At 30.2% G+C, this 288,358-nt stretch overlaps 11 protein-coding genes and 1 non-coding gene across 18 annotated transcripts; 4 read left to right on the top strand and 8 right to left on the bottom strand.

Moving 5' to 3' along the window:
* Positions 1-16,750: 16,750 nt before the first annotated feature.
* Positions 16,751-16,824, bottom strand: Trnai-aau (transfer RNA isoleucine (anticodon AAU)). The gene has a single exon. It is a non-coding gene; the product is annotated as a tRNA-Ile (tRNA).
* A 64,203-nt stretch (positions 16,825-81,027) lies between these two features.
* LOC132928921 (putative transcription factor SOX-15) lies at positions 81,028-160,877 on the top strand. Its single transcript, XM_060993871.1, has 4 exons — positions 81,028-81,676; positions 98,778-99,355; positions 157,838-159,004; positions 159,098-160,877. Exons 1-4 carry the CDS (start codon positions 81,588-81,590, stop codon positions 159,889-159,891), a joined length of 2,628 nt encoding a protein of 875 aa, XP_060849854.1. The 5' UTR covers positions 81,028-81,587; the 3' UTR covers positions 159,892-160,877.
* A 6,836-nt stretch (positions 160,878-167,713) lies between these two features.
* Positions 167,714-185,342, bottom strand: LOC132930082 (probable multidrug resistance-associated protein lethal(2)03659). Of its 4 annotated transcripts, XM_060995747.1 has the most exons (28): positions 184,880-185,342; positions 182,665-182,833; positions 180,225-180,285; positions 180,067-180,150; positions 177,940-178,050; positions 177,715-177,837; positions 176,148-176,358; positions 174,748-174,970; positions 174,530-174,686; positions 174,299-174,437; positions 174,095-174,205; positions 173,694-173,975; positions 173,463-173,627; positions 173,275-173,396; positions 173,115-173,212; positions 172,966-173,051; positions 172,048-172,430; positions 171,696-171,979; positions 171,535-171,614; positions 170,444-170,594; positions 170,251-170,357; positions 169,442-169,565; positions 169,193-169,363; positions 168,977-169,104; positions 168,668-168,913; positions 168,386-168,558; positions 168,058-168,298; positions 167,714-167,993 (listed from the first exon to the last, which is right to left on the bottom strand). In XM_060995747.1, the coding sequence occupies exons 3-28, from the start codon at positions 180,230-180,232 to the stop codon at positions 167,970-167,972; spliced, it is 4,032 nt and encodes a 1,343-aa protein (XP_060851730.1). In that variant the 5' UTR covers positions 180,233-180,285; positions 182,665-182,833; positions 184,880-185,342; the 3' UTR covers positions 167,714-167,969. The 4 variants fall into 4 exon arrangements, with proteins under 4 accessions (XP_060851730.1, XP_060851729.1, XP_060851732.1 ...); XM_060995746.1 differs by lacking the exon at positions 182,665-182,833; XM_060995749.1 differs by lacking the exon at positions 182,665-182,833 and having other exon boundaries at positions 177,940-178,024.
* Positions 185,343-196,281: 10,939 nt separating this feature from the next.
* Positions 196,282-210,065, bottom strand: LOC132930399 (uncharacterized). 2 transcript variants are annotated; one of them, XM_060996249.1, is made up of 4 exons: positions 209,842-210,065; positions 198,690-198,739; positions 197,983-198,326; positions 196,282-197,053 (listed from the first exon to the last, which is right to left on the bottom strand). In XM_060996249.1, the coding sequence occupies exons 1-4, from the start codon at positions 209,921-209,923 to the stop codon at positions 196,765-196,767; spliced, it is 765 nt and encodes a 254-aa protein (XP_060852232.1). In that variant the 5' UTR covers positions 209,924-210,065; the 3' UTR covers positions 196,282-196,764. The 2 variants fall into 2 exon arrangements, with proteins under 2 accessions (XP_060852232.1, XP_060852233.1); XM_060996250.1 differs by having other exon boundaries at positions 198,016-198,326; positions 209,842-210,064.
* A 1,265-nt stretch (positions 210,066-211,330) lies between these two features.
* On the bottom strand, positions 211,331-214,043 carry LOC132929770 (uncharacterized). Its single transcript, XM_060995329.1, has 4 exons — positions 213,890-214,043; positions 213,403-213,725; positions 212,994-213,250; positions 211,331-212,564 (listed from the first exon to the last, which is right to left on the bottom strand). Exons 1-4 carry the CDS (start codon positions 213,942-213,944, stop codon positions 211,955-211,957), a joined length of 1,245 nt encoding a protein of 414 aa, XP_060851312.1. The 5' UTR covers positions 213,945-214,043; the 3' UTR covers positions 211,331-211,954.
* A 4,402-nt stretch (positions 214,044-218,445) lies between these two features.
* On the bottom strand, positions 218,446-222,839 carry LOC132930663 (uncharacterized). Its single transcript, XM_060996652.1, has 3 exons — positions 222,206-222,839; positions 220,221-220,313; positions 218,446-218,996 (listed from the first exon to the last, which is right to left on the bottom strand). The coding sequence occupies exons 1-3, from the start codon at positions 222,617-222,619 to the stop codon at positions 218,880-218,882; spliced, it is 624 nt and encodes a 207-aa protein (XP_060852635.1). The 5' UTR covers positions 222,620-222,839; the 3' UTR covers positions 218,446-218,879.
* Positions 222,840-226,660: 3,821 nt separating this feature from the next.
* Positions 226,661-240,014, bottom strand: LOC132930794 (uncharacterized). 3 transcript variants are annotated; one of them, XM_060996847.1, is made up of 5 exons: positions 239,877-240,014; positions 230,254-230,332; positions 229,848-230,164; positions 228,570-228,826; positions 226,661-227,357 (listed from the first exon to the last, which is right to left on the bottom strand). In XM_060996847.1, exons 2-5 carry the CDS (start codon positions 230,312-230,314, stop codon positions 226,781-226,783), a joined length of 1,212 nt encoding a protein of 403 aa, XP_060852830.1. In that variant the 5' UTR covers positions 230,315-230,332; positions 239,877-240,014; the 3' UTR covers positions 226,661-226,780. The 3 variants fall into 3 exon arrangements, with proteins under 3 accessions (XP_060852830.1, XP_060852831.1, XP_060852832.1); XM_060996848.1 differs by lacking the exon at positions 239,877-240,014 and adding an exon at positions 233,723-233,869; XM_060996849.1 differs by lacking the exon at positions 239,877-240,014 and adding an exon at positions 231,985-232,007.
* On the top strand, positions 234,082-234,724 carry LOC132928838 (uncharacterized). The gene is made up of 3 exons (XM_060993749.1): positions 234,082-234,087; positions 234,142-234,597; positions 234,677-234,724. The coding sequence occupies exons 1-3, from the start codon at positions 234,082-234,084 to the stop codon at positions 234,722-234,724; spliced, it is 510 nt and encodes a 169-aa protein (XP_060849732.1).
* On the top strand, positions 237,402-243,853 carry LOC132930793 (ABC transporter F family member 4-like). Its single transcript, XM_060996846.1, has 4 exons — positions 237,402-237,938; positions 238,016-238,189; positions 240,581-241,356; positions 243,217-243,853. Exons 2-4 carry the CDS (start codon positions 238,075-238,077, stop codon positions 243,703-243,705), a joined length of 1,380 nt encoding a protein of 459 aa, XP_060852829.1. The 5' UTR covers positions 237,402-237,938; positions 238,016-238,074; the 3' UTR covers positions 243,706-243,853.
* Positions 243,742-244,394, bottom strand: LOC132930795 (DNL-type zinc finger protein-like). The gene has a single exon (XM_060996850.1). The coding sequence runs from the start codon at positions 244,317-244,319 to the stop codon at positions 243,882-243,884; it is 438 nt and encodes a 145-aa protein (XP_060852833.1). The 5' UTR covers positions 244,320-244,394; the 3' UTR covers positions 243,742-243,881.
* Positions 244,395-244,488: 94 nt separating this feature from the next.
* LOC132930792 (85/88 kDa calcium-independent phospholipase A2) lies at positions 244,489-250,588 on the top strand. Its single transcript, XM_060996845.1, has 14 exons — positions 244,489-244,849; positions 244,918-245,008; positions 245,076-245,200; positions 245,291-245,468; positions 245,535-245,765; positions 246,325-246,450; positions 246,547-246,710; positions 247,026-247,227; positions 247,851-248,082; positions 248,445-248,595; positions 248,763-248,948; positions 249,649-249,820; positions 249,982-250,151; positions 250,225-250,588. The coding sequence occupies exons 1-14, from the start codon at positions 244,647-244,649 to the stop codon at positions 250,361-250,363; spliced, it is 2,370 nt and encodes a 789-aa protein (XP_060852828.1). The 5' UTR covers positions 244,489-244,646; the 3' UTR covers positions 250,364-250,588.
* A 1,586-nt stretch (positions 250,589-252,174) lies between these two features.
* Positions 252,175-276,160, bottom strand: LOC132930791 (uncharacterized). The gene is made up of 4 exons (XM_060996844.1): positions 275,850-276,160; positions 271,777-272,045; positions 267,937-268,070; positions 252,175-254,908 (listed from the first exon to the last, which is right to left on the bottom strand). Exons 2-4 carry the CDS (start codon positions 271,973-271,975, stop codon positions 252,329-252,331), a joined length of 2,913 nt encoding a protein of 970 aa, XP_060852827.1. The 5' UTR covers positions 271,976-272,045; positions 275,850-276,160; the 3' UTR covers positions 252,175-252,328.
* Between the last annotated feature and the right edge of the window lie 12,198 nt (positions 276,161-288,358).

Raw genomic sequence — 288,358 nt, 5'->3', positions numbered from 1 at the left:
AGACACAAGTCGCAGACGTTCAATAGATATTAGGGGTGTGTTTTTTTCAAAAATATGTTTCGAAATAACTTAAGATTACGTAAAAAAATATTTTCAAAAACTTTATTATCTTTCTATAAAATGCAAATGTGTTCTGTTAAAATTGTGCACTGACTAAATAAAATCATTACATGCTGCAGTTGGTTCAGTATAAAACTATATTTATAGACGACATAATAAAGCATTGCCCACTCTCCCTTATAATACTACTTCTAAAATACTAATGCGCCCGGAAATCCATTTTATTAATTATCAAACATTAATTGTGACCAAATTTTTAGAAATTGTAATATCATCTAAAGTCACACAGCTATAGAGTCTCAATGAAAGGCAAACTCGTCCGCTCGCCTGGTGCGGTACTGGTCTTATAGTGCTCGTTTATTATCCTTTTGATGCTTTAAGTCTTTACATAACATCACGCTCGACGACGACTATAATATTATATTGTTTCGAACAGACTACCGTGGCCCTAAATAACCTATAGAAACGCGGCCGAGTGCGTTACACATTAAATTTAAATATATAATATTTGCGATACATTACGATACCTACGTTATTTTCACTATGGACAGTGTGTGACGTCATTGGGAATGTACATATGTGTGCACATGTGATACGGAAACTTTCACTCAATCGCTCCACTAATCGCACATACGTACAGGTATTATACCTATATATATACGTATGACACGGTGACGGACAATGCGGCGACAAGTGTGCGTCGTTAATAAACGAATAATAAGACGAAATACAAATTAAATATATATTTATATACTTCCGTATCGCCGTCGACGTGAATCGACAAGAGGACTAGCAACGTGTAAGCGAACTCGTCGTCCGTTTTGTAGGTATAACAATCGCTCCGAAAATCCATCGCCTCTGGCCCCCGTGGGTAATTATTAGTTACATAAAAATATGTTATTATGAATAATAAAATCGATATTAATCGATAATAAATAATAACATGCGCGTATTAAAATATAATAATTATTATTATCGTTTACGGACGTGAACCGCAATAATGATATTATTATAATTTTCACGATGAGGTTGTGCGGCTGTCTTGTAATAACATTACCTACTTTTAGTTATTTAATATTTTAGACGATATCCGTTGATACGATCGGCACCACTATCATTACCACTCGGCAGAGATTTTCGTGAATAGATAATGTTTGAGGACAACGCGTGCGTGTCACACTACAGGAAATAGAAATCCGAAGAAATTTACATTTGCGATTTGCTGCTTGCGCATTGCAATTTACAATAATAGACGCGCGTATGACATAATCAACGCTGTTTCGCACTTCCGTCCACTGCGTACTATGATATATTTGTATCGCGTAACGGTTTGTTTTTTCGCGCACAAACACATATCGATGTATCACTTCCGGAAATCGTGCGAAAATCTGCTTATAATAGTTTTATTTCCGCGCAGAAATCATTGCTGCGAGCGTGGAACAGTAAACCGATCGTTTTCCGTTAACGATGACTATATACTATTGTTTAACCTAACTTACTCTTGAATTGCCCATTTGTGTCGATTACCAAATTCACTTTGGTATAAATTAGATGATTAGGCTTTTAGTAACAGAAACATGAATTTTGTAAAAACAAAAAGCTAGAATTTTATCAAAATCATTGAAATATTATTTTGATAAAATAATCCTGTTTTTACGTATCTAAATTACCTTGCTTTGTTAGTAAACATGATCTACGCAGATCAAGTTTATACCTAAAATTTATAATTATGACGTGTAATGTATATAATGATTAATGACCTATACATAACCACATATCTACTTTAAAGTTAATTAAAATAGATGTACACAGTGTTTCTAATTTCTATATCATTTTAGGTGAAGTGGTCCAAAAATTACATTTTCAAAAACATGTACTTCCACTATAAAAATTAGATTGTAGACTATATATAGATATATTTTTATTATAGTCAATAGTGTTAACTATAATGTATTGATCTTAAAATATGTTTAATGGTCGTGAATAACTCCATGATATAATAATATTAGGCAACAGCATAAATCTGAAAATTTCTCACGATCATAAATAACTTAAAAACATTCAACATTTTATCACGTTTATAAAATACTGATTATAAACATTTAATGAAAATTTACAAGCATCTATAGTTATTAGTTTTGGAATGGCACCATTGGAACCAAACCAAAACTTTACCTTTGAGTAAGAATTCCAATTTTTCCTTTAGTTTTTGTTTGTTATTATACCGTCTACCGATTATTTTTAAAAACACTAAGAGTATTATATTTTTATCGCTCAAAAGTACAAACTAGGTTTGCTACCAGAAACCATCATCAAAGCATTCAAAGCGGAAGATCGGAGCATGTATGAACAACTACGGTTTCATTCATTCGCATTCTACATCGCGAATTCCAATGTCAAGGTGTCCATTCATATTATCACGAAGCGCACTGAATCAATATCGCTATATATAATAATTACACGACCAATCTTGGTCAAGTCTTGACCGTTTTAACGTTAAACGCATATTATATTATATATAAGTATTTGATATATATAATAACGAACGCCACTCTACCGGAAAAAAGACAGAGAGCGTAAGAAATAATAAGTAAGTATATAACTACTCATAACTATATATAGCTACTTTGCTCGCATTATAATTTATTATAATTATATTTGTACGCAATGTTACGTATTATTTTAATACAGCATCAGCTGTATCAATGTACATTGTACATGAATGTTGTCGGTCGGGCTTAAGGCATCGATGTGAAACCGAATAACGTTACATATTATCTTATCTTGATGGGTATAAGTAACAAGTGAAAACTATAAAAGCAAAAACATTTAAATACCTTCATACACTGAATTATACAGGTGTTGAAAGTGAACAGGAACATTTTGGTTGTATAATAATAGACACAAGCACACATTAATCGCGCGACTGCAGTTATAACGACGGTATTATACGCAATAACTATTATAGTTTAATTATACTGATTATTGATTTTTATAAAATATAATAATAATAATATACTATATACATTATTATTATGGTATTCAAAAATCAAATTAATTAATTAATTTTAATTTTATTTGATTTACGTGTGAACTTAAAATAATGTTTAGTTATATTTAAAATATATACCGTATATTTTTTAACATAATGGCGCCATACGCATACGTAATATATTTCACGGTTCACCATGATTCAGCCAACATTTAATCCTATAATACATTTATTATTTATGTATCATTGGCGATGGTAGCCCATAGTTCAGAAATTGTTGGACCCAATTCTATTCGATTTACCGCTTCACCATGACTATCATCCCAATGTTACAAATTCGTTTTGATATATCTGATTCGGCTAATTTTTTTGAAGTTGAGCACATTTTTTATTGTATTTTTTACAATTTTCATTTGTGAATTTATGATAAAATTGGATCTGGTGCATGAGAATGTTCGTCAATATGAAAATAATTATCTTTTTTATGCACACCATGCTCATTTATTGTCCAAAATATTGCTCCATATCATTTTGTACATTTGAAAATTTCCTGTAATATTCTAATATATTATATTATTTTCATCATGTTTTGAAAGTGGTGTTTTATCAAACATGAAATCATAGTTATTATTATAACAAGTAATAATGCTTTGTAGTGTATAAATTTGAACGTGTCAATATCTAAAATCAAATATTTAAAGAAAAAAAAATGTTTACATCAATAATATTATAAAATATTATAAAGGTACTTATAAAAAAAATCACAAGTAGTACCTAACCTCTCAACGTATCAAGTAAACTGATAGATGACAGACGTGTCGACACACGTCTCTGTGAAATATAGTCATTAAAATATGTCTCAACTACTGTCACTCTCGAACAAAATCATTAACATCATCTCATCCAAAGGAGCATTCGGTCCTGGACAAGAATCAAGGATAGCTAATCTCACAGTAAACATAATATATAGATACCAAAATACATCACCACAATAATTATTATATTATCATATTATTATCTGGAAAATAGTCACAATTTTCTAAAATTTTAAATTATCGTAAGCTAATAATTTATTTGTTTATTTACAGATATATTTATTCAACTAGACAGCAATTAACAAGATAACATAAGTTAAAAATTAAACAATGTGATAATCAAATTAAGTATATAAAAGAAAAAAGAAACTAAAGGTGAAATAAGTGCATACGTGATGAAGTAGCCAGAGAGCTTAGATAAAACTAACTTATAAACTTAACAAACAATGATTGAATCTTTAATCAAATAATAATAAAAAAAAAAATGATAAGCTTGAGTGAAAACCAATTATTAAAATGTGATCATAGTATTATTTTTGTTTTTTGACAACTTCGAACGTATGCCAACTACGTACAATCTTTCGAACACTTAAGATTTGAACACATAACACGCTATACTCATATACCCTGACCGACCTAATATTATACTGTTTTATAATAAATTGAAGAAGACGTATAATTAGCATAATGCTGATAATGTGTAAAAATTTAATAAATATGACTTTAATATGGCGTTTAAAATTATATCAAACTTCACTATAGAATGGTGCCTGCAGAAGCCCAGAAACGAGTAAACGTCATCGATGTCGAATACGAATATATACGAAATAGGACAAAAATTTGAAATCATACCCAAATTATACTACAGTTGTGTAAGTATATACTTAACGGTTTGACATCAGAAGATGTCTGTTTCGTAATAAAAAATAGATAAGTTATTATGAAGAGCTAATGGTGAGCATAATTATTATTGTATGCTTCTGTTATCGGGTCAAGTGCAACCGTACACAAACATTTTGAGCCTAGTGCAATCAATTCGTTGTAGTCAATTTCATCAAAAAACCTATATAATATAATCAGTTGCACGGTGTGCTGCTACTTACCACTTTATAGTGTCAAAATCAATTTATATACGTCTTATTACGGTCATTTTTAGTTGTAAATTGGGAAATAATTTCAGTCACAACGGTTACGTGAATAAAGTTATTATATTATTGTCGTTGTTGTTGTTGTTGTTTCGAATTTTCATTTTACACGACTCGAACACAACGTCTCATATTCGAATCGACATGGTAAAAAGTTACAAGATAATTATTTTGCATTTACGAATTTACTTAAAGAACTCTGAACTCGACAAAAACTTAGTAATAACGAGCAACTCAGTTACATCATGAGTAATTCATGACATTTAATAAATCAACAAAATGAAAATAATCTATGATAATGTATATTATTATATTAAGCAAATTACTACGTGTCATTCAGCCATTGCGATTACACTCTACATCATAAGCTTAAATACGCACTCGATGCTCAAATATTAAAAAAGAAATGACGTATTGTTTGATTTTTTTTTATTCTCGAGGAAGTCATAAAAATACCATTCGAGCTGTGTTAATTATTAACGAACGGAAAAAGATTTTTATAAACGCCCGTGATATTATTGCTAAACTCTAAACCTATTCAGTATTCGACCAAAGAAACGGTCGACAAAGTTTTAATTAAATACCTGTACGACTGTGATGGTTGTACGTGAATATCATAACAGCATAGCCTATCTAGTAGAATCGATATTATACAATACTATAAAATAATACTATTATAGCCAATAATCAATTTGTGTAGCCAACTGCGGTGTTAGTTTATGAGCAGAGTTATTGGTTAATATTCGAGCATTTTTCAATAGATTTTATAAGTGTTGAGAAATTGTTGGCACTATCTCGGATGGCACAGAGATTGAAATGTTTGTGGCGATTATATTATCATGTACAATATAATTCCTTCGATGATATTATACGAATTATCGGCAGAGTTATCTATATTATGTGCATATTTTTCCTTCTCGACTAGACGGGATGTAAAAATAAGCGGATTCGTAAGAATATTATATGTATAGGTATATATATAGCTCGTAGATACCTATATAATATTAATATCACATCATATTATGCAGTCGATATAATATTATAATTATTACAGCGATAAGATTGCGTTATTGCCGCAGTGTTGCTGGCGGTAAAGTTATTAGTCACCGCAAATAGTGTTGGCCTAGGGCTTGTCCCATAACCACGCTTAAGTGGCACCTGCAGGCCGTAAACAAAACATATAAACAATGGTTTACGATTATTTTTATTATAAAGATTTTGCCATATTTTTCGAGAGAAAAAGAAACACGCGGACCATATAGCGCTTACTATGTACGTCACGGGATTATGATCTCTCGTAACTAATATTATTTTTAACGATTTAAACTTAAAATATTACGCAAAAACACGGCGTATATATTATAGTCGTGTGTAAGTACACGTTTTATATTATATGCGCGTTATCTCGTTACGCGTTGGTACATAGTTTTTATTATTTTTTTTTCGTTAATTAAGATTTTACTCGTTATAATCAAAATCGTTTTAATCGTTTATTTTTCTACGCGTTATATTTGATTATTTTACCAAACACGTATGATGTGCGTGCACATATATGCATTTATACACTATATATATATACACTATAATATAGTAATAAATATTATACTTGTAATTAGTATATATAAATATATTATATCGTTATACTTTTCCATAATTAAAGTACGCTATTCTTTATGTAACGTCGTAGATAAGATGTATAAAATACTTGACGAAAATTATACAGGAAACGTTTATACAACGCACGTATCTCTAAAAACCTAAGACATATATAATAATATGTATAGAGTACCTATTAAACCAATTTTAATGTGACTTAAATATTTAGAACATACGATAAAACGCTGTTACACGCATACTTACAGACGTTACGACCAAATTATTATTATATATTATAATATTATATGCATTATTTAATTATTATGCTGTCCTACGCCCAACTGTGGACATCATATATATTATATTATTATACACAGACGCCCACGCACGTAAAATACGATAAGTCAACGTTTTATTTATGATAAAAATATTGTATATATTATACTCTGTGGCGCTATCAAAATATGATATTTTCAAATTGGTATTTATATTTGGTTTTTAATTTGTTTTGACAACAATAAGCAACATTTTTTACTCCCATAATTCATATAATATACATATTTTAATCTAGCGCAGAACACTTATAAGTCGAATATATCGACGCATTAAAAAATATAGAGTCAAACGTTGTTTGTGTTTAAGAATGTTTGTATCATAATTCTTAGATAAGAGAAGTTAAATGGCTAGAGCTATACTTTCAGAAGAAATCTGAAGTAGTGTACCTATTTCACTCGTTTATTATAGCCTATAAGCTAAGTATACTCGTATTTCATGATATAAGTATATTTATACTTTATAGTGTTATTAGAGTAATGTATTTTATTATTAGTATATTTTATGGTAATACGGTAGATATTGAATTAATTTTTAATGAAATATTATCACATACAATTAGAATAGCTAAAACGGAGATAATATAGTTTTGTAGTGTAAACAGTCAATATAGTTAAAAAATCAATCTAAATGTTTTAAAAATATTATTGTGTAGATATATATAAAATATAATAATATATGTAAAAGTTTCAAGTTCCGACGAGTAATTTTTTTATGAACTACTACATTAAAATAACTAAGATCGTGATTCTTTGTTTAGAAATCTCATTGCACAAAAAATTAACACCGAACACTTACAAGTTACAAGTTAGGCTATAGGCGATGCGATATTTGTTGCGTTGTATTCTAAATCCTGCAGGGAGTCGAAACGGGTTAAAATATTTTAGTTAACGGTTTCGTATTGAAACCAGATAAAACATTTGGAGAGTTTCGTGTTCGAAACCGGGTACAATATTGCTTATGGGTTTAGAGTCCAAAACTGGCAATAGTTGTATGTAAGTTATGAGTTTTAAGTTTAAATTTGGGTAAAATTTTATATAGATTTCAGATTTCGAGTTTTGAGTCCAAAACTGGGTAAATTGTTTGCAGATTACGAGTAGTATGTTTTGTGGCTTTGTTAGTTACCAGGTTTTACAACCAGGGTTCTAACCGCTTTTTGCTATCTGAATTTATAACGTTTTTATAGATGCAATGGGGATGGGCACATATAACAAATTATACGACTAATACAACTCGCATTTAAATCCATGTAAAATATCTAGAAATTTGATTAGTATGTATATTGTATAGTTAACATAATATGTTCTAAATGCATAAGTCATCTAAATGCTTTTTCTTTCATGTAATAATTTTAAATATAAAAAAAAAATTTAATTATAAATTAAAAATTATTAAAAAAAAAAAAAAAAAAAAAAAAAAAACATTATAATATTTTTATTACTTTTATCTACAAGTTCTTAAGTTATTTAAATTTACTCATAGTTACATTATTTATCAACTAAATGTTTATCGAAAATAAATAAATAACTAATAGGTAATTAACTACTACTCTACAGGTTAGTTTATCAAATAATAAGTGTAAAGCTGCTAGTATCTACTTATACATTTATATACTATACTGCTATAAATATTAAAAATACTTTAATAAGTCTATATATTACATACACATATATCGCATATATTTACAAAATACATGTAATTATTATCTTACCTGGTTTAGGCACCTAGTTTAACTTAGCTGACTGATCCATATTTATATCGGTATAATAATGTCATCCTATCAAGTGGACTCGATGACACTTGTCTGTACCTATATCATAACAGTTGTGAAACATTGATGTTCTTACTCACGTGCAATTTTTATTAAGAATCTATATTCTGAAATCCTTTTGATAACTTTGAAGTTTGAATTGCATTTATTTTTTAACTGATCTAAAAAAAAAAAAAATTTTAAAAATGAATGCTTGATGTGTGCCTTTATGAAGCTAAAACGGTGTTAAAACGTTTATTTTATTTATGGTATCAGTAAATTTTACCGACATTCAATAGCCCGACACCATTTTACCGACAATACATTTTATCGATACTACATTTGACCGACACTATATTTACCCGATACAATACTTGCCCGACAATATCAAATTAAATTATGAATAAATTTGTGTCAAAAATTTTTCAAAATTTCAAGAAAATATTATATTATATTATGTTATTTTACAAATTAATCTTACATTCAAAATTATACAACTTACAATAACACAACAATATTCGTCAATATCAAGTTCATGAGCCTTTCGTTTCAAATTATGAACAGCCGTGATGATATATTTTCTAGTAGCATCAGGGCTATGGTTATGCTCTTTTGTATTTCGTAAGTTATGCTGTCCACTAATTAGAATTGTACAAGTATAACCACCACAATCGAGAGTTTTTCTCTTTTCGCAGCACCAATAATACAAATCATCTCTATTTTTATCTTTTGTCATTATATAACCATCGATAACAAGTTTTATACTACCTCTATTTGATGAAACGGTTTCACAAATTTATGCCATCTTCCGATTTATGTTAAAAAAAAAAATTAAAATAAAATCAAATGGAATAAAATCAAAATTATAATATTTTTAAAATAAAGAAGTAGAACTTGTACTAAATGTATACCTATACGGCAGTGCCGGCCCTAAGGGCCACAGGCCAGAAATTATACTATTACGAATATCACTTTATATATAAATAAACATAATAATATTGTCCCCGTAGACAGTAATACAGAAATTGCGACCCGTGTTGTTTTTTGTCTATATAGAATCATTAAAATCATTCTATCTAAATTTTAAAAACAAGACTGATAGGTAATATTTTTTCACGGGCATTTATTTACAAAAACAATACTTTGTAGTTCGTATACTTCTGTATCGTGTCATCTAGAGATCGGGATAAACTTAGAAGTTATCCGTCAGGAAATTAAAAAAGGCAGAAAATAACATAAGGGAAAAAAGTTTATCTTTCAACAAATTTGTTACATTATCTTTAAATTCTACGATTCTACCCAATCGTTTCAAAATTCTCCGACAAAGAATAGTAAAAATAGTAAGAATTAATCTATCACTGCATAAGTTATCGGACCTGGCCCTTATCAGCATCAAACATGGTGTTGTAAACATAGATTATTTGAGCTACGATGAGACAATTGATTTATTTGCATGAAAAAAAGCATGAAAAAAAATATTTAAATTATATTATATTATGTTAATTTTTTTTATTCTAAGTAAATGTATACTCAAAGCGTTACGATTATAATTTATGTTCGGTATAATAAAAATATTTATTAATAAAATATTGTTTGTACATTGTACCTAAGTTCATTAAACCTACTCATTTTGTGTCTTATATAATATTAAAGTGCGAATTGGATTTTATTATAGCTTATAGATACAAATTTAGGTTTCTAACATACCTTAAAGGGCTTAAAATTACAAAATTATATAAAATTAAAGTAATTTCCTAGAAAATAAAATAAATATAGATGTGTATATTGTATAATGTATATATAAATAATTAATAAATTAATATATATAGCCATATGGGGCCCCGCAAAATTCTGCACCGGCACCGAAAACCTTCGGGCCGGCACTGCTATACGGTTATAACTGTACTGTACTGAACTATCAAATGTCGTGTCAAAAAATCTATTATCGTTTTATCTGTCTATCGCCTATCGGTTTACTTAGAAATAAAAATCTTATCGTGAATAGCATTAGTGTAATTCGGGAACGCCAACGCAACAACATTTTACTTATCTTACTTTTATAATATTATATATAGAATATTCGTCTGATTTTGGTTTTTTTGAATTACTCTATAAATAATAATAATAAAAGATTGTATATTAGTATTTTACGTACAATAAAAATATGTAAAATATATTGTTGGACAATTAATGTAGTACCTATCGGGTCAATGTAATTTTGGGTAAAATTATTGTCGGGCAATTGAAGTGCTGGGCATTCGAGTGTCGGGCAATCATATCAGACTTGTAAAAATCTAATAAATATTATTTAAATAAACAAAAATACATTTTTCTAGAAAATAAATTAAAAATTAAAACAAAATTTTTTTATTTATTTATTTATTTTTCAAATACATTTTGATAACAATTAACAAAGTAAACACTATTTTTATAGTACTTATAACTTCATGATCCGCACTAAAATGTAATTTATGTGAAGTGAGTACATCGAAATATGCACATAAAATGATATGGTTATTATCGTTATTGATTATGTATCGTTTTAAATTTATTAAATTTTTTAAATTTAATTTAACATTACCATTTCATTAGTAGATAGGTTTTTTCACACAAAAAAGTACAAACTTGACTTCAACTGCTTGAGTTCCATACATATATATTTTTTAGTTTACAATGCGCATATCAAAATAACTTTGACTCAATGTAATGATTAATAAAATGAGCCTAATAATTATTTGGAATTCAATTTACGGGGTGACGGAGTCATTAGTCAAAATCAAAAAAATCGACAGTCGTCTCTCTATACGTGACAAACCAGTAGTATTAATTATTATTATTATCAGCTGTTGCTATATTGCCGACGACCACTTTTTTGCGTTTGTAATTTATTACAGAGAAGAGGTCGAATAGTGTTGTATCGTATACCTCACTCGTATCCCAACGTTCGAAAACCACTAAATCCTGTGACCGTCGTGGCCGCGGTAACTGGTTTCGAACAGTTTTACGTTTTAATGTAACACAATTTTTTTCCCACTCGTCCGATAAATAATATTATTATGTTATATTATGAAAATACGTTTTTTTATTTTTGTGAGAAGTTTTCATCTCGTTTCGTTATCGGATTAAGAGACGAACACGTTTTGACACGATCGTTGTCTCCAATGTCGTCGTTATATTATACGCACGCTTTTATCTTGTCTCCTATATTATCGATGTTGTGTTCCATTCGGGTGTCTCTACCTACCATAAGCTGCTCAATACGTTTTACATGGCGAGACGAGAATGACCGCACCTATGAAGTAGTCAGGTCGAGTGTTCGTTTTCGCCTGAAATCGGTACAAAAAAGCAAAACTATATAAACCACCATATTATAATAATACGTATAGTTATTAATTATATAAATATAAAATTAATACAGACCGCGTATTTTTAATGTAGTAATTTATAATATTATCAAACATATTATTCGAGAGTGAGGCAGACGACCGGACACACATGGGTGACGGGGCTATCTAACTATTGTCTAATATTAATAAGCCCATTAAACCAATGTCACATGTACTAACGGGGAACACTGATTACAACATGACGGCCTCTACAGATTTGCCAAATATTATAGGTAGGTATAATTAACTTTAAATCAAACTAATTGCATAATTAACCACCACTGTCTCTACAGTACGATACATAAACATCTTAGATGGTTCTCTAGCTTGGTCAATATTCTTAGACACTTTTGAGATCAGTCATAATATGCCAGTCGGTATATAGTCTTATTGGTTATTATTTTTGGAGGGTACAGTCATATCACTCAAAAGTTTAAGATACTGTTAAAGTTTTGCATTGTATAAATATATATTTTTTTAATTTTAATAAATAAATACACTGTAATATTATGTCGGTTATATAGACCAACCTGTAGTGCTTGTATTTTTAAACGTAAAAAAAAATGTAACAAAACAAATCTACCTACATATACAAATGAATGGTTCTTTTGTATAATATAATATATCATTACTATTTATTTATTATATATATATATGTATATAAATATAATATAGTATCGTAATATGTTTAGTAAGTATATTTGGCCATGCTATTATAGTATGTTTTATTATCTTTTGGTTTTCAATAAACAATCAAAAATTTGTATTAAACTAAGTTACAAAGGATAATTGTATTTGTATTCAGATTGTTAAGTTTTTTTTATAAAAGAAAAAAAGTTTAGTATTTTTTTTCCGATATCATATGTATATGTTAAAAATATTATCATTATAATATTATTACGGTTTATATTCTAAACCATTACATTTTGAGATTTTTTTTCACGAATAAGCAATACAATGAACATATGTGTATTTTTAATATGATACTACAATAGTAAGGAGCAAATTTGACAAAATCAGTAGATGTTTCTACCATTTTAAGTAAAATAGGTTAGTCAGCATTAATTATTAACTATTGAGTTTGATTTTATAACCAAGAGAATTGATATATTATTTAATCTATAGATTGAATAAAAAAAATGCAATCATTTATTGATGGACACATATTGTAACTTTACGTCAATTTTAGGCATAAATGAATAATATACGATTGTATTACTGTACCCGGATTATTCTTAATAAGAAATAATGAGCAGATTCTTGAAAAAGTATTATTTTTTATGTTTTGATAAATAAATAATATCATTGTATATTAATTATTACACAATTGTGTTCACCTATATAATAATAAAATATAACCAATATATAAATAAAATAATTGTTTTGATTGACATTTTATTATAGTTCAAATTTAAATAATATTAGACATTTTAAGTGTTAAACGAAGAATTATATGGGCATAAGTTATTTTTTTGTAATTCAAAAATATTTTCCGTGCGAATTTTAAACTTTTAAACTAGGTAGGTATATTATAATATTTATTTTATACACAATGACATTTTAAAATGCTATATTTTTAGCAAAAATTAATTATACCTATACTAGGTATTCTAGTATTTTATATTAATAAAACATTTAATTATTATACTTTAATAGCAACAATATAAATATTATTAAAATATATCATAAATATTCTTAGTAATATATAGGCTGCAGTCTCAGTTTTCGCTCATTTTTAGTATGGTATTATTACTATTAATTATATTTTATTTATTATTGAATTTAATTACATACATATTCTACACCTTTTGAATAAACGAGTGCAGGCTACTTCCCTTCTACCTTTTAAACGCCTGATTGAATTATAATTAAATATATTTCAAATTTCAAGTTCTTGTTAAAGATTAGTGTTACGAATTTTGAAATATTAATTAATGGAAATATTTTAAATATCACGTTTATATTTTTATAACTATATACTTTACCGTGTCCTTGTCGCATAGTTATGTAAAATTTATTCGTTTTAAATGAGCTCTAAATAAATTAATAAAATAATATTTAAAACATTTAAGTATCCCTTAGTTCAATATACATTTCCTACGTAAAAATAATTATTGTTTACAAAAAAAAGAATGTTTCAATTGCCTCAAACTTAAATAATGGAATTTTAATTTGGATGTATTTTTATTATTTTATTTTTAACCTCAATATTATATTATTATTTTTCAGATTTACTTATTTCAAAAATCTCGAAAAATCGTTGACTGTATATTATAACTATACGAAAACATTGGTATGGGTAATTCGATTTACTGTGAAACATTTTTTTTCATTAGGTACTTATATTTATTTACTTAGATTAAAATATTCACGGTTAACTGTTGTTCAAAGGACTTAATCTATATGAAAAAAGATTCATTATTGCTTTTTTCCTCCATCTAATGGAAAATAACTGAAGGAAACAACTTCCGGTTCCGAGCGTTCCGGCCAATAGGATTGTGTAATACCAACAATACCATTCCTGCATGTAATCGTTGAAATCATTTCTTCGATTAAAACAGAAAATACACTCAACAGACCGATACATTTCTTGCAGTTGCTGGCCGAAATAATTATTGTTGCTCGACTCCTAACTACATGAAATCATAAGCCATATAAAATTTTCGTCACAGTAAAATTGGCACAGGTTTATGTTTAATTACCACACGGATTATAGCAAAAATAAACAACAGTTTATTACCAAAGTAACAATTAAAAACGTATACACAAAAATATGTATAATTGTATAATAATATAATATTAATTCAATAATGTCATATTTTAAACATTAAAGTAATAGATAGGCAAGTATATAAGCATGAACGTAATAGGTTTAACATTATTCGTAGTCCAGAGGACATTGTAATATGAAGGAAAGATTCGCATTAGGTACCTAAGTGCTAAAATCATGTATTTCTGGCCATTTCATGTAATTTTGATTTTTTGTGAGGGACGGGGAGGAATTTCTCCCGAACTTCTAAGCTTGGCTTAGATGTATATGGGAGGACTGTACAATTTAATGGTAAAAGAAAAATGTCGAAAAAATTATTTTTATTGTCAGTTATATTAATTTTTAAATTTGTATTATCGATGTATACTCGTGACACTTATTGATGAGTGATGACCATTTCCGAGTATTTTAAATTTTATGTCTTTTTATTATGTACAGTTGTATAGTGTGAGCTTTCGAACTAAGTTAAAACATTATAATGAAAATTCCATAACAAATACGTTAAAAAAAAGTCGTATTAAAAAAACACATCTACTTTATACTGTATATACGTATATATAGTGTATACTTTAATTACAACTATTTCGGAAAAGGTTAAGAGGATGCCATAACCGCATTTAAAGTGAGTTACAGCTATGTAAAATATAACAACTTTAAAATAATAATATCATTAAAAGCATATGTCATTGTCTAGATAATATTCTTACCTTTAAATTTGATAATAGGTAAATTTACTCTAATATTAAAGCTAACATCACAAAATATATTCTGTTGAGCGAAAATTTTCTATGATGTACGTTAGTAAGACAGAGATCACATATGCGGGTATGGCGTCTTCTTAATAAAAATAGACTCTAATCTGTAAAAAAAAGTTGAAATTCGGTCATTGTACCTATGTTACGGTAAAAGTGAAAATCTGTTTTAAAATATCAATAGAAAATTCTGATTTGTATAGGTAATGACTAATGATATAATGTACGTGAAGATAAAATACCTAAATTATTTTTAAGGTATTCAGCACAGAACAATTTATAAATATATAAGTGCACTTATATGCATTTAGTATGAATGTGTATGTATAGTAACTATTGTAAGTAAAAATGTGTGTTTTTGGTGTAAAAAAAAAAAATTGATAATCGATTTCGTTAGCATGCGAGCAATTTTTTTCACTAAATAAAATCTAATTTTTAACTTTAATCCATACATTTATTTCGATTAATTAATTAACTCATATAACAAATCAATTTGTATTGGCTCTAAAAAAAATCTAAAAACATAAAGTCACGTATTAAGTCACCACGAGGTTACCTCGAGATAATCATCAAACTTTATTTTTCTTATACTTACTCTTTAAAAATGCATTAATTTTGCATTTTAAAATCAAATTTAATTGGAATAATAAATTTAATTATGTATTATGATATTTCACGGCATTTATAACTTCAATGAAATATCCGGGAAAATAGATTCATTTTTATTAAAAAAAAAATGGTAAGTATCGTGCTTATCAACACTAATTATTTATTTATTAGCGATTTTAACCGATAAAGAAAATAATATTATTTATGAATATTGTGATAATAAGACCGTAGGTTATAACAATTTAATTATTTATTTGCTATACGTATACTGCCTGCAACCTGGTGGACAAGTTTGCGTTACAACAGATTGTACTCAAATTGCTATAGATAGCGCTGGCTGTAACATATTCCCTATATACTGCGTGTTAAATAATATTGTTTATGTGCCGAATAAAATACAATGAAAATATTAACAATCATAATAATATTCAATAGTTAAATTCAAAATATGTCTGTGAATATAAAATTATTTATTTGAAATTTTCAAAACAGACCTTTATCATTGAACTAATCAGACACAAGTTTTACCAAACAAAAAATATTGGCCCATGGGGGGATCGAACCCACGACCTTCGCGTTATTAGCACGACGCTCTAACCAACTGAGCTAATGGGCCAAGATGTGAGATGTGCTCATCTTAAATGCTTTTACGAACATATGTTTCTGAATTATCCATAGAATATATTATTCAATTTACAATTTTTATACACGAGTAAAGCCCTTTAACAATTTAAAGAGATATATTTACACATTTTTAAATGATAACAATAAATCAATAGTATTCAGTTATAAGTATATAACATTTATACAACATATATATAATTTAAAAATTTAAACTAAAAATGAATATTAACCTTATAAATTATAATGGCAAAGGTAGGTACGTACTTACCCGTTAAAACTTTTTTAAATAACAATTCTTAACAACAAATCAGCCCATTTACGGCGTTTCTAAAAAATGCACCATGATCTATGATAAATAATTGGAAAAATATGGTATCATTGGTATCTATATACTGGGTATTAGGTATATAAATTCTAAACAGGTACAAGGTAATAGACAATAGTAAGGTTCAACTGGTTCAAGTACATATTACCTACTTTTTATTTTTTATTTTAAATACAAAATGCAAAATATATTTTTTAAATAATGAATCATTACCATAAGTAAGTAAAATGGGTGAAATTAAAATACTTTAAGTCTTAAAAGTTATGTGATCAACTTAAGAAGAAATGGCTGGCTGAAGAACCGAATCTCAACACAATTATGTTGTCCGGGCGACCGGGCTTGACGATTTGTAAGTGTTTTACATAATATTATATAGATTGTAGCCTATAGATATACCATTACTAATGTTAAATAAAATAATAATATAGTTTTTTTTACAAATTCAGATTATTATTATTGTTATTAATTATATTATCTAAACTCTAAAGGTTTACTGCAAAGGAGTTTTTTTTGTGGGGGGGTCTCTTCTACATCATTATTATGGACACTATCATTTGACGTAAAAAAAATAGCCCAATGTATTAGTATTTTACTCATGCTTACAATAAAATATCTTTATTTAAACGGGAAAAGTGAAATTAATTTTATTAGATCCGACGGCATGTTCAGAGGTATATTTTTAAGCTAATTTTACAGTTTATCTGAAATATCTGATCTGATTATCGATTTTTGGCGGATTATTATGGTAAATTTTGGACACTTCCAAGATATACCACCGCTGCAAAGTGCAAACCCTTATTTTAAACTTGTCATATGAATATATGATTAATTTTGTAATTATATAAATCAGCTATAGCCTATAAAGCTATAATGTAAATAATATGCAGATGCATAAATTTAAAAATTGATCAATTGTCAAATGAGTTACCTATCATATATTTTGTTTATTGAGTTCTTTAAGTCTAAACATAGGCGTGCGCACGGGGGGTTCCAGGTGTGCCAGGGCACCCCCCGACATGTAATTGGGGCCCTAAAATTTAAATACTATAGCATATTACATATATATGGGTCCGTATTTTAACTAATGTTACTAGAATAAAAATGGTATTTTTTCTAGAATATGTCGTAAAAAAAATTATGTTTCGGGATAAAAAAAATAATACAACGTAAACTATTTTAAATTTGCGTGATAAAACTTATTATGATTATAACAGCTAGATGTTATTGACTACAAAAGTAAAAATAATAAATAAATATTACAATTATATTGAAAATAGATTTTAGGTCCAACTATCTATTGAAATATATTATATATTACTTGGTACTAGTAATAACACTGATTAATATGTGATATAAATATATAATATAAGTAATGTTTATTCGTGCATTATAATTTATAAAAAATATGATGTACATGTCTTTTTAAGAGAGGGCCCAAAAAATTGTAGGCACCCCCGAAATATAAAAGATACGATGAGATATATCGAAGAAAAAGGTATTTAGATGCTTATCGTTCCTAGGTAGGTACTATATATATTAGATGCAATGAGCAAAATAAAAAATGTATATTATATTACGTTTCGGATTAATAATAAAATGTATCTTTAAGACCATTGCTATTATCACAGCCAGCAAATAGACTATATAGAGGTAGGTATATATATAATGTTTAATATTTAGTGTTTATTTACTCGAATGTTTGTACGAACAAGAAAACGTATTTTGACTGTGGTGATCATCAGATATGCGTTGCACCTTCGTATAATATATTACATAACGTAAATATAATCGTTATTATTTTGATGGTGGTGAAAGTACAAGCTCTCGGTGTCGCTAGTGCCAGATTTTTTTTTTTTTTTTTGGAAAACGAGATAGTCACAGGTACACATATATACCCGACACGTCCACACTTATACCTATATAACACGTCTATAAGTATAGCTCCCGCGGGAGCAGTACATCAGGACTTCAGTAGGTAAACATAAAAAAGTCGACTGCAGCAGCGTCCAATTATTATTATAATATTACTATCGTATACTATATATACGCCTATTTGCCGGGGAAACCAGTATCTTACGGGCAAACTATACCTATAATAATATATTATATCGTATTATTAGTATTATTGTGTGCGCCTATATTATAATATATATACATACACACACGGGTCGTGATATAGAATATATACCGCTGTTATACGCGTAGACGGCGGTGAGTGATCTATGTGACCGGTGTCGCGATCGCGGTAGCCACATCGGCGCGGCAGTGGCGGAAAGTCGCTATACACATACATATTATACTATATTATATATATATACTGTCTCCCTCCGCGATCGGACAAACGCATTTTATTATTATAAACCGATCGGACGCGCTCGCATTCAAACGAACCGTGGAAATGGCGCGCGCGCCGGACAGGGACACATGTACGCGTACAAATTGACGTGGACCGACTTTACGCATATTATAATGGCTATACGTATAAGCACCTTTATTATACACGTGTATGTATATATATATATATTATATTATACGTATATGTGTATGTGGGTACGCGGGTATATTATTATTATATACAATACTACGCGACGCGCGTTTCTCCGTCGTCCGCCGCCGCCGCCGTACTGGTCCAGCAGCGGCTATCTCGTCCGGCCATCTATTTCACCGCCGCCGCCGCAACAGTTTTGCATATTATTGTTATTATTATTATTATTATTATTTGAAACGCATCTATGTACATATATATATATAATGAGCCGATCGAAAAATAATAACTCTCGTTCGCCGTTTACATTCGTTTGTGTATATCTATATATAATATAACAATATAATATACATAATTTATTAATATATTATATTATTATGTGCATTTTTAGAATACATAAAAGCCGTACTCGGCCCACTCCCCACACATAGCATCTCATCCTAACTATGAGCGCGACTGTGCGTTATAACGAGGCTTTTGTAGATTCTGCGGAGTGCGTTCGCAGAGAGGTTTTTTTTTCGGAGAACACTTTTTAAAGGTATATATAATACACGAAAGCACATAATATTATAATAGCCCTTATGTACGTTTCATGCAGTATGCGCACGGCAAATCGTGTATGCTTTATACTGCAATATATTATCTACATAATATTACTGCTATATGAATCGTACCTGTATAACAGACAGCCCATTGAAGTAGTGTTGTGACGAGAGTTTCGGTTTATATCGGGAGCTGTGATAAATTATTTGAGCGTGAAAAATATGATTAAGGACAGTTATTAGTATTATCATTGATTATATAGTAAGTTTATTATGTATAATCAATGGTATTATCTATATAGGAATAAATACCGATTCTGCATGTGTACACTGTACATCTTCCTGTGGTTCTAAACGTGCACGACTTTTTACGAAACGAGTAAAACACGAACAATACTTGACAAATCAGAATTTAAGTAGATTTTAATAATTATAATAAATGTGCAATTATTTGAAAGACCACAACTTTATTAAATTAAATTTATACATTATAAAATAATAATTGAAATATCTTTGTGCTATATACAAATATGGGCTTATATATGATTTGAACTACGTATTATTACACTTGTTAACGATTCGTATAACATTGCGATAACAATAATAGCATATTAATACCTATATGCATAGTTTACTCTATGAAATATTTTTTTATATAATATCTTCAGAAGTTTATGCGAACTTGATCGTACCCAATATTGATATATAAATAAATATATATTATATTATATGAAAAATCACAACGAGTGACTTCAAATTACTTGAATACGAATTTTCAAACAAATCTATAATTTGCTTTTGTATTATTCCAATACTTATAATATCGTAAAAATATTTAATTAAAAGAAGAGTAGAAAATATTTCTGTGAGCAAATATACCCTCTCAAAATAAATTACTCAATATAATAAACCGAATTACAAAGGAAAACTAGAGTAGTAAAATAGAAAAAATTAATAATTTTGACGAAAAAAAATAATCCGGTAAAATATATAACTGATACATATTTTAATATTTATCTTTAAATTATGATAGTTTATATTATAACCAATGATATATTCTTCAATTGTTACAAAGTGTAGTACTTACTACACAGTTATATTTTTTATAAGATGTTACGGTCTATGTGTAGTCGAATATAATTGGAAATACACCTACTGCGGGGAAGATAAAGTGACTAAAAAAAAAAATTCACCTCCTATCAATCGTCAACCGGTCGTCTGACGGTTGTCAAGGCAGACGTCGAACGACAAAGAATAACTGCGTTTCCGAGGCGGGTCATTGTGAAAACGAGGCGGCGTTAGCTGAATATTATCTTGAGACGCCAACATAACGCCCATGGGTGTCCCCGACCGTATACGCATTAACGTTGATTTATGTCGTTTTGAACGCATGTTTTCGAATATTTATGTATGCCTACGATCATAACAAACTGCATCAGTTATACAATGTACCTATATAATATATATATTTATATATTATAGTCGGCGGAGTCGTATTACAATTAAATTGTATCTATATACTTATATTTTGTTACACTTAACATATAATTACTACAATTTATCTTAAATTATTCGTCTAAAAATAATTTGAATTGTCAAAAAGAAAAATTGTTGCGCTCTCCCAAGACGCAAAACTATATTAGTATTATGCTGTTATTAAAAAAATTATTTTTTGATCAATGTATTTAGATATGTATTAATATTTAATACTCTATATCAGCTATACTAAACTTAAATCTTATAGTGTCATGATGGATATGTGAAACGAACTGATATTCGCTTAAGCCGTATTGTAATATTTAAATAATACTAATTTTGTTTATTATTGTCTATATCACGTTGAAACGAATGATTGTCGAAAAACCATTTATATATCGGTCGAGCACATAATTCGACCTAATATAGCCTTTAGGCTATAGGTATCATATATTATACTTAGTTGCAACAACGGCACACTGACAACATAACTACGCATAAAGATACAATTTTCTCCACAGACGTATAGATTATAGGACGTATAGTCTTAGGAATTCTAAAGAAGTTTTTAGTATTCCATAAAGCTTACTTGAAAATTATGTTATACCTATAAAAAAAAAAAATAGAATAAAACAATATTGACGTAAAACGTTTCTATTGTGACTGTGATTTATCGTAAGTAAAATATCCGATCTGTATGTACCGTCGTTCATCGTCATCGTAAACAATAAAGCATCGACAAACCCATTCATTTATTGCCCATTAGTATTATTAGGTATCATTTGTACTTTTATAACTAAATTTGTTGGCTGAGTATAAAAGAGAAAAATCATGTGCACTCCGATTTTATGTACTGGCTAATCGTTGTTTTCTATACCCGTATACACTATACATATACATATACATCTATATATGATTTATCGCAAGCAACCTACATCATACGCTCGTATAGCAATATATAATAATATGTAATATATGTGCTTGTAGCATAAAAATCAACAGACGTAATGAGGTCAATATAATGTCTAATAAAATAAATTCTATGGCCATTAAAAGTTCGCGGTGGATGTTTAAAATAATTCGACACGTTAAACTTCGATATCATACTACTGGGATATAATGCATAGTATCTACTGCATATTGTTATACAGTGATAATAAAAAACTAAATTGAAATTATTCGATTTTTCTGTGTAATTAGGTAAGTTTTACCTAATCAATAACTTAGTATAGTTTTAGATTGTTATTACTTGGTGTAAATTGTAGGCATAGTAAAACCACTCCTCCACCTATTGCACGTGTTTCTTTATTACAGATTATTACCAGTAATAAAATAGTGAAAATATGGTGTATTACAATATATACAGCCATAATTTAATACAAATTAGTTTTAAATATTAATATTGACAGATATAGTACTTACATATTTTCTTTTGTCCGTTATACCTTATAAGTTTGTTATTTTTAATAACACAGTTTAATGGATGGTCCCATTTACAAATATGACTGTAAAGTATGGCTTTACTAATCTTCAAACTATAATATTATATACAAATCTGTATACGCGATTATATAGCACGACATCGTAATTTTTCCCTTTTTAGTTTTGGCGCATCGCAAATGCAACAAGTTGCATGCCAAAAAAGTTTATGGATGAAAATCAAACAATAGTAAAAATCGTTTTATTTTTCATATATGTATATAAGTAAATAGTATTTTAAATTACGATTTTTATACGTACACGTATTAATACTTTAGTATATAGTATAATATAGTATATACTACAGTACATCAAATTTCAGTTTAATATACACGAGTTGAAAAATCTAAGTTACCTATTGATAAAAGCATTTTCAATTAAAAACGAAAAAACGTCGCTGAATATATTTTTAAATTAAACACTGATAACGAACAAATATTTTAAGCATATACATGTTTCTTATTTTGAGTTGTATTCTTTTAATAACTTATTATTGCTTAGAATTTTTCTAAACCAACTTTTCGTGTAAATAATTTTTTATAACGCAATTACTTTGCGTTTTTTTTTTGACAGATAAAAGGTAATAAGTGCACAATCGTGTTGCTCCCCTGTATAATATTATGTGCACAGAAAGTACAGTTTATTTATAAGTACATGTGTATATTGCACAGGTATATTCACCGGATGTGCGTTATTCGTTGCGGGTGGGCAAATATACGCCGCGCCGGGATCGTATAGTATATACACACATACTATTAAATGTAGGAAATGTTTCGAACTTACTGGACCGGATGACCGTTTTCCGTTTTGCTCCAGTCGGGCGACTGATGATGTAGCAATCCGACCATCAACGAATACCAATGACTGCATGTCCGGCGTGACGAGCGATTTTCCTACTTCGCTGAATTGCTTTTCCATCTATTCGTATACGAAAGGTTTACGCGGAACGTTATTATTATTAATATTATATCATCGATAGAACGTGTATATTGCATAAGCCACACAATTAATATAATATATACATTATACATGTTATATGCTGACCCAAAGTCTAATACTAGTAATACTAGACAGGTAACAAAATATTTTTAGTCCATAAAATTATGTATACTATAGAAAAATATTTAAGAATATTAAGTAAGTTAATTCGACTTTTTGTTTGATTGGTCAGATTAATAAAATTATACGTATCGATAATGGCCGAGGAGAGAGACATATTCCTTATAGAGTCTAAACCATATGGCTGTGAATAATTAATTTAGAATATATTGTATAGGTTCTTTGACTAAAAAGTTTATTTAACTATTTAAATATTATTTTATAATTATTATATGGCCTTTACGAAAGCAATATTTTTCAGGTGTCATTTTTTTTAATTTTGACCTATTTAAATATTATCTGTATATTTATGAAGGAATGGTGGATTTAAAATAATTAATCAAAAAAAAAAAAAAATTATATATTACTTATGTGATGTCGTTCGCTAATACTGGTTACCGTATGAATAAATTATGAATGCAAACATTGAAACATACTTGCACAAATTTGTAAATTTATTAAAAAATAATCAGAATAATTATAGTCACTATTCAAGACAATTAATGTGATCAAACGTGATCATATTATAATATTATTTTGTAGACCATTATAATTGTTCGTATCATAAGATAAAATCCACATGACGACGATGCACGGAACCATGGTTCTAAATTCAGAGGGATTTGTGTTTATATTAATTAGGATATCTGCCAGCAGTATATTCTAAAGCAACCATTTTCAATATTTCATAATTTGTAAAAATAATAATAATATATGTTCCCAACATCAAACGTTATACGTACATTAAGCCGGCGCGATAATAAATCGTGTTTTATGTCCAACAACCAATAAACTCATGTTGGTAGGCGTACCTGTATAGGTACGTAAAATAATTTTTATTTTGACGCGCGCGGAACGAATCTCACAAAGTACTTACGCCCTACGGTAGGTAATTGCGAAAAATCGGTAATCCTGTTGCCAAAGTACATTACGTTACGGGTCAAATATATTATGCGTTTCCAAGGGTAAATCAAACGACATCTTGTCGATGCTTCAGACGATAATATTATATTTATAGAGGAGGGCACGGCTCACAATACAATAATGTCTGAAATAGCTATTTGATTGACGAAATGGTCGCGGTGGTCAATAAAATACACGCGAATCCAGAAATGTGGAGGTAATCAAAAATTCTCGTATCCACACTCGTCCACTTTAAGCACACTAAACCGCGACGTGTCCACCATGCGTCATATTATGTATGCAAATGCAATATTGATATACGATAATAATGTAATTGTATGTGTATAGGAAGAAAATATTAATTATATCGACAATAATAATCAAAATATTCACGTGGTAATCAGAATACTCGTCGATCTATCGGCGGATCAGACGAGAATATTATACACAAAACCCCGAAAAGAGCGGCGCGCATAGATCGATATTGACGGCACGCGGCACGAGGTGTAAATCACTGAAAACGTCCCCCAGATGAAAATAAGTAATTGGTACGAAATAACCGGAGAGATTAAAAACGCAGATATTAACGGCTGTTTGATTAATCTCTGTGAATAATCTATAAACGATATATCATGTGTACGGCACGCTATACCGAAACCATCATATACATATATTGGAGGTATATTATATATATATACCAGTTTTTTACGAGGACGTACCGTACACGGAGGTACTAATTATGAGATATAAAATCGAGTGTAACGTAGAACGGTGCGCATACGATAGTTTGTATGAAATTAAAATATTATCGACTTCACGGGATAAATATAATGAAATTGTGTTATTATATTATATATCATAATTATTGTACACATTATACGGTACTGCTATAACACATTGTTGTCCTATTCTACTATATTATATCAAACGTATGACGGTCGTTCTGAATAAAAATTATTATATACGATTCATATGATAATATTTATGCGTATAATATTATTATATAGGTATAGTCGACGAAAATATCGTTTTATCGGTTATCCGAGTAGTATAACTCCTTACGATTTCGTCATGATACTCCCATACTTATATGCAATGTAATTTTAACAAACCCGAATTAAACGATAAAATAATATATTGTGTGTTAAGAAAAAAAAATATAGTTTTCTATAGGTACAAAAACATATTGCACATAATATTATAATTATAAATAAATGTATAGAGTTTTTCCACCATTTTAATAATACAACTATACGCTGTACCTATTCGTTTTTCTATTTTTTCAAACGGCAAAACAAATGATAAAATAACAAAATAATTAAACAAAATCATAACCAAATCATTATTTTTGTGGTATTTATAATATTATGCTTATTAATTTACTATATTTATCAGTTTAAAAAAAAACAATAATAAGAATAAACTAAACAAATAAAATGGAAAACAATAAAATACGTTTTAGATATTATTATGTTATTTATTATATGCTTATATCGTCTTATGTATAATGTTTGGAGAGGAGCAGCTCTCCGCTCCAAATTACCACTTCTATATAATAGTATTTGCGCTACTGGGCACTATAGTATATGTAGATACTTCGGTATCGGCGGTTATCGCGCCGTTTCTTTCGGGATTTGTTGTTCGACTTAAACACATAAATAATGTACGAGAGAGTCTCGGGGGGGGAGGCGTTTTCCTCTCCGCCGTCACCGAAAACAAAAGTCGTTGCGCACACTGCACGATCGGCGGCGGGCGGCGTATATTACACAGAGTTAAGTATATTATAATCTGCGTGTATACGCGTAGTGTAGGTAAAACTGTGGTCGTGGTATAATATGGTAATCGCGAAACTCCATCTCGGCAGAATATGAAAAAAAAAAACACGGTAGCTAAACATACACTCACACACGCGTGTATTCGATATATATAGGTACATTATAATATTGTGTGCTAGTGTTGTGTGTGTTTAACCTATCTATATATACGTATATAGGGTTTAGAACGGGTTTTAGCGGCGGCAACAGCCATTTTTCTGTGTAGCCGCGCGACGGACGCAAAAAGAAGAAGAACGGGGGGCGGATGCGTAGAGGAGACGAAGCGAATATACGTTTTCTACCATTTTTTTGACAGCCGCACATTGACATTCCCTGTACACGCACACACATACACATATATATAGATATTGGTAGTAGTTGTGTGATAGCGGTATATAATATAGTAGTATTTTTTTTATTTTTTATTATTTATTTATATTTATTTAAATACGCGCCGTACACCGCATCGAACGGCCTCCGTCCGTATAATATAATAATAATAATAATATGTGCCCCTCGCCGAGTAGAAGTATTTCACGTCGTCTTCGCGGCATCCCATCCACCTATAAGCGTATATATATGTGCGGCCACATATAGGTATCCCGCGCGCGTACAAGATTTTTTCCTCTTATTTTTTTTATCATTTTTTTCCCTTTATATCGTTTTTTTAGCTACCCGATCTTTTATCGCGGTTTGCCGGGGCTGCAGTTTCTCTTTATATTATTTCCCTTTATATAACTCGAACACACACACACACATGCGCGCGCGCACATATATCTCGATTCTCAACAGATATTTACATTATTATATCGCTTCTTTTTAAACGACGGCGACGACAACGACGAGTGTACGCACGTACAAACATGGTCAACGACGGTACGCGAACAAAAAAACAATTAATATTGAAGATCATTCCTACATAGTATTATTATAGTCCCTGCTGCCTCGATAGGCTGCCAAGACGTGCCGAAGTAGGAGTGTGTATTTTGCTCGATTTTGATTCTTTTATAGTTATAATACTCACACTAGTTATTATATGATATGAATATTTTATGATACGTAAAATTAATCATCAACTTGCTAATTAAATTACACCAATATAAATTGCACGTAAATAATTAATAAAATCGTGTAAACCTGCCAGAGATGACTCGTACATCAGAAGTATTAAATCTTTTACGATTGCTGTTCTGAGATGGAAATAAAAGATAAAAATATTTCATTTTTTAACAATATTATTATTAAATATTAAGTATAACAAACAGATCTTTTTAAAATTTAAATGATTAAGGTATTTAGACCTCTATTTAGAAATAAATAGATATCGGTACGACCCGTACGTTTTATAGACTGCAGAAATCTCACGTGTAGGATTTTAAATGAAAATTGCATGAACCTTGGCTTGGAACTGTTGTCTCATACATACACGGACACACGGTGATGCTACATTATAACGTCTAATGGATACGCACAAGAGTATTAGATATCTCATAACATAATAATATGGTTTTAAACTCAGGTTATCGGTTGGGGTGTCGGCAATATGGAGCTCACCACTAGATTACGTAATAAGACGCCTGGACAAGCCGACGTTGGACTGCCCGTTGAAACGCCAATATAGCAGCTATTATAGACTGCCACGGTTGATATCAAACTCGTGCTAAACTCGTCCGTGCCCAAAACTTGCTATACTATATACTTACATATTACACTCGCACATATTATGTATTATAACACAACGGTCGCGTGTCGAGGAGGTGTGAGTCTGCATCTACAATTCGAGCGTGGCGAAATATTGCTTTGCCGAACTGCCAGACTACACGACGATAATAACAAGTAATAATAACATAATTATCGTGCCATAACATGCCTTATAACGAGTAATGACATACCCATACCGTCTCAGATTTCACGCGCATAAATGCATAATAATAGCATATAATATTATTATCGCAATAATTATTGAGGTTGTGAATTTTTGGCGAACGCATTTTTTCTTCTTTTGATCATTGCAAAATGTAACTTTCTCCGTATTCGTCAGATATTGTGTATGTAATAATACTATATAGTAGAATCGTCGAGAGTTCCGATTTTGAAAATGTTGCTTATTTCTTCGTTCATTTATCTACGTATAGGCGGTATCTTAAAGCTCAAACGAAATATTCAATCAAACTATTTTATTATTATAATATCGATTTAACTTTATAACTAGTTGATTTTTTTTTTAGATTCTTTAGGATTCTAATAATGCATTTGAAATAAAACGCGCCACCGCAATACCTCTCACACAGATCTATATATTATATAATTTACATAAAGTTTTATGTTATAATGATATTATTTTAATAGCTGTGCCACCGCCTCGTAGTGCAGTTGACTAGACTCCTCTGACTGGATTTATATTTATCGCGGCTACTGCAGCTATTTATCCGGGGCCGGCCGGTCTCGGTAGTAGGCACTACAACAGGCTTAGAGAGATAATATTTTACAAGTCCCACTCGCGTGTATATATAATAATAATAATAATATAATATAATATATAATATCATTATCGGCTATTCGTATCTCCAGAGAAAACACTTTGGCGGCGGTTCCCTGTTCGGCCGCAAACCCGTGCCGAGACAGCCGCAGCGGCGCGATACACATTTTATAATATAAGTACTATATTATTATATACTTAGCTACTACGAATAGTTTTCCGAAAACTATTTGAGAGTTTTTAAATTTTTGAAATATTATTTCTCAAAAATAAATTGTTGGCCGACATTTTGAATTTAAATATGTATATACTGTGGACCTCGAATTGTATTAAATTAAATACAAAATATATGAATGTAAATTCATCAAAAAAATATGTATTTCAAAAATGAATAGTTTTCAACTGACTGATAGTTCTTTTGCATTATTGTTAAATATTTGAGTAACGTATTTGTAAGAATATAGTCGTATAATTATACTTTATATATATATATAAGATCCTATGCAAATAAATTTATAAATAAATTCTAATTATCTACAGATAAATCATCAAATTTCCAGGTATCTTGGTCTAGATAAATAATACAAAACAGTTTTGACACAATTAGTATTTATTAATTAATACTATTTGATACATATTTTGGTTCGTTTGCAATGCGGCCAATATATTCATACTTGAGTGCGTTTAATTTTTTCAGAAATGTTTTTATATTATGTTTTACATCCTCATATATTTATTTATTGTCGTCACTTGTAAATGTAGATTTTGCAATTATAATTAATTTTGGCACTGGTAGATATGTTGTTGACCACAAAAAATGACAAAAAAAACGATGAGGGTTTCCACTATATTACATGGACGGTTTTAATAAGATTGTTATGCCAAGTGAGAAGTTAGAAGTGCAAACATTAGTAACGATAGTTATAAAACGGGCTCCAACAAGTTCCAACAACGTTCAACAAATCTATTTAACTATTGCTAGATATGTTTTAAAAAATTCTACTAACAATTTAATCCTTACACATCCCTTCATAGTCGTGCCGCTTATATTTACTCGATTTTACACGGCCACTCAAGCACCGACGTTTCGTTTGAAGTTGAATTTGGGAACCCATTGGCTGTATCAAGCCTATGCAAAACGATATGAATATATTATTAAAGTTGAAAAAAAATGATAAAAACTCACTGTTAATAACCTATACCTAGATGGATACACGATATCGATATTGAATGGAACGCAACACGGAAATAATATATAGTAATCGCGTACCTATTTACATTTCCCGTAAATGTGTCACACAACTATAGGGTCACCTACGATGTGGTTTGATATATATTGTATTATTTACATTTCAGTAAAAACCGATGTTCGATTCATAATGCAAGTGTTTGAAATAAATAGTATATTACAGTAATATGTGTACATAATAAAATATATATTTACCGTAGAGTGAAACGTCTAATACAAAACAATAGAATTACAAGTAGGTACTAAGTAGGTACCTATAATGTTTATAAAATGTCAAAAGTGACAGACAAATTCAGAAAAACGAGCGTAGAAATCTGACTTTTCTACATATTAATTATTTAAACACGATATTATATTATGTGTATTAAACCAGTTATTATTTCAATTGACAATTCATAATATCATATGATGGAGAATTAGTAATCGATGGAGAAAATATGACATTAGGTGATGCAAAATGTAAATGACAACGTTTTACGACATTATTATGTAGGTATATATTATATATGCGTAATGCGTCTACTGGAATAACCATTTCAAAGTCTTCTAAGTTGAATATTTTGTCTCGTCTTAGTGTGGCGTAAAACGTATCAAACAACACCGAAATAAAACCATCCGTACATACATTATTATGTACATAAGATATTGAAAAATACTATCGAAAATAACGAATTCTGAAACAATTTGATGTATACATAGTACATCATATGTATAATCAATCTTTTTAATTTTTCATAACATCTTACTGTATTTTTTTTCGTATAAGTACAATTAAATATATAAGTATATAATTAATTTGCCTGGGAGGACTGGAGACCGCCTACCCTTTCCCAAATACACCAATGACATGAACACTCATCAATAGAAAGTAATTTTATTTTAAAAATATTTACATTAATTAATTACTATAAAATTAGACTTATATAATATGACATAAGCCAAAAGTACGCTATGAATTTAATAACAGATTTGTGGCAACTTATATTATTTAGTTATATTTAACAATAAAAGTATAAAACCATATTAAACAATATTAATTAGGGGAAAAAAGTATTATAATATATAGGTAGACTGCGGTGGAAAGGATTAAAAACACGAACGGCGAGTCACAATATTTTCTGAGACCTATATACATAATATAGGCAAATAATATATTATATTGTAGCATACACGTAGACGCGTTTACATATAATATAATCCGGTCTGGTTATGATCTTATCTCGTACCGTATTAGCATCTTCATTGGCTTGTTTATGTGATTTTTATTAAACATAAAAGTGTCGGCGCTTTAATAGATTGTGATTATGCCGACGCGTTTTTGTTTCAGCCGGAGACGAATATTATTGGATCGGCACAAGAATTTGTTTATAACGTACTGACTGGTATTCATATAATAATATATAGAATAGAAGACAAAACTATATTCACGACAGTCGCGCGGTATGTTTACGACCGGGTTGCTACCGCAAGCGAGCATACCTCCGTGTTTTCGGATGATTTACAACTGTCGCGAGCCGATGAAAATAATTTTGAATATTCACTATAATACGTATAATATTAAATTACTATATACGCGTATTGCGTGTACGAATGTAGTAATACGTTTTATGTACCTACGTTTTATACTACACGTTTTATCTTTGTAAATACGCCGTCCCGCGTCGTCTATATATATATATATGTGTGTGTGTGCATATTATAGGTATACAGTCGTCGAGACGACTAGACATACGCATTATAATAATAATATAATATAATGATGACGGACGATTGGTCGCGGAAAATTGTTTTGAAAAAAAAATCGAATCGCTGTATTAACATGACAGATGTTTCTAACGGGAAAATATGGAAACCACGGACCAAAAGCGTAAACGGAATCGATATCGTCTAATACGATTTGTACTTATACAATAATATTATATTAACTTCATCGAAAATAATAATTTGCAAATTCCGACTTGCCGACACGCACAAGACAAGAACACTGTCGACAGCGGAGGAACGCACGCAAGTCCCGCTGCGACAGCATTAATAAATGATCGGAGCACATAAATTTAACGACGACGTATTGTGCTTAAAAAATTTCGCCGTACCCGCCTCGTACAAAATTATACTGTGCCTGTAGTACATGCCTATATAGTCGCGTATGCGTGCGCGATACGTAAAAAGTACACAATTGGTCATTGTTTTGCGTATTGCTCGGTTTCGATGGACCTAATAATATATTTGTGTATATGTATGTGTGTGTACGTTTTATTTACATTTAATAAATGTGATATTTTGCGGGAAAAGGTAGCAGATAGCTGTTTGGTCGCCATCGACGCGTATATGATTGATCCCGATAACTGCCATGGTCACATGGTTATTATTATAAAATATATATAATGTCAAAATGCCTATGAATTATGATTTGACATTATTATACTATTAGTTAGTTAATACTATACATTTCAAACGTGCCCAAACAAAATATTATTTTGATCGATTTGATTTGGAGTAGGTAAGCAACTAAGAAATGATAATATAATATATGTGATGTAAGACCCACCAGGTACAGCTGCTCACTCGTGATTTTTATTTTCACTAGTTTAATGCGATATTTTGAAAACGTATGATGCACTTAAAAACCACTCCCTGAGTGTAGCAGATCAGTCATGGTGAGAAAAATAATAATATTTTTGAAAATGTGAATAATTAAAAATTACCTCAATCCGATAACGTTATTATCGTTGTTTTTTTTCGTGCAATAGCTAAAATGTACTGTCAATTATAATCTATTCATATTAAATCGTAGTTGTACGATAAATGAGTTGTAAACGATAAAGGGATGATGTGTAAGCGAATGCACCACTCGCTGTCGACGCGGAACGACGTGGCGTACATATGCTGGGCTGACGTGTGTTCTATCGCGTCGCGGATTGTGCCCCCTAAATATTATAATAGACCGAACGTCTAAAATAATATTATCAAAAAACATGTCGAGACGTATAATAATATGATCGTGCAAAATAACGAAATAGATTGCAGAAATATATACGAACGGGCGATTTTTGTGACGACGACAATATATCTAGGGATAACCGGTTTGAGCGTTCGCACTCCGCGGTATAAAAACGTCTCGGAAAATCGATCGGACTATAAATCGAATCGCGCACCGAGAAGGGAATGCTTTCTTCATCTTCTCCTCCTCCTCCTCTTCCTTCTCCTTCTCATCCTTCTGCTGCTTCTTTTACGTGTACGCCCGGAGCTGCAGGTAGGTTACGTACCCCTTCACCATCACGGATGACATTTTTTTCTTTTCGTTTTTTATTTTACTTTTTATGCACGCGGTCGCTTATTTATTCCGGAGTTGCCTACCTATATATTTTTCGTCGTCAGACGATACTTTATATTGTTATATACGGCCGCTGCCGCCGCCGCCGCCGGGGAAGTCGTGGTGGACGACGCTAATCCGGTTCGATTATACGAAAAAATAATATAAGCGAAAAAAAAATATTTATACATATATACACTGTACACACGTACATACGCGCGTATATAAATATACAAACATTTGAGGCGAACAATAAATTAACGACGTCCTTTTGTAAACAAATTTCCATTTGCCGCCGCCGCCGCCGCCACTATCGTACCGTAGCTTATATAGTATTGTACATTTGTAATATACGTATATAATATTATATTATAATATTCGTCTGCGGTGCGTACATAATAATATGATGCACGAAAAATGTTTACTATAGGTAAACGTCGTATTTCATCATTATACATAATATTATATAATATATTATGTAAATATATTATGTATCCCGAACAAACCTTTGACTACCCGCGGGCGTGATGTGTTTGGATTAACTCACTATTACCGCGACCAATGACTTACTAGAATAGGTATATTATAAGGCTGCGAACAATAATATGATTATTATTAATAGTAATAGCAACAGTAAAATAATGATTGCATCTCGCAATAATTTTTATCCATAAAACGATTTAATTTGCATCTTGTGAGACATTTTCGTTTATAAATTTGAAATGTTTAAATAATTGTTTTGTTATTGTTTTTAAATGCATTATTTATTTAAACTCTAAATAACATATTAACATAGTATTATACATATTATGCTTCGTATATCACTTAAAAGTAATAGCCTTGTTTAGATTAATGCATCTTTAAAGATCTATACAAAATAAAAAAGTATTATTCGTTGGACCGAATTAAGGGAGAGCCAGAAATCGAGGCCCAAAAGTTATAACTTATAAACAACCTTAAAATTTTAAACAAGACAATAGTTCACAAATATACTTATTGATCACCCTCTTTTTTTTTTCAATTATGTAGTTAATTCAAATTTTGGTAATAGAAAATGTTAGGACATGACGTGTGTGTTGCTAAAATCTAGCCTATCTGTGAACTAGCAACGGAGCGCTCACTTAGTGAGTGTGGTCATGTAATTGTTGCGTCCATTACAAAAAAAAAATTGTTTAAATGAGTAGTTTTTTAATTATTTAACTTTGAGTACCGAGTATAATTAAAAAGATATGGATGATATGGGGTCTATGACAATTTTAAAATCATTGTAAATAATATTATTCGATTAATATTTATATTCTTTAAATCTAGATTATCCAAAAATTATAATCAATCCTAATCAAATTTGCTTATATGTATAGTGTCACCAAGTGTCCAAGTCATAATATTATGTACCCACATACATGCTTATTATTGAAAAACGTAATTACAGCCTGTTTATTTTGTACGAATGAATAAAGTTAAAAAAAATAAATATATTTATAATTTATTAAAATGGTTCTGTAACGTGGTCGGGGAATGACCAGTTAAATATGAGATATCCAGGGAGAGTCGTAGGACTCTATAGATATAGTTTCCGTAGCCAGGGGTAGAATGTAGGAATCTTAAATGTAATATAAATAACTTGGATTCTGTTTCAGGTGTTATTAACTTTTTTTATATACTAAATACTTATAAATAATGCTACTCACGGTAATTATTGTCTTCTATACTAAAAATGACCTTAACGTAGTCGTACGGAGTCTTGCAATCCTTTATGTCTAAGGTGTATAATCGACTGACTACCTATACATTCAGTACAGGCCTTACAACTATATGTGTGTTTGTATGTGTGTGTTAATAATGCATTGGTCAGCAGCAAAGTCCGTACGTATACATATAAGTGTCATGTAACATACTTATTTATAGTTGTTACAGTTCAATAGTATAACAAATATTTTATATGTTTGTAAAATCTTTTTAAATAACTATATTGTCATCCTTTTTATAAATATTTTAATAACTGAAAAATTATCCGTTCAAATTTTCAATTAGAATTTGTGTTTTCATATATTGCATGGTGCTTAAGCGCCCTTTATGTTTTTCTAATGATAGTTGCATTATGGTCATTTCGGAAATTACCATTCGGTAAAAATCATACGAAAAATATAGTATTGAGTAATAATATAGTATATATGTATTTAATATCGAGAAATATAAACATGCTGCGATTTATTCTTGTTCTCCGTATTATGTTCTTACTGTTTTTAGTTAACACGCGCATATACCCTTAGAGGCTTTTCTCGCGGCGTCGACATGAACGACTATAAGTATATAAAGGTGGTTGAAAAAAAAGATATGTTTATTTTTATATATATTTTTGACGTGAAAGAATGGGACTCATCGGCTGGCCGGAACGAGCGGAAAATCGGTCGTAATAACGATGATATTATTATTATCGTAGTCTCAACGTAAAATCGGCGAGACGTTTATACAATCGCGCACATGATAATAATAATATTACACGCGTACGATAACGCACACCATTATAATGATACACCGGCTCGGCCGACGGTTCTCTCCGACATCGCCGCCGTCGCCGCTCACAGCGTGTGCGTGTGTGACAAGATGTGTATAATATAATTATTATTATAATAAACACCTCGCGGCTGTAATTTCCAATTCGAGTGAAACGACGACGACGACGACGACGACGACGACGACGACGACGACCCTAATACGGTGTACTCGTCGTGCTCGTATGATGTGTAGGTACGTATTATAATATGTATAAGATACGTATACTTCAGGACGTGTAATGCCATAGCGTACCCGCCGTGGACGTTATACACACATATACTTTATGTATACGTATATTATGAAATTATAATAAAACACTCGGATGGAGACGACCTAGCTGTTGTATTGTACACAAGACTGCGATGCGGCCCGAAAACGGCGGGCGCGCGAGCGTAGGCCGTCGATACGTTAATATTTATAATTATTACAGTATTATTATTGTGGGTATCGTGATAGTATATAATAATATTATGATATACGTGTAATACACGCGTTGTGTATACATCGCGCCCCCTTTCGAGGGACACAACACTACACATTATTATGGCGCGTTTCGTCGTCGGCTATTCTGCTGCACCGGCGCTCGCTCCCTCTCTCACGGACGATCGCGGTTAATTTTTTCGTTATTTAATTTCGATTTTCATTTCTCTTCTCACACTCAACCCGAAGGTATGGTGTATGTGTGCCCCCATAGGACTAGCACGCGCGAGTGACGAGTGTATAAGAATGTATAATATAAACGCACCATTATACTATTATAAATTATGTGCACTATGTATTATGATGTCGCTACGCATTACAACGACGACATAATTGTAATTATTTCCAACCCTTTGTCGTCGCCGTACGCCGCACGATGGAAATTTGACCTGTCGTTGATGTTATTCACGGCTAATTATAATAAATACCGACTTCGACGAACCTCGGAAGAAAATTTAATCTAGTACCTATACAGTCATGAGGGGCGCGAACTTGAGGTTTTATTTCTGGGCAGGCCTTTATAGTTTGTATGCTATATGCATGTTATTAAAATACATTATTATCGTATTTACCTTTTGAAGTGTTTAAAATAGCCTTTCAGCAAATGCTCGTTGAAACAATTTTCACTAATCGATTACACAAAACCGTTAAATCTCTATTAACAAGATTCAACAGAAACTAAATTTTTCAAATATATATTATTATTTCAATTTTTATTATTCTAATTTTTCCCGTGTTTATTATTCTCAAATTTTTATAAATAATAATTAAATGTCCCAAACCGATTTTTGAAGAAAAATGTAAATTATTTGTGTAAAAGAAATACCATTAAATGACGATAATAATTATTAATTACTAACGATGTACAAAAAGATAAAAAAAAAAATCATAGATTGATGTTTGTTTTGTAAAAAAATATTTTTTTATTGAAAAGCAATTCGTTCTATACCTAAATGTTCGATAACCGTGTAAAAAGAAGCATGACGTTTATAATATCTCACATACACCATATACTTATTATATTTATATGGAGTGCTTGTATAGAGGTTTCCGTTGATAGATAGCGTTGACGTTGTCATACCATGACTACATTGTAATTTTATAAATATTTATAACATTGGTAGTAACTTTGAATTAATTCAAATACAGAATGAAAACGGCAATAAAATGTTAACACATAATTTACCTACATATTATGTGATGTCAAACGTCAAGTTTCAACCATCTGAGAAAATGGAATGTTTAATATATTGCGAGAATTCAAAACATTTAAATTACATTAAAACAATTGATAGCACATTTTATACGTGTCGGTTAGGAAAACAAAAAGATACATTCATTTTCTAAAATGTATAGTGTATACGTAAGTTATACCTAAATGTATAAATCGCAAAAGTCTCGGTCGAATACGCATTGTCGCATAGATAATGTTTATTATTATATTTGTATTCGAGTTAACGTGTATGTATTGATAAATACATTTTTTATCAAACTCGACGCGCATAAACGCTCAGGTAAGCTTAAAATATACAATATATAAATGGAAAACAATGAAGTTTTTCTCGATTAAGACATTTCTATTAATGTCTTATTTACAAAACGTAAAATGTGTTTCATTTACACTAGTAATTTAATCGTAGACGACATTATATTGTTTGTATGTAAACTATTTGATTTTGCTGTACTACATAATAAAACAGATTTCATTTTAAATCTTATCCAAACAATTACCAAAAACGTATTGTAATTACGTCATCATTGACCTCGTAGAAAAACAATATTTCACACGTTTTACCGTGTTAAGGCTTGCACTTACAAATAGCGCGAGGACAAATCAATAATAAGACGCAAAGGCGATCTCTTATAGTCCAAACTGCCTAAATTTCTCCTTATAATACTTTGACAAACCGATGTATATTATAGTATATAGGTATGTACTGTGACGCTGTGTCGCTATATAATTTAATAAATTAAACGGCGTTTATATGTTACAGTGAAAGTAAAAGAATAGTGTGCATATAATAATAAGTTAAGTGTATACACGTGTAAAAAATGATTTAAATAAGAAAAAAAACGAAACAAAACAACATCACAGACCGTTGACTGTCTCGGCGTTATGCTTTGTTGGCGTGCCCATCACATGACGTGTGTACCGCGTTACATATTATATTTATAAAAATTAACTCAAACTAACAGACTTTTACTCGAACTGTCTTGTAATTGTTTTGGCGACAATAATTATTGTGTGACGCTGTACGCTGCAATCGTGAAACTTTCGTTTTTATCTATACGTTTTGCTGCTATGATGACACTCACATGAAATGTAACGAAAATATTAAATTATAAATACCTACGTTTTAGACGTATTCGATTTATCTAGAGAAAAAAATAATATTTAACATATTATAGAAATAAACAGATTGACGGAGGTCTAGTACTTATTAAAATATATTATATGCCTATACATAGGGATATAAATGTTTTTATCGTTTTAGATAGAAAAACGGTTTACTCATACTCCGATTTCGAGTGAATAAAAAATAAGGATTTCAGAACAGGATTTTTGCCGTAGAGAGCGTAAACTACGGCATCACACACGACTGTAGTCGATTTGCACTAAAATTGATCCAAAATATATACAACATGCGTAATTTGCACCAAATTAAGGATATATAATTTGCACCATCCTCAGATAGTAAAAAATAGGAATTGTAATTTGCACAAAATTAAAATCAATTATTTTTCGATAGTATTTCGATAGTACCAACTTACAAATTTCTATATCCTAATATAAATTTAGCTTAGTTTTTGTTTATAAGATAGTTGAGCTTATTATACACATATTGTTGTAAGTTTATACAAAATCGTATAATTATGAATATAAAAAAAAGTCATTCGTGTCCATCTAGTCTTGACGTCAACGAGAATATCCAGGAATAATCGAATATTTCAAAATCGAATATTCGATAACCGAACAAACAAATAATCATTTTGGTGCAAATTATAAATTCTATTTTCGATTACCTGAGGGTGGTGAAAATTATATGCCTTTATTTTGGTGCAAATTACAAACTCACACACACACAACCGTCACCTGCAAAAGCCGCAAATATATTAGGTTATAATATATTACTACGGGTTAACCGCGACGACCTACTGTGCTTATACCTCTGCAGCTATACATCGCGGACAAAGTGTAAAGGACGTGCCACGTGTCGTGTACATGTACCTAATAAATCTATAAAGTTTTCATCCCGCGGCCATGCGCGTTGTGTCGCCCAGCGGACGAGACCGGCTATCAGTAATAAAAATATATGCTATTAGTTATTACCATTAAATGCGTACGTATAGCTTATTTTTTTCTCTCGTTTTATCAGGAAATCGTGGGAATGATAATTAGTGAATAATTACGTTAAACCCCGCGTGTGTGGTCCGCGAGGGTAAAGCACTGGCCTTTTCACACACACATACACACACACACACACACCTAAACCCTCGTGTGAGTTGTGTGTCGCCAAGTGATTTCACATCATTTCTCGGATCCTCCCACCTTGTGGGTGAAACGACCGATTTACCGTACTTATACGTATAAATAATAATACCTACCTATATAGGTACACTACATCATATATACAGCAAGGTGGTACCTATTGCGTACGACGTACATACATAATATAGGTACTGCACGCCAACCCACAGTTTTACCGCGTTATTATTAATATATACCCTCTCGAGTCTTTACCTATGACGTGTATACGTGTATATATGTATTTTTTTTACTCTTAATTTTCTACTACTATGATACTATTATGTACTGCATAATATTATACTAGTCTAATATCCACTGGTGCAGTCCCTCTCCCGCCCGTCTGTTCACGGTGAGGGTCATAAATATTCGTCAACGTTAGACCCGGGCGAACAGACGCGACATAATATATATATTTCGAAAATAAACCATAAAATTTGAATAAACGAAAAGAAGAAAACCGGAAGATAACGTACATAAAATATATAATACTGCACCGCGTGTGTACCTACAATTACAAACACTCCTATTTCGTACACGATTTACTAAGAGAAGGTACCTACACTATATATACTAATGGGACGCGTACACATAAATATATATATATATATATATATATATATAGTTATACGGAATACTTAATAGTGTGTATGCGTGGCGCGTATATATACCTACGTCATGTCGTCAGCAGTAGATATATAACATAATATATAAATATAAAATATATTATAACGACAGTTTGAATGAAATAGAAAACGGTATCAAGTGTAACACACATACCTATATGGGCTATATATATATATGTGTGTGTGTGTGTGTGTGAGTGTGCGTATATACGGAATACGTAATTGATTGAGTCGCCACACCTGTAGCCGAAGAGACTGCACCAGCGCGTTCAGGGATCGGTCTTTCCACATTATATTATTATTATATACTAAAACATGTTTGGCCGGTCACTATATATTATATTTTCCATATTGTAAACGTCGCATATATTACGTGTATATTATAAATTATATCACGATGAGTAGGTATACGCGCGTATATAATAAGACGTAAGTGTAATCTGAATATCTTATATTTTATCTGCCAATAATTCGTTACAAATATTATAAACGAAATCATAGTGAGCATCATTAATGAAACTATTTTAGTTCATACAAAATATAATATAAGCTCATTGCGAATACGGTACTTTGCGCGCGCTTTTATATTACAATATAACGTGGCACTTGTAATTCGTTATATTATATTATTATACGCTCATAAATTTACTATAATTTTTTTTTTCTTATACAAATGTCCACAAAAGTGGCTATGAGCTATGCATTTTATGTTTACTTATAGTCACAGAACTTATTTTTTGTTAGTCTATAAATTAAATTATTATATAATAAAAGTGTGAAATTATAATTTTAGCGACTAAGTGACGTTTTGATCTATTGACTTTTGGTGTCAAGTGTTAACACTTTAAAAATATAATATTTTTTATAAAAAAAAGAAAATAATTTAAAGATTGTTTTATAGAAAACAATTAGTCAATATGTATATACGAGTATTTACTATACAAGTGTCAGTGTCAATTAATTTAATTAAAAGATAAATAAATAATTAATACAATTAATCTTTCAAAATCTAATTGATAGATGTTTATAATGTTAAACAAAATAAATGGAGGGATTGCATATTATACTGCCATATGCTCAGATTGGTGACAGCATACTCATATGGCAACGAAAAATGTTTAGTATAATATGATACCACCATTAACATAATATGCATTTATACTTACCTGTTACGCGACATTTGCATATTTATAACAAAACGAACATGATGCTAGCTTAGCAATTATATCGTTATGGACGTTAATACGTTATACTTATATGCAAAAAAAAAAACATACAACACGATTGTAATTTTTAATGTTTTTTAACAGTCGTCATTTAAATTGCATTAATCTTATAATCGTATATACAAGTTATTTGAAACGATTACCTACACAACTGCACAAGTACATAATATTGTAATAAAACTTAACATATGGAATACGGTGATAGTCTGCAGGATAATAATATCTCATTATGTATTATATTATAATTCAACTATTTAAGTATTATTTAGTATTATTTAAATGCGTGGGATTACCAAAATTCGTTATTTGGACTCGTAACATCGGCCAAGCGTACGTACTTAAAATAATGTTTGCTGAAATTCTTCATTTTCTTAAGTCATTCGAACGAAAAACAAAGCGTTTACACGTTTTTAGATGTGTAATCATTATGGGAAAATTCGCAACGTTCCGGGCGGAAACATTTCAGCAGTCGATTTTCTCTTATATATATATATACCTATATAATAAATATAATATGTATATAATTTGTCATAAGTATATTGTAAGAATGGAGAATTTATATAAAGTAGAGCTACACTTCATGCTTTACCGCATGAGCCCACTAGTTAATCAATATTTCGAACAAGTTTCTTGTTACAAGGGTTTCTTTTATCAACGCCAAATACGATTCAATATTTATTTTATGAAAAACAACAATAATGAGTAAATTAAACTATACTCTAGTATAGTTTAGTCTCCACTCGATTCATTCGTATAAAAAAAATTACATGTTGAAAAACTTATGGAAATATTATTACTGCAACTATATATTATGTATTATCGGAAAGCACTATCAATAAACATATTAATATATTATTTCTATTTCATTAATAATTTCAAAATATCTTAAAACGCAAATGATATATTTTATAATTAATAATCAAATTTTTTTTCGATATTATTTTATTCTTTTATTTTTTAAATTTAAAATATTTTCATCTTATATATATATATTAATATAATATATATTATTAAGCATGATGCTCACCTTTCTTTATATTTTAATAATGAATTAATTTAAAGTTTGAGGTTTTGAAATTAATTGGCACGCAAATACTAAGTTTTCAAATTCTAATATATTTTTTAGGACTTCATTTTACTTCGAATTGTTCAAAATCAAACTCAAATTCCATTTATCAGTCTAATTTTTTTCAAACTTTTCAAACTTTTTAAAAATAAATCAGATAACAACATGTTTTATTTTCTGTTTTTGTGGCAAACATTATTGTATACATGTAAAATTCACTTTATTATAAATACAATCGATTACATTATAATAAATAATTTATTGTGTACTTGTAATAAATAATAATAATAACATATTATTTAAAAACTTACATATTATGATTACAATAACATATTTTTAAATATTAAAATATTTTCATGGGAGATATTTCCATTAAAGATTTTTTTAACAGGAGATATTTTAAATTAGAGATATTTTCGACTAGATACATTTTGACTGGTCATCTTATAAAAGCTTAAATTATCGATATTAAACTTGATTTTTCTCAAAGAGTTCGAAATAATTGATTTTTACTTTCACTTTTTATTTATAACGAACTTCAAACTGTGTAGGTATTAAAATTTGGGGTATTATTTATATAAGGTCAGAATTCCATCCTTAATTTCATTTATACTTATATTTAAATTTATTTTTTCAAATGACAACCACATTGTTTTACAGTAAATTGTTAATTAAAAGACTTTTTTTTAAAAAACTTGTGAAAAGAAAATTGTAAATGTTTTCTAGTCGGTTTTGATTGCCGATTAGTTGTTAATAAAATGGTAAATATTGGTGAAATATACTCGGTAGGACAACCGGTTATTAAATGTTTATTTCGGTCATGTAGGCATATATAGGTTATATTATATAGTTATATTCTATGTTGGTATTTCTAAAAGTTACAAAAAGTTAAAAGGTAATTAAATCATATTGTCATTAGGTTTTAGTCCCTATTTTAAAATTGAGTAAAAACTGTATGGACATACGATTTTTACGTATAATATTATATAATTATTTATAAACACGGCCGCGCCGATAAGTAATAATAATAATAAGTAATCGTAATAAAAAGCGCATATCGCTCAGACCACGAGACCATTAAGCAAAAAAACTAACGCCGCCACACAATCAGTGCACACTCTGTGTAGCACGTTAACCGGTGAAGGTCCATAAACAAACACGGATTTGCTTTTTGTACACTGCCGGTTTTATTATTATTATTATTTTTCGAGTACGGTTCAGTGTACTTTTATCAGACGACCGGGATAATTAAAGAAAAAAAAATTGTAAGCTTACATTATTATAATATAGGCGCGTGCGTGCATAATAAAAGAGGAACAGAAGAGAGAGAAAAATACTCGCGCATGTGACTTACGGCTGTTTATCTGCGACCAGGTTAATCAATTTAGCAGGACTGAGAAGGAAATATACGGCGGCAGCAGCAATAATGGCTGTGGACCATTAATTAACAGGATATACCATATACGGCCGGCAGCACTTTCTTCCCCGTGCCCGATGACTCACTGAGATAAAAATGACAAATTGAACGGAAATTTGCATTGGACAAATTTCAGGCCGAGCGAACTCGTATATTTTTTTTATTATCATTACACGAGAGCCACTATATATAAAGCATATAATACGTATTATATCGATGAGGTAGACACACTGCACCGCATTTCTGCGGTTCGTGCGGTAGATCGATTCCATCGATTCCATGTTTAATAATGCCTGAAAAAAAACTGTTAACCTTTACGTGAATAAAATATTATAACAGCATTTCTACGAGCACGTTTATTCTTTCAGGTTGACTATGTACAGAGAGGTCATATTTAGGTTGAAATTAAAAATTTGCTACCGAATCGAGCGAAGCGTGTGCGGATAAGAGCGTAACAGGTATTTCGTGGATTTTTGTTATTGCTGTGTGAAAAACACTCGGTGGCCTATCTTATGTTGATTGGTGCATAATGTTTGTTTTAATATTATTTTCCGAGCGGATTAGAAAGGATTCAAAAGTTGTACGAGCAACACGAAATATTATGATATCCGGATATCCAGTGGCCACAGGAAACATTTCATACAAAAATTATTTCAAGTAATACCTATCATTTTAGACCCATAAAACAGTTGCATATAGTTGTTAAATTATGTCGTGATGTTCGTAAGAGCTAATAGTTGTTTGTTTCAATTGCTATTTAAACTGCAGCCAAAAACATCAGATATCCTGATGTATAAAATCATAAAATATATATACGAAGAGCGCATGGACGTTTCTCCTTATTTCGTTTAATCTTTTGTGGGCGGAAAAGAATTATATTTGCTTGTTATACTTACGTCTTTATAGTCAATAAAATGTGTTTAATCATGATCGTTTAAAAAAAAAAAAAAAAAAAAAAAAAAAAAAAAAAATACAAATCGAGTGTCGCCACCACTCATCGCGCGTACACACAGTAATATTATACCGTATTATAATTTTAATTATCGGTGCAATAAAAGTCGGTACGTTATTATCCAGTGCATGCACTGTAAATACGTTTTACAACACGTCGTGTGTCTTTAACGACATCACATAAACAATATAATAATAACGTTGAATATAAAGTCGTCGCGACGTGAGCAAACCTATGGTTAGGGTACTATTACGAAGACGCGACGTCCTGCAGTAGTCGTAGCTCGTAGCAGTATGCGGAAACGTCCCGTTATAATTTTGTCTTGCGTCTAATCGCCAATGCCTATTCCTTATTGAATCTCAGCCAAAATTAATTATTCGAGAGTTTAACAAACCTATTGAAAATGTCTCGTAAATGTCCTGTAATTCTTGCGACAGTACCATACAACAATTATTACAATAATAATTAATATTCAATATTATACTGATGTCGAATGCAGACAATATAAAACATACTAAAAAATCTATACATATTTATGCAAAATAGTTGAATTTTCAGATAACGATCATAAAATTTTATTTGACTTTGAGGTAAAATTTTTTTTTTAATATTTCTAGGTTGAAAAACTTAGAAAGAGCCTTATTTTGTATTAAAACGTCAAGGTTTTTGACCTACTAAAAAAAAAAAATCAAAAATTTTAAAAGCTTTATAACAGTAAAAATATTTTTTAAATTTTATTGTGTACAGAAAATTATAGTATAAACAATCGGTGAAAATTCCAAGTCTGCAATTATTCGGTTTTGAAATATAACAAAATAAAGCTTAGTGTAAAATTTCCCGTTTTTGTTTTTATCAATTATTAAGAAAAGCACTGAGAAGTTTTTACTTTCGTGTCTTGGAATTACCAACTTTATATATTCGTCTACCAGAAACTTACTCCCAAAAGTTTAAAATCGAAATCGAAGAATGATAAATAAAAAAAAAAATAAATAATAATAATAATATAACTGCTTAAAATCTAAAATCACAAAAATGCATTAGGGAATTAGGTATTTTTGATTTATTACTTTTATCTTTATATCTTTTTTTTGAAGGGCACTAATAGGTTGATTGTAAATGTTGAACATTTACTGAAATATTTTTAATGGTTTGTTACATATAAATATAATGTCATAATACACTATAATATAATTATTCAATATATATATATACCATTTTATTCAGTCAACTGTCGAGAGCAACAATAATTTTAAATTTATATCGTCGTTACATTTAATCATCGGTTCGTTATAATAATGTAGCGAATGGAAAATATGAAATAAAATATAGTATATATTTATACCTTCCTACAGTATGCATAAAAACGGCCATAATAAGTAATAACCGATTTTTCATTACAACCGCGGGTTCATTATGATAGTGATTTATACATATAATACAATAATATATAGCCAATACGACAGTACGGCAGCCGTGTCTCTGGCCGATCGCTCTCTCTCTCTCCCGCACACACACACACACACACACACATCACGGACACGCCGTCTCATTATCTCTTTCTCTCTTTAGCTTTTTCTCTCGTACTCCTTCCTTTAACAATAATTCCACTCCGCATCGCGGAGATCCGATTACAATCCAATACGTTATTTAGGGGCCGGTAATTTTAAACTTTTATCAGATCGAGTGGGCGGCCCCCGGGGGTTTACCGCACTGCCGGCTAAATGATAAGTCATTAGTCACCCGAGGCTGCGCCCTGCTATTGATAGAAATATTGACAGTTTCGTATTATATAAACGTCATTAATTTCCCACCGCTATATAGGTATACGCGCATATATAGCTAGGACTGCTTGCAGTCACCTTTCCGACGTCATTTTCTCGTGTCGTTCGTACATGATTACATTATGTTTATACACCGTCGTGCCGGTCGCCGCAGTACCTATACACGGTGCGTATAATAATATTATTATAATAACAATCGTATAATATAATATAATAGTATACAGCGTGTTCGGCAGCGCTCGTCTGTACACGTGTTCCGACATATTATGTACCATATTATGCATAGGTACGAGTGTGTGTATAATATTCACGACCTGACCCACTTGTATAGTTATATAGCAATAATTATAATTTACCAGCATTGCGCCTATACTTTTCCGCGAGATCATCGGTGGATTTACGGCGGTACCTACTGCTCAAACTTCATAAAGCAAAAATAATTATTAATACTTGTGGAACTTTATCATTAGTATTATTATCATTATTACTATTTGGGATTGTAAACCATAGATTGATATAAAAAATTATGTATTTGTATAAAATATGTGATATGCATTGTATTTAAGTCTATGGAATCATATTATATAATAATTGTTATATTATTAAATAAAATATAAGCAATTATTATCACTGAAAAAGAATTTATTGAACATAACACGACAATGATAATACTACCCTACACGTGGGAGTGTGGGACTATCGCCAAATAGCCATTTTTTATATTATATATATATATAAAATAACTCCAATTTTTAATTTATATGTTCGCACCTCCAGATGAACATTTTGTTTAATCCACTTATACAAAATTTAGTACATCATTATTTAAAAATTATTTTTTAAAATAAGATAAAGTTTTTGTGTTACAATAAATTATACTTATTCTTACATACTAATTTAGTAAATGTTACTAAATATTTACTGCTAAGTTAAATTCAATACCCATTTTACTTTAATTATTGTCAAATGTATTTCGTGTCACAAAGATATTATTTCCTAACCTAAACTATTATTAAAACGAACATCATGAATTATAAATAATATACTATATATATTTATATATACATACATTAAACTGTGCATAAGTGTCAAGTTACCGGCTGCAGCATTTCACATTTTTTTTTAATAACTTTGGGTAAAGTTAAGGGTTTGGTGCAAATCGTAATATAAGATCGTCAACTAACCCCGGTTACCGCCGTTATCAGCACACATACATAATATAGACAATAATCTTACCTTCCAAATGTTGACCAAAACCTCATACCAACGAAACTTATGGACGATCACTTATTCATATATAATATATAGCTAGGTATACATTTTTCAATTCTGTACCGACATTCCGAGAACCGTATACATATATACATCTACTCGAGAATTATTTTTCTTATACATATTTTTATGTACGCATTTATTATTATATATTATAATAATATTATGTATATACGAAATCGAACCGTGACTGAAACTTTGCTGGGCCGCGTGGTGGCAACGAAACCATTAAAACGGTCGCAGATTAACGATTGCGGCTCAACGTCACGTACCGTAAAATCATAAAAATTGTGTGTGTGTTAAAACAAAACACCAAATAGTATAGAAAACCGCGTATACTGCTGCTCTGACCTATCCTATACATATACATACCAAGTTTATATGTATATAGTCGACTTCCGATGGGTTTCGTTGTATGTACATATATACTGCACCGCGAAAAACAGCTTATAACCTGTAATTATATATGCAAACATCGGACACATAAATTCACATTAAAGTATACAGTCCTGGCCGGCACTACGGATGTTCGAAGATCAACTACCGAAATACGAACTGTTTACAAAGTGTAATTATTGTATTTTTATTATTTCGCCTTATATCATATAGTTAAGTATATACCATGTATTTATTATACGTACATGGTATTAGTTTCACTTATTCGGTGTATAATAATAATAATATACCCACCTATACTTAACTTTATCTTTATTCTGTGAACAGTTTTTAATTATTATATTTATTTTATTAACTATATATGTGTGTGTGTGTGTGTGTGTGTGTGTGTGTGTGAGTGTGTGAAGATATGTGTGTATGTGTGTGTAGGGTAAACACAACACGATTAAGTGTAATTTAAACACGCGCATATTATTATTATATTACATGTTACAGATGTACGTGCAGAAAAACATTTTTTGCACGTGTAAATTCTAGTTTTAAACGAATGACAATCTGCATAATACATTATACTCATATTTGCATTATATAGTATCTTTACTTGAACAAATGCGAGTTGTAAGTATGAATAATAAAATATTATAATATACAAAAAATGCATATTACTCGTTCAATATAATTACGTTGTAGGAACCAAACGTAGAAACATATATAGATAATAATGTACTTATACATATTTTGAGTTTAATAATAGATATAAATTCATTCTAATATATTAAAGAACACTTAACATACAATTTTAGCGATTCTGCAGAAATATTGTAAATGTTTATAAAACGGATACAATAACACATATTATATACGCGATGTAAACTGCAACAATATTAATTTTTATAAAATATTAATAATTATGAAAAAAATTACGGTGAACACATCGGCACCGTATATACAATATATACCTATACACATTGTATTATATGCATGCACTATGCACGCACAATTTATTAACTTTAGATTGCCAACTAGAGATAAGATGTGTGAATAGCTATAAGTATCGACCGTTTACAACGTGGGCGCAATGAACATGCTATCGTTATCGTGTAGTGTATCGCTAGTGATTGGTCGAAAGCGCATCTTTTTATACATTTGTGTGTATGTGCAGATATAGTCAGTATCATAATATCCCACAATATTATTAAAAATGGCGGAAGAGGCGTCTTCGCGTATCTATATATAATTTCCGAATACGAACTTTGGACCGCATTTGCAGGGCGATAGTAATCTATAGTTTATTTTAAATATACATATATCTATGAATATAATTTTTTTTAATTGTTTATTTTAAAATAAATATTTATGGATTTTGTTCATTGATTTCGAAAAATTAATGCATGGATTTATGTTTTAAATATTATACATATTATGCATCATTTATCAATTGATGTTTTTCGAACGATTAAATGTGATTTAAATTTATTTACATTTGTCTTCATTACATCTTAAACTATACATGCGGGAACACAGTTTTTAATTATTTTAGCTATCGCAAAGGCACATGCCAAAATTATTACTAGATCATACAGTATATAGTGCCTAATCCTATAAAGGCCATTTCAATTCGTACTAAGACTCGTACACAAGAACACTTTTCAGATTTCGATTTCTGCCCGCGGCGATCTGTATAGGCCACACGCCAACACGCAGTTTTACAATAACTGGTGAGTATTATATTATTTTATGCCGTGGGTGTTTAATAAAAAGCCATTGAATTTACATTTTTACAAAATTGACTTCTTCGTCCTAAAAATATTATATTAAAAACGGCACGATTTCTGTAAATACTTAGAATTTATTTATTCATTTAATTCTAGTTTAGAAATATATAATACACATATTTTATAAATAGATAAAAGTACTAGAGGTTACTCTACACTGAGGTGAAACCTCGTGTCGTAGAGTAAGTGTACTTATTTTTATTACTTTAATTTAGTAACGATAGAGAAAAGAGATATAAAAATTATAGTAAAATATTAATACAAATAAAAGAGAAGCTAAACTTATTTGATGAAAAATGTTAATTATAACAAGAAATTAAAGGTGTATTGTATAAATTGTAATACACATATAGAAATAATTATTACTCTATATTTACAGATTATTGTAAAACCAATTTTTTAATTTATATTTGAAGTGTAGTAAATTAGTAATTTTTTTAGAATCACATTTAGAGACCTTAAACCAACTTGTAAGTGTAAGATATTGTAGCTTTCTTTTAGTGCTAACGGAATAGTATTTCATAGTTATTTTTTCTGCAATTATATTTTTGATTTTTAGTATTAAATAAATTATTTTTATAAATAAAACATATTGCCTATTTTTTTTATAAATTGTCAATATCATATCAATGTTTTGAAGTTTTACAAAAAAAGCGACCTGCAGTAATATTTACACCAATATACATCAGTATATTATAAATACTAAACGCAAACTAGTGATACGATTTTTTTGTTTTTGCTTTTCTGTAAAACGTAATAATAAAACTTAGATGTTACTAGAACATTAGTACAATTTACAAAATTTGTTTTAAGATAGGTACTTTATAAATGCGAAATTTTCCTTATGCGTCTGGTCGAAAAATCGCGTTTTAAAAAGCCAACGCGTTAAAGTCTCCACCATGACATCGTGAGGAAATAAATCACTATTATGACAGGACACAGAAATGTGATGTGTACTTTATATAATATATGATATTATTATTGCAATATTGAATATATATTGTATTTGTGTATATACTATAAGTGGTGTCAGTACTTACCTATATCTACCATGACATATCCACACTTGCAGGAATAAAATCGTTTACGTACAACGTATAATCATATTTATACGTATAAAACGTTAACAATTTTATTTACAAACATAAAATAATATTATATTATATTACAGTTTTTTGATAAAAATGGTTAAAAATATTTCATGTAGATCATCTATAATGTATTATTTTGACATAATAATGTATAGGAAATGAAAACTTATTAGTGGAAAAGACAAAAAGTTCAAATTGATTAACTGCAAGTGTGTATGTGTGTATTTTTACAGTAATAGCAACTTTTAAAAACATTTAGTCCTTTATTAAAAGAGTGTATACGATTAACATCTGGTCGTGTACCTATATATACGTACAATACCAGTATTGTTTTAACAAGCAAATTATAATGAGGCAAACATTGATTTTGATATTGATGATTTAAAAAATTTTGAAATGCTAATACCTATAAATTAATGAAAATTAAGAATAATTCTCGTGGAGTGGACTGAGGAAGAAAGCCATGGCATATTCTGGGCGTTCTGTTTATGGTGCTAGGTCTGATCCTCACCCAATCTCACAAAAAATGGGCACAGCTCACATATAATTTTGAATTCTAGTCAATTTATTAATCATATTATATTAGAGCAGATATGTGTTATGTTAGGTTATACATAGGTAATATTATTATATTATATTTTATATTATTAACAACATTTATTATTATACACGATGCGTGTACCCTGCAGGTTATTTAACCGGAACGACATAATATCGCTACATTGGAGGTCCGGAAATGCGACGTTGTGTACACTACCGCTTAACCATTATCATCGTCATCATCATCATCATCATCATCATCGTCATCATAGTCATCGTCATCGTCATAGTTGTATATAACTCTATTCGTTTCTAGCGGTATACGAGTTGATGATGATGTGATGATGATGATAAGAATAATAATAAAACATCACGTTCGCTGACAACATTATTCGACACGTATATCATCCGCCATGATGCGGTTTTCATATGATGAATGAAACACTGATATCCCGGAGTTAGTACAATAACGGACCGTCGTTGTGGTAAAATTCAGCATCAATGTAATAATAATACTCAATAAGTATAAATTATATTAAAATACATAAATATACTTACTGTAATAAAGGTTTGGCATTATGTGTAAGGCATTATGTACGATGAAAAAATATTTACTAATACACGTAATCTGCAAGTGTGTGTGTGTTTATTTTTTTCACTAATAACAACTTTTAAAACATTTAGTCATTTATTAAAAGAGTGTGTACGATTACGATCTGGGCGCGTACCTATATATACGTACAATACCGGTTCCCGGGTCCCGAGCTAATTACCCCGCCATCGATCGATACATGTGCACCTCTCCCGCGATCGACTCGTTCACGACGTATTATCATCGTCGTATAGTTATTATGATTATTATAACGTTACTGTTATTATTATTATATATTAGGTATATATATTTTTTTATTATTATGGCGATTTCCCTCGCACGCGGTAATAGTAATATATATAATAATAATTTGCCTCTATGTAGGTACGTATATTATATTATTAATACGCCCACCCGAGACGCTTCCTTCCTATATGATGTTCGATAGGTAGGTATATACCTCCACCGACCAGTGCCGCACCATCACCACCGGAAAAAATTCCCAGTACACACTATACCTCTATTGCCATGCATATCGTACATTAAATACCTATAATAATAATAATAATAATAATAATAATAATACCATACAGTCGTGTGGTGGGCCTAACCTAGTCGCGAGTCCGGTGTCGGGGCTTGTGGCGCGCGAAAGACCTCGTCGTCGACGGGGCGTGGGCGCTAATGTGAAAACATATTATATATCGTACTTAATACTAATACGTCCAAATGCGGTGTTTTCGACAATGCGTCTACATAATAGTCTGCAGAACCAATCGATCCAATAAGACCGTATCGATCTGAAGATCGATACGCGACACGCGTGTTAAATATATGCTTAACGCACATCATTACCGCGTGCGTAATGTGCTCGTTACGTACTACTATAATTATACACCAACTTATGTTTTGTGTGCTTAAAATGAATGATTTGTCGTTCACATTCGTTGCGCACTCACTTCGTGGCGTAGAAACTGCGGGATCTTTATGCTATCGTTTCAGCATACGTGATGTATGTATATAATATAAAGTTATGTTTACACAAATCCCTGCCCTATGTTTGATTTTACCGACTTTACTGCTATACTTATATTATACATCTTTATTCGCTAACTTTATATATATATAGAGAGAGAAATAGACGAATTGATGACGAACTAGAAACACCGTTATTTCTCTAAAGAATCGGCTATGTACGCATATCACAACACGATCGCGAATATTATTGGAATCGTTATATATATATATATATATATGTTAATAGCCTTTCGACGAGTATGCGCAGTTTCCGATCGATTCGGGAGAAATTATAATATTGTATAAATGCTTTGATTTACTGGCAGTGTATAATAATTATCGAAAGTGTCATACTAAAGTCACTACGATTAATAAGTTACTATATTATATTATTATTTAGGTTGTCGAAACGGCGCTTTGATTATGATAGTGAAAATAAACGATGGCGGCGACGACCGCGGTGTACTGACTATGTATACGATGACGAGAATGGTTTGGACGATGTTGGAGGTGAGGTACAATGCGTTACATTTATATCGAAGAATCTCCTTATAGTACCTACACTGCCATGTGAACCGGAAGTGGCTGTCGGAAGGTGCATACGCGCGGCATCAGAAATGAAATTATAACGCGCGCCCGAGTGATTATAATAATATATTATGTACATATAATAATATACATAAGTAAATGTTATAACTAACGGTGTCACGACTGCGAATATTGAACATGTAAAAATAATACGCGCAGTGCTTTGCGTTCACGAAAGCGGGGTCGTAAAAAATCTCCAAGTTTTTGTTAGAAAATATTATTTTTTTAATCTTTCTGAATATTTCTCAGCTAAAATATGTATACACTGAAGTGCTTACTAAATACCTCTTTATCGTAGTATTATATTAAAATACTTGTTGTCAAACCAACGAACTCGAACGCTTAAAACGTTTTTAAATGGTGTCCATTGCAACAGCCGATATAATAACATAATAATATATGTTTACATAATTTATTTCTATAACAATATACTTTACGGACGTTGCACTGTTGTAATTTTGGATCATACATTTGATGGTCTCTGCTTATAAACTATAAATATACGTGACCCACTTAATATAATTTTAGATTTAGAAACTAGTCTCAATAGCGAGTATGTACTTTGTGTATTTTGTGCATTTATTGAAATTATAATTGCATATTTTAAACTGATATTTTGTTATTTGATATGCATTTTTATGGTACATATTATGTTAACAGCGCTCTAATTATTATAATATAGTGACAATTGTATTCATACAAGAAATCAATGTTCAGCATGATATTGTATTGGTATCAGAAGATCAACAACGACACACGCACACATACATGTCACATACACACACACCTAAAAACACATAGAAGTCATAGAACATATAGTCACCTACATATTCGTAGGTACATTGATACATATTATACGGCGTTAAAGATTGACTGTCATAAATCTCGACTCCGTATAAAATATAATAATATTATTAATAACTAAAACGTATGGTGGTATATGTATAAATCTTGCGTAAAAAATATATCGGAGCATTACGTCGTATATTCATACATATATATATATAGGTACTATAGAACGGCCGCGGCGTTCGTATAATTAGATCTAATTATGTGGAAACGACTCGGTTCAATATTATGACAAACGGTATTTTTTAAACGGGCGTCAACCCGTACCCAGAAGGTGCCCACATATACATAATATATACTAATATGTATATAATATATATCAGGCATCAGCATACCAACGGGTGTAATATGTATTTATATATATATATTTATACGCGTGCAGTAATTCATAACGCGTGTATATATACTGTATATTTAAAGACGTAGTATATAGATTTAAAACAAAACCAAAAACAGTGTAAAAGCAGTGGAAAAAGGGTTGTATTAGTCGGACGATGTTCGGAATTATTTAGGCTGTTTGTTTTCTTCGTGCGGCGTTTCCTGTTTCCTGTCACGTAACGACTGTACGCGCAGCAGCCGCGCGTATACGCAAGTACATGTATATATTCGTAAATATATTATATGCTGCGGCCGAAATGCTACCAACCATGCGTGCGATTCCACCGTCAGACCGTGACGTCGGTGGTCCCAATTTATTCGTCAGGACGAAAGCAAAGTGGTGTAGAAAGAGGGGGAAAGAAAAAATTTGTAAAAACGCGAGTTCACATTTGTGTATAATATAAAATAATTATTATAATACTGTGCTTAGATACCTATAGGTTATAGCTATATAATATAGTATAATATTTAAGTATTTGAAAAATTGAATTCGACCAATAGGTCACTTATGCCACCTACGCGGCTATGCTATGTTTCTTATAATATAATATACAGTTAAAAGATTGTTTGAGTGATTTATATTTTGTGCACCACTTTTTTCTCTGATTTTTCATAATTAAATTTAACAATATATACATTCGTTATATTATTATTGTTCCTTAATTTATAATTTTTTTCAAAGTTTGTCTTACTGCGTAAACATTAAATGATACAATATTACAATACGAGTACATAATATTACACTATTTTATATATTATACTTATAACTAGTACCTTTATATATTGTCAATCCGAAGATTATCGCTATAAAGGAATAATAATATTTCTTCAATAATTTCATAATAATTTACATCAGAGTTTCTAAATATGTTTTCAAAGACTAAAAAGTATATATCTACGATAATTTTTTTTTTTATTATTATTATTTTTAAAATCTGATAGCATTCAGAATATTACTTATAGCGTGTTATGACAATTACAACGCAATATAATACATAAATGCATAAAATATAATAATACATTTTAACTTTAAAGCTTTAAAAAAATAACTAAATAAGATATGTATTGAAATTTAACATTAACACTCAACGTGTCATCTTTTGAAAGATCCCTAAAGCATATGCACATTGCACACGTTGTTTTATAATATTAAAGTAGTATTAAAAATAAAAATTGTTCTAGCTAATTGTTATGAAAAATGTAAAAAAATGTTTTTGTATATATATAAAATGTAAATATATATATATATATTATATATTAATATTGTATTCCGTTAAACCGTTCTGTGTGCACTAACCGAGGATTTATTTTCGTGTGTACAAACAAATAAATATACAAGAGAAAACTTTTTATCCTGGACTACCAGAAGCACAAAACGTACAAAGATGATAATATCTATATACATATTTAATTGAGTGATATTCGGAGGAAATGCCGAAGGAAGTGACCGAGCAAAAGCAATCAATTACTGACGAAGGAGCGACGAAGTCAATCCAGGGGGGGGTTATAATAACGACCTTCTCGGTGTATATTGTATATTATATATATTATGTATACATGCCCCCAACCAAAAGACCATAATAAAGTATATAGGGTGTCACACCAGACTGGTCAGTGTATATATATATATATATATATAGATGATATGTACCATGGTATATACATGCATGTAATATGTATGTGTATAAATTATGCGTTATATATTGTTCTGCTGCATGACGGTGAATGAAAAAAACAGAAGCTATTAGTCAAGTCTTTCACGTCGTCAAAGTTAGCATAATAGCCTCCACGTGCTGTAGGTCTAGCTTGTTTTATAGAAAATCACACTACTGCGTCGTGTTTCGCAGATCATTAAGCTGACCTATACTCGTATTTTATATTGTATTTATTTATTATGTTTTATGTAATACTATGATGTGTTTAGGGTTTGCGTCTTAACAATCTGCATGAGTGACTAATATAGTAGGTGGACGAAATTTCACAATGGCGTTTATTTAATATAAGACGACAATAAACCGTCAAAACGAAGAACCCCCAAATAATATGACGTATAATTTCAAGTGACTTGTTCTATATAATAATAATGGGTTCATCTTCAAATCTAAAATTATAACTTATTTCCAAAAACGTCCAAAAATATATAGACAACAGATTTTCTATTGTATAGCATTATAGAATTGAACTTTTTTAACGTATTCAATAAACGTAGTTATAATTTTAATGTAAGATACAAAACTACACGTTGTTTGGTTAAAAATCAAAATTAGAATAACATTTAAATTAGAATACATATTATAAAATATAATTTTAAACAGTTATCATCGATAGTGATAACATTGATTTACAAATATTAAAAGTACCTAACTTCTATCATTGAAATTAGACATTCAGTTTTTTTCTGGCAACTTAAAATATTTTTCTTGTATATGTATACATAATAGTATATCATTCATATCATCGATTGTTGGTAACCCTTATCAATTAATTCCCGAAGTTTGAGAATGTATATATGATATGAATTAAAAATTACATAGGTTATGTTTAAAAAAAATTATCTATGTGAACATTATTTACAATATTATATTATGTATGTAAGTACTTATATAGTTGTATAATATATATCAGTGACCCATGCGGGCACGAACACATGGCACATACTTAATATAAATTATAATATTATATTATGCCATCATTGGAACCAAATACTTAAATGTATATAATGACAATAAATAAAATATTCTAAATCAAACAAAAACCACACTTGACGAACGGTCTCTATGACATTAGACCGTAAACGGTTTTGATCAAACGAAATAGGTAAATACACCTTATATCGCTGTCGGAGATCTACTACGATGCGTCCTGCTACAATCGTTGCCATCATATTATATTATATGTGTACAGAAAAATTTACTTTTGTATACTGTAACGTGTCGTGCACTGTGCTTTTGAAATCGAAACACGCGCGTAATTTTATTCCTAAAAATATATATTACTATACACTTGGGTGATTTTTATTTTGATTTATTTAAACAGTTAACACACATTTTGTAATCCATACACGTCTGCCGTGCAGGCGTACAGTGCACCACGTGATACATATATATTATATTATACACACACTGCTACTTTACGGACAGCCGTACGTATTATAAGACACGCCAACACGGCGGCGGCGACATACACACACATCGTATTCCAATCTTTTTGGTCTGTAAATAATATTTTTTAAACCCGTAGAATCTTATATCAAACGAGCAATATTATATTCATATTATATATAGTATAATATAATTGATATTTATATATACGATACTGTTATGCACGGAAACCTATCGCCACCGAAGCGAATGATTCAAAAGCTCATCTTTTATTTCACGATCGTCTGAACGTGCGACGATTGTTATATCTTTTGTACGCTTGTTTAATTGACATACAATTAAACGTGAATCGTTATATAGGTGTAGGTATCCATAATAGATATCTGTGACCTTCGATAATCAAAATTGTTAAACAGTAAAAATAATACATCAGCTGCAGCGTGAGATTATAAAAAATAAAATAAAGCTCGGGTACAATAATCGTCGTTTTGCTACTTGACGCACAAACACAACTTTTTTCCTATCATTTTGAAAGTAAACAAAAAAAAAGTCATATTTTGTCACCATCGTTTATTGCTTATACAATACATTGACAATCGTAGATATACATATTGATATATCGAGTATACGAGTAAAACGTAATATACGTGCACTGCGGAATCATGCTTGTTATATGTGATTTGTAGAATTATATGAGTATGTAGTTACCTGACATAATTTAAATTTAAATTATCAAAAATTTATAATCAACACATCACGGTGGTAAACATATACATATTACGTATATATATATATTTATTTTAAAAAGCTTTCGCGCATCGACCACCAGTAACTTCCGAGTAACGACTATTCTTATATATATATATATAGTTGCAAGCGTGCCCACTATCTCGAATACCATTTGAATTCAAAGTGTCACGTTCTAAAAATGTATAAGAATGTGAGATACAGTCTGAGGTACACGCCGTGGACCACGATGTGTGAGAGAGAGGGGAGTGGTCGCAAAGAGATACACTTCAAGATGTGATATGCGTATATATAAAATATAATATGTATTATGGTCGGTCGTAATTCGGTCGCCGAGGCCGTTTAATATACTCGTAGAATATTATGTATAAATTGTATAATAACATAACACACATAGTATTATACGACGAAAATGATGTTTTTATTTTTTTAAATACTATATAGTTAATATCGTAGCGTATTATACACATTATAGCGTTTATTATACGTTAATGTTATTATAATGTACACGACGTTGTGGAGGCGAGGTCGGTAGGTACACGTCCCTCTCACCTCACCCCCTCGCCCGACGACGGACCCGTGCAACAGTGTGTTAATATGATAATAACAATAATAATAATAATAGTAAACCGATGTCCGCCGCCGGAGCCGGAGGAGACGCGCCTCTATAAATCAATCAGTCGTGCCCGGCGCACGTCGTATCGGCGGGCACCCATCAGCCGTCGTGACCGATGCCCTACAACTGTTTACATATATTTATCTCTAGTGCGCTCGCACTCACTCACTCTCTCTCACTCTCTCTGTCCCACCCTCTGCAAATCTCTAGCGTTAGCTCTCTCCGATCATTCATGTAATAATCATCGTCGTACGATCGCCGTTTCTCGTGCTCGCACATTAGACGAAAAAAAAACCAACAATAACAATGTAAACAACGAAAATCGACGCGTCGACGCCTTCACCGCGCGCGCGCGCCACGAGATTTTCGTTGGGCAATATCACTATTTTATGGTGTTTTCGTACAGTACATTATTATATTATAAATTATAATATTTATTGTGATTCGGCACAGCAAATACCTACGCACTGACATTACGGTATTGGCGTCGAGTATAATGCGAACACGTTTTTTTTTATGATATACTAATATGTTATGAATCACATGGATAGGCGCGATCGCGTCTGCCGTCAACAGATGAGACATTTTGAAAAAAAAACGACGATTTAGGCAGCAACAATTGTTTAGAAATATTAGACCGTTTCTCGCTCGACCAATTTATATTATACTTTTCACATACGTCGCGTATATACATACTCATACATCACCAAGACGCTAGTCTCATATCGCCGATACCTACCAGGCACGTATATAGCGAGAGTTTTAGGGGTTCGACTTCCCCTTCTTCTCCCATAAAATGATAAAGTACTATACAAATACATTTTACTTGTATATTATATAATTCATAACTTTTAATTATTTGAAATTGTTATTGATATAATATAATCCCTCCTCCCTTCGAAGTTTTTTCTGGGTCTATCTGGAATATTTATACGTGCCCGGTATGTTTTATACTATAAATTAAGCTATCGGATCTTAGTATATAGCATTTTTCTATTAAGGAGAAATTAATATATTTTAATATATATTAGCCACACAGAATAATAGGTTCTGTGTGTGCGTGTTCCGTTTTTCGAGGAAACCATCAGCTGCGTATTAATATTTTTTAAATATATAAAAATATGCGTTCGTGCTTTTTTTTTAATCGACTATATTGCTTAAATACTGTAAAATTATTTGGTAAATAAAGTAATATTTAATATTTATGACTATAAAAAATACAATTTCTATGACGTATAATTAAAACAAAAATAATTTGTATGCATATGATGATTAACGCTAATTATAATAATTACAAAACCTGTAACTATTTAATATTATTTTAAAAATAATTGGTATAAGATATATTATAATATAATAAAACGATTTTGTTGCAGTAAAGTTATAGATAATACCATAATACCTATGCTTTACGATATTCAGATACTACCAGATATTGACACCATTGAACAGGATGTGTTGACAAAAATTTAATTTATGTTATATACAGTTACAGTCTTACAGAAGTAGTCAAGTATTCGTTCTACTCATGACGACGGCCGATTTGAGAACCACTATAATGATACAATATAATTAACAATATAATTATATTATGTTGTACGAACTTAACAGCGGAGCGGGCGTGGAAGTACTGGTTGTCTACGTAACTATTGTACCTGATAAGCAATGAACTCGAATAATCGCCTTTACGCAATACACCTATTGGTACGCGATATTAAAAGGTGACTAAACCTTTGACGTGACACGTAATTTCATTCTGAGAGATTTACTTCATGTGGCCCACTCTGCTGCTGGACTCACTGCGCACTTCAATGAATGTTATTTTATGAAACAGCCGTTCACACGGCTGCAACAGTTTACTGAACACGTCTCATACAACTATCGCCAGCAACAAACGTGAGCATTTTGAACGCTCGCGGTGTCTAATGAGATCAAATTCATTCGACCTAGAGCTGAGATGTGGATGTTTTCATTTTACGCAATTAAACCGATCTAGAAACATGGGAATTATATGCCGGTCGGTTTTTGTGTATTTTATAACTTGAATGTTTTATTTGATTTTAAAAAAATTCTGATATTTTAACGTGGAGATTTTTTTGGTTTTTTATTTCATATACCCGGAATAATATAGTTTTTAAATACATGTCGATGTTGTTTGAAAATATTTTTAGCGAAAATATACGTCATAATGCATAGGTCATTGTAACAGCTATACTAAAGTCCTGAAAATTGTATAAATAGAATCACCCTGTATACATTTATTATAAACGCAGAATGAGGTGAACATTCGAGACGGATTTTCGTTTTAGTTCGAAAAGGCGTTGATATAATATTATTATTATAAATTATAATGTAAGATTGGTATATAATATAGCTTATATAGCTACATCAGGTATATTACATAGTATTATATAATACGTACGTAGTTGTACGATCGTGCGCCGCCAGACTTAAGTGAATACTCGTGTCGCATATTATAATATCATATCATATATTATATTATACTACACCAATATACTTAACCCCCTCGTGCGAGGAGGACGTGTCGTCGTCGGCGCGAGACCTTTCGGCCACGGTCGAGACCGGAACAGGAAACGTCGTCATCGTCGTCGACGGGGTCCCGTCGGGTCACACGCACACATTCGACGACCGTTCGTCCGTCCGTCCGACGTGCGTAGACTGTTTAAGTTTAATAGGTACATAACATTATTATTATGACGTTTCCACCTCGGCCGCGCACGACGTCGGTTTTAAAAAAAATATCCGTCGCCCGACACGTCTCCTGAAAAGCAAACGCAGACGAAAAGTCGTAAAAACATTTTTTTTTTTTTTTCATTTACGCGGCTTAAACGCGTATACGGGATATATTATATTATATTCCACAGCCGCATACGCGGGGATCGCAAGATGCATATCGCACGTCTTCGTCGACGTCGTTTTGTTCTTATCGTTTCAAGACACTATATTATACGCACCTACTGCAGTATATATAAAACTATATACCAGGACAACAGGAGATAATTATTTGAGACGTGCGTAACGAACGGACGGTCGTCGCGATGCCTCTGCAACAATCCGCCGACCGTTTATCGTGTATACAGGTAGGCATATAATATTATGATATCGTCGTATTTCGTACACTATGACATTGTGCCCAAAAATCTTTTGGAATTACTTGTCGTTGTAGCGAACACGAATTATAGAACTGCATGATGATCGCGATATACAACACTCCGGTTCTTTATCCAACGCCGAGATCAGCGGGACGAAACAGCTGTTGACAATATATATAGTGCCCTCCAACACTGGTCAACGCTGCAGGTCACTATCGTATCATGTCAAAGTCCCTCATATTTTTTAACCAAATCGCTTGTATTATTATTACATTATATAGGTACCTCATATATGCATATGCTACATGCGTTATACTTTATTGTTTTTTTTAAAAAAAAGGGAATCATTTTTAAAAAATTGTGATGACCTTTTGTTTGAGATACTCGCTGATAATGTAATGTTATTATAAATATAGTTACTGTACGGCACGGAGATTGCTATATAAGAGTAATAATATATTACTGACATTACTGTACCCGCGCGCGGTTAGGTTAGGCGACACCTGTTGCGATCCGTAGCGTACGGGTGAGATAACAGTATAATATACGCACTACGACGACGTTGCCACCGCCGCCGGGTTATTACAATAATATTATGCGCAAGATGAATATATTTCCACCGAAATGCCGGTTTGGAGACGACCGGCAACAAGTGGTTACCAGACGGTTTGAACGTGCAATAATAATAATTATTGTAATGTTGTGTGTGTATATGTATTATTATAATATATACATTGCACATCGTTGTTCGCTGTTGCTATCTATATATACATATATATATTCGTATTATATTTTACACGCACACTTGCATATTATTAATTATTATTTGTATACGGTGAACGACGCGTTAATTCAGACGTTTCGTAAAAAGACCTACTTATATTATGTACAATAATTTATTATAATGACGTTATTGCATATCGCGTCGGTTTAAAATTTAAATAGATATCGGCCGTGTGAAATAGTTGACGTGTATCGTACCTGTATATAAATAAAATATATAACATAGTTCGTGTTTTTCTAATGTTTCTATACTTATATAATTCTAGTCGATTTACGCGTATTAATACTAATATAATATATTATTTATACTTGTTCGGCATATCCATCGTCGTATTAATGAGAATCGGATAAGGTCGTACGTAAAAAAATAATATTCACACACTTATCAATATTACGCAACATTGTGTGTAGTACACGTACGAGCTTTTAAAAAATTACAATTAAATTGCCGTATGATATTGTTCAAATATAGAATACAGATTACCTATATTCTACACGCGTTAAATAATGAATTATTGATTATTGCAATTATCGACGGAGAAAAACTTAATAGGAGAAATCACGTCATATTAAATTATTGATATTGGTGTACGAGTCGCAGAAGGAACGGATAATATATTGATACAAAAATATATTTAAACATTTTATCTATTATTATAATATTATATACTTACGCGCTCCACCAGAATAAGCAAATATACTTCGATAAGTAAATATAAATAGTTCGAAAATATAATATTGAGGTTTAAATCGAATTATTTTTTTAAATAAAAGCATAAACAACGTATATGTATAAATAACAAATGTATAATGTATATTGTATAATTATCATAAAACTAAACGTTAATATTGTGTAGTCGTCAACCATAATGTTTTCTTTTAATATTATGCAAAAAGAAAAATTCAAATGTCGACATTAAACAATCAATATATTTGTATAGGAATGATGTTAGACTTATTGGAGTATAAAAACTGGAATTGTACCAAGGTAAATAATGGAACCGGAAAATCACAGCATACTAAATAATTTTTATGGAACTAAAAGCATATTTCCATATTAATGGCTTTGGACGTCTTGATTTTTTTTTTTTTTTTGTCAAGTCATGTGTAAATTATATTTGAACTATGTCAAAATGGTTTCCACCTTCGCAAATTTGACGGTAACCGGTATAGTTAATAGGCAATAATTCTGTACAATATAGCCAATATAGGCCGGCAGTGAGTGTGTGTGTCAACAAGTGGGAATTTTCATTTCTTGTTTCTGTTTCATTGACAATTGGAATAAACTCAATTGAAAATATTTCGATCATAATAATTGTCAAAGACCATCTTTTTTAAAATAATCCCAATGTAAATTTACTCTTCAAATTATTACATAATTTTTGAAAAACTGAATCTTAATCTAAGCTCTATCACCCGGTACTGTATATTATATATTAAAAAAAAATATATAGTACCTATATTATTGACATTTTTAGGTAATTTTAAAGTGTATTTTTTCAAAGATTTTTATAGATTAATCAGTTTCAAGCCTTAAGATAATTGTATCAATTAATTAAATATATTAAATATATTAAATATATTAAATAAATTACAATTTTTAATGAGTATAGGTCTAATGTCAATAATTTATTTTGGATTTATAAAATTTTAAAAAAAGTCGCTTATTTACAACGGCTCATTGAAAATTATTGTGCCAATGACCAAATTATGATCCAGATCGACACCGTAGGAGATACCTAAATATGATGATATTATACTTAAGAGTATATAAAATTAACAATATATACATACGTTATACGTATATAGGAATATAGCTCATCAGTGTTTTTTGGTTTATAAACCGTAGATATATTACTTTTGTTATGTATCGTATTATTAACTATATATATATAAGTTGTAATGACAACGTTTTAAAACGTGTCTAGAAATGTTCCATCTTGTAAAAGCTAATTCACGTCTTATTGTGTGTACATTATAATATTATAAAGTATATATATAATATGGTAGATAGGTATAGAGTATAGGTATATGTATATTATGATATGACATACGAAACATCAACCCGCGTTTTCTCCGATGTTAATCACATGGTTTACTTTTAGAGAAGATGACGAAGGGAACTGTCGTAAATTAATTATTCGATGTGTATCTTGAAATAAAAATAATAGAAGTCGTTCCGAATGAAAACACTAAATTATTATAAAGTCTCGTGTCGTTAGAAGAGAAAACACACAGTGCGTGCCGTCTCCTAAAATAATTATCAACCGTCTGCGCATTAATTATCTCGCCATATGGAATTTATTTTCGCGAGCGATATAAATCATAGAATTTTACTTTTAAAACAATTTTCCAGTTATCATTCGGCTGTTCTCTCCTCAAGCCTTGCTACGGCGCACGGCGTTGGCAATAAAACGGACAAATCGTTGCGATATTTGCGTGCTCGCGGGGATTGATTAAATCATTGTACACATATAATAATATAATATAAACCGCTTTATTCATACGTAAAGTACGCAATGTGGCCGGAAAAGAGAAAATACAATTCGACGTTTTATATTATATTACATTGGCACTCTGCGGGGAAGCATTATGATTATTTCTGAAGTATTATCTGCATTTTGCATTTCAACATTGAACGTCTAGTGTCTACAGACTATAACAGTATTATAACAAAATATAGGTATTAATATATTACACCAGTTGTAACCTACTCCACTGATGACATATGAATATATGGTATGATGATAAACCGAAACGGTACAGACATTACAATATTTATGAAAATCATAAGCTTAAAACGCTCAATAGTCTATACAAGATACAAGTACCTATAAGACGGCTTAGGTATAATACTGCGCATTGATAATGTGTCAAATGACGCAATCCACTTTTAAATAATAATAATTCTGTGAGTTAGTACTCACGTATGTAATTATTGTCGACTACCGTGCTTATATGTTGCAGTATATTTAGACGACGTGGATGTTAAAAACTAATAGTGTACATTTTCGGAATTGTGGAAAAAAATCAATCAAATTAGAAAATATACCTACTTTGAATATAATAACACTATAAATATAGTAACATATTTTTTTTAATGTAATAATTCAATGATATTTTAAAATATAATCTATCCCACTATTTAAAAAATTAAAAAGGATTAAGAGAAGTATGGATTAAATAATGGTATATTTCTTAACACTTTAATGGAAAATAAAAAGTTACTATATGACATGAATAAAAACATTGATTCTTAACTCACACGTTTTTAATTAGTAATCAGACAGTTTCCATTTATTTATAAAATCATGCAAAATCTCTAGGCTCAGATGGAGTATTTTGATTCTTGATAACTAATTGTGTAAACTATCTAAAGCATATTTAGTTTTCTTATTATACTCTAAATAGTCTAACTAGCTTAAACTCATTTTTCTAGAAATAAGTTCCATTAAACCATAAAAATGTGACAAAAACAATATTCAGAAATACTGAATCCGTATCAAGCATTGTAAAAAGAAGTAAACTTTTTGAAAAATTAGTTTTAAATAGTATTATGCCTTCAATAAATTATGTTTTTAGTTTTTACTATAAATATACTGTATAGTCTATAACTCCGGAATATTATGAAATTTATCCTATAAAATAAACTATGCGATATGGATATTATGGATATAATACTTTTAAAATGATTATAATAGTTGCGTGACAATCAACAATGGTACCTACTTTTAATTGGTATTAATAAATTATAAATATTTACAATTTTTTTTTTATATCATTAAAATTGCTAATATCAATGTATCAAACATATATATAAAAAATAAATGCGAGTCGTCTATATTATTATATTAACACTACAGTTACATGTGCCTATTACCGATGAGTATATCTACCATCGTACAATAATATTATGCATTATAATATTGAACCGTATACGCGTTCACGGTTGTCGGGTCATTAGAAAATCGCTCGAGTAAAAAATTATACAAAACGACATGAATTTTATACATCATAGCTATAATAGGTACCCATTACATAGGTATAATATATACTATATATATTATGTATAAGGTTTAACACGAGGTTAGTGTGTATCATACTATCGCGGCAGTGGGTAACATTTCACCTCGTCATACTACTCGGAATCGAACGGATCCGCCGCACACTCTGTTAACATCACGCGTCCGACGTGTACAATAAAATTGCCGCCTATATGTAATAATATGTATATAATATATATAATATATATATTTATATATAGGTACTTACTGTAATACTACCTATATAGGAGACACAGAGTGTGTTGGTGCATATAGTCGCGAGTCGTCGGCGTTTCTACGAGCGCGACGAATTTCACTTTACGATATATATATATTATTTTCATTTATTTCCACCTTTTTCGTCTCCTCCGACCGCTATTATATATAAGTATAGAATAATAATTTATACGATACACGTTTGCTGTAGACTTTTTCTCGTCTTCTTTCGTCGATCATCGTCGTTGTCGTCGTCACCGTGATCGCTACAGCAGCGAGTCATACACATAAACAATACATATATATATATATATGAATATGTATCGTCGCCGTCTTCGTCTCTCCCGCGATTGTATGGTGTGTAATTTTGTCACGGTTTCGTGTGTGCGCGTGATGTGAGGTACAACCGCGGTATTTAAAACACGTTGCTGCAGCGGCACAGGAGCGGCAATCAGTGCGTGGAGGAAAAAGCAGCGAGTTTTCTTTTGAGATTCGTTCATATTATTTTTTTCCCTTTACATTCGGGAATACGCGCGTAAATGATTTACTCGAGATTTCCCCTCCGCCGCGACCGCTGCTGCTCGCGGACAGCCACACGCGCGTGTCCTCTCGTCTACCGTCGCGATATCTGCAGTTCCTGTCAACCGCGCGTGAACACGTTCGCGGCGCGCAATTATGCGGTAACCGTTGCAGTATTTCAAACGTGGTCGTCACCCGGCACAAAGAATAGTGGCTAAAAACAAAACGGGAAAAAAAATTAAATTAAATACGTTTCGTTACATTATATTATTATTATTATTATATTATATGTAGGAAAGAAAATATCTGCAGTGCCCGATGTTTCCCGCTACATTATAAGACGGACCTAAATATATATATATATGTAATATGTATAGATGCGAAAAAAAATAGAAATTATATATTTTAATTTGAAACGTTTCCTTGCGGCAGATTTTGTTTCACGTACGCACGCGCGAGCCAGGCATAATAGAAAATTTCAATAATATGTATTTTTTTCCTCGTGACACTCGGCGATAATGATATACGTTCAAAGCGTGTCATAAAATATTTCGTTCTACGATTTGTGTCCAGAGGGGCTTTCGATAAATAATGAGGTATAATGTATAAATGTAGTACAATGAGAAATAATATAGTAAGGTGATCGTTGTTTTTCTAATAAAATAATAAGTGAAAAAAACGTGTTAGGCCGAAACTAGAAAATAATATATATTTAAAATAGGATCTAATGTTACGTGAATCGACTGAATTTATGATAACTAAGGTATTTTTACCGGTGTAACGCATTATTTGCTGTATTTTCAGAATTATAAATGAACACATATATAGTCAATATATTATTATACAATATTATTATTGTCATCGCGCAGCCGAGTAGCCCCAACGCCCTCGTAAGTACCTATTTCTGCAAGAGTGCAAAGTCGGCTGTATCACATAATATACGGTGAATATCGAATAGGCTATATGGGTAGTAACACGATGTTCCGTGTACCACATAAAAAACCGGATTCGTTATCTTTTAATAGTTGTACAAGGCGCATGCTCAAAGACGACGTGCATTTATTTTACCCCTGCAAGTACACTGCAGCCACAACACATCTGTTCGGAACGTTTACACGTTAACACGAATATTCACATCACCGACAACCGCCGCACCGCCACGCCATCAGGCTCCGTAATGTATATATATTGATCGTGTCAACGATCGTTAATTACATCTTATATATTATTGTTAACACGTCGAAGTGGATAATACTGCTGTTGTGTAGGCATTCGACGCACTCGCCGGATGGCGCGTAAAAGTATTCGCGTGCCTCAACACATTAATATAGTATTATACCGCACGTATTACCGTAGGCGGCTCCCACACCATATATACCCTCTTGACACTGCACTGCAAAAGTGTTATCACAACAAATAAACATTCCATAGTCAAATGTAGTTTAATATAGTGCCTAATCTTCAATAACACAATGAATTGACAAATACTTTTAAAATACTTTAAATACGCTTAATTTCTAATTTTATCGATTTTTGAAACTATTACGACTTTGATAATAAATATCCACATTCCACGCAGATTCTGAAAATAAATAGATGAAAAAGGAACATTAATGAAATCGCTTAAAGAATAACATAAGGAGGGTGGATTAATCATCAATGTTTTGGTCAAAACAGCGTACCGTGATAAATGTTTTTCTCAAAAAATAAAAGTTGTGGTAGCTATTCTAACTATTATTCATTATAATCGGGTTAGTCCCCTCTGCGTCTCCCTGCCGAGACGAAACTGAAGTGCGAGTATGCGTTATCGCATATTTGATTGTGAACACTACGTCAGTAGTACCTATTTATCCATATTGACCATACTGTGCTATTCGTATCCGACCTATATACATAATATTATATTGTATTTAGTACATTATTACGTATTGCAGTTTAATCAAAAAACTCTTAAAAAGTAGGACGAGCTACAACAAAACTATATATTATTACAATCGATATATATATATATATATATATATATACCTGTGTATACGCGTATTTTGCGTAAAAAAAACGTAAACAACTCGTTTGTTTACGTTATACCTATCTATATTTTTTATTCACGTTCTGTTGGTTAGTTATTTTTTCTTTCGGCAAAATGTTTGATTGTTAATACTGATAATATACGGTATCTATATATATATATATATATATATGGTTTCGGCTTAAAGTCGAAACGGAGTTTCTATGTATTAAAAAAAAATATATATACTACGTTTCGATAAATCAGCAGTCGTTATTATACGTAAGTGAGTTTAAATAGGGACTACAGCACAAGAGTCATACATACATATATACATATATGCTGTACAGTCGAGACAAAGATTTATGGAAATACGATTTTCAAAAAAATTAATCGGACCGCCGCTGTAGTAATACCGCAACAAATGTATGTATAATATTAAAGTGCGCGACACATATTATAAAATATTTTTATATAAACACATACATACATACATATATATATATATATATTATAGACGCATGCATAAAAGTACAATTTTAGTATTTTACGAATATAATATAGTGTTAAACGTATAAAGTATATATATACGTAATTTTTTTTCGCTATCATCCGATCCCCGGGGCGAACCCATACAATAAAACTGATATGGTTGTTCCGTCATCGGGATGAGCGCGTGTTTATCGCACCATAAAACCGGATCCGTTTACCCGTCTGATCTGACGCAACTCGACCGTCCCGAGACACACACATCCACACATAAATACTACACATACAGGCGCGCGCCCGCGCTCGCGTCGACATACTATAAAATAATACTTCATACTTGTATTAGTTGTATTTACATATATATATACGAATAAGAACATTTAATATAATACATATTATACCTATATTTGTATCTGCGTAGGAATAAATGTATAATAATAATAATAATAATATCGTATCACACCGTATTATATATAGGTATATTACATAATATATATAGTATGAAGTATATACACACGGCAGCGGCAACAACAATGTTGATACCACCGCGAGTATCGCGTATCAGCGATACCGCGTGTTGAGGACAACCGTTCGCCTAGACATAATATTATTACCTATGGAAAATATATATACATATACTCGTCATACTCTCGTATTTGTATGGCGTAACTTGCGCCGCCACGGGAGTATATAATATTATATTGGTATAGGTATATAGGTACTGAAACAAGACATATTATATCGTGCTCCAGCATAAAGGTGTATAGGCGCATATATACGTAGAAATAGCGACGGGGGGGGGGGTCTGAGGAACTAAGCCTCTAACTGATGTAATATAGCTCTAGCCTTCCTCCAAACAAAACTTAAGTTTTTACCGCGCGTTGAAATACGAGGTTTAATATGAAAACATTTACAACCCTGTCTATTTTAAATCGTTAGTCAAAAAATCGATCGATAGTCGATACTCAATATTATTGAAATTAACATATTAACCACATTTGCTACTTGTTAATTGGCGATGGTACTTGTAAAAACAAACAAAATGTTTGAATGTCTATATACCTAAACCTAATACATTTTTAAGATAAGACTAAAATATATTTTCATTTCCATTATATACAACATATACGAACGGTGACACAGAAATGTTCACCTCATAATTATTAGAATTAAATTTATAAGTTACAAATTATAACACGCCACAGAATTTTAAATAAATTTTACAAAACAGAGAGAAGAATAAAATGTTTACTATTCACCATTTATCCTGTGTACACAAATTAATAACATCAAATTTATTATTATTATATTGACTTATAAAGTTATAACTAAATAACATAAATGTTAAAAAATTAAAGACATATTAATTTTTTTCTTTTTAAATATATGTAAAATTGTTAACACTTATTCAAGGGAAGTGATAACATTTTTAAGTAGTAAGATAATGAAATAAAATAGAAGAAATTTAGAAAAAAACAATAAGAATTATTTATTATTACTTCCACGTTTTCGAGACATTTCGAGTTTCACTAAACTTTGGAAGATTTACATTGACACTTGTTGCAATATATTTTTTTACAAGAAAACATTTTATAACCTGACCTTGACCCCACTGTTGTTTATCTTTGAAAACTGGCTCGAAATTATTTTCTCCAATAATTAAGAAAATTGTGATACTTCAACCAGAGATAATAGAGGGGACAAACAAACATCAAACTAATAACTGGTATATAATTGTGACATAGTACCATATTTATTACTGCTATTTATGCTAAGGTCTATAGAATTGTTCATCCTCAATTGACAGAAAAGAAAATATTATATTTCTCGGGTTCGCTCGAATTTGGTCAGCAACAGAACATACTTTAGGTCAGATATGTATAGTCATTCTTATCGAAGTATCACTGTGTCACTAATATAATTATATGGTAAAGATACAAAGCGATAGGAATGACATCATTAACAGAAGGCGAAATAGAAAATAGAAAAAATATTTTAATGAAAAGTACCTCGGAAACATGACGTGTGGGTTACGCTTCAACCGGGAAACAATTATGTACGAGAGAAGAAAATACAAAGATCTGCAGAAATTATACAACAATAGCCAATATACTGCTCGTATATAATATTTACAAAGTATATGCTGCTGCTGTATAGGTATGTTCATGGAATGGACTGATACAAAATAAATCGTATACTATTTTCTATTATAAAATTACAAAATCACTGTACTTACGAGCAAGAGAACAGAAGAAAAATAATAATATGCATGAACACGTGTACATATATATATATATAAGTATATCATATAGCGATGGACGAAAAATCTGCGGACCGTGTACAGAGCATAAGACGATAGCGATCTGCCCGCGGCGGTGGTGCTGTATTATAATAATAATTATTGTACATAATATAGACTATATTATTATATAGTTACTATTTAGATTTATATATATATATATATATATACAGTATACACTCTACCTATCCGTCCGTAGTATCGCCCTGCGCCGGTCAGCCGCGCTACGCCGTGCCGCTTCGGATTTATAATGATTTCATTCCGCTGATCGGATAATGGTCGCTATATATAATAATATTATAGTCGGATAATTGGACACAGAAACGGTTACAGAACGCGTCTACAAAATATATACATAATATATTCTGGCCGTCGCACGGGCCGCCACCGATTTATTATGAAATTAAATCGTCTTGCCCTAAAATCTCTGACCCATCACATCGTGTAATTATGCACCGCGAGAGATTAACGTTTTGCATCTATTTTATTATTATTATTTTTTATTTGAATTTTTTTTTTTGTCACGGTCGTTGGACTTGTGCGCTGACGGTTTACCGCGACGGCCGAACAGAGCCAAAAACGTTTTTCGTAGAACGTATATATAATATAATAATATATTGTTATTTTAAATAGACAATGGCTCCAGTCGTTTTTATAGATATATATAAATATAGTATTATTAAAAATGCAAGTGCCTATATAAGATTTTTAGTTATTATATGTTTTTGATGGATATCAAATATCGAACGAGTCAAACGTATATTGTTTGCTTTATTGCCGGTGTTGTGGGACGTGAGTATTGGGTAGCTTGTTTATTTTCTGCAAAACAGTATTTTTTTTTAGTCTTCTGATAATTCTGATAAACAAATAAATAATTTTAAATTATTGTGTTCATTAAACAAACAAGCGTGAGACGTATGTACCGATTATGTGTATTAACAGAAAGTTTCGATATGACAATAATATATTATTTTATAATAATATTATAAATAAATACTCATAGTTAGAAAGAACTGGAAACTAAAATAACGTTGTATAATATTTATCAAACAATTCATATAAGGAAATTTAAATTAGGTACATATAGGTATATCATTATGTGTTTCAGTTTTATTTGATAAATTGAATGTCCAAAAATTGTAATAGTTAGGATGGAAAAGTTAATTAAAATAGGAAATAAACTAATATCATTGATTAAGTAATAAATAACTTAATAATTAATCAATGGTTATAGTTCTTAGCGTTTATAGACTGTTCGTTTTATCTCATAGTGAAGTCAACTATTAGGATGTTTGATAGAAATGAAGACTGTCTTGCAAAACTCCAATATTTTAAAAGAAATGAAAAATTACTATACCGAATGAATAATTTAAAGCAAATCGACTTGAATTCAAAGTAATTTTATATTTTTATCTTCAAAGCACAACATTAATATAAATATATTAACGAATTAACGGTAATTCTAATTCCTATTATTATAATTTTTGTAATAGCTGATATTTAGCTTTAATACATATAAACTTATACTATTTAAAAAAAAAAATTTAGTTTTGGTGTATCTTTTTATTTTAGTTAAAGTAATTTGTTTATTTTTTAGACACATCGCCAATTGTTACCAAACTGGACCAAAGTATATAGTAAACCCTTGGTAGTCTGGTTGAACTCAAAATAAGATTCTTTGTCCGTATTAGCGTTTCGATCGGACTACTGGAGTTTTATCAAAAATATTCAAATAATCAATATATTTTGTTTTACCATCCTTTTTAGAATTTTTGTAAAATATAACAAAATAAAAAATAACAAAAGTATTTAATTATAGGACTATAGATATATGACTATGTATCCAAAAAGGGCAAATTAATTTAATTCTCTATATTAGTGAAAAAATCAGTACCTTATTGTTTTTAGTGCTTTAAAATTTGAAAGAACTTTGAATTATATAACTACAATATTTACCTTTTAGGTAAAGGGGATATAGGATAAAAAAACCACTGTAGATAAATTTGTTTCATTTGTTGATTGTATTCAAGGATTAAATAAGATAGATTAAAAATCATCTAGTATGTATAATGAATAAATGTACCGTCTGGATTAAAGCGTTCAAAGGATTGAGTTATACAGTTTCTACTCTAATATAAAATTAAGGTTGTTTCAATTTTTACTTTAATCAATAAGCATAATATGATAAAATAAGGATAACGATTAAAAAATTCAAAGAAAGATTTATTTTATTTAAACGTCGGAACATAAATGATAAACTGATTAGTTATTGATTAGTGATTATGCTTTATTGGTGTACTAACGCGTCGCGACGTGCGTACAGGTATTACATATGATTAACACAAATTTCATTATAATATATCGCTTTACGATTACAACATAATTGCACTTGAAAAAGTTGATATCCTCGACAATATCCAAATGACATTAATTTAACAGTAGCCATTATTTTCAAGTACCCACTCGATAAAAACAATTAAATTATTAAAGGTTAAACCTGTAAAAAATAAAATCATAATAACATAGGTAATCGTAATAACCGTATTTTACGTTTTCATTTTCATGCATCTATAATATTGGTGTAAACTTAAGAGATAAATAATAACTGAAATGTGAAAACGAACAACTTAAAATATTTTATATAATATAGTGTATTAACTATTAAGCAGTATTTTTTTTATAGTAATCAATGGCTAACATGGGCTATTTATATTGTATGTTTTGTCTTATACTGTATACGATCGTAATAGACAACAGTAATAATTTTAAAACAGCTTATATCAGGTGTTTTTACATTTTTTAACCTATATTTTATTGTTATTGCTTTTGAAGATTTTTTTTCCGGCATCAAATAAATAAATTGTAAAAAATAATAAATAAATATGAAACATGATCTCCTTCTCTAATATTCTTCCCATCCTGACCTAAGTGTTATTACTACAATGCTGATAGTAATAAAACATTAAAATTTAAAAAAAAAGAAATTTAATGTGTCCAACCGTTTTTATGTCACCACATTTTCGGGGGCTATTTATTATTGGTAATCGTTATGTACGTCGTAATATGATTTATGTTGTACAATATATTATTATAGCCACCGTAAGTAGTGCATTCAGACAAGGATTCAACAGACAATTTTACGGGTTATGTCGAGTTCGTAAAAAACAAGGACCGTTGAAAAATAAATAAATAACCCTATTTTTAATGGTGATTTGTGAAAATATTTTTACACAGCTCGTAAAAAAGAGTAAAGAGACAACTAGATCAGTATTTCCTGTAAATATTATTACGAATTATCGTCGTTTTCTTTTAACCAACACATCCCATCAATTTTGCCATATATTACATATATGTAAAACATTATTTTCAATCAGTTTTCAACTAACTCTCTCTATTTATCTAATTTATGAGTATACTGTGAATTACTTGGTCAGGTTTATCTTTAGCGTCTAACTATTCATGTATATATTTTAACTTCCATATTTTCAGAGTCTCTGAATCAGAGACATCGCTAGATAGATATTACTGTCACGCTGACTTCAAATGTTTATGTCTATGATCCATAGATGTACCTAAAATCATACCATGATGAGGTATAAATCTAGGTTAATATCTACAATAAACAAACATATGCCCGATTAACTCGATCACTTATAAAAACATTAGCAATTCCTTATAATTTTACTGACGACGAGTGTTCTGTGAAAACTATAAATACTTTATTTATGATGAACTATATAATTATACCTAGGTATATACAGTTATAATTATACATAATATTATTATGTGAATTCCTTATGAGATATTTTAAATATTATTCATTAAACCTATTTTTATTAGCAGAAATTCGTCATATTTTTCTACTTAAAACTGTAATTTAATTCGATTATATAATATATTATAATGTCAATATCTGTTTATCAGTTTAAACATTTTTATTTTTTGATAAACAATTTATATTATACCACAAGTCATGATCATGGTTATCTACTATACTATCTATATATATTTTATTAGTGTAGATAACCATAGTTGTAAGTATAATGATATAAGATGAACATTTTTTTGGTCATGACTCATTAGTCATTACATACCTGACAGAAATGTCTTTGTATGTATTTTCTGTATAATACTCTAATAGTAAGATACGATTTTTTTTTTTAAATAATGCATAATGATTTTGTTTAAAAAGTAATAATTCATCAACATATATTTTCAAAGTTGATTTGAATTTTAAATTTTTTATTTAATTCATTTTGCAAATATAAAATAAAAATAAAGTTAATTCCGCGTCACATTTAATTCGACTATTACCATTATTTTCTCATCATAAACTATTTTTTCATTTTTACTTTCATTTTTGTCCTATATTTGTTTTAATTACAGTATTGATGGTGTTACATTTAAATTATATCAACTTATTCCCATGCACTTAATTTTTAATAATAATAATTAGTCATTTATTAATATATTTATAATTGGTTAATTAATATATTAAATTATTAACTACCTATTCTAAATAATTTAATGGTTTAAGGGTATTAGTTCAAATATAAATGGTTATTATATAAATGAATAATTTATTGAGGCCATCGGACATCAGCCACGTATAAAATAAATGTATCGTTGAAAAGTTCAAAGTGAAAAAATAAATAGGTACTTACCTAAAACAAAACAAAATATTTGTTTTCAACATCGAATGCCTCTCTGTAATATTGCACTAATTGTTATTTTTTTATGATGAGGAAACGCATTTTGTATTCAATCTACTGCATTTCAAAAGCTTTATCAATCCAATAATCTTATAGTTTGATAACTTCATAATCAAGCCCATTCGACCACGAGTTATATACCTAGTAATAGTATACTTGTGTTCCCGGAAATCTTCACTTCCCTCGCTGGAAGTCGTAATCCATTGTCTACGGCGAAGGTGCATATCGTCTTCATTATGGATCACGTTATGCAGTCTGTTTCATAACAACTTATTAATACTACTAGATATACATTATAATATATTATGTACTTACATAAACCATACATACTTATTCAACCAGCAATTCCCCGTAAATTCAAAATTCTCGATAGGTTTAGCTGTGCGAAAAAGCCGTACAAAAGGCAGTTAAAGTCTCCTATATAATATTGTGTATCTTAAAATTAACGATTTATGAATAAATATCAAAAATGTAGTTTTTTTTTTTTTACTTTTTTCGAGTAAAACTTTCTTAATTCAATTACAAAAAATAATAAAAATATTATAATATATCTAAACTTTATATATTTGCAAATATTATACTAGCTCTTATATATTATATAACTTATATTAATAATAAACTTCATAAAAAATGTTCTATAGTAATGGAATTTATTTTATCAGTCTTATAAACATTAAAATGTAAGTAAGAGTTGGTTTAATACAAAAATTGTCTTTAAAATAAAAGTTACACCTACATATTGTATTAAACTAAATAATGCACAGTAAATTTCGAGAGCTTGAGAACTATTCATACAATAGTCAAAGTATACACTACCATAAATTGCACATTATGTTTTATTTTCTATTAATATACAATATATACATATATATTAAAAATGATTTACTTTCTACATCACTTCTACATCACTAATAAAAATAAATCATTTACAAAGTCAAGAACAGGATGTTGGATAATAATAGTTGGATCGAATTTTAACCAAATATATTTTAATAAAAATTCATTATTTCCTTTTATATAGGTATTGCTTATTGTAAATTATAATATTAATATTATCCTACAATCCTACATCAAGTAAACATTTTTAAATTTTATCGTTATATAAATCGTGTTTATAGTTGTAAAAAAATATTTAAATGGTTATAGCTCAAAGTTACTTTTTGGAATACTATAGTAATAAACTAATATTTTAATTTATTGACTGAATTTCGTATTATAACGCAGTAACGCATGAAATCTAAAATGATTGAACAAAGAAAAATCATAACTATAACCATATAAATATTAAACCTTAAAAACAGTACTAATGATTATTATGGTTTTCTCAAAATGTTTAGAGGTTTATTATCAGTTATGCAATTCCAATAATAAATTGAATTCTAAAGATATCATTTAAAATATTTTAATTAATATGTTTATCATATAATGCATTACCTACGTCCTACAACACGCTACATATTCATTTATTAATTGTATGGTTTATAAAATATTCTACGTTCAGTGTAAAAAGGTAATCACAAATCACTTATAACTTTATAAGTTTGTAAAAATGATAACGAAAATTGTGGTTTTGAATTGGAAAAAAACGAACAGTTCTAGTGGTTTTAAAAAAAATTGAATTTGTTATTTCAACCATCGACCACGGCATAATAATAAAACAATTGCAACTAAATTAATGCAATACTGTTTAAATATTTCGTGCAGGTACAATATTAGTATGTAATATCTATATATGTGATATTCTAATATACAACCACCAATGGCAGAAGACTTTTGGAAGAAACGCGGAACGTAGATTATTCCAAAGTCAATAGATATTATAATATAGTAACCGGGGTATCGGTATAATAAAGGATGAGCTCAAAAACAGTATCTGCTACTAAACGGAGTCGATGTTGGTTTTTATTTTAATTTTCCGACATGCAGTCTTCGCCGAATACCTAGACATACAGCGTACGCGTAGTAGTAAGTTATACGTATTATTAAATGTATACGATTTTTTGCGCTCGTAAGTCGTAATTCTGCCCCGATTGGCCACGGTCGTTTCGGTGCATAGTATTATTACTATTATTATAACCGAGAGATACCACGCAACCGTACTACAAGTATACATTTGGTATATACCATACGCTACCTATATTATTATAATATACGTACGTACGACGGCGGCGGCACATCACTAGCGCGGCGCGCGGCGCACGAAGGCCAGGTAACACGCATAGGTGCCGGTTATCCCGTTTGGCCGTCCTGCGCACACCGCGCGCTGGCCGAAACCGATTCAGTACGCCATAACTCGTTCGGCTGTTCTAGTGGTTCGCTCTCGCGCGCGCAAACGTATACGCACACACGTCGGATCTGCTCACCCGCGCACACGAAACGTCGTTCGGTCGTCGGTTTTTTTTTTTTTTTTAAATTTTTCTATTTTGTTGTTTCAAAGCTCCATTATTTTATCAAATAAAAAGTGAAAAAAAATTATCGACTCATCGGCCAAAAAATCCCTAGTGCGCTGGTTTGCTCTCAATTGCGGTCGTATGGACGTATATTTAGTAATAAATTTCAATTTTTTTTTCAACCAAATTTTGTCGTGTCGTCGTTGGATCGTTTTGGAAGAGATAATTATTGTATTATCGTAAGCACTTCCGTCTCCTATTTTCAGCAGCAGCTGGAGCATACTAAAGACCGTTCCCGCGGTTTTCCGGCTAACGTCGGGTCGGTTTCAATTTCGATTCCCGGGTTTTTCCTTTTGAATTTTTTCTCACCATTTTCGCGTAAGACATGTCGTTGACATGACCGCGTTCCCACCAGGTCGCCGCCAACAACAATGTCTTCTTCGTCTGGTGTCGCCGATCCCGAACCGGACACTATGATACAGGACAACATCGCTGCGGCATATGCGCCGTCCGGTTACTCGTAAGTTGACTATCATTAATAAGTATCAAATCGTTTTTATTTTGTCTTTTACGACTGTTACCAATAAGCCGTAGGTACTCCCACACTTCATCATAAGTAACATAGGAATCTTCACACTAAGACAAAATTATAGATTTTTATGTAATAAAATAAAATTGGAACATTGTCGCTATAAACTTTTAAAAATCAACGCTTCACCCTTTCTCTTCCATGTTTTTTAAAAACTACAATACCGCCGTAATTTTAATAGAAATTCTAAAATTGTAATTGTTAATTTAAAAAAAATAATATAAGTGCCTACGGATTTCTATTTATGATTTTTAGGCGATCAAATTTTATTTTTTCCCACTACAGCTATAATCAATTTATCCCTATAAAAATATAGATATACTCATACTTATCCGCATATCTCGCGTCGTGGTGGACAGGAAATTTGGATTCGGTGTTTTTGTGTAGTACATTTTTTTACATCATTAATTGTGCTTAACACTTATTATTTAAACGTACCTACTTGTAGTTATATTTTACAAAAATAAGTATGGTGTTGAATATTTTTAATTTTGTCGCTGAAATTGATTTGCTTATCGATTTAAATGATTCAACGGTACCAACAACCAATACCTAAGGTTGGGTCGGTGCTGTAAAATTCCTGTAGATCTTAATGATGACCAATTTAATCCAACGATGAAGTTATTTTTTCTTTATTCGTGTGCGCTAACGTTTAAGTCGTTACATTCATCAAAAACACAACACCGACGAAACATTTATAATTACATACAAGATACTATCATCCATAATCATAATAAATAAAAATAACAGAATGAAATAAGCATTTATCACAGATTAAGGAACTCGGTGAAAGGAAGAGTGCTAATGTGTCGTATATAATATAGGTATATGTGGCATTTGTGTACCTGTTCTCTTCAAGAACGAAAATCCCGATGACCTATGATTTCCGTTGAAACGTAGTAGGGACTAGTTACAAATACTTTTTTTCTGGGTCAGTATTGTAATACCAATGGAATATTTATGATAGGTTCATTATATCGATCAATAAAATATTGTTGTGTATTTTAATTCTGGTAATAAAATACGAAAATTATAGTAAGTAATTATGTGCATGCTATTACCATTCTTGTCTCCCATAATTTGTGTAACACTCAAAACATAAATTTATAAATTTTATCTCAACTCGGTGTGTAGTAAATCCTTTTAACTGAAAATTTTGTCACGAAACTATTTTTAAGCATATTCGCCAAGGTCGAGTTTACACCAGAACTAATTGACCTCACATGAAACTTTTATCTTGTAACGCTGTTAAAAGTGCGGTTTTTTTCAACGTAAAATATTCCACGGGAACGACTATAAGGTGTTGGTTTTTTTTTTATTGCCGCCGTAAAGATAATTTTATTCGGAATCATAAAACCCGCAACCAGCCAATCGTCACACGACGCAGCTTCCATTGGCCCGTGTCGTATAATTTAATCAAAACTTGTGAAAATATACTCGTCTTGATTGATGCGTAATTGTTTGGTCGGACGAAAACAGGTGCTCAAGTATAGTTTTGCTCGAAAAAAAATGTTTTATTCTTATTTACATATATTGTTGTTAACATATTATTATTATTAAACACACTCACTAGTTCTTTTTCGGAATTGAAACTATTCGCAAAGTCACTATCAGTAATTGTCAAATGGTGTAGTATGTAATGATATTATGTGTATACAGTATAATGTATATTAGTATGCCTTCTGTATATATACCTCCAAGTACACGTAGACTGTTCGATATCATTAGTTCCATCCCATATTTAAACGAGTACAGACAACAGTAGGTACCTATAAATATGTAATTTCCTTTACGATTTTCATCACGCGTGTAAAAAAAAAACATTTTTGCACACAGTGATAATTATTTGTAGCCATGTAGGCATACGATTGGGATGATTTCGATATTTCTCAATTCTTATACGGTGTACACACAATAATAATAATTCATATGCGTACGCGTATAGCCATATCGTCTTTACTCTATACCCTATATATAGAGTTTATACACATAATATAATGCAACCACTGCGCGTAATCTAAATTTCACTTTAAATACACATTCGATGTTTTTTTATTCTTTTATCATTAACACAACGCCGCCACATGCACTTTCGTCATCGAAAGCAATACGTTCTCTCGAGACGGCGAGAACGCATAGGTAAAGCGTTATCACATTTTCGAGTAAGAACTATAAAAACAAACAATATCGCACTTCCTGTAAACATGCGTCTATGTATTTTCATAGACTTTAATTATCTTTGGTTAATACCGTATTGACCGTGTTTTCATAGAACATGATATTATGTACGTATAATAATATAATAACGCTACTGAATTGCGCGATATAATAATATCATATCCTATAAATAAATCACGGTCGAACTAAATAACAGTGTGTCTATCAGGCGACAACAAAAAAGTGTGTGGTGCACCTATACATATTAACAGTATTTATTATAATATATAGGTATATATATATATAGGTATTGTCTTCCATATAAATTGCCCAACCACCACACATGTACTATACGTTTTTCTTATTTTTGTTAATCTTATAATAAGAGCAAATACAACAAGAGTATTGGCCTGACTCTTGACCTCTATTATTATTAATCTCGAGAAAAAAAACCAGATAAGTATCTGATAATTAGGCCGTATTATCCTACGTAGGCCTTTTATCATATATACCCTTTCACTCGATCCCGTGCAGTTGTTATCTACGCATCGCGATGCGTCATTGGGAAAATAAACCATTATACTTTTAAGTAAAATTAACCGCATTTTAATAGGAAACGGATCCAACAGAATTGTAAAATTTGAGCAACATAATGTAATTAAGATTCATTGGTTAGGTTCTTCTATTTCAATTTGTTGTAACAATTTAAGTAAACGAGTTCCTACAGAATTTTTCTTCGTAAAATGATTTACTTTTATTTTTTTATTAAAATAATAAAACAAAATAAAAAAATAGTGGTTCTTCTTATCCATTTTCAATAATCAAAGAATTATGTGGATTGTGATCTTAGGGCGTGACGCGTGAGCGAAATGTTTATGAGAAATAGTGAGGAAAAATAATATGATGTATATTTTATATTTTTATTATGTTCCTACCAAAATTACTTTCTTGTATAAGAGAAAACAATGTTTGTATTATATATTTTATTTATATTAAAATATTTTTAAAAAAATTGTACAATTATTCGTCATTATATTTAGTGTTGATAATTTTGTTCTGATCTTTTTATGTTTTTATTTTTTTCATATGCATTACTTAATATACTATGCCACTATATGGGTATACTTATTACTTAATATATTAATTAATTACATGGAAAATTCCACTAGTTTCGTAAATAATTTAAATTTACATTCTTATTCTTTTTGTAGACTAGAAAATGTTCCTATATAATTTAGTCATTATAATTGTAAATAGTAATAATTGTTAAGAAATTATTTACTAATTACTTTTTTAAACTATTGAACTGAATGAATACAAAATATAAATAAGATCGCGTACGCAAGTAAAAATTTTTATAAACAATAATGTCACAACAGTATATTATTATGATGTATTTGATTTAGATATCACTCAGCTGATAATCAACTATTTTATTTAAATAGTCATTATTCGAAATGCTCATTTAATCTAACACTCACTATTAAATTATATCATATAATATACAACATTATAAAGCAATTAGATGGAATAAAGTCTGTACTTTGTTTTTTTTTTTTTGTTATAAAATTCTTCAATGTCCAATGTTTCATTTTAGTAATTTTACAATACATTTTGAAAACGTCAAATTTTAAACATATACCTAAGGACACGTGTTAAAATTTTACCCAGCGAAATATTGAAATACGGATAATATGATATTTTATAATAAAATAATTTTGGAATATTCGTGATATTTAAAGCACTGTTTTAATAGTCGTGTGTACTTTTTTAGGTTTTTACAAGCTTAGCTCTGTAAGTTGATTTTCATTCAATGAATATATGTGTTAATCTCGGCAATAATAATTATGAATAAGTCGCAATACTACACATATTGAACCGAAAATATGTAATTTTCATTGCTTATTAAATTATGTAAATGCACGATAATTGCGTTTTGTTCACGGACACGAAGTACATATTTCCACGCATTTTAACGTTCAGTTTATGGTGTTTTTCGCAGTCCATGCTGATTTCAAATAAAAATAATAATAAATGAAAATAATCGTAAAAATGTCGAAAAAACCATATACTCACGTGTTATTATATTTTATAATAACAATACGTCAATGAAAAATAAAAAACATTTTGTCACAATATGTGTATGCTGCAGTCATCGCCGGCGTGTACCCATATAGATGTATGTAACACACGATTCGACTATCTGTTACGGCGCCGTCGAGCGTACAAAGTAAAACGAAATGTATAAAAATTAGACTGAAAAAATAATAAATAAAACGAGTAAAAATTTAAATCTCGTTGCGACTTAAATTAACGTTAATTACCATCGGGATCCCGTGTCTAAAGAAAGTGGCTCCAATGTAAAACGCTTCGTTAAAGTAATGTGGATTTTTTTTTCTTTTCATTCTTCCTGATCTAATCATCTGAATCTTTCATTAATTTCAATCATTCTGAAAAAAACACGTTTTCACCTTCCGTTAATCCAACGAGACAAAAATAAAAAATGCAAATCTAGGAAGAAAAAAAATACTTGGAAATTGTACGTATCTGTGGATTGATCAAAGAATAATTATATTATATTGAATGTTGTAGACTGCAGTGCAGACTAATTTAGGTGGTTTACACGTGCATAAATTTAACGTCAATATTTACTGTACGCTTTTTCGATAAAAATACATTATATGATAATTGTTTGATTATATAATAAATAATAATTATATACATCGTTTAGATTTTGTAATGCGTTATCTGGGTGAACACTTACATGTACGTGTGCCATTAATTTGTATCTCACATGGGGTTAATTATTTCAATATTGCTCTTATCACATACAGAAGTAAATACATATTATAAGTCTTAATTCTTAAATCAGGATTTATGTTGTGAGATTACTAGCAGAACGTATACCCAAATGATTTTATAAGATGTTCAAAAATTGAAGTATGTAATAATATCGCAAATACACATAAAAAGTCTCATATTGATAAGGATATGCAACAAAAAAGGTCTATATATTTTATCAAAATACAATATGTGAATCCGGATTCTGTAATTATTACTTATTACATTAAATTGCCAGAAACCGCCAGCGGCAGTGGAAGAAAATCTCAGCACAAAACAATATAACATAATATAATAAAATTGCATTGACAAAAATCGTAGACTGTTCAGTGCGCAGGCAGCAGAAACGCCGACGGAGATGATGAATGAAACGACAACGCGACAATGATAAATCGAATTTGATTATTATTCGTATTCCCGCGACCCCGTTCACGGTGGATTTCGGTCCAATTTTCGTTTCGGACGCGTTGCAGAGAGACGTGTCGCACGTGTCGACCACATAGTCGAGATTATCGACGGCTCGCAATAAATATATTCGCACGCGCACGCGCACACACATACACATCTCATGTATATATATTAATATATCCTCTTGAACATTGCACAACTTCTCGAGTGTCGCATAATAACACATATTATATTATTATTATACTATGGTCGACGACAACTATAAAACACGAAGTACTGCACGTATTATGTTATGCGCTGGTGCGACAGGTGTAGATGAGTACCTGCATGATTTCGCGATGCCCTTCAGGCGTGCTCGGTGTATACTCGAGCGTAGCACACGGCCAGGCGGTGGTCATCTTTGTAGGATGATATACGATATATATATATACATATAATAGTATTAGGAGATAATCATGTTATTTTTATCATCGATAACGACTGCCGTGGTGTAAACGTCAAGTACTAGAGTATCACATGACTTAGTTTATCTATTCTGTGTGGTTATAATATACATATATATATATATATAGTTACGACAACTATATTAAAACTTCACCTTTACGAACAAAATTCACAATTCCTGTAATATATTCGTAACTCATAACGTAACATATAGGCACTAACTTACTAATCGTAAATTATAAAGTGTACAATATATAGTGAATACCGTGTATTATGCGTGTTGGAACTTTAATTCAAATATTACATTTGGATATAATATCGTTTGGGAACTCGTGTATAACACACTCGTATATATATATATATTATATTATGTTATACATAGGTACACGAGCTGTGCTGATAGAAAAAAAATAACAAAATAACGTATAGGCCACACGATAATAATAATATCGTCTAGGACACGCACATGACTGTACTCACACATACACATACACACACTCATACATACACTGTGCAGTGCATAAACTAAAATAAGCATCGTGTGTGTGTGTGTGTGTGTGTGTGTGTGTGTGTGTGTGTGTCGCGCGTATATGACGATGACAGCCACCATGTAACACAAGCGGACGTGTTCTCTTGGTGGTCATCGCACCAACACACACACACACATACATAAGTATATATATATAACCATACTGTGTGTAACCATGCAGAACCATTACGCACGCACCGTAAAAATGACACCCTCTTTGTTCCTCCGCTCATAACTACCCCCCCCCCTCACAACCTGCCACCCGTTTGACCGTTTGCTGGTAATCTGAGTGTGGATACGATCGTTATAGACATGCGACAATGATTCCATTTTTAAAATCGCTTATAAGTCGACAACAGCTTTTCGACTTTGATCGAATCGAATAATTTGTACCGTAAGTCGAAAATGAGTTACCTAACACATTCTATTTGCTTTCGATAAAGCCGCAGTAACAGTCGTTCGATTGCAATAAAAAAAAAAAATTACAAATTTACAAAAAATAACGTTTAACGGGATTGATGGATAATCTTTCCAATTAAAATAAATTATTGTAGCGAACAGAATACATATTTTAGACTGAGATAATATTTGTACTTAAAATTTCTATAATTATTTTTAGATTTTTTGGGTACAGTTTAAACTATTTTTGAGAAACTTTTCGTCAAATTTTCAATTCAAAGCTACAAAATTAAACATTTCAAAAAATATGTTTAACTATATAATATGTAGTTTCGCAATTATGATGAATTTGATCATAATTCTTTTGTTGAATACTGCGGCTTTGTGTAGAAGTCTTCATTTTTCTTTTCCTATTTTCCCTTACATATATTTGGTTTTGGAAATTTTTTAACAATAATAACAGAAATTTTTTCTACAAAAAAAAGACATACATCATTGTATAATCAATACAGAGCTCCGCTCAGAATCTAAAAATTATGCATGAGTACTTGTAAAAATCATTATGTTTTCATCAGAAGATAATAGATAATAAATATTATTTAGTATTTGTACCATCGTAATAATATCAGTTAATTATGCATAGTTTATATCTATACATATATATTGTTAATTATCATATAGGAAATGCAATTTACAAAAAATTGCGTAAAATACCCAAATACACTGTTCACCGGGGAGTTTTAACTTTTGAAACACAATAACATTACACGCGAGTTACTACGCCATCATACTTTAACTACTGGAATTATTATTTTACATAAAATACGCAGAATATAAGTATACAACGAGTTGTTTAAAATGTTCTAAAATTTAGTAAATAATAAACAGTCTCATAATTTTATAATTTATAGATAAGAACGCTATACCTGTACCTAAATTATATTATTACAAGATAGCTTGGTTAAATATGATACTTTTCTATGTATTTAATTTTTAAAAATTTGAAAATATGGTTGAAAGTTTAAAAGACTATATGCTATTAGTGTTGAAAAGCTTAAAAAATGTGTACAAAATAATCTATCTGTTATTTTGTATTATTTTTATTATATTAGACTATTACTTATTAGAGAAATTAAACTTTTTTTGTACAACTTTTGCATTTTTAATTTGAAGTTTTTACGTATGCAATTATAAAATTATTGTGTGTTTTAAATGTCCCTTATTATTACTAATAATAAGGGGCATTTAAAATACACAAAAATTAACAATATAACTTAATTAACAATTTAATTATTAAAAAAAAAACATATTATAATATAGAAATTTTTAAAATAAATATTGTAGCGATAAATTAATTTAAATTTAAATAAATAGTAAATATATATTCCTACGAAATAAGTACTTATAAAAAATGAATGTTTATGATATTATACGCTGGTAAGTTTTTTTTTGTTTTTTCACGTTATTAGTTTAAACAACAGTTTCGAAAAATAAAACCTAATCCACCGAATATCGTTCAATCCTTAACAATTAATAATACCCAAACTTTTTATCTTTTTCCTGAGTACTATATTATTATTATTATTATTATTATATATGATTTTATAGTATCGTTTTAACGATTTTACACTTGGTCTATTTTATAAAAAAAATTACAACTAATATTAATAATATTTATAATATAATGTTTTCCAATGGATTTTCATCTAAATCTAATGGTTTAATAATATTATTTGTGTCATTTAGTATTTTTTTTCACGCCGGTAGAGCGCTAAAAAATCGAACTAGACCGGAAAAATGTATTTTAGATTTCTCGCGATTTGGGGACGACAAGACTACCTACGTGGAGCAAAGTCAATAGTCCATGGTACGCAGATATACATTTTACCGTGTACATCGCATGCGTATATATAACATCATGCACGATTCGCGCATATAGACGCTATAATATGGTATGACACAAGAAAATATTCTAGAAAAAATTTAAAAATCTTCGAGAAAGGAAAATGTTGAAATTTCGATTGAAAATTATTCTTACAGTGTATTGATATTATTAAAATACCTGTATAGTTTATTATAACTAAGAATTTAATTATTAATATTTGACAATTATAGGTGTCTATATTAGTTATTAATGGAACATGTCAACTAAACATTAAACTCATATCGCAAAAAAGTGATAAAAATTGAAGGTCGACGTGGCGCGATGAATCTCTTATAAGTGACCTCAAATGCGTCAGATATGACCAATACATTTTTGTATATATTTTGATAAAATTTAAGTTGTATTGACGATATAATGGCATCCATTCTTCCGACATGATTTATAAGATTATTCAAGAAATAGGTATAAATATTAAACACTAAATATCGGAACCAAAAAAATTAAAAGCTTTATTATAATCAATTGGTATTGAGGAGGAATATATGATTTTTTTTTTATTATTATTATTCGTAGCTTATTCATTATAAATTATAAAAATAATACATTTAAGTAGGTAGGTACTTGAATTATACACACACACATATATATATATATATATATATATATATAGAGAGAGAGAGAGATATAAATGTATAAATACTTGAAAACTCATACACTTAATTTTTATCAATATCTGTTAACTTATTACTTGTATTGTTATTTCTGTGCACGGACAATACAAAATACAAGTTATTAAATTAGGTGGAATAATTGTACATTTGTACCTACACCCTAGCTGTTACCATTTGTTATGTTAAATGTAATTGTTAAAAATATTTAATCATTTATATAAATAATTTTTTTAATCAAGTGTATTATTCGAACATTTTTAAATTTTATAGTTTGTTAATTAATACAAGCATACAGCAATCAATTAATGATCTATCTATATTATACGTGTTTAATAGACGTTTTTATTGCGTTAGATTAAATACTTACGATTGCAGTTAATTTATTTGGATTAGGGTAATAACTGGTTGTAAAAATATGATTATATATGTATAACCAATATGATAGCTAACTACTATAACACCTAGTTGGTATTCATATAATACTCTTTAATCGTTTATTTATATTTTATAACAATATTGTGTTCTACCAATTACCTATATCCTATAATTCTTTTTGATAATGCAGTATTATATGGGATTTGTTGCACGTGTTATTTTTTTATTTTATTATGATGGCACACTTCTGTAATCATCGTAGTGAATTTGTTTTATTAATATTTTTTAATTTGGAGTGTCAATATACTCAATGATTTAACAATTTTACAATAAAAATATCACAAATAATATACTTAAAGAAATATTTTCTTTATTAGTTGTCTAGTTATAGTCTTAGTGGTTTTATAGGAACATATCTATTGAGGTAGGTGTGGTTTTAATCTGGATTTGGAGGTTTTTTGCTGATTTTGAAGTGAAGAGCTCCTTCAGTTTTATTAATTAGTCTATCGTTAAAATTGTAATATGTATTTGTAATCCATGATGAATGTTAATAGATATTGAATAATTCCGTGTAGTTAATCGTTATGAAGATATTTATTTAGTATTAACCAAGAGGCTTGGTATTCTCAGGAATTTATTTCGGAGAATTTGTGTATTTTTTTAATTTTTATTTAATTAAATTGATAATACATTAATGCTGCAGTACAATAAATATTTGTAAATACATTTTTATTCGTAAATAAAATACATAATATAATATTGAAAAAAATAGTTATATTATTTATATTTTAGTATTAACTATTAATGCTTCATAAATAATATATTTTATACTCATACCGAAAATAAAATATCTATATTCTATATACATTATACCTACCTATACGTCCTTAAATGATATCTAAAAGTTGCACATAAATATATATAAATTTTACTCGATAAATATATTAAAATGTATAATATCTATCTTAAGAACGAATAATATATGATATTATTGATATTGTATTTATAGTAATTCATAGTTCATACTTCATAGATTCAATATGATTCTAGATAGAACACAAAATCAGCAATAACGTGTTATCGGGGTAGATACGACTAAAATCGTTAACGTGTCCAGATTGTAAAAGTCATGTAGCACGCATTTGAGATGATTTTTATTTGGAATTCCTAAACACATTTATAATAATATATTATAGACGATGCACATAGACGTAATATACTATTATCATATCTCATGCATTTATATATATGTATTACATACGCGAAAAGAAGGAGAAGAAGAGACGTAGGTAAAATGTACGTGAACAACAAAAGCAACAAGCCGTAAAAACAATATTATACATATATATTAAAATAATATGCTATTGCGATAATACAAACATAATAATATTAATATTATTATTAGTATTGTTTTTAATTGTCCATATTTTGCACCGTGTTAATATATACGCTCGTAATCGGCGTAACGCGCATGTAAAACTGTAAAAGATAACAATAGGTACGCGATAGCCCAACCGGATAAACGTATTATTACAACGCGTGTATATATGTGTTTAAAAAATAATAATAACAAAATAACAGATAAAAAAAAATGTAACCGTAAAACCCTTCGCGTGTGAATATTATATGTGTCTGTGTGCCGTAACAGACGACGATGAAAAGGTAAAATTATGTTCTCGAGAGGAAAACACATAATTTTGGATATTTGTCAATCGCGGAGGATAGATCGCAATAATATCGTAATCTTACGCCATTGGTTTTGCCGTCGCGCATGTACTAATATAATATGTATGTAGTAGTTATATATATAATGTAATTGATTACATACGTATTAGTTGGCATTTCAGCAAGCACGTTTTAATGATTTCTAGGGTATTTTTATTATTTTTGTCGAATTAAACAAAACATATATCCTATATTATTTCCTCGTGTATAATATGAAACTTTTTTTTAATGACAAGACTGTTTTTAGAGTCCGATTCAGGAAACCCTTTTTATCTCAATGACCACGTGCAGCAGGTGTAATTTTTTACATATAATATATTATATAACTAATAATAATATAACATATTATTATAGTGTTGCGTGTGTGTGTATTTGTAAAGGCTCGCGCACGCGTGTGAGCGTGTGTATGCTCTCGTAGATAAGACGGCCGTGTGTAAATCGTAAAGTGCACCATGAGCGAAACGAGTTTATCGCTAAAATAATAATTATTATATGATAAGCTTTTTTTTCGAGGATTGAATGTCAAACGTGACCCGTCGGAAGCGTTGGCGATAAGAAAAGAAAGAAAAAAAGCATTATTATTGTTATCGTTTTTTATTAGGACGAAATTTGTGGACGAAAAATACGTTGTATAAAAAAATATATGCTGCTATTTACGTATATAATACATAAACATCTTTCTATATACACATTACACGATATAAAATAGCGAATTCTGACCAAATTCGCGAAATCGGTTTGTCGACAAATGTAATAGGTCCATATACCTATATATAATAATATAGTATATACCTACCAAATATTAATGAGCTGAATTGTCTCGATCAATCGTTTTTTATAGTTATGTAGGTATTTATTTTTTACTCGTATTCATTGTTATTATGTGTAATTTATTTGAAGTTAATCTAACTAACATGGATAAAAAGGTACGGGCGCACCTGTGGGGTTGTTCGTTTAGGAAGTTCATTGTAATATAATGTTTTTCTTTTAATAATTTATAATAATTAAAAATGTTAAGTGTAAAGTCAACTATGTTACTATATATTTAACAAATTAAATAATTTTAAAATAATAATCAATCTTAATTAAGTAATTATCTCATTATAATTATATTATCATACCGGCGAGTTTATTGTCACTAATTTTTGTTTATGTTATTAAACAATTAGTAAAAAAAGCTACTTAAATATCTCATTATATAAGAAAGCTTCAAACGTGCATACCCATGTATACATATACGTGATAAACTGTGTTACCATTCTACGATAATCTATATGATTGCCAATTTAAAGTTGGGCCTTCTTCGTTGTTTTATACCTTATATATTTTAATTGTTGATTGAAGTTTAACCTTATAAACGTCCATCATACTTTGTGTTAAAAAGTTTTCTCTATAATTTTACCATCGGCTGTATATAGGTAAAAAATTGAACTAATACGTACCATATTATACAGCACCTGTATTGTATTATAATACAGCACAACGACACGTGCACACTTCTTGTGCCCGGGAAATTTTTGTCGCAACAATAATGGTAAATAAAAAACATCGATTTCGCGTAATCGTACACCACAGGTTACCCCTCTCTTTCTCACTCTTTATATTTATTATTTTGTGTCTGTTTAAAATTTTTACTCAAGTCGTCGGCGTGACAAATAATAAATGGCTGCGTTCCGCACCATTCGCATTGGCCGGACTGTTCGTTGTATGTCGTTATCCGGACGCTATTGGACAAACATCGCGTAAACGGTAAAAATCGATCGAAATCGATGGGCTGAAATGGCCTGCAAAAGTGTGGTAATGTATACAAAATAATAATAATATAATAATATTTGTGTTCATTGATTTAAGAAACGTGAGACGACGAAAAATTCGACCTCTACTGCGTTTTTGTGTTTTCGTGAAGCAGTGCGTATAGGTACATTTTATATAGCGACGTAGATGTTGTTTTAACGGGGTTATACAATTAAAATATGAAAAACATAGACAAAAGATTAAATACTTTAAGGAAGTACAATGTCCACGAAACACAGATTTTAGAAATAATGTTAATCAATACTCGTATGATATTCAGGTTTATCGTGATTTTCTTTTACAACTATGAAAATGGGTAAAATTTTGTATAATAGTTATTTTTAAAGGTTATTAGAATCTTCTCAGTCAATCTGGACTGTTCTACCTTTTACGTCCTTTCTATATAATATTATGATATAGGTGTATAGTATGTGCCGTCTATGGAATTTCTAGATTTTCGCGCCGAATCTTATAATACCTAAATAATGACATTTAATTAATTTACCTCCCCTCACACCGTCATTGTTATATATACGTGTTATACGATAATATAAGCATGCGAAAAGAACTACTATCGAGAAAAATTTTTTTCATAACATTTCGAGAATGACGGTTACTATTACTGGTGCAGCAGTGGTAATCGAGAACACGGCGATTACAAAACAATTTCGATCTCGTCGAATAATAATCAACTGCTATATATAATGTAGGTACATGTAGTAGCATTGGTTATATACGTATATATAGCTGTGCATGTGTTCGTATTATTATACCTAAATATTATATATGTACTAACAAAACACGAAATTTGTTTAAAAAGATAACGTCTCATTTTTCGTGACTTCGATAGTCCGTTTGTACGTAACGAATAGTTTTTATACAAACTGCGGAATTTAGTTTCGGAAAATTTAGTACATTTTCATTTTTTAGCGCTTAATTTTGTTCATGATCAATTATAATTTACCGATACTTTAATAAGTGCAATAGTCGAAAATTTATCGACACCATAATATTTATATTATATATGACTTATTGACTTATCGAAAATTATTTTTCTTTAGTAATTATTTAATTAAACGTAATACACTAGACTCCAGTCGTATACACTGAAGTCTGGGGTGTATATATATATTATAATGGTACTTAACATTATAGTTAACGTTTTTCGAATTCGTGTCGAGTGACAATATAATGTAAGGATAAAATATTTTCATTTCTTTAAGGGGTAATTATATATGATATAATGAGCAAACGTTTTGTACATGAGGACGTATAATGCGCTAAATATTTATTATTTGGACTTGAAGAATAATAATTTATCATTTGTCCTTGGCGCGTTATTACTATTATTTAAATTGTGACTATATATACGCTTTACGCAGAAAATATCAATACGATGTAGATTTAAATACCCACCTAATAACGTGTGTGATGCAGGTATACTACACGTACACATGAGCATATTATTATTGCCCTATTTTTTCATATTTTCATATAAGTGTATTCCAATTTATATTTATGATACACGCGGTAGCAACGATATTGCACCCGTGTCGAGTGCGGGGACAGTATTATTATTATTTACTATTTAGAACAAATGGGAACGCGCTTTGTCTACGGGTATTTATGCAATATTAATGAGATGCCAATAATATACGTACGACGTATCTACCTATATAATAACAGCCTGTACGGCGGTATACCTACAGAAAATAATAATGAAATAATTTGACACGCTTAACAATGGTAGAGGTTAATTTAACTGATAAGAAAGTAGTTTTCGGTATATACCGCGTGGTATAATAATATATAGGAGGCCCCATCGATAATAGGACGTTAGGTAGTTATATATATAACACACACATACACACACACACACATATATATATATAATATGTACACTGCGTAAATTATAATACACATATTGGTTGTAATAGGTACTCGTTGCATATAAAATATATATTATCGGTTTTTAATAGAACGTTGTTCTGTGGTATACATAACGTACGTTGTTACTCGTATAATATTATTATCCCCAATGTTGTTATATAAGCTAAATTATTGCACGTGACTCATAATTTTTTTTTAACATTAAATCACGCTTAACAATGCGTCTGTAATTATTAGAAACATTTCGAAACCCACTCTTGTATATAAATATATTATAATATTCATTATATTTAGGTATTATATGTATGTATTTATATATCGTGTACATGCCGATTGATCTACAATTGATCGAATTCAAGAATTTTATTTAAACAATAAATAATTATCAAAAACGAGTATAGCTAGGTAATGAAGAAATTGTTTTACGTCAACTCGTGCGTTCTGACGTGTCCGCTGCTATTCCAGCTTACTACGTTATATTATGTACATATATGTGTCTGTTTATCGTTACACTTTTAAAGTGTTTGGTTGTTTTTTACGTCGACGACATTAACTTATCAATAGTGCGTTGATAAACAGAAGTTCAATGTACGCGCATCTTTGACATTCCAATTTTTATTTAATACTTATTTTTATATCAATAATAACTTACTTATTACTTATCCGACCGTACTGAATTCACTATGACCATGAAAACGTTATGTCTTACAGTGTACACAATATAGGTACATCATGCTTTTGTACTATATGTCTAATACTTTTGATGCTTAAACCAGACGTTATTTTCAAAATTTCTGGTCAACAATACTCTATATAAACTATATAAATGTATCTGTTTATTTTATTGTGTCTAATTGCATTTTCCTTACATTGGTATGATGCTCTAGCCAAATGACAGCTAAAAAAATTAACCATTACATGCATTGTATTCATTATTATACAATTTTTATGATAGTTTATAATATATATACCTATATAATATTGCAACATATTATTTTACAATCAAACACTATTTTGTCAAATGACAAATAAAATACGTTTATCTCGCGTACCTATATAATAAAATATGTGGAATGGATTTATAGTAGCGGTCATAATATTATATAGTATCGTGCGTCATTTGGCTGATTAGTAATTAATAATAGTTAGGTCGTAAGTACATAAATAGTGGGAGTCCAAAACAACCAAAACGCAAGAAATTATTTTATACATCGTCACAATATCGGTCCATTAATATTATTAGCCTAATCAAAATATTTTATAAACACATTTATCGCAGAAATAACATAAAATAATATATTTATGTTAAGTATACATTCATATGTGATTGTCAATTATTGTTCTCTCACATTTCATAGTTTGCTCACGAAAAAAGAAGAGGTATACTTGCTACGATTTCTTTAACTTGTTCACTTAATTAGAAAGATTTTATTTTTGAAATGGTGAATCATCAAAGTAAAATATAGGTAAATTACATTTTTAAGGTTCTTAGTCATGTATGACATAATATCTAAATCTTGAAATGTATATGTTTTTAAAAATAAACATTGTTTTATTTTAAACGGTAACATATATTTTAATTGTTACCGGGATTAAAAGTAATATTTTGAACATTTTATTAAAATGTCTACAAATTTATTTTGTTTTGAGTATAAAATTAAAACAAAAAAATGTTGAAACCTAGTTTTCTCAAAATTATAGCTCGGATATGGTGATACGAAACATAATTATTGCTCTGACTAAGGTATTAGGTATACTATAACATATCAGTTGCTAATTGGTATTCATTGATGGTGCTTGCGCGTTAAATTATACTATAAATTACTATAAATAATAAGTATAGATCTTAGAGTAACTAACTATAATAAAGCTATAATCAGTAAACCCTATGTTTAAATGTTTCTCTTTCTGCAGGATAACCGAAGACTTTAAATTACAAACTCATGGTCTGGACTCTCCACACCACCAGGGATTGTACGGTGGCTTAGGTCACTCGCCTACTTCTGGTTCACCTTGTTCCGTATACGCTTACCAGCCGTACCACCGGAACTACGGCGCAGGCCAGTTCCATCAATCGACTGCTGCCGAAATTCAACAGCAGCAGCAGCAGATACCAGTGACCCAAATGGTAGTACCACCTCCGTTGTCGGCGCAAAAATCCTCGGACGACGCGGCAGCGGCGTGTTGGTTGCAGCATAACGGCGGTGGATCGGCTTTCGAACACCACCTGCATCACCAACAGCAGCTGTCGTCAGCCTATCAGTCGCATCACCAGCAGAGGCAACAGGATAACAACGGCATGACCGGAGGCGTCCAACAGCAGCAGCAACAGCAGACGGCCAAGATGACACAGCAACAGCAACAGAAAGCGGTCAAGGAGCAGCGGATCCGAAGACCTATGAACGCGTTCATGGTATGGGCCAAGGTGGAGCGAAAAAAGTTGGCTGACGAAAATCCTGACTTGCATAACGCTGACCTTAGCAAAATGCTCGGTGAGTACCTTAAAATATGATATATTATAATATTATATTAAACGATAGTACTATTGTTATGGGTAATATAATATGATATACTATTGTATCGTTTACCTTCGATGGCGCTGAAATCGTAAAAATAAAATAATTATGAACCCGAAACACGTTTATTGACTTTTTGAAACTACCAACAGGGATTATAATTTTACCTAAATCTATTGATTAATAATGAAGCGCGTTCGTTTCAGTTTGTGTGTAGGTCCGGCACCATTGATAATAATCTTACTCGTATATATATAATATATAGAGAATGGTGTGTCATCCGCATACGTTTACGAATGTATACTCTTATTCTCGATAACACATTTCCAGAGGATTCACTCGTTTACCACCTTTACATTTTACTCCTACAACACCTTGCTATATTATAGTATACATTATTTGTGTGGTCAACTAATTTATACGATGATTATGCTGCTTTTAATTAATTAAAAAACAAAATTATACCTATTTTAAAACTATTAGTATAAACAATTATTTTCCACAGTATTCGAATTATCAGTCTGTACAAAAATAGAAAGCTCGTTGAGTATAAGAAAATCATGTCACCAGTTTGAAATAATTGGTAATACACTTGTAGTTTCGTTATTCCTTTGGTTTAGCTGGTTTAAGTACATTTTTTCGCAGTTTTTTTTTAGTTAATATATCTAGATATGTGCAATGTGCGCTAATGTTTTCAACAGTTTAAAATTTAAAACTAAATACTTAATTGCCTAATTTATAATATTTACAATTTATATGATAATAGAGAGAGTTTATTTGTTCTTCTATTATTATTTTGGACTGCATGTGTTAGTGATGTTTTAATGTATACCGTGTTCTATTGGCACAACATAGTTATGTTAGGTAAAGTCGTGAATTTAAGTATAAACCTATACATTTAATGTTGACTGTATAATAGTAGTAGGTAGACGTAATATTTATGCCTTATGGCAGTACGTTATGACGCAAAATAATCGTCTTAACGTCTGGACGGTCATCATCTTATTATATGATATATATATTTGCCGCAGATGGATGTCTGACAAACCGCTATAAATTCTTTACGAATACGTCGTTAGATTAAGCTAGTAAATTATTGGAAAATATATTATCATACATAATATAGTATAATATATTGTATCTTACTACTGCAGTGAAATATCTTCCGTCTTCGGATATTAATTAATTACGCTGAGCATAATATTAAAAACGAATGGGTTTTATAACTATCTCGAATTCTTATCATCGCAATTTTAGCGTGTGTGTGTGTGTGTGTGTGTTTTTTTTTTTATTTTATCGTTTGCGTTATATTATATTAAAAATATAAATGTACATACTTAATCATAATATAATATATATGTCATTCAGATAAACTAACATCTGTTTACGGTACTTTGCATACGAAATTCAAGTCATATATCTTGCTATAACGAGAGGCTATTATAAACAGCGTATATTTACAATAAATTAAAAAGTGAAAAGGTGCATGTTTAAGACGCGCTTATACAGGGTGTCTCTCATCGCAGATCTGACATATTTATATAAGCAATTTAAATGTACGTCGTTTATATATGACTATATACGATATTTCGATTGCATCCGGTCGTCGTCAATCAACGGCAGCTTGTAACTATGTATATATGTATTTTATATTGGAAATTTGTTCACCTGCTTCGCGCGACGATAATTTTTTTCCTAAAATTCACTTCGCCCCCACACGGAATCTATATAGGTAGAGGTATCTATAACTATTGCAACTCATGTACCTATATTATATTATTATACCTACAACAGTACTCCGTCGCAGCTGTCTTCGGCCTCGGCGGCGCTGTATATATACGTGCGCAGATAACATCGACGCACACCTGTTACAACATTTTTCGCCGGTGGATAATCGTAATGCCTATCCGGGGATAGCCGCACAGCATAGGACCGCGTGCTATACGCGCGCAGCCAAAACAATAGGGTAGTAAGTCGCTGAAAGTTGCGCAAATAAAAAATTAAATTTATACAATAACAAACACTCACATGCTCATATTATATAGGTAAGACACGTAGCGCGCGCGCGCGCGCATACACACACACACACACACACAAATACACGCGTACGCATGCGTTTAATATAGTGCGTATTATACATTGTCTTTGTCCTCTATTTGTACAAAGGCGAGATGTAAAGTATATACATTATATATAAATATATATATAGGTACGTAAATTTTTACCGAGCACCACGAGCTCGGTATCTTATTGCGCGCGCCAAACCCGACTTATCCATATAAGGGCCAAATGCATTAACCTCGCAACGACGGCGGAACAAATAGAACAAAACGCCCCTGTTTGTATTTAAATCGCGTATCCCTTTTCTTTATTATTATTATTATTATACTATTTTTTTCTCTTATTTAACTTCACTTATTATTTCTCTCTCGCTCGCCCTTCACTCGTGCCGAACTCCTCTTCGGCCTGTGTCACCCACCGCCATGTCTGTACCGTTCGTTTAAACGTAATATCATATACATTCAGTTTTATATTATATATTAGAACGGGTCGTAAGACGTCTTTGCCGATGTCAATTAAACGTGCGGAAATTCGCTTAGTCGCTGCAATATTATTTACATACACAGTCAAACCGGTTGGTTACCTTAGAAAATTCGATACATCGCACCGCCGCCGACGTTGTCGTCCTCATATCTAATCCTTGCGCAAAGACGCAAAGTCGTTTTTATATTTTAACGCAATATCTATATATGATCACCCTTGCACGTATATAAATATATATATCACGCACGATGATAAAACACCGTTGTTTATGGGTATAATTATAAATATAAAAAAAAAATAATAAAAACAAACACATTTTACGATTACACTCTGCGAACATAATGTACACAATCGTTATTTTTTTTATTGAAATGTGTCTGACACAAATGTATATTGTTCTATTGCCTACCACGTGATTCGATTTGCAATTTTAAACTGTATAATAACTGTGTCGTACTACATCAGCTAATACTTGTAACAATATATAACTATCGAAAGTAAAACTATATTATTATTTCATGTCTGGTAAATATTCAGAATATTTTAAAAACCAAACGGATGTCTAATAACACAATAGATGGTAATCAAAATATCTCTTGTTCGGCTGTGTTATTCGCTCGTTTCAATTAAAAACTATACACATTAATAATATTGATAAAATCTTCAACAGTAATCGTTGTCCGGTAACATAAAAAACACACTACCGTATATAATAAAAAGTGATATATTCATTGATATAGGTATAGTTTATAATACTGTTTTTTATTTTTTATTCCGTCATTTAAGCGATTGACTTTGAAATGTACCTGGATGTAATGGAGTTCGCTTTCAATAGATTATACGATCTGAAACTCGATTTTACAAAATAATATAAATTATAATTATATGTAAATGCCGGCCAACATTTATATGCTTTTAAATAATGAACTTTTTACAAATCGGTAAGTTAATTTTCTTATTTAATTTTGTAATAAGGTGATATACCATATAAACGCGAAGAATATATTAATATATATGGGTACTAAATAATAATAATATAATTTACAAAAGGATTAAACGTAATTGAAACTTCACTACAATACGTATCTTTACTTAGGTATGTATATGTATTTACTCTTAATATACTTTTTTCTAATCTTATAGTTCTAATTCTTAAGCAAGTCAATTGTTTTATAAGTTAAAAAAGTATAGTAAAGTACAGAAAAGTGTAGTACCTAAAGTAATATTAAGTATATAGTAGCAGACTTATATGTCGAAGATTTTGATTTAAACAATCGAAACGCTCTTTGCATTTAAGCGAATAGTGTATACTGTGTATATTAAAATGCATTTTGTGTAACTCAATTTGATTTCGGAAACCAATTAGATCCAATATTATCGTGCACAATGTGACGCGTTAACAAAAAGAGGCATCTTTTCATTAATTATTTTATTTAACGCGATTCATCACGTTCAGCGTCCTCGTATATAGGTAACCATCGACGTAGCCGGACAATGATCGTGTAATGACGTGTACATTATTGTTTTACCGTTTACGGGCAGACTATATATACCATATATTAATATATAAAAAACGAACGTACGAAACGCACTGAAATGTCAATCCGCTCGTCAACAGCACCGCAGTCTCATGTTTTCGTTATTTTTTCCTCTCCCTCTCCCCTATCCAGCATAATCGTTTCGGCCGAAATGTAATTTTAATTTTCGACACACAGTGAAAACTCATAAAAAACTCGTAGTAATATCGTATCTATATATGTACGCAAGCGTTATACCTATACGTGTAATACCTATATTATATTATTTCGGCCAGCTGTGAAAATAATAAATAAAAATGAAAAGAACGCTTTCCGAACTCGAGAGACGTCTAAAAGTCCATTGCCGCCACCACATAAAAAGATAAGAAGGCGGTTGAGCAGTTTCTTACCATATACATTATATATTATAGTGCATAATATAGGTATATAATATATATATATATATATCGTAAGAGGCGTTGGTCGAAGCACTGCACACGGTGCGTACACACCAACAGACCGACATTAGAGTTCATAGGTCACCTCGACTCGTTATGTTTTATGGTTCTGGTTACATTTTGCGTTTTTTTATCTTAATCCTTTTTCGCGCGCGCTCTGACCGCAACCCTGGTGATGTTATTAGGTATATACTATATACTATATACATTTAAACGCGTATTTTGCTTTCGCTCCCACTACCATCACTCGACGAATACATTTACACACACAAGTACTCTCGGCTGTGGCTTCCCCGGAGTGAGTTTTTATTTATTTTTTTCAATTTGAATGTTCGCGCTTCTCACTTGACTACCAAACGCCGCCACTATAGCCCCCTGTGGGGCATAAAGGATCTGTGGGCGCGGCTCCTGCTGGTGACAACAAGCCTTCCGGCATGTCCTTTATTTTATGGCTTGAAAATAGTTGTTATTTCTTTTTATATTTTCGGTATATTTTTTATTTCATTTTATTTCTTTTTTTTTTCCCAATATTATCGCAGTTCGAATCGGAACATATTTAACCGTCTTGAAAATCCGTCGTACATAAGTTCAGCCGACAACATAATAATTTTGTCCAAACTTGTTTTTCTCGAATTTTTATCAATTTTTCTAAAATAAAATCATGGAGTTCGTGTGGTTTATTAAATCTCGTATCTCAAATGCGACAACAAAAAGTTCAGATCACAAATATTTAAAACGACACGCGGTCGAGATACCCATCTCGCATCGACTTACAGACGCGTATAGATCTCATACCTATATTATACATAAAATAACTCACTTTTTTTTCTGTAAATATCTGTCGTTGGCGATGTTGATAAGAAAGTATCATTAAATTTATTTAGAATTTATATTCTTAAAATAAGGCTCACATGTGCACAGCATAGGTATTACATGCGGTTTTCGTTGTCATATACATAATATATATACAAAATACATTATAAAAATGTACAATTTCATTTAATGTGTTATAAAACCGAAATAGAGTACTCTTTTACTTTACCTATACTATTGTTTAGCCATGCGCAACAGTATTGCGAATTATTTCGCTATGTAATAAAATAATGCATAGCACTATCGCGCATACCCAATAATGTCTGCAGGTATATAGCTCATCGGAAACTGAAGGAAATATACTCTCAAGGTCCGAGATTAATTAAGACGCCCGGCCGGATCGGTTCGGTTGGATAGCGCAAGGTTATAGACGAGTTGCACAATCATAATAATATATGGACCCGCGCTGTCGTATGGATGTATATACCTATGTATTTTTCCTTCACTTTTACGTCAAAAATTGAAACAAAAGATTTGAAAAAAAAAATGTTTTTTTAAATCCCGACGGTGGTGCGACGTCCGTTGGGGCGTGTGTATTTATTATCGTCGACGTTGTTCTTGTTAATAATAGGTTTGATTAAAATTTTTACAACAATTATAATATGATATATATTATTATTATATTATATAGGTATCTATTACCGTGGTCGTAGTGGACTATATATGCGATGATAATATTGCCACCGCCGCCGCCGTGAGGACCAGCGCGTACGGCTCCTGTCCCAGCCATAAACACCGACGAATGTGTGTACTAATAATCTATTAGTAAGTCTGGTATATGTAATAACTTAAGATTTACCGGTGACGATAATGTATACAAAGAAACCGCTATTGTGTCCGAAGCCACTGCGTAATTTATGGTTTTAAAATGGGTTCTCTCTAGAAGCCGGTATATAATATGTGAGATGATATATACATATACCCACAGACACACACTCACACGCGTAAAAAAACTGAACCAGAATAAGGTACCGTTTGCCGCCAGCTGTGTTCATGTGTGTGTGTGTGTGTGTATATATACTTACTATATAACATGACAATATCGCTGACAGACCGCCAGAGGCATGGATTCGGCGGCAGCGGTCGCGGCGGCGGCATATTATATGTATACGGTTTTCTTTCCATGTATATGATAATAATATTTGTAATTTAAATCAGCATTATAGTATAAAGATCTGGTTTGTGTGCGCAAAGAAAAAAATAAATAAATAACAATATGGGTATACACACTATTTCACATATATATATACCAGCTATGTATACGCTGAACCCTCTCGCCGCGCAGCAGTAGTATCGAAAGAAAGATAGTCTCGCTGGAATAAAAATGTCAATGTATGACAGTCGCTGGCCATTTGTTCGCCGATCGTGTACATTGTGTATGTATAATAATATGTGTTTGTGCGCGTGCATTTTTTCCTATTCCGTTTGTATGATATAAATAATAAACGGTCGTCTCTTGTTATTCGATTAATCGTAAACGTATTTGTATAAAAATATGTTGTGTATATTATTGCGGGTACCTATACTTTTTATACGTTATTCTGTTTTTTATTTTATGTTCGTATTGTCTATATTATGTTTAATATGTGTTTTATCTCTCATATAACCGTACTCATCGCGCTTTTAATTATATTTAACATTTCTAACGGTTCCTCAAATAATACATATATGTGGACTTATCAAACTATTATTTCCTAATAACCGGACATTGAACAATTTGAACACATATCAATATAGGTTACCTATATACAGCTAAAATATTAGGATTAGGTATATGAAAGCAAATAGAAGAAGCAATCAATATTTAAATAAATAAAATGGTGAAGTTCCGATTATAATACAATACAATATTCACTCACCTTATTTATGCCTAATATAATTGAATATAAACATGTTTATTGCATTTTACGAATACTAATGTATTATAAAACTAGTATTATAGTACTCGGAATTTCACTTGCAATCAAAACCAATTATCCAATTTATTTCTGATTTATAAATAATGAATATAATACATGTATATTATATATATATATATATATATATATAATGAATAAAATATTAATTGACCCAGATTAAATTCAGTACATGACGCTCAAACTGTCTAGATATACAAAAATGTATTTACATTAATTTGAATGATGTTAATTAAATTAGGGCATTGAGTAGTGGATAATAAATTAATAATCGAATAATCATTGCAAAATTAAACAACATATATTATGTTTAAAAGGATATGCATGCACTTGTTTTGAATACAGAATAGTTATATACCTATGTAACGACTACAACGTTCTTATATATTCTTCGGTTCACAGGTTAAAAAAAAAATAACCATTGCAATATTCATGTACAATATAATAATATATTATTTTTGTTACCATCAATAGGATAAAAATCTTAAAAGTTTGTTTCGATTTCTTACAATAACAGATAATAATTGTATAATATATAATATTAATTATTAACTATGACTTAATTTTTTTAAATTGATTTCAGAGTCAATCACTTACAGTTGATATTTGTTTTTTTTTTTTTTTTTAATTTCAATTCTATGTGTGAAATGTAGCAACTAGCAGGACAATTTTTTATAGAATAAAAAAATGTTTAACAGTGCTTATTATTTGTAAGCAGAACTGATCGTTTTAAAATGCATAAAAAAAATAATAAAAAAAGTCTATAGCACGCGCGTACGAATTTCCCTCACAGACGATTTGCCGCCGGGCACTCCACTTGTTGCGCGCCACCTGCGCCTTTACAACTCTATATATTATACACGTCATGTTTATTGTGATTGACGCCGAGTGCATCGCAGCAATCACAACGTTCTTTTTTACAAACTCCTTTCAGATTCTTCATTATTACTTATTTGATCATTATAATAAATACGAAATATGCGGTGACGGCAATGGGGACGGTGGATTAGGCATCATATTATCGACTGGTGATTTACGATTATATGTATATGGAATAACACCTCTCGGAGAGCGGTTCAAAGCGAAATCCGACCGCAAGCGCCTCTTTTACGAGCTTCGACTTCTGCCTCTCTTTTGATCTCTCTTCCTCCATAAATTCCTTTACTATATAACGTACCTAACTCTGTCTGTACGTTTCACGCTGATTTAATTTTATTTTCTCATCACTAATTAAAATAAATCCGCGTGTCGTCAATGCAGTGAGTACTGTACCGCTATATAGTACGCAAAACGGTGAATACTTTTATTATTTCATATAAAATTTAAAATTCGTAAATACTCAACGGCTTTTGTGTTTTTATTGTCGTCGTTGTCAACGAATATGAGTGGGTGTTATTATAATATAAACTCGTTGCGGTGCAACGACAATTGAGTAATATCGCACATTGGCGACAGACTAACAAATTAATCCGAAAACATGACTACATTAACGTTTACGACTTTAAGAGTACCTTTACACCATTAACGAGGGCAAAACAAAAAACAATTTACATTTATGTATTGTCCTGCTTAAAATCATTACTGTCAAGGTTTTCGCATGTTGTGAGATGTAAATTTATATATATATATTATATTGTATAGCTTTGAGTGTGCGAGTGTGTGTAGGTGAATTGAGATTATGTATATTGTTTTCGAGAGATTTAAATTATATTGTATATAATAATATTAACCATTATTCTCTTACACCTACTAAAATATTTTGAGGTATAGATTTAGTGAGAATTATTTTTATAGATCTCTTATAAACCTCAAAGCACTTGGCAGTCGACAATAATATAGTGTAATTTGAAATATATAATTATTATAGATCACGGACGTCACATAAAATATGAAGTCAACTAAAGTTATATCATTATAAATATATAACCTATGTAACACATTTAAATACAAAGAATTTCATGATTTTTATTATTTTTGGTATAATTATTTTCAATAACTGTCTAATAAAATTATTTTTCTTGAGAAACTGCAACTGAAAATTATTCTTTAGAGTATCAAAATTTGAAAATTTTATTATATAGGTATAATTAAAATGTATGAAATTTAAATAATATATTATAATAATTAAAAAGTACCAAATAATAATTTCCTTTAAATAATTTGGTAATCCTAATCCTAAAGTATTAAATACAATTTAAAAAGCGTTGAATTGAACTGATCTTTAAAATAAATAAAATAAAGTTAGCTGTAAATATGAACCTTATACAAATGACTTATTAGTTATTAAAATTAAAAATGTATCAGGAAAATATTTAAGAAGATTCATTTTTGGGAGCGTTGTGCACTGATAAGAAGTATAAACAAAAAAAAAATAGAACAAAATCAATAAACAAGAAGTATATGTGGTATAAATACCTATATATATATTACATAAATTAAATTTATTTACTCTCATCGCGCGTTATTGCACTATTTTATCTACGAATGTATACTTTTATTGAGCTAAGACAGATGAGTATTCGACGGCGCGAGGAAAACACTATCACGATTGCTGTTTCATAAACCTGCTGATCAACGGAAAATATCGAAAATATTCTATCTCTATAAGTTCTAGAAACGTATTAAGGTTGGTAGTCACCTCAGCCGTCTTATCACAGTCGAGCCGAGCATATTATCTAAATTCTCGATTTCAGTGGGATTTTCCATTTGTTTCATTTCACGGATTGCATAGTGAAGTTCTATGTATAATCCCATGGTTTTTGATGCCCTGCAGATAATCACAATAAGATCACCAAGCCGGCTGAGGCTACTGTTGTCCAAATCATTATAAACGATATACTAGCACGAGTCTGTTTTGCATTGTTTTTCGTTAGTTGTCAAAATGTTGCGACAACGATCATTGCCATAAGTTTTGACGCCGTCGATCGACGAAGACATTCGATCGAACCCTTGAATGCTTTTGGGAACGCTGTCTATGAGCGAGCGAATAATATATTATAGTGTTGTTGATCGCGAGGAAATGTTTGCGAATCTTTTTTTGAACAAACTCTATATCACTTACAGACCGACGAAACCACAAAACATGTCACTCATTCCCCGAGGTAAAAAAAATAAAAAGAAACATGCACATTACTGCGGTCTATATACGACGCTTATATAATATTATTAATATATTAAAAATATACACTAGTTCCTCGTAGTAGAAATAGCGATAATTATTGCGAACAGCGAGTATTTAAAATGTATTGTAAATTTACGTAATTGTATATATTACATATAATAATGAGTATATATTATTGTAAATGTTTGCAAAATCCTGCAAGTAAGACCTTGATGAAAAAGTTATAAATAATTATAAAATAAACATAAATGCAGGCATAAAATACTAAGTATCATTGTGTAATTATGCATTTTCCTCGATTCGTATATTATTCATAAATGATACTTAGTGATGTAATTTCTATACATTTTTATTAGGAAGTATGGAATTGGTACTTAGGTCAAAATAAAATATAATATAAAAATTACGATGGTTTAATACTAAATCTCGATATTACGGATATTATATACATATGTACCTATTATACACGTATTTCCACAAGCACAATTTACATTCATCGGATAAATAGACTCGCGTTAAAAAAAAAATCAACAAGTGTCGTTTGCGTGGCGATTTTTACAGCATATTATATACGAGTGTATATAACTATATATGTATATTATACTCATAATATATATTTACGTAAATCGTTTGCCGACAAAGGAAGGGACGTTTGTGGTCATTCGCGCGCTTGTAACTCGTCGGCGGGTGATTATTATAATATATTATCGTATGGTATGCTGTACATAGTATATAATATAATGTATTAATTATTTTAATTGTGTTGATTTCCATATAAAGCCATCATATACCTATATAATATATAGGCTTATATATATATTATATAATGTATTAATATCTATACCCTCCTATAATATTTTCTGCTATATTATATCACCATAGCCGATGTACCTATAAAGGCAACGAATTGACTCTTTTCCGTCGAATCGCCTATATATATATAATATAATAATACAAACCTCAAGGTGATGGCGGTGTCGTCGATAATAATAATTTAACGCTTTTATATAATATCAGCTCGATGCTCTGCCGCTGCCGTCGTCGTTCCATACTTAGACTCGAGCAACTATTATATATTATATATACGACGTGCGTGTAGACGTTTAATGTGTGTGTGTGTGTGTGTGTGTGTATACTGCGGCACTGCGCGCGCAATGAATATTTATAAGGGATATATTACGATTTGCATATTATACGTTTGAAAAAAAAAAGTAACCGTCCATCTGTCCTTGGTTGCGATTGGTCATTTGAATAAAATTTCCACAGTACACTATTTTTTTTTCCGTTCTCAATTTATTTCACCTTACCGACGCCGCTGCCACCACCGCCGCCGCCACCGCTTCTCTTCAGGTCGCCTGCTGCAGTCAGCCCTATACAGCGTGCACCAAGCGCGCAGATTATAATAATAATAATAATAATAATAATACGTCGTCGCCACCAGTTTACCGGGCTTGCATTTATTTATTATTTTTTTATTATAATTTTTTTCTCCTCGAGTTCTCCACTCGAATGGTATCCACCGGACCCGTCGACAGACTCCGCCGCGTAACCGGTTACACGGACGTAGCCGCCGACGATATTTGTGCGTGATTCCGTATAGGCGGAGCTTGGGGGACGGGTTATGCGCACTGTTTTTCCCCTACCCGATTCGTTGGACTACCTCCTCTCCGACAGTGGCGGCTGTCGTCTCCGCGGCGTACGAAATCTCGCCGCCAGCGCACGTGCACGCCGCCAAACCGATATTATTATTATTATTATTAATACATAATTATAATATTACATTGGATAGAAGACAGAGGTTTCTTATATAGATATTATCTGATTTCATTTATGTGGGTATTAATACCTATATGTTTAATAAATTATATATTATTCATCTCATATACGCACCCTGCTGCAGCAGCCGCCGAATTTTTCTACTTCCGCTATTACTTGTCTTCGATTCCTTGGTGTAAGATATTCAGTCTGAATATCGATACGTCTTAATATCGTCCTAAAATATTATATAGGTACCTACCAATATCGAGAATCGGAATTGATATATATTTTGTCCGCTGATGATTTTTTTATAAGATATTATTATAATATTATGATAAACCGTTTATCAGTTATCACAATTCGATGTTCGTTGTGACTTGTATTATTAAGTTGTATACCTGCGCTATGTTAAAGTGTACTGTGTACACTGTACAGTGTATTTATCAACTATATATATAATATTAAATTATATTCAGAACTTTATTTTAGAATGTATAATACTTCCGTAGCGAATGTTTTATAAGTACGTAAAATATTGTCTGTGGGAATTAGGAGTAATCAATTTATTTTTTCTATATTAAAAAAATTAAAATTTTATTTCGCCCACGATTTTCAAGCGAATATTGATGACTATTTTACCATTTTATTAAAATATGTTTCAGACATTTCTAACTACTATAACTACGTAATATATTTAATATATAGGTACTCGCGTTTATCCATATATCTTTATACGCACCTATTTTCTATTTATAAAAAGCAGTGTTGTATCTATATTATATTCATTTTCGACGTAATTCCCGCAATCGCATGTGTATGTGTGTATATGTAAATTATATTTTGTTAATAACCGTGTGCAGCTGACCGTATAGTATAAAATTGCTTTACCCATAACCTTCGGACCTATTCAGCGCATTTTAAAGCAATATAGTTATATAATATGTGTCCATATAACTTGCTACTCCTGTAAAAATGTATATGTTGGTTAAGTGTACAATTCATTTTCACTTTATATTTCTTTTAGGTTTACCTTTTAGTCTTTACACGTTTTTTTCAATATTAGAGTATAACATAATAATTGATATTTAATCATTTTAGTAAATTTTGTCTTTTCATGATTATTGTGAAATTGTATAAATTGTTGTAGCTTGTAGGATATAGATAGTAGATGATACTATTTATGGTTTTATATTATTGCTTTTTTTATGATATCTAGTAATAATGTATGTATCAATACCTAACAAAGTTACAAACAATAATAATGACAAAACTATACTTATTTAGAAGAACCATATAAAATATTTAAATGGTGTAAAATAATATATTATTTAACTTAAAACGATTTATAATTAAAGATTGTATATTATTTTTTAAGTTTTATAAATGAGAATTACGTAGTTTATTGATCATTCGTTTTTCTAAATACTTGCCCTCTGTTATATTGTATACATATTATTTACCTAAATAATTAAACTTAAGTTATTTAAACGTTTTCCTCGAATATTCTATAGATGATACTATATTATATTAATGGTGTGTCTATATGGTATCGCTCTTAAAATGTATTTAATTTCTGTAATCACGTAAAGTTCAAAAGCAAAAATGTATTTTAAATTAATAAAATTTACGTCACTTTATTTTTGTTAATATTTAAGAACTAAACGTTATTTCTATATTTGTTGATTTATTCGTTTTTCACATATATTATAATCACTAAAATGGTTTATAGGTATAAAAGCAATACGCTTTAACTATATATGTTATATGGCTGTTACATGTGCGTATTAAATTATTTTTTTACACAAAAGTATTATTTGGTATAGCGTATTTTATTCAAATAAAAATATAAAATTGTTTTTAAATTACCTTTAATAGACGATTTGGTTGATTAAATTGTAATTTATACGCAAGCTTTTCTGCGAAAAAAAGTAGGCAGCCCATAATTAAGTTAATTTAACAAACGGTAGTATACACGGTATTTATCCAGATTTGTTTATTATTATTCCCCCTTTTTTTAATTTAAATTAATTTTTTTGTTTTTCTTCAAACACCTTAAATTGGTATTTTTTTGTATGTTGTATAAAATTTCAAAGATAATACAGAGACCCACGTACCGATTTCTTTTTTTTAACTTCTTTCATCGTGTTCATCGCGTTTTCCGTTCAGCTGACCACGTACGTGTCAAACGTTCGTCGCGCGCGATGGCATTACATTATATAGTTATATACACTCATACATATTATTAGACGTAGTATAGCCTAACGGGGCGGTGTGGCGGCGGCGGTCATTATGAATTACGACGGTATAAAAATGTCATAAAGGTGTGAACGTGAGGAAGGGAGAAGCGGGGCCCGACGCACACGCGCTACAGAGAACGGACGAGATTAATAAGAGAGGAAAAAAGGAAAAATTCGTAACGGTCGAAATTACCCCGATAATTATTGGCGTGGGGTATAAAGGTGAGTGCGTGTAATAACTACAACGCCGAAGATCGCGCGCGCGGTGCAGAGCACGTGACAAATACGACCCGAACGATTTGTATGCAAAACTGTGGGTGCATAATACACACGTTACACACACACACACACACACAAATATCTATTATATAGTAAAATAATAATAATTGTAATCATCACGAATCCCGAAAAAAACACATAGGTCCCGAGAACAATAGACGATCGCAATTAGCTGTTTAAACGTCCGTTTAGAGCCGCATGGATCACGACTCCGCGTTGTATGTATACACGCGCATGTGTATAGTATTAAGGGAGTCGTGGAATAACGAAAATAAAAATTTAATACACTATATTATAATAATAATCGATTTATATATACGTTTATTATACACACGCGCGCACTATAGTCGTATTATAATTTGTTATACGTATATATTTTTTAACTTGCAGGACGAGGCGCGCTCCTTAACCCACTCGGTCGGCATATACATATATATATGTATATATTTTTTTACTATTATTATATATGTTCCTATATACCCTTTATGTCTCGCGTGCGCGTGTGTGTTTATATATTATATATAATGGGTCGCTAGTCGCTATCCCGATATTAGTGATTTCGTCATTCCAACCACGAATCCGACAGGAAACGCCTTCCGTCGCGCCCAGCAAGCTCTCTGTGACGGCAGTGGCGGCGGCGGCGACGAGCGCATCATGAGCAATATACAATAATATTATATCTACAGAATAAATTATAATACACATACGAGTATATGTATATATACATATATATAGCGAGTTCGACCGAATATTATATATATTTATGTTTTATTAATATCGTATATCATTACGTACATCGTTATTATGTATGCCTATCGTTCGTTTTTTTTTTTTTTTTTTAGATATATAGTTTTATTTATATTTCATATAATTTTTCTAACGTAAAATTAATTTTGTAATTCTCGCACATATGCCATGTATTATACGTTATGGCGGCGGTAAATCAAGAGAGAATATATAATACAGTATATATCATACCTGAAATGTGTGTGCGTAGTAATAGTGCGCGTATTACCGTATAGATGGAATGTCGTATTGAATTTATTGGCATGGAAAATGATTTAGACACTTATCTGTTCCTATAATGGGGGATAAAAAAATAAAAATAAATCGAAACGCCGTTCCGCGATCAATGGGCCTTCACGATGTACTAGTTTACTCGGTAGGACTTTATGGAGATTCAATAGACATCTTATCGATAGTCGTCATTATATACACTTATTATTAGTAGTAGACATATGTATATATATATTATTTACTATTTTTAATGGTGTCATGAGTTTCTTTTTAAATTAAATTTATCGTCTTTATACGATATAATAATATAGGTATAATTGTAAGATATGACTTTTAATTTTATTTCATAATGTCGCATCGTAATAAATAGTTGATCATTTTTTAAATATCCTGGAATATTAACACGTCATATCAGAAACATTTTCTATCTACACAATTAGTAGTTTGATTTTAATTTTATGTTTTTGTTTTGAAATTCCATACTTGCCTATGACGATCTGTCGATATTTCTACATATATATCTGTTACAGATAACTTTGTTTTTAATATTTAAATGGCTATGTGTATACTATGTACTATACAATAAATTATTTACATATATTTTCAACACGCGATTTGGCATTGTTCTGTATTTTAGGTGTCCGTAATTAAATTGATAATTAAATACACATAATATAAACTTATATAATGTAATTTTGATTCCTTTTATTTGTACCCGATGGAAAATAATAACAATAAAAAAATAATAATAATGATAAAAATACCGACTTGCAGGCTACTGGGTACTTTATATTTAATAAACGCAGCGTATACGCGTCCACTATACGTGACTCCACGTCACATAAGCCCGAGGCCGCGTCACTGTGTATAATATATATATATACTACGTCCTGCCTCACATTCTGTCTCACTCTATCTGTCATATATGAACGACCAGGAATTCTGCCGTTGCCGCCGCCGTTCCAGTGGAAATTTGTCCTGCGGATAAGAAAAAAAAAATTCCTCTGTAGCGCCGTCGCCGCGCGTCCGCCACACGTTTGATACTTACCTTACGTGTGGAATAAGTGACGAACGATCAGAATGTTTTTTTTTCGTTTTCAAAAATTTATATTCCTAATTATCCACGATGTGCGTCTTCAAACCGATCTATATGTATTTTTTTAAATATCTATAATTTATAATTTTAGTCTGTTGGTATATCATAGCTACGTAATAATGTAACTATTATTACGAATCTTGATGATTTTATATATTTTTTATCATCGCTTTTATTTGGACATAACCGTTTTTACCAAAATCGTATACCTTCCCTTTTTGGTTTGCTTGAAAAGAAAAGGATACGATTTTGAACAAAAAGAGTGCTAACATTTTATTCATCAGATTTACTTAACTTTGAATTGATAAATAAATATTTAGTTCGTATGTAAAGTAACTGCAATGCTTTCGAATTACGCGCGGGTTAGATTATTAACGTACCCAATTTTATTTTTAACCTAACGTGATCAAATTTGATGAATCATCCAAAATTAAGAGTTATTATAATAGCTCCGTCATGCTTGTGATCATAGTACAAATGCATTTATGATGGAATATGCGTTATGATAATTTCTTAATTGTTTAATCTTTTCAATTATCATATCCGTTTTACACTTTGCTTTATACTTAAAAACAGTTAATTAATTAGTGAAAATGTTTTATATATTTTATTTAAAATAATATTCATAGAATACAGATAAAATTTCATATCATTATTACAATAGAATAATATTTTATAAAATTGACGAAAAATATTATTAATATAAAAATGTATGGAATTAGGGTGTAAACTATAAATTAGTTATATGATTAATATAAATTGTAATTTACTAACATTTTCATCATACATTGTGCAGTTATAAGTATTTAAATCTAAAAAGGCATTTGCAATTCTATAAATTATTATTATTTATTGTTAAACTATTATACTCCATTTATTTAATTTTTTCTTTTTATCAGAAATATAAAATATAATTTAAAATGTGTAGGTACCTGCATATATCTACGAATTACCAAAAGCGAATTGGCCAGTTAGTTTAATTATAAGTACAACAGTACTAATTCAGGTAAACCTGTAGCGATAGGATTTTATAATTAGTGTAGATAACTAAATAGTATATAATTATATTATTAAATATTTGTTTTTTTTTATAATAAAAATATATAACCTATTTTATGGACCCATTTATTGTTTTTATCGCAAATCTTGATTCTTTTTATGGTTAGATTGGACAGCCCAAGTAATTATTTAAAGTCATTATTATATGCGATAACCAAAAACTCGAATATAATTTGGTCCGGGTGCATGATATGAAATACCTATAAAGTAAAAAATATTATTTTGAACAGTTTATGACGATATTACATATGTATTTTACATTGCATAATTCAACATATAATGACACTACATGATCGCATGTTTATCATTAATTAAACGTTGAATACATTTTATAAAAATGTATATAAATATTTTTAGAAATTAATAAAACCGACAAGAATTTATTTAATTAATAATTGGACAAACGATTGAAAAATAAAATACTACCTATCTAAGTATACGGTATACTGTATACCTACAATTAATTATACAAGACGACCAGACTGTATGCTTTTCTGGATTTTTTGTATTTGTACATATAATATAGATACTCGACGTTTCGACAGTCGACGGTTATCATTTAGATTATATTTCACGACAGGAATATTATGATTTTTATTTTGTTAGTTTACCTCATCCGTGTTATCGTGGCCTATAATACATATAATATGTACTTTAATACTTTATTATTTATTATCGTTAGGTTTATAGTATGCACCTACATACAATATAGCTTTAGGCCATGATATCGTTTTAGTATCGCAGTGCGTAACACAGGTAGTCGACGGCGGCGGACGGGCGTCTCGTACCGGCCCAATAATGGTCGTTATCAATCATAATGATATTACACATACAATTTTGGTGTGCGTGTATTATATTATTAGTATATATACGTCGTATTTCGGAAACCGGTAGCCCAGGCACGTGGGGAAACGATCGGCGCGCGAGACGACTATAATAATAAGAGACGACGTCCATTAACACACGCGTGCGCGTGTTCTCTCGCTGTGTCTCTTTCTCGCTTTCCTCTCACTCTTGGAGTCATGAATGGGAAGTATAAAAAAAACTTATAATAATAATAATAAATAAATATACACACCAGCCGAGGAGCGTATCCCGCGAAAGGTAGGAAACGAAATCGTGTAGGAGGACCGACACTGTATACCTATATAATATCTATACATGTATGTATACACATAATATACGTTACATCGAAGACGACGATAATAATAATTATTGTCGAGGCGACCCCGTAGTCGTCGGGTGACTCTCTTCGAGACAATAGACCGTTATAGAGAAGAAAAAATAATATTATTATTATAATATTATGTCCGCGTGATTTTTCGGAGGGGAACGACGAGGGGCACCGCCCGACGGCAGTGCTCTATTATTATTATTATAACGCGAGCACCGTTGCCAAACTTCGGACTGGAGACGGTTCGCGAGCTGTCGCGTGCGCGCGAATCGAGTTGTGTGTATAGGTGACATTATGTATGCCACTTCTGACGAGTCCCGACTCCCGAGCACGATAATATTATTGTTTCTCACAGAAATATCATTATCTTAATATCCGTGTAGGTAATGTTCGTGGCTGTATAGGTGAATGAAACGAATAAAATAAATAGCCGATTATATAGTGCAGTGTATATTGATATGTACATTATTACTATCATTAATCGTGTAACACTGCAACATGAAACAGTAGGTGTATGTGACCGGCAATCGTGCGCATTTTATTTTAGACACGCTATATGATATAATAAATAATAATGTATAGGCAGCGATTTGTCGTACCTATAATATGTAGTTAATGGTTATTGTTCGGTGACACCAAACTCTGTAGGTACCTGCCACAGAGTACTTCGCTCGTTTTATAAGCGAATATTTTAATTAATGGACATATACCGGCGTTTGACATAGTTTATACTAATCGTGTAAAATAATAAAAATAATAATTTGTGCGGTTCGTGTTTTATCATTGAGTAATATAAATCATAACCTATTCGTGTTTGGTATACATTGCAGTCGCGCATTAGTGTTTACTGTCGAAATTATTTGTTCTATATGAACATACCGATAAGACGGATTCAAATATCGACTTTTTGGTTAACAAATTTGTATTTAAAACACTATAGTAATTAAATTTTTTTGTGGAAACGATGTTGTGAGTTTGGCCCTCACGTCTTATACTCGTCTTATTCATTGTACATAAAATATAAATATTACTATTCAAATATCTAATATTGAAATTTATTTTCATCTATATTTTTAAATTTTAAAACCTTAATGTTATTCGTGCTAAAATCACATCTAGTTTACTGTCAATGAACGAATTGTGTGAATGTAAATTTTGCTATGTCACATGCATAAAAGACAAATATAATAATAGAAAACTTTGCAGTGTGATGTGACGCCTTCTTAATTAATTTAAATAATGAAAAATAATTTAGTGTTATTTAATATTAAAGTATTTTTTATAATATTGTTATTCTTTTTATAGAATTTAAATAATAATATAGGCATTTGTAATACGAATTTCGACGGCAAATATTTTCCTTGATGTATTTAACCACATGACACTAATTTCCTTTTAAGTACAAAACGAGGTTACAAAATTGTTCGTTTAATAAAAATTAATGCCATGAAGAGTTACATCTATTTTCTCAAGGGCAGTCGAAAATCGGTTTCCGTTGCGTAAAATATATAAATAATAATAAATAATAAGTTACCTTCTGTAGTTCTGTGTTCTGTCAGCGACTCTTAGCATATTAATTGACATTTATTTTCATAGAAATTTACTTATAAAGCTAAGAATATTAATTTTAAAATATATTTTACAATAAATTTAAAATACTTTTTATAATAGTAATTTTATAAGTTATTCTCTTTAAAACATGGTGTAATTTAATTGTTTATAATACTATGTTACACGTTAAATAATTTATGTTAATGAGTGTTTTTCTTTTTTAATTTCAAAATGTTAATGAGCTTAGTTTAATTAAATTAAACAAAAATAAACTTATCTGTTATTTTTTTTTTTGGGGGGGGGGGGGCTGTACTCATTTAAAAGGAATGCAAGCATAATATTTTATAATATTAGTTATATAACTCATAACTCTTAACTTATAATGATATGTATTTATGTATATATATTTTTGAAATATTATTCTTATAAGAGTATAGGACGAGCATAGCCATTAATTTTTTTTACTAATCACTTTTAGAAATTATTATAATTAAAATATTTACATTAATTTAAATAATTTATACTCGTGAAATACTTATTTCTCCCTTAAATATTGGCAATGTCGAGCCATTCTAGATATGGCAAATAATATTTTCAAATTACAAAATTATTACATTATTCAATTATTATTGTCATAATGTTTCTTTACACAATATGACATATTTAATATTATTTGTATTATTATAACACTCGCATGTAATAAACACTATCTTATGAATTAAACTATAAATATATTTGTAAAAATTTGACTTCATCATCTCTGTGAATATAAATTAAATTAAGATTATTCTAATACGTAACGTATATATTATTATAGTAAAATAGTGAACGGCATAAATCAATCGTTTTTATTAAATATTGAATAAATATTTATTTGACTGCAGTAGACTCGTTACATGGTCACATGGATAATTAACGTTTTTCCCGACGAAGTATGACGTTGTTGTTGCCATGGAATTTTTTGCTATAATGTAGTTTAGCAGTTATACAATATGCGTCTCATTTACACAAAAGAGTGCGAATGCGTATATTATACATAAATATAATACGGTTAGACATATAATATAAATATTATAAACATAAATACATTATTATTCTAATCGTCTAGGAACACGTAATTCGTGAACTTAGTGTAGCGTACCTACATATTTATTAAAAATATAGTATTATAATATATTTTATAATATTAATATTGTGTACAGTAGAAGTACCAATGAATTATGATTAGATGTTATGCGCGTGCGCGCACTCATAAATTTGCATGTAATTGTACGTGCGTCGTGTGTGTAAATAATATTAATGAATTCAACGGACTAGACGTCGTCTAGTTCAATAATAATAATAATAATTAATAATAATATTTATTACTACCTATAAAAGATTATAGGTACTATTTTATATTTTTATATCAGACTGAACTTCAGTCTTTTATACAGTATGCTGCGGAATGGGTGGCGGAGCTGTTTAAATGAGTGACGGCTGTCGATACGTGATACTGATGATGTAGGTATTATACTATTATGTTTTTCGCGAGAAACACTCTGTAGAAAATGTATGCGAATCTTAAATTTTTACAACAAATCGAATCGAAAACTATCGATAGCGGCCGACAAACCAACGTGGCACACGCGACGTGGGCGTAGCGCACGGCTGTTATATCGGGTGTCCGCCGCCACTGCGTCTGTCTATCAAGTACCGCGCAACGTTAATACCAAAATACTGTTCTATCTGACATCCATATACACACACACATACGTTATAAAGATACGATCGGATCAAAGTTACTTAATCTTTTATACATAAAAAAGTTCAATGAGATACCAAACCACATTCGGCTTTTTGTATATACCTATATATCGTTGTCCGCATTATAATTATATCGGGTTAAGACGCACCACGTATATAATATACAATATGTGTGTATTATTATGATTATCGTAATCTTAATTTTTTTTTTTTAAATCGCGAATATTATATATATACCTGTATAATATGTATATTGTATAAGCACTGGTGAATATGGTGATGTAAAGAAAACGGTATTACGAAATGAGAAAATTCCAGTTAACTTATAAATGTACCAGAGATAATTATTTGTATATTTATGGTATTATGAAATCCAGCAACGTATGCGTACAACATAATATTATAATATGTTAATAAACGTATATTTTAATGAGAAATTAATTCATGGCTTTGTATTATAACGTAAGATCGTCATGAAAATGTATAATTAAGTCGAATTTTAAAAAGAAAATGTGTAAAGGTACTTCTATACATACATTATATTTTATGTATAGACTAGAGATATTTGTTATAAATGATAGACTATAATATGCATTATGTATATACGCGCCTAGTGTGTCAAGTATATAATATTATGTTTTCTAAATCGAAAACTGGAAAAAACAGATCAAAATTATTCAACTCTGAATATATTTTTTTCAGATTTCTCTCGCGTACAATAGGGGTTGACTACTTATAATCTTGTCATGTCCCATCGTCCACGCCTCTTCAATCTCCTTTCCTTCGTTTTAATCGATGCCACTCCCAAATCGTGTCTCATTTTTCACCGTAGGTACTTCCTTGTCGCTCCACATCTATACGCATATATAAAATAAGCATATAATATAATATACTCATTTCCGGTGCGTCTCCTAACCATTCAATCGGTTTTCGTTATTTTTATCCGCATTATAATATTATATATATATATATATATGGTTTTATTTTTTACATATTAAACCAAAGACGATTTCTCGAGCGTATACACGCACTTACACACAATTCTTCGTCGACTGACGCGCACACCGCAATCACTATAATATAATATGGGTACCTCTACATAATATCGGCCGGTCGAACGTGACATTTATCAAAGCGTTATTTATCTTATTTTTTTCTCCCTTTTATTTCGCCCAGTACCCCGATGCATATCGCGTAGTAGTCGCGCGCGCGCGTGTGTGTGTATTTATGTATGTATAGTATATATAGTAGACGACAAATAAACGCCGCCGCCGACCTTCGGCAAATTTAAATATTGTTCGGCACACGGCAGAGAGAGAGACAATCGGGCATCTGCAGCACGCAACGATTTATTGGCATTGGCCGGCATAAAGGAAACTCCCCGCTCGCATTCCGACCAGTATCGATCCCAGAAGTCGTCGCATGCACATAAGAAGAGAAACGAAGAAGAAAAAATGTATACACGAGTGTGTGTGTGTGTGTGTATACTGTGTGTGCGAGTGTGTATAAAAATAAATAAAATGGAAAAAAAAAATAACAGAAAAAAAAGAATCAGCAATACCGACTCCCGGGATTGAAGACCAAATACCACGCGTCTCGTCGTCGTCGTCGCTGCAGTGGAGACTTCAACGGTCGTATACAAAAGTGACTAGGATTTTTTTCCTCTTTTTATTATTATTATTTTATTCTTCTCTTATACTCTCCTCTGCCGTCTGCATGTTCCCATCGCGTGGACGGACAGATCGCAATAAATTTAATTATGCCAAACTCGGGGAGAAGGAATATAATACGACGGTTTTTAACTCATCTTGCCTCTTTGAAATAGAATTATTATGCAATATGTTGTGGATTTTTTTTTACATTCGTCTTGACTACGATGCCGAAACGGGTTCAAAAAATTTCAGAATGACGTTGACCGAAAAAAAATAAAAAATAAACATACATTGATTTATAACATAATTTCCGCTTCCTCGACGTGTGTTCGAGTTTGTGTTTGCGTGTATATGATTTTTTTTTATTGTCCTATTTAATCTGTAATTCAGATTACATTTAATAAGACCTAAGTGGAATTAATCGTTGTTACAAAAGCCGTTTGGGTTTCATGTCGCGTGAAATCGTGCAGAGAATCGATTAGAGGTTCCAATAGATATATAGTGATTATGTGCTTTTTTAATTAAACACTTATTCTGATGTAATTAAACCGATAAGTTACACCAACATCGTCGAATGTGACCTCTTTTTTCTCGCAAATAGCACAATAAATAGACAATCAGTTTTATTAATGGTGCATAAGAAACCCAACGGTGTTTGATATACTATATAGGCGCATACTATAGGCTATTCGACGACACAACGATCGAAACGAAAATCACGAGTGACATTTTAGATATCTAGCTACTCATTTGAAATAAAATATGTACCGTTTACCGGTATATTTTTAGTAGGTACCACTACGTATAATATATATTTTATGAAACATTTGCATCAAATATTAAAATACATTATTATAATATTACGTTTTTAATATCATTCCCTACAGTTTAATTATGATGGATGGTTTATTTGAAATAAATTTGTAATTTTTTTCGCTTTAATTTACCTATTGTACCTATCATTTTTATAAGCACTTATTAGCTATATGGTATAAGCAGTAATCACAAGAAATACAGTTCTTTTAAAATAATATTTGAGTTTGGTCTTCTTTTACTTGGTGTAAATAAATAAATGATAAAATTATTATCATGAAGCTGGTTCACCACACGGGTTAGTGTTTTTAGGGTGCAAACGATCGATCGATATAGTTTTAACGATACTCATTATAACGGGAAAAGATATGTGCGTAATACAGCCATATAGGCAGACTACGCCCAACGGTATCTCCCCTCACAGTTCAATATCCGGTAATAGAACCCATGACCGATCGAAAGACGTCGTTTAATTGCAACGGAGGTAGCACAAAAAATTAATAACAAACACCTGTGTATACATATAGGTAATACGTATACCATATAAACCATATATGTACTCAATATTAAAGAGGAAATTGAAGCGCGCTGTTAATAAAGCCACGAATAATATAAACATATATATCTCGTATACCTTACCTGTAGTTGCAGTGATATTATATGGGTAGTTCTTGTGGTTAGGTCCGCCTAACGTGGTAAGCTTATTATGTAATTCAAACACGTATATATAACATATAGGTATATATATATATGTCTATATGGAGGAATTGATTGCTAGATATTTTTTAAACGCATTAACGTATGCAATAAAGAAATAGTCTACGATGTGTGAGTGTGCGCGGATGTTATTATGTAGAGCTGCAGACCGTTAACGGTAGTACACTGTAGAGAGGACAGTAAGGGGGAAGCCCTCAGGCGCTCCTTTTCGGGTCCGTGAGTCATGACGCACCTGCGATAATTACTAATCGCACCGTCGTCCGCATTTTGACCATCTCCTATAGGAGCTGCATTGGTTATCGAGACTCGTAAAGAGACAAATTATACTTCCGTTTTTGTATAATATACTGCAAATGACGTTGAAAATGCATCGAAACGTAGATTAAAAAAAATTAAAATCGAAACCATACGACATTTTTGAATTCCTAAAGTATCATCAAACGTAATAGAATAGTTTTCGTTAAATATCTAATCAAATAATAATATTTTATGTAAGGAACACGAACAAATTATGTAATACATATATGATATATAGTCCAATCTCATCTGTAAACGTAACTGTATAATATGTATTTAGTATTATACCTATTTATTATTGTTACAGTCACGTAGCTTCAAAGATATAAAACGTAAACACAGTGGTTCACCGTGCATGTTTATTCCATTTTTCTTCAATATTTATTGAAGTATTTATTTGAATAGGTTATTCAAAATATGATTTTTGGAATTTTCAAACATATCATTTAAGATCATATTTTAAAATTGTATATACTTTTATATTGCTTAAGAAGTGTCGTATAGATGTAGAATTAAAATTTTTGTTTTTCAAATGAAAACCCTTTTTTAATGTAAATTATTTAGCAAATTATTTTTATAGAAATCTTGACAAATTAAAATCGAAATTTGAATGAGTATTTTTTGAATTATTTTACTTTGTATACTAAGGATATTTTTAAAAACTATTTATATTAGGTCCAAAATGACAAGAAAAAAACGTCAAGGGTAAAAACAACAAAGTGAAAAACGTCAAATGTCTTATTTTTAAATCAATATTTTCAAATATTATATATTCTATAGTATAATACATACCTATTATCTATAGGTAGCTGTTAAAATAATTAAAATTTATAAAAATCATAAACATCATTATATTATAAGTCAATAATCATATTAAAATAGAAAAAAATTAGTTTAACATATGAAAATTATTATCATGATAATGTAATAACTCTGACATAATTTACTATTATTGGCAATAAAACTTTTAAATTAAAATTGAAATTGAAATTTAATATAATGCTTTAATTAATTACAATTTTTGTCTTTCTGTAGGCATACCTCTACAGTCTACATGTATAATGCTGTCGTTTTTACCGATTACCCTCTTTAAGTAGAACAAAAAAATAAATCCTTCCGTGATAATACATTTTTATAAATGATAAATTACACGATTACACCGCCACGGTTGTTGTGTGTTATCGGTGGCGAGAAATACCCATGAGATAAAAGGATTATTAATTACCGCGTACCCGCGATAAAATATATGAACATTTTATCGTTATGGCTCAGTCAACGGCGTTGCGTAAATGACGCAGTTACACGCTATCAATAATTTTATATACGTTATAGGCGATGATTTATTTTTGTTTATATTATGTTATAATATGATGTATATTATAATTATTATAGCATTATTGAAATGTATAAACGTGTATAGTTATTTTCCCCTTGGTGTCACCCCACCATCATTCGCAGCAGTAAATTCACGTTCAGCAAATCAACAGGTTTACGTGAATCTGGACGACGATGTCGACCGAGGAACGATTATTTTATTATAATTATTATGGAATTATTATCATCCGCGACGACGTCATAATGTACATCAGGTAAATATAGAAGTCCGTCAACGTTTACGATAAATATAGAAAAAAAATCGAGCCGGTTAATTTCCGATAGTTGTACGCGAGTCTTCCACTTCGAGAAGACGTCCTTGTCGGAAGATTTTTTTCTCTCCTTTTAATCGTCTTCTGTACGCGCGAGCGTACCTATATAGTAAAAATTCTTTCATGTCGACAAATTTGATCCGGACTCTTCTACATCACCTTGATTCCCCTTCACTGCATAATACCGCCGCCGCCGACCTTCTGTGTTTGTACACATACACACACACACACATATATTTTATTATATATATATATAAACATTTCACAACTAATACAAATACTTAACATCTGATGACAGGTGTCGAAAAATCAGGATGAGCGCAGTATTTCCCGGGTGTCTATATTATATAAACACGTTGAAATTAAGAATTATTTAAACTATTAACTTATTAACCGGTGACCCGCTGGTTAATTAATAATAATAATTAAGCAATTGAAATAAATTACATAATTTTTTTTTACATTTTTTTATGCGTGCAAATATGTACTGCTTACACACTACACATGCTTGATACATAATATATATTATATACACACACACATATATATATATATATATATATATATTATATATAATGAATAATAATATGTACTATGCATATTATTACATAAACTGGTTTGCAATACTTAATTATTATTGTTATTATTATTTGCAGCGCTATTTTAATGGCGCAATTGTCAAGATGGTTTCCCACATTCTCGACAACGTGGTTGTTTATGACGGTCATTAGACTGCAGCTATAAACGGGTCAGATTTTTCACCGCTCGACGTCCCTTTGCGGACGATCTAAACACCATATTACACACAATCGTTTTTTCCATATTATTATAATATATATTCAGTATCACACTTTTTCGTACCTGCTCGGCTAGTAATGGCTATTATTTATAAATATAATATATACTTGGGCACGAGGGTTGTCATTATTCGACTTTCTTCCATGGGAAAAACAGAATGGATCTTCCGTTATTATGTCTCATTTCCCTTCGGCCACCGCCGTGCACGCATACATTTTCGAGTCTTAACCGCAATTAACAACAGCTAGGGGGGCGTCTATAATATGTACACAGACCGCCACACATTAATAATAAATTAGAAACCAGCGAGCTACTTTTTTCATGTTCATTTTCGCAATTGCTCCTCATTGCCGCGTGTGAGAACTTTTATGCACGCAGGAAACACGCTGGCTGTTTCGACCGTGTAGCTATATTTTATATACATCGTCACATAAGCCACTATTGCAGCGGTATATAATAATATGATATATAATAACAGTACTCGGTCGGAGAAATTGCGCACACCGGGGTCAACAAGTCTATTTAAAAGCATTTTTTTATGATTTTATAAAAATATTAAAAAGAAAAAACAATGATCCAGTGATATAAAAGTCACAAGAAATATAAATAAATATCTGAAATGTCATCAAATTGAAAAATCAAAATGTATTCTATAATATACAACTGCAATATTTTTTTAATGTTAAGTTATTCCATCTTTTTTTAAACGAATTAAAATTAATCCGTAAGTATATACATAACCATAACGATTAAACGGAAATAAAAACAATAATAAACTTAAACTCTAAATACCAAATATTTTCATAACAATATTTTCGTACAGGTATGGTTAGTTCAAAAATATTACGATACGTACAAACACGTATTGACATGATAATGTATTATTTTGTCTCACAATTTTTCATTTTAAAATTAAGTACACGATTTATCAAATATATGATAAATTGTATACTATTTCATTTATCAAAACAAGTCATTAGAATACGGATGATGTCAACTAAACGCTCAGTATGGCACTTTAACCTTGGAGGAATATTATTTTGATTATTTTTAAGTTCTAAAACAATAAGTCCCTTTCCCGTAATTTAATAATTTGTTAATAAAGAAAAGAAGATAAAAACGAAAAACCCAATTATGCACAGCTCAAGTTCTAAAATATATATATAAAAAATAATTAATGATAATTTAGGTCCTTAGCTGGTTACATTCTTAAGCAATGTTGAACGAGGTGTTAGATGTAATTGTACTTGTAAAACCATAATAGATCATATTTGCTGACAAATAACAGCAAAATAAAATAACGATCAAAAGTATTGTTACTGGACTAAAATTAAGGCAAATACACAAAAAATTTATGTTAATAAAAATATAAGTAATGAATTCTTTCCTTGAAGAAGCCATTCTTAGAACGAAGTTATAAACTCAACTTGGTTTTATTTTTACATCGAGGACGAATATCTTATCAACATTATCGCATATCGCGAATCACATCTGAATGAACATTTAAATTGTGAATAACACTACTCGCCATGTTACGTACAAATACAAATGTCTATTGTAATATTTATGTGTCCTGCAGGCAGACACCTACATTTTTATTATTTTTCCCCTTATTGGAAATAAACTCCAGGAAGCTTATTAACGATTCATCGTTGTTTTCACGAGGTCAATTCGATATCTTCGACTACATTATAATATTTAAAACAAAAAAATAGTCCGGATCATACAGGAGACATAAATTAATAAATTTCTTTTAATTTATTACTCCCATATGTGTCTATCTATTTTTTGGTTTTAGATTTCATATAGTCGAAAACATCGAATTTCCGTATTATTAAGTATCAATTACTACCTACATTTTTCTAGGCGCGCATGTTATGATTATTGAAAAAAAATAAATAACCGAAGTCTATGACAGACGGCATACAATCAATCAAACTTCAATTTCCATACATAATATTTATATCTTAAAAATTATAATAATATAATATTATTCTCGTATTATTATTATTTTTTCATTCTATTTTTCGAAATGCGGGCACGTTTGTCACATTATAATAGTATGATTTTTCTTCTAATACGTCTATACAGATACTTAGTATATTTTATAAAACGCGATGATCTAGATACGTGAGTCTGCGACACAGTCACTACGACTACGACAACGGCAACAACAATCATAATAAATAATAATAACAATAATTGTCCGGCTCAAAGATCACACAAAGCCCACCTCGGCGTCTGGTACGTGCGATTTTCCTATCGCTGGGAGTTCGCATTGCTATATACTTACACAGCGTATTTATACGTACCTATATACCTATCTTATTTATATATAAATATGTGCAATCACAAACCGTAAAATCGAAGAACGACCGACCTGCACACTAGCTATATATAATATGATATATTTATATATAATACAATTTGTATTATTATATTTAGACGATGACCGGACGGCCCGCAGACAATGACACCGGACATTTTAACGGGATGACTTTTTCAAATTATAAACGTAAAAGAATTTTCTGCGAAGCGCTTTTTTTTTCTCTCGTGGACGCCTCTGTCGCGTTCTCATTTACGCGCGCCGTCTTTTTTTCTATCTTCTCTATCATCGTCGTTCTCGTCGTTTTCGTCGTCGTCGTTGTCGTCGTGGTTGTTTCTAAACGAATATTTTTATTCTTCCGCCGAAGACGCCGCGCGTACCCCGCGAAGACGCGATTTTCACACTCACGGTGCGTTTCGGATGATGCATATCATGATATATATATATAATATACCTACGTAATACGCATCGGACACGGCTCCTCCCGGACTCGAACAATACCGGACGCCGGTCGGATGCGCCGCTGTGTGTAGGTATATATACATATATATTTATATTATATTCCACATAATACCGTTTATGTACCCGTCCGCGCCGAGTTCTCATCATCGTGACGGTGATGGAAACGCGACCGATGACCGACGATCGATCGCCGAGTAGAGAAAAATTTAGAAAAAAAAACAATATGATCGCGCCGTCGATTACGATACATTCATGTACGGGAAACGCCGCCGACCCAGTTTTATATTTTGTTATTATTATTATTATTATATTTTTTTTTTGTAAAAGATTTATCGCCGACACCTCGGGTGGCGCGACTGTTGCTTGCGGGGGGATTGGGCTAGGGGCAGAGGTGAAACACTCAACCGTTATAATATATACCTATACGCCGTATCAATTATTATATGTAAAAAACAAAATAAAATCTGCACGTTTACGACGCGTGTTTGCTTTTCAAGTGTCCTTGGGCGTGGTGATTATTATTATCATTTTCCGCTTAATGATAATAATTTATTGTGTTACGAGACGATACTGTATTATTGTAATACACTATAAATGATGATGTACTATCGGTGAGCAAAGAGACACATTTTAATTTGGTTGTCGCAACCCGCTGGTACATATATCTTATAAGATATACCGGGGCGTAGAAATAAGGTATATTATATACCTACCCAATATGTACAAACAGTTGACGGCGGACTTTAGTTTTTTTTTTCATGACGTGATCTAAAAAAATTATATTAAATTGACACCATAATTTTTTTTAACATAATGCAGTTTTTTTTTTACTTGTAACGTTAAACCTTGCCGCAAGTCTAATCGTAATTTCATTATCGCCGTCCGATTAATATCCACTTACCTGGCGATCAATGGAGAGTTGTTTTTCATTCAAAACGTCTGGCTGATTGCGCGTTGATAATAATATCGGTGATTTCGCGTGCGTGTCCAGTTTTTGACGGAATATAATCTTATATACTATATGTTGTAATAAATTATTTTAATAATGGGCATGCTCATCATATTATTGTATCAACATTGAATTCGGAAGCATTAAACAGTTATTATTTCGATTCGCGTTGATGATAAGCGATTGCTGATTATCATATAAGGAAAATATTGAAAACATATTTATATATAATTATTAAACAAACGTCAGCATAGTCCGTGATTCAAGAAAAAAAAAGAAAAGATATTCATGATCGAGTAGTTATTTTTTACTGAGCTCCATAATTATTACATAATCATGTGGTCGAAATCATTTATTTAGTTAATAACTGTACCTATATAATTATTACAGACATTTCCGGTTATTAATAAGCATCTGCGCGATAGTGCAAATTATAATATTACACGCATAAGTGTACAGCAGTCAGCAAATAATAATTTCTTTAAATATGAGATTTTATTAAAACTATCAAATTGGTTTTTTTCTTTAATTCGTCTAAAAATCTTAAGATAGGTAGTATTTTTAATCGCACAATTCACAGTCACATACATCGACCTGCTTTACAATTTTTTTCTATTTCTCATATGGTTATGCGCTATTAAAGAAAATTCGCAAATAATTCAAAACACAATATTATTCGTACATTATTGTCGCATCTCTTCGACAAAATCGTTTTTTATGTTTTTAAATTATGTAAAATAACAATGTTCGATTAATCTTACTTGATAAAATATTGTATAATATGCTACGACACATAATAATTCTCGTCTTATGAAAATATATATAAAGATATTCACCACCGCTGCACTCTTGCAAGCTGCAATTATAGTGACGTACTGACATGTAGAAGTCGAGCGTTTTTATCCCGCTTATGTGTTGTATAGCCGTATAAATAGGTATAGATATACATATAGTATAATATTGTATGGTGTAAATCGACAGAGTTCATTGGCTCGTCGCGTGGTTTTATCCATCACATACACCTTCCGTTCTTTCCCATTTGCTCGCCAAATTAATACGCGAAATCATATGCTCGGCGGTGTTAGAAATCGTGTGTAAAATCTGATAAAAATAATAAAAATCCGGGGTTTAACTAGAACACACGAAAAAAAATATGATAATTATTACCGTCTATGGTGTATGTAGAGTAATGTATATATTTATATAGGTATAACCTAAATAAATTCAGTAGGAAAAAATAAAAAGAGCACTAACGAACACATCCTCCTTGTTTTGCGGGTAATTATTCTCCGAGCGGCGGCCGTAACAATAAGGGAACGCGTATAATTTATAAGTCGTGGGAGTTTTCTTGTGGGAACTCTTTCGGTACCTAATACCTACTGTATAAACTATTCGAAATGCCCGGGTTGTGCAAAACGTAATAAGACGGAATTATTATCATAAAATGTATATTCGTCCGTTATTATATTGTTGTTATTATTATTATTATTATTATTATTACACCATTAAAAAAAGAATAGTAATAAACATATAATATATGTGTGTGTGTGTGGTGTTCGCTCACGGTAGAACCACTGCAGCTTTCTTTCAAAACCGGCGAATTTCTTTTCAGTCGTTCACTAGCTTCCGTCAAAGTATCACACCACTTGGGATTCACGTAGTCTGTGCAAAATCGTGAGTAAACACCCTATACAGTTACCATTTATATAGCATAATATCATATATACATATTATTATTATAATACTATTCCATCGATATTTACCTGTACCTATTCACTTATCGACGTCTATATTATTGCTTTCGATTCCGTCGGGCTGTGTGGTGTCCGACGCGCGCGTGCCGCCGTATATATAATGCGCGTATATTATTTATATAATGTTATGTACAACGTATTATAATATGCCACCGACAATATAATAATATAATGCACCGCACGAATGTTTACTATAATATATTATTATAATATTGCCGCGCGACCGTCGTAAGTACTTATATTACGAGTATATACCTCTACTCGCAAAGTGTACCAGGTACACTGTACCTACACCTATGTATCTAAGTGTATACATATGCATGTGGTATGTCGCATTCTATCTTCCCCTAGGAAACCCATTATACACTTTTTATACATACCCGCGCAGATGTTAGCTTTATTATATTATTATTACTAATATTACTATATATAATATTATGTATTATTTTTTTTTTTTACTTATCCCGTCGTCCGCGTCCGGATTTGTCCATCCGTGACTGACTCCATTTAATTATGTTAAAAATCGAACTCTTTATAAAACCAAATACGACCGCAATAACCACGTATAATATATCCCGCGATGCGGCAAATCTTAATTTCGACCTTCGAACAAACGACAACCGTTATGACGATGGTCAGGGAACTATACATAATCGATATCGATTTCTATCTGTTAATTTTCTTTTTCTGTATCAAATTGTGAAGCATCACTACATTTTTCAAGTGATTTTCGTCAGACATTCAAACGACTGTTAATATTTGAAATTCATAATAAAGTAAATTATTAATTTGTATTACATTATGAGTTTAAAAAATTTAATTTATCATTTTAATACAAGATGCACACCATACCGTTATTGCTTATGTCTATCCCACGCGTAAATATTGTATAAATTAATTACAATAAAAACGTCGGTATATCCTCGAAATGTTCATTCGTTTAGACACCGCAATTTGTTTATCTTAATTTATGAAACTTAATTATATACAAAAATATTATATAGGTACTATACCTATTATAATTGTAAACACCGTACATTAAAAGTTTAGAACGTTTTATATTTAAACGTTTATATAATAATTATTAACTGTATAATTATATGTTTGTATATAATATAATATATATATATATGTATTACGCGATGAATTGTCACTATAAATACTTTTTGTTTTACTTTTTACGTAGCTTGTTATATCAGTCATTTCTTCGCATTAAAAATATATTATCTGGAAATAAAAATAATAAATAATCAGATTAATTTAATATACTTATTCTTTAAATACCTACACGTACAAGACGTTATCAAATCATTATTATTATTATTATTCACATTTTTACCTTATAGATTATATTTATATTGATCTGATACTATATAGTGTAATGCATTGTAATACGTAACGGCTTGGCCGAATTTTTTGCGATTTATAAATCCCAAAAGTCGATAAAACGAAATATTTCATAGTTGCATACCGACATTTTGAGTGGCAGTGAATGGCGATTGGATATTAATATATGTTGGTGATCTCGCGAAGAGAGCATGCTGGAACGTTTCTTTTGGCAACAAAAACCGGTTCAATTAAATGGGCGAACGCGCCTGAATACAATATCGAAAACATAGTATTTTTCTTTGGCTTACGCACGCGTATAGTAATCGAATAAATAATGAATAATAATAATATACAAACACTTATTACATAGGAGATTAATTTTGGTTCACGTGCGTTCGAGAGAGGAGGCTAGCCTACGCTCGGCCTCGGTAGGGCTTTACCTCGTTTGCGCACATTTTTCACAAAAAAGTGGTTATTTTTCATTGACCATTAAATTATATTACAATATTATAATATTAACTTAGATATAACACCATATAGATTACGATTTTGGCAAAAAAACAAAATATGTCATATTTATTAGTTAGGTACAATGCCTACAATATATTACTTGATATCGTATAAATGAACGAAATATACCAGAAGAGCATTTTATAATGGTAAAATTTTATTCAAAAAAATATATTCAATGCTGAATTGATTGTATCAATCTGCCTACTAAAAAATAATCTAATTGATTCGTGTTATGTGTTGAACACTTTTTCAAAACATACGAAAACGTTATTATTTATCATTACAATAATTTGAGTACCTCCCCCTCGCCGCGATTATATACAATTTACCAAGTCACGCCCACCCGTGCATCGAGATTGAATGTCAGTTTTATACGGAAATACTGCGGCAACGACTCGCGACGAAAAGACTCGGTCCGATGTTGGAGAGGCTGCGCGGGTCGCAAAACAAGAAATACTCGGCGACAAAACGAAAGAAATATCGCGTTTCCCCACGGCGTGACGTGTCAAATCGGTTTGCGCAAGTCATACCACGACGATGGGTGTGGATCGTTGAACACGACGTCCGGTAAGTGGTGAGGTCGCGAGGGGACGGAAAAGAAGAAAAAAAGCGCACGCCGTCGACGACGATTTCAGTCATCGGTTTTAATCGCCGTGCAGTCTTTTTGACGACTGACTGTGGCACGTGGGGGCCGTCGTTATAGGTATTGTATTGTTTTTCAACGGGCCGAAAAATGTGCACGCGACAAAATGCGAGACGCGACAGCTGGTACCTGCCTACCTATATATCGTATCTACATATATATATATAAATAATATACCGCCCGGTCGAGACGTAATAATAATGATAATATCCTTAGGCCGTGGCGCGAATTTAACACGACGTCTCCTTCGCAAGTATACTCACATATTGTTATAATCCGCACGAGCATGTTTGTTTGCGTTTATTTTCTCCATATTTTATTATTATGATGACAATAACAATAATATTATTATAAAAGTAAGATCTAATATCTTGTATATCTGTGTGTGTTTTTAATTAATTCGTTCGCATTGTATTGAGCGAACTCTTCGGGTCACCGTCCTCGTTATACGGTTTCGTCCGCGTGGGTCGAGCTTTTTTTTCTTGAGGAGCAACTCGATTAGTTTTTTTTTTTTTTTAGTACGATTTCAAAACTATTGTTTCGGTGACACTCTTATATCAAAACGGTTGTCACGTCGAAAAATATTATATACACTGATGAACGGTGTTTTTTCTAGCTTATCGAAGTGTGAAGACTGCATTTAGACACTTATAAAAGTTTAAAATTATTATTATTATGCCAGTACCGTTGCATTTTACCCGCAAAAGTCTTCATGAGTTGTGAACTCACTAGTCGTACACTGAGTAAGGTCAAATTCATTAGAATTTTTCATGTATTTTTCATATAATCTTACAGAGTAAACTATTTAAGCACCTGATCGGCTGTTTTACTACACGGAAATAGTATTATCACATAAGACGTGTTTTTTGGTATTGAATAAATACGAGCGGTTGATAAGGAAGTTATTGGGATTGAATGTGTGAGTGTGTGACGATATGGTTTAATGGTTGATGGATTCTGTGGATTAGAAGAAGAAGGATGTACATATTGTACATGAATAGTAACAAATATTAATTTGTTTAATGTTATAAATTAAAGATATATTATTTAATTAATTAATAAAAAAAAATATTGTTGATATATTTATGTGTTTTGATAGCTTATTATTTAATATAACTAGTGGAAATTCGTCATAAATTGTACACCCTATGTTTTTATATATGTACAGTGGATAATTGACGCATCAAGGTAGATTTCTCGCCCCCTCTCACCATGAATAAAATACTAAAAAATTAATATTTGTAATAATTTCTAACCATGGTTGATATTTTATATTGGCATTTTGTGGCAGGTATACTTAACTCAGAATTGAATTGTGAAAATAAGAATAATAAGATATTACCTTTTATTATACTGAGTTATAGCATTATAGTATCACTGTATCAGTGTGCATATCGTATAGTATTTTAGTTCGACGCATGTACGTATGTATCTAGGTACATTTATTGAATAGTGATTGAAAAGTATACGTGGAAGTAAAAAAATTACATTCAACTGTTTATACGTCAAACATAAAATATTAACGAACATATTATGAACATTTGTTATAGTAGAACTACAAAATGCTGTATGATAGGTTACGAAAAGAAAAATAAACTTAATACTCTGATAGTCTAAAAACAGTTATATTTAATAAAGTAGAACACCTTAAATTTAGATTTAAATGCGAACACATTATTAAAAATTATAACATGTCAAATTGTTTTTTGTTTTAAAAACTCATATTTACAGTATTAGGTCGGTCGGGGAGGGCTTGTCTCAGAAAACAGCAATACTATACTACATAAATAAGACAGTTTGCTGATACACTTAAACTCTGTGCGTAGTTTAATATTAAAATATAATTTAGTTAAACATTAGTGCGCGATCCGCATTATGTTTATATAATGTGACTATGTGAGTATTGTGAAACGGTGTATTGAATGTAAAATAATATATATAATAAGTATAAACATTTGCTACACCATTCCTAGAAAAAAAAAATGGCGATTCCAGATTGTTAATAATTATATTAGCACTTTTTTCGGTTTTGATAATATTTAAACAATGAAAGAGAAAAAAATTACAATAAATTCTGACCCGATGGATAAAAAATATACTTTAAAATGATGTATAAAATCGCCACCTCGGTAGTTTTACGTTTTTGCTAACGTGCATGTATATAGGCGGCGGAGGCGGTGATTATACGGTGATATCCCTTCACCTCTTTACTAGGAATTTCAAGTAAACAATAAATTACATTTAATATGGCATAAAAAAATATATTCTTATATGTAGTAGGTTTTATTTTCGTTTTGGAAACGTCGCACTCGTACGACCGTACGGCCAAGCGGTCTTCCATTGAGTAAATGGCGTGGCGTGGGCTTCGGAAGATCTGTTTATTATAAATACGCTTCGACTATATAACATAATATGCACACTCACACACACACACACACACATTTATGTTTATATATATGTATGATATAAGATGATAAAAGGCATTTTGTAAACCGGGACATCGCCTACATTGCACATCGGACCGCGGGGGAGGTGCTTGTATACACATAATATACATATATAAACGTATGTGTTCATTGTCTTCTCTTCGTCATCCAACGGATGTGTCATCTCCTTTTGAAATCCAAGACCGGTGATAACACACTCGCAAGTCCCATAGGTCTCGTCCGACGAGTGCACCTCATCATTTCTCGGCACATATTCGATTCGCGGGTAGGCGGTGGCATTTGTCACATACGTTGCTTGTAAATATTGCGTTATCCTAGACAAAGGCCGGACGAACCACGTGCACGTCATAATATATTGCGATACCGGTGCCAACTCGCGCATTTTTTCTACCCGGCTAGAAAGTCTTAAATGCGTGGTCGATGAGTTTCTCTCCCTCCCTGTCCTATTCATTCACTGTCTATAATACAATTATACCTACTGTGATAATTTATAATATTATAGAAAACTCGACTTTCAGAGTATAATAGTATCTATGTAATATTTATATTCATTATGTTTGATCTATACTGCCGCTGTTGCGGAAATCGGTAAAAGTTACTTGTGCAAGTATAATCTAAGCTTAAATAATTGGGACTTCCAATAATTTATAGTTTTTACTGTTCGATTCCAAAAAGAATGAAAATCTCTGTTCCTGGTGCAGTATGGTTTTGAAAAATTTCATACTCAATTCTGATTCTTCAAAATTAAAAAATTTAATCCCCATCATTACTTTAATTTTCAGTTTCAATTAATACTGCTGTTAACTAGTTTCATTTTAATTTATACATGGCCCAATAACCAAAAATAACGATGAATAACTAATCAAATTGATAGAACCACAAAAAATTATTAATGTGGAATAATACCTTTTGTATACTCAATATCGATTCCTATTTATTTAAAATATTCGATTTATTTGAATAAGGTCAATAAGGGTTCCAATTAAAATATTTCAAACGGTTCCAGTTTCTGACTTCTGCAATGGTGTATACACTATTTATATTTTAAGCATAATTTATATTTATTGTATAATGACACAAATCACAATAATATCCGGAAATTTTTCCTATAATTTTGTAATCAACGTTATCATAATAATGTATGTGTTTTTTATCTGCTATTGGTATCATATTTAATATTTCACCTTCATAACAATTTTTAATTGAAATTGAAATAAATAATTTTTTTTTATACATGAAATAACAATAATGCAAAAATGTCTGTTATACTTACTCATCCATCAATTTTGAATTGAATATAGCACGATGTGAATTCGCTCATTATTAAAACATATTTGGATAAAATTAATTTTATAAAACGCCTATATTTATTCGATACAATTAATTTTCCAGTAGTACACTACACCGATATTATTTGCAATATTAATTTTTACCTGCTGACTGCACCATAGCAAGAAAACCTACAAAATTCGGTCACCGAACTTGATCTGTCTCTTATATATTTTATTTTCAGGCGAAGTACACTGCTGTGTAGCGTAGGTTTCGTACCGAAATAATTTGAAATAATAAGATGTATTATATGATCTATAATATATACCTAACTGGTGTAGAGATGTATTATTATTATTGTGTACACGACAATAACGTTACACTGGGATGACTGATAGATCATTCGTATGCGTTCACCTCTGTTGTTTCACGAGTGTCTATTATTAAATTTTATTTTTTATTGAACGAAAGTACATTTCGCCTAAGGACGTCCGTTGCAGGTTTTATGCTTTTATCGATCCCGGTTTGATATTATTTATTATTGTGACATTGAACAACGAAACCGTATAGGTGCCCGCATAAGCCGACTAATTATAAAATTAATATGCATACGTCATGTGAAATTATGTTTAAAATAATAGTATTTTTGCACGGTATATTTAAATAAATTATAATTTAGAATATAATATACGCAATTATTATTATTACGTGGTATAACGAATAATTATTGAACGCAAATTAATTGAACGAGTATTCTAAATTAGAAATACAAATCGTGTTTGCGATAATTGTAATCGCGTTGCCTGCAAATGCCAATATGGCAATATTATAATATTATATATTATAAAATGTACATAGAAGTGAAGAATGACTTATTTAATGATTTATTATTGCTTGTTTATAACTATAGTTATAGCTGTGTTATATTAATTATGTTAATATATTCGACAATTTGAAATTAATGGATGTGCGAACACAAGATCACGTATTAATTTATTACACTATAATATAATGTTATATATATATTATATAGTAATTTAGTTACTAGTGATATAAAATAATATGGTATTTTAATTAAATGTATTCAAGTCATTGTTGAAACTGTTATTTGAATTGAAATAATGCCTACATTTTCATATATTTCTATAATATAAAATAGCTGCACAACAATTGTACACTATAATACACCGATAAAGGTATGCGTATATGCGTGTATGCGTTTATTTTATGTATACTCGTGGTATAATGTATTATGAATATATACTAAATTATATACATATATATTGTGTACATACATGATGCGACATTTTTTCTAAGTTAACCGCAATAATATTCATTAACATATTTTCAAGAACATAAAGGATTTATAGGTTTTGCGCTTATGTATATATTATATGCATTCATTAAAAATTCCTATTTTGAATTTGAAATTTAAATTTATGTTTATCAAATGAAATCGAAGTGTTTAATACGTCATATATTAGAACGTAGGTACACTGGTCCTGGGTATACATAATGGCTGTACCTATACATTATTATGTTGAAAATAAGAACAAACAGCGTTGCATGTGCAGGGACACAACGTGTAAAATAAAATAGTTTGTTGTAGATTTTGACACGCGTAATATTGGGTGCATATTGTATGCTATGATGAAACATCGACCGAGGTATCATGAGTATTCTTTTGAACAACGAAATCGTGGATGTAACGAAAGTATATTCCGTAGAAATTTAAAATCATTCGAATCGTCTACGGTTTTATGATTGTGTCACGCTCGCGGTCAAAAAATCACTGCATCCAAGTTGGATTCACGGTTCTATATAGTAGATTTCTTTCTGGTATATAGTATGATAATTGATAAATGAAATTGTATTTTACTATAGGATAAAAAACTGTAATAAACAAAAAAAGTGTATTCTTATAAAACATATATAAACTATTAAAGAAAACCACTAGGTATTCAATATAATATAGTCTTTAAACGAATACATTTTTTTTCACGCTTAATTAATCTTGATAATAAATGTTGACATATGGGTCAGTATAAGCCAGTTATTAAGATTAAAAAAAAATACCACCAACACCGGATGATTTGTTTTGCAGTAATTCTATTGAAATAAGATATTAACATAATTAAATGAGATATCAATCAATGGGGAAAGGTCTTGCAGCTTGTCTTATAATCCTTAGGTTTTATACTTGAGATTGCCATTCACGTAAATTTGCTTCTGCATATTTTATATTGTTATGAAAACACGAAATACATTTTCGTTTAGTGTAAAATCGTTGACGACCACCGGGTTGGGCATAACGATCACGTATATAGTTTGTACACTTATAATAAGGTCATGCACAGCGTTTGCATCCATATGTCCATATGAAATGACCGCCTGCAGCGGCGACCACAAACTTACACCATTAAATCTCGATCTCGGTATCCAAATCTGTGGTATACGCACCGCAAAAACATTAAATATCGTTAATGTTTTGTAAAAGAATCGTCTTCGCGCGTAAAGTGATGATATTATAGTGGCAGTAGCTCCTAAGTAGGATACTCGATGAGCCACGTGCTGTGTATTATAATTATTGTCGTCGTCGTCATCATCGTTGTTGCGAGTGTTGTGAACACACTGGAGGACTTGTTGACGGAGACTAATATCCCCATGTATACCGCCGCGGTGTCGTCGTGGAGCGGTTTTCCGGTGTCGGCCGGCAAACGATATTAATAACGAACACAACTACACGTCGACACACGCATGGGCTGTGATTTGAATAAATGTCAGAATATTACAATAATCAACGGACAGCAGATCGGTGTGCCGGGTTGGGCGCGAGTGTCGTCGTACCTTTTATAATAATAATATTACTATATATTACAGTACGCATAAATGATATCTCTCCCGGTGAGGTTAAATATAATTTATCATAGACGTTACAGCGTTGTGTGTGTGTGTGTAATGATGATAATAGTAAACGAAAAGGTTATAAGGACGTAAAATATATACATAGCATATTATATATATATATATAGATATATATACGTCATAATAATAATATGCGTACAGAAATAATAATAACAATATTTTTTAATAAAAGGAGTGCGCCGCGCACAGGACACAGCTAGCGGTGGCGACGGCGGCTGCCCACGCGGTCGCGGCTCATCGTGTGCGCCTATATATAATAATACATATTTTATATATACATTATGCTATATATACGTATATCCATTGTTGTTGTCATCGTACAGACCATCTTCTTCGGGTCGTGATAAACGCTTGGGTGGTGACAGGAGGGGCGGAGGGGGAGGTTTCCTGATTTCTAAACAATAATCGCGGGAAATCGTCGTCGACTCTTCGTATAACGGCCCACAAACACGGCCGACCACCACCGCTTCCGGTCGCACTTGCCATCGTCGTCATCGACGTCACCCCTGGGGGGCGCGCACTCTGCACGGGCTGCAACTTTTTTCCATGTATCCATAATACAATATATTATACACATGACGTAAGTACTACGATTCTCGCGTATATTTCCGTGAGTTTAGCCGACGTCGACTAGGATATATTTTACGACTATAAGTCTATAATAATCTTACCGTGATTCTCAGCCGAATTCGACACGACGGGTACAATGTTATTATTGTACTTTCAAAAGGTATTATTACCCGTGGCTACTATTCCGCCGTACATGCCAAACAAGAGTTTCCGCGATTTTACGATGAATTCTCATTCAAATTTTACGCGTTCGCACGTATATCAAATTTTTCTGCGTTAAATTGCTATGAAATGTTTTGTTTTATTTTTATTTTTTATACAAATAAATCAAATTATCTGTGACTTACTCAGCTGCATATAATAATATATAAACCGTGATGTTGGACGTTAGAATCGTAGACTATCCACGAAAGTTATAAGATTCTTCTGGTGTATTTTTATTAAACCATTTGTAGACACGAATTGTTTGATCAAAAATTGTTTCTTATCATTAGGTTTGCATATTTTTACATATCTCTGCAGGTCTTACTATTGTATACTGTATGTTATTTTCTTCAAATCTTCTTACATATTTTTATGGCATTTTTGAACTAATTGGAAGTCGTAACTCGTAATACTTTAGGTTTGGCCACTAGTTTTAATTTTTTTTTCTTGACGTTGATTCAAATTCGATTTTATCTCCGAAGACAAATGTTAGTTATTGGAAATTATAGGTACTATCAGCAATAATACGCTTGTTGATGAATAACAATGCTCATAAAAAATATTACGCGTACCCACATAGATAACAGTAAGTACCCGAATACTAATACGCACTGTCGTTATTATTATTTTAAAGACAAAAAAATACTTTAAATAATTCAATACTATATATTAATTAAAATGACCTCAACCGATAGTCTTGACAAATTTCTGATTATTTTATCAATAAAAAAATTAATTTTACTAATTTTTGCATGTTTAACAATTTTTTATTACATTAAATTCACAGCCCTGAATATAACTAAATTATCATAATATTATTTAAATACCGTTTATAATTGTATTTTTTGTTTTTATGGGGATCAGCTCTATTTCACGGTTCATTTGTCGTTCAATATAATTACATACTGCGTACAGGGGCATTGGCGCGCATGATTTTTCCGAAACGGATTCGCGGCCAAATGTTTTACACGAAGATGTACTTATAAAAAAAACATGAAACACCTATCATCGCTATTAAAATAACAGCTGCGGATTATCCGGCTTGTCGTGCAGTATATATATACGTATACATCCGGTCGATTTACGGTATTTAAAACGTAAACCATTAAAGTTACGCACCCGAAACGGAAAGGAAAAAACAGCGCTTTATGCTAAACGCCCGCAAACAAGTACGGCACAATTCTATAAAATAAAAATTGTAATTGTATCATTATTGTAGGTAATAATATTTTTACTCTCTGTGTGTGATCTATGCGTATGTTTAGACATTTCGTCTTGATAACGGGACGGGCAATATAATATTGCATTTCGCTTTTTTCGGTACAACGTCACCGCGAGATGTCGTCGCGATGATCTTAAACGGTCCACAAGCTTGTAATATATTATAAATCATCGTCGTAAAACTCAATGAACACGATCGGTGTAATAATCGACTGAATTCATTATTGCTAGACAATAGATGAATTATTTCGTGTTGTTTGCAGACATCTAATCTGATTGCGGCATTCGTGCAGTATACATGCATAATATTATAATAATATGTATATAATCTGATTGCAAGCAGTTATTCGAATAGAAGACTTTTATGAACGGCTGGTATATATACTTAACAATAATTATGTATGTATATTGTTTTATGCGTGTGCCTGGAAGTGTGCACGTTTTTTTTTTTTTTTGTCCAACCTTATACAATATAGTGGTGTCTAGTAAAATTTAAATCGACATGATGTGAACAACATAATTTGAGACGGATATAAGACTATCTATTGACTTTTTGAAATATTTTACTATAGTTATGTGCGTGTTATAGGTTGTAACCATTAATAATATAACATATTGTTTCGAAAATTAATAAATTTTGTATTTATATTTAAAAAAAAATTAATTATAAATGTGTATGATTAAGAAGCGTGTTTACAATATATAGTTTGTTAATTGTGTTCGGTATACTAATTGCAATAAGTGTAATAATTGCAATTTAATACATATTGTAAATCGTTTATTATGTATAGACGTATATTATAATATTATCATATTCGTTTTAATTACCATATTACGGCGATGAGCGTCGACAAAGAAAACGGCTGACGACGATAAAGTCGGCTGTACGAGTATATAGAATGATATATAGTATTACACTCCAACTGTTGCAATAATATTATTTGTTAATTGTTATCGTCATGATACATAATTATTCTAACTGCACGATACTACAGGTTTTTTTTTACTCGTTTCAACTGATAATCAATGTTAAAAACAAAAAAACTCGTACGAGAATTTAGTATGATATTCGTACAATATATTATATCGTGGTATAATTGCAGTACCTATAGGTGCATACTGCATGAGTATACGAAATAATGCGTTTCGATAAAATATCATTAGATTTTGTTCGCGTGCGGGTGCAGCGTGTGCAGTAACTGCAGTTAAGCTACGCGATTTAACTACACGTCTGGATGAAAACTAAAAGCCGTTTTAAACGACGATCGTCGCAAGATATAATAATATAATATATAAAAGCAATAATAATAATAAAAATAACTCCGAACGCAAATCGGCGGCGGCGGTAGCGGTGGCGGCGATGGTGGACTCAGTAATTGCATCTTTGGTCCTCCATGCACGTCGTGTATTAAAATCATTAAAAAAAAAAACCGCAAATAAATATTTCTCCTTGCTCGTCCTCGCACGACTCTCCGCCGTATATTACCGTCCTCGGGACGCCGTACGACTCCGAGGGCGCGAGTTCTACATCTCCGCGAGAATTTTACGATAATATATACTATCCTTATTATTATTATTACGGTCTGTGCGCGGCACTGAAAGTGTACACTAAAGTTCGAGTGTATACGGACGCCGCCGCCGGCACGTAATTACCGACGTTTGGCCGCGCCGCCGGAGATACAGATCTGCGCGGGGCCGTGTTACGCGCTCACAACGCCGCCACCGCGTTATATATATTATTATTGTATATCGGTACTTATATATCTACGCGTGTGTCAGTGTGTATGTTTGTACGTGTGTGTGTGTGTGTGTGATATAGGCGCGCACACGATAATAATATAATGCGCAGACGCCGCCGCCGCCACCGCCGTACGACGGGGTTGTCAATTAAAATCGGATTTTTTTTCTCCTATTTTTTATTATTTTTATAAAACGGGCGGTGAGTGGTGACCGGGATCGTGTGATCGGCGAAAAATGCACGTGCTCTCGCGCGGGAAAGAGAGAGAGTGTAATATAATAAAATAATATTATAGTCTGTGCGGCACACAATAAGGCTCGCCGCGGCCGACTCTTGTGTCGGGGTGAAACGATATATTATAATGATTCAGTCGACAATTACTCGTATATCGAACAGACGGACGGGAAAAGTTTGAAAAAAAAATAAACACATCGCGTTCGGAGTGTTTGGACTGGCGTCGAGGAATGAATCTACAAAAAAATATATACATATTATATTCATCAGTGTGCGCTGCAGCGTAGTATATACGTTTATGTGCAATATATGCAAATCCCGCGGTCGCATTGTGTTTCCAAGTGTGTATAATATATTATGTTATTATCGGGACAGAACTGTGTACATCACAACTTTGCAGTCCCCTTCGATCATGATATAATACGTATATCGTGGCTCGAGGTCGTAAAATATTTAGTCCAATTTATTGCAGGCCGACAGCCGACGCGCACGGTGCGATTTCTTAAGATCACACACACTATTGCGATTATACCGCGAGCACCTCATCGTTTTTATATTATATCCGTGAAGCGGTAACGTTTGTGGATACTTAACGCCATTTTATATTATAATATATTACGCGAGTACGGACTTATGAACAGTTATCTATGGTATGCTTGTATACATATTATCAGATATCATTAAATATTGCATTGTATAAGTATTTGTACGGGCATTTTTCGACTTCATACTGTGACTTCAATAATTCGATCTCCGCCATGAAGTGGCAACGCAAAAATTGAACGACTCCTAGGTACCTACTTAAAATAATACAATAGTATATTTTTTAGGGCTGATATAGTGAAAGTTACTCCAACAATAGTATTTGTACGGTAATCCAAGGATCTTATAATGACTACAATGTGCATTTCAAGTAATAAAATGCATTTGAATATCATATATGCATTTTTATGTAATAATGTATTATACGTGATCTTTCAAAGTAAAAACATACAAATAATTATTCAAAACTAATTCTTTTTATAACAAATATTATAAAATATAATAAATAATAATAACATTAAACATATTGATTAAATATAAGTATATAATTTAAATTAACTATAATAGTTTATTCATTATTCTATGTTGAAATACAATTAATCAATATTAGTTTAGTAGTTCGACAAATGATAACAACAGCAAATAAATAATAACTTATCATCGAAAAAAAATTATAATAGACGTGCAAAGAAAACTATTTGTATTGCTTATTAAACCATTTGACAATCTACAATATTATAAATTATCGCTATTTAAATTATTATTTGAATGCACCCGGTATGCTGTAAATATTGTTTTTAATCTTTTAAATTCACTTCATATAATTTTCGAATACACCACATAGCGACCATAGTGTGTTTTAAGAAAGGAAATAAATGTTTTATAAAAATATTATTTATAACGCTTAAAACACAAAAAAGTACAAAAACGATATATTATAGTGAGTAGTAACTATATAAACAGGCGTTTATTTAATTGGGTTATTTATTTATTATTTTTTTCTTTTTTTACTCGATGATATAGATAAACTTTGTGCGTAGGATTGCATTGTGTAGAGTTTATAGAATATAATATTATATATTATTATTATGATTTACATATTTAAATGACTCGAAAGTGTATAAACCGTACCGTAGATATTTGATTATTCTGAAAGGGATGGTATTGTACAATATAATTACGATTATAATACAGTCAATTCAAATCCATCGTACGAACAATATAATATTTTTCGTCCTGACCGTCGTTATAACGTTTAATATAGTCCTCGAGAGATTCAATCAAAGCATAGTATACATCGTAATAATATTTCGTTTTCTTTTTTATTCTGTCGTATTGTACGTTTTATTATTGAGTATTACATTTTACATTATACACGATGCAGGGCCACAGAGGTCACCAATTAACCAATTAATATTTTTTGGAGACCTCTTTAAGAGTTTAGTCAAAATAAATGCTATCAAAATTTAATGTAGGTACAAGTTGAATCGAAGAAAAAACAAACTAAAAAAATAAAATAATAACTAATTAATATCTCATTTAATTCACCACATAAAATTATTACTTTAAAAAATCCGCCCATAGTCCACTATTTAGTGACTGTTACACGACCAACGTTTCTAGCGACATCACCTGTGGTGCGTTTCCGAGTGAGATAAATTTATAAATTAACAAATGTACGTTATTTCGTTATATAGCAAATTCCTATAATACTACTACACTAAACATATTATGTAAACGGTAATATAAAATTGTGAGTTCCTTCACGAAATTAAAAATAAATGTAAATACACACAAATTCTTACTGATTACCAGAGAAAATAATATATTAGGTACGTAAAATATTTTACAGACAAATTCACTTCCTACCTTAATCGTAGACATATAAAGACTGACAAATTGTATGTAATTGATGTGGTTAAGGTTTTTTTTTTTGCTACTTGCTATTTCGAGTGTTTTTTATTACAATGATAGAATAAGACTTATGAAAGGTTTGACATATTTTTTGTAGAATGTAGGATGCAACCATCTTTCACTTAAATATACTTGTGAATTTTTAAAAAAAGAATGTTAAAAAAGATTCAATAACTTTATGTGTCCCATAGACACAAGAGGGGGAATCGTTTTTGATTAAAACAAAGCTTTTCTTTTTCGGTCATTCTGTAGTAAAAATTAATGTAAAGTTATATAGTGAGATTTAAAAGTTCAGAATCGTCGAAACAAAAACTCTATCATCAATATTATAAAATATTAAAATTATAATATGAGTATAAAATCTATTAAACGCATGAGCTACGAGTATTATAATAAAAAAATTTAATATATCTATTATACAATACTTTATTAAATTAAAATGTTTCATATATAAATTAATTGGTTATTAATGAAAATAAAATTGACTCTTATTCTCATACTGATCTATAAAATGTTGAATTTATTATATTTTAAATTTATCTCGGTTTTTTATTATTATAAACATTATGAATTTGAAACAAAAGAAACATAATTAAATTTTATGTATCACATATTTTGTTTTTTTTATTATTTAAATTTTTTTCATTGGTGGCCAAAACAGTGTATTTTGTGAAAACAGTTAATAACGGAAAAGGGTCTTGCAAGTAGGTTATCGTGATTGATAAGGTGATGAGGTGTCCGTGTAATAACAATAATAATAATGCGTCACATTATCAACGGCAGCGGTTTATATGCATTCGTCGCGATTTGTTTATTCTTCGAAATGATTAACAATCCTAAGGCTATAAGGTGTAGACACGCGCAGTCTCGATTGTTGTAACATAATAATATAATTCCGGAGAATTTTACCGCGTATAATATATGTTGATGATAAAAAAAAATGTGAGAGTGGACGTGTTATGATGCGTTTTTTTTTTTTAAACAAATCAGTATCACTGTTAATTTTTACCACTTACGCACGTTTGGGAGATTCGATCGATCTACGAACAAGGATATTTATGATATTATTATACATCATTGACATTCATGTTGTTATTAAACGGCTATACTATTTATACTTATCCAAGTGTCAAATGATACAACATTTCGTGTGATCTTGTATTTTTAAATAACATTTGAAATAATTACAGTTTACGACGCTAGATAACTAGTAGGTACACCTATTGCAACCAACAGAAAATTAAAACATCCTAGTAAATACCTACGTTCAATTAATAAGTTCTATAATTTTGGTCATGTGATTCCGAATCGTTTCGATTATCCGATATTGTCCGGATAAAATTCGTTTCGGTTTCGACGGTTCCACGATAGACAAAATGTCGATTCTGCTTCAATCTGAATCAGCTGCGTAGTGTGCGACAACCTTCCTTCATAATTATAACGCGATACGTATCGTTTACATATTTTCGTTCGCGCGTACGAAAACATGACATACCGTGATTGCTTTTTGTCGGCCGTTCTGGTCTCCGCGATATCATGTGATACGCGCTCGAACGGTGTACGCTGTCGGATGGACTCGACGACAACACGGCGCTCAGCATGCGTCCTCCGCGCCGGGTGGTCGGTCCCTACATCACACACACAATATAATAATATATTAATATATATAAAACAGGTGAGGTGTATGTGTGTATGTGTATGTAATGGGTATTGACACGCGGCTCTAGCCCGAAAACCATTCCGTCGATGATGGGCTTTTTTTCTTTTATACCATTAAACGCCGCCGCATTGTGTTTAAACAACATTTTTTTTTGTTCTCACCGAAGACGCGTACAATCATAATAAAAATTATAAGATTGTAATGGGTATTACATAATATTATTATCGTAAATCGTTATGTTGTTTGCAAACGCCGTACAACAACAACTATATAACAATAACAACAATAATAATATAAACGTTGTATGCGTCTTATTGTAAACCTATTACCTACCTATAGTTGAACTTGAACGCGTTATTTTATAATTTCTCACCCGGTAGACGTAGATCGACGAATACTCGTGTACAGGCGTTGTGTGGTATATGAGATTTCGGACTCACGGAAACGTGGTCAGAGGTCGATAAGAATTTCGACGATTTCACAGGTAATAAGCCAAAACTCAAAATTTAAATTTGAAATGGTACAAGATAATGTAATTTGCGTCCTCAAACTCATGTATAATGAGTAATGACATTATAATAACGATTTCAGAGTAGGCATTTCTGCTTTTATTTGGACCGGTGTAATATTATATAATTTAAATATATTATTAAACGCGTTAAAGTCGAGTATAAACAATATTTTCGTATTATAATATCAAACAGTCTTGTATGCGATTTATGAGTCCGGCGGAAACGCAGATTTGACGAGCGACGCTCTCCTCGGCTCATTAAAACCATCTGTTCCGGCGCGTCGTCTGTTCCGATTTTTCGCGATTTACGCGTACCGCACACGCATCGATTTTATTTACCCCGACGACGCGGCAACGACCAATCAAACGCTCAACGGAGGCCAATTAAACGAGCACGTCACGTATAGGTTAAACGATGACTGCGCGACGACGACGACGTCCAATTATTCGATATTATTATTATTGTTGTTCGTCGGCGAAATATCGTTTGCAAATATATATATATATATATATATGTATACACACACGCAACTACGTCGTCCTTGGCCGGTCGAGCAATAATTTCAGAAACAAACGACCGACGTTCCGGGGCCACACAGTGCGCTCGCGGCGAGCTGCCGTTCAATATAATACCTACATATACTCATTGGTACGACTTACAGCTACACGCGTTATAGCCCGTACATAATATCATACCGTGTTCAGACTGTTCATAGCGCATATTGTATTTGCCGAAATCGTCGCGCGAAACGATAGAAAGGAGATGACTTTTCGACGTCTATGCTTGTCGCCTTGGTGACGATAAAACACGGGTAGTATCACGATAACTGCAGAGTCTCAGTCCCTCCTGGTCGGCTGACTCGACTGCAGCAGCAGCGCAAACGTCCGGCGACACACGTGTACGCTACGCGCGACGTAATACTATTTATATGCAGTATAATGCAGAGCGTTTTGTTATATTTATGAGGATATTATTTGGACGAAATAACGACGAGAAATCCGTCGACGGGTAGGCAAATCTTACTACCTTCAACCCCTACGGCACCCGACTTGCAACAGAGTACAGCCTCCCGCGGATGGCACCTGCACATGCAGACGACCGTCGGACTTTACTCGCGAGCGCCGCCGAGTCATCGTCGTGTAATAATGTTAAACTTCGTACTCATAACGCATATAATATATATTATTGCCTATACCTATCGAAACTCGAGAGGAGTATCCAAATACACCGCGTGACGACGAGGACGATAAACGCCTTGTTTGGTCGGTTCGATCATATATATATAAATATATATTTATATAGGCATCCCACGGTGTCCATTATTAATGATCCGCGCCGGGCGTCCGTCACATATCACACACGCGCATACACTTCACACCTATCCGCCATCATCGTGGTCGTCTGTAAGTATATAATATACGCCAGTCATTAAACCCATCTTCCGAGCGGCCCGGTGCGCACATATAGGTAATATACGGTATAATATTGTAGACGTTATATCATATATTATATCGTTATAAATGTTAGGTATACGAAATATTAATTCTATATACAGTATTATTATATATACCAATAAAGTAGAATTTTTTTTTCCTTCACCCGTTTCGATCTCTCAAATCAATTTGTTCAATAATAATTATCGAGGAATTCGTATCGATCATCGCCGCAACAGTATAATATTATAACGCCGCGTCCCGACCGACACCCACAACGCTCGTCTAACCCCGTTAGTGACCTGTGACCGGCTTGTTCCTTTTATATGATATTTTTTTTCCTCTCGTCTTGTTTTACCATACTAATTCACAGTGACGACCGAAACCGCCACAACAGTTTTGTTTTTCGTGTAGTCGATGATGGCGAAAAAAAAATGTACCCACACTCGACGACCCACAGAAATTCGCAACGTGTTGCAAACGGTATATTTCATTTTTTATCTTAGTGTTTCGTTCTGCTCGTTTGCCCGTTATTTATTTTTATTTTACGCCATTACTATCGATGTACCAAATAACCACGCACTAATAAAGTTCATGCTATACTACGGTGTTTTACATCTCCATATATTATGTAACGATGTATTGAAAAAAATTTGAATTTGCTCGCTGTATATTATTTTGAATATAGTCAACAAAATAAAATAAAATGATCTACCCTTAAAGGTCAAAAAAACAATAATTTCGCTGTTTTATATTTTCACATTTTCACATTCATTTAAATTTAACACATGAACTATTAAGTAGAAAAAATTATGTTATACTTGTTTATATTTAGTATTTAAAATTGTATAGGAGCAAGTCAACGAACTATGGTTAGATTAAATATTATTGATAATTATTTACATAGCAGTTATTTACTGGTTATCTTTGTTTTCCTGATTGTGGTACCATATAATATTATGTTACCACTCCGACAATGATATTGATAAATACAAATAATAAATGCCTAAATTTTATGAATTATATATTATAATATTATAATAACATATTTGTAAACACGTCTTGAAGTATCGATTCCGACACAGATCGAATGCTAAATTATTATTTTTATATATAAATTATAATTTTATAAATTCTGCGAGGTTTTTGGCTTCAAATTTTTCATGGTGTCATCGTGCCGACATATTATTCTAGAGCGATGTCTTCGTACTCGTCCACGGTCTGTAAGTCTAAATCCACTTCGAAGTCCACACCCATGGCGCAACGGTAAACAGTCAATAGAAAATTAAACGTACACAAAGAACTTTGACACCACAATAATACCTATGATGTATTATATTATTATACAACTGTTAATTCAATACAAATATTAGTAAAAAATATATTTAAAAAACATATTAATATTAAAAAATTCATATCATATAGCGGCTCCTCGTGAAGTCGTGATACATGTAGCGATATAACTTTTTAGAAATTATTTAATCACGACACAGAAATTAACAATATCATAAGAAAATAATTTAGAATTTATTTTACAAATCGTTTCACTATAAAAATTAAAAAAATAAGTTGCACATTTAACCTTTATCTAACCTATTTTGAGACAAAATTTAAACCAAGTGATATTTAAAACTCTCCAAAATATGTACACATTGGGCTTTTTATGCATAACAGAAATCCCTGATCAAATTACATAATTACATAACCTACTAACTGGACTTTAAATTAAAACTATTTGCAATCTTTATTGGCTCTAAATTGTTGGCTCGTGTTGACCTCTAATACTTACTATAGTTTTGATGTAGTACAGTTTCTCAAAACGTTCACTGGAACAAAATACCAAATATCAGTTATTTAAACCTATATAATATGTATATATAGCGCAGTCATCGACACAACGGGGTTGAAGTTAATTTCTATTAAATACTTACAATTGATTGTGAAAATAGTTGTCCGGTGGTACAAATGATAGGGTTGCGACAAACAGTAGATAGCCGTTAGTGAAGTGCACAGAGATTATAGTCGATTGTAAAAAATACCAAAAATTGAAACAAGCAGCGTAGAAGACCACATGCCACTGTCCAAGCATGTCACTGTTTTAATAGGAAAAAAAATACAAAATAATAACACTATACAAACGAGTATAGAAACTATTTTGACACAGTAACATTATATAGTCACTAAGAGGCCACAGATACATAAAACATAGATAAAACTGATAAAAGCAAACGATGTACGAAATACTTAAAATTTAATTTTCCATATTGATGAATGGAAAGTTGCACACTTGCAACTGCGTGTATGTAAAGATATGAAGAAATCTCAAAGTTTACAATAATAATGTCAGTATACAGAGAAACTAACGAATAATCACAACTTAAATAGCATACGTTTCTCGCGCGAGTTTGACAACAAATTATTTCAAAAACGCACTACGACACAATTACGTATATTGAACCATTTGAACCGCATACAAAAAAGCATTGTCAGGTCGGGTCGGTTAGTGACCAGCTCGCGTTTGCAAAAAAGTAAATGAACGACTACGGACCTGAAGTACTTGCTCTGATCGGACTCCTCGGAGACAGAAGATCCGCCGCGGCCGAAAACTAAGAAAAAACTCGTCCACACGACCGAGCTCATGAACAATTCCAATGAGAACTTGAACGGGACGTAACAATTCGTGTTCCAGTACCAGATCTGCTCGTCGATCAGGAACGTCTGGTTAATTTCCCTGGTAAAGTCCTGCACGATAACTACCTCGTTGTACGGGTAACAGTGGTAATTCGACTTAGCTATGGCCAAATAAAACATGACGCCGCTGGCCATGCTCACCGCGGCCGTCAACGCGTGCGCGACCATGTGACTCATTTGCCACACTTTCGGCACCAAATTCGCATCTCTCTGCCGGACGATGACCATTATTTTTGTCCGTTCTTGTTTTTATGTTCTGGTTTCTCATATAGGCATCAGGTTAGGCGTATACATATTATTATTGTGTTATTGTAGATTGTTTATATAAACACGATTCGGTATAATGTTATTATGATTATCTGTTGTCGGGCAAACGGTTGAACGTGTGTGCGCAGGCATAGGCAACACTTTTGGCGGCTGCACCTAAATAATAATATCACATAAAAAACGACGTACACCACTTACTTCTGTTCAGAAAAAAACTGGTTTCAAATCAGTGTAGAGACTATAATAAATAATATAAAATCCTAGATAATTTTACCCGAACAAACTTTATTTATACAATATAACATAATTTAGTAGGACAACAAAACGTATGTGTTTGTCCTCCGAGTGCTCTACATAGCGTTCGTTTTCTTTTTGATTTCCGCGTTTTTATAATATTATGCGCGTTACGTGAATTATAAATAACGTAGGAAGTACCTACTTGTATTATAATATATGCGTAAGAATATTTGTGTCATCGGATTTGCATTTAAGTTTTCTAAAATAGGCGATTCATACATGCATTATATACGCACAACACGTCAGCACACCTGCATTTATTTGAATTCACGTGTCCCGGGGACAAATATATTCCGATGAACTCTACGTGCATTATATAATATTCGTTGAATCTGAAAACTGAATACATGCCGCATAGGATTTTGATTAAGTTGTACAGATAGACGATAATTATTATGGTCTATCCATAGAAAAAAAAAAAATGAAAACTCATTTCGAAATCTTTGTCAGTTACCGTTTGTGATAATTATCGGGAGGCTCATACGGCGGTTTAACGCGCGTCATGCGCAGCGATGAAAGCGGCGCGAGTCCATAAGGGATCCACGGTACCCCGTGGTCTTTTTTTTATTAAGGTTTTTATTTTATAATCTGTTCGCGGCATTAAAAACGAAAAGCAATTAAACGTCGATAGGATTATTTATTGAAATCTCGATTATGGTTTCTAGGTGAATTACTTTTACGAGGCATTATATATCTAGTACGGTATATACCTATACAAATCGTTCGGCTAGAATACACTTTAATTAATTGCTGTAAACATATTTCTATCTTATTATTTATTATTTTATAGGTGTTATTTAAATACATTTTATTTTACTTTACTCTCCTATTTGTTTAATCTGTGTTCTAATAAGTAACGAAAATTATACTAATTTTTCCATCTCATAAATCGTAATAACATTTTGAATAATGCGTTTAACTTAGACGAAGAAAAAAAATTAATATTGAAAAATTAATGTCACACGCAAGTGCCTTTCAATCAGAACGCCTACGAAATCGTCTTACTAGAGTGCGATACGACATCGCGGGAGACACTTCACATAACGTATATTATTTAGCCCCTCTTATAGTCCCACACGCCACCGGAGATTGCAGTGTACCTTGTTGTAACGAATATAATATTATTATCATACGCGCCTTGTACATAATAACGTGATATACAATGTACATTTAATACCCATACTGTATAATATACGCTTAAACCGATCCCCTCGGCTGAATGTTTCTGTTTTCTGTCGCTCTTCACACTCGTTCGCGACAGCGGTCGCGCACGATAATCGTATTATTGTTATTATTATTTTATTATGGTAAACGCGCACGCGGAGACTGCGGACCGGGCAGTGACGGGACGACGATAGATATCACCGACGATAATGATACGTAGGTAATCCGTCCGGTGCTTCTGGATTCGGTTTTTCGATCGGCAGCCGATTAGAATGGAGGTGGTCACAATATAATATGACAAACGAGTGGTGCGCCTATACCGGACTACCGTAATAACAATATTATAATATTGTATCATCAGTGCTGGGACCCAGCAGCGGCCACTGTACAGCAGTTATCCATCAGTCTAATACCACCGCTCCGGATCCGATTTCTCCGATAAGGCGATTATTACAATGACCTTTGAGATTTATTCGAAATGAAGTTTTTTTTCTATTACTTTCGATTCGTATTTTAATGACAGTTGCTTCAGTCGCGGCCAGTGCCGCAAATCGGGTTGGGATAACCGTTTGGAGAAGGGTATTGGGGTGCTAAGCCCCACCTGAAAAAAATACTTCTCGGTGAGCTTCATTAATACTAAATGTAATTTCCCTTACTTTAAACTACAAGATACAACAGTATTTTTAAATAATATAATTTATGTGTTGCCTACGTTACGACATTGGCACCAACGTTCGTCATTGATTTCAATTACCGCGTTAGGTATAATAATATATATCTAATGGTGCATCTCTTGCGGTCTAGACTTATTGGTCTACATTTATAACTAAGAAACGAAATTACGACTAAAATATAATAATATTATCTATATATATAACGTGTGTTATACTTATGTGGTTTTCAACTTTGTCGTATGTATTCAGCAGAACCGCGAACACCTGAAATAATTGTTGTTATCGTTTACCTTTAAACGTATGTATAAACCGCTGATCCGTATGCGTCTCATTAAAACCCAACCACTGCCCTCTAGAAACATCATGTCTAAAACGATAACACCATAACTATGTAATCTGATTTTACGCGAATTGAACGATCTCTATAACGTGACTTGACGCATGTTTCAGGAAAAAAATGGCGAAGTTTGACGCCACAGGACCGTCGGCCGTACGTGGAGGAAGCTGAACGACTGCGGGTAATCCACATGCAAGAACACCCCAACTACAAGTACAGGCCCAGGCGCAGGAAGCACAACAAGCAGCGCGCGGGCTCGCCGACTTCTGTGGTCGGCGTGTCGGCGGCGGCGCAGGGCGGCTCCGGACAATCGCCCACATCCCGTCGCCCGAACTCGGCGGGCCAAGTCAAGTTGGTCCAGTACCCGTCCAGCTCACCGTACCAGAGCTCGTCGTCGTACTCGTCGCCGGCCGTCCACCAGCAGCAACCGTACGCGTACCAGCCGTACAGCCCGTCCAAGACGACGTCGCCTTACTACCCGAACAGCGAGAGCCCATACTCGCCTGTCCGCGTGTCCGAGGTCATCACTCCCGAGTCTTCGCCCACGTGCAGTCCCGATCCGGACAAACCCGCCGGCCCGGCCGCGGCCACCGACGAAACCGGCGGCGGCGGACAGGCCCCGGACGGCGGGATGCTGCAGCAGCGGTCAGCCAGCAAGACGCCCACGCTCCCCACGCCCGAGCTGTCGCCCATGGAACCAGCCACGGGCGCAGGCAAAGACCCACACCACCACTCGCATCACCACCAGCACCACGGCCACCAACACTTGCATCACCCGTACCACCGGTCCGACGTTGTCAAGTACGAACTCGACGACTTTGGCGGCTATTACGGAAGCGGCGGTGGACAGAAACTGCTGAACAACAACAACAACAACCACCATCGACAATTCAACAACAACAACAACAACAACATTCAGACGTCGTCTTATCAACCGGCTCCCGGTTCGATAGCAGCCATGGGAGTGGCCAAGGGCATGGTGATGATGTGCACCAATCAGCGATTGGCGTACGAACACAACAATATAGTGACCGGTACGTTTTACCCGCCGATAGCCACGTCCCAAGACCAGCAGGTTCTGGGACCAAACTCACAACACCATCAACAACAGCAACAACAGCAGCAGCAGCAGCAGCAACAGCAGCAACAGCCGCATTACGCCAACAGGCCGTTCTATTCGACTAGTGGACTTCACGCTGCCGGCACCGCCGTCTATACGAGCAGCCTATCGTCGGCCACGGCCATCACGGCCGGAAGACCTCCGTCTGACGGATACCACGGTAAGTGTGCGCGGACTCCTCGTCAAGTCTACAGGTACTCCGATCAGTATTCGTAGTCAGTATTTCTCACGTTTTTCGTTTTTCGTTTTACAGCCGCTGGAAGTATATTGCAACAGCAACAAGAAGACCACCACCACAACTTGCAGAGCTTGCAACAGCACAGACAACAGTCGACGGGCAACGACTACCACGGTACGGGCAGAGGTAATGGCGGCGAAATCATCGAGATGAGCTTCGAACATCATCAAACGCCCTCGGAAATGCTGTTGGCCAACCTGCAGCGGCCCAGATCTCAGCAGTCCGACGTCGCGGCGGTGGACGCATCGTCGTCCGTCGGAACCAGCTCCGAACTCGATCGGTACTTAAAGTACATGGCCCAACAGCCAGACAACAATCACAACTATCAACAGCAACAGCAGCAACAACACAACATCATGTTTGCCGGAATACAACAATCGCATAACCAACCACAACAACACCACCACCACCACCATCATCTCCAGCAGCAGCAACAGCAGCAGCAGCAGCAACAACAACAGCAGCAACAACAACAGCAACAGTACAGTTCTTACTATGCGCCGGCGGTGGTGCAACACGCCGTGCATCAGGACGTCCACCATCACCACCAACAACACCACGGTCCATCGTATCTGCTCAACAACTGCGGTATAAAAAGCGAGTTCGGTGGTTACTCGTCTCTAGACTGTCTACCGCCACAGCACTATCCCGACGTGCAGAACGTTCCGGCTACAGCAAACATGCAGAGCGTGGCCGCGGCCGCTGCAGCGGCCGCGGGCCAGGTGTTGGCCGCCGGCGGTGGTGGGAAACCGGACGAGGAGTTCAGCGTCATACTCGCGGACGTCCGGAAGACTTGCTACAGCAGTTGAAGTCGTCTGATGATCTGGTTGGCGAGCGTAACGGAAAAAGGAAAGCCGAAGCGATTCGCGGTTTTGGTCCTGGAGACCGCTCTCCGGAAACGCGTTCGAAACCAAACCTTACGCGCTGTAAAATTATTGCGTTCTTCTCGTTGCGATTTTTGTCATAGTTTTCTATTATTAATATTTTATTTATTTTCGTAAACTCGTGCACCGCGCTAGAGGCTGTACATATAACGTCGTGTGTAATGACACATATTTTATTAATGTATAATTGTTTTTGTATATATTCGAAAACCGCATAGGTTTCTGTGATGATTCGCTTTATCTTGGGCGACGCTGTTTTTATTATTATTATTATTTATCCGTGTTTATGTAATATTATATATACATATGTTATCATTATGTAAGAGGACCTATACGTTTTGCAATAAGCGACAAAAAACGTGTTATCATAAACTATATTATATTATTATTAATTAGAGTTAACGTATTATTATTGCTATCAATTATTATTACAGGGTTTGTTATATGTATATGAGATAGATCGTTTTGTGACTAAATATATAATTTATAGACTATTATTAATATTGTACATAAGAACATATCTCTTTACGAATGGGTTAATTTTAAATTCCGTTTTTCAACCGCAGTCTTCCTACGAACGAACAACATTTCTTAAAGTCGTATAATAAATTATACAGGAATCGTGTCACAATAAATATCGATGTGTATATTTATTTCTATGTAACTTATTTCTGCATAAACATATTAACAATTTTCGGTTGTATTGATTATATTTTGTATACTGTTTTTACCATGCTCGTATTTGTTGGTTATATACTATTGTGTGTATACGTCATATTCGCATGTGTTGTAATTATATTTTATTCCGTTATTCAGTGTAATATGTATAATATGTGTATTTTTTTTTTATATTGAATTTTGTAGTACCTAAATATTAATTATACATTAAAATCGCACATTGAAACATTTTATTTTTCATCGTTTTATGTTATATTATTACCGTGTTGTCCTGTACACTCCTTTATAGTCCTATATTACAAATGTAATAATATGTGACGTATTCAACGTATTCTTTGACTATAATGTTTAAATAATATTTTATTTTTACATATTTAATAATGATAATAATATATTATTATTTATAGATATGCGTATGAGTGCATCATCCCTGGCATAACGATTATGATGAGTTTCCTCTATTACTGTTGAGTGTTGCCTAAACGTCGCGTACAATATATTGGGCATACGTAGACTTACAGATGTACGAGATCAACGTAGCTATAGTGTTATATTTTTATTTTATTATTATTATTATTCATAGTTCAGTCCAAAACCACCGTTTTAATGAAGTCTCGCGTAGAAACCAAACTCTTGCACAATGTACATAAATCGTTTAAAAATTCAAGTGTCGACTGTGAGTAAAATTTACTATTTTAAAATTAATATTTTAAGAAAAAAAATAAAATAATAATTAATATACGGATACCTATACATCAAAATTTAAAAACAACTTAATGAAGCTATGACACACGGATGTGTCACTTATTTCTATTCAATTGTCAACTATGCTATCAGTTAAAAATCTAACAACATAAAAAAACAAACGTTCAAACATAGATCTTGCTTTTAAATTAAAAAATTACCCAGATCAGTACTCACTTTGATATTAAAATCCAACAGCACTAAATTGGTCATGAAATTTCTAGTTATGTCGCGTGGCGTAAACGATCCAAGATTATTTTTAAGAAAAAACGATCACGCCTCGTTGAATAGTAGAATAGTCGACGTTTTGTCATTTTTTTTTTCTAAAACGGAAACTATTCGGGTTACATTTCACTTAAGAAAATTATATACTAAATAAATGTGTAACTATTAAACGTTTATAACATTTTTTTTGAATTCATCCAAAACCATTTTTTTTTCATATAGATAAATTCACATTTGGACATATTATGCAATATGTCTGAAGCATCTCATTCAGTAGTGTTGAAAAAGGGTGAGAAAAATTGGCATATTGCAGCGGAACATTTTAATCACGTAAAATTATATGGCGACCCCCGGGGCCTCAGAGGACGTGGCCCGTAAAGAGCAAGCGATAACTCGTATGTTAGGTTTGAAAATCAAAAAAAGGACACATTATAATAATAATTATGTTCGAATTTCACACGTACCTATAGGCTATAATATACATTTATTCCGCATGGCTATATATAGGTAGTTTTATACAATAATATTCGAACGTCGCTGTGGTTCGTAATAATACCTATACGAATCCAGCTTAATACGATGTACCCAACAGTATAACACTACTACGTCAGGCTTTACACGCGCACTTATCGTTATCGTGTCCGTTTTTGATTTATAACAAAATACGTTTCCGGTGACTTGGATGTTATGATTTTTTTTCTCATGTATTCCTTCCAACACCATTCTCGTCCCCGCATCGTCACCGCCCACAACACCTGATATCGTGAACCGAGAGAGACGGACAAGCACTACATCTATAGACATAATATTATGATGAGCGGGAGGGAAATAAATATATTTATATATAAATATGGAGAGAAGGAGAGAGAGAGAGAGATCAATCCACCTCGGCGGGACCGGCTAATAATCTTGGCCCGCGCAACACGCGATAAGATCGTATTAATATAATAAATGATCGTTTAAACATTAAACTAAATATATATACGCACATACATCCGTTTTCGATATCTGGAAGTCCATCGTGTATACCACACACGATCATTATGACCAGACATTTCTGCCCCAATCACATGCTTAATAATAATATTATTATTATTATTATTATTATAATACGACGCGCGCCGTGCTGTATGCTGTTGTTGGTACGTTGTTATAATATTATTATTATACGATGTCGGACGCGCGATGATAATCGAAAAACATTATTAGTTATTATTATTATATTATACTTATTGGTTTTTATATGAGCTATCGTTGAGACGACAACGAGAACGACGATAGAAAAGACAAAAAAATAATTCTCGCGTTCATACTTTGCATCGAGCTATGTGTGTACCGTATAGTTTACACGGTTATTGCATTTACATAAAAAAAAAAAATTGATAAATAAATAAGCGTAGACAATAATAATATTAAGTAGGTATAGGTACATGCATATTATTATAAATTACCAAATAAAATAAAACATAATAAAATGAAGTAACCCTCAGTTTTTTTTTTATTATTATCAAGAATTATTGTTTTAAATAATTATTAAGCTCCTCAAGGATTCAAGTTATAAGTATAATCATATATGATATATATTGATATATCAATAATTTTATGAAATTTAAAAATTCTTATAAAAATTAAAAAGCCATTGAACAAACACTGATACGGTTCTTAATTTTAAGTTTAATTATATCACTCATATATTATAAATATTAAAGCTAACAATAAGTTCTGATTAACGTAATTTCAGGCTATGTGCACGTGAGTTGTAGAGGAAAATAGAAAAATAGTTAGCTCTCTTAAGACGCCCTCTTAATACGATACGATATGGTACTTATGATACTGAAGTTTCGTGTATCATATCATAATGTAAATAATAATATTATTATTTAGGTAAAATATTCGTAACTTAATTTTACAATAAGTTGATACACGCCAAAACATATATACATTTGACGAGTTCCCTATTTATTAATTATTTGCTTTTTTAATAATATTTTAGAAATAAATGTATATTTGATGAAACCATATACTTCAAACGTATTTCCAATGTATGGTCGTAGTAATGGATGTAAATTAATAATTGTGTTAACGACAAAATATAATACTTAACTGATCAGAACTTACATTTTTAGTGGTTTGTATTATCAAAATCAATAATTCGCTCATCTTCTAAAATAGAGCAAATAAGGCTAATGGTATTGATAAAATCGTGGAATTAATTTTGAAGTTCGGTGATACATCTAAATTATAAATTATTAGTAAGTGTTATATTGTCAAGAGCAAAGTTCGAACAACGTCACATATTATGACAATATTAATAAAATAACAATAATGTTTTTTTTGCCAATCGAATATTGTATTGTAAAAAAACACCTAATACAACATATAAAGGTTTGCTTTATATTTACAAAACAAAAAAAAAACAGTGAAATGCTAGTGATACTTGTTGCTATTTATCTCGATGTATGTTTAATTATATTATACATTTTTCTATGGGGAAAAATTGTCATGTAAATTTCAAAACTAAGCTTGAAAATTCATTAGTATGGCGTTTATTATAATCTTAAAAAACAAATGTTGAAACACTTATAATTTAATAGAATAGGGCTAGAAAGTCGTATTTCGTATTTTATTTTCTTAGTCAATTTGTGTGATTTTGAATTTACGAGGGGAAAGAGTATCTTTCGAATTTCAAAACAAAGTTTTTTATGTTTGTGAACATACTTTTTTTGGTATAATAAAAATTATAAAAAAGTTAATTTTGAACGGGCTAGTCCGTCTAGTGACACTTGTTGCGGGCAGTTTCTGTGTATTTTTCATTATACGTGATTTATGAGTGAAGAATTTTTATTTTTTTTTCTATAATCTTTCAACTTTATTTTAATTTTAATTTTAATGTAGTTTTGATACCACTTTATTGGCTATAAATTGCATTAATATAAATGACATTATATACTGTTTTAAGTTTCTGTTTGAGAATCAAATTAAAATCATTAAAAATCGAATTATAATTATAAAATATTTGTTTTTATTCATACAACAGTTACAGGTGTTATATTATTTACACGAGTGTTGAATTATACTATTATGTTTAACCTTCGAAAATGTTCACTTCCCGACTTTTCAGTTCTCACGAAATTCAATATAATTATTAATTAATTCAATAAATTTACAAGACAGTCGATTTATCTTGCGACAAACCAATACCTTTATAGATAAACAATATAATATATATATATATATATTATATATATATTGTATATTATACACTCTATTTGTTTATATCTAAAGTAGTGTAAACTATAAAAATATAAAATACATAAGATAAACGTAGAGTAAATAATCGTAAATTATGTTCGTAAAATAATAAGTATATTATAATAACTAGACCGATGAATCCAATAAAATAACTCGAAATAGTTGGGAAAATATCTGTTTTTAAAAGTGTGGTTATTGAATTGCCTACTTTGTGATTGTTAGGAGTAAAACATGATGCCCACATTATAAACAAAAACCATCGCAGCATTATAATTGAATAAACTTTTCATGTTATTGTTTCTGACGTGAAGATCACCTTTGCTATCGTTTTCCATGTAAGTTAGCAAAGACATTAAACATATATGTATTATATAGTATATACTATGGTATTTTAAATGTTTTGCTTTTCAACTATACGTTATCATTTTGGTCATATTTATTTGTCAAAAACTATGTTTTTTATTAATACTTTTAAACTGGACACGTCACATGCGCACACTCGTTATTATTGAACTCTTTAAAAGGGTTATCGTAATAATACGCACTTTACTTAAGCTATAACCTTGTCTGCTGCACTGTGTGTGTGCGTACTAGTACGATTTCGTTTCGCTTTACCGAATAAAAGTTCTTTATTGAGGTTTTATTTATACGTCGTGGCTCAAAACGAACAACTTAACCAACTCGTATAAATTATGTCATCTTAAAATTTTCAATATTTCAAAAGGTTTAAGTTAAAGGTGGGTAGATGGTTTACAGACAAAATGATATACAGTCATAAAGGCACTAGGTAAAATTACATTTAAAAATATACGTCATGACTTATGATGATTTTATGCTGCACGCTCTGTGTACGCTGTTCGTGCGGTTTGTAATCCGTATTGGTTCCTGACCACAAATCGCCGCAAGCACGCCATACGGAAAGTATACTTACCTAGCTGTAATACGGATGGACCGCGCAACGGAAGTATGAGATTACATAGATATAATTATTTTATTATTATTATCGTTTCTAAAACGATATCGAACGCAATCCACAATAATGTCGTATATTTTGCTTTCTTATCGTTTGATCCTAATTTATTGGCTCATATTAAATTAATTATTACATGTTAATATGTGTCTATACGCTCTATAGCGCTCACGAAAACGATATATCATATTATTTTAACGTCCTATCCGATAATAATATGAATTATGATTATTGTCTTAAATGCTCCGAGACGAGTGAAATATTTATTGATAAAAAAAAACTCACATCGATCAATTTTATTTTCTATGTTTCATATTTGCATGGCAACATCACGAAGTTCTTCTAAATAAAATTATATTAGAAACAAAAAAATATCCATAAATAATATCCAAAGATAGTTAAATACTTATTTAAAACTAAAACAAGAATGTTGTAATTGTTGTATAGACTTGTAGTACTAAAAAGTAGCAAATTTGATTTCAGTATTGTATTAAAAAAACCAAAAATACAATAACAGGGAGTTTTGTTATAATTATTTTTTTTATTTTTTAGTTAAAATTAAACTTGCGTGAAGTAAATGTATAACTTACTTGGCAACAATTCAGAACAATAGTAAGAAAGTGACAAATGATTCAACAACATCCGCGGTGCACTACAATTAAAACAAATCATACCTACCTTCCGGATTATTATCCGTTTTTAAACTTACGTCAAAATCATTTAAAAAATATTCTGCAGGTTCGAAATGTGAAATTAAAAACTCGAAACTTTAAAATGACGACAAATAGATTAAGAAAAATATAGATTCTATAATATATTTAAAGCAATTAATACACTTTTTAGATACTATTAGTGTTTAAATAATCATCTTGACAGCCAGCAGTATACCAGGTGATTCCTTTATCGTGTGTTATAATACATATTATGTTTTAGTACGCGGGATAGAGGATTGCTTATTTTTCCCTCCCGATCTGCCAATACGCGATTTTACTCTAATTTCATAATCAGAGTTTCGTCGTGACGGAAATACGTGGCCGCGGGTCGACATCGTAGACCTGCCCCCGAGATGGAGACGGTAAACAACGTCCGGTGTAACGTCCTCTCCATAACTTTAAATTACTTATATAGGTTGGTACATATAGGTATAGGCGCACGCATGACCCCGCGGGGGCTGTACCTACCTAGTAGTATAATAAATAACAAGCGAAACTCTCCGTTTCGTGTACATTAAAAAAAAAATAATAATAATAACAACACACGCGTGCCCGAGCTGACTGTGTACAATGTGTGTATAATAATAATATTATTATTGTGATTAATACGGCAGGGCCGCCGGCGAATAATTATATCGCAAGCCCTTAATGAAGACGCGCGCAGACCGATATCGTCGTCCGAGTACCTCCCACGAAACGGATTTCCTATACCAGATACCGCTATGATAATAACATTATCGTATTACATTAGTACATTACACGCGGTATAGTATATTAAGTTATAAAATGAAAATATAGCTCACATTTGGCGGCCCGGAGGCTGCAGGCGAGACTCGTGTCGTCCGCCCGATCGCCGGTTTACCAGTCGCCTACAAGCGAGCAACGTGAATCGACGCCTTGGAATGCAGCGAGAAACCGGTGAATTTCCCAAAAAGTATAATATATTGTATATCCGTTGTAATCTGCACCGTAATGCATTTATATTGTTTATAGATCAATAACGTCACGAAAACACATTCAACGACGCGTTGAATGACATGTTGTGTTTATATACAATGGTTTTTTTTTCTAATTATTAAACAAAACTAAATTTTCACAATAATTTTTGTGCTTCTATAATCAGTAACCTTCCGGAGAGGGATATGAAAAAAATCCATAGTTGAAATAAAAGTATTTAAACGACGTTTTATGGGTTTATTGATAGATTGAGACGATAAATTAAAACCGATTTTAATTAATCTAATAAAATACAAATTTATATATTATCATCACAGATTTACCATAGTTCCACATTAATATAATATACACAATACACATACACATAATATGTACACGTAAAAAAAATTAAATATTTTTATTTTAGACTGAATTCTGAACGGCTGAACCTGTACATCGTTGGCAGTTACATCAATTTCAGATTTTCATTTCGTCTGAACATCAAAGCTCTAAACGAAAATAATAAAAATAATAATAACGCAGTTAAAAAAAAAATAACGAATTATACAATACCTTAGAGGCCATGCTATGCAATAATTCAGATGTAACCTTTCCCGTTTGTTCTACCATTTTGTATAAAAACCCATCCTCGTTTTTCAATAAATTATATGGATGATCAAATTCAACTACTGTGCCCGCGTCCATAACAAGTACCCGTTCGGAATCCATAATAGTATTCAATCTGTGAGCAATTGTTAATACTGTGCACGATTTGAATTTATTTCTAATTGTATTTTGAATCAACGCATCGGTACTGCGAGACAAAAAATAACGAAGGATAAATACAATAATACTTAAGACTATAAAATAATCAACAGCAATTAATTGAAATATTTATTACTGTGGATCGACGTTGGCAGTAGCTTCATCCAATATTATAATTTTATTACTTCGAACTATAGCCCTGGCTAAGCATAACAACTGTCTTTGACCGACACTGAAATTAGAACCAAAAGCAGACACTTTTGAATTTAAGCCAGCAGGCAAACTTTCAACGATGGTTTTAAGTTCTACCTGAAATAATAATTATAACAGTTTTTATTCATATAAAAATTAAATCATTCACAAAGTGAATTGAAAAAAAACGTAGAAATAAATATCAAAAAATAAACTGTAAAGTTACTTCATCTAAAGCATTCCAAAGTACCAGGTCAGGGTATTCATCAAATGGATCTAAATTTGTTCGCATTGTTCCTGAAAACAAAACTGGTTCTTGAGGAATGATGGAAAACTTAGATCTCAGGTCGTGTAATCCCAAATCATGTATTTCTATATTATCGATTAAGATGGATCCTTCATTTAGAGCGAATCTAAACATTGCCCCGATAAAGGACGATTTACCTGCACCTGTTCTACCAACGATTCCGACCTAAATAAATGTAACATAATCATTATAATGGAGTAAAAAATTTACTTATATCGCTGAAATTACTTTTTCCATCGGCTGTATTTGAACATTGAGATTTTTTAAGACATATGGCAAATCTAGACTATAACGAAGATTAAAATTCCGAAATTCAATTTTTCCCAAAAAAGGCCATCCTTTGGGAGGTGTTTTTTCTGTAAAACGATTAAATCATCAATTATAAATGTATATTTTAGTAATGTAACTTATGAATAAATTGGTGTATTGCAATATTTTTATTACCAAAGAGAGATCGAAAATCAGCTTCATGTGGTAAATCTTTGTACTCAAGGATTCTTTCGACAGAAGTCATTTGGTTTTCTAAGACTGAAAATTGTCTTATTCCCCATTGGATTATTCCGGTCAATGTAATTGTTTGAGTAATAGTTAGACCAATATTTCCTCCATAATTGTCTAAATGTATATAGAACAATTTTTATGAGTAACAATAGTTATAAATTGAATTAATTTATTCAAACATTTCAAACTTACCATTTCCAACAGCGAAGAAACTGAATATTACAATACCTATATAAATAATGCAGACTAAATCCAACCAGAAACCAAACGCTTGATTCGCACAAATGAACATATCCCAAGCCGAAGAATGTAAATCCTATACATTTTATTAAAAACAGGGGCAGTTATTTCGCTGTATATAGTAACCGATTAGTAGTGTTAAATGTAACTCTATACTGAGTAGAACACTGTAATAAATATGTTAAGGTATTTATTAAATGCATTTAATTATGTATAGTAAATATTAATATGATAATGGTGAAAAGTTTCAATAAACTACAATTATTTTTTTTTGTTTTTTGAATTATAAAAAAATTAACTAAAATCGGTAAAATTATTAGTTTCATTAAAATACTCAATTTTTCACATTTTCAGCATGAAATCTCCATAAAAAATATCATAAGATCATATTGCTTTAGAAACAACTTATGAGAAATCTTATATTAGATTTTCAAGCGTTTTTAAATAAAATAAAAATGTATATTGTATAAATAAAAAAAAATTGAACATTTTAAATACCTATAAACTAGTTTAACTAGTTTAAAATTTAACTTCTCAAACCAAACTACATCAAATTTTCTACAAAAAAAAAACGCTCTTGAAGTTAAAATGTTCAAAGCATTTTTCTACTATAAAAAGTGTTAAGACAAAAAAAAAGAAAAAATGCATAACAATAGGTATAAAACGCACATTATTGTAAATACCTATTTGTTATGAACATTGTGAACTATATAATATACAAACTATACTTAGTAACTATAGTATCATTAATTTCGACTCACTTGATGCTTATCAAATTCATTGATTAAAATTTGTTCTACTTTGCATACCCTTATTGTTGTTATACCTTGTAATGTTTCTTTCATATGTGCAAATACAGGACTTCGTTCTATTTATAATAATGTAAATTCAAATTGTATTTTGTCATTTTAAATAGTGTTAGTTATTAATGATTCGCAAAATATAGGTACTTACTAACTCCTTCTAATCGTTTGATACCTCTTGATGTAGGCAAATAGAAAACTCTAATGTAATAGAATATTACCATCATGATAGATGTCGGTATCATGAGATAAATATTAACAAATCCAACAATAAATATAATTCCCAAAAGTAACATCAATAGCTAGACATTTAAAATATTCAAAACAAACAATCAGAATTAATTAAGTATGTTTCATATATTATTATATGGCACTTTATCATTATCGAATAAACCATTTCTATAGTGTGAATAGGATTAGAGTGTAAAGGGATTTTTTTTATACGAAAACTTTTTTAGTAACAGATAAATCATTTTATCATGGTTGTGAGAGGGCGAAGAGCTGATGAGGCTATTTTTTTAGAACGACGGACTTTGAACTTAAAACATTTAAGATCTTAGTTCGTAGTTTCTTTTTTTCACTTATTGCATCATTTTAATGTCAACAATTGTAAATATTTTTATCGGATAAATGATTATTAAATAATATATTCTATTTTCATTATTTTTTTTATAAATATTTAATACAGAAATTATTGAAGGGACACATACTCGTTTAAAAACTTTAGCATATTTGCATACTTGATTCAAGGTTATTCACTAGGTACAATACAAAGCAATAATATATAAGAAATCTAAAAAAATATTCGTTATGAATTTTACTTATGATTTATCATATTATATTCATACCATATTTCGACTTATTTTTTAAGTGAATTTCGTGTAATCGCGTTAAAGGTAATGCAGTCGGTAAATAATATTATGTTATATACCTATACACCTACATTGATTGATTAATTGATTGATTTACCACACACACATTTAAACGATACACTCACAAGACATGATATTGCCTATATTGAACTCCTTCCAATGACGTTCTCAAGAGTTTTTTCAATAGGGAATGGAGTGTGGAGAGCGTTATGAATAACATTGTAAGACCATTAACCAAAAAAAAAACGGCCAATGGCGGGGAGGGGGTTAATCCCCATGAACTCCCCCGTAAGTACTCCCATGACTTCTTAAATTAAACCCCTAAAAAATTCAATATTGTATCATCTTAAACAAAATATTTTACACTTACTTGTAAACAATCCATAAAAATATATGGCAATAATTCATCAATAACTCCGATATCCTTTGAAAAACGGTTCAACATGTCACCTAAATAAATGTAAATATTGGACAGTATTATACTTTAAAACATTTCAAATATAGTTAAATTAGGTAAAATTAAATGATTACCAGAAGAGTTGGTATTGAAAAAAGACATAGTGGCTTTAACAAAACTATCGAACATTTGATCATGCAAATGTATAGAGGCGTTCATACAGAACGATACGTATGCCATACACCTGAAGATAACGATTATGATCGAAAAAATGATTATAACTGTGTACACAATCATACAGACTTGACGAAAATTTGACGTTAACAATAATGTGTTGATTATATCACTAGACGATAATGTACTGTTATCATTTGATATATTATTATAATTTATTGTCTTCTTATTTTCGTGAGTAACCCTAAAATATTTACACGTATTTATATCAGCTATTAATTAGTACATTTTCATTCTTTAATCCTTGCATACCAAAAACTAATCCAATAATCACCGCCAGTAGTCAATACTTGGATTAAAATAAAACAAAAAAATACAAAAAATATTTTAAGGACACTCCCGTTGGCAGATAAATATGATAGATAAACATTTATCGAAACACGACCAGACGATCGACTTTTGTTTACATTTTTTGATTTTACAGCTAGAACTTCATTAATATTAACATCATTATGTGATGATGAAATACTCTTGTTAGAACCGAGCAAATTTGAGACCAAATTTACGTTTAAACTGTTGTTGGTATCATTTTCTGGTTCATTTATTTCTGTATCATCTGAAGATCCAAGTAATTTGGCAAAGTCCAAATCGGAAGCTTGAAGTTCTTGAAAAGAACCTTTAGCTATTATACTACCCTAAAACGAGAAAAAAATACAAATGTTATTTGAATAGCATTTTTTTTATTCAGAAATCCAAAAACTATATATTGTTTTTACGCGTGATATTTAATTTTGCGCGAAATATATTGGTACCAAAATTGTATGTATCGATTGTGCCAGTAAGGCAGTAAACATTTTCGAAAAGTTTGGTATTATCAAAATAAAATAAGTTTATTTATTTATCGAAATAAAATCACTCTGATGAAACAACTAGGTATATAATCTTTAAACTAATACTTTATCGTCTTTATCTGTAAACATAACATATTATACTGACGAGATAGTTTTTAAATTAAAATTAAACAGATAATCGATTGAATTTTAATATGAAAATAAGAAAAATCAATCTAATATAAATATAGAAGATTGAGAATCTCGTGAATTACAATAACTGTAAGTTCGTATACTGTAATAAAGTATTTTTATCAATAAATATTAAATATTCACCGGTGTGATTGATTTATAATTTAAGATTTTCCAATAGAATCGCACACCTCTCATTTATACTAACATTATCTATTAGAATAATTTGATTGGCATCAGTTAAATATTGTACTTGATGAGTAATAAGAACACATGTTTTTTCTTTGAGGTAATCTATTGAACAGAAATAATATGATGATAAATATTAATTTAAAAATTAAAATCAGTACTTTATACCTCTGATGCATTTTTCAAACAAATGCCTGCCAACTCTAGTATCAACTGCTGACAAAGGATCGTCCAGTAAATATATATCAGCTTGTTTGTATATCGCTCTAAAATCGAACACATTAAAGGCGGCATCATTTACAGTATTTATTTTCAAACTGTTACTCACCTAGCTAAATTTATTCTCGCTCTCTGACCACCACTTAGGGTAATTCCTCTTTCTCCCATCAGAGTTCTATCGCCGTGTGGAAATTTTTTTAAATCAGTGTTTAATGCACATACACTTAGAACCTAATTTATAGCCAACTTGAAAAATATATCATTGTGGACATTTTATATATGATTTGCAATTCTTACTTGTTTGTAACGCTCTTTATCCATCGGTGAACCAAAAAGTATATTCTGTTGAACAGAGCCGGCAAATAACCATGGTTCTTGTGATGCATAAGATACCGTACCACGCACGGATATTTTGCCTTCGGAGAGTGGTAATTCACGTAAAATCGCTTGTATCAATGAGCTCTGTAATCGTTTATTTTATAATTATAGTTTATACAATTAATAATTATTTACATAAATTTTATGTACTTTTCCGGCTCCTACGGGTCCGATAATTGCCACCAAACTTCCTGGTATTATATTTACATTAATGTTTTCTAAAGTGTTACCGGTTTGATTATCTGTCCACTTTGCAGTAGCGTTCGAAATAAATATACTAAAATTATTTAAATATATAGCGTTTTTTTCAACATCAATATTGTCTGTAATAATGTCGAATTTTGGCGATTCTAAAACTCCAATTGTTAATGGTTTGACAGATTTCGAAATATTTGGAATATCACTATCTTTTTCTTCGAGTAACATAAAATTCTATACACAAATTTCATAAAAATAAAATATAAAAATTATACGTATACATACATAATAAAAATTAAAATATTTACTCTAATTATATAAGAATTCATATTTATTTATGTATACGTATGTACCTGTATGCGTTTCAAACATATTTTAAGTTCAGCTAAATTCGTCACACCTCGAACGAAAGACCTTGTCATTGGTTGATGCAATACAGAGTAAAATGCAGTTACGACAAAAACCTAAATGTATTAACCTTTATTTTATTAATCTATTTTTTAATATAATTATATAGTATTATAATTGGTAAAAGTGAAACATTTGGTTAACATTACTTTTCTGATTGAGATATCGTTTCCAAGTAACATGAATGTTATTATACTGATAAACAATTGAAATCTAGATTGAACTGCTTGAAACGAAAAACTGAGAACTCCAAGAAATAAAGTGCTTCCGATTTGTTTAATTTCTTTCCTATAAAAATAGCAATAAATATAATAACAAATACATACATTATTATAGCGAACGATAAAATAATCATTGATATTTTAAATAATATCACAAACTTTCTGGTGTGTTCTATAAGTTTGGCAAAAGGTTTTTCCCAGGTGTACATTTTGATTACTTGTATTCCTGAAATTATTTCGTTCATTAAGCGTATTCTTTCATCGGTAATTTTGGCCGTCTTCAATCGATATTCAGACGTTTTTTTCGCTAACCAATCTGAAAATAAAACAAGTAGTTTAATATAATGCGATTATTTTTACAAGTTTTTTTAACATACATTGTAATGGAATAAAAAATAAAAACACAGATACTCCAATTAATGACGACACTCCAATTTCCAGCCACAAAAAATATGTGATCACAATTGTTAACAAGGGACCAATCCATATGAAATGCATTGTAGTCACTGCTAGGTCGAATCGACTAACATCATTCGATATCAAATTTATTACTTGACCGACGGTAGTCTCATTAAGAGATTTTTGACTTAAACGCAACGCCTGAATAAAATAAATATATAGACATATAGTAGATAAAAAATTCATTATTTTAAATTTTGTTATTTTTATAAAAAGTACAACAATAAACGTATAATATGTATCGTTTTCTTTTAAAAAGTAGATTAGGCATATTAGGATACAATTACATTTTTTGTGGTAGATATGTTGTAATTAAAATGTTCAATAATAGAAAAAACTTCTAGAAAATAGGTCATGGTCTAATGTAAAATATTTTATCTCGATTGCAAATATATTGAATAGTTTTATAATTTATATTTCAATTATTAATGTCCATGTTTCTATATTTATATCCTTTGTTTTACTGTACTCTTACAAACATACTTGAAATCTAATATCAATCTAAACACCAAAATCAATCATAACAATAAAAATCATAAAATTTCTTAGTTTGGCCAAAATGTAAACATTAAAGAAACATTTTAATATATTATATATATATAATAATAGATAATTTATCGAGAAATCAAAAATTAATTTATTAACACACTATACAGACCATATTAATGATTTTTAAAACTTCAAATGCAAAGTACGACAGGAAAACCTTCCTGATTGGTGAAACTTATAAATACCAAACCAAGTAAATTATTAAGAAAATATGTTTTGTTTATAAAATGTACATATAATGTCATTTAATCTTAACTTTTTTTTAAAATTACATATCATTAAGGTATAGTGGCCCTCAATGTGATACACTGATTAAAACTTTTTTCGATAGTCGTCAATTCGTCATAACCCTACCTTAATTTCGGGTGGTATAATAGAAACTTCCAGGGTTATTACCTACTTCAGGGCTTCTAAAATTTGGAGACGATGTTCGTACACTTGACTATTGAGATAACCCCATAGGAAAATATCGCATGGGCTCAAATCTGGCAAACGATACAGGCACTCGAATCTCGATGTACACTGAGTCGATATCACGGGTAAACAATATATATATGTACCTACTCCCGATCAAGCTATGATAAATACTAATAATGACATAGATAAAGCTTTCTATTATGTAAATTCCATCCGAATCCAAACTATAATCATATCAAATTAGCGATATTCCCTGTCGCATTCTGTATTTTTGATCAATGTTTTAATCACTTTTTCAAAACCTCTTAAGCACTTAGCACTTATACTTAAATAATATTTTATAGATGATTACCTTTCTAAATATGATAGAACAGCAAGCAACTCGCATCTTCATTCCAAGTTCTAAGTTTTTTTCCAAACCTGAATGTTGCAATATCATTGTCATAAACAATGTGAATACAATACCAGATGCATAAATGTATGCATATTTCAAGTCAGTAGTGTAGGAACCATCGGGGTTGAAATATGCTAATAACCCGCCAACTAATAAGGGCCGAGATGCTCTATATAACAGAACATTAGTATGTCATACGTGAACGTCATAAAAATATTGAGTATGATCTTTTACAACATAACAAGCACAAAATATATGTAACTCTTTGCTAAACAGTATTAGGTGTCGAATGGGTTACTGAAATAGATGTGTTAAATTTGAATTCAATGATATATCATTATCGAAAACGAAAAACAATTATGAGCGGAGACATAATAATATGCTCATTGATATTGTTAATTCAAAATTCTAAAAATTGATGTTACAGTATATCGATTTATTTTTTCCCAAAAACATTGCATTTATTATATTATTGGTATTTAATATTTATAAATTATAATAGTATATACAATACCTATATATTGTATAGTGTATACGGTATACCATAGTACCTACCTATATTATTATAGTATTAACATTTGAACAATATAACACCTTACCAAAAACAATGTGAATAGGTTCATGATATAAAACTATAAAAAATTGAGAATATCTTAAAATCAATCTACATATTTAAAAATTTGATTGCGTATATAGTATTCATATTTTATATAAGTCCACACGATTAAAGTTTTTGAATTATAAGAAAATAATAAATTCAAACAGTTATTTATCATTAAAATATTTATTTTTGTCCAAATTTTAATATCAAATGCATTTAAAAAACATTGTGGCTATGTATTTTTAATATTTTTTTTTTAGAACAACAAGTTTTATCCTTATAAGACTTCCCTCATCGTGTGTTTTTTTTTATGTATATTATCTATTGTACTATCACTATTATCATCACCATTCACCACATTTACTTATAGTGTTTAACACTAATATTAAAAATCGTAAATTGTTCCAACGACTACTACAACTAAAAAAATCAAACAATTCAATTGAGTATAAATAGTTCAAAAATAGTCAAAATAATTTCTATTAAATTTCTATATTATTTGTTTTGAAAAAAAAAACACTTTTCAAACACTGGTTTGTCGTATGAATTTCTATTTTTCCTTAATAATCTGTTTTGTTTTGTCGAGTATTCAGAAAATTTAAAATTGGAACATTTTTACTTCCCTAAAATGTGATGACGGAGAAAAAAAAATACATCATTTTAACATCAATACATTTAACATTTATCGCTCCACTCAGAAATCAAAATACGTTCACAAATATAAATAATACTGATTGTCAAATTCAGAGAATATATTAAGTAAGTACCTAAAGTACCTTGGGCTTACACTTTGGGGTATGAACAGGCAATCGAATTTTTCCAATAAGTACAAAGTCCCACCTATTCTAACTGTCCGTTAAAACCTAATATTTATGTTAAAATACGATCTATTAATAATTATTCTATTTATAAAAAAGTTCTTACTTTAAAAAAATCTCATTCATTGCAAATAAAAATCCAATTGATATATATTTAAACCCATATAATTTAAACAAAACTCTCACTAGACTAGGTTTACAATTTGCAGAGTATTCTATTCGCCATTCCCTAAAAATAATAATCAAAAATTAATTTAATCATAAAAATAATAAAGAAAATATTGAATTAATATATTTATTTATTTATTTATAATTTATGTAATTCATTTACTTTTCTAATTTATCACCTAATGATGATGCTAGCTGATCGTCCAATGTCGTATACAAATCGGTTTCATCTAATTCCCTGATTTGTCCTGTTTTGAACAGATTTAACATCCAGCTAATCAAAACATAATTATATAGTTAACTTCAGATTAACTTGTGTCTATATTATTAAAATTATAACTATAAAAAACACAATTTTCAAATTATTAATAAACCAAAATCTATAATGTATTACTATCAATCATTAAGTACAGTAATAACTCTAAAAAGACAAAATATTAATGTTCCAATAATTTAAAAATTAAATTAATTAAAAAAGATTTGCTCTATTTATTGTTGATTTAGTAAATTTACTGTGTAATGTCAAGTAAAATACTCCAGCACAAAGAAGTTTTTACTAAATCATAACATTGAAAAGTAAATTAATTTTTTTTAATAAAATAAAACATTGCTCTCTGGTTGCGTATGGCACGATTTATTTATGCATTATTTTTTATTAATAAATTGAAGTGTTAAAGCGATGCTATGAAAATATCGGCTTATCGTCGTTTCCGTCAATGGCACAAACCAGTCTAGACTCTAGTTGATTAGACTTGTTGTCTGTTGAAAATGTTTTATTTGTTGTCAATAATAATAATAAAAGTTCATTCATACAACGCTACCTATCGGCCACTATTATAAATAAAACTTTAGTCGCCTGAAATCGGTGATGGGTGTCTGGTGAACGCGAGAACGATTGCACCGATCCAGATTGCACACATATGTACATAGTACATACATAGGGAATAATATGAGTAAGATAAGGCATCGATAAAACTACTTAGGTGTAATAAAAATTTGATTATATTATATACTCGAGTAATACGAAAAGATAAAAAGATATTTTTTTATTCGTGTTAATCAACAACGCAACAATATAATTCCTAAAATTTGTTTGAGTTTCGTGTAAACCGATAATGTGTTAACGAAAGAGTACTGTACAATAAAATATTATTATGTGGATGCAACCGCACAACACCTGATACCAGATTTCGACAAAATTTGGTTAGGTACTTGTTTGTTACCGCCCCGCCAGTACACCTTAAAAAATGTATCGCCTCATCATATAGTTGTATTAGTGCGCCGTTATTATTCCTACAATATTATTGTGATAAACTCGTGATAGATGATCTATATTAGTAAAGAAGTAAACTACATTTTATATCATAATACGTATATTAGTACATTGCTGATTTCGTTATTTTATTACCTACTTATTCGTTCAAACTAATACAAAAAATTTAATTTAATACGATAAAATTAATTTTAATGATAATAATATAATATAGGTATACTATACCTACCTACATCTACCTATGCGGTATTCATTATTATAATACATTTTTTAATTAATTATATATAATTTAATTATTTATTATATTGTTTATTATATTTATGGAGAGCGATAACAAACAAGTACCTTAATTTCGAAACTAATGATTTCAATTTTTAAGCAATATAATATGTATTCTAAATAATAATACATTAATTAGTGCTTTGAAAATTGTAAATAATTACGATATTATAAAATAGAAATATTATTATACTGCAGCGATAACGTCAATAATATATGTTATATATTACATACAGTGTATACCTAAGTACAAATAGTTTCCTTGAATTATTGAGATTTTTTTATAAATTTCAAAGGGGTGCTATTCAAAATTAATTGACAAAATTATACACATACAATTAATAACTACGTATACTTTATTGTACAAACACATTACAAGTGAATAGATAATGGTTTATGAGTAAAAATGTAAATCTATGAGAGTATACCACTCCTGGGGAGGGGAATGTTACTACACCTGTAACACCCCCCCAGGCTACGCGCCTGATTAAGACTATAATTTAGTAATACATATATATTTGTCAAAATTATGAACATTTGTTTTTATTTATTTTCCGAATTAAATAGTTGAGCTTGAACATAAATATTTTACATAGATTCCATCATAAAATATACTATTTATTGAATGTTTACGGTATTAGTACAAGTGAGAACCGTACTATTAAATTATACATTTATTAAAACTAAATAGTTCAATTTAACACTTTAACAAAATATAATATAATTAAATCTGTTTACCTGTATGTAATGAATTCAAAAATATTTGCATTAGATTTTGGATTTAAAGGTCGTTTTATCTCACTATTGTCATCTGTTGTACACCTAAAATAATAATTAATAATAATAATCTAAAAAATTATAAGTACTAAATATTATAAATATTTTCTAGAACTTACCTGTTCATGGTGTAAGCTTATAAAACGTATTATTAATATAATTACTGTAGATACTGTTTTTCTGAAAAAAATAAATAAATAATAATTACATACATTTATATTTATTTGCTTAGATAATGGTAATATGACATTATCAGTTGGTGTTATTACGAGGATTGCAAACGATGAGTTATATAAAATATACTAATGTCTAATCTTTTATCATTCGATGTAACGAGTCATACGATTATAATTTTGAAAACTGATGTTATCTGCAATTGTTTACTTTATGTTATTAAGATTATTTAGGCTAATTTTTATTAAAGTATGTTCCTCTACTCTAATAAATTTGTTTGAATATCTTTTTAAAATTAAAGAGGATGTCGTTCCACCATAATAATATTATTATGTATTATGTAATCTTCAACTAAATAACGGATAAAATCTCAAATTATAAGAATTTAAAAATTAAAATTAAAAGAATTCAATTTTCTCAGAATAAGTATATTTTCTATTTATCAGATGTCATCACGATTTACCCTCGCATATCATATTATTTATTAAATATTTCTATGAATAATAATTTTTACATATAAATTGTACTATGATATTATATAATTACATATAATATTATCGTATTGTTGACGATTTTAAGTTAGGTAGGTACCTATTAGTTATTAAATTCAATTCAGATTATCTAACGTATATATTTTGTTGATTTATAGTTTGATTCATACTTGTATGAAACAAAAAGTATTTAATAACAGTCAAATACGTATAACCAGGAAAAAATTTAAAAAAATAATTGTATTTATTAAAAATTAAAAATCAAAATATTTCAAAAATGCAATATTAACATATTTCTGCGTATATTAACATTATAAAATATAAAATTATAATTATTGTATATTATTGTTTAAAATATAAAGCGTATAAGTACGAGTAATAAATTATTAGGGTTCGGGAATTCTTGCATTTGCGTGTTTTTTTTTTTGTAGTGGTCGTAGATTATTCTAGGCGAGTTACAAATTTGTTTTATAAAATAGCGAAACTAAATACCAAGTTTGAATTTGCATACTTTTGTATATTTTGTCATATTTTATGAAAAATGCATATTTGAGAAATGTTTAGCATATTATGCATTGTTTAAATTTGTATGTAAGTAAAATTGTCGAGAAAAATCATACTTGGAAAACATTCAAAAATATTTTTTTAAATAAATTAAGGTCATAGTCTATCGTATCTCACTCGTACTTTGACTCGTCTGTTTACGATAATTTCTTTGTGGCTTGAGAACCAACCTTTTTAGCTGTATATTTTTAAACATATTTTGATAATTTTCGGTGCATATTTCGATAATTTTAAGTGCAACAAGTCTCGAACCCTATTTTTTGTATTATTTGTATATTTTAAATATTATATTATACTAATTTATGCACCGAATATACACTTTATAATGTATAATTTGTTTAATAATATAATAAAAGAAAAATTAAAAGTGACACTTTATTATGTTTTGATTTGTTCAATCTACACATTATACGATTATTTACAATATTATACTTATATCAAAACCATAATGTATTAGTTTTTAAACTCTTAGTTTGTAATTGAATGTTAACGTGGGAACTATTCATATACATTAACTCTTACTACTAGCTATTTATTAATAAGTCATTGTATTTATCGTTATACCAGAGGCTATAGACTATAATATTCATTAAATGTATTTCACATAGCACAATTTATAATAAGCCACATTATACAATGTAAAGGAGGGAGGCTACGACTATATAATATCTCTCAGAAGCCAAATCATATTATACAGTCGACGTAAGATAAATTGGCACGGCGGCAGCAGCACTTGTTAATAAACGTAGTCCATACTATAGACGCCTAATACCAGTCACAAAATGATTCCCGGTCATGCTGCGTCAGGTTAATTATTAATTATTTTTTGCATATTAATTAATAAAATCTATTTATGTTATTATAAAAAAGTCTTAAGTAGCATATATGATTTTAATTTAATAATGTAATATCAGTTTTAAAATGTTTTATAGCAATTGTCGGTTTGTCCGACTGTAATGGAAAACGATAATTTAAAAAAATAAAATTGATAAAAAAAAATCCAACTATCGGGTCTTGCTTTTTAAGTATTGAAAGCACATACTTAAGTCAATAAATTCTTCTTAAGTAGTTGAACAATTTACAGCAACGATATGTCGAAGAATAAAATATATAACATTATAACAATCATAAATATAATTTAAAATATTAAATTATATATAATTAACTATTTTTATTGTATGATGTTTGTGTTAATTATTTTAATGTAATTACATTTTTTTAACTATACTTTTGATTAAAATATTTTTTTCAGTAAATTGTAATATAATTATTATTATATTAAATTCACTTGTACTATTATGTATGAATAATTAAAAATAATAGTCATTACTAAGTGTCTAAGAACGGGTCCAGGGTTTCTTCATTCTTAAATCTGGCCCTGAATATATTTGATTACAACTGCTGCAGGTTTTCCTTATTCAAACTATCGCTGCCGCCGTTGTTGGAGTGCTAAATTATCTGACTCGTACTGTGAAATCGCCAACTTAACATCTGTCCTACTGTCAAGAGACGACAAAAGTTATATAATAAATATTATAATATTGTTCATTTTTTATCGGACAAAACAAGTTTAAATATTTGAAACAGGATAATTCTCGAAACTAGCTATTGCCCTTATTATTTAGCTATAGAGATGTATTATGTAGTGATCATTGTATTGTAAACCAACCATCAAAATATCTTAATGACCTAATATAGTCCTGCTTACATATTATACAGTGTTTAATTTGTTGGTAGATATACTTCCAGACATAATATTATGTACATAAATTAACATACGTCATGTCGTCATATAGTTTAAACTTTACAAATTAATTGTAATAAATTATGAATATTTCATATGCTTGCGAATATCTGGCGCTTCCAAATAATAATATAATAGGTACGGAGTTGTTTCTGCAAAGCGCTAGTTGTCGACGGTATCTTTAAACTATACTGTTCCTATCTTTATCTTAATATACATATTGTTTTTAAACGTGAGGCGATTTCTTTGAACAGTTGCATTTGAAATTCCACTAGACCGACTTGCATAATTTTATTTTTAGACGTGAGTACTTAGTATACAAATTAAATTAAAAATGTACAGTCAAATCCGCTTATTAATTTATTATACGATGCCGTTTATAACGATATTTCGGGTAAAACGATTCCAAGTAATGTATTTGTTTGGTTTTATATGTTATTTTTATGTGTAGTACCTACTTTTATTCGTATATCGGTTATAATGATAATCCGGTTATAGTGATGTTTTTTGATACGAAAATCGGTTTTTAATGTTTTTATAATCGTCTATTATAGCAATTAATAATAAATGTAATAAATTTGATTTCGTGATACTCTTTTGACCAACGAAGAACCCAATGAAGAAGAAATTGTCAAGTTTATTTTGAAAACAAATGATGATGAAAGTGAACAAGCTGACGAAAAGAGCGAAGAAATCGTGTTTAAAGTACCGTATATTTCGGAAATGTATTTTTAAATTGATTAGGTGTGTACTTTTGTTTCGGTAAACAGTAATATAAATACGCCAAAAGTACCTATCAATGGGATTAAACAACCTTTTATAATTCGGATATAACGAAGTTCGGTTATAACGATCAGATTCCCTAGGTCCCTTAAAGATCGTTATAAAAAAATTTGACTGTATTAGTTAATAGTTAAATAATTTTTAGAAATATTTAGTTTTTTGTGTAGTTACGTAGCGACGTACGTTGCTTGCTGTGTACTGTGTAGACACACAAAATATGTTCATAACCCCCACTATTATACGTATACTGTTGCGTCGTTGTCTTCAGCGTGGGTTCTGTATTCAAAATAATAAATTATTTGAAATCTTAATTTGATTGTTAACATTTTTGAGTGAAATATTTGCAAGGTTCCCGATACCTATAAGTATTATGAAAACCATAAAATTCAAATCACTTTAAATTTTATGTTAATTGTAAATCTAAACACTAAAAATAAATATCGCATTATTATAAAAATTAATTTTTTATATTTATGTATCTTTTATAATTATTCAGCTATTTTTATTCATTATTATAACCCAGCAACCACGGTTAATTCAGAATTCAGATAGTAGTATATTTTATTATTTATATTTTATATTTATTTTGTATTTTGGGTAATTTAAAAAAACAAAATACTTTAAACATTTATTTAAAATACAAAAAGCATTTAATGGAAATAATGCTGATCTCTATAACTCCTCCTATATCATCACCTTAGAAGAATAAATATATATTTAAGTAGAATTGAATTTTGATCATTCTAAATGATTTTTCTATACAGTGATAAATAACATTAAAATATATTAATAAAGTTACTTCATAATATAATATTATATAATCTCTACCATTTAATTATTCCGTTATGTTTATTCAACATTTCATATTTGTGTAATATATACATGCAAATAATGCTCATATTTTTGGTTTCGCTCTGCGTTAATAACGTTAATATACTTATTATTATTTTATTCTACCAAATACACCATACACTGTCTGTCAATACCAGTAAACGCGTATTTCTGTATTAATACTTACCAGATGTCAATTCTTCTGGCGACGACCTTATGTCGATATTATAATAAGTATTAATACATATATATTATATTTTAAAGCGGGGACGTATTAAAAAGATAAAAAAAAAATTTAAAAATTCCGACGCACGTTGTCACTATTACGCATCTATACGTTGTACAGAATGTAATGAAATATGCTATACATATACGTATAACAGGAATCAAATTTCACTCGTCGTGCCTGGATCACAATTTGTCCCCACTACAGTAATGAAAAATAACAATACAAAAGTACACCAACAACCAATGATCATTACTGGAGATCAGACGAACGTGAAAAATACAATTGAACGACAATCGAATGAATGATTAGCTGCACACTCATATGTAACGGTCAGAAATAACGGCTTAGAATCCACAGACGTTGTAGAGAAACACACGTGCGAACGGGTCTGTGAGTCGTGACTGAGCGAGTGGACGACTACCGCGGTCGAGCGCGTGGTTCTGCATAATATAAACCATTGGAGAGGGGAAAACGAATGTGAGGATTACGATAGTGCCATGCTATAATGATGGCTATTGGCTACTATCGAATGATTCGATGGTCCAACACATTCAAACTAGTCGATAATCGATAGTATAGTTCATTTATTCAAAAAATAATTGTTGTGTACAAATTAAAAACTATCCGCCACGTATAAGCTGCAGTGGTGGCGTTAGGGGTGGAATAGGCCGCAGTGGTCTTCAACCTTTTTGGGCTCGCGACCCACTTTTTAGGCCTATATTTTTCGCGACCCACGTAAGCTTGGTAAAAAAGTTAAAATTGCTTAATGCTTTGCAGTAGTTCTATTAAAACTAAATAAATAAAAATTACATTTTAGTAGGTATTTTCATTTATTAATTTTCTAAGTTTATAATTAAAAAATTATTTTTACCTTATATAATTTTATAAATTTAATTTTTATTTTAAAAAGAACTAATCAGTACCCAATTTTAAAGATTACATGACCCAAAAATGGGTCGCGACCCACCGGTTTAAGACCACTGGACTAGGGTACGCCCGGGCCTGCCTTAAAAAGTCTCAGCCCCGCCTTTATGGTATACCTTACAATTTAAATATATTTACTTAAGATTTATGACCATAATTTGAATGGATTTTGAAAAAAAATATAATCAGTCAATACAAAATTATTATAAAATATTGTATACTTAAATTTGTTGAAAATTGTTTGATAATTTTAAATCATTGATGAACTAATAGTACCACAGAATTTATATGAAATATTATATATAAAATCAAAATAATTCATATAATCTGTGGTATAAGTAAACTAATTTTCGATAATTTATTCCAAGGGCTAACAATAGTGACAATTGAATACTATTCGATAGTACCCGATCACCAAATGACCTTTACTGAAGGCGCTTTATTCCGGCCGGTTTCTTAAATAGGCAAAACGATACTAACGACTCACGTGAAGCAGTTGTAAATTATATCTGCTCTGTTGATTCACCTCGCCAGAGCTAGAGAGCGCGATGCACTCAGTTTTATAATTTTTTGTTCAATGTGTCGAGTGAAAGATGTATAATTTTTACACGATTTTTTTAAAAGTTGTATAAGATCATAATTAAGTCTTACAGTATACCTATATAGTGGATTAAAAATTTAAGGCTATTATTAAGATTTGAATAATTTGTATAAAAAAATCTTTATAAAAATATCAATTAAATCAACAATAATTAAATATAAAAACAAAATTAATGTTTATAGACCGATTTATGATTATTTACAACAAATTTACTGACAAGATGGCTGAACGGTCAGAAGAAAAGAACCACAGTCATATACTCTTATCGTAATAATTTATATAAAATAAGATGTAAAATATAGAATTTCGTTCGAAATATAGCTGTATAAACTATATAAAGGTGGAAACTCTGTGATAGATCGGATGAAGACCATTATTGATACTCGTCGCCTGTCGGTAGTCGATGGATCATAGATTAAGGAAATAAATAGTTAAACTACCGGTTATTGAACACAATTATTTTGTTATAGTATGCTGTTATCTAACGTATAACGATTGCGTTATAAGTCATTGGTAACAATGTTTGGATTTGGAAGTGGGAACACGAAAGACAAGGTCAACTACAGGTACACGATATAGTATCATAACATTCATAAGATTTTAAATTTCAAAGCTGATTACATTTATCGTACTTAACTAATATCTGGACCTTTTATTGTAAGATAATAATTTGGATTAAAGAATCCAACTTTGTTTAATTCTTTCTAACCCTATAGTAGACGGTGTGATTATACATATTTATTTATTATATGTATTATATCTGATCAAGTCCTATATTCGAAAATGTACAGCCAGTGATGAAATAATATTACTCCATTTGTGTCCGCGGCATCCAAAATAACACGTAACGGACATCATAATACCACAGAACAAATAAAATTAATATTTAATCTCTGATAATAATATGTTCGTACGCGTCATCATCCCTCGATACATATTTCAGTACTTCGTGTATGCAATACAACGAATATGTATGTATACTTCAATAATTTGTGTACGCAATACGCATTCAAATCATCCATAATCGCCGACAGGAACCAAATATAATACATCACGGTGATACGGAAGAACACGATAAACGCTTCGATCACACGCCGCCGGTACGACACTATACAATACTATAATGATATACCATTGCGTGAACTTTTCGGCTGCGCGTTGTAATAATAAAGAAATAACCTAACGGGATGATCGTGTGTGATCGCTGTCGTATTATAAAATACCATAAATGTACATGACACACGCTTCCGGTTCGTCGCATATTTGGACGCGTGACACGAAGCGAACGGTACAGCGGTGATAACGTTAATAGGGCGCGACAGATGACAGCGGTAAGCCGGTAGAGCGGTACGCGGCCCAGGTGTCGCGATGACGACGACTTTTATTGGCTCGGCGGAGACGGTACGGCGCGCGAGTTGATCGGAATAAAATCGTCGGATACCAAGTTTCCGGATACGGCGGAGATAAAATTGTGTGCGACATCGAAGGAGACCGGACACAGACATGACCGACCAAACGATATTATTAGGATATAGATTTTCGGACAAGCGTACATCTCGCACATATTATATTTTTAACGAATAGTTTATTCGCACCGGACAATATAATATATATTTGACCGGAAGAGACTGTGCGCTGTCTTTGTTCGTGTAATCGCATGTTTCCGATTTAATACATCATTTTGTTCGCTAGGTATTATATTATAATATTGTTTGTATCGAGACGTCCCGAACGGCAATTATTATTATTACTGCTGTTATTATCACGACGGTATCGCCGATCCGTTTAGTCACCTATTATTAATTAATAATATTATTTATACTCCGGCGATGTGTGCACAACTTTCGATCGAAAAATACTTCGATTTTCAACGTCGGTGGTAATTATTGTAGCAAATTTAATGGATCTAGTTGATACTATCTTGTATGTATATAGTTATAAATAAATAAAGTTCTATTCGAACGTAACTAACTAAACGTCTTTATAGTAGGTTGGTCTAACACCAACATTTTTTCCCCATAACATGAAATATAGATCGGCGCCACTGTAATGTATACACACACAATTATGGACGTATACGTGATGAATACGGCGTGTATAGGAAAAGTGTGACACAATATTAACGAACGCCGACGTACCTACACATCATAACACGTATTTTGCGCGCCCTCGAAATAGCTGAGAAATTCGGATATCCTATGAAAGTGGAGTTTGCGACCTTTATAGAGGAAATATGATCGCCGGTGAAAAGAGTACGTCGAGAAAATGTTTGATGTACAGATGTACGCGTGTTTTTCCGTGTGACCTTGAATATTTTTTTTTATTTATTCTCCAAGAAGATAATGGGCCCACTGAACATGTTCATGTGGGGGCCCACGAGTTCACAATTTAAATAAATTCAATAGTTATTAAAATATAAAATACAATTTACAATAAACATTTTCACATAATTAAAATATCAGTATAGAATTAGATAAGCACATATCTTTTCTTTGTTTATATTATAATGTAGTACTGTGTAAAAAATTGTCTAATTAAATAAAACATATTTATAATACTAAATTTATCAATAATTACTAAAATAAATTAACTAATATTAGTAAATTATACAATAATCCTATACATTTATTGTGAGTCTGACGTCTATATTTTGTTCTTGTAGTAACCTAAGTGTAATTTTTTTTTAAGAATCTTGAAAGAGTTACTTTGTTTAATTTTTAACGGTAATATATTGTAAATTTTAGGACCGATATATAAGTATGTGGATTATGTTAAATTTTTGTACATAGTTGGTACTTTGATATTAGATACTTATCGAGTATTATGTTCATGATCAGTTTTAAAAGTTAGGTTATTTTTAATTATATAAATTACTGAAGCTTTATAAAATAATTTTTTACTGGTTGTAAATTCATATCATCGTATAAGCATTTTGTGTGGTATCTCAAATCTTTTTTTAGAATAATTTTTAGTATTTTATTTAGTATTTTTTTAATGGATCAATAGTTGTCCCCATATAGAAGTATTAAGTACCACAATTAATTATGGATTCTATTAGTGCTTAATGCACTACTCCAATTTTCTTAAATTCATGTATAACATTCATACAATACATCTGGCTGGGATTGATCGAATAGTGAGCAAGTGGCAGTGCATATTCTTTATGTAAGTATGTAGAACCTCTCGAACCTCGAAATATTTCAATAGTTTATGTAAATATGTATACGGATGCTAAACCACCACCGTGACCGCTAGGAGAAACCGCATGTACATAATATATAATATTATCACAACAGTACAGTGGCTAAGAGTACACGCGGGCGAGCGACGATGCGACACCCGGAGTGATATCTGCAGCCACTTATTGTAGGACTGCAAGAGAGGTGAGTGTACGTGGGTGAGTTGCTTCGGAATAAAAATGTCAGTAGTGCCGTTGCGGACCAAGCGGTTTCGAGGTGCGGTGTAGGTGGGCGACATCGGCGGTGACCGGATGCAGACATGGCCCACCGGATGATAATTCATAGCCATAATATACAGTATCTGGATCTGTGCGGCGACATGTATCATTACACGTATTTATGTATATATGTGTGTGTGTGTGGGTGTCCTATGAATGTTATATAATATGTCTTGAAAACCCGCGGCCTATAGTCACGGCGCCTGCAGTGGCCACCGATTATGCAGCACTTCACTTCTCGTATACTCGTCATCGTCACCGCACCAATATCACACATATATTACATAATACACCCGATCGCCATCATCCGTCACGGCCGTAACACACAAATTAAACGCGTTTCCGAAATTCGTAACCGTCTACGATAGTGTATATCGAGGTGATCAGATATTTTGAATTTAATCTCGTCTGTGCACCACAATATGCCTACGATATTTATTTTATTTATGTTAAGATTTGATATTCATTACTAATTTAATTATTTAATAACATATTATTATCTAACACGGTAGACGTGTAACGTAGCATATAATATGGACGACTTAACAAAGTCAAACCAGTATATTTTTCAACACTACCAGATCCGAGACTACAATATAGATTATTAAGATATTTCTATAATTTATGTACAACTGACTTTAAGCAGTATAGTGCAAACAGACTGAAAAAAGGACACAGAAACAGATTAGTTCAATATTATGAATTAAAATAGATCTAGTTTATCATGATGAGTATTTTTCACCTTATATTGACCACAGCCACCTGTTGATAATTTTTTCACTAAAAAACTAATTTTACGGTTTTTTGACGATGTTGGTTGTTTGATAGACTTGTACGACTATGCTAAAATGCATTCTGGACCTTCGATTAATCTTTTAAAACGATAAAAGTTATGATATTCTAAAATTTTAATACTCAATTCATCAAAAACCTGTTTTTTGAAAAAAACTACGTTTCATGCATTATCTAGTTGAAGGAATTAGTTTTGACTTTCGAAACTCCACACACACATTAATGTATACTGAAACATTATAAGCGTATAATCATGAAAAAAATTCAATTTTTCACCTCAAATTAACCACAGCCACCTGTTGATCGTCTTTCACTAAAAAACTAATTGTACGTCTTTTTGAGGATGTACCTACGTTATTACTACTTTTTGTATATACATTGTATAAAATAGTACAGTGTCCACGTTCTGCAATCTTATGTTTCATTATACCGTACAATATTTCCGTGTTCTGCCATTATAATTTTTATCCGATTGTATAAAGTGACCTTGAACCCTCTTCGCCGAAAAGTGTCCTCAGTATCCAAATAAACGCTTACCGAACATCATAATCTGTTGTAAGTCATCATCCCTCGATATATTTAAATAATATTTTAACGCACTCAAATCATCCATAATCGCTGAGGCCCTGAACGCATCCAAGTATAATACCTATATCACGGTGACGGATGAACACGATAATCGTTCGATCTCACGCCGCCGGTACGACACACTATATATTATTTAGTATATAATACGTATATATTATAACGATATACTATCGCGTGAAGTTTTCGGCTGCGCGTTGTAATAATAAACAAATAACCCAAAATAACGCGTAACGGACATCATAATCGCACAGATCAAATAAAATTAATATTTAATCTGTGATAATAATATGTTCGTACGCGTCATCATCCCTCGATATGTTATATTTCAGTACTTCGTGTATGCAATACGCATTCAAATCATCCATAATCGCCGACAGGAACCAAATATAATACATCACGGTGATACGGAAGAACACGATAAACGCTTCGATCTCACGCCTCCGGTACGACACTATATAATACTATATAATGATATACCATCACGTGAACTTTTCGGCTGCGCGTTGTAATAATAAAGAAATAACCTAACGGGATGATCGTGTGTGATCGGTGTCGTATTATAAAATACCATAAATGTACGCGACATACGGCGCTTCCGCTTCGTTGCATATTTGGACGCGTGACACGAAGCGAACGGTACAGCGGTGATAGCGTTAACGGGGTGCGACGGATGACAGCGGTAGAACCGATAGAGCGGTACGTGCACGGCCCAGGTCCGGTCAGGTGTCGCACGACGACGATGACGACTTTTATTGGCGCGGCAGAGCCGGTACGGCGAGCGAGTTGATCGGAATAAAATCGTCGGATGCTAAGTTTCCGGATATACGGCGAAGATGCAATTGTGTGCGACATCGAACGAGACCGGAGTATCGGACACAGACATGACCGACCAAACGATATTATTAGGATATAGATTATTGGACAGATATATAGACAAGTGTAAATCGTGTACATATCTCGCGTATTATATTTTTAACGAATAAATAATAATTTATTCGTACCGGATAATATAATATTTGACCGGAATAGACTGTGCGCTGTCTTTGTTCGTCTGTAATCGCATGTTTCCGATTTAATACATCATTTTTTTTTTTTTGCTTGGTTTATATAATATTAATGTATTATTATATTATAATATCGCTTGTGGCGGAATGAACCAACGCGAGCACTAGAGGAAACCATATACTTACATAAAATATAAATACATATAATGACATAATGTAATATTATCACGACGGTTAACGATAATGCAGTGCGTGACCGTCGACAACGGTATACGGGGGTTACCGGTACACACGGGCGAGTGACGATACGCGTGACACCCGCAGTGATGCCTGTAAACCGCGCGAATTATTGTACGAGAGGTGATCGTACCTGGGTGAGTTGTTTCGGGATAAAAATGTCAGTAGTGCCGTCGTCCAAGCGGTCTCGATGAGCTGTGCAGTTGTGCGACATCGGCGACGATCGGATCCAGACATGACCGACCGGGTGATAATTTATTAATAGGCATAACAGTAGGTATCTGGATATGTGTTCAGCGGCGTGTATATTTACACGTATATACAGGCACGTATACAGGGGGGGGTTTAGGATTCAAACCGCCCCCGAAATAATTTCGAGTAACGAGGAAAAAATTGTTTTATTATGTTGTGACACAATTTATATTGCTATATTTTGTAAACCCCCCTCCCCGACATTTATTTTTGTAAACGTGCCTGCGTATATAGATATATATGTGTGTGTGTTATATGTTATATATGTCTTGAAAACCCGCGGCCTAGTCAAAGCACTAGTGGCCACCGATTCTGCAGCACTTATCGTGTATTCGCCATCGTCACCGCATCAATATCGCACATATTATTACATAAGTACTATAGGTAAGTACTTTGCACGCTACTCAAAATTAATTATGTGTAATAAACTAACAATATTAATGTATTGCGTATCAATTTCATTGCATTGCGTTATTAATATTTCTTTTGAAAGTTAAACCAATTAAACTTTTACAAAATGTTTTTATTTACCTACGAAGTAATAATGTAACTTTTGCCGTTGTGTTTTCATTTGACCGGAATTTATTTTTAAAAGTTTGGTACCACTGAATTATAATCAATTATTTATTTTTTATAATTTATTATTATTATGATAAAATGTTGAATTATTGTGAATTATGTCGAGACTAGAGGTTCGGTTTATTAAATAAATATTGTGTAGTTCGAGAAAAAATACGATGAATACAACATTTAAGTAAGTGGAGTACCTATATACACTTTGACATTACTACATTAGGTACTAATAAGTAATAGTGCTATAATGTACACTGATTTGAAGTTAATTATATTCTAATATTCTGTATAGTACAAGTGTCTAATACTAGTGTTTGTACCAATCGTCAATGTAAACATCTATATCGCTAAGCCACCGTTTATTGGTTTATCCGCTTATTCAGCTTTCGAGCTTAAAAACGCCGAGTATTACTTGGTACCTGCCTACTTATTAAACATTTATACGAGACGAGAATCTATAGTGGTATACAAATCCAATATACTTGTATAGCGTATACCTATATTATATCATAATATATATCTAAACGTTAAAATGCGTTTTAAGTATATATTCATCCTAATTGTTTTATGCAATCCCCTTTAGCTTATCGACATTTTTAAATTAATACTATTGATTTGGTAGATATGTATAATTAGTGGTGGATCTGAGTCTTTCAAGGCGTGGGTGAAATTTCGGCTTTAATAAAATTACTACTTATATAACTTATATTACATTATTACTGATATACTATACTATATAATTCCTATACACTAATACAATTTTTTTAATTATTTTTATATTATAGTCAATAATTTGAATTATTTTATTTTAATAACTTATTTTTGTATTCAAAAGCGACATTTTAATATGTATTCACTATGTTACTCATTTTGGAAAGACGTATAGTACTTATATTATTTTCCAAAAATAAACTGAATTTAATAGTGATGTACTATTGTATAACAAATTATTTTACATATTTTATATCGCATACATTGATAAATGATAATGTTCATACTGCTCATGCTTGCAAATTTTCGATTTTGCGCTAACTTTGCGTTTGCCTACCTACGCTCAGAGCTGCACTATAATATGTGAAATGTGAAACTGAAACATCAATAAGTAAATTATTATTTAATCTATTTAGGATGTAAGTCAGAGTTGTTATTTATTATTATATATTTGTTTAAAAACGAATAAAATATGTTTAAAACAATTTACAATGTAGGTGAATACTGTGAGTGTGAAAGTCAAAAAGTCAATGTGATATACAATTTTCAATTCGTGATGACTGATGACACACTTGGTAATTTTTCTTTGTGAAACAATAATAATTTATGAAGATTTTGAATAAATTTGATTTTTGTAATTTATTATAAAATATACTCAAGAATCTTTTATACATTTTTTTTTTTAAATAGTTGTTCCTACTCTTTTGCTGTATACCATATTACTATACAGGTTATAATAGTTCAATATTATAATATAATACTTGGTAAACATTTTATAAAAAAGCAAATTGTAAAAAGTTTTATTAAGAGTACCTATGTCATATTTACTGTAGCGTGCCGAAGAAGTCTTTCTTGTGGCAATTGTCTGAAGTCTAAAATAGGTATGTGGGCAATGGATAAGTATGTAAAGTAGTGGGCAATGGACTTAGATGGATTTGATACTATTAAGTAAAAAAAATGTTTAAAAGCTGTAAGTACATGGGTGGTCAAATGGTAGTTTGCCTCAGGTCTAAAAATTGTTCAGCATGCTAATTCACATGTATTTTATCTCAATCTTACAAACGTACAATAAAATTAATTTTTTGTTGTTAGTTATATTAGAGTGAATTGACCTAATACAAAATTTAAAGGTATGAAAATAATCTGTGATTGAGTGTTAGTTTATACAATATACAATATTTCAATTTTTAATTAAAAGTGTATATTTTACACTTTTTTACAACTAACAAAAAAATTTGTTCTATTAAAAAAAAATTATTACTTTGTATGTTTTTAAAACAAAGACAACATAATATAACATATACGTTATCATGAAGTTATCTTAAACATTTTAAATGTATAAAACTACAAATAGTGTATCGTTTAAGGGTATAAACTATAAATACATGTATATTGTATACCATAGGCGTGCTAGAAAATGTTTGCTGGTGGTGCACATTTCACAATACTAAAAAACAGATTTAACATTTTTTTAATTCATGAAATATTGTTTAACTCTGTACCCAAATATTAAACTAAGCTGAACTCACTAGTGGTCACCACCCCTCCCCCACCCCGATGCGCACGTATATTACATATTTTGAAGATGTTTTCGTCCTATAAATTAAAAAATAAATTATTTTTTTTTGTAATAAGCATAAGAATAATATGATTTTGTTTTAATTATAACTATTAGTAAAATACTTCTAGACTAACCAAAAATACATATAAAACCTAACCATTCTACTTTGTTTTAAACAGAAAAGGTAACATAGTGTTGTAAATATATTATTTGCAAAATGTTTTTGGTACACTTTAATTTGTAATTGTATGATAAAAAATAAATAAACTTAAATAGCTAGGATATTAGATTTTAAATTTACTGTATCGTTTATATCATGTTTTTTACAAAAATTAAAAAAATATATAATTTAATTGTGTTTATCAAATTTAATTATTTAATTGTAACTTTACTGTTTACTGTATACATTTTAAACTATAAATTAATAAATATATAACTCTTTAAATAATTCCCATTAAGTCATTATGGTTACATGATAATTATTAATTAATATCAATCATCATATAGGTAAATGATAAAATATTTTTATATGGGTTGTGAAATTTATAAATCACCTTGTATTATAATTTTTCAAACTATAAGTATACAAAAATAAAATTTTTATAAATTCCCAAATTTGAAATCTAATAAAGTCGAGTTATGCGTTTAGCGAAAAATCAATTTTTAACATAAAAGCATTTATTTAAAAATATATATATATTTACAAATCATTATACATTTTACATTATTAGTACAAAACAGTATACAACTAGGTATTTGGTACTTTTACACAATAATAAAATAAAAACTAAGTATAAAAACAATATTTATTTTAATTTTAATATAACCTATTATTAACACGTCATAATAATTCATATTATATTTTAGTAATATAAGTAATAACATTAACATAGTATATAATAATAGTATAGTACATTATTACATTGGGAATCAATGTTTTTTTGATGGATCCATTTGTTAAATAAAACATTTTAAATGACAAAATTATATGATGGAAATATCGAGCTCACGAACTTTGCTAGTCAGAGCTCTTATTTTTTTACCACTATATGAAAGTCAATAAAAAAATATACCCATATTTTGTACTTCGAAATAATAATAACAATAATAACATCTTAACAACTCATGCTTGCATTATACTATCTAACTTAGTGCAATCATAGGTTCGTATAATTCCTTTTCACCCGCATGCATTTTCCTTTTAGCTTTAATTGTTTTATCATTTTCGTTCTCTAAATGTTTGTTTAATTTCCTCTTGGTTTTTGACTTGATTTTTTCTTCGCTGGAAGGTAAATCCTCCACAGGGGCATATACCATATGGTATTGTGAGAATGATGACTTGGTCGGAGCTGTGATATCCGCAAAGTCTCGGAACCCTGCAAAAAAGTCTTCTGGGTCACGGAATGCTGATGGTCTAGGATTTCCAGAAAACCTGTAAAACAATTATTTAATAACAAATTTAAAAATGGCATAGCTGAACCTTAATCGATTTTTACATAATCACCTACAGTTATATACAAATTGTAAAATCAATTCTGACTTCAGTATATAATATATTATAGAACTTCAGAGTATAATATACCATAGAACTTCAGAGTATGAATTTGATTTTGGCTTTATTCCAAAATAAATTTAGAAAAATAAATATCAAGATTTTTTTTAAATTAAATACTAACGAGATTTGAATTTAAAATGTAAAATACGATTTGCGTAAGACAATAAAATTAAAAAATATAAAACATTATTTATGTTATACATTTTTTAATGGATATTTTATTATATTTATTTAATTTATAGTAGAAATGGGACAATTTAATTTTTTTAATTCAAACATATCTACTAAATATTTTATATCACATTAATATTGTTAATTTGGTGTTGCTGATTGAAATTTATTTGATAATCCACTTCCTTTGCAGTGAGTTTATCGGTTGTAAGGGTTTATAATTAATCTGATTTTAATAGATAAATCTATGATTGTTTAATACGTTATTATTATATTATATAGTACGACCTCACTATAAACCGACAACCGTTAATCAGACAATCTCGCAGTAATCCGATGCTCTCTTTTCTCTTTCTCTATTTCATGACGCACAAAAAGTGTCATTTGTAAATTTCACTGTATCGATACAACATGAATATATGATACATGTACCTGATGCGGTTTGGGAATCCATGATTTTATATCCGATAAAACGAGACTCAAAACACTTAAATACTCTAACTTGTCGATCGTCAGTTCTTAATTTATCGATTTTTTTGGTACAAGGTTTGATTATTATTACGAGCATAAAAATACAACTTTCTAAGAAAAACTAGACGGCAGAGACGAAAGTTGATGACAGGCATATCATATACCTATTGCCATTTATTCGGTGCCCCTGAACGTACCGGTGCGGTCGTCCGTGACTGTTGCCGTCGTACAGGTACGGGTCGGACGCGGCCGCTGTCTCGCCGGCCGCGTAATACGTGCCACCGGGTATGACGCCGAAGTTGCCAGAACCCAACATGGCGCTCTCCTGGTTGGACGCCGCGGCCGTCTGCAGGTACGGCGTCAGCTCGGGTAGGTAGTCGGCCTCCTGGTAAAGTCGGGGCGGGCGTGAGTGGTGACCGAGTTGGCTGAACAGCGGTCCGAACGCCGGCAAGAAGTGTTGGCCGTCTGCGGACGAGTCCCTCCGGTCCTGCGTGCGGAAACCGTACGCCTTTTAAATGCATAATAATAATATTGTTAATTATTATTGTATTGTATAGATGTCGGATCACTATGAACATTTCTAATTTCTATCGTACTAATCCGGTTTCCCGAGTCAATTTTCGAAAAGAAAAAATAATAAATTTTTTTTTATTATATTATTGCTATTAATTTATTATATGTATATAATATATTATTCATATAAACAAATAAATGTACGAGTACTGAGTCACCAATATACAATCTGTTTACAAAAAAATTACGCGCAATAAAAAAATAGTAATAAATTGGCAATGCTTCGAGTGATTCGAGATTACCGTCCATTAACTATTTAGGTTGTTGTAAAAATTTCAATCTAAAATATTATACTCACAGCTATATTTTCTGGACTTACTCTCTTCAAGCGTGCATTTCTATGCGATTCTGTAATTATATATTAAAATATATTAGTATACATACATAAGTGATAATTATTGTTCATTACAACATTGTTTATGTACACATATTACATAATTAAATAGTAAGATAACATTATAATATTTGTACGTTTTACACGAAATGTTTAAATCCATTCGTTTTTAATGTTTTCAAATAATTTGTGTTCGACGCCCATAATAAAATGTAAAACTTAACTGGAAATATAGTAAAATAATATTATATAATATTCCTATTATCTCGCATTCTCGCATACATCCATAAAGACTAGTAGTCGCTTATAAATGCACATCTATATACATTATAGGTACTACTTAATTAATGGTATCTATCTCTTTAAAATTTGTATATAGTAATATATTAATAAGTGCATAATTCACAATAACGATTATAAAAATAACGAATTGTGAATAGTGAATATCGTTGTCGTTGTGTATTGATTGCTACCTAAAGTATAATAATTCATAAATCATAATTATTAATAGGTAAGTAATAATAAGTCATTTAATAATATATTTATATGTACGCCACAGTGTTGGGATACCCGAGTTCCATTTTTCGAAACACCGTTACTCCACCTCATTGTGTTCTATCCTGCAGGGCTATCTTTAGGCGGTGGACGATGGGGGCAGAGTTCCCAGTCTAATCAGAGTTTTCACTTAGATTTGGGATATTGGGGTTTCACGTTTGAAATAAAAATATTTGGAAGATTGGTTTCAACAAATTATATTAATTAAAATATTTAAGTTTTATGTTTCACATAAAGAAATACAGTAAATAGATATAAATTTAATTTAACGAATTGTTTTCTGACAAACCTATTATAAGTACATGGTTAGTATTCTGATGATAAAAGAAGAAAAGAGGGATACATGAATTATGTATACTTATGCTCTGAAGTAAAAACAATTTTTAAAAATAGTTTTATTTAAATTGTTGATCAATACAGAATATTTTATAAAATTTATATCTAAAATTTCCATTTATATTATGTAATGGACAAATTTATAGGTACACCATTTTTATAAACTATGAAACAATGAACCAAATATGGTACAAGACAAAACTTAAGAGTACCTACAATTATGCTTTTAAAAATTCATAGAGCTTTTTTTTTAACAGCGTACTGCTTATAAGCTTTTATTTGCTTATTTGTAATAATTTGTAGCTTTTATTTGCTATTAGGCTATGTCCAACGATGCGCCCATACAAACAGTTTAGCTTTTATGACTTTATTAATATAATTCAGACTACAATTTTTTTGTAATTTGTTATTTTTAATAAATTGATAAGATCTGCAGTATAACAAAAAACTAAGTAATAGGTAGAGAAAATTAAAAATATAAATTTTCATCTCATTTCACAATAATTATTATTTTTTCAGCGGGTCTTGCAAATCCTAAGAACTATTCTGCCTTCTGCGTCTCTAACTATCTGTTAATAACATCACATTCACGAGGTGGAATAATATTATTATTTGACTATGTACAGTGTTGATGCGGGTACATGACATTTTAATCGTAATTAGGTGTATATTATTATAATTTATATTTACACGAATCGGTTTCGATCATCTGCTATAGACGGCAATAATAGTAATAATTGTTGTTGTGCATTACGATCGTAGACCTATATAATTATAAGCCTATTATTATTACGATATAATTGCGTAATATACATAACACTGTGCGAATAATATAATGTATAATGTATACAACGGGGCCGCGGTGCAGCGGTCGGTGAAATTATATTCTAACATCGCGGCATAATGTGTCGACCGAAGTCATCAAGTCGTGAAAGGTCACTGTAAATCGGCGTAGGTTGGGCGAACATGACGAATACGAATATAAGTATAATATAAGTATAGGATTCGTCGTCGCGCGCGTGCGGTATACGACGTGTATCAACAATCCGCAGTTCCTTAGCGGCTTAGCAGCAGTGGCCTGGAAGCGATAGGTAATAGTACCTACCTATACTGAAACAGAAGCGGAACATCGACTTTCACTCTTAGAAATTAATATATTATGTAGAATAATATATACAATATTATAATGTATGAGATAAAATTGCGGTGTGTCGATATAATATTTTACCACGATTGGACGAATATCTGCAAGGTCATTGCGCAGTATTATACATATTACCATTATGTATTAGCCATTAGGTATTTGCGCGTTACACCGAATTGCCGACTGATATACATGTACAGGTAATGTCTTAATGTTTACGACAACATTGAGCATAAAAAACAAACCAAAACGAATGATCTATCCGCAAAATATCGTCGTGCGAAAAAAAACCACCGGATGTACGCGAATAATAATCTACGCGGCCTCTTATAAGTACCCTAACAATGTTGTCATCATCAACGGAGCTGAACACAAAGATCTCAACGATGACGGCAATCCGCATCACTGATATTATAACTATAGGTATACTACTATGCAATATGCCTTTATGTATGACTGTATAGTGTAATAGTATATATAGTAATATATATATATAGTATGATGACAACATCGTCATTGTTGCCAAAATTCAAGTCGTATTTAAACGACGTTTATTTGTTTTAAATTTTACACGATTTACCTTAAGAACACCTTATATCCTGGTAGTGTCTGTCCTCCCATTATATAGTTACCAATGCATATAATTACGATTGTTATTTGATAATACGACGTTTATTTATTGTCCGTGGTTACTGTACCAACAATCGATTTATTGTTAGAGTATATGCAAGTATGTTACAGTTGATGCTGAACTTTATTACATTATTTTAATATAATATAATATTCTTTTTACTAAACATAGTATGAGTGTTCAATATTCATAAATAAATCATAATCAAAAATAATAAACCTATAATCTATGATATCATCACATTTTAATATTTTATGTCAACTATATTATATATACACATACGACATACCTATATACAGGAAAATGCATTAAATGTTAAATATTAGGTAAAACAAATATGGTTTGATTTAAAAAACGGAACAATACAATATATTTTAGAAACGTAAATTGAATGTTAACAGTCGTAGTGTTATTGCACTACAGTTATAATCGATCTGTTTGCATTACGATGAAATCTAAAAAAAAAAAAAAAACGTTCTCGATGAAAACGGTAACAGACTGCTGCTGCAGTACCCACTTGTTACGGACGCAGCACATATAACTATATAGTTATAAATGTATTATATAGGTATATTATTATTTTTTAGTATAACACTGTTAATTATACAGACGATGCAATTTTGCTCGCGTAATAATACCTATACAAACATATACACATTACACACATATACCCAGGTTGTCTTTTAGACACCAGCTTATATATATATACAACATACGCGTTGTGTGTATATAATAATAATATATGCATTACACCCGTAACATGTACCGGTTGACCTAGACAGTAGGCTCGTATGTATATAATATAATATTAGGTACCTATATTGGGCTATATATGTAATTTTTGTGTCAAACGGAACGTTCTCGCGTACATAACGCGCAGTGTGTGGTTTATATATGTATATAAAATAATATACGTATTATCGTGCATTGTTGTTATCCAAACACAATATGATTTTCTATCACATTATAAACTGCAGTATAATATATTATATATAGGTATAGATACTATATTCTATAGCACACTATAGTGTATATATATATCTGCGGGTATACCTGCGGCAACGGTGACTTTCGTTGAGCAACTGTCGCAGGTTTTGATCCGGTCAATATAAAATGTATAACAAATAACAATGCAACACAGTTATAGGTTGTGTCGCAACGCCAAATTTAACGCCGTAGCTGTATACGGTCTCGGGAGTTTAAAAAAATATACACAAACGTTTTGAAACGTATACAAACGGTTTCGTTTACGAGCATGTCCATATAAAATTACTATGGATTTATAAATTATAATAATAATACATACCGAGTAGTGGATTCACCTAGCATGCTAGACTGCATTTTTTTTTTACTTACACTTACATTTATTCAAATTGTGATTTTTGTAATTTCGAAGTATACTTATAACGGCCATACTCTTACATATTTAGATGAATTAGATGTTTTATACCATTCAAATAGTGTTATGTGGTGATACAAACTTCTGGTTTTCAAATGAAATTTAAATTATTAAGCAGACGATTCTTATGAAATGTTTGATGTATATAATAACTAAATTAAAATTTGAAAGATTGGTTATTAAGTTATTAAACTTTATGTACAAAAGGCTAATGGTATTAAATATTAATGGTAATACTGGTAAGTGCTCTTACTAATAAAACATAATAATAGCCAATAAGTTAAATAAATTTGAAGTTACGATGATTTAAAAATTACAACTGATAAATGATAATATATTATTATCTATTAATTTACCTATTATTATAAACACTTTGCAGGATAAAAATATCGTCGGTTTACAGTTTAAAATTATACAAATTAATAATTACATAAATTTTAATTAAATAATAATGTAATATATACTAAGATGATATTATTTTATTGATTATCACTAAGACTTAATATGTAATGAAAGGATTATTTCTAAAATCGAAGTTATTAACTTTTCAACATACACGATTTATAGAATATATATGTATATTACATAGTACTATTGAATATATAATTTCGAGCGTTTTAAGTCTGATGGAAGGTAACAGACTGGCATTAATAAATGACGCGACTTTCCACTTAATTGTTTTTTAATAATTCCAAACATTCAACCATTGTATTTATAATCTTATATTATTATATAAATCTTACATCAGTCATTATGCGCCGATTTGCTAATGGTATACAAGTCCATATACAATAACCACTTCAACAATTTTGCATATCTATTTTATAAGCCATCCTACGGAAGAATCTTCTTTAGATTTTCATAATTTTGTTTATTAACGTTATCTAATTTATGACGAACAAGCTAATGCTAAGTAAACAACTTTTAAACAGTTAATATCTGACTATCTGAGAAATCTCATCAGTTACGTTTAATAAATCCTAAGGTACTAATTACACACATAGAAATGGGACAGTTGTTTTAACTACATACTATGTTGTCAAGCATTATAATTGAAGTAAACTGCATTTGTAGGTTAAATCAACTGCAATAGAGCGTTAATCTAAATATAATATTTCAACTATTTGAAGGTATTGAAATAACTCGTAAAAATTGTTATTTTGAGAATCCAGGTTATTTAATTTAACATGTTTTGAGGATTAAAATGACTACAAGTTAATGAGTTATTCTGAATTATTTTTACTCTTAAAATAAACATCGATGCACGTTGTTGTGACTAGCCTAGTTGATATGATAATTGATATTGCACTAATTTAAGTTGTTCTCAATGTTTGTTTTATTTGAATCTAATCGCATAAAAAAGTATGCAATGAAAGATACCTGTTATATTATATTAAGCTTGTTATTTGTTATTTAACTTAATTTGTAACATTAAATTAAATTAAATTTTTTATCTGTATTTATTTTTTAACGATACAATTTAAGGTACCTATTATATATTGAGAGGCAATTCGTATTCGTTTTATTTTGCTTCATTAGCATAGGTGAATATTGGGGGCTTAATCCTTCTCAAAATGTAATCAAGCCACACCGCAAGGTTGAAGAGTTTAAAAATATATGTTTACATGGATCAGACAAACATGTTAAGCCCCCCAAAATGTGATCAAATATCTGCGTATGTTCATTAGTTAATTACCTACAACAATTTTTTTTATAATATCTTATAATTACACAGGTAAATTGTAGATATGACTTTATTTAGATAACAGTGTTTCCACAACTAATATTAAGATAGGTAGTGGCTCTAGGTTAGGCGTTAGGTTAGGAAAACTTAGAAATTTCCCCAATCGAAGTTCGAATCTCTGACAGTTCTTAAAATTTTTTGCAATAGATGGATAAAAGTAATATTAATTTTAACTCCTTAAAATAGTTGAGATAACATTATTGATGTAGTTATACCGATACTTTTTATGAAGTAAATTAGAACTGAAACTGGCGTTGTATTAACTAACATAGATGAATTAAACCAAGTGGTTACTATTAACTACATAGCGTAGTCAAATTAACACTCCTTCATCCTTAGGCGAAATCTAACGCTCGAATGTGCACGGAATTGACTTATTTGGTGGTTAAAACAACTCCACAGTTTTATGTGTGTACTTTACCATAATCACTATAAAACAATTTTGTAATATGTAAAATCGCCCATAAATAATAAGTAACTAACACAATTATTGTTACTTCTATTTTATATTTCATGCAAAATCATTATTTAAGATTATCATCTTAAAATCTCTAAAATTTTATGATTTAGAAACTATTTGTTAAAATTTTGGTTCTGTTCAATATTTTTCAAAATAAAGTATTTAAATCATGATTGATAGTAAAAAAAGGGTGGTTCTCATTTAAAAAAAAAATGTTTATAACGCTACAAAACACTACTTAAATTAAATTAAAAATTCAAGTATATGAAAATATGGTATGTCCTTAGGTATACTTAAAAAATCCAAGAATCAAAATTCGATTAAAAGTAGCTATTACAAATGGATAAGAAAGAGGCTGAGTAAATGCTTAGCGAATCATATTTATATATTTATATGCGTTGCAGTTGTAGACTGATGGATTGTACCACAATGTGTATATCTACATATATTTTACTACCGATCACATAAGAAAAGTACGTAAAATACAAAACAAATTAACTACAAAATAAAAATTGTAAACGCGTTGTCGACACACCGCATACATGCGATATACTGCAACATTTTAGCTATTTGTAAATATGTCACCTACTCATTGTATTTTTGAATTACGTGTACCTACTGCCACAGTAGGAATTTGCTACACTAATGTTTATAGCTTGACAAATTGGTAAAATGATTTTTTTTTCAGCCATATCGGTTTTTAGTTTCAACAATAACACAATAAGTTCTTTGAATGTGTTACTACAATACATATAGGTAGGTGCCTAAACAATACTCGTGTACACTATTCCTACCTACTATTTATTAATTTAAACAATTATATTGTTATGGTAATATTCAATAACATAATATTATAATGTGCTACCTTTTTTCTGTCAAAATTATTAATTGTGCTCACAAGTATTACAATTTGTTATGCGTTGTCGCCACTCAACTATAGTCTCCAAACTGTTATTATAGATTACATGTATCGTGATAAATATTCATGATGAAAATAACATTGAAGTTTAGAAACATGTATAACATATATATATATAACGATACATTTTAACAGCATAGTTTTCTGACGCTAATTTTATCATTAAAAACCTTCATTCCGGGAAAATTTAAATTTGTATAGCCACTTAAAATCTCAGTACCTATAATATTATAATCTTCAATGCAACACGAAATATTGTTTTCAAAGTTTCAACCGAGGCCTAACAAGAAATTATATGTATTCTCACGGTTACCCGGTGACCCTGCCCGTCTGCCTTTGTCTATACACGACTGATCATGAAGGTATACAATATTATTTTATACGTATGCAACATAAAACAATGTTAATATTATATACTATTATTGTTCTTATAATATTATGAAAGTGTCTGTGATCACGATAGATACGACGATGTTATGATTAATTATATTTGAATTAGGTACACGAATACACTAAAACGGTATTAATGTTGTGTTGCTTTTCGTAGTATTTACATAAACTGACCTAACGTTTCTGCTGTAGAGCATTAGCCGTATTATATTAAACATCGATTACATAATTGTCTACAAAAACGATGGTTACTTAGACTTGTTAAAAAAAGAATGGAAGTGTTAACAAAGTGTGACAATTGGCCCAATAACCTAGGCTGTAGAATGAAATTGTGTCGACCAATGTTTAATATCCATGACATTTTGCTCCGTTGAGTATATAGTCGTGTTAAATACGCCTATACATACATAACCGCTATACACCGACCACCACTATTTAGCAACTATTGCAAATCAAACAAAAAAATCTTTTAGATTACGTTGCATAATAATAAAACGGCGCGAAGAAGTTACACACAGACTGTATGTAAACAATGCATCTGTAGAGTAATCCAATTAATTAGACGAAAGTCAAATTATTTGGTTTTTTTAATCGGTAAAAATAATCTTAAAATAATAATATATATTATACATTTATGTAATGGGGAGCATTTACATTTTATAAAATGATATCGGTGAAATTTCTAAGTAGGTATCTAATCAATATTCAATGTCGTTTAATTCGTGTATAAATTAAAGCATAATAGAAATTATATAACTAATATAAATGTATATAAATACAAACGGTTTTGTACGGTAAACACTACATTATAGTAGATATTACAACTAAATTCTTTAATTTTAAATTAATTCGGGTACCTAAAATTTTTATAAAATATGTAATCACTGTAATTACTAATTAGCCGTTTCAAAAACAAAAGTTTTTAATAATATTTAGGTATACTCGGGATTAACAATGAAATTTTTATCCAAATAACATTATACTTTCAATTTATAAAGATAACTACTAACTGGACAAAATCTATTTTATGTATACCAAATGTATAGAAGCTTTATGTCATACAATTATAATGATTTGCATGAGTTAAAAAATCTTTGTACAAAGAATAGTCTATGAAGGACGTCTTAATGTTGTTGAAATATCTTCAAAAGAATGAAGATATCTTGTGATATTTAAAAATAATATAAATAGTACAAGGTAAGTCTATTTATAAGGTTGCCTTAAAAAGCAATCAAATGGTACCTATAAAATACTTTCAAACAAAATTAAATGAATTTTAGTTAAAATAATCATTACTTACTGAAATATTACAAACAGCAAAAAATAGGCATTATTATTTACACAGCCTTAAAGGAATAAAATATCTGTTATTACTATTCAATATATACGTATTTATAGTATATTAATAGTTCAAAAACTATTTTTGTGGGCATTTTTACATCAAGATTCGTCATTTAGAAATATTAATAATACAATAATGATAGATGACTTTATTTTTTTATGGTATTACAAATTATACAGTTCCATTAAACTTGTTCGGACATTCCATTGACTATTCTTTTTATTCCGATTAATTATAATAATGTGTGATATCCACATACACAGACTTTTAATACACCAGCCGTTTCAATAGTTATATAATATAATGTTATAAACAACACAGGATTTGCTATCGTATTTTCTAATTTCTTTTCGTGTTTAACCCTACAATAAAGTTTTAAATGTGCCGTCTTTTCACGACTCTATCCAACAGACCTTTGACCGTGGAGATGTCTTGAACGGAAGAATCGTAACCTTGATTAACGTACTTTCACTACACCGAATATCGAGTTTATAGATGTATACCCTGCAGTAGACTATCTCAAAATTCTCAAACTTTCTCTTCTAACACGTTTGGTATTTGTTATTACATTTTTTTTTTCACTTAGAAACAAACAGTTCGACAAGTTACATGAGTACAGGTCAAAGCAGATGTGCCCAACTTTCACCGTCAACTGCAGCTAACTGGTTGCTTGCGTAATGCACCCATAGTACCGGAAATCGCACCAAATCCCTAAGTTGTTCAGGCGCATTAATAACAATGGATCGTTGTCAAGTTCAATTGTTTACAATTACTTCATCATTCCATAAAATTAAAATTACGAATTAGTTATACGTAGCTCGTGATTAATGAGTATATCCTATAATGTCAATCATAAGAATACAATTTTTTTTATTATTCTTTATTGCGAAAGTATAAAAACTTTATCGATAACATTGTCGCTTGTTCATCGATCTCTGCGTGTATCAATAATAAGAGTGATAAATAGAAAGTTTGAAAAGAAAAAGTCAACTCGTTCAATCATTTCCTACAGTCTCGAGTGAATACTGAATACCAATATTAAAATGTCTTAATATAAACAAACACGTATAAATCTATATACAAACGTTTTTAAACACGTAATAGCAGTATGAATGATAGGACTATAAATGTGATTTAATTCATGATATAATACAAAATGAAATATTGGTATTATCCATGTGTACAATAAAAAAGTTTATTATTCCACCTGATGTATTTGAAATGTATGAGCCCTGATACATTTTATTTGTTCTTAATTTATTTCGCGTAATATTAAAATTTTAATAACTTTAAAACTACGTTTTTATATTGACTAAGCAATACAACAGATTGTATAACATAATAGACAATATGTTTTCCAAAATGAATATTTTTATATGCGTTTAAAACAAAAATATTAAATTATTGAATTTTTAAAATCTTAACTAAATTACGATAATTCACGTATAATAATTCAATAATTGTATATTATATCCTAAACATTACAGGATTTAATGATTGATTTAAACTGTACGTATCAATTAACAAAAATCTTTAATACCAAACATGATTATACGCCCCAGTAACTTTTTAATATTTAGGAATGAGTTTAACGATACGATATTTTACAACTTAAACTTTAATCTTTAATATTTTTGTTGTTTAAATTTTGTGTTTTCACTATGTAACTAAATGTATAAGCTTAAATATATTTGTTCATTTTCATAAATGTTTACTTAATATATTTTTGATTTAAGTATTAATTTAATACAGTTACAATTTTAATATTGTGCATAAAATATATAACCTAAACATTACAATAATATACCTAAAAATAGAATTATTTTTTAAAAATATTCAGAAATAAAATAAACTATTGATTTTGAAATAAAATAATAATAATCAACATGTTATCATATGGTATATTGTGGTTCTACCTAAAAATATATTATAAGAAAATCTATTTTAAACTTTTTGTTGCATAATGTATTATTAATCAAATTTAAAAAAATTAATTTTATTATATTCCAATAAAGTACTGATTCGACATTTTAAAAAGTATAAATCTACAATTTTTTAGATGAAATATTATAAATTCAAATATTAGAAATATTTTGTATATCCTTTAAAAAAAAAAGATATCTATTTAATTTTTAATGCAGTCAAAATATATTCATAAAATTATATAATACCAATAGATTTGGAATAAAATTATACCTTTTATTATCCTGGAGGCCGACAGCGATGAACTTATTATAACAGAACACACAATAAAAGAAAATAGATTCCGACAAATCATTTTAAACGTTTTAAATAAATTTTGTTTTAATAATAACTGTTAGTGTATGAAAACATCACATGCTCAGTCGCCGGTATGTATAACTAACACTAAACGAGCACATTGACGGTTCGTTTTTTACTGTGACTGATCGAGTAACCGGCTCACAGGTACCCACTACCTATATACCTACACCACTAGAATCGGTCTCCTGCTGTTGTTTATGTATCAACTACACACCGCAGTAATGGTGATACCAAAGTACCCTTAAAATATAAATTTAAGAAGGTTCAATTAGTAGTTATACAACGTTCTTGTCTGTACCTATTTGTAATGAGTATAGGTATTAAGGTGTCTAAAACTTAAATATACATCTTATATATTTATTGTATTATAATAGTATAACCAGTTACCACATTATTAATTTTATTAAAAAAATATATAATACAAAGGTTATGTTAATTATATTTTAATAATCATCGTATGATAATATGCATAATAATATACTAATTGTCTTTACCAAATGGTTCATCATACTTTAATATTTAGATAAAATTAATTATAGGTAACAACATATTTTTTAAAAATATAAACATATTAATTCATAACATTATTAAATTCTTTACCTAATATTTTTATAAATATATATTCATATACATACTACGAACACTATATAATATAAACTATTATAATGATGACGGAATACTACGGTTTCTACTTAAATTCTCCTTTTTTCGATTATCTATTTATATACTTATAGATGTTAATTTCAAAACAGTTTTAATATACTTATAATATTATGCCTATATAATTGCATCAGGGTCCATAGAAGACTAGAAAAAAAATAACTATCTATACAATACGTATAATTAGGGTCAGCTAATTAGATTTATAGTGGCCACTGGCCATGGGGCCTAAACTCGCACAAAATATTGAAATTCATCCAAAAAAGTATTTTTCTTCGTTATAATTGTATTGGGGAGTTTTTTAAATTTAATTTTTATGTTATGTTGAAATTATGTTCAATTTTTTTTTGGTAAAACTAGAATATGTATATGACTAAGTTAAATAAATATACAAATATTTCATGGTAAAAATTTAAATAAACAACCACCATAAAATTTTTTTTTCCATATGTTCAGATAACAAATATAGTCAATATATTGTATTTTTTTAATTTTCATCACTAATTTCAGTATTTATTTTATTGTTTTTATAATTTTATACATTGACCTATTTGATTAATTGACGTATGTATTATTATTATTTTGTATAACACTGAAAATACAACACGTGACATCTTAACCACATAATAAACTCGATCAGTTTCTAAAACACATTTAGTATAATAGTATTTACAAATACTAAAGAAAATGGAAAATATACTAAATATCTAAAGAATAAGGATAATAAAAATAGTAACAGATATTATTATTTTTTGACAAAATTATTCCACTGTTTATTGTATAGTAAACAAACTAAGTAAATATTACTATTGTAGCTTAAAAAATAATGAACATTTTAATTTTAGTTATAATAAATAAAAAATATACAATTTTTAACATAAAATATTATTTTTATCACATTGCCTCACATTAAAAAAATGATACGAAAAAGTAATTTGTATATTGCTAAGCAACTATTAAAAAAAAATTATATATAAATATATATATATATTAAAAATGAGCCTCTATCGGAGTATATGAGACGGGTCAGTCAAAAAAATATATATTTAACACTGGCGTTGCTTTAAACATTAATAAACTAATAACCTAATAAATGCATAAGCTCATAAAGTATTGTTTGTAATTGATACTATTAGAGAGTAGAGAGTATAGAGACATAAAATATAACTATAACTTTTTTTATAGAGTACTATAACTAGTTAACTAAAATAAACAAAAAAGTATCAAAGTAAAGCTTCAGGACACATAACCCTTTCCTTATGTACCACCAATCTCTCTATATATATATATGTATATTGTATATTATATATGTATTACATAACTTCTAAATAGACGGATTATCTGCTTTTCAAAATATTTGTGATAATTAAAAGTTTCCGGCTTTGGAGTTAAGCATATCAGCCAAAGCTATGCAAACAGTTTTATCAAATTTTTTCTTAAGGGTGTTATTATATTCCTCCACTAAAGCACGGTTTATTTCAATCTCCTCATCTTTGGACAAGTTCAAATTTTCAGGGTTTACCACAACTTTTGTGTTTGTAATAGTGGTATTTGCATGGCAATCATCACGGTTGAACATATTGCTAACTGGACGTATATTGATATTTTCGATTTCAAAGTAAGCTTTATCTTCGTACTCTTTGTTGTTGGTGGTGGTAAGCTGCACTCGGAAAGTTCCGCTCAAATAATGCATAACCAACTCGGTTTTTGAGATCAATTTTTTATTGGCCATGTCAACAGTCATATTTTTTACTCTTTGATGAGTTTGGTTCAAGCCATTAGTGAAAACTTCATCGACTTTGAGTTGTATGCCCAAAGGTGTACTGACATTAAATCCTTTGAAGTTTGGGTCCGATACGTTCTTGAATATAATGTATGGTCTAACTGCTTGTCTAATTGCGATAGAAATGTTAGGTTGCATCGACTTCACTACATTATCGGCGATGTGTTGGAAAGCAACATCTTCCAGGAAATATCTAATAAAAATAAGGAAATATTAAAATATTTAGCAAAAATAAAGGTATGTATTACATGTTTATATTTAAAACTTATAACTTTATTTTTTAATCACGATTTATAATAAATAAAGAATAATTATACTTGGGAATACTAAATAAAATCATTATTAGTTTTTAGTATTTAATAAATACGGATACATTATCAAAAGACATATCTCGATTTTGTCAATTTCATAAATTATATAAATTATTGTAAAAAAATTAAACCAAAACACTTTTTAGATAAATATATTATGTTATTTTACACACTATTATAATTAACAGTAACTATATTTTAATAAACCTACAACTAAACTTGTATTGAAACACGAGTTATAAAACATGATGTCCATTGTTTTATTATATTAAGATTTACTTAGTAAAATACTATGTTATCCTGCTACTTACTTTAGGCTATTTGAATTGTCGACATTTGTTACAGCTGGAATATTTCCTGAAAATGAAGCTTTAACACTTTTATATGAAATGCTTGAACTTGGCACTGAAGATGGGTATTTCATGGTGTTTTCAGTAAATGTTGTATTTGCTCGGTATTTTAAATCTTCCAATTGAATGTGATAGTTTCCTTGATCAAAGTATGTGCTATTTGAATAAAAATAGTGTCCTCTAATATTTGCCTCTTTCCATTCGACATTAGTTTCGATCTATAAAAACGAAATTAAATGATAACTGATTACAATGAAAATTTGTATTGATTTGAACAATAAATTAATATATATTTTTATATAGTGTGCCAGAATAGAAAATGAGAAAAATAAAAGAATATTAGTTAATGATAGGCAATAGTGTAACGTACTTGATCAGGTGCCCATTTAACGATAATAACGTTTTCGTTATAATCCGTTAGTCCTCTGAATACGTTGTTGTTGAATGCAAAATCAATGTCTGATTCATATGAATGTGTATTCGGTATGATAACTTCATTTTTGAAATATCCAAACGGAAATGCGGGGTCATAAACATGACCGCTGTACTCAGAAACTACTCTAAGTTGATTTTGGTACGCATTAAAAACAGCATTTTCAATTTCTATTTCACTTTTGTCTCGCATATTTCTCGGCAACATCTCAGGTATCGTATCATTGTCATATCTCCAATTCACTAAATTGGGTACTTCGACTAAAAGAGTTATTAAAAATTAGGTAGATAAAGAATTTTGGCTTCGTATATTTTAAACATTTTTTTTTTTTAAATGAGATAGAAAACATATAATAAATAATAATATATTCATAGTTGAAATATTAAAAATAATTTAATTTTACATTTATCAATTCATATATTACCTGCAACAGAGTAAGAAATGCAAACAGCCAAAATCAAAACCAATGACGACTTCATCTTGAACGCGAATAGGTTAAAAGTGTTCTAAATTAGTAAAACAGTCCTAGCTTTTATATAAATAGTTTGGTAATAAAACCGTTTATTATTATTAATTAACTCCTAATTATATTCACTATCATGAATATTATCATTCAAAAGTTAGATTAAACAAAAAATAAAATAACGACATATCGGCCGGCAATTTAAGTGCATAAAAATGATAAAATAATATGTATTTCAGAATTACTCAATACAAGTTACAACATGTGTATGTATAATTTGTATAAGCCGTACATTTACGTTATCAATTCTAAAGAATATAAATAGACAAATTAAAAATGATCAGTTTGAATCTCTATGTAATATAATATTATGTTCGTGCATATATTATTTAAGTAGATTAGAGATCGGTAAACCGTGACCCCCAAAACAATTGTATGTATTCCGCATAGAAAATGTATAATCTATATATTGTAAAAACAAATTAATCTATAACGATAACTGTGTTGTATTTTATTTTTTATCGTTATCATTAGTGTTGTGAATAACTGCCTTTAGTCTTAACTTATAACGCTATGTGGTTAGTGATCTCTAGTAGGCAGCAAATTGCATCTTACAAATCAAACGAAGACAATTTTCAGTAACATTCAAAATTTCGGGGAAAAAATATATCTTTATATATTAAATATATATGGACGACTGTAATGTTTTCACACAAAATTAATTTTTGAAAAAATCTTAAAATTGTCACTAATAATCTATATTAACTTTATTTGGACATTTTTTTTTAATATGGCTCTATAGTTTCTACGACTTTTTCAATTTTAGGTATTTTATTAATTTTTAATTGTTATACATATTATATATTATTCTATTTTTATAATATTTCTTTAAATTCGAAAAACTATTTTTCATTTAAAATGTTTTTAATAACTTGTAATATTTTTCAATTTTCGTTCATTAATTAAAAACTGAATACAAACGATCACAATCATGATTTAAGTGTTAGCTCTATAATTAAAATAAAAATATTAAATAGCAAAGAGGATCCGAAAAATATGGTACAACAAGGTAGAAAAATAAGTAATACTAAACGATATAGTACATTTGCCAACTCAAGTAATTTTCATCCAATTATTTCATTAGCATTTTCAATATTTACATATTTAATTTTGTAGCTAATAATTTGGGTGTATTTTTGTTCCCAGGAATTTCGAATATAATATTTTACTCGTCACTTATTAGGTTCACAGACCGGGCGAATGTAAGTTCCTACACTAATTATTTATCTGTTATTATAAATAATATAATACATTTTATAATTTAATAATTGTAAAAAATTATATTATACTTTATATATTATATGTTATAAAACTGATGATAGGACTGATAGGTACTGTCTTAAAACAAATTAAAAAATATCATAATAAATAATATAAATAATACTATAATTTGATAATGTTATATATATATATATAATTATCTATTAAATAATCAGACAATTCTGTTATTGCTGAATCTTTAAATTTGTCTGCCAGTCGGTAAAAACTGTTCTACTTCCTTTGAATTAAAAAAAAGAAATCCAAAAATACTAAGCTTGGCCAAAATGAAATCAAAAACCAAACACCTCTGTTTCCGGAAAAAAAATTAAAAACTGCTTAATGCATCGCTGTTTCAAAATCTAAAATAATTCTTTTAGGTACTTGCGCTATTTCGATTTTTTTAAATAAACTAATGTATGCCTTTTTTCTTTATTTGCTAATAAATAAAGCATAAATTGACTATACATTTCATTTTTAATACAATGAATCGTGTATAATTGTGTATAATATTTATTCACAATAGTTTAAAGTATAATCCATGTAGATATACAAAATCATATTTAAAAAAAAAACTATGGTTGTTTTAGATGAAAAAATAATTATTTAATTTAGGGTATCATCGTCATTAACAAATAACTCACTTTTATATTTTATTTTATTATATCTAATAAACTTAATAATTCGTGAACTTATTTTCTTGATATTGGCTGTTTGAGATAATAATGCGTCCTTGAATTTTAAATATTTCTTGCTATTAGTTTTAAATTGGTTGAAATCAAATCTCCTTCATTAGTATATTTAGATACTTATTTTTTAATTATTTTTTATGGCCTTTCAACTACGGAATCTAAAGCTTTTCATTTGGATGACTTACTATTTTTTTTATATATACTTATTTAATAATTGAACATTTTAATCGACTATATATATTTTTACACTATACTTATTTATAACACATCTCCGCGTATTTTCACAGGTTAGGTAAAGTAGGCGCTTAACAAATTTAAAATCATTTAAACTAGCAGCTTTTTGCGTTTATCAATAAAAATGAAGGTAATACGTAGGTAATTTTCATTAATCGCGACTTCGTATGTGATTATTGTAGATGGTTAGGATATGTATAGGCACACGAATATTACCAACAATCCTAAATTCCTAACAAATATGTTATGGGATTAATTACCTAATGTGGCAATGTACATTGCTCTGTATATAGCTATAATTATTATCATACCAAAACCGAAAAAGATTTCTGTATACTTTTATCAGTAATGAAAAGCCGTAAATATTTTGTGTGTCGAAATATCTAGTTTAGATGTTAGTTTTATCGATAAGCTATCGTTATGAACTATAAAGTATAGGCACTACAATATAGCGATTGAAACGAGTGCGATTATATTATTACACCTACTCCGCAATATTATGTTCCAATAACCACAGATAAACGACTGGTATAAGATTAGTGTACGATTGGCGTAGGAACTTACATAAATATTTAGTATTGTGATGAATTAAAAATAAGCCCGTACGTTGCTTATTGATAAAACTTCACCTTATAATAATATATTAACTGAGCTGGTAAAGTTAGCTATTTTAATGAATAATAATTAAAGGGATTCTGAACGTCGACTTTCTTTATCCTATCTCTTATTATAGATTAAAGCATATAATTATTACGATTGATTGGGATCGTGAGTACAGATTTATAAACGAAGGATATAATGATTGGTGATGCACCTGAGTCTGCATGTCTCAATTGACTTGTCGTTGATGAGGATTTTACCTTTGTAATTTGTGTAAATATATATTAATATAATTTCTTACCTTGTTGATGTTTTTGAACAGTTGTAGAATTTGTGAAGAGAATATTAATAATGTTAATTTTCTTGAAATAATTGCAAATATAATCTTAAGTTTTGAATAGAAAACTCTTTAATAATTCACAACAAGATATTATAAGATTTGAAATAGAACAGAGTTAATTTAATAAGCGGTTATTTATGAGTGTGGTGAATTGAGACGGTGCGTATGAAAATGGCTAAAGTAAGCAGACTGGCTTGAATATTAAAAAGGGGGCTCTACTTATAGTATTGATCTTTGATACCTTGTTGTTCCAAATTAAATTGTTGTTGTTTATTTTGTATAAATACATCAAAATATGTTTTTGTAATATAATGGCATTTTTACATGTATATATATGTATAGTTATTATTTATTAATGGTTTTGTACATTTTGAATAATATCAGGGTACATGGGTTCAGATATTTGCTAAGTGGTTTTTTAGTAATAACATATTTAATAGTATTATGATGATATCAAAACATGAAGCTGTGTGGCGCAATGATGTAGATATCATTACAGTATAGTAATGTTTTTTTTTGCCGTATAGGAACTTACATACGTATATCTTTTTTTACATATTCGTGTTGGAAATTGCATATCTCATTTGTAGGAATAAACGATTTTTTTATCTGCTACTCTCGAGTAGAAACTTACGACTACCCCCACGAACCACCATGAAACTACGTCAGGGATAGTTTTACATGATAAAGAGAGTTCAAACATGACTATAAGCTGCCACGCTAAACACAAAAACACAGAACAAATTAGAGAGAAATAATAGTAGTGACAAAGTATACATAAATGATCTGTTTTTTAATATACCTAAGAAAAATGATATATTTTTCTGAAATTATATCAATATACAGGCAATACAGCATTAAATATTATTTGATAATAATAAATATAATTAATCTAATTTGGATTTTGTACATTCATATCAGATATGTTAATTAAAAAAATAATATACTATTAAGTATTATGCTTATATGACAAAACTTTACCGTAAAACTAAATAAAATATAAAAAAATAATATGTAACATGAAGGTGTTATTATAATATTACATACAACATAATATTACAATGCTTGCAGTATTGGATTATAATCTTATCTTCAAGTTTTAATTAAATCCAATTAGATAGAGAATATAATATGTTAAATTAAACTTATTTTTAATCTCAAGTAAAAAAAATAAATCAAACACTTTAATACTTCAATAGTTTAATGGTATAATTACAATAATTTTAGCTTTTACATACATACCTAGCCTTTAGTCACCATTTATAAATCTATCGTATTTTTAACATTTTAATAATTATTATTATTTTAAATAGGTAAGTAACTATAATAATATAGTCCAAAAATAAAAATGAAATAAATATGAAAAAAAATAATATTTAAGAATTTAATCTAATCTTATTTTATTTTTATTTTTGTAAATCAGGGGAACTACTATAACTACCTACATATTTCTTCCCCTTGCCCACATAATTATATAAATATATAATTGTACATAATACACCTGAAGAATACAATCATTTAGTTTCAAGCACGTATCCAGGATCAATTTTCTGTGGGGAGGTGAACCCCTGAAACCCCCTTGTATACGGGCATTTATAGATTTAATTGTCTTAATAAGTGTACCTACTTATTACTATTTGCATATTAACATACTATAAAATAAGTACTACTTCTTAAGTTCTAAAATTATACAACAAATAATCAAACTAAATTTAATAAGAATAATATTACTCAATTTTTAAAAAATATATTGAAGAGTAATAAATTATTAGAAATCATACAGACCAGCTCCGAAGGTTAAAGTATTGTTGATCATATTCAAAATAATTATATGTTTTTTCATTTGTATCAATGTTATTAATCCAGTAATTAATAACACTATGCTCTAAAAACAAAAATAAAATAAAATATATTTTTATTTTAAATGAATGTAAGGTTTGAATAAAAAATTTAAACAATTATCTATTAAAAATACAAAATTTTGGTCATCTATTTTAGGTTTTGAGCAGATAGTGATAGTAACGTATTATAGTTGTACAAGCCATTTGTATTTTTTTTTCGTTTTTTCTGAAACTTTTAGATTTAACCATTACATAAATTATTATTAACTCAAAACTCTATTGACGAATTATTCCTGCAGTTCTCAATGTGATCTTACCTTAATTACTACCAAAAATTAACTCAAAATATTTACCTTGAGAAAATACATAAATCCTTCCTTAGTACAAATTAATCACCAAAAAATCTAATGGAACAGCAAAGTTGACTCAGCCAAATACTTAGATCTAGACAAAAAGCTAATTGGAAAAATTCACATTAATAAAAAGCTAAATCAAAGATACACAAGAATAAAAATCATATACCTCTATTAAACCAAACGGCAAACATTAACCATGTAGATGAAATGATTTGATTATACTGCTAGATACAACAATAATAAAACCGCTACTAACTTGAACGCATGCTCTCTCTTTATAGCTTCTCCTCCAAAAGTTTTAAAAATTGAAAATCCTCAAAATAAATTCTCTAGAGTAGCACTCAAAGTCCAAAAGTACAACTGCGCAATATCACAAAATTTTCCTACCTATCAGTATAGATAATTAACCAACACAAAAATTTCAATAATAATACTTAAATAAAACCAAAGAAACCAAAGAAGTTTTTCAAAATCGGCATTACTAAAAAGCACCACTAGACATTTTTTTAGAAGACCACCATCAACCAGGAGTTCAGGAGTCAAGACAATAACTAATAAAGAAGATACTTTTTTTTGTTTATTTGTATTTTTTTTATTGTAGGTTTATAATTTTGTAAAAAATATCTTGTACATTGAAACAATTGAGTAATTAATTTTAAGGTAACCCTTAAATACGCCTCGTTGCTACCGATTTTAATAATCGTCAAGTAAACTTTTTTAGTATCATAGTCTATTCAAGTAATTATTTGATGTATTATTTTCTTACTCAGACATATATAGTTATATAATATTTAAAGTAGTTCAAGTTTATTGTAATAATTTTATTTATTCGCATAGTTTTCCAATAAAACTATTACGAGGTTTACATTAATCTATATTTTATTAATAAGAAAAAAATTAAAAAATACTTACTGACATAACAATATTCAAATTTATATTGAAAAATCCGTAGGAGCTAATTTCATCCAATTCAAAAAATGATAATTGAAGCATAAACATTTTTACCTATAATTTAAAATTATCAAATGTAATACTTATATAATCGTTAAAGATTTATATTAATGGTCTATAACACAGACAACAGTTTCCTAAAAAATTAGAAAATGTCCTATAAACTACGAACTAAAAAAAATTAACTTAAAAACAGAAAAAAACCTAATTAAATTAATAAGTAATATTTATAAATAAAATAGGTACTCGATAACTATCATAGGTTCTTGTATAGTACTTGTATTCAAGTCGTACATAGGGTGGGAGGGGGTTTACGATTAAACTCCTCTCCCCGAAATTTTTAAAGTAGAAACACAAACTAATACAAACCTTATGTATAATCGTACAACTACAGTTCATGTATTAAAAATATTTTAACCCTCTCTCCCCCGTCGAAAATTAATCCTGAATACGTGTTTGTCTGTATTTTAAGTTATAATACATGTATAATTATTGTTAACGTGTGAACAGTAAACCTGTAACAGTACGATATTTTTTTAAATAAATTTAAAATCTAAATGTTGAGAAAAATGCCCCACATTGTACAAAAACTACAAACAATTTTCCGTAATATATGAAATAATGACATAAAAATATAAAAAAAAAAAAAATGCAAAATAAAATTAGTATATGCTGAATCGAAACAAACTTTTAGCTAATATAACATAATTTATAAGATCAAATGAAACAAATGCAAGTCATCAACATAATCCTATCTCTAATAATAATTATAATGATTATAAACGATTATTGTATATAAGTTATGAACTAATATCAATTTTAATCAATCAATAACTATAATACGTGTTATGTAATGTATTTGTAGCTACTTAAATTATATTATTGTAATTAAGATGTATGTATGAATACTAAACATACGCCAATATTTAAGAGGATATGATGTCATAGTAAAAATAATTATTTCGAGTATTCAAAAGATATGAAGTAGTGTATATCTAAATATAATATTTTACTTGTCGTTTTATGTCAGCGTGTAAGTTTGATATACGATACAATCTTAAATATGATATCATCTTCCTTTTCTGGAATAATATTTCTGTATTATTTTATGTTAATGTTATGTTTTTAAGTACGCGTTTGGTTGACGCCCGCGAGCCAGTGTATTATCCCGCCACTCAGGTTTAGTTGATGCCTATTGCCCGCCAATTATATTAAATTTATCGTATTTTAGATGTGCTAATTATCTTTTATACAATTTTTCTTTTAAACTGCAGATAAAAAAGGTACGAAAAACCACGGCATTAAAAATGCAACTCAATAAAATAAATACAAAAGTATGGTCTGTCATCATATCAGTTATGTAGCGAAGTAAATTAAACGGACGCTATCCGTTTGAGGAAATAATGAAAGATATATCCGAATTTTGGCCACCTGCATAAGTTTATCTATTTTTATTTTATAATATTATTCATAAATATGATTGTTCATACTTTTATATTTATTATTATTTTTAAATGCCGAGTATAAATTGCATTATTTTTAATACCACGGTTTTTCGTACTTTTTTATCTGTAGTTTAAAAGAAAAATTGTGTAAAAGATGATTAGCACATCTAAATTATGATAAAAATATAATAGTAACAGGCGTTAATTAAACCTGAGTGGCGGGAAAATACGCAAATTGGCGGGCGTCAACTAAACCAGTACTATTTTTTATTATCCCATCATTAGATTTAGATGTATAGTTATTGTAATTAGATACTTAGTTTAAAATAATCAGTTTAATCAATAATGAAATAATGGCTGATACTTAAAACTCAATCAAAAGTTTATTGTTTCAATTAATTACTTACACACATATTTCTATTATCTTATAAATGTATTATTATTTATTAAACAAGTATATAAGTACCTAGATATATAATTTTATTGATTTTTGTAGCTTACCTTATCGTGTATCAATGAAACAGCAACAATAATGCTCATAGTAAAGATTATAATTTGAACATTTAATATGAGTGGTAATGTTGGCCTCAAGCTCGCTTTCATAGATGGTAAGTTTGGGGTTGGTAATTTTAAACAAATCGAAAGAAAAAATTGAACCAACAAATTTATAAAATTAAACACAAAGAAACATAAAAGCAATGGACCGTAACTCAAACTGAATATTTTTATTAGTTCTGATAGTTCAGCGTGTAATATCCGTATTTTTTCCATCGACATTGCTATTTCAGAATGAGTCCATTCATTAGGAAAATCAGATTCAACCGGAAGAAATTTAAAAAAATCTAATAATGTTTGAAATCGATTGTCTAAGTTAAAAAGAAAAAAAAACGATGAAATTAAAACATCAAAGTCCATAATGAACGGAGAATTAAACAAAAAGTGTATAGTTGAGTAAATATTTATAATTTTTGGAGGCCATAAGTACAGCTGGTAAACTTCAAATCCAATAAAGTATACCAATAATAAAATGTAAACCGTATAGAAAAATCGTTTACTCGAAGAATGCTGTTGAACCGACAAATGTGTTGAAAGTACTACAATTCTTTGATCAAATTCGATTATGCCATTGATCAACCTTAAAAAAAACAATGACAAAAATATTATTGTGTATATACTTTAATTAATACTTTTTGTTTTGGAAGTTTCGCATAGAATTTGGTTTATAAATAAACTTATTATGTATTTATAGCACACAGATAATATATTAAGGTATTATAATATTTTTCCATGTAATAGTAGGTACCTAACTACTATTTAAAACTTAGGTATTATATTTATATGTATTGTCAAGTAGTGTCTTTTTTTTATTGTTATGCTCAATATTTATAGGTACCTACCTATTACCTAATCCATCTTAAAAGTTATAATAGTGAACTTATAATTAATAAAGTCTAAGAGACTTACAGAGTCTGTAAGTATCTTACGCACAAACCTCAAAAACCACACGACTTTAAGGTTACTGTAATACAGAATTGAGAGTATAATAAGTGATAAGTCAACAGTAATTTTATACTAATAGTAACACTACAAATGGGCCAGTCTTCGCTTGTACCACTTTGTTCTTTTATAACAAACAACATTTTTGTTTTTGTAAAATCATATTTTACATAAATATAATAATATTATGTATTTATATATCTACTAAATTAATCAAAGCTAATACATTTATACAATTAATCCATTTAAAAATATGTTTATATTGTGATTTATTAGTAATTATACCAATTAGTGTAGATTGTACCTACTTTTGCGTCTAGCTTATATTTATTTTTAAAATGCTATTTATATTAATTAGTTTGGTACTTTTTTTATATAATATAAATTAATAATTATAATAATGAAAATATTACAATATCTGAATATCACGAGATTACAGTATTATATCAGTATAAGTTTTCGAGATTATTTTTCTAGTACTATAAATATTAGGTAGCTAGGTATACCTAATTGGTATACTATCTTATTATGCACAATAAAAAATATTGCCATTGATTAAGTATACTTAATCAATGATATTACCGTGCAGTCAGTCAGTCACAAGTCACATATTAAGAGTAGTGCCCTCTATCTTTTGCCACTAACTCAATATACCTACAGAAGGGCTGATGCCAGTTTATTAGTGTAAGCCATAATGTTTATGATCGCAATATTCTGAAATATCAAAACATGTTACCTTATGTCAGTCTTTTTCGTACACCGAAATTAAGCACTTATTGTTTGTAATCTTAAGAAGACGTCTCGTATCCATAATATATGTTGTCTCTGTCTTACTAACGCTTACCATATACAAATATATGTCTAGCAGTTTCAATTGTATGTGTTTAACTTAAATATTATAGTTAAACGACCTATTATTAAACTTGAATGTAAGAACGTTATCTATGTTATCTCATCGATTTTTTACAGTATTTCAATTTTTAAGCGAGTTATGAGCATTTTTAAATATTATTACCGTAAAAAACTGACGAGAGAACATAGATAATGTCCATACCTTTAAGTTTGATTGAAGAGCCACTATAGTGTAATAAATACAATATTTTAAATTTTTAAATAAATATTTACTGTACAATATGTATACATAATATTATCATACTTTATAATCCATTTTTCTGATAATCTTGCTGCAATAATGACAAACCAAAATTTTAGTAATAATATTATTTCAAAGAAATAGAAAAGTTCCCATGCACAAATTATGTAGGTACACGTCACTAACACACACGTACGCACTAATTCAAGTAATGAGTATATGGTTGAATCCTTATAACGTAATAATAACCCAGTAGTTGGTTCTAACGTATAAGAAATGTTAATTAATCCTAAAAACTGGCTAAAGATTAAAATTGGCCTTAAGGTATTTTTAAATACAGTCATTTCAATAATATAACTTTCTAGTACTGTAATAACGGAGTGAATAGAAACAAATTCGCGACAACTGAAAGTTATTATTTTTACCGCGTTTGGCCATTGATTAAATATACATACAATAAACTAATATTAAATTTTCCTAGAATTACAGTAGGCGTGGTACCTATTAAAATAAATTGAATTATTGTTTCATTCTATTTGTTTATTGACAAATATTAAACAAAATCGAATGAAACGAGTGAAACAACGGCAAAATAATATTTTATCGTAAATATAAATTGTTAGATGCATATTTTATCATATTGAATTGTACTGTTTATTTGTATTATAAACTTTGTGTTATTAATGTTATTAATTCTGTTACTAATGGTTTCCAGCTGTATAGGTACAACCAATGCTTGTATTAGCTAATAGGTTAAACACTTTAGTCTTATTTAGATTTAATGTTATAATAATTCTATAAGTCAAACTTATTCAATATGTATGTAATGATTTTTTTTTAATTTTAAAATAGGTAGGATGTTCATGTATTATTTATTAATTTATTAAATTAATTATGAAAATATAGCCTACTTTAAATTTAAAAATATCATATAAATAATAAGTAAATAACCAAACCTACTGCTATAATAGTTGTTTTATAGATGCAACGATCTATATAATTTACAATAACAATATAATAATAATATAACACTTAATTTACTCAGTTTCAACAACGCATAAATTATTACATAGGAATTTAATACCGGGAAAACTTAAAATATTAGTTATTAAACTAACTATATCTATACCTTAATTTGTAATATAAAATATTATTTTGTAGATAACTATATTACGTTTAAAAATTTGTTTCATTTAGTATCCCTTTGTAATTTGTTATTTTATAATAATAACAATACGAAATGACGAATAAGCAATAGTCTGATATCTATCTAACTAATTACCTAGCTACATCTTCTACTATATTCTTGAATTGTCAGACATTGTTATCTTGTTATTCCGAAATAAGTAATTCATATACATAATTATCTGGAAAATTTATGCTTCAAACGTGTCATAGAAACAATCATGTTAAAATGTTTGCCGTTTGGTCCACGGAAATTACATCTGTAACACAATCTTAATAACTAAAATACTACAGTTCACTTTAATAATTTGGGAAAGGTTTGTTGGAACCTAAAATTTATTTTTTTTTTTTAACGAAGTTGGTATCAGATGGCACTAAAAAATCTAAGCATTTCAAAATAAAGTATTTTATATAAGTTTTTAAACTTTCAAAAATCAAAAATTAAATAAATACATTACCTATTAAAGAATACAATGTTAGTACTTGCTTTGTGAATTACTTTGTGTATAAAAAGTAAATGTTATTGTTACAAGTTACTTTGGATTAAAAAAAGTTAGTTGTGTAACGCGTTACTTTTCTGTTTAACTAACGAAAAAGTAATATATTTGCTATATTTTATTTTGTAATTTGTAACATAATTTAGTTACTTTTAAAAAACAATTGATTTATAAGTTATGACCTTAGATTGAATTAGGAATTATTAGTTATGTATCAATTAATTTGTATTTTATTTATTTGATGACATTTTAATGTGTTAAAATATTTAACGTATAATATGTTTGTGTTTTCAAACAAACAAAATGTAGTATAATTAACTACATAATTGTGCATCCATATTTGTTTAACAAAATATTTGGACTAACCATTATTTGGCGAACTTAAATTATGATTAACTAATATTAACTATTACCTTGTTATTTTCCGATATAATATTATCAATATGACGATATATTATGTCATGTGTATCATCAATGCATCAGTATCATACTCAACAAATTATTTATTTAATTTCATACATTATGTATGTGTATATGACGTGTACAGTATGTATACTTATTAAATTGTACATGTATTCATTTTTTTATTTGTTGTAGGTACAATAATTTGTAATACATATATGTTAAGTAAATTAAAATATGTTTTTCAGGCAAAAACAAAAAAAAACTAAAATACTTATAATATCTGGAATTCAATATATATATTTATCCTGATAACCTGCAATGACCATACAATTCAAAAAATATATACTTTACAGCAAAATTAAGCTTTGCGACGGTTTTCAAATAATGAAATCGGTTTTATTATTTTCCAGGCTTAATCATTTGACCCAAAGCCTTGCAAATATTTGTGTTCAATTGGCTTTTAACATTGTCAATAAACGCGTTGGTCAATGTTTTTTCAATGTCGGCCGACAGCTTTGTACCGTATTTAACATTCGGCTGATTCACTACGACCTCAGCCTTGCATTCGACGGGCTTAAGCATATTGAACGACACGTTGACATCGATTCTGCTGACAGCGAATGTTGCTTTTCCGATGGTAGGCTTACTCTCCTCGAGTTTAAAGTCAAATTTACCGTCTAAGCTATGGATCGTTATACGTAAATCAGTTGTGACCGTGTTGGTGGACATTTTCGTGGTGACCTTTTTCAACTTGTGTTCCGCATTAGCGAAGCCACTAATGAGTGTATTACTGATGCTATACCCTACGCTACCGCTGGGAAGTTTTCCGTTTGTACCGGGAAAGTTAGGGTCGGTGTCGTTCTTGAATATGATGTATGGTTTGATGACCTGGCGTATGGCGGCAGTGATGTTATTGTGCGTGTCTTTAACCACGCGATCGGCTACTTGTTGGAAAACGATGTCTTCAATGAAGTGCCTATTATTATAAATTTTAAAAAAATATGTATATATTTTAAAAATAGATAAATTATAAATCTTTTTGTGAAATAAATGAATTAATATTCAATTGAATATATAAATTACAACATAGATACGGTCATATTATGCATACTGCATATTTATAAATTTTTAACTACATGTATATAGTGTATATTATATAAGGTACCAATAAACAATGTGTATTATAGATTTTAGATGATAGGCATATACGTATAAGTATTACGTATAAACTACAACTCTTTTCCATAATGCAATAATAAAATCTCTAGAAGATTGTTACATCAATATATCGAAATACCAGAAGTTGAAAATTTGAAACCCGCTAAGAAATATCAAGTCAACAAGTCTGCATAGGCAGAAGATTAATTTGTAATTATTGTGTAATTGTATAATAGAGAAAATATTCTTTACTTTTTAGCAACGACATGGAAGTGGTATTTATACTATTAAATACACACAATATAATTATGATATGATATTACATAAACACATTGACCGTATAGCTGTTCTTTAAATTACATATTGATTAGTGATATATATTAATTATTATATTTAAAAATAATATTAATTAATTTAAATTAAATGAGATGTAATATGTATTATCTACTACTATACTCTACAGTCTACATACATTTTTGTTACACCTATTTGTAAAACCTGAAATCATGTATGATTATAAAATTATACTTTGTTTGGTTATATCATAAATATTGATAAATATATATATATATATATATGTATATATGTATATAAATGCAGTTATAAACTAGAGTTGGTATTTTGTGATTCTAATAAACTATTTTTAGACTTTCTAATTTAGTAGTATTGTTGAAATTCAATACATTCGCATAATGGTCTATAATTATTATAGATTACAGTAGTTTAAAATTCTAAATTTTAAGATCCATATATAATGTACAAGTATAGAAAAAAAATTTAAATTTCTATAAAACCCTAATTTATATTATATTCTATAATTACCTAATAGTATATCCAATTTATGCACACATTTATTTAAGCAATTTATTTAATTGAAAAATATTTATAGTTTAAACTGATCAACATACTGTTAAATCAATAAAAAGGCGAAATAATTTTTTATTTTAATATAGAATTAAAATATATTATTTTAGTATTTTCTATAAATAGTATATTTGTATTATTTATTAAATATCTACCTTAAACTCACTTGACATTAGAAGAATCACTAGTCTTTAATACTTCTGGTAAACCGCCTGTAAATGAAACCTTAACACTTTTGTATGAAATACTAGATTTTGGCACTGTCGATGGGTACGATTCGGTGTTTTCTGAAAGCGTAGTACTAGCAAGATATTTCAATTCTTGTAACTGGATATGATACTTTCCTTGATCAAAATACGAAGAATTCATGAAAGTGTACCTTCCTCTAACGCTCATTTCTTTCCATCCTAGTTCTGTAACAACCTAAACAAAAGTATATTATATTAGAATAGGTATTCATATATCTTATATTTCCATTTTTGTAATCTTATTTCATAATTGATTTTTTGAAATATTTTTATGTTATTTATAAAGAATTCTAAAACGTTTTATTGTGGATTATGAATATTATTAATAATACAATTATAAACTGTTTTCCTATTAATCCTATTAATATAAATCTAGTCGATATGCCTGAAAAGCCCTGAAATACACCATGGTATATAGTACCTATTTTAATAAATATTACAAAAATAACTTTTAAAAAAAGGTCTATTAATTTTTCTCCTAATTTTTTTATGTGCTTATTTAAAATAAATTTGAGATAAAATAAAGAATTATACATTTAGAAGAATTAAGTTTTATTTAAAACTTATGTTAATTGGTAATATTTATGCTTGTAAGTTGTAACATGCAAGTATGTATAAATGATTATTCGTGTATTATAAGTATATTTACTATATATAATAATGCTATTTTTATTCTGATATCAAACTGTATAAAAAATTGAAAAATAATTATTGTTAATGTATTGCACAACAGTAAATATAAACAAAACTAGACAAATACTAATTTTTCTACTTCAATCTTAAAGGTTATGAGATTATAATTTCAAAAATTATACTAATATTTGTAGTTTGGTCTTAAAATTGACTCATTTTATGTAGCTGTTAGTTTGGAATGTGGTAAAAATACTTATTATTCTCTATAAAGATTTATTTTTATCTAATAAATATTATCTAATTATTGTAATTATAGTTTATATACGATGATGAACTGATAATATTATCTAGACAAATATTTTAGAGCAAAATGTAGTGACATTTATTTATTCTTATTTTAATAATAATTTAAGAAAATTAAATTAAGCATACACACATAGCAAGTATCCACATAAATATTTTAAGTATTTCAGACAAGTATTTAATATTTCTATACACATATTTGTTTGTCAATTTTGTTGACAAACAAATTCAAAAGCCTGCGCCCTGCAATAATAAAATACCTGATTCGGGACCCATTTAATGATAATACTGTTTTTGTTTTGCGCAATAAACCCTCTAATGGCATTATTGTAAAATATGAGATCAGATTGTGGATTAGACGTTCTTGCATTCGAAATCGGCATTTCATCTTTAAAGAACCCGTAAGGAGATTCTGGATCCAACAAGTGTCCATTGTATTCAGAAATCACTTTGAGTTGATTTTCAAAAGCTTGAAAAACAGCTTTTTGAATCTCGTCATCGCTTTTGTCACGCATCTTTTTTGGTAGGAGTTCCGGTAAGGTGTCATCATCAGACGACCAATTCGCTGATAAATTATCTGAAAACATTTGTAAATTTTTTTCGCATGATTTTCGATCATTATAGATAATTTGTACATCTAATTGGTTTTAAACTACATAAATTTACCTGCAAATGCAAAGGAAACACTTATGACCAACGCAAATGCCATACAATATGTCCTCTGCATGTTGACGATTTTTTAGTTCTACAATAAATTAAAAATAAAAATAATTAATATTATAATATGTCATAAGTGTTAATACTTAATGTATAATTAATATATATTTATCATTTTAAACTTTATTTGAATTATATGATATACCTAGCTAATATTATATTATTGGCAAATGTTGATATTATGCTGATAATGTTAATTGTTTTAATAAGTATAATGAGTTATTACTCGCGATTTTACTAATCACTTTTAGGTAATATAACTATATACCTACATTACACTTATCAGATATAATTTCTAATATTTTCTATTAATATTTCTTTAATGAAAAATAATATACATTAGTATAAATTATAAGCTATATTATGAATATTAATGACACGGTGTTATATATACTAATTAGAAAAAAGATTGTTTATTTATGTAATAACCTATTTAATAATTTCAGTATTTATCTATAAACTTAAAGTTTATCTATATTTTTATAGATTAACTTTTTATTTAATACAGATAAACTTACGATGACGTGAAACAACTGTTAATTAACTATTAATTAAATAGTTAGTACCTACCTATACCTATTTAATATGATAATTAATAACTTATAATAAGAGTAGGTACGTCGCCCCTGTACCTAAGTGTATTTCTCTGTCTTACTAGGTATCATAAAACAGAAAATTAGAAGATTAGAAGAATCCATTCACTCTGTTATTTTTAATTTAAGTTTGAATTGACTTATTATTACATTTAATGATAACATTTGTTATTCGTTTATATTTATATATAATATATATGTGGGTGTGTGTGTGTTTGGAAATATTATTAATAATCCCAATGAAGGATTTTTTGATATTATACTAATTTTTAGGTTAATGTTTAGTGTTTTAAATTTTTGAAAAAATTAAAATATTAAAAAATATCGAGCATAAGAAAAAAGTAATTGAGTAAAATGGATTTTTTTGAAGTTAAAATTAGCCTTGTCAGATATGTGTAAGTAAGATATGAGTATACCTATAACTGGCTATAACACATGGGGATATGATAATGCCTTCTTCTTAATAAGTATAATAAATACTAAAGCTAAAGCTTCTTAACAAATGCCAATTGGCAGGATAACATATTTGTAGTTAATAAAATTGTAAAAAATAAACATAACATTTAGAACTGAATTATTTATATAAATTGTTTTAAATTTTCAATTAACTACATTTCTTTAAATCATAAACTATAAATTATTTTATAATATAATGTACATTGTACTTGTATATTATAATAGTTCTACATATAATTATAAAAGTATTTAAATATAACACATTAATAAATATAAATATTAGACCCATATTGGCCATATTAGGTTATTAAGCAAAATTATTTATTACATTTTCACATTATAATATAATGATTAATTTAATCCAGAAAAGCACGACATTACAAAATGGTCAAAGTGTATTCTAATATTATATTAAAAACAATAAGCAACTACATTACCTAGTTATATTAGATGTCATATAGTGGGAACAACGATACTGTTTTAAGATTCATCTTATTTTAACCCAAATTTAGAATTTATTACTTTATTAAGTATAAATGAATAATACATTTTATTCTTTTAATAATTTTGTTTGATTTATTAAGCATTAATGTATTAATTATATGTATAAACTATAAATCTGCATTCATACCTATATTATTCTTTATACAGCTAATAGTAATCTCACGATAAAAAAATTAAATAGAATTCCCTTCGTTGGAAAATAATGATTAAAGTAACAGATATGTTGCCAGTTGTGTATATGAGTGTTATATTAATTATTATCAGTCACGTAAATAATAATCTATCGTATTTTGGTACTTTATCTAAATCTCTTTTTGTTTTTTCCTTAAATGAACAATTAAATGTCTGTTATTAATTTCTTATGATAAATCGTAATAAATAAATACATGTTTATATGATATGCATAGTGCAAACCTATATAGTCTACATTTACTAAATTTACTAAATTATCGATAAATATTAAAGTCTACAAATTGACCTGGTCAAAACATGATAAATTACCAATTCCTTCGAATAACTTATGACGATAAATCGGGCGTACCTATAATAGTAATATTTAGATCTTCCTGTATAGAAATATAATTATTTTTGGATAATAGAAAAATATAAATTATTAAATAACATATAATTATTCAAAATTACACATAATAAAATATAGTTTGGATACGTAATGAGTAATAAAAAATATGTAAATAAATAAGTAGGTACCCCATGTCGTAGTTACTTAATAGCATGTCCTAAAATAAATAATATAAGGGTAATAAAAATTTTAATTAAAAATAATGTTAGTGTATTAATAAATAAATAAAACTAATATTAGATAAATTGTTTATTAATAAATTATTTTAAGAATTAGGTACCATTATTATAGTTATTATGAGTAAACACTAGTCTTATATACTGGCATATAAAACACAGTAAAATTAATAAAAATAGTCTTTACATTGTACTAAGAATACTTTAAATCATAGGACGCTAGATAAAATAAAAAAACTTGTATGTTCATTGTTCCTACATCAACATGTACCTTGAAAAAATTTAAATGTTTAAAATTATTAATAGAAAATACAAAATGTTCATTAGTTATTACTGCTTATTAGTTAATTATCATTAATATAGCTTGGAGTTGATTTTATTTGGGAGAATGTTCAAAGTATATAAATACTTATTAGGTACCTACCTACTTATTGTGTCTAAAAAAGTATAGAGAGGAATGGGCAAGTGGCACCATTTTACCCTTCAAATAATTTACTAATATTTAATTTATAACTAATGCAATATGCAAACATTATGTAATACCTATGTAAAGCAATCCTTCGAGTTATTAAGAATTTTAAAATTAATGAAAATATGTCAAGTTAATACCTACTGTCCATATTATAATGAGAATAATTTTAAAAGTTGTACTTATATACACAATATAATATAAATATTTGAATTTCTATAATTACATAACACATATATAGAAAAATAATATTCACTCAACCATAATGCTTAGTAAAAAAAGTGTGTTGTAATATACAATAAATATGAGTGGATGAATCATAAAACGATATTGTTACCCCCACTAAGAAATGTCAAGGGAAACTTCCTCTCCCTTGTTCATCCACAGATTGCATCTATAGTTATTAGTTTATTCCCTACATTGTAATTATAATTGTTAATAATTAATAGAAATAATTAATAATAAAAAAGTTTTACTTTTTAAATATACTAATAAAAGGTTAGGTCATCAACAATTTTCAGATAAATTAAAATTACTATAACCTCTAATTTATATTATTATTTATTAAGTTAATACCTACCTATTCACTATTCAGTTGTGTTTAAATTAAATTGTACAAGTTCAATTTGTAAATGCTTACCTTTTTTTTATTGTATTTTAAAACTTCAAAAAAATATATATTAACTTCTGAAATCTAGACAATTAAATAAAATATTTAACACGTTGAGCGCCAAAGGTGCTTCTACCAAGTTACTCAATTTGGCCATGAGACACATAATTGGGTCTCAATAAAGTACAATAAAACATCTTGTGAGACCCATATATGGGTCTCATTATATCATTGTATTTATTAAGCGATTACCAGAAATAGGTCTCATTTATCGGAATTATTTCATTGGATTTTAATTCTACAGTGTTGCCACATCATTTTGGTGTTTGTAGCAACGGGATATCTTGTTTTTTTTTTTTTTATGAATTGTTTTCTATTCTGTAACATCGATGTCTGTAATGCATAATATTCCGCGGTAACCATGTTATTGCATCAATATCAATGATAAGAACTGGTATTCAAGTGTAGAACTGGCAGAATTACTACAATCAAAAAATACATATTTAGTTGGAACATTAAGGTGCAATAGAAAGTCTAATCCGAAAGAAGTAACTAAAAAAAAATTGAAAAGAGGGGAAATTGTGTCTCAGAGAAGCTCATCTAATGTGTTGGTGCTGAAGTGGAGGGACAAACGGGATTTAGTTATGGTTTCTTCTAAACATGATAGTGCTCTTACAAATTTGAAAATAAGAGGAAAAATAGTACAAAAACCAACAGTAGTTGTTGATTATAATATTGGAAAAACTTCAATTGACCTCTCAGATCAGATGACTTCCTACTCCAACCCTCTTCGTCGCAGTCAAAAGTGGTACAGAAAAGTTGCTCTAGATGCATTATTAAACATAAGTGTTGTTAATGCTCTAGTTTTATTCCAGAAAGTTACATCTTCAAAAATGTCTATTACAGTATTCAGATCTACACTTGTAGAACAGTTAATAAATAAAGAAACTATCACAGAAATTATATCACAAAAACATGTTTTAGAAAAAGCAAACAGAAGTAGATGTGTTGGCTGTTACTCTAAGGCAGTAAAAAAAAAAGGCAGAAAATATGCACAATGCAATACAAAAAAAATTAATACTAAATGTTTTTTATGTGATAAACATTTTTGTCTTGATTGTTTTTTTGAGGAACATAAAATTGTAAAGAAGTAAAGTTTTTATTGATTTGTTATGTTTTATAATTTATAAAATAAAGTTGTTATTTTTATTTAACTAGATTGAAAAAAAATATGTTTCAAGTTTTTATTGATTTGTTTTGTTTTATAATTTTTAAAATAAAGTTACAATTACCATTATGTATTACTATTGTTATTCAATGAAGTAGACTGAAATTTTTTTAAGTTTTTTGTTTTTCTATAAGAATATTGAACATAAGCAATGTTATTTTTTATATGTTAATAAAATTAATTACATACAATTGACTGCATGTTATTATTGGTTTACTCTACATTTACCAATAACATTTATAATTGGTTATGTCAATCTATGATTACCTATTTTATAAAATAGTTGAGGGTCAAATATGAGTCTCAAAATATCATTTAAATAATATATTTTTGATGGGTGACTCCGTTTGGCCATGAGACCTATTTTAGGGTCTCGCTCCAAATCAGTTAAAAAATATTATTAATCCCTTATGTTAGCCATAATAATAGTATGTGTAAAATTTCAAACCATTTGGGCAATTTTTTTTTCAATTTTTTTTTTGAGTAAACCATACCAAAAATTATGTGGCGGTTTGATCGAAGATAAGTGAGACCCAAATTTGTGTCTCATGGCGCTCAACGTGTTAATTTATATTGATGTTCAATAATAAAAGTATAATCAGGAATTAATATAAGTATGAATAGGTGATCTATAGACGTATAGTGTTAACCGCATAATGTTTATTATACATATATCTACCTAGATGCTGCAATGACAGTAATGTCCAATAGGTCATTTAAATGTACATTATAGAAATAGTCAGTAGGTAATACAATAATATAGGTAGTGGGGATTACAGAAACGAACCTATAATCGCTACCAGTTCTCATAACGTAAATTTGAATAAAATAATTTTTATGTTATATGCTATAAATCTAAAAATAAAACATATCTATAGGTATTATTTATTCTAAATATAAAGTTTAATAGGTATGATGATATTTTTTTGTACTTGTTTTATAATATTTACTGAAATAAGTATATTAAAGTTGATAAATAAAAATTAATAGAATAGGTAATTTATTATAAAAAGGTTTACGAAGTATATAATATGTTAAATAATTGTTGTCTAAACTAAACTTCAATAGAAAGACTGACTTCTACGTAACAACTATAACACAGTCCGATAACGGAAGTTGCTAAAAAATGATATACCTACCTAGTACCTATATTGCTTACATCATTATTTACTTATACATTTAATTTCCGTACTTGTCTAATGAGAGCCAAAGATTCTTAACAATATACGTATTATACATTTTTACATAGTACTCGTATTATGTAGGTATGTCAGTATGTGTGCAGTGTGAATTTAGAACGAATGAAACTATAAAACAATTTGATTTTAATAATAATTCTACCATGAGAACGAGTACAACGGTCATCATTTTTTAATGAAAATCAAGTGTGTTGTGTAATAATATGATTTTTACACACAAATAGGACTAAAGGAGATACCTTTATAAAAAAATAAGTTATTTATGAAAGATTTTCAAACAACATTTTCTTTTATTCTTCAAAGTATTAAAATATCGAATAGAACCCCCCCCTGAACGAGTCAAATGTTGCACTTGATCGTAATAAAAATACGGTGGTAAATACATAATATATAACTACAGTACAAACATCAATGCAATGTGCTATGTGCAGACTTATTTCGACAAAACGCGATATTTTTGTGTACCCACATGAATACTTGATAAAATAAATTTATAAATGTTCATTTTGTTGTGGTCACGAATAAACATAGGCTAATTTAAGGGAGGCTGGATGTGCTTAACAAACCGAATTTTGAAAGTAGCACACTCATAGGTAATTTATATACCATATACGGCGAATTAATAATTATAGTTAGGTATTATTTTTTTTATTTATAATAATGTACATATAATATGATTATTAATAAATTTCGACATGGTGATGTGGGTACGAAGTTGCGCATTGTGTGAAGTCCGCGTCGCAAGTCGTTTCCAAAAGTCGTACTCGGCGCCACGGCTCAACTCTGGTATTTACCGGTAATTCGTGGACTCGTGGTTACTATACTACTATGGTTAATAATACTACGATTACGACGGCCGATCAGAATACGAAGGAACTACACTAACCAGACGGCGTAGTCGTAAACCCGGCTAAATGTATATGGAAATAAGAGGCGTTTTCGTTAAAATCGCACCAATGCGTACGATCTCGATTTATCGAAAATTCCGGGGGACTCGACAACCAGAGGCAGAAATCACTTCTCGCGCGGACGATAAAAGTGCGTGTCCACGACACGACGACTTTTCCTTTGGCCGGTGTGTCGAAAAAAACGACAGTTCTATTTATATCGTCACCGCAAACAACGCGCAACGATAATGACAACGAAAGTACGAAACGCTGCGTGTGCAGGTTGACCGTTACAGATAAAAATATAACAGTGAAATCGACACAGTAGACACCGTCGTTGTCGTGGCGAACGGCAAGTCAGAGAAACAGCGAAAAATCGTACGTCCCGGCGGATAATAACATTTAAACGTCGATTGACGACTTTTCGGTTCGCGGATATCGTATAACAACTTATTGTATCGATCGCGATCCGTTGGGCAAATTTTCATCCATTTCCCGCGCTCAACACGTTCACGCACTACACCGCCGCGACACATCCGTACCGGTGCTTCGAAAGCCGGGGTTGTGGCAGCTCTGTAAAATTACACCACGAAAATTTGTCGTATCACGGCGGTTCGCTCCAATTCCAACTTCCGAGTTTCCGACGGCGAAAAAACCGTTCGCACTTCGCACCGCTCGTCCGGCATACACCTATCGCCACGCTCGAGCACGCCGTCCACGTTGGTTTCTGTCCTCAGTTATCCTTGTCGTTCAGCAGGTCCGTGTTGATTTAAGCTCGCGTGACAGGCGACATTTCTCCGGCCGTTAATCTCTTCAGTTTTTCAACCGGCCACGCCGTGTGTTGTCGCAGTTCCGTACGGACACCATCTCGCCGACGTCCAAGTCCCGCGTGTTCCGTGGTGAACTAACTACGATCAACGCAGTCTTGGAAGGTACTCAACCAAACGTTTTTCGACTGTGTGTTACACGCGTTCATTAATTTTTTTGTTTTGTCTTATGCCCGTCACAGTTAAGCGCCCACTCCACTTCTTTGAACTTTACGCTCAATACTTCACCAACCACATCACAATGGCGCCAAAGAGGAAAGCCGCTCAGAAGCCGATCAAATCGTCCGTCGAGGATGTGCCGATAGTCATCATCGACGATATGGCGCACATCACTGTCAGACGACCAGTTATGAAAGGTAAATAGAGTTCATTGTTAGTGCAGGTATTCCAATTTTCGACATAATAACACTTTTTTAAACTGTCCCGTGTTGATTGTTTCCTATTGGCTATTGTGCTCCATTACCAGTTACATTGGATTCTATTTCATGTCATAGTGGTTGCGATGACGAGAGGATGATTTGTTAAACGTACAAATATATGTGTTGTGGCAAAATACATAGGTAGCTTGAAGTTTTAAACCCATGAAATTCTTTTTATTTACCATATTATAGTGTTATTATATTACGTGCTTATATGTAATGACTTGAAAGCAGAATTATAATAGGTACTGTTTATAATCCACTAATATAATATTATTATTATATAGTAATATTATCACAAGTTGTATTACTATATTTTTATTTATTCAGATTTAATTTTGGTAATCAATTTTGAAGCAAAGCAATTTTTTCATTATTCTAATAATCTAATGTGAACATAAAATAGGTTAAATATACTAATATTCTAGTAAATAATTACTGTTAATGTATTTTAATTATCAATAAAATGTAAGGATTAACTAATTCCCAAACACAGTACCTACAAATTGGACAGAAATAAATACAAGTTATACCCTATGCCAGTCTATTAAACGGTATCTACTAATATACCATTCCTGTTGTACTATAAATACCCCCTATTGGTTTTATTGATATGTTTCTAAGCTGGCTTATTTTATAGAAATAAATTTAGCACAATTTTCATGTGAATAATTTGTTGATATTTATCACTTATTTTGCTAATAATTTCATACATTTCAAAACATAATGAATGTCCATTATTTATTATTATGCTAAATAATAACATTTACAAAGCCCAAACCAAAAATTAATATTTCAAAAATCTTTTGCAAAACTAAAACTATTTTAATGTATTTGTTGGCTTCAAGTCCCTTTTAATGTAAAGTGTATATTGCTTTGTCTTATACTTGATAAGCTATGAAAATAAAATTAAAAAACTATACTCTATTTAAAATAAAAACATACTTGTACGGAGACCCAGTGGTGTGTTGAACTACTTTTACGTAAGGAGCGAAGATTCATACAAACTACCCACCCTCCCGTTTTATTAAACACTACCCCTACATACCAAATGTTAATCTATTCTTTTTTTTTTTTTTGAATTTTTGATAAGTGAGATGAAAGTATTGGATTATATTTTGATATAGATTTAATCAATTCAATAAAATTTCTTTGATTACTTGATGAAAATTATCGATTTTTTTTTTGACGATGGACGGCAAAGTGCTTTTCTGCAGCCAAGTCGCGGATACGAGTTTTAATGTTCGGATAACAGAACGTTCGGTTACGCTAATTGCAGTTCGGATAATCGAGGTTCTACTGTAATCTCTACAATCTGTGTCTTAACTGTGTAGTGAAGTTATGCTCCTATGCATAAGATGGCTATCAAGGTAGGGTTTAATTATAAATGAAATATAAACTAAAAATAGATTTTTAAAATTTACCTTCTCCTATTATAAACTATCAATAAAAAATAGTTTTTAATTTTTTACACCTATTAGTTCAAAAACTTTTTGGTGTTACAAGGTAGGTAACTCAAAACTCAACAAGTTCTTAATATTTAACTTAAGTAATTGATCTTAAAATAAATTGTTTAAGAAAAAAAATATTCTAATGTCACATTATTTAAAATAGATTCACTTACCTGTTAATTGTGTTCAATAAATGTAGGTACTCTAAAGTGTTGGTTGTTTGTCATTAGACAAAATTCAATGCACTGTGTAAAAAGACTGTCCATCTCCTTTATTTAAATATTTTTTTTTACATTAAGCTCGAAGGTCCTTTTATAAATACCAGTTTCTTATAACATATATTTTTATTTCATATTTGACGTATTAGTATATTTTGATGATGCAATTTACGTTTAAAAAATTTAGGATGTATTGATTTATATATAATTTATAATATATATATAGATAGGGGGGATTATTAGTCCTTGTCCCCATTTTTAAGATGATTGTTATTGATTGTATACCTTAAGTACCTAGATATCTAAATAAATAAAAATATCTGTTTAGAAATTTTAACTTATACTTGTTAAGTATAAAATATTAAACTGTTTATAAGTATCTGATCCAACATTTTAAATTAACTAACTTATCTTTGTTTTAATTTTACCTTACAATTATAGTAATTGTAAAAAGTGTTTCATTTATTTAACTACAATCTAAGTAAATGACAGTTGTATTGGGTTGATGTAGGACAGTTGTTTTTAATTCTCATGTATTTTAAATTTATTATTATTAATTAATAAGTCATTTGTCTTCGGTTATTCTGATTACTTAAATTATGATAAAAAAATAAAATTGTTCTGTATACTTCGTTAATTTTTACTTAAAATTATTACAGATAATATGGTTGAAGATGATATAATTCAAAAGGATGAAATAGATGTTAAAACACCTGTTTCAGAAAATAACACAGATATGAATGCTACAGTAATTTTAGAACAAATCCCTGATTTTCAGCAAAAAGCAACAGAGATTGAATCTGAATTAGATGTTGTTGTAATTGAAGAGGAAACGATTAAAAAACCTGTTCAAAAGAAAATTACCAAATCAAAACTTAAATCAAAAAAACAAACATTAGAAGAAGATTCCAAAGCTGTACGGACTAGGAAAAGGGCTGCTAGTGAAGATAGACAGGTATTGAAGGTGGAAGAAAAAGTAGTAAGCAAAAGTCGAAAAAGACCGGTTGATAAAAATTTACCGGAATCTCTAAAACCTGTTTCTCCATCAAACGAACTACCAAAAAGAAATCGGAGAGCTGCTAGCGTGGACATTATAACATCTGAAACTTCAAGTTATCCACTAGATAAGGTACCGAAAAAAAATAAAGTTGCTAGTAAATCTACTAAAGCTGCAGTTGTTGTAACTGAAGATGATGTACTAAAAAAACAAAAAAAAGGAACAAAAAAAGAAGATCAACCTAAAATAATAGAAACAAAAGATGATGAAATAAAAAATTTAGAAAAAACATCCAAGGGGAAAAAAAATACAAAAAAAGTATTAATTGAAGAAAAAGAAAATGTTGTAATAACAGAACAAAATGATGATGAATTAGTTGTAAATGGCATTCAAGAAAAACCAAAATCTAAACGAGGCGTTAAAAAGGTCAAAACAGATGTAAGATAAATCATTTTTATTAAAACAAATACTTTCTAGAATATATTTTAAAGAAAAACTGCCAAAAATATGTTTTATTATTTTAGAGGCAAAATTTTGACATAACAATTTGGTAATGTTTAATATAAGTAAAACTACGGGTACTATTACATATGGTCTACCGACAGATTTTTGTTATTACATGACATGTGATCTATTTATTAGTTATTGTTAGTATTGAAGAGAATGTTTATTTAAAAATAAAACATTTTTTAAGAAATGTGGAATTAATTTTGTTTCATTTCATACATATACATAGTCAAACTGTTCGTGTTAGTTTAGTGTTCATAAAAGTTAAAACTAACCTACAATATGTTTAATATTATAAAATATTGTTGATATGTTTATTGGTTAATAGCTAATTATGCCAGCTTATTTATCTTAACCATATCGATAATAAATAATAATCATATCATGCTATACCCGTAAATATATTTTTAAAAACAATTTTTTGTCTAATACCACTGTCATGTAGTCGGTGGATCACATGTAATAATAGTACCAATAAAATAAATTTTACATAGTATGTAATCAAATGAAAATAAAATTATGCTCATGTAAATATTCCTTATATTATATGGAAAAAATGTATAACACGTTTTTTTCATAATTTTGTAGGTTTATATTGATTTTTTTTTAAATTTAAGTTGTGCTTCTCCTCAGTTAGTGTTAGTTCAGCATTTGGAAGTGTTTTTGTGTGATTTTATCAATGGTTCAAAATAATTTTTAACTTCATGATACAGATTAAAGTTTAGATGTGCGGAGTGGAGTGGTACGGGGTTATCCTGCAAAATGTTTGTTCACTACTCCGCTTGTCTAAACTTTAAATACTTATAACTCATAAACTACTCGCCTTAAATTCGATTTTTATGTATCAAAATACTCTGAAAATTATTCTGCTGTGGAATATGAAATTAAAACTATATGTTGTCATTCAAAAAAATAAAAAACTTAAAAAAAATTAAGGATAAAAAATATTTATAAATTAGATTTTTAAATAAAAACGTAGTATTTTTAACAACTTGAAACTATGTTAAAAAATATTTTCAAAAACATGAATACTTTTTGAAATAATGAGTGTTTTATGATAAAAGAATCACCCTGTATTGTACTATATTTCTTAGATGTTTAAAAAATGATTAAATCAAGTTTTCTTCAGGTGGTTGTACAGAACACACCATCTAATGGATCAGTGGTTTCTTTTGCTGTTATTATATTTGATTTTGACATTTCTCCAAAACATATTTAGTTTTGATGCTAGTTATTGAGTCAATGAAATTTTCCTTTGATTTTTAACAAATCTGTCTTAGAGTTGAGAATTCCTGTTATTTATTGGAATGTATAATTATATTTTGATATCTAATTTAAAATAATTGGTAGTAAAGTAATTCAATCTCACTTAAAAATAAAATTATTTTGTGAAATGAATGAAATATTTGTCATCCTTTTTTAATTTATCTCAAAAATATGGTCTTTAAAAATTTCTTTTAATTTGCCACCACATATTATGTTTTTGATCTTAATTTTGTATGTGTATTTCAATTATAATGATTACCTGTTAGTTAAAAACAGTTAGGTTAGGTTAATATTTTTGTTGTAAAAAGCCTAATCTTGGTTGAAAAATAATAAAGTATGTCTAGGTTTAAGGTTTAATTAATAAGTATTGTTAGATAGCATACTGTACCTATTTTTTAAACTATAACATATATTTTTAAAATTATCACAATAAAATAATTATTTGTTTTATAAATAAAATTATACTTATATTTTCATATAAATTTCTGATAATTTTTAGTATTTGTTGTTAATTTGATTTTACAGGAACTTGATCAAGATGATGAAGTAGAAAAATTACCTAAACCTTCAAGTAGAAGCCGAGCAGCTCCAAAAGTGAGTGCTAAACAAAACAATGAAAAAGATGTAGAAAAAAAACAAAAAAGTGTACCTAAGACTAAAAAAAACATCAAGTCACCAGAAAAGTCTGAAGAGTCCAGTGAAATAAATGAGTCTGATGATTCTAATAAAACTCCAGAAATAAAACCAAAACGGGAGCGTAAATTTAAACAAATTGATGTTGAAAATAAGGATGAAGAATTTAAAGAAATTAAAGCACCAAAACAACGGGGTGGTCGTAAGGCTAAAGTTGAGGACTTAGATGAAGAAGTACTACAGAAGAGTCCATCTGCCGAACATGAGATAAACCTCGAATCTGAAGATTTAGCTGATGATCTCCCACTTACCCCTGAGTCTGAAAAAAAAGAAGTCAAACCCATTGCAAAGCGTAAAACAAAAGCAAAGTCTAAAAAATAATTACTTATTATAGAGAAACTATTTATAAAGTGTTCATTAAGTATTAAAGGTTTTTATTTATTTTTTTTTTTAAAGAATACATTTTTTAATATTATTTAATATGTTTACATTTGAGTATAAGATTACATAACATATTTATTATTTACAAGTTAGTTTTATTTTAATATATTTTCTCATCATTTTGACCTTAATTCCCAACATCCATTTATTCGTTTGACTTTTTCGCCTTTGGAAGATAGTATTTCTTCAATATTTCTACACCCTGTATCCGGAAACCATCCTAAGTTATCAGCTATCAAGTGGTTGTTCTTGCATCCATCGCATTCCACGATTACTATCCCTTTTTCATATGAAAGTTTTGAAAACCTTCTGCTGTTCTTGGTGTTACATACTGTACAAGTAAAATTTATTTGCATTTTACCAGTAGGTTCATTTTCAGATTGTTTTTCACAGTTGTTTTGTACAGATGGCAATGACGCATACAAACGAGTTTGGTAAACTGATGGAGAGTGAATAGTGATCTTTGGCGAATTTTGCGCTGCGCTTTTAATAACATTTAAAGCGCTTTTATTTTTTACCAAAAAAGTTAACCGACAAAAATTGGAACGAAACATGATTTTGGAGATATAAAAATTTCACTGCGACTCAAGAGACTATTAAAGTATTAAATAGTAAATTAATAACAATATCTTATCACATTATAATATGTTCATGAACGTTATCACATATCGATAGAAATATAAAGTTTTTATGTTTATTGATAACATGATGTCGCGTTATCAAAATGCTAAATGGCAAATGCAAAGTTCATTAGAAATTGCTTAAAAAGCATAGTCCTTTGTTAATCCTTTTTTTGTATGAAAATTTGAGTACTTCAAAAATGAACGTACTCTAATTGTTTTCTGAATAGTTCGGTATTGACTAATCATTTATTAACCATTATGTCTTGGTTAAATTCGTTAAAAGTGTTTTTTACCCCCGATAAAAATCCCAATAAAGTTATTGAAGTAAAATCGGAAAAATATTCTAATCGTAATGTTTACTGTCGTCATGACCCGATTATTTTGTATGCAGTAGATAGTAATAATGTTAGTGAAATTGTCTTACATTTGTCTCGTGCTGAGAGCTTAACCACTTCTTACAGGTCTGGTGTTATTTAAATTAATAAAATATTAATTTAACATACTTATTTATAACCATATGGTTCAATAGCTTGTACAGGGGATCGAGTATAGAAGATTCAGAAATAAGATTTTGTATACTTAAGGACAAACTACCAGAGATACTGAGTATATCCAAAGATGTAAGTAGATTAATATATTAACAAAATAACTATTAAATTATTTAATGAAATGATATTGGTTATGTAGTGTTATTGTTTGTCCGTGATACAAAATTTATGTGATACTCTTGTCGAACACCCAACATGGAATGTTGCACATTTAGTTGTGAGGTTAGCAATGCTAGACATTTTATCCAACCCAAATGTTGTGATGTAAGTTTTTTATTTACAAATAAGTAAATAACTATTATTGTTAACATAAACATATTGTAAATACTAATTATCTTATTCTAATTTTATTAGGTACTTAAATACACCAGATGTTGAAAGTGGTATATCATCATTACAATTGGCCATTTATGATAATTCATTAGCTGTTGTAAAAGCATTAATTGCTTTGGACGTTTCTTTGGAACACTTGGATAATGAAGCCAATTCAGTTTTTCATTATGCTGCTAAATCTAGTAGTGATATAATTTTGGTGAAGTTATTAACTCAAGTGTATTATCACATAAAACAATAGTCTAATAATTTAAAAATTATATAGGTTTTATCTAAAGTGAGCACAAAATGCTTAAACTATCGTAACATAAATGGATTTACTCCCCTTCACTTGGCATGTCAAGCGGATAAACCAGAATGTGTTAAAGAATTGTTAGTTTGTGGGGCTGATGTAAATATTCCGGCTGGAGTTCCTGTTACTAATGTAACCGAAAATAAATTACCTGGAATTGTTAAAGAATATCTTCAGGATAATCATAAAAAATTATTTGTTGAAGTAAGGACAAAATATTATCTGTGTATTAAAACATTACTTAAAGGTTAACAGACTAAACTTACCTAATTCTATTTAAGTTTTGTTTTGGTAATACTACAGATTAGGTTATACTTTCTGATCCTCTCGGGTCGTGTTCTACATATACATACCAGCGTTCGCTGAGGAAGGTAGTTCCCGGACCCTCGAGAGCTTAACAAATTGTATAAATTATATGTTACTTTCATTTCAATAAACGATGTTGCATGGGGGATAAGCAACGTGAAAACAGTTCGGCCCCATGTTGTGATTTACAAAGGAAAAAAAAAAGGTTATGCTTGTTGAACATTAAAGTTGTATTGGTTTATTAAACTTTAATTGTATTAGCCATAACTGTAAAATTATCAAATTTAAATTGCATTTTATTTATAAAAACTAAGTACATACTATCTTGGAACTGATTTTTATTTTTATATCTTAATTGGTAATTATCTTATTTTATTTTGTAAGTGATTAGATATAAGTTATGAGTAAAAATATAAATAAGTTTTTATTGATTGATTGATTGATTGATGTTTTCTAGGATATGAAATTTGGTGGAACTCCTTTACATTGGTCAAGTTCTCGTGAAGTAATCGACAGCTTAATTGCCAATAATTGTGATATAAATGCATTGAATTTTGATAAGCGCACTGCTCTTCACATAATGGTAACATTATAATATAAAATGTATACTGTATTTTCTATACTATTGTATTTATAATTTATATAGATTTTGTGGAATAAGTAACTACTTTTGTTTTAGGTTTTGAGAAATAGATTTGATTGTGTTATGGGACTATTATGTAATGGAGCTAATGTAAATATACCTGACCTAGAAGGTAATACACCACTTCATTTAGCAGTCAAAAGCAATTTGGTACCAGTAATTCATGCTCTTATTGCGTTTGAAGCTGATATTGATTATATGTATGTAAATTTAAAATTTTTATATTTGCATACACTTAAAGTTCCATCACCAGATGGCTCCTACGCTCGAGTTCCTTATTTCTTAAGACTTAACTAATTTGATTAAACAGTTTTTTTATTTTCTATATTTTATAAGTCCTGTATTATTTATGCTTATAGTAAAAAGCTTTATTTACAGATTGTATAATTCGTATATTAAAAAAAATAATAAAAGATTTATTCATTAAAATATTTTTTGTGCATCTTATAAATGCAAAAAATGTTTTATACATGTTATTGATAATAATTTGAAAATATTTATAATTTTTTTTTTAGTAATAATAAAGGTGTATCTTCAAGACATATTGCTGCTACCAATAATGGGCCAGATAAAATTTCTGATAAAATTGTCTATATCTTGCACGCAGTTGGTGCAAAACGGTGTCCAAATATTTTATTGGACACGGAATGTACAAATGGATGTGCTTGGGATAAAGAATTTAATGGTTTACCACCTCAAAGACCAATATCAATGCCAGTACGTACCAACTAGGAATCTTTACTTTACATGGATTTAAAAACACGAATACACATTATTTTCATGTTAAAGAATCTGTAATTAAAATACCAGAGTACCTATTTGGCATGTATTTAGGTCAGTATAACCCAGTTAGTTGGGTAAATGTCAATTTCTATGCGACAGTAGGAATTTCTTTATCATAGTTCGTCTATTTATTGAATGGTACATTTATAATATGTTAATAACGAGTTAAAATAATTTACATTTCAAAATTTACACAAAGTAGATTCTATGATATAGTTGTAGGTGGTTTTTATACCATTGATAGTTTTTAAATGTGTCCCAGAACCTAATGTACCAATAAAAGAAAATTAATTTTTTTTTTGTTTTCTGAACACTGTAACTTGTCTTGAGGTTAGCATATATCCACATCAATAGATATAATGTATACATATTATATTTAAATTATATAGCAAAATTATAATAATATTAACTCTTAAAAAAAAATATTTTTTCTAACTTCTGAAATTAAAATACATTTATATTTCAAAACAAAATTGATCAAATCATGTAAATTTAAATTATTAATATACAAATAAAGTTGTTTTTAAATACTAATATATGTAGTTGTTATTTTACAGGTTAGATGTATTGTGACAGCGATGGAAGAACTCATGGATGAAAGAATAGATATTAACAGAAATCATAGAGGTGGCAGAGTTTTATGCCTCGATGGTGGTGGAATTAGAGGATTGGTGTTGATATCTATCTTACTTCATATAGAAAATGCCACTAAAGTTCCTATTATTCATTGTTTTGATTGGTTAGCTGGCACAAGTACTGGTGGAATTTTAGCTTTGGGACTTGCATGTGGTAATTGCATTTTTATATTATTTTAGTTTATAAATTATTTAGTATTTTGTTATTTTGATTGTGCAAAGTTAAAATATGATGCACAAATAATTTAATTATTAGTATAAAATGAGGGAAAAACAAATGCAAATTGTGGAAAACCTCGTAAATAAGAAATTTGTGTTTTTTTTATCATTTTTAAAATATATTTTACTTATTTTTGCTTCAAAATCTAATATCTGTTATTAAACAATAAAATAATATGAATATTTTAATTTAGGATGAATTGGATGAATCTCTTGTTTTTTTACTGTGTTAACTTTAAAGGAATAAATAAATAATAATAATAATACTAATGTAATTATTAATATATTACATTTTAGGTAAATCGTTGCACGAGTGTTTGTGCTTATATTTTAGACTTAAACAACTCGTGTTTCAAGGTAGTAAACCTTACCAAAGTGAAGTATTGGAAAATATGTTACAAGAAACATTGGGCGTAAATACCTATATGAGTGATATAAAACATCCAAAGTAAGTGGTTTCTATTGACTAAATAGTTGTTTAATGTTTTTACTAATGGAAACACTTGGCAATTCATTTTTGAGATTAAAAATAAAAAATAAATATTTTATATCTTAATTGTATTTATGAATTTTACTATTTTGTTTGGACTATAAAATAAAATAAAATTGTTTCAGGATCTTAGTCACAGGTTTGTTAGCAGATAGAAAACCTGTAGACTTGCACATTTTTCGTAATTATACATCACCAAGTGACATGATTAATCTAGATCATCCATGTGATTATCCACCACCACCACCACCTCATGAACAGTTAGCATGGAAAGCAGCAAGAGCAAGTGGTGCAGCGCCTTCATATTTTAGGTAATTATTTTTTTATAAATTTCTATTGTTTTTATTAACTTGGATGCATACAATAATTTTTATTAAATCTAATTTTTTGATAAACATGGTAGTTTGGCAGGCACATTAATCCATTAACAATAATTTGTCTAAATTTCATAAACACAATAAATTAACCTATTATCTGTATTAATTTTGATATCTGTGATATATTCTACATATCTCAGACTTATAGTTTATCTTGTATCTATTATTTAAAATTTTAATTGTATTGAGAAATATAAGTTGAAAAAACTATTAAAAAAAACAATAATATTGATTATTTTGTAATATTAATTTGTCTTTATTACTTATGTCCTTCCTTATATTTTGCTAATACTTGGTCAAAAGAGAAATTAATATAAATTAAAGTATAATAACATTTATCACTATTTTAAATATGGTCTTATTATTATTGATTTTAATTTTGAATGTACAATTTTATCTTATTTAAAAAAGTATAACTATTGAAGTATTTAAACTTACGGAAACTATATATATTTTTCATGATTTTATTGTATGCCAATACATAATTTATATGTTTATTAAAATTACAAACAATAATCATTTATACAGTATTGTTTTTCATAGAGCAGTGATGTTTTTATTTTTAAATTATTATTATTTCAATAACTTTTTTATTCAGAATTGTTATATTGATTGATAATTTGAAATGTTTTAGAATGTTTGGTCGTTTTTTGGATGGAGGATTGATTTCAAATAACCCTACTTTAGATACTTTGACCGAAATCGAGGAATATAATTTAGCATTATACAAAACAAATAGAGCTCATGAAATGCGTGATCCAAGCCTTGTAGTTTCTGTTGGAACTGGATGTATACCTGTGACTGAGGTACAATGTATATAGTGTTCTGTCTTAATGAATATTGTTGTTTGATTACAATGAAGTGTTCAGTAATAATATTGTATTAAATTGTTCTTATTTTCATTATAACAATATAATTTGAACATAAACAATAATAATCTATTTATGGTATTTTGTGTTTGGTTTAGGTGAAAAATTTAGACATTTTTAAACCAAGTAGTGTGAGTGATAGCTTGCGGTTGGTGTTTGGATTCTCAGCACTGGGTCTGTTACTTATTGACCAAGCTACCCAGTCTGATGGTCGTGTTGTGGACAGAGCAAGATCGTTGTGTTACAAAACAAAAACTGAGTTCTTCAGGTAATTATTTTTTTTATATATATAATATGATTTAATAATTCTGAATATTTAAATTTGAATTTTTGGTATTTAGGTTTTGCCCACAACTATCAGAAGATATAGCTATGGACGAAAAAGATGATGTGAAACTAGTCAAAATTCTTTGGGAAACCAAAGTCGATATGGTGAAAAACAATAATAAAGTGTGTAAACTGGCACAGTTATTGAAATAATTTGATGTACTTATTATATTTAAGACATTTAATTGCTTATAATTGTTTTACCTTTATTTTCTCATTAAATTTTTAATATTACACTTGGTAGTTTATATAATATAATTTAATATATTGCTTTATATTCATAGAAATATAATATATCTATCTATTTCTAAATATTTAAATTTATTATAACAGTGCATATTATTATTATTTATTAAAAACTAAAGGAATACATCATTACACTTGTGCTTTTTCTTAAATACTATGGTAACACTAGTATACATTGTTAAATGACAATAATATAATAGAATATTATGTGTGCATGTATGTATATTATACTTTTTACAATATTCATATAAGGTTAGGGATTACTTGTTTTTAAATATTAAAACCCTCTTTTTTTATAATTTATTTTCTGCTCGATAAAAATTCAATAAAATTCTATTTGTTTAGAGATAATAATCAATAAAATATTTTATATATATAAAAAAAAAAGAAAAAAAATGTTAAGGCAGTATCACATTAATTTGGCGCAAATTTAATAATTCTTTATTTATTTACTAAACAGTGTGCTGAAATTACTATTGGACACTGTAATTGTCTTATTAAAATACATAAATGTTGGTCTATATTCGAAAAGACGAATGGTTGAAAATTATTTTAAAATATTTATACTTTTTTTTTTCAAAATTATTACTCTGGGGGGCTCTTATTAACTTATACTGATGACGTGTGTATTCCCATCTAACAACAATAATCTAAAACATCTATGTTCAATCGTATCAATCTTAATAATGGCTTTGTGAAAAAGAAAAAAAAGAGGTTTTGTTTGGATACAGTCAACTTGCTGTGTACATTGTATTTGTATAACATTTAACACTCGTGAATTTATAGCACTCAGTTGGATCTTTTTATTTTAAATACATCATAATGTCATTATTGATAGACAAGTGTGTTATTATTGTAATAAACTATAATTGGTGTTCATCTTGCAAACGGATATCTGGTACTATAATTTGGGTGAGTTAGTTATTACTGTTATTAGAAATGTAATAAAAAAAAATCTCACACTCTTACACTTTCACTTATTTTTTTTTGTTTGTTTAAGAGGTTATCAAATCATTAAAATCACATTCAATCCAATAATTAACTATATACCAAATGTTTGGAAACGTGATAAAATGTCCCTCCGAACCTGTACACAATTTTATTTGCAAGTTCATATTGTCAATCTCCTTCGTTCAGAATTGGTTTTTCGTATCCATACAAATTACAGTGATTTATTTGAATTCATACCGACCGTGCAGCAGAACTCTTCTAAGTTTCGTTGCAATCTGTTTTTAAATGAATAACGACAGTTGCAGGATGCCGTTCACAAAGCGCTTCAAGGAAAATAAATAACATTTTCAGTCAAAAAATATCTATAAGGATATTGTTAAGAAAATAATATTCTACACCCTACACCTATACCTAATATATATATATATTATATATAATATATAGTAGGTAGGTATATGGCCATTTCGACATATACGTATTACTACAGTAATTTTTTCTTTATTATTCATTCGTTTTTACGGGGGCGTGAAAGACTTTCGAGTCTTCCCGAGCACCACCCCTTCACCCTCCGATTTCCATCATCGAATTCTATCTATAAAACCTCATAATTTGCAACACGACATGTGTTCCGCTGAACACAGACTATACATATAGGTAAGTATGTAGTTTTACAATAATATAACGTCATAATATAAGGCACCTACGTTTGTGGACAGAACACGTCGCGTGTACGACACGCACACGAATGAAATGACAGCGATAAACAATTAAATAATAAGAATGAGTGTAATTATACATAGAAATCAAACAACACCCCCCCGCGGGGCGTAGAGCTTGAGCAAGAACGAATTTTTTTTTATTTTTTTTTCAAACGCACGTTTCTCGGTCGATTACGTCAACGGTGTCGACCGAGGACTGTTGTCAGGAGGCGATCGTCGAACACGATCTGTTGGTGTTCTCCGTAGCCGGTTCGGGTTCTTCGTAGTGTTTGTACTCGGGTTCCCTCCGGCAGTAGACGCACACGAGCACGGCGAACACGACGCCGGCCAGGCCCAGCCCGACCACCGGCAGCCCGTACGATTTGAGCACCTTGAACGACGGCCACTTGGTCTGGCACTCGAGGTCGGCCTCGTCCACGCCGGACGGACAGTTGCGGTGACCGTCGCACCACAGCGTGGGACTGATGCACGCCTCCAGCTCGGGACAGCCGTACTCGCAACCCAACCCGCGGTGCGCGTGCGGTCCCGCATCCGACTGGTTGCGCTTGGCCGGCGGCGTCGCTTGCGCGTGCTTGGCGGACGGCTTGGACACCTCTAGCCACTTGAACGCCATGGACCCGGCCTCCTGGGCCACGAACTCCACCATGAAGCTGGGGTTCTGCTGTTCGTCGGGCACGAAGTCGGTCCATTCGTCCGAGAACATGTACAGCGTGTCCCGGCGGCCGTCGCGCGACTCCGCCGGGCACACGTTGCCGACCAACCGGACGTCCGGCCGGATCGCGTACAGCAGTAACCGGTTCCGGGTCCGGCACGGGGCCGCGGACGAGTTGACCGGCAGAAAGCGGCCCCACGTCTGCACGAACATGCTGTGGCCGGGCCGGGCCTCGAGCAGCCACGGCACGTCGCGGCAGTGCAGGTCGTCCCGCGATTCCGGCGGATACGCGAGCTCGATCTCGCCACCGGAACCGCGGACCCACTGCTTGCGCGGGCACGCCGGCCACCGGAGCACGCGGACGTGCGCGTTGAAGTACGTGTTGGCGAAGTCGTCGGTGACGCCCAGCCCGGGCACGCGGAAGTGGATCTCCACGCGGTCCGACGATGTGTCGAACGTCACCTGTTGCGTGCCGAGCGCGGCTTCCGTGAAGTTCTGACAGAAGCAGCCGCGCTCGACGCGCACCGTCCGCCAGAACACCTCGCGCACCACCAGTCTGGGGCCGCCGTCGCCGAACGGGCACGCGTACTTTCCGGTCACCGTCCTGGCCATGGCCGCCAGCGGTGCCCGTTCGCGCGACCCGAACGACGCGTTGCGCATTACGATCTGCAACCGGTAACCTGGTTCCGCCTGTAACCGGTACACGCAGTCCAGGCCCTTGGCGCCTCCCCGGCCGTACAGGAACACGTTCCGCGGTTCCGTCAGGTCCATCGACTCGCGGACCCTGTGGTCGACGACGCACGCGTCACCGTCGGTCTCGCGGTCGTACACGCCGCTGTCCACGAACTCGTAGTGCAGCCGAAACCCGAACGGTTCCAGCACAGTGCCCAGCACGGAGTGCACCTGCAATATGACGCTGGGCGACTTGGACAGGTAGCTCTCGTCCAGCGTGCACGGCCGCTTGGGACGCGTGGCGTTCGGCGACGCGGAAGTGGACGCCGCGGCGATGTGTTCGCACAGCCTGGGCGTGTCGCAGTGGTCGCCCAACAGCGTGCCGGCGCCGTCCCATATCCGCAGCCGGGTCGGGCACGGCTTGAACGTGAGGAAGTGACCGGTGCTCCGGTGGCCGTAGCTCTCGAAGTACATCCACACCCGGTCGTCGGGTAGCCCCTGGAACCGGTACGTGCACGTGCTGTTCGGCGGCACCGCGTGCCGGGGGCTGACCAGCACGCCGCGCCGCGACTTGGGCGTGGCCGACGCGTTGACGGTGAAGTCGCACGTCGACCCTTTGGCGTAGTCCAGCGAGTCCGAGTCGACGAACGCTATGCGCACGTCCAGCTCGAAGCTCCGCAACCGGGACACGGGCGGCGGCCACGAGAACGTGGCCGGCGAGTTGTGCACCCACGACTTGAACACGACCAGCATGGTGGGCCCGCTGGCCACCACCCGGGGCAGCGCCGGGCCGCCGCAGTACCGCAACAGCACGGGGTCGTCCTCGGACGGCCCGTCGTGGAACACCAGCCTGTCCTCGTTTTCGCTGCACATGTCGTTCACGCGCACGATGGCCGTCCCGTTGACGGCGCCCATGGACGCCGCTTGCTGCGCCTTGCCGCCGCCGGACCTGTGAGCCGCTTGCACGGAGCTCGCCCGGCCCTGGGTCACCGACACCATTGCGTGCTTGCACTTGGGCACTATCTTCTGCCGGATCGTGTACCTGCACGTCACGTTGCGCGGATACATGCCCGGGTAGTTGGGCGACTGCAGCGAGCACCTCTTCCGGTAGCACTCGTAGAAATTGCGACTGCAGTGCGTGCCGGGCACCAGCTCACCGCGCTCCTTGGGCTCTGACGCCGTGCCCAGCCTGACCGACGCCTGTTTGTTGTCCAGGAACTTGAACCGCAGCCCGAACGCGAACGGCAGCGTCGTGTACAGCCCGCTCACGGGTATCCGCAGCGTGAGCGTCACCGTGCCCGCTTCGCTGTAGTAAACGGCCGGCGCGGCGCCGTCCGTGGGCCCGTGGCCGCACCACGACCCGCCCACGTAGGGCCGGCCGAGTTCGAGTATTTGCATCTCGCCGCTTATGCACTCGCCCAGGTACAGCGTGCCCAACCGGAACTCCTCGAAAATCAGCTGAAAACACAGAAAAACGACCGCTTGATTAATACGAATAATATTATTATTTATAATTTATGCTTGCACATATATATTTTTATTTTTCTAATTAAACGGACTAGCCAGAAAATACGATTTTATATAAATGTGGTGATTCATTTAACCCGTGACGTACACTGGACGTATTATTGAAAATATTTCTTTTACATAATTCTAAGGGGAGTTACCCATTTGTGCAAAAAAAAATTAATTAATTTTAGGTATAGCCCATTAGCGCCAAAATAAAAAAGGTATGTTTTTTTCGACCACCCATTTGCGCCAAATTTTCCTGTTTAAACATTTTACATTAAATAATTGGTTAATTTGTAATTTAAAAGACATCGTTTTTGTAACGTATATAATAAAGTTATTTTTATAAGTCTGTCAATAGTAGTATTAAAAATATACCTAACCCCAAAAAAAATTCACAAGTTAAAAAAAGTTTAAAAATTACTTTAAAAGCAATAGAAAATTATAAATTATTATTGATTATTATTTTTAAAATTGACTATGATTTAAATAAAATTCTAACTATTGTTTATTATTTGAGAAAAAAATATATTATTTTATTATAATTATACCAGGTGAATTTGGCGCAAATGGGCTATACCCAAAACGAATTAATTTTTTTTGGCGCAAATGGGCGATGTCCATTCTAAGTAGTTACAAAACAACATTTTTTTAGACTGTTTTTAAATTATTTACTGTTTGGTATAATCACACATAGATACATTTTTAAGTTTCATATTCTTAAGCACAATATGTGTATTGTTTGGAGCATTTTGGCTTATAAAATTACAATTTTGGTCAAGCTTTTTATACGTTAGGTACGATTAACATTTATAAGTAACTAGGTATATAGATCAGCGAAATAGCAAACCAAAATTGTTGAGGCGTATCTATGTACCAGTACCACAATGTTTATCTGAACTTTAAATACTTATTTCATAATCTACTTGATCGAAATTAAAAATAAAACGTATCTTATCGTTAAAAAGGTAAAATTTTAAATGATAACAATAAAAAAAAATTGTTTTTAACGGCTTAAATTATGTGTAAAAATGTACTACCCGGTATATATGTAAATATATACAAGTGAATAACTGATTGAATAAACATGATAAAAAAGTTAAAAATTTAAATAAATAAAAAAGTTGTCCTCGTTATTTAGTATTTATGTACATCGCTTTGTGCATCATGTACATAATTTAGTCGAAAACGTTTAGAATTGAACCACTTTAATTTATTATTTACCATTATCTCACGTAGTATTTGTTATTACTCGTTGTTAACTCGTTGGGTCATATTATGGCTAACTGCTGTATCGTACTAATGCACACTTTATAAAATTATAAATTGTATATTTCAATTATTCGGCAGAAATGATGTTGTGAATAAAAAAAAATCTAAATAGCTATTGAAATTTCAATCATTGGAGGACAACTCGATTTACATAAAATCACTAGCAATCAAACGTCTTAAAGAACAAAGTGTTTACTGAGTGAGAATTCTACGCCTCGCATGACACTTGCCGATCAGTCTCGGTGTCTCCTTCTCGCCGACGGTGTGGCGCATACCGCAATATCGTAAATCTTATCCGTTTCGCTATTTCTTTTGTATTTTTTTTTGTCTGCCGTGCACTGTTACCGTCGACCTATCACCGTCAGCCTGTCACCGTTTCTCAGTCGTCGCCGAAGTCATATTTTCGATCACTCCGGTAAACCGCCACCGTTTTCGACATCAGTGCGCATCACCGCCGACTCGGCGTTTTCGATCGCTATTATTTTATTTATTTGTTGTTTTATAATATTCGTCGCCAGCCCGACGAAGGTCCTAGGCTGACCAGTCCCCGCGTATCCTCCCATTACCATTATTATATTATTGTATATTAAATTATTCAAAACAGTAGTCCGCAGATCACGGCAAAATTAATCAGGTCGTTAAATTGTTATTATTTATTAGTTTATTACCAATAAATTCAATTAACATTACCCGATCGTAACGAGTCCTTAAAATAGTCGAAGACGTCGCAAACAATTTGTGAAATTAAAAGGATGTAGTACCCAACCCTAAAATGCAGTTAATATACTTAATACATTATTTCAACGCACGATGAATATAGTTATATAATTATTAGCATACGGCGTACTTGCGAATAGTTATAGAATATGCATTTCCGGGAATGAGGAGGTTAAAGGGTAAAAAACAACATAACATGTTTTTCCAATTTCCGCTGAATAGTACATTTTACATTAACGGCGGAACACTGCGTTTTATTTCCATAATAGGCATATTATTATTAATAACATCACGTCACCGATAATCCATACGTCATCGATAAAACTCGTATAAATACGAGTAGAGCGCCTATAGTATTAGGGCATTAGGCAGAAAGTAATGACATTGCTGGACTATAGCTATTCCACTCTCTTTGTAAGACTATTTCACTTGTCATGGACTTTGTCACAGCCGAATCGCTGCGAGTACCCAGTGTCATTCCCAGTACTAGGAACTTTTACATAACGGTTAACTATATTTATTTGATTTATTGTTTACATATATTAATAAATTACTGTAATTTATTCATACTTCAAAATACAAGTGTTCTGTTTTTAACTACCTATCTTCACACAACCACCTCAATTCAACCAGGAACGTGATGCACTGATGCTACGTTGTTAAATGATTAATGTGATAACGATTGCAGTGTCCTGCACACCGATCACTAAAAGGATATCATTAAGTTCAAAAAGGGTATTTATATCGGGTGGGACACTTTTCGATCATTCTGGAATGTCCGTTTTCGGCCAGTACACTATTTTGGTCACCAATGAAATATTCTATGTTAAACTTTAATAACTATGCTAAATTATTAATATTTTATGTTAAACTACCAATTTATATATTGAATTAAGTAAAAATATAAAAACAAAAGTTATATTATAATTATTAATTTATACAAAAAGCATAAAATTATAGAGATATTTTATTTTTATTTGAAATAAAAATATTATGAAGAATCCAACATACATACGCTTATGGTCGATAAAAGTAATAACTACTAATTAGGTGTATAGAATATCTACGTAGAAGATTGTTTTGTCAAAGATTTAATATCAATATGTCCTGATGATAATAAATTAAAATCATACTATAATAATTATTTAACAGACACTTATATTAGTGAAGAAAGCATATTTCCTCCTACTATATTTGGGCATCAGGCTCTTCTGACTTAACTAGAACCACAAATGCATGCGAGTCTTATCTTTCATATTTTAACCAATGTTTTTACAGACTCCCCTCCAATTATGTATTGGTTGAATATAATAAATGAAATTCAAACAGAATCATATATAAAAATACGAAGTGCGGATATTTCAAAATTCCCAAAAAATAAAAATGTTAGGAGTCGTCAGGATAAAAACCATACCATTATACCAATATAACAAAATATGAGAGAGGAGAAATAACACGAATGGAATTTATTAAACGTATATGTGCTATAAATATAAAAAAAAATTAATATCCTTATAATTTTATGTTTTTTGTATAAATTTATAATATCATAATATAACTTTTGTTTTAAATTTTTTGCTGGACTCTTAATATATAAATTGTAAATTATTAATATTATATGATTATTATATAAATATTTGTAGTTTAACATAAAAAACATGAAGAATATTTATTAATAAAAGGGAAAGGTTCATTTTAGCCGATAACGGTGCCGCCCTTTATATCTAACAGGCATATATAGTCTTAGCCCACCAGAAGATATTATTTTGAAAATCAAAACCAAATTGTATTTAAATTACAATATTTAAAGAATTTGAATACGAATCGATTTTAAGTTGGAAACTTAGAACGGTTAATAATATTATAATATATTGTATTATTATATTGTTATAAAGGTACCTATTTATACCTATTACTATTTTTGTTATAAATGTAAATTAAAAAATAAAATAACATATTATAACCTAAGCGCACGCAGGACATTTTTTTCATGTATTGTATTATATATAATTTCGCCATTTTTATTTAAATTCATATACGTATTTTTAATCTGTACCACTGTACGTAATTTTGTTTAAGCTTTTAAATAGTTGAAAGTTGTAATATTTTTACATTATTGGATACCGCATTACCATTTAGACTTGACCATAAGTCCATTGTCCATAAATGATAAATTATTGTTGTAGTGATCGAAAAAACATCAAAGCTTATCAAATGTATATTATTTATTTTATCAGATTAAAAAAAAAATACATGAGCCTTTTTTATTTTAATTCATGCATGTGTTTTTTAACTAATATATGCTTATATTTTTAAATAATTATTATATTATCGAATACTGCGGACGTACTGATATATATAATCACTGTTATAGTTATTGAAAAATACATTATTTTATTATCCATTTAGCATAATATTATGTATTATGTTGCGGTTAATTCATTTTTTGAAATAATTCGATAGGTACTGTTATAATGGGACACGGATGTTTGACTACTTTGACTTAAGGCTATTTATGTAATTCGACGTTCTTGGAAAACAATTTTTTTACCAACATTTAAATATATGTACAGTGTACATTGTACACATATAAATATAATACTTTATATAATATTTACAGTAATTCAACATTTCGGAATATTGTAAAATAAAAATAACAATGAGTCAAATCAAAAGATTTACAATAGTCAGCAGTCACAATGTATATTTAATATTTATACATCTATTATATTTATCGAGATCACGAGGACGAAATAATCACGGGGCCCGATGAATAATAAATGTTGCCTTTAATAAAAAATGCACTATACTGAAAGCTTGCCGCTTTTGCAGGCGTCCACTATAATAAGGCCATTAAACTTTAAAACAAAAAAGTTGGTCTAAGTCGGATAAAAAAAAAAAAAATAATAAAAATACCTCTTTGAATTATTCAGTTTGTATATGGTTGTCGCAACAACGAATCAGGTCATAAACGACATAAACTCATAAATGTCATAACCATCTGACATCTGCAAAATGCTTGGAAACGACTGTACAATAAAGATTGTTCCAAACGATAATCGGCTAAATATTCCGTCCGCGTTACCGCGAAAACCGGGAAAATCTTAACGTTCGTCCCGCAGCGAAATGCCCTGTGACGATTATATATTGAATTACTCGACTGTAATATACATTATTATACGTATATAAATACATAATAATATGCTGCAGCGGTTTAATAATACTAATTATAAATGTTCAATAAACAATTTTACATATGTTATATATATATATATATATATATACTATAGTACTGTAGTCGGGTTGTTCGGTATACCTACAACCACTTACTTATTAATGAAGTACTTTACTCGGACAAGGTTTAGATAACGTTTACTTTACGGTCGTCCGCGGGGCTCAGACTGCGATGTTTGTGTCCAGTATACCGTCCTTACATAGACTATAATATATTGTTCTATTGCCTCTAGACTGATATTTCTGTACAGAGAATCGAATTCGGTAATTATATCATAACATCGACACGTTACGGAGCAGAGGGCTTCGTTATAAACCGGGTGGAGACGACCGCCGATGCCGTCCGTGTTTTACTCCGCACTCTCCGCCGTCGAGTTTTCCCGTATTAGGGCGTTTTCGACTGCGTCTCGTTTCAAATACAAATTAGCGAATTTATATGTCTTATATATTTGATAAAATAAAAATATATTTGATACAAACGTGTAATTACTATAATTATATTGTTTAAGCCACTACGGTGCGCCATTAGAAAGAATTTACCTATATAGTACAGGATGTCATCATGATGCATTTTGTACGAAACATTTAGTTATTATTTAAAAAATAATTGAAATTTGCACTTGATTCGTGACCCAGATGGATATTAAAAAGTAAAACGAGTAATTTCTTTTTAATCGAGTAAGTTCACATTTTTCTCCATATCAACTTTAAGCTTTTAAAGTTCAATGTATTGTTTGATAACTATTCATTTTTAGCTTAACGATTTTGATGTTGGCATAATTAATTCAAATTAATTTTTTTTATTAATTCACCTATATATGTTCTGTCTATACTCTTTACAACTACAGTTTACGATTAATGAATATTAAAACGAAGGTATGCAGTATCTAAACGGTTATCATTTTCTCTTAGTCGTTGCATCTATTTGAGCTGATGTTTTTAATTATATTTCGTCTAAATACAGAGATTACGTATAGTAATGTACCTATTCATAATATATAGGTATGTGTTTTTTTTTTAATAACTTGTTAAATAACGCATTATCAAAAGAACTATACCATAGCTTAATTTTTTATATCAGAGCACATTGATTGGTAGTGGACAGTGGACATACAATATATTCAATAATTATAAATTATTTTGATAAAGTTGTCTAATTTTTAAATATTGATTAAAAAGATGCATAATGTATTTAATCTAAACCAATGTTGGAAATCAGTATAAGTAACTTTAAAAAATATTAATACTACGCAGTTAGCTAGTGAACACACTGAATTCATTTAAATAATTATAATGTCTTATACCCATGCATAGCATCTTAATATACTGAAAGATTATTGAAAAGATTTTAAAATATAAACAATATAATATTATGTTAATTACATTATACCTAGGTAGGTACATAGTATTATACCTTATACCTAAATATAAACATGTTTGTATAGGTACTCATCATAATAGTACGTTAGTAGGTATTACTGGTATTAGTAGTCACTAAATTAGTTTAGCAATAAATTATTGTTAATTTACTTGTACGATATAAATGTTTAAGTTAAATAACCATAACTCAAACTCCATTCCCTCATCTCGAGGATGCTATTCTGTATTTGACGATACGGTTTTTGTTTTTTGAACGCCCGGGTATGGGCACCTGTTTTAGACGGATTTCGAGAGCGTGGATAGGATCGATTTGTTATATACAAAACGTCAATATATACTCATATATGTATATGTATAATAGATTTGAAAACTACTATTGTGTTGCGTTAGGAAGGCCATTTTGATCGAAACCTGGTTTGCTTGCGTATAGAGTTTTATTTCGTTTTCCAAACTAACTTTAAGTGCTTCGAGGGAAAAAAATGAAACACATTATTGTGAAACCAACTAAAAATCAATTTTAAAGTTAAATAATACGTACGCAGTATCAATTTATATATTATTTTTAGACCACTTATTTTTCTGTTAAAATGTTCTTTGCCAAATATGTCTAGTATTTTGTTTGAAATTCAATTAATATAAAATACTATAACGGACTATATAAAAAAAGAAACTAAGTACCTTGCGTTTTATTGACACTTTTCTGCTTACTTCACTCGTCTCGGGCCAGGATGATTCATCTTGCAAAATAAAGCAGCTTTGAAAGATGTTTTATTTTTCAAAATCAAATCTATCATAATTCATAAAACCATTGCAAGGGGTCCTCGTTCAGAATGTTCAGACCACGGTGTTATATATTTATATAAACTAAACCCCTTTATTAATGCCTCGAAGGTTGATGAAAATTACACGCAGTTAAACATAACAGGTGCATTTTAAGCAGATCACATATTTAAACGGACGTGATATTGATATAAATATGTAAATCATACGTAAACCATTTAAAATTACGATTAGTAGATAGGCATGACTGCATGAGTTAATGTTTTATACTCTATCAGTATGATGTTAAACATTAAATATAGGCACGAGACCGTGTCTTTGCCATTTTGAAATAAGATTAAATATCTGTCAACACAATTGGTAGGTGCAATGTGTAACAAAATTTGTAGAAAAAACTTAATCATAAAATAAATGGTGTAAAAGTTTAAAAAAAAATGATTTTGGCCTACTAAAGTCTCATTAATATAAATATATAATAGTGTATAGCCAAAAAAAGTTTTAATTTAAAAATATAAACGTGTATTAAAAAAGTTCAGAACATAAAATATTTCTCAAAATATAAATTAAATGTGGGCGTTAGGTGTTTACAAGAACCTTATAAACTTTTTATACACCTATATAGGTACCATGTTACAATGTTAGTAATTTTACATAGTGTAGTTTCACATTAATTAAAACAAATACACTAATTTTAAATCTAATTATGGTTGTAATATGTCTTTTGGTTTTCATTAAATACGGTTTTAATAAAGTTAAAAGTTTGGTTCAGCTAATGTAACTAGAAATTTATGGTTTTCTCAATTAGTTTTTTTTAATTTTATAACCGTATAGGAATAATTTTAGCGTCAATAAAATATAAGAAACAAAATATGATATAAACATTGATTGATTTTATTATTTATTATAACCTATATTTTAATCGTAAATTTATTTTTAATTTGTCACACAAAATAGTAAAATACCCTTAATGCATAGAATAATAAATATTATATATTTTATGTTTACTGAAAAATAGCCCAAAGGTATGCTTATAATTAATATTTATAAAATGTTAATGTAATTTAGTATTTTAGTGTGAAAAACCTTAAAAATCTATAATATATGCCTCAATTCGATATTAAACAATAGTATAAAAATGAGTACGCCTATAACAAATATTATGTTGGGTTTTATAATCGTTATGGAACATTGTTTATTTTAATGTAGTTTTAAAAATTAATCTGAGTTAAAATAGATAATTTTCACAATACTGAGATAGTTAGTTTTGATATATTATATTAAATACCGAAAGCCGTTTGCAAATATGGAACGGAATGTACGTTTAATCTAACGTCGACCACATCGTACTGTGGAGCAACTGATTTTGAGGCTAGCAAAATAGGAGTGAAATACATGAATTTTACTGCTTCAATGGATATAACTAAAACTTACGTATAAAACTTGTATTCCCACGAGAATCCAATCGTAATCCCAATGCAAAATGGTTGTCTAAAACTACTCAAACACAACTCAGTCCGTAGTTGTAAATAGTCTGTTTCATTATTTACTACGATGAAATAATAAAATAATAAAATGCAAAAATATATAAGGACTAGACGCTGGTTGTTATATGATATTTTGTCTTACTGGATTTTTAAAAAAAAACCCTAGGGTTCTTGATTCGCTCCCATCGGGCCCTAATTTATATATTATGTTTTATTCGAAAAAATCATTAGAGTGTAAGAGATGTTTTTGAATTTTTAAATTTAGAGTAGAGAATTCAATTGATTGTATAAATATATTACAATATAAAAATATATATATATATATCAATGTAAAGTTTTTCTATACACGATTAAAATGTTTAAAATAATGAGTAAAATATGTACAAATGCACACGACATGCCGTATCAAGTATGTTGGTGACAGACGACAGCAACACAATATAAGTAAATTTGTGTAAAAGTGAATATCTATTCTGTGTATAACTACTCAAAATTCCCAAGTTAATAAAAATTGTTTTATAAATATAGACTGAGTATTACAATTTTATCTAAAAACATTATACGAGTATTTATGTTTTTTTAATAAAAATTACTGGGATTTTATTATACATATAAGTGTAAACAAAAACAAATAATTAAATTTATTCTATGTACCTGCCTATAAATAGATCCTAAAAATATTTCGTTTTGAAAATTAAAGCTGGTTAATAAAATAATTAATTTGAATATCAAGTAATATTGTTAAGGTTAATACAGGTATTTTAAAATCTGTAATAGTAATCATTTTTCAAAATGATTAATTTAAGTTTAAAAATCTTCGCAATTAATTTCACAATGATTTTTATCGCATTTTAGTATACTTTGTTCGCTATATATATATATATATATAACAATAAAATGATAAAAATAATAAATTACCTCTGAAAAAATAAAAAATAAAACCCCTATCTGTGGTTGATTTTAAATTTATAGAAGAGCTGCGTGAAACGTGTGGAGAACTTTTCTACCTGATAAATTATTGAATGCATAATAGGGTGCAAGCTTGTTAACCACTAAACTGCAGCTATTGAGTTATAGCCTATATGTATGTATATATTGTATAATGTATCTACATTTGATCGGACATTATATCGTATATTAGACGTTATCGTCGGTGGTCTTACGCACATCGAACAAGATAATTTTCGATTTAGATAAGAATTTAACGTTTTTCTCCTTTTTTATTGTCGGAGACCACGATTTTTGTACATGGATATATTCTTACAAAACCCCAAATCTCATATTATATTATATTGAATTTTTATCTCAAAAGATAAGATTTAAGTGTAAAAAACAGTTTTTATTATACAGCTGTTATACTCCCTTCGGGTAAGATTTCATAACAATTAGGACAAGATGTATACATATATATTTCCAATTTAAGCACAAGCGGGAGCGTTTCGTATTACATATTATTATAGCGACTTTATCGAGCGATTTACCCCGACGTGTCCCCAGGTGCTGCGTAAAATCCTTCATGGCTTTTGTTTTCTATTATATGTACGTGGTGTAATGTGAATAGAAAACTTCCTAGATTATTATATATATCTAGTTGAAACTAGTACTGGCTGGTACGTATTGTTTAGTTTTTGGGCTGTTGTTCAAATCAGTGTGATCTCCCTTTCTCATAACAAGTCGACACAGTTATTTTCAACGCAAAGAGTTCAATTAATAATTATTAGTTATTATACATCGATAAAATGTAGTATCGTCACTAATAAGTGTACTTACCTAAATTTAAATTATAACAAAATATAATATTAATTGATTCTATACGTATTTCCACTATCTTTATTTTTTTTTATCGTTGCAAAGAGAAAATAATATACAATTTACACAGAATACCACAATGACCCACCTATATGTGAAAATAACGAAAAAAATAAGTTAGATTACGTGGTTAAGAAGTCATCCAATATAGTAACACTTAACTTGAAAGGCGAATAGGAGGAAAGAAGAAGGAGAATAGAAGAAAAACGAGTACGACTTAAAAGAAAATGACACAATCTTCTTTTCAGACGCCAACAAGGAAGCTTTAAGGTATTTAATTTTCTGATGACTAGGTTTTCATGGTTTTCTAGACGTAAGAAAAATCACTTGTAAAATACTGCAGATTCTTCTTAAATTGTTTTAATATGCAAGTCATTGTGAAGGATTTAATTAGAAATGTAAAGTGTAGCGTTTGTAATTTTACGTACCTAGTATGATATTCTAGTAAATTAGGATTTTATTTGGATACAATTTTTTAGATGCGCCTAACAGTTGTACACCATAAGTCTGTATCGGTTTTAAAACTGTCTTAAACATTAGTAGTTTGGTTTTTACACTTGTAAATTTTGTAACTACTATCTACAAATAATATATAACTATTTAGTTATATATCTCAAAAAGTCAAAACCGTCCATCGGACGTGTAAATAAAATAATAGTGAAAAAGAAGTATATCATTTAAAATGTCTAAGACCTGTTATATCTAAATCTGACAATCATATTAGTTTTATAACTAACAGGCTTGTTAAAATAAATCCTATAAATTAAAGGACCCTATTAATTATATTTAATATTAGCTTTTTATTTCTACTATAAACGTAATTACTAATTTTTAGTTGCATAAATTACCCACAATCCACATGGAATTTAGCAATAGTGAATACAAAAAACAAGCAATTTTAAAATAATACTACATATATGGTTCGCTATAGCTATAATGAATTGAATTTTAGTACATTTTACTGATTTACCAGATATTGTTATATTGTACGTCTGTAAATCTTAAACCATTTTTGAAAATGCCTAAATATATTTACACATAGAACATTGGCTACAGTGCAATAGTTTTGAGATGACATGATTTACACACATATACACACGTTTTACGATTCCGACCTGTTTGTATACAACAAGCGGATATACGTTGTCGAGAAAGAACTGCCGTATATTCTCCACAGACAATGAAAGTTACGCCGCGAAAAGAATTCTCATGAATAATTTATTGTATGTATAAACCAGAGTATAAAAACCCAAAACCCTTGTATGAAAAACTTTATACTACTTACATTTAAACATTTTATATTTGTCCTTTTTATTTCTATTTTATAGTTACTATACAATAATGTTTTAAACATGACAAGACAATTAGCATTAAAACAATTTACTGAGAAAAAAATGCACAAATTATGGGGCTACTTTTTATTTTCTACAATTGTATATCTTTTACATTATATTCTACAGTCTATTTTAATGGTGTTTAGTTCAGCGGATGTTTCGATAAGTTATAAAATATACTTCCAAAACATTTAAATAGTCGCAAAATATATTCAAAATAGTAATACTATACGTCTATATAAGAATATTTAGATGATATTTTAACAGAAAATGAATTTAACTAATCGTATTTTATAACTGCCTCTTTTGAATTATAAAAAATATTGTTGTACTCCATTAAGTTCAAAAAAAAAAAAATGATAAAGTTATGAAATTATGTTATAATAAAAAAGATTCCTATGACTTAAAAATATTATTGAAATATTTAATATATATTTTCAAATACCAAGGTTTTTTACTTTTACTTTTTTAAACATCTTGTACCTAAACATCAAATATGTTTTTAAAATATCAGACAAATAATATTAAAATAAAACTTGTTTAGCAATACAAAATTGTATTACATGACAGGTGTAAAAAAATGAAAAAATATATAATTAATTTAGAACTAGAGTTATTATTAATAATTATATTATAGACTCGACTAAAAAAAACTAATAATACCTAATATATAACACTTGATACAGGTAATTATAAAATTAAAATTTTAGTAGACATTTTTTACTAATGAATATATTGGCAAATTTTTACATAAAAAAATGTATTTTGCAGTGTCGTTATTATTATGTAATATTGAGCCTCATCAAAATGACTTGAAACGCGTTATAATTTAAAGAGGAAAAAAAGTTTAATGAACGAGTAAAAAGGACCACGCCATGAAGTAGTTTTTTGAATAATAATATATACGTACTCGTATAATATAATAATAATATGTGGTAGTAATGTGCTTATATTGTATAATACTTACTTCTACAAAGTCTCCGTGTTCTTGTCCGCTCGCAGTGAAACTCAAGTGACACAGGAATGGTCTTTCCTTTTGTATTTTCTTTACAGTCAGTCTGTAAGATTTTCCTACTTCACCATAATAAGTCCTATTGCACGCTAAAATATATAGAAAAGTGTACATTAGATTTTATTAGAATTTCTCGATAATGTGTATATTATATATTTATAAATAGTAGGTAATTATTTTAACATAAGACACTCATTTTTCAAAAATTTTTAAAGTTTAGACGCGAGGAGTGGCACGAGGGTTTTCCACCTTATAATGTTGGTGTATTATTCCACTCATATAAACTTTAAATAATTAAAACTAATTAATTACCTACTCGTTTGAAATTAGACTTTTTATATGTTGAGATTGATTTAAAAAAATATTTTAAATTAAAAAGGAGTTACAAAAAAGTAAAAATGATAATGATTTATTTTAAAAATGAGATTTAAGTATAACTTCATATTATGTAAAAAAAAATGTTCAAAAACATTAATAATTTTTGAAATAATGATTGTCTTACGCGTAGATCTGGTGTAGAAGCTTTTTAATATAATTAGCTAGTACACTGTAAATAATTTGTACATTACATTTATAATTTTTTTTCTAACTTGAAAGATTTGTTTTTTTCAGTAAATTTTTATACTATAATAATTGTAATTTTTAGATTAAGTAATAAAAATACTTAAATATTGATCATACAACTTATATAAATAAAATAATAAAATATGTTTATAGTTGTGTCTTGTGTGTGATTTTTAGTTTTATACTTTTTGAATGTAAACATTGTTCTTATTATAAATTTATAAACTATCAAGTTTATAGAATATATAGAATAAATATTTTCCTGAAAATGATGATGTTCAAAATTTAAACATTAAACTTATACAGATATTAGATATTTTTATTTAAAAGCATTTATTAGAGTTTGATGACGTGTACCTATATAAGTCAAGAATATGATAATTATAATAATGGTTAGGTATATAAAATATATATTACAATATTTATGTTAACAACACTCGAATAACAAAAACTATATACATTTTTTGTTACAATTTGTAGTGTTATAATTTTATAAGTGTACTTTAAATTATATAAGACAATTCTTAAAAATTGACCAAGAATATGTGTGCTTTACATTAAAAATTAAAAAATCATTTTTGTATATACACGTGTAAAAGACTTTTTTATAGCAATTATTATACAATATACATGTTTAGTGTTAATTAGGCGAGACAAACGAAAAAATATACAGTTATTATATTGTCAAGAAAACCAAAATATCTGATTTCAACCGATGTATATCTGTTGCGTGGAAATAAAATGAACAGAACAAAAAAAAAGCGGCAAGGAACACAGTGAGCGAGCTAGAATGCTGAATATACTTTATAAAATATACCTATATGTGTGTGTAAAAAGTGCATTTTAATGACGATGGGGGAGGGAAATCAACAGTGACTAATTAGGGCGATAGGCGCCAGTCGCATACGTATATTCTATATACTATATTATTATATACTATGTATACTGGAGCGTTCTTTTCTGCGTTCGGTTTATATATATATATATATGTATGTATGTTTGTGTTGTATATTGTACTTATTGCAGCAGGGATATAAGGGATGGATGGGAGATGGAGTGCGTGGACGTAGAAAATAAGATTGATGGGTGTTAACTTTACACTCAGGCACTCAGCCACAAAGCCTTTGCAGTAATCTCGAGAGCATTTTTTATCAAAAAAAAAAAAACTCCAATTCACAATTTATTCTTTTTGGCTGGTTAAAAGTTCGTTCCTAACTTACCCTCCCTTAAGAAACTCCTATCGCCGATGGGTAGATTTTCAAATATTAATACGGCGTGTCAGACCCGTCGTACAAGAATTAAGAATTGAAGTAATCGTCTCAGAGGGTTGTGCTGACATCTAATAGCTTATATATTCTGGTTTATACATAAAATATACGTATGACTACACGTCCACGCGTAATATATTTTTTTTATTAATCATGTGTCTATATATATATACGCGTAAACGCGTTTAATTTATGCGGTTTAGAAAATGATTTTAACATTAAAATATTTAATTGTGTCCTTTTATCAACACTCGAGATATTTTATACATCGTTATCGATACTAAAATGTCGAGTATATACATATATATGAAGATATTTAAATATTTACATATAAAGTTCGACTATAAAATTCACTCAACCCGGAATTTTCAAACGGTGTAGCGCAGTTTAATAAATAAATTTTAATTTAATTATAAACATTTTTTTTTCAGTCAACTACGCAATTGAAAGCCATAGACAATAACTTTATATATATATATAAATGCGTGTACCTACGTGGCAGGCGCGCTGCAGGGCCCCAGAATAATAACGACGCAATTTGTTTCTTTCTAGCTATACGCGGTTATACCTGCATAATTGTTCATGGATGGGTTGCGATGATCGTATACAATTACGTATATTGTCTCCGTATGTGCAGAGTATATAATATGCATTTGAAATAAAGGTAGGAAATAATTTTTTTTGGCATATAAAAACGGTTCTGTCAAAGTGTACCCGACTACCGACCACGTGTGAGCTTTTATTTTTCATTCGTAAATTATTTCGCGTCGGCATGATCGTCACGTGTACGCGTATTAAAATATGATAATACTTATATTTACTTGAAGGGCAAATTTGAAAGTCTATAGAAAAACGTACATTTTTATGGTCTACTCCTTCGAAAGCGGCACGTACACATTCGTTTCGTCAAGCCTTGCGTTTATACATTATACGTGCGGCCGAACGGAGTCAGTCTCGTCCCACCCCTATATTATTATTATACCTACATTATGTGATGCTCTGCCTACTATGTAGTTTGAATTTTTTTAGGAGGGTCGTGTTTCACGGATCTGAAGTCGTTCGTGTAAAAGTACGTGTATTATACAGAGCGGCACCCGCTACTAAGGGACTTATATAATACGTTATAATTATTAATGCATAATGATACGCCACGGGGTGCGGGTCTGCACAAAAAAATAATAAATAATTAATCAAACCTAATTAAATTCCGGATCATTATAATATAACACGAAAAAATATACGAAATCACTGCTATAAGGCTATAAATTGTATACATTCGATATTATATAGTATATTTTACTATACCTATATGTAATTATATACTGCAATAATATAATAATATCGTCTTGATCCTTTTGCTTCCTCATAATCCTATCTGTGCTTTCATCGGTCCGATGATGTTGTATATAGTATTATAGGATATTACACGTAGTTTGCAGATATACGCTAATTAATAATTATTATACGTTTTGGATTTCTCCTCCCATTCTATTCCACCCCAATTAGAACGTCTCTGTGTGCCGTAGTTTGTTCAACTTTTTGGCATTGTATATATATAGTGCCTTCCGACTTCCCATGAAACCTCACGTTAATGTGTGTTTGTTGTCGTTATTGCAGTGCATCGGATATGTGTATACGTATAATAGCTGCAGATCTTAAATAGCATATTGTAAAGTTAGGCTGTAGGTCGTAAGAACTTCTTGATGGCCCACAGCTATAAATTCCAGGCGTATAAAGAGGTGAATATAATAATAAGATAGTTGATACATTATAGAACTGCAGTATTATTATTTTGATTGTGACTTAAGTGTTTACAAAAACATTTTGACACTTCTTTGTAAATTATTCTCAAAGCCGATAGGGTAATTCAGGAAGATAAGCTAAGAATAATTTAAAAAGCTCGTGTAGATACACGTGTATCTTAACTCGTATAGACTATAACGATGTATGGTCGTGTACCTACCAGTACAGGACGGCGGTTCGTCCGACCTGTCGGGACAGTCGTACTTGCCGTCGCAGTATTCATCCAGCTGAATGCACCCGCCTGTCGACTTGCACATGAATTCGGATATGCGGCAGGACAGCGTCGGCCTGACGACGGTCCAGCTGATAAATAGCGTGACCATCAGCCCGCTTATCATAGCCGCCGCGCAAGTCGTCATAACTGTTGCTGTCGCAGGTGCTGATAGTGACGACGATGACGACGATGACTCGGTGATATGCTAAAATTATCTGCAAAAAAATAAAGGTATATGTTTACGGATAGGCTTAAAAGGCGGCGCCAACAACTATTAGGACAGGATTTAAAACTTTAATTTGTTTGGAGGTAACAGTAAGAGGTACCAGTGGTGGAGACTGGAGAATTAGGTAGAGTGGAAAGATTAACGTTCGCCTATAATAGGTAAACGTTCGAACTAAATCTACACGTGCAAACACTAGAGGTATATAGATACAAAAATAATGTTATCCAGTTTACGCTGTGTTGTTCAATGGATATTTTTCCGACTACTGTTTTGAAAAATGATTGCCGCTGTGCAAGTTGTTATAAGTTTTAACAAACACAGAGACACGCGATTAAAACGATTAATTCTTAACGGGTGGGTTTATTTTGGTTTAATTGATTTACCGCGAATTGCTGCAATCGATTTCTTTCACGGTTTTTTGTTAAAAGTGTACACAAAATATTGTATACACTTCCGAAAACCTTTATAATTTTATATATAAAAAAAAAAAAGTCGGTTCTTATTTCATCCAGTCGTTGCATGCTCGCAAGTCTTACCTATATATTATAATGTACAGGTGTCAAAAACGCATTTGTCATCGTGACAAAAGGTAGTCATTATTATTATTGTAGTTTTTATTGACGTTATAATAGTACAATACCGCTGCGGGAAATTCTGCACCGGGAACTCGCACCCGGAACCACTTTTCCTCATCATGCCAACAGCGACACACACGTATCGCATGTACGCACAGTTGCGATACTCCGCGCGTTAATATTTAATATAATATTATACAAAGCTATATTATGGTGCGTTGACGTATATACAATAATAATAACTCATTATTATTATATTATACAGAGTGAATCACCAAGCATGCTCATCTCCATTTTTTCGTTAAATAATGCATTTATTAAAATTATAATTTTTGGAATCTTTAAGTATTTGATATTTGAATACTGAAGAATCATATTTTCAAATAATTACATTTTTTATATCGTTTAAAGAGTGTCCGGTAATGGTAACAAGTTTTTTTTTTTTGTCAACGAGAATCTCGCTTTTCTCCTGCAGTAAATCGTTATAATTATAGATATGGATATTTTTGTAAAATACCTATCTATATGTTTATGAATTTATAAAGAAATTTGAACGAGTAATTTTGAGTTACAATTTAGCTTTGTATTCTACGGATAATGGGTTTGAAAGATATGAGTGGCTAAAATATAATGATTTGAAAAGTCTATAGTTACTTATAGAGGAGTTAATCCATCAACATTATTGTATGATAATATTTTGTAAAACCTGTCCGAGGACACTATTCTTAAATGGTACGAAATAATTAAAAAAATGGTCCTTGTATTAGTACTCACATCGATATGCTTGAAAATCCCAAAACTCCGAATTCGAATAAATTCTCCATTATCAAAGGAAACTATGCGAGGATTAATATACGCTCGGTGAATCGTCCTGTACACTCGAACGTCGCGGGGGTAACGCGCAGTATAATAATAATATATGCGTATATGCGTATCGTATTCGTACCTAACGTATTGTATAATAAAAGCTCGACGGACAATGCGGCGCCCCGCGGGGTCGCTGTGTGCGTATAATTTATAGGGACTCGGTGCAGTCGGCGGCGGCGGCGGGTGTGACGCGGGTGATGATGACGCCGTACCGCACATGACATCGAGGGGGAAAGCGATTGTAAATCGGCTATTCCGCCGATTCGCGCGCCGCCCGCAGAAGACGATTTCGGCGAGACGAAAACGCGACACATGTTCGTTCACACACACACACACGTGTATATTATTAATATTATCGCAGCGCATATTATAGGAATGTGTGGGCGCTCGTGTTTTTGCGCGCTTGTGTGGCGGCTGAGAGAGAGTGACGATCCACGACACTGTGTGCGCGTAAATTCACGCCGCCCGTCCCGCACAAGCGTTTGACCCACATTTATTCCGCGGGCGCGCTCGGCTCGTCGCCGTCGCTCCGCGCGTATACATAGGCCCCGCGGCCGCCGTGCGATATACACAAAATCCCCCGCCCCCTTGTCCGCCGCCCACCGCATCTACCCGGACTCGCGTGTTTGCGACGACGAAAATCTGCCGACTGTTCGCGCGTCATCCCTCTGCGCCCGCCGCAACCGTCCTCCGTCAGCCGTCATCCGACCCGTCACCGCCCGCCCGCCCGCGCGCTCGTTGTCGTATAATATGATATTATTATTGTTATACTTATGCGCAAACGTTACACGGCATTATTATTATTTATTATTATTATTATTATGACATAAATATGATTATACGACCCTGCAGATGCGCAGGAGTGTAGACGGTGTAGTAAGAGCACTACAGGTATTACATATTAATATAACAATAATATATTAATATTATACAATAACGTTAATAACAAAATGTATTGAATATTTCGAACTTTAATAAGCAAAAAAATATATGTATTATTTCACGTGATGTCACATCGACAAGTCCGTCGGTGGTGTATTCGCGTTCACCGGGTCGTTTTAAATATGATAAAATATTTTGTCAGGCTGCAATCGTCGTGTATATAGGATGCTGCGGATCTAACCGAATCGGACTATACACGTGTATTACAGCGATCTCCGGTCAGCGGTCGTCAATCATACTATACAACATTTTAGTTATTTTATAGTGTATATTGTTATTTATACGTCACTGCGTGCAATATTATTATATAGAAATAATATACACGACCGGGGGCGCTTAATAATAAACCGCTGACGGCCGTCGGAGTAAATCGCATTATGTTTCTGTAATTATTATATTGTATTATTGCGCCCGTCGTCGCGGCCGCGGGAGAGCTCTCCGACCGATTTCCGCCAAATCAGATAACGGCGTGGCATTCACTCTGCCACGCTGCTGCCCTAATCGCGATCGAGGGAGGTCCGATGTTACAGCCTCCCGTCGTCGGTTCATTTAATCCTATTTAATAGCAACAGAATCGAAAATATAGAAAAATCGGCTTACATACGCACACGAGCACATAACGTAATACGTCTGTACAGAGATAATATAATTATAACACCCCCATGCGACTGTGGTGAACGAAAACGCGTATGCCGAGTTTTCCCGATGGTACACTCTATACCATATAATATCGGGGGGGAGGCGGAGGCGGGGGCAGGGGATGCTCGGTTTTATACGTGATACCACTGATACCGCATTACCACACGCACCCGTAAACGCACGTTCGTTGTAATTGCCGTTACCTGTATAGTGTATATAGGTATACATATATATATATATATAGATATTATATTGCCGGGTGAAACGATATACTCATATAATATAATATAACGAACCAATTATATACGTATAACACGTTTATACTGCTCGCGACGTTGCGCCGAGATATATCTATTATAATTCAACCAAAGCTTTAAACGCCGTCGTGTATATATTATCGTTATAATAATATATAGTATTGGTAAGTGTATTGTGTTTAGCGATCAGATACTGCGCGAGATTACGTCGTACCCCGTGCAAACTCATTCCGCGAGTAAATACCGCGATAATTTCATCTCTCCACGTGGGTCGCGCGTCGTGGGCACGGGTAGACGTTATTTTGACACGATGAAATTTAAATATTTTATATACTTTTGGTTATTAACGTGACCCTGAACAAATGTAGGTTACCGCGGCACGACTACGACAACAAATTTATCACGATAAATCATCTTCTGCGGGAAAACGCGTATAATATATCATTTTATTTTATAGTCACGCGTGTTCGTAAACAAATTACATACTATAATAATATTATATAATATACGTACACGCTGCACACTAGCCGGTGCAGATGTTCGACGAATGAATGTAACCGCTGCGGAGTGCCGGCAACGGTGCAGCAGGTCCCATGCGCCCTCTGATTGCCTTCGCAGCTAACGACGGCGGTCGGAGACGCGTAGTCCGTGGCGGCGGTGCATACGGTCGCGATGCGGGCCCCGGCCTAGGGCACTGATTCCGAACATGACGGCGGGTGCGGCGCACGTGTGACGGTCACGGATCGAATGGCACTGCTGCTGCTGCTGCTGCTGCTGCCGGCACGGTGGCGGCGGTCGACTCGTGGGGATTTTCCGCGGCGCGACCTGGGAAAAACGACGACCGTTTGCGCGCGCCCGACGCCGTATTTTCGATCCCGTCCGACGCCGCCACTGCGTGTACCCACCGTCGACGCCACCACCGCCGCCGCGCCTATATCGCACGGCCTCGTTGAAACCTCTCTAGATATTTCACAGTCGAATCATCATCATCATCACCATCATCATCATCTACCGCTCACACACAAAATACCTACACTAAATTATATCAATTTAATATTATTAACATTTTCTTTTTTTTAGAGGAGGAGGAGAAGGGTAGAGGAAAATCACACAAGCTATATAGGTGTCAGACTTTCTTTTTTTACCGTAAACTGCTATCCAGTAGAACTCTTTTTTTTAAAACCAAAATATTCAGTCTACCTATATATTTTTCACCTGTAGGTATACTATAAATATTATAGCACACCATCCCGACACCCGATTTATTATATAGGTGTATATTATACATTGCACCTAAGTGCTAATCATTTTTTCTCGAACTGCAGTAATAGGTGCGATTATACTATACACTCTAGATTGAGGATGGCTAAACTTATTTTGATAATGATCTACACCGAGAATATAATATTATTATGTTGCTTTTGAAGAATCATAAAAACACATACAACTATTGTTGTCAGTGTTGGCTGGATTTTTTTAGGATGGGGAGACTATTAAATGCATATCGCATGGCCCCGATGAAACCTACTTCGTCAATCATCATTATCTCTCGACTTCACACAATGCAACGTATAATAAGTGTACGCAATGTACATTTCCTTAAGGACAGGTGAAGGTAAATTACAGGATAAACTTTAGGGTGACAGACTTTCTTTTTTATCGTCAATTGTTATCCAAAAAAATAATTTTTTTAAACGAGTATACCCCTAGTCAATATCTTTTCACAAATACAGGTACTTACTATAAATTATAGAATACACCCCGCATATAAGCATAGTGCATAGACTATAGAGTAACTGATCATTTATTTTTCGGTTAATAAGGAATATAAAATTCTCCGGTATATCAGGTCAAATTTTTTTTTTTTTGAGAAAGATCTACTGCAGTATATTTTTTCATTTGAGGAGTCGTAAAAATACATATAACTATTGGCGATAGTAGTCATCAGGATTTTTATTTAATGCTGAAATAACGTTTGGCAATCTTTGCTCTGTATATGTTTATATAATAATATTACGCATATCATTATAATCTCTCACTGTACGTTTAAAGCACATCAAAGTCTGCTTTCCTTCCAAATTTGGATTAGCTATTATAAATGTATATAACCAATAAATTAATCACTATTAAACTGGTAGCTTAGTATCCCAGAATATGTTTTAGATTATTGAGTGAAGCGAGTAATACGCATTTATCGCGGATCCTTTTTATTATATTTTTTCATTACTGTTTTTTTCGAGTGAAAAGAATGCTCAAAAGTTTCATGTAACCTCTTCCGAAATTTAGTCCAAGCGATATACTTTTAAGTTTCTCAATGCGTATAGTATAATATGGAAAACATACCGACCGTCAACAATTTTTGAATGAATGTCAACAGGCCCGTAGTTTTGACCGGATTCCGCTTAAAATTGTTTTTTGAATGTTACGATTTACTATGCTCCCAAATTTAATATCCCGACAAACCACCAAATAATGAACCGCTGCGGTTCGTAGTAGACGGTTCCAGCCTTTTTTATTCTTTAACATATACTTATACGTTATATTTAACAGTATTTTAAAATATAAATCAACGAAATAAAACGCTTACTCATAACAGAAAAAAACCCTATGCTGTAAAAAACAATAATGTACGGTTAATGGATTTTTTTCTCTTTGACGTATTATAATAAACGTTTGTATATTATACAAGTATCTATTGTCACGTTAAAATAATAAAATGCACGGGTCTATACAATATAAACATATACAAATTATATATATAAACAACGCGAACTCACCAAGTATACTCATTGCTCACCCTCTTTTATTTTTTTAATAGTGCAACTATTCAAAATTTGATTTTTGATGTTTTTGAATATACTTATAAAGTCAACATTTTAAAATGTTGAAGATTTTTTTGTATTACTTCGGGATTGTCTTTTGGCTATGCTATACAAGCTTCTATTTTTTAAACGAAAACTCTCTTTTTTGACTGTAAATTATTTAAGGGATATTTTTGCTGATCACAAAGTATCAAAATCAAAATTTGAACTGATAGTTTTTAAGATATTTAACGTAGTGTACGAAAATAGTTCCGTTATACAAGTTTGGAAAATATGGGGGCTATAATAATGGACGTTACGATGATTTGAAAGTTTTAGTAAAACTAATATAAATTCATCAGCACTTATAATTTGATAATTTGAAAATATGGTCCAAGTATAATAAATATTATGTTAAATATCATATACATATATTTTATGTTTTTGTAAAATCATTTTTAAAGACTAATATTTTTTTATATGTGTGTGTATAAATAAATAAAATAAATTCAAATATCAGCCGAAGTTTTGGTGGTTTTGTAAATGTACGATATATAGGCTTGTCAGCCACATCAAAGTTTGTCGGATTTTTACTGGATTATTATTACTCTGCATCTTTAACCCACACATCTACACCATGAACGTACTTAAATATATAATATATATATATATTATATTACTCAGCGCTTGCAAACGTGCGTAATAATAATACGAATCGTCACGGAACCGTTCATAAGGAAAAATGATCACTGCCGCTCATAAGATTTCGGTATATACCTATACGTTTATATAGATTTGTTCGTGGAGAGCCTGTGCGATCTGTTTGTAAATTTTTTTTCTCTCATTTTGTATGCAGGTATTCATATTCGTATTATAATATGCCCGAGCACATATCGATCGAGTGAGCTAATAAAATGTATTAATATGTAACAACGAATTAAAGCCCGCCCACGTATACGACCGATATATATATATATATATTATATGAATAAAATATACGTAATATGTAAACTTTTCATCGGAACGTCCGAACACATACATACTACATATACACGCATATATATATATATATATTTATATATATATATGCCTACGTGGCTATATCAATACAATATATTATATATATATGAGTTTAGAGAGGTTAGCGGCATACGTCTTTCCGAATATCCTTCAATTCGTTCATAATATCGGCCATGCGTATATATATAAATGTGTGTGTGTGTAATGTGTATAATATATAATATGTATAGTGTGTATAGTTCAAACGCGCGTAGGGTACTATGGGGTTACTATTGAGAGTTTACATTTCTATACGAATAAACGTTTTCGTCCTGTATTTTAAATATATTCTATTCCTTTTCAGAGTTAATCTATATACTTACACAAACGCACGCACTCACACACGCGCATAAAATACAAACATATGCAATTTATGTACATCCGTTCTATATAGGTACTGTATATGTACATAATAAAGTAATTGTATTAACATTTAATGTTATTGTAAATTAAATGACGAATTCGAATTGATGATTTAATATATAACGTTTAAGGCCGTTTAAGACTTTTAATGTTTAGAAAATTATAAATTAATTGTCAAGTATCTATAGTGAGTAAAATGTATTATTTAATATATAATTTGATTACTTATATTATGTTGAAATGAATGATTTTGTCAATGGAACATTTTGCACCACAAACCAAACTTGGAGTCTGTAGCATTAACGCCGTTTTGTGATTTATAATTTTTATAAAATTTCAAAAGTTTTAAATATCGTGATTTTTCTGCTTGATTAGAAGTATTTCCAGTTGGTAGAAGGCATTTAAAACTTTTTATAATATATATCCTATATGGTCTATACTTAAACCTTTCTAATATATTATTTTCAAAAGATTTCGCCCATAGAATAAAAACAGTACTATTATATATTATTCTTTTTCATTTTCTACAACCACATTACGTCATTTGATTTGAATTTTTGTTAATCTAAGCATAGTACCTAATTACTATTTCTAACGTAGGACCTAAATATAATGTACTTAATAAATTAGTTGCTATATTTACTTGAATTATAAACGGCAATACTGAATTGTTAAGTAATTTTCTCTTCAGACTTCAGAAGTAGTAAGAGGCTTATGAAATACAATAAAATAAAAATTAATACAAGATTAATAATGTATATATATAAAATGAATACAAAGGCAAACAAATAAACAATTGTGTAAGTCCACCAAAACACAATCAATACTATACAGACATACCGTGTTCCTTTAATGTCCCTTTAATATATTTTTTTTAAATTATTTCTATACTTAAGTTTTTTGTTTTACCTAAACTCAAAATAAAAAAAATTAAATAATTTTTTTTTATACCCGAGGTATCAAATTATAGAGTTGATTTATATAAATATTTTTAATTTAAAATTACTAATAATCATCACTATATTTTATAAATGCATGAGTAATAAAGTTTAAGCAGAGATAGTATAAGTCCTAAACACGCACTGAGAATTTCTGCTACTAATAACCTCTATTTAGAAATATTAATTAATATCATTGTTTTTATATTTATTTAAATAAAATGTGTTGAATTTACCACCAGTTACTTAATTATAAGTTAAATATAAAAGTAAAAGTAATCTAAATTAAATATATTCGAGTAAATTATAAATATGTATCGACTATCACACCAAGTATCGAAAATTAACTAAGCAAAATTTAGAATTTAGATTATATTTTATTATATTAAAATAAATAAATAATAAACATATATCTGAAACAAAATTATTATGTTTAATAATGCGAAGTTAATATTTGAAAAATATTTCTTTAAGCTTAAAATATTTAATAATACTTTAAATTTTTTATTCTTCAACTCGTTATTAGGTAATATTGTGCCTAACTGCAAATAAAATCCCGCAAAAAAAAAAAAAAAATTAATATTTATTGACAAGGTGCATTGTTATAAAACTTAAATGTACTATTTTACAGTGATTTGTTGATTAAACAAATAACAATATGTTTTATGATGATTTAAAACATACTAAAAAATAATAAGTATAAGAGTGCATTTCAAATCATTTAAACTTAAAATGTTCACTAAGTATAATGTATATATATTATACATTTATACACAACTACATGATACTATAATTACTTAAAAGTTACAGCCATAAACCACCAGAAGTTGACTGTGAATAAAAATCAATAGATATACTTACACGAATCTACAACAACAACAAAAACAAAAATTGTATGAACAAACTAATAATTATAATATACGAAGCTGTTAATTGAAGAACTGTAACGACCGAAAACGATCAAAACGAAATTAATTAATCCCTATCTCACACTATATGTGATTTTGATACATAATATATAATAATATAATATAATACATTATTATACGATACACTATATAATTTTTCATTTTATTGCAAATTAAAAAAATTATAAATTCGTAAAAGAAAATAATGGTTTATTTTCAATGGCTTCTATAACCGATTGATCATTTTACATCTTTGACAATTTTTTTTCCCAATTATCTTTTTAGCTTAATATATATTCGTTGCAGGCTCGAAAAACAAAAATCCCTTTTGGTCACTGTCTATAATATAATGTTTTATTCTTCCCACGTACGAATTCTAAAATTGCCATTATTGAACTATCCCTGAAATTCATTTGAACAATATCTGTAGTTGCCTGCTCGCGCCTAATATTACTATATACTATACGCAGTCTTTTTTTTTCCATTAACTTATTGTAAAACTATTTCTTTCTACTTTTGTTTGAACTCACTTCATTGTGCGGAATATTATATTCTCATTTAATATGTTTCAAAGTAATTTACACTCTTTGCTTGCTTTGGCTTTGTACTCGCAGTATGGTGAATAAATGGCCTAAATGTAATTATTTGAAAATTATTGTTTATTTTTCTTTATAGAAATATTATATGTGTATAATATGTATATTATGTACATTATATTGTTGATTATAAACTATTGTAAATTGTAATACTTTACCAGAGCAGATAAATATTTATAAAATGTATATACTATTGATGATATTATTCAGAATTTAAAAAATAATTTTATAGTTTAATTTTAAATCTGTTTTTTGTTCATGTTTTTGATTTAGCTAAATATAATATTGTTTGAATTCATAATGCACACGTATATATAAAATAATTATTATATATTTTTTTTTATAGCTATTGTTTAATGTTCATCATAATATAGTTATCGACAACTGACCCTAATAAGGATACCTATCTACGCATGTTTTGTTTGTTATCTATGATGCTACGTGTCTTGGAAGACAATAGTCTATATATAATAATTGTTTTTATATTTTTAATTTGTATTTATTTTTCAAATCATATCGGACTCGATAGACTGCCTCGATAGACTGTGATATATTGCCTTCTTCGTCATATTTTCATATACGGTTATATAAACATGATATTGTTATTATTTAATTAATTAAATACAGTAATAACAAAATACGATAATTTCAGTATCAGGCCTACATGACTACGTCCTTTATGAATGTTATTCCTTATAATACTATAGATAATTGTAAACAATATAGAGTTAATAAATTAAATAAAGTAATATCGTTAATCCTGATGGCTGATATAGAAAAAATAAATCTCACTAGAGTTATTATGATTTACTTATCTGACTGCAGCGTGTAGGTATAGGTAGTTCGTCCGCTATAATTTGTCTACACACTACACTAAACGGGAATTAAGTGCAGTGAACTACAATAATGTCTCGTCAGTGCAGCACAAGACAAAATTTGTCACCGTACATCTGTCGTTAACATAACCAATGGCGTAACCATCGTGAATTGTTTTCAGGTGGTGTATGTGTATGTATGTATGTATGTATGTATGAATGTATGTATGTATGTATGTATGTATGTATGTATGTATGTATGTATGGGTAATGCGGTAAGGCAGAAGTTCAGTATTGAAAACATATTTTGTATAATAATGAATTAAGATTATATAATATGCAATATTATAGTTACCTTTTATGTAGTTTCGATAAATTATAATTACTGAGTATAACGTACAAAAAATTATCATGTTAGATTTTTTTTTAATGGGTATTTTTTAATATAACTATATTTATTTAATAAATTATAATTTGTACACACAAATTATAATTTAAAGTATTGTTGATTTGTACCTACCTATTGGTTTCTACCTATAATTACAACAATTAAAATTGTTTTTTAAATGTAATTATAATTATAATTTATTTTATTTTCTCTTAATATTAATCACAGAAAAACAAGTCGTAAGATTAAAATATACATTTAATCATATATGTGATTTATTTTTCATTATTTATCGTTCATCAATACAAACTACAAACCCCTTTATACTGACGTGGTTTGCTATAAGTTTTAAATCATTAAATACATATTTATAATCCATTGAACTACAAGTACTTAGGTACCATTATTTCAATAATATTTTATAATAAATATATGTGCAAATGAGTAGACAATATTTTAAATATTAAAATTGAAGTTTATATATTATTAAAGAATTCCGTTTTGTTATCGTCATTATTTACTGTTTGTGGAATTTAAAAATGCTCACCTTGCACATTGTTAGCATTTTAATAGTTTTTTTTTTTTTATCTGAATGGCGTAGAGCTTATAGATTTTTTCAATTATGTCATCTATTTTTAAATAATTTTAAAATTCCATTACTTTTAAATATATATCGTCAGGGATATTTTTAAGATTGAGAAAAAATTATACATTAATTGTTGATTAAAATTTATCGTTGTTGTTTCAGTTTATTTTACCTATATATAGTATATGTTCAATAGACCATTGTTGAGAATTTTCATGTAAGCGAAATTGAAAGAACATAAAGTATTGATTTTAATACAAGCCATTAATAAACGTACGTATAGAATAGCTTTTATACAATTTAAGACAATCCAGATTCGTTTATTATTATTTAAGTTTTTTAAATCTATTTTTATTAAAACAAATTTAATGAGCCAGCGTGTTAAAATGATTACATGCCACGACGTAGTATATAATATTTTTTTTTTAATAAATTCTCACATATTAAAATTAATTATGGTTTTAAATTAATTTTTTGTAATGTTATATTTGTATTAGATTTAATTATTAAAATATTTATGAATATCGACTGTGGTTTAATTATACATTGATCTATACAAAATACGAATCTATATTATGTTACAAATATTTAAATATTTAAATTATAATTAAAAGTAGAGCTAAAGTTTTACTGTAAATTCTTATTTAGTAATTTGTTTTTATTAACTCAACTTATAATTATTATTGTACTTTTTACAATAATTATGAACGATATAATAAACATTATGAATAAGGATATAATTTATGTATATTACAGCGAAGTGATAATACAGATAGAGGTAAACAATTGAGAATAAATCCCAAATATCATAAAAAGAAATTATAAGAGCCTAAAAAATTGTTACATTAATACGCTCGCTAATAGAGCTGAAAAACACTATAATGAATATTGAATACGATATACGATATACTAACTAAAAACGAGAAAAAAGTTCACAACGTAACTAAAGATAAAAGTAAGTATCTAATAATAACCTATAACACTATAACAGAATTGGTTGCTTGTATCCTAGATTACTATCAGCTAGATACGTACATACTAAGCCTGAATTGTGTCCCAAACGGTTCTAGTCTATGTATGCTAAATTTAGCAGCACCTATAATAAAACAGAGATGAATACATAAATATATATATAATCTATTGGTTTTGTATACAGTTAAGTTATAATATTTCTGAAGAAAAATAAATATTTTTGTATAATAAAAAATTAGTTAAAAAAAGATATAAATTCCAGCTTAACGTTTTGATTAGATTAAATTAGATTAAGTTAGGTTTCTGTTAAAAAATTATTTTGATTACATTACATTGTACATTTAAAAAATCTTATAATATGAACCAAAATCAAATTGAGCCATATTGAAGCAAATATTAAAAGAATTATTCATTCCTGCTATAATAGAATACTTATAATTAACTATAATAAGATTTTATTTATACTACATCACTTAATATATATTTATAAATCAGTTAAAGACATAGATAACTTATATGAAGAAAAAGTACAATCACGAGAAACATTAAAAACAATTACAAACGATTATATTAATAATATTTAGATAAATATAAACAAAAATATCGGATTAAATAGCAAAATTCTATAACTTACTTGTTCATAATTAAATAATAATTATGCCCCAGTCATGGACAAAATAACAACATTTTTATATTTTCAAATAATAATGTCGTAAAATATTAAATTAACCCTATTTTAAATTTTCATGCGTTTTTATTCAGAAATAAAAATTCTATCGCAGGTATATGAATCAATTTTAAAAAATAATTTTCGTTTTCTCCTAAATTAAATGTAATAAAATAATATTTGAACAATACAATTCAATTACGTTTGAGTCAACATAAAAAAATAAAATAGAAAGTGAATAATGATTTTAAATTAACACGTTCGATTCAATTCCAAATATATTCAAGAAAAATTTCTTAAAAATCAGTACACAATTATTATTGTTGCAATGAAATAACAAAAAAAATTATATATATCTTCATTTACGTGTTAAAAATTGAATAATAGGTTTCTTATTAGAAGTATGCATATTTCCATAAATTTAATACACTTATAGTATAATATACAAATATATTAATTTTCTGAAACGGTTATTAAATTGAAACATTATTTCTAATATTTTGGTTTTATAATTTTCTATGATTATATTATATTACATAATACTTAGTTTAATATTTGTGGTAAACGAAAATAATTAAACAAATAGGTATAGCAAATAAATTATCATTATCATGAATATTGAGATTGTATAAATTATATTATATCTATACCAGATAAATCATTTAAATTTATGATGAATAGGTATCACATTTATATAATAATAATAATTGTAGATGTCAAGGAATGTCATTCTTGACATTATACTTAAGAACAAAATACATCATGTGTTTTAATAGTTTCATCAACGATTTACATTATTTACTATGTTGAATTTGTTCACTCATCTTTATTTTGTTAAAATTTTATAAAATGGTACAAGGATTTTAAAATTTTACGGTGTAGATCTCAATTATTAATTAATATCTAAATAATAGAATAATTTTAAGCAAATTGTCGTTCTTAGCGACCGATAATTTTAATTAACATTTTGTAAATTTTATATTTTGATACGTTGAACGTATCAATTGCTATGTTAACTGACTGATGGTTATGAATAATATAAACAATTTTATCATGCATAATTTGGAGATAAACATTTTTCCCGCATCAAACCGCCGCGCGTCGAAACAAATCACTTTACGAACTGTTATGTATAACATGTATTGAGCAATTAATACCACTGTGCAAAAAAAGTTAGTGTTAATCTACTCAATCATTATATATATGATATATCTATAAAATAAAATATCTGCAAACATGGATCTGAAATTTGTTCTAGATGACAACGGCACGGCACGCATTTAATTGTATTCGGCAGATAATTTATCCTTATTCCTTAATTTGAGCACCAATAACATATTTTTTCGTTGTATAACTTATTATTTTTTTTTTTTTTAATAAATCGGTAATTGCAATAAACTATTAAACCACATGTTGTTTGTTTTTTTGGAAACGTCAATTCCATTAATAGTTTAAATTTTATAACTAAAAATATTTATCGATTGTTATTTTCAATTATTCATAGTATGCTGCTGTCAATATCAATACAATTCTGATTAAAAATAAAAATACGTATGCACCTACTGGTTTTCATTATTTTCTTTAAACACAAAATAAATATATTTACTATTTAGCCATGTAAGTTTTATATAAATAATAAATTTGTGCAAAAATAATAATAATACATCATGGAAAGTGTACGTTAATAAATAAATATACGAGAAAAAAATGGTAATTTTGACAAACATTTATTTTTATTTTAGTAATATTTTCTAATTTTATTTTTAAAAAAAATGAATTTATGTCTGAATTTTTATAATGCATAATTTAGAGATTTTAAGTATATTATATTTATATACTGGCATACTGCATACAAGTGCATGCATATTTAACAGTATTCTATATAGTGCATTAAATTCACAGTCCCTGCCGTATATTATTACTATAAGCCTACTCGCCAAACATAAGTGCATCAGTATTCAGTTTTGTGTTATTTTACACTGCATGACGTTTACATAATATGAACACAGTGATGATGATTATAATGATAATTATGATTTATAATAATATACTCTGTACGGACTGTGGGTTTTTGATGGACCACTCGGGCGTACGGTATCACGTACCTATGTGGCTATGTCCTATATGCGCTCGCAGCAGTAACAAAAATCGTTATGGATTCGGTTCCATACAACTGACCTGTGAATTCCACTTTATATAATAAATAGATACATTATAAATTTTAATATATTGCATGTCCGATTTAACTATAACGATTCACGCGTGTTCTACAATCAAGCACCTATCAAGTGAATCAAGTTCATGATGAAGTATAATAATATACTAAATACTAATACCATTGATTATAAATATTATTTAAAATCAATACTAATACTATATATTGGTACAGAAGGTATACAGATTATAGAGCTGAACTTGTGAATTCTACGCCCATGGAAAATTTTTTACCCACCTTCGTCCAAAATTCTCTTTTACATAAAGTTTACATAAATTTGTAATCACTTTAACATATTATATATTAGGTTTATCGATAACAATTCTATATATTATAATTCATTATTGAGAAGTATTTAGCGACAGGTTTAGTGAAAAGCTTAAAGTTCGACCTCTAAAACTATACGCAAGGAACGTTTTTCGGATTATATTGTTATGGGTAGGGTCCGGATTTTAATGACCTTAAAACCATACAAATATGCTCTAAAAACAATAGTAAAAAATGCATTTTACCGAAAAATTACCTTAAAAAATGCCTTATAATTTATAAATAAAGTATAATAATTATTTTATTAAAAAATAGCTAAAATTTGAAAAATTGACTTGAGCGGCGATGATTTTATCATATTATGCCTATCTATTTAAGGGCAATATTATTCATTCTAAACATCTAAACATACCAAAATATAAATTAAGATTCAGGTTATATTTTGAA

This window comes from Rhopalosiphum padi, chromosome 4 (assembly GCF_020882245.1).
Source record: "Rhopalosiphum padi isolate XX-2018 chromosome 4, ASM2088224v1, whole genome shotgun sequence".
In the NCBI taxonomy this organism is placed as follows: Eukaryota; Metazoa; Arthropoda; class Insecta; order Hemiptera; family Aphididae; genus Rhopalosiphum; species Rhopalosiphum padi.
The sequence above is the reverse complement of the archived record's forward strand: the minus strand, read 5'-3'. Positions and strand labels throughout refer to the sequence as shown.

Coding starts and splice junctions, on each gene's coding strand:
- LOC132930082 (XM_060995747.1), bottom strand. Junction 172,431..172,965: donor AAATTATTCTAATAGATAAT/GTTAGTATAAAT, acceptor TTCTCGTTTTAG/GGTAGTATAATAGCTAAAGG. Junction 171,615..171,695: donor TTTCAATACCAACTCTTCTG/GTAATCATTTAA, acceptor ACATTTATTTAG/GTGACATGTTGAACCGTTTT.
- LOC132928921 (XM_060993871.1), top strand. CDS start 81,588: ATGTCTTCTTCGTCTGGTGTCGCCGATCCCGAACCGGACACTATGATA. Junction 81,677..98,777: donor TATGCGCCGTCCGGTTACTC/GTAAGTTGACTA, acceptor CTCTTTCTGCAG/GATAACCGAAGACTTTAAAT. Junction 159,005..159,097: donor TCCGTCTGACGGATACCACG/GTAAGTGTGCGC, acceptor TTCGTTTTACAG/CCGCTGGAAGTATATTGCAA.
- LOC132930792 (XM_060996845.1), top strand. CDS start 244,647: ATGTCTTGGTTAAATTCGTTAAAAGTGTTTTTTACCCCCGATAAAAAT. Junction 244,850..244,917: donor AGCTTAACCACTTCTTACAG/GTCTGGTGTTAT, acceptor ATGGTTCAATAG/CTTGTACAGGGGATCGAGTA. Junction 246,711..247,025: donor GAAGCTGATATTGATTATAT/GTATGTAAATTT, acceptor TTTTTTTTTTAG/TAATAATAAAGGTGTATCTT.
- LOC132930663 (XM_060996652.1), bottom strand. CDS start 222,619: ATGGACTTTGATGTTTTAATTTCATCGTTTTTTTTTCTTTTTAACTTA. Junction 220,314..222,205: donor TTTCATTGATACACGATAAG/GTAAGCTACAAA, acceptor TTTAAATTATAG/GTAAAAATGTTTATGCTTCA. Junction 218,997..220,220: donor ATTTGAATATTGTTATGTCA/GTAAGTATTTTT, acceptor TTTTGTTTTTAG/AGCATAGTGTTATTAATTAC.
- LOC132930399 (XM_060996249.1), bottom strand. CDS start 209,923: ATGATTTGTCGGAATCTATTTTCTTTTATTGTGTGTTCTGTTATAATA. Junction 198,740..209,841: donor GGCCTCCAGGATAATAAAAG/GTATAATTTTAT, acceptor ATATAATTACAG/AATCGCATAGAAATGCACGC. Junction 197,054..197,982: donor CACCGAATAAATGGCAATAG/GTATATGATATG, acceptor ATTGTTTTACAG/GTTTTCTGGAAATCCTAGAC.
- LOC132928838 (XM_060993749.1), top strand. Junction 234,598..234,676: donor CTTCAAAAATGTCTATTACA/GTATTCAGATCT, acceptor AACATGTTTTAG/AAAAAGCAAACAGAAGTAGA.
- LOC132930795 (XM_060996850.1), bottom strand. CDS start 244,319: ATGTTTCGTTCCAATTTTTGTCGGTTAACTTTTTTGGTAAAAAATAAA.
- LOC132930794 (XM_060996847.1), bottom strand. CDS start 230,314: ATGCAGAGGACATATTGTATGGCATTTGCGTTGGTCATAAGTGTTTCC. Junction 230,165..230,253: donor TGTTTCCTTTGCATTTGCAG/GTAAATTTATGT, acceptor AAATGTTTTCAG/ATAATTTATCAGCGAATTGG. Junction 228,827..229,847: donor TTAAATGGGTCCCGAATCAG/GTATTTTATTAT, acceptor ACTTTTGTTTAG/GTTGTTACAGAACTAGGATG.
- LOC132930793 (XM_060996846.1), top strand. CDS start 238,075: ATGGCGCCAAAGAGGAAAGCCGCTCAGAAGCCGATCAAATCGTCCGTC. Junction 238,190..240,580: donor CAGACGACCAGTTATGAAAG/GTAAATAGAGTT, acceptor AAATTATTACAG/ATAATATGGTTGAAGATGAT. Junction 241,357..243,216: donor TTAAAAAGGTCAAAACAGAT/GTAAGATAAATC, acceptor TTGATTTTACAG/GAACTTGATCAAGATGATGA.
- LOC132929770 (XM_060995329.1), bottom strand. CDS start 213,944: ATGAAGTCGTCATTGGTTTTGATTTTGGCTGTTTGCATTTCTTACTCT. Junction 213,726..213,889: donor CATTTCTTACTCTGTTGCAG/GTAATATATGAA, acceptor TAACTCTTTTAG/TCGAAGTACCCAATTTAGTG. Junction 212,565..212,993: donor GACAATTCAAATAGCCTAAA/GTAAGTAGCAGG, acceptor TATTTTTATTAG/ATATTTCCTGGAAGATGTTG.
- LOC132930791 (XM_060996844.1), bottom strand. CDS start 271,975: ATGACGACTTGCGCGGCGGCTATGATAAGCGGGCTGATGGTCACGCTA. Junction 268,071..271,776: donor CGAACCGCCGTCCTGTACTG/GTAGGTACACGA, acceptor TATATATTTTAG/CGTGCAATAGGACTTATTAT. Junction 254,909..267,936: donor AACACGGAGACTTTGTAGAA/GTAAGTATTATA, acceptor CTGTGTTTTCAG/CTGATTTTCGAGGAGTTCCG.